This window comes from Pan paniscus, chromosome X (assembly GCF_029289425.2).
Source record: "Pan paniscus chromosome X, NHGRI_mPanPan1-v2.0_pri, whole genome shotgun sequence".
NCBI lineage: Eukaryota > Metazoa > Chordata > Mammalia > Primates > Hominidae > Pan > Pan paniscus.
The window spans coordinates 106887420-107175777 of NC_073272.2; the positions used below are offsets into that span (position 1 = coordinate 106887420).

Genomic DNA, 288358 nt, shown 5'->3' on the forward strand with positions numbered 1-288358 from the left:
ATTCTGTGAAAAATAATCTTGGTAATTTGATAGAGATTGCATTAAATATGTAAATTGCTTTGGGCAGTATGGTTATTTTAACAACATTAATTCTTCCAATCTATGAACACAGGCTATTTATCTATTTATTTGCATTTTCTTCAATTTCTTTCATCAATGTTTTGTAGTTCTTATAGAAATTTTTCACTTCTGTATTAGCATTCTCCAGAGGGAAGAACCAATTGTGTATGTGTGTGTGTGTGTGTGTGTGTGTGTGTGTGTGAGAGAGAGAGATTATTAGGAAGAATTGGCTCTCACAATTATATGGCAAAGTCCTACAGTAGGCCTTCTGCAAGCTGGGGAAAGAGAGAAGCTGGTAGTGGCTCAGTACATTTCTAAAAGCTTCAAAACCAGGGAAGCTGACAGTGCAGCCTTCAGTCCGTGGCTGAAGGCCCAAGAACCCCTAGAAGCTGCTGGTGCAAGTCTCAGACTCCAGAGGCCAAAGAGCCTGGAGTCCAATCCAAGAGCATGAGGAGAGGAAGCAAGTGTCTGGCATGGGAAGAGAGACAGCCAGAAGATGCAGCAAGCAAGCTTATTCCCTCTTCCTCCACCTGCTTTGTTCTAGCTGGCTGGCAGCCAATTGGATGGTGCCCACCCACAACGTGGGTGGATTTTCCTCTCCCAGTCCACCAATTCAAATGTCAGTCTCCTCTGGCAACACCTCACAAACACACCCAGAAAGAATACTTTACCAGCCATTTAGGCATTCCTCAATCCAGTCAAATTGACACCTACTATTAACCATCACAACTTCCTTGGTTAAATATATTCCTAGGTATTTTATTTTTTTGTAGCTATTGCGACTGAGATTGCCTTCTTGATTTGGCCCTCCACTAAATCTTTATTGGTGCATAGAAATACTACTGATTTCTGTACATTAATTTTGTATCCTAAAACTTTACTGAATTTATTTATCAAATCTAAGAGTTTTTTGGTGGAATCTTTAGGGTTTTCTAGATGTGAATATAATAACTTATCATCAGTAAACAGGAATAATTTGACTATATCTTTTCCAATTTGGATGCCTTTTTATTTTTTTCTCTTGCCTGATAGCTCTGATGAGGACTTCCTGTAGTATGTTGAATAAGAGTGGTGAAAGTGGGCATCCTTGTCTTGTCCCAATTTTTAGAGGGAATGCTTCAACTTTTTCCCTTTAGTATGATGTCAGCTGTGGGTTTGTCATATACTGCCTTTATTATGTTGAGGTATGTTCCTTCTATGCCTAGTTTGTTGAGGATTTTTATCATGAAGCATTGCTGAATTTTATCGAATGCCTTTGCTGCATTTACTGAGATGATCCTATGGTTTTTGTCCTTAATTCTGTTTATGCAATGGATCACATTTATTGATTTGCATGTGTTGAACTATCCTAGCATCCCTGGGATAAATCCAACTTAATCATGTTGTATTTTCTTTTTGATGTGCTGTTGGATTTGATTTGCTACTATTTTGTTGAGATTTTTTGTATCTATGTTCATCAGGGATATTGTTCTCCAGCTTTCTTTTTTTGTTGTGTCCTTCTCTGGTTTTGGTATCAGGGTGATACTGACCTTATAGAATTAGTTAGGGATAATTCCTTCCTCCTTGATATTTTGGAATAGTTTCAAGAGGATTGGTATTAGTTCTTCTTGGTATATTTGATAGAATTTGGCTGTGAATCCTTCTGGTCCTGGGTGATTTTCTTGGGAGATTTTTTTTTATTACTGATTCAATCTCGCTGCTCATTATTGGTTTGGTCAGGAGTTCTAGTTCCTCTTGTTTCAATCTTGGGAGGTTGTGTGTTTCTAGGAATTTATCCATTTCCTCTGGGTTTTCCAGTTCGTGAGTATATAATTGTTCATAATAGTCTCTGATGATCTTTTTTATTTCTGTGGTATCAGTTGTAATGTCTCTTTTTTCATTTCAGATTGTGCTCATTTGGATCTCTTCTCTTCTTGGTTAGTCTAGCTACTGGTTTATCAATTTTATTTACTTTTTTTCAAAGAACCAACTTTTTGTCTCATTGATCCTTTGTATTTTTTGTTTGTTTGTTTTCTGTTTCATTTAATTGTGCTCTGATTTTTTGTTACTTCTTTTTTTCTGCTAACTTGGGATTTGGTTTGTTCTTGTTTTCTAGTTCCTTGAGGTATGACATTAGGTTGTTAATTTGTGATCTTTCTGCTTTTGATGTAAGCAATGTATTTTGTTTTTGCTTCAGAGTTTTTCAGTTCCAGAATTTCTGCATTTTTTAATGGTATCTATCTCCTTGTTTAATATTTCATTCATATCTTGAATTAATTTTCTGATTTCTTGGTATTGGTTTTCAGATTTCTCTTGCATCTCATTGAGCCTCTTTAAAAATCAATATTTTGAATTTTTCTTTATCTGACATTTTGAGGAATTCTTTGATTGGTATTTGTTGCTGGACAATTGTGGTCTTTCGGTGCTGTCATATTTCCCTGCTTTTTCACATTTCTTGTGTCCTTTCCATTGATATCTGCACATGTAGTGTAGCAGTCATTTGTTCCAACTTTTTAAAATTGCTTTTATGAGGGAGAATTTTTTGCTAAAAATGATATATATTGTTGGTTAAATAGGATACTTTGGCTTTTATTTTAGGTATCTTCAATAGTGTGACCTTTGTATGACTCTTTTGGTAGTACACAGGCAGTACACAGTCAGTGGTATCTGTGATTTCCATGGTGGCTAGAGTACAATTACTAGCTGAGGTGATGGTGAAGTTTTTCTGAGGACTTGGATGTCAACTGAGCCAGTCTTCAGGCCCCAGTGGTGGCAGCAGTGTGGCTGATGTCCCTGGTTTTAGGCCCCAGAGCAGCTTACACTGGATCCAGTGTTAGTGGGTCTTGGAGAGCTACTTCCTGGGCCTCCAGGTGGCTTCCTTAAAAGCTAGTAGTTGGGAGAGTGGTGGGCCTGGTGCGTGGCCAGATTCTCAGACCCCTGGGAAACTAGGGTCATGTGGGTGATGGCAGTAGCAGTGATGGAGCAACCCAGTGGAACCCAGTTGGTATTCCTGGTTGCTGTGATAGGTTGGGCAAGCTAGTCCCCAGTCCCACAGCCATGCATAGTAGGGTGGTGGATATTGTGCTATGTGTGCTTAGGAGAGCTTGGTCTTCTGTGTCCCTACCCTAGCTATGTGGCAGCTGCAGCCAAATAACTTTGAACTCAGCCTGAGAGTAGGCCACAGCCCAACTTTAAACTCTCAAAATGGTGCCACCTGTGGGCTTGTGACCAGAGAGAGAGTGGGAGGACTTTTAGGCAAGCAGCATTGCAAGAAGCCATGGGAAGTGTGGTCTGCTTGAATCTCAGTTTCACAGCAGCCCATTGCAAGGCAGTGGATATTGTCCTAGGTATGCGTAGGAGAGCCTGGTGTCCTTGTCCCCCTCAGCCAGGCTGCAATCCACATCAACTTGAACTCAGCCCGAGGGTGGGAAGCAGCCCAAGTGTTAAATTCTCAAAATGGCACCTAGGGCTTGCTACTAGAGAGGGCAAACTAATTCTTAAGTTAAAAAATAAGTTTAATTCTCAATGTTGTTTTAAATTACAGTGCACTAATATCACTTTTACTATTCCATCTATTCCCTATACATTTATACCTGACAGTAAGAGTTGTTCATGCTTTGACAAACAATTTTAAAGGTTATGGAACAATTGTAATTTTCCTCATTGATTATTAAGGTTCCAGCTTGCAATGGTCATTTTTATGGTCTTGCACTACTGTGAAAGCAACAACTACCAGCATCTACAGATCCTCTGTCTGGGCTGTTCAGTTTCTCTGGGGAACAATCCTTCAATCCCTTGCCTGGTGACTATATATCTAGGTGCTAACATTTGGATTTGAGTAGCACAAGAGTTACAGGGGATCTCACCATTGAGTATGTAGACTTTTACTTAATCCCACTGTTTTCTAATGGTACCTTGCTGTGTGCCCAATATCCCCAAAACCAAAGCCTCTCGGATTCAGTTTCTCCATGGAATAAATCTCCTGTCTTGTACTAGGATAGAAGAAGAGACTCAGGGGTGTAACTCTTTTTTTTTTTTTTTTTTTGTCTTGCTCTGTCACCAAGCTGGAGTGCAGTCGCATGATCTCTGCTCACTGCAACCTCTGCCTCCTGGGTTCAAGTGATTCTCCTGCCTCAGCCTCCCAAGTAGCTGGGACTACAGGCACGTGCCACCATGCCCTGCTAATTTTTGTATTTTTAGTACAGACAGGGTTTCACCATGTTGGCCAGATGGTCTTGATCTATTGACCTTGTGATCTGCCAGCCTCAGCCTCCGAAAGTACTGAGATTACAGGCGTGAGCCACCACACCCAGCCAACTCTTTCTTATACATGCCTTTAGCCAGACTCTTTTCAACTCCACTCTTTTCCCAACCCAACTTTACTCCAATTCTCTGTCTGGGATTCTGCAGGTAAATTGGTTCGCTTCTCATTGGCATTATTCCTTGCATGGACTTGGTGTTCTGCCTTTTCAGCTCTGCTAACTCCTCTATCTGCTTTCCATTTTCCAAATTTTTTCTTATCTCTTATCCTCTGTGTTTTCTTTTTATGCTCTCTTTATTCTCATGTGTTTATACTTTTAAAAAAAGTCTTTAACCCCATTTTAGTGGAGTTTAATGAAAGAATAGGTGTTCAATGTGCTATGTTAAAATTTTGTGCTCTATTATAAAAAATGTATAGTGATCCCATCTGTCCTATTGTGTAATTTCTTTGTCAGTGCTTAGGTGGTTGAGTAAAGGCATCAAGGAAGTAGACAATAGAGTTCATCCAGAATTAGGGTTTTACCAGACAGATGCAGCAAAAATTCAGAGGGACAAGAGAGCTTGAGACAGTGGCAAGATGATAAAATGATGAATCATGTAATATAAATTGAATAAGAATGGAAGAAAAAAAAGAAGAGAGTCGATGGACTGAGAGAAAATTAAGGGGTTAGTATATTGGAGTTTCTAATTAGGTTTTAAAAAGGTCATAGTGGGAATAGTCAAATAACTAATCAAGAATGAGAGGAACTCAAACAGTGGGATGTTTGAGTTATTGATTGTGGAGATTGAACAGTCATGGGTGGCTGAGGTGATATAGAGAATAAAGTTATTAGAATGAGGTACCAAAGAACTGAGAAGCCAGATGAATGAGTTGTCCACATGGATGTTGAAGTCATACAGGAAAATAAGCAAAGTTAATCCTACTTGAAGGCAGTGGTCCTTTTGAAGAATAACAATAACAACCAGAAGAAGCCGAAGAAGGAGGAAGAGGAGGTGGAGGATGAGGAGGGGAAGGAGGAGGAGAAGTCTAGAGTACCTTTCATCACATTTCCATTCTAGACAGTAGGACAAAAGAAGTTTCAAAGAGGCAAAGGACATGGGCAGCTTTTTTTTTTTCTTTTCGTAGTCTTGCTCTGTCACCCAGGCTGGAGTGCAGTGGCACAATCTTGGCTCACTGCAACCTCTGCCTCTCGAGTTGAAGCAATTGTCGTGTCTAAGCCTCCCAAGAAGCTGTGATTGCAGGCATGTGCCACCACGCACAGCTAATCTTTGTAGCTTTTGTAGAGACAGGGTTTTGCCATGTTGGCCAGGCTGGTCAATTCCCAGCCTCAAATGATCTGCCTGCCTTGGCCTTCCAAAGTGCTGGGATTACAGGTATGAGCCACCGTGCTCAGCCAACTTTCTCAAAACATATTCCTAGAAGCTGACACATATCACTTAAGCTTACATCCCACTGGTCTGAACTTTACATACCAATGGCTTATACACCCATGGCCACTTTTATCTAGAAAGGAAGCTGGGAAATAGAACATTTTTTCTCTGGGACACCAAAGCCATGCACCTAGCTAAAGTTTATATTACAATGGAAGAATAAGAGAATAGATATGGGGGAGGGGGTAACCAGCAGGCTCTGTCACAGCCCTGGAAATCAGGTAAGAGGGGAGAATTAGTAAAAGGTTTATTGGCCACAGAGAAATATTCTCACCATTTAAATGATGCTCAAAAATAATCTTAAATTATTTATGCTTCAATGTTGCCTCACTTCTTTAAAAAATAACTGAGTGTGCCAGGCACAGTGGCATATGCCTATAGTTTCAGCTACTTGGGAGGCTGAGGCAGGAGGGTCGCTTGAGTTCAGGAGTTTGAATTCAGCCTTGGTGACAGAGCAAAATTCTGTCTCTAGAAAGTAATAATAATAATAACTGAATAAGTCTTTGGTATCCCTTAACAGAGAAGCCAACAGGAATTCAGATATGCCAAATTAAATAATTAGCCCTTTAAAGTTACCAAGAGGCATGTGAACTTTCACTCTCTTAAATAATAATAAGGGCTACTGTGGTGGGCTAAAAAACACTACCACCACCTCCCCAAAATATTCACATCCTAATCCCTAGAACATGTGAATGCAAACTTATATGGCAAAAGAGGGGGATGAGGGTCTTTGCACCTGTGATTAAATTAAGGATCTTGAGATGGGGAGGTGTTTTGTCTGCCTCCACTTCATCCCATTATTGAGAGAGGGAGTACTGCCCTAGGTTTCTGGTAATGGCCAAATACATGACACTTGACACTGAACAAATGAGATTGACAGCAGTTTATTAGTTACATACAGTCACAGCCCAAAGGAGAGGGACACTACATGACATGCAGGGCCACACAGGGGTTGCATTTGGGAACGGAGTAAACCAGAAGAGACTGGGAGGCAGGCTTTGTAGTAACAGAAGGGTGGGGTATCCCCTGGTTTCTCTGGGAGGATGTGATTGCCTTGTCTGAATAATTGCATAGGCTCCCAAAGAGGAGAAACCCATTAGGTTGAGGACTAGGTGGTGGGTAGCTGGTACAGCTGATAGAGAGACTATCTGGGTAGGAAACCATTCCTGCTGGATAGGGGACACACGAGGCAAGATTGGAGGAAATCATGGTTGGCCTTTGAGGCCCTGTGAGGCTCAAAGATGTCAAGGCAGCACATGAAAGTTTAGTTCTTACACTATAGGAGATTATCCTGAATTATCTCAGTAAACCCTAAATGCAAGCCCCTGTATCCTTATAAGAGGGATGCAGAGGGAAACTAGACACACAGAAGAGGAGAGGGCAATGTGATCAAAGAGGCAGAGATTGGAGTGCTGCAGCCACAAACCGCAAAATGTCAGCACCCACCAGAAGCTGGAGGAGACAGGAAATAGATTTTCCCCTAGAGCCCCTAGAGGGATCGAGGCCCTGCTTACACCTTGATTTCAGTCCAGTGAAACTGCTTCCAGCTTCGATAACTGTGAGAGAATACATTTCTGTTGTTTTCAGCCACCAAGTTTGTGGGAATTTATTACAGAAGCCATAGGAAACTAATTCAGCTACCAACCACTGAGCCTTTACCATGTGCCAGATACTATGCTAAGTCCTTTACATGCATTATCTCACTTAATCCTCACAACAGCCCAAAGAGGTAGATACTATTGTTAACTTCATTTTGCAGATAGAGAAACAGGTTTAGGGATGATAAATAACTTGTCCAATGTCATGCATATCTCAATGGTTACATTGAGAGAGCTACCCCAAATTCACATGGCCCTGGAGCTCATGCTCTTAATCACTACCCAGTGTTACAATTAGAACATCTAATTTCATGGCCTTGAGAAAGGCTACCTGAGAAAATGGGAAAAAGCATAAAGAAGTTTGGGCAGTAAAGGAGAAAGCCAAGGCATAGAAAATACCAGGGAATAAACAAGAATCTCTCCAGGTGCATAGGCTAACAAAGCAGCTATTCATTTATCCATTCATCCATTCTACACATACTTAATGAGTGTCTAATATGTGCTTGGCACTCTGCTAGATGTTGGGGGAATAGAGATAATAAATGACTGAACTTCTCCTTTTGGAATCTCTTTTATTTTCTCTGCCCCAGAGTGAACCAAAAACAGCTTTCTTGGGCAACACTGGCCAGAGACACTATTCCACCTCCCTGCTGAGGTCCAGCTTGAACTTTATTCATTCCAAAACCCAACCATTCAGCCAGACCCTCAAACCACTGAAGACGCTCAGTCAGTCAAAATGGGTCAGAATCAAGTGCAAACCTCTCTGAAGTGCTTATCACTCTCCAGCATCTCCTAAATCTTGAAATGATCCTAGGCCTTTCTTAAGCCTCCCTTCCACCTGCTGGTCAGATAGACCCTGTGTTGTAGGACTCTTCCAGCCTTGGAAAGTGGTTTCCAGAAAAGTTTGCTTGAAGTCTCTCTAATACCCAAGAAAGACATGGAAGCCCCTTGAGGTAAGTGCTGTTCTTCACTGATTGCCCTGCAACACTGCTTTCTGAACACCTACACTTCACCCCTTGCTGCCTTTATCCACAATTCATTAGTTTCCACTGATGAAAACAATCAGGTGGGAATAGATGAATACAGCCATGTGTATGCATTAGCTTGGTCCACTTCCCAGTATGTAGACTGTCATATGATAAAGCTTCCATGAATACATTGCATTGCAAAAACAGGAACTGCATACAAATTGACCTTTTATCATCTTAAAAGGTCTTCCCTGAGGACTTTCTAAGCATAAATTCAGTGGAGGAAGTCACAAAGGAAAAATATACATACATGTAACAAAGTTGAAATCAAAAACTTATGTGTATTAAAAAAACAGACATTGCTGGCAGGTAAATAAATTGGTACAACTTTCATGGAGGGAAATCTGGTATATGTATTAAAAGCCTTTCAAATGTGCTTACCATGTCACCCAGTAATCCCACTGCTAAGAATTTATCCAAAGGAAACAAACCATATGGGCACAAAGATTTTGCTATGAGGATATTAATCTAAACTTTAATTATAATAGTGGAAGGTTGGAAGCAACCCAAATGCCCTATAATAGAGGGCTGATACATTGATATGATGGAATACAATGCAGACATTAAAAATCATGTTTTAAAATAATATTTAGTGTCATAGGAAATGTTCAGGATTTAATTAGGTAAAGAAATCAGGATGCAAAATGTATAGTATTTAAAAATATAATAAGTATATGTATTCATTATTTCAAAAAAATATGTATCGAAGATCTACTGAGTATAGTGATAGATTTTGGGGATATTGCAGTGGGCCAAACAGTCTTTGCCCTAATGAAGGAAAAAAGACTAAAAGGAAATAGACCAAAATCCATATCATTAAAGATACCTATGTTTGAGTGGATTAAGGGTGATTTTAATATTTCGCTTGATACCTCTCTATATTTTCCATGATTATATACTGCTTTCACAATTAAGGAAAAGTTATTTAAAAAATATCTTCCAAGCCAGGCGTAGTGGTACATTCCTGTAATTACAGCTACTCAGGAGGCTGGAGGAGGAGAATCACTTGAGCCCAGGAGTTCAAGACCAGCCTGAGCAACATAGCCAGATCCTTTCTCAAAAAAAAAAAACAAAAACTTTCCTTCAAATTGAGGCTAGCTACTATGCCTTGTGAAGCCTAATACATAAAAGCATCTTATATTTAATGAACTCTGGAGGATTTGGACCACTTCCATGACCTTCAATTGATTTGATCCTCCATACAATCCTGTGGAGATAGGGAGGGCAGGGATCATCATGCCCATTGTACGGAAAGAGGTTGAGGCAGAAAAAGCAAGTGATTGCCCTGGAAAATAGAGTGGGTTTGGGATAGAATCATAACCCTAAAATCAAATTTCAGGGCTCTCTTAACTCTACCGTATTTCCCCGAAGGTGTTGGGAAGGCAAAGGACCTCCCAAGGCTTTGATCCAAATTCCTTTCCAGACATTTGCCCCTGTTATCTTTCCCTCTTTTTTCAAGTGACTGGATACTATGGAATTCCCAAATCAGCAAGAGAAATAGATGAATCATTTTACTTTCTAGCTTTCCAAAGATTTAGAATTGTAGAATCACATAAGGAAGAGATCTTGGAAAGCATTCCAGCCTTCTATCCAAGTTGAGAAGATTGCCTCGAGGGTACCCCTGCTCCTGATCTCTCTCTCTCTCTCTTCTTTCTCTCTCTCTCTCTTCTTTCTCTCTCTCTCTCTTTCTGTCTCTCTCTTTCTGCCAGGTACAGGTACCCTTTCTTTTCCTCTCTTCCCCTTTTGAGAAGTCTGCTAGATGGCCATTTGATTGACTAAACAAATTAGACTTAATGTCTTCTGGCTGGTAATGAACTCATGCCTGAACAGCAAATAGCCATGGCATTTGCATTTTAACTCAGAACTCTGAAGACACCAAACCCAAAAGAGCTATGTAATTTCAGGCAGCATAATAGGCTAGTTAAGGAGGTATCCCTGGGCAGGATCACGTTTTGGCATCTCTGCTAAAGATTTTACAAAACCTAGGCAGGCTACCTATTCCTACCACGTATATGATCAGCCTCATCTTCAGGGAGCTGGCTCCATTGGAGGAGAAGACTGAGGATACAGTTCACAGCAGCAGGTCCTTCTGGCCTCTGCCTAAGGGGTTAGTGGGTGCAGCCAAGCGCAGTGCCCACAATCACTCAGGAGGAAGTGAGGGAGCTTGCTGAACAAGGAAGGGAATGAGTTGCTAGTGGGAAGATTATCAATCCTTCTGAGAGAAAAACAAATCCAATCTTATTCGTTTGTCTCCTGGTTCCAGCCTCCACCCTGCTTAGCCTCCTTGGGTCAATGACAAATTTGAGCCTTTGTATTAATAGCCTTCTTGCCTTAGTTCTGGCCTCTACTTGAGCCTGCTGCTGCTGCTGCTGCTGCTGCTACTTAGGACCACTCTCCATCCATTAACACATCTGGCTCCCCAGTTTGCTGCAAGCAAAAATTGAGATTTTGTTGCTCAGGTTCTGCTTCACTGCTTACGTTCAGGGCTTAACCTCCCTGGGGCATGCACCTCTTCCCTCTACCCACCCACCACCCTCCCCCATGACTTTTGCTCAAATTTAAAGCTGTTTTTGGAAGCATCATTTCTGGAGCCAAAGGAAGTAAAATTCAGACTTACACCAAGCCTGACTTGATGTTGGCTGCAGTGGTCACCTGCCTGGCATAGTTTTTAACAGCATTAGGAAAAGATTCCCTGTCCAGGGAATAGTAATAACTAATATTTATAAATAAATATGTGCCGGGCACTGTGCTAAGCAATTTACATGCATAAATCATTTAATCTAAAAAAACACTATGTAATAGGCACCACTATTATCCCCATTGTACATTTTTCCAGTTCAAGATGGTAGACTGAGCACAAACATTTAAGTCTTGTCCCTCCAGAGGCCTCATTAAAATAATAGCATAGACATTTTAAAATGCATAAACCCACCACAACAAAGAGAACAGGAGGGAGGCCATCAGTGGCTGAGAAATTTAAATAAATTTCTGAAGTCAGAAAGCATCTGAGCAGTGCTAACTGATGAAGTCAAATGGAGCAAACAATCAGTTGAAACTCTGTGTGGAAGGGCTGCAGCTAAGGAGACAGCTCGCCTACCTTGCAAACCTTAGCAAGACTACAGGTACGACAGACATAAGAGTGAGGACTGGGGCTGACAACAGGGAGATTAACCGAAGGTCTGTATAAAGAAGAATTGACCCCCAGTTCCTACATGGAGATGACCTGGAAGACAAATATTTACTTGCCAGCCTAAAACCAAAGAGTTTCTTCACTACAGATATTGAATAAAGTCTCTAGAGAGAATTAGGGCAGCTAGTTGTATGTCAGTGACTCAGAGTTAGGCCTTTTGTAGTTTGGTATTTAAACCCCACCCCATATCCTCTGCAAAAGATTAATATACAGATCCCCTCCCATTGTCCTTAAGCAAAATCTGCCCATTGTCAAGGTCTGCTCACATATGCCCAGCCCCCAATCAGACTCTCTATAGCTTCATTTTAAAAGATAAACAGGAAACAAAAGAATATAAGACAATTAGACGTGTGAGGGAAGACTGGAACTTTAAAGAAAAATCACAAGATTTAATGAAACGAGCAGAGTTGATTTAGGGAACTAAAGGTACTATAAATAAAATTCCAAGTAGTATCCACAGAGAAATTTGAGACAGTATTACATCTGTAAAACAATAATAGATTGCAATAAAAAATAAGAACACAGAATGCAATTGAGCTCTTTGTGAGACTTTTCAATGTAAACATTTGTACATTGCTTTGATGTTTGAATCACGCAAAGGTACTACTTATTTGAAATAAATTAGTTTAATTTTTTTTTTTTGAGACAGAGTCTCGCTCTTTCACCCAGGCTGGAGAGCAATGGTGCAATCTCAGCTCACTGCAACCTCCACCTCCCGGGTTCAAGCAATTCTCCTGCCTCAGCCTCCTGAGTAACTGGAATTACAGGCACCTACCACCTTCCCCAGCTAATTTTTGTATTTTTAGTAGAGACGGGGTTTTGCCATGTTGGCCAGGCTGGTCTCAAAGTCCTGACCTCAGGTAATCCACCCATCTCAGCCTCCCAAAGTGCTGGGATTACAGGCATGAGCCACAGCGCCTGGGCAGTTTAATTTTTTTAAATGATGAGCTATTGGAAATAAAATATATGATTGGCAAAATAAAATATCATAAAAGGTATATTAGTTTTCTATTGCTTCATAACAAATTACCATAAGCTTAGTGGCTTAAAACAACCCACATTTTTAATCTTATGATTTCTGGAGGTCCAGAAGTCCAAGCACAACATAGCAGGGGTTCCCTGCTTAGAGCCTCACGAGGCTCATTTGGGTTGTTGGCAGAATTCAATTCCTTAAAGTTGTAAGAATGAGACCCTTACAACTCAAAGTTGCCATCTCTGTAGGCAGTTCACAAAACAACTGTTTTCTTATTCAAGGCCAGTGAAAGGGTCACTCCAGGTTCTGTCTCTGACTCCTAGACTCCCTTTGAAAAGCTCACTGATGAGCTGACAGAAGTAAGCTTCAGAAGGTCAGTAATAACAAACTACTCTGAGCTAAAGGAGGATGCTCGAACCCATCGCAAGGAAGCTAAAAACCTTGAAAAAATATTAGATGAATGGCTAACTAGAATAAACAGTGTAGAGAAGACCTTAAATGACCTGATGGAGCTGAAAACCATGGCACGAGAACTACGTGACGCATGCACAAGCTTCAATAGCCGATTCAATCAAGTGGAAGAAAGGGTATCAGTGATTGAAGATCAAATTAATGAAATAAAGTGAGAAGACAAAATTGGAGAAAAAGAGTAAAAAGAAACGAACAAAGCCTCCAAGAAATATGGGACTATGTGAAAAGACCAAATCTACGTCTCATTGGTGTACCTGAAAGTGACGGGGAGAATGGAACCAAGTTGGAAAACACTCTTCAGGATATTATTCAGGAGAAATTCCACAACCTGGCAAGGCAGGCCAACATTCAAATTCAGGAAATACGGAGAACACCACAAAGATACTCCTCGAGAATAGCGACCTCAAGACACATAATTGTCAGATTCACCAAGGTTGAAATGAAGGAAAAAATGTTAAGGGCAGCCAGAGAGAAAGGTCGCGTTACCCACAAAGGGAAGCCCATCAGACTAACAGCGGATCTCTCAGCAGAAATTCTACAAGCCAGAAGAGAGTGGGGGCCAATATTCAACATTCTTAAAGAAAAGAATTTTCAACCCAGAAATTCATACCTAGCCAAACTAAGCTTCATAAGTGAAGGAGAAATAAAATCCTTTACAGACAAGCAAATGCTGAGAGATTCTATCACCACCAGGCCTGACTTACAAGAGTACCTGAAGGAAGCACTAAACATGGAAAGGAACAACCGGTACCAGCCACTGCAAAAACATGCCAAATTGTAAAGACCATCACAGCTAAGAAGAAACTGCATCAACTAATGGTCAAAATAACCAGCTAACATCATAATGACAGGATCAAATTCACACATAACAATATTAACCTTAAACGTAAATGGGCTAAATGTCCCAATTAAAAGACACAGACTGGCAAATTGGATAAAGAGTCAAGACCCATCAGTGTGCTGTATTCAGGAGACCCATCTCATGTGCAGAGACACACATAGGCTCAAAATAAAGGGATAGAGGAAGATCTACCAAGCAAATGGAAAGCAAAAAAAAGCAGGGGTTGCAATCCTAGTCTCTGATAAAACAGACTTTAAACCAACAAAGATCAAAAGAGACAAAGAAGGCCACTACACAATGGTAAAGGGATCAATTCAACAAGAAGAGCTAACTATCCTAAATATATATATATGCACCCAATAAAGGAGCACCCAGATTCATAAAGTAAGTCCTTAGAGACCTACAAAGAGACTTAGATTCCCACACAATAATAATGGGAGACTTTAACACCCCATTGTCAATATTAGACAGACCAACAAGACAGAAGGTTAACAAGGATATCCAGGACTTGAACTCAGCTCTGCACCAAGCAGACCTAACAGATATCTACAGAACTCTCCACCCCAAATTAACAGAATATACATTCTTCTCCACACCACATAGCACTTATTCCAAAATTGACCACATAGTTGGAAGTAAAGCACTCCTCAGCAAATGTAAAAGAACAGAAATCACAACAAACTGCCTCTCAGACCACAGTGTAATCAAATTAGAATTCAGGATTAAGAAACTCACTCAAAACCACACCACTACATGGAAACTGAACTGAACAACCTGCTCCTGAATGACTACTGGGTAAATAATGAAATGAAGGCAGAAATAGAGATGCTCTTTGAAACCAATGAGAACAAAGACACAACGTACCAGAATCTCTGGGACACAACTAAAGCAGTGTGTAGAGGGAAATTTATAGCACTAAATGCCCACAAGAGAAAGCAGGAAAGATCTAAAATCGACACTGTAACATCACAATTAAAAGAACTAAAGAAGCAAGAGCAAACAAATTCAAAAGCTAGCAGAAGGCAAGAAATAACGAAGATCAGAGCAGAACCGAAGGAGATAGAGACATAAAAACCCTTCAAAAAATCAATGAATCCAGGAGGTGGTTTTTTGAAAAGATCAACAAAAATGGTAGACCTCTAGCAAGACTAATAAAGAAGAAAAGAGAGAAGAACCAAATAGAAGCAATAAAAAATGACAAAGGGGATATCACCACCGATCCCACAGAAATACAAACTACCATCAGAGAATATAAGGGAAGCTCTAGGCAAATAAACTAGAAAATCTAGAAGAAATGGATAAATTCCTGGACACATACACCCTCCCAAGACTAAACCAGGAAGAAGTTGAATCTCTGAATAGACCAACAACAGGCTCTGAAATTGAGGCAATAATTGATAGCCTACCAACCAAAAAAAGTCCAGGACCAGACGGGTTCACAGCCGAATTCTACCAGAGGTAAAAAGAGGAGCTGGCACCATTCCTTCTGAAATGATTCCAATCAATAGAAAAAGAGGGAATCCTCCCTAACTCATTTCATGAGGCCAGCATCATCTTAAGACCAAAGCCTGGCAGAGACACAACAAAAAAAGAGAATTTTAGACCAATATCCTTGATGAACTTTGATGCGGAAATCCTCAATAAAATACTGGCAAACTGAATCCAGCAGCCCATCAAAAAGCTTATCCACCACGATCAAGTGGGCTTCATCCCTGGGATGCAAGGCTGGTTCAACATACACAAATCAATAAACATAATCCATCACATAAACAGAACCAATGAAGAAAACCACATGATTATCGCAATAGATGTAGAAAAGGCCTTTGACAAAATTCAACAACCCTTCATGCTAAAATCTCTCAATAAACTAGTTATTGACGGGACGTATCTCAAAATAATAAGAGCTATTTATGACAAACACACAGCCAATATCATACTGAATGGGCAAAAACGGGGAGCATTCCCTTTGAAACCTGGCACAAGACAGGGATGCCCTCTCTCACCACTCCTATTCAACACAGTGTTGGAAGTTCTGGCCAGGGCAATCAGGCAAGATAAAGAAATAAAAGGTATTCAGTTAGGAAAAGAGGAAGTCAAATTGTCCCTGTTTGCAGATGACATGATTATATATTTAGAAAACCCCATTGTCTCAGCCCAAAATCCCCTTAAGCTGATAAGCAACTTCAGCAAAGTCTCAGGATACAAAATTAATATGCAAAAATCACAAGCATTCCTATACACCAATAACAGACAAACAGAGAGCAAAATCATGAGCAAACTCCCATTCACAATTGCTACAAAGAGAATAAAATACCTAGGAATCCAACTTACAAGGGATGTGAAGGACCTCTTCAAGCAGAACTGCAAACCACTGCTCAGTGAAATAAAAGAAGACACAAACAAATGAAAGAACATTCCATGCTCATGGATAGGAAAAATCAACACTGTGAAAATGGCCATACTGCCCAAGGTAATTTATAGATTCAATACCATCCCCATCAATCTACCAATAACTTTCTTCACAGAATTGGAAAAAACTACTTTAAAGTTCATATGGAACGAAAAGAGAGCCTGCATTGCCAAGACAATCCTAAGAAAAAAGAACAAAGCTAGAGGCATCATGCTGCCTGACTTCAAACTATACTACAAGGCTACAGTAACCAAAACAGCATGGTAGTGGTACCAAAATAGACATATAGGCCAGTGGAACAAAACAGAGGCCTCAGAAATAACACCACACGTCTACAACCATCTGATCTTTGACAAACCTGACAAAAACAAGAAATGGAGAAAGGATTCCCTATTTAATAAATGGTGCTGGGAAAACTGGTTAGCCATGTGTAGAAAGCTGAAACTGGATCCCTTCCTTACCCCTTATACAAAAATTAATTCAAGATGGATTAAAGACTTAAGTATTAGACCCAAAACCATAAAAACCCTAGAAGAAAACCTAGGCAATACCATTCAAGACATAGGCATGGGCAAGGACTTCATGACTAAAACACCAAAAGCAATGGCAACAAAAGCCAAAATAGACAAATGGGATCTAATTAAACTAAAGAGCTTCTGCACAGCAAAAGAAACTACCATCAGAGTGAACAGGCAACCTACAGAAAGGGGAAAAATTTTTGTAATCTACCCATCTGACAAAGGGCTAATATCCAGAATCTACAGAGAACTCAAACAAATTTACAAGAAAAAAACAAACAACCCCATCAACAAGTGGGCAAAGGATATGAACAGACACTTCTCAAAAGAAGACATTTATGCAGCCAAAAGACACATGAAAAAATGCTCATCATCATCATCACTGGTCATCAGAGAAATGCAAGTCAAAACCACAATGAGATACAATCTCACACCAGTTAGAATGGCGATCATTAAAAAGTCAGGAAAAAACAGATGCTGGACAGGATATGGAGAAATAGGAACCCTTTTACATTGTTGGTGGGAGTGTAAACTAGTTCAACCATTGTGGAAGACAGTGTGGCGATTCCTCAAGGATCTAGAACTAGAAATACCATTTGACCCAGCCATCCCATTACTGGATATATACCCAAAGGATTATAAATCATGCTACTATAAAGACACATGCACGCATATGTTTACTGCGGCACTATTCACAATAGCAAAGTCTTGGAACCAACCCAAATATCCATCAATGATAGACTAGATAAAGAAAATGTGGCACACATACACCATGGAATACTATGCAGCCATAAAAAGGATGAGTTCATGTCCTTTTCAGGGATATGGATGCAGCTGGAAACCATCATTCTGGGCAAACTATCACAAGGACAGAAAACCAAACACTGCATGTTCTCACTCATGGGTGGGAATTGAACAATGAGAACACTTGGACCCAGGGCAGGGAACATCTCACCCTGGGGCCTGTCATGGGGTGGGGGGCTGAGGGAAAGATAGCATTAGGAGAAATACCTAATGTAAATGATGAGTTAATGGGTGCAGCAAACCAACATGGCACATATATACCTATGTAACAAACCTGCACGTTGTGCACATGTACCCTAGAACTTAAAGTATAAAAAAAAGCTCACTGATTAAGTCAGGTCTACCCAGAATAATATCGCTTTTGATTAACTAAAAATAAACTTATTTGGGATCTTAACGATGCCTGCAAAATTCCTTTACTTTTGCCATATAACCTGATCATGAAAGTAACATGCCGTCCTATTCACAGGTCTCACCCACACGCAAGAGGAGAGGGTTATACAGGACATGTACATGAGTCAGGAATCTTGGGGGTAATCGTAGAATTCTGCCTACTACAAAGGACTGGAAGATAAAGATGAGGAAATCCCTCACAATGGGGAAAAATAGATAAGAAATAAAGGAAAAGCAATAATGAAGAAAAAATTAGGAAGTTCAACATCTAGCATCCAATTATTAGAAATTCCAGAAAGAAGGGAGAAAATTATCAAAGAAGTAATATGATAAAATTCTGAAAGCCAATGGAAAACATGAGTTTTCTAACTGAAAAAGCCAACCGAATGTCTCGTAGAGTTGTGTTTTTCAAAGCCACATTCCCAACCATGTCAGGGTTCATATGCTGAATACTATGAAATGCTGATAAAAGAAATCAGATAAACCTAAATAATGGAGAGACATACCATATTCATGAATTAGAAGACTTAACATGGTTAAAATGTCAATTATCCCTAACTGGCTATAGATTTAATGCAATATTTATCATTTATATTTATCATTTGATAAATAATAAATATTTACCAAAATTCCAAGGGGTTTCTTGCAGATATAGACAAGCTTATTCTAAAATTAATATGAAAAGGCAAAGGTGTGGACAATGCCCACATCGTTCTGAAGATCGACAATGCCTGTCTTGCATCAGCAGATGACTTTAGAGTCAAGGATGAGACAGAGCTGGCCATGCACCAGTCTGTGGAGAGCGATATCCATGGGCTCCACAAGATCATTGATGACACCAATGTCACTCAGCTGCAGCTAGAGGCAGAGGTCAAGGCTCTCAAGGAGGAGTTGCTCTTCATGAAGAAGAACCACGAAGAGGAAGTAAAAGGCCTACACTCCCAGATTGCCAGCTCTGGGTTGTCCATGGAGGTAGATACCCCAAATCTCAGGACCTCACCAAAATCATGGCAGACATCCAGGCCCAATATGACTAGCTGGCTCGGGAGAACCAAGAGGAGCTGGACAAGTACGGGTCTCAGCAGACTGAGGAGAGCACCACAATGGTCACCACACAGTCCGCCAATGTTGGAGCTGCTGAGATGGCGCTCACGGAACTGAGACATACAGTCCAGTCCTTGGAGATTGACCTGGACTCAATGAGAAATCTGAAGGCAAGCTTGGAGAGCAGCCTGAGGGAAGTGGAGGCCCGCTATGCCCTACAGATGGAGCAGCTCAACGGGATCCTGCTCCACCTGGAGTCGGAGCTGGCACAGATCTGGGCAGAGGGACAGTGCCAGGCCCAGGAGTACAAGGCCCTGCTGAACATCAAGGTCAAGCTGGAGGCTAAGATCGCCACCTACTGCCACCTGCTGGAAGATGGCAAGGACTTCAATCTTGGTGATGCCCTGGACACCAGCAATTCCATGCAAACCATTCAAAAGACCACCATCTGCCGGATAGTGGATCATAAAGTGGTGTCAGACATTAAGCCAGCAGAAGCAGGGTACTCTTTGGGGAGCAGGAGGCTGATTAAAAGTTCAGAGGGGAAAAAAAAAGAAACAAGAGAAAAAGAAAAAAAGAAAGAAAAGGCAAAGGAATTAGAAAAGCCAAGACATTATTTGTGGAAAAAATAAAATTAGAGGAATCACATTGAATGATTTTAAGATTTATAGAAAGTTAAGTAATCAATACTGAGTGTTACTAGTGAAGAGATAGGCACATAAATCAATGAGATGGAAAAGAGAGTTCAGAAAAAGATGTACAAAAAAGAGACAAAAGGCCAGTTGTGGTGGCTCATGCCTGTAATCCCAGCACTTTGGGAGGCTGAGGAGGGCAGATCACCCTAGGTCAGGAGTTCAAGACCAGCTTGGCCAACATGGAGAAACCCCATCTCTACTAAAGATCAAAAATTAGCAGGGCATAGTGGTGGGCACCTGTAATCCCAGCTAATAGGGAGGCTGAGGCAAGAGAATTGCTTGAACCCGGGAGGCAGAGGCTGCAGTGAGCCAAGATCGTGCCACTGCACTCCAGAGCCTGGGTGACAGAGTGAGACTCTGTCTGAAAAAAAAAAAAAAGACAAAGATGCAAGAGCAATTCAGCGGAGAAAACATCATCTTTTCAACAAATAATGCTGAAACAGTTGAACATCCACAGTTTTAAAAAAAGAACATTGACCTAAATATTATACCTTATATAAAAGTGAATTCAAAATAGATATTAGATCTAAATGCAAAACCTAAAACTATAAAACTTTTAGAAGAAGATGTAAGGGAAAATCTTTGTGACCTTGGGTTAGGCAAAGAACTTTTGGACATACCACCAAAAGCTTGATCCATAAAAAAGAAAAATTGGTAAATTGGACTTTATAAGAAGGTAAAACTTTTGCTCTGTGAGAGATACTGTTAAGAGAATAAAAAGACAAGCTACAAATTGGGAGAAAATATTTGCAAATCACATATCTGACAAAGAACTTGTATCTAGAATATATAAAGAGGCTATTAAAACTTAGTAAGAGGCCAGGCACAGTGGCTCATGCCTGTAATCCCAACACTTTAGGAGGCCAAGAAGGATCACTTGAGGCTGCAGCCTGGGCAACACAGCGAGACTCCATCTCTGAAAAAAAAATCAAACTCAATAAAACTTACTGAAACAAACCAATATTTTTAAGTGGGCAAAAAATTTTTTGAAAAGTCACTTTACAAATGAGGATACAAAAACGGCTCACAAACACATAAAATTCATCATTCAGGAAATGAGAATTAAAACTGCAAAAGTGTGCCTTTAGAGAGCCACTAGTAATTGAAATAAAAAGGAATGTTAATACCAAGTTTGGCAAGGATGTAAAGCAACTGGAACTCTGTTTCATTGTTGGTGGGATTCTAAAATGGTACAACCACTTTGGAAAGCACTTTGGCAGTGTCATAAAGTTAAACTTAATACCAATCATATGATACAGCTTTTTCACTCGTAGAGAGAATGGAAAACATATGTCTGCACAAAACCCTGTACACAAATCCTCTTAGCAGCTTTATTTACAATTGTCAAAAAATGAAAACAATCCAAATACCCAATAAAAGTGAATAAACAAATTTTAGTAAATCCATACCATGGAGTACTACTCAGCAATAAAAGGGAATTGACTAATGATACATGAAACAACATGAATTTCATAAATATTATGATGTGTGAAAGAAGTCAGACGCAGAAGTACACATACTGCATGATTCTAATTTATAATGACAGAAAGCAGGTCAGTGGTTGCCTAGGGATAAAGAAATGATTTGCAAAGGAGCCTGAAGAAAACTTTTGGAGGTGTTGGATATGATTGTGGTGATGGTTTCACAAGGATAAACATATGTCAAAACTTATCAAATTGTACACCTTTAACACGTGCAGTTTATTGTAGGTCATTTACACCTCAGTAAAGCTACTTTAAAAGATTATAAAAATTACACTAATTTAAAGAAGTCATGCACAAAAGGTTACCTACATATGATTCCATTATATGAAGTTTGAGAATGTGAAAATGTTTTAATTTATTTTAAAGTCAGAAGTAAAAATGGATTTTTAGGTCAAAGATGTTTCAGCACATAATATTAATATACTTATCTTTATACTAATGCAGTCATAAAATACAGTTTGTTTAATGAAGGAAGGGTGCAGGAAGGCCAAAGTTCCTTGGGCCCATGCAAATCATAATACATTCCTCTCTGTAGTGAATTATATTGGCAAAGTCACAATAATGTAAACATGATTTATTGGCTGTCAACTTTTAGAATCTACCTATAAACAAAGCATGGGAGATGTATTCATAGTTATAGAAGAAAATGTAAATACTATCAGCTTTGACAATGTAGAAGTAATTAAACATTTGACAGAAAATGAAAGTAGAAGGGGAGAAGAGGTGGAGGGAAGCATATGGACTTGAATAGCTCCATCTGATAAAAATGGGGAGTCAAGAGATGCTATCTATAGTTTATGGTATAATATATAAGATTTCAGATACATTATTCAATGTTCTAAAAGTAATTAGTAGTAGAACAACAATATTCCATAACTCTATTGGGGGTGTGAAGGAGTGGAAGTGGGTATGTTATTGAGTACTGCCCTCTCATCTATCATAGTAGAAATTCAATAGATAAGTATCTCAAGTTGATAAATCAAGGAAGAGAGCAGAGGCATATTATTTAGTGAACTAGAGGTCAATCGTCAGAAGAATTAAAAGAGAAAGATTAAAAATGGCAGCTTTGTGGGTCTGAAGGAGAATGGGGTGGCAGAAAGGGTTTTGCTCTTCATTGTAAGTTTTTCTGTACCGTTTGATTTTTTTAACCAGGTTCATGTGTCATTTCAATTAAAAAAAAAAAAGTCATCTTCTCTCACCCCTGTCAGTCTCTACTTGAGCATCATTTGTATCCTTCCTTGTTCTCATCACAATCTGTAATTATTTTAGTTATATGTCTGATGATTCAGTTAATGTCTTTTTCTCCCATTAGACTGTAAGCTCCGCAAGGACAAGAACAGAGTCTGTCTTCGTCGCCACTCTGTCCCCAGTGCCTGGCATAGAATGTAGCCCAGGAACCAGGATCACACCATGCATAGCACTCCGGGAACTTCTTATTCAAAGGCCTCTCCAAGCTTCTTCTAGGACCAACCGGCAGTTGAGATAGAAGATGTTCTGTTATGGAAAGGCAGTGTCCTCCAAAACGGTAAGAGCAGGGATGGCCATGAGCAGAGAAAGGCACTACAGCCGAATAGTACCCCAGAAAGTGTTCTAAACCTTCCCTGGTGAGGGCATGAGCTGGGGAAAATCAGGTTATTCTTCCAGCATTGAAATCCTCTTTAAAAGAATATTAAAGAGTGCCTTCAAGTGGGCATTTTGCAGGGAGTAAAAGGAAGAGGGAATAGCAAAGGCACCTCTTAGCCCTGGGAGATATAGGCTGTTGGCATTTCCACACAAGCTAAAGAGGCTTCTCTCAGTCTGCCTGGGCTTGTGTCTGCCAGCAAGTACAGGCAGGTCCAGTAGATGCAGCTGATTTTTGTGGTCCTCCATGGGCAGTTCTGAAGAGGTCTCTGGAAACTGCTTGATAGCAAAGCTGAAGATTATCTTGTGGTCAGAACAAGAGAGCCTGGGGCTTGGAGCAGAGGAATTGGGCTGTCATATCTTCTAGAGACACTTCCATAAGAACCTTGGGTATGCTGGAGTGAATGGTATGGGCAGACCTGTTTGCTTCCTGATTAAATGAGGAAAGGTGATCTGTGAGGCCGCTCCCTCCTGGCCATAGCCTCACACATGATCCCTGAAGAGTCATAGACAGGGAGATTTCAAGGTTCAGACAACCCCATTGGACCCCTTGGGCTGTCTAGGGCTTCCTGGAGAGAACATTCTTCTTTTTTTAAAAATTTTTATTATTATTATTATACTTTAAGTTCTAGGGTGCATGTGCACAATGTGCAGGTTTATTACCTATGTATACATGCGCCATGTTGGTGTGCTGCACCCATTAACTCGTCATTTACATTAGGTAACTCTCCTAATGCTATCCCTCCCCGCTCCCCCCACCCCATGACAGACCCCGGTGTGTGATGTTCCCCTTCCTGTGTCCAAGTGTGAGAGAACATTCTTCCAATGAGGGGAACCAAAAAGAGGGAAGCATGGAAAAAAGCCAATGAGGAATTACGACGCCACCACTGGAGGAAGTGGGTTAGAGTCAAGATGGCTCACAGGGAGAAGTCCTTGCTTAGCAGGCCTAGAAACCTAGCACCTGTAATTGTGCCTCCCTCTTTCTAGGAAGACAACAAACTGTCTTTCAGCTTTGTCTACCAGGTACTGGAACCTCTCTGTGGCCAGATTCCTGTGGCCGGGTGAATTGTCAATAGGCAACTGCAGTCACTCAGAATCTTTCTAGAACGAGTAACTCAAAGACAGGGGTTTGTTTGATCCATTTTGAACTACCGCTGCATGTAGCTCAGTCTTTGGCTCTCATCGGGAGACTTCCAAGTAAACTGAAAAAAGGCAGGAGCTGCTGGGTCAACTGGCAGATTCATTCAGGTCACAGAAAGATGGGGAATTGTAAGAGGAGAAATGAACACTGAGGCCATTTCTCTTAAGTGGGGAGGGCTTGGAGTAGAAAGCATGAAAAATGCCCCTCCTGTGCTGGGCTCACTTCTCAGGGCCTAGGACAAAGGCAGGACATGGTGTTCTTGCTTTCACAGTGATTGAAAAAAACTGGTGGCAGCACACAGCTTGCTGCCGGGCAGACAGCTTGAGTGTCTTCACCACTACTCTTGGTGGTTCAAGGGCAGGTTTGCCTCAGCCCTTAGAACACAGTTCCCTGGATTCCTTGGCCCTCCCACATCTCGAGAGCAGCAGTAACTACTTCACTGTGGGCTGTGAGGAGTCTCTTAGTTGGACAATGTTAGTATATGCAATTGATTCAGAGCCTAACTTCATTTCTTCCTAACTTCTAACTGGTTTCTTCCAAGTTCCTACACTTGGCCTGGCTTCCTTTTCTCTGAGTTGGTCATCAAGTACCCAAATGGAATCCATATTCTATAAATTCTTCCTCTCCGATCTCTGGAGGCAGTAGAGTAGTGCTTAAGGGTACATGCTCTGGGGTCACACTGCCAGGGTTCACAGCCCAACTCTTGTTTGCCAGCTATGCACCCTTGTGCAGTTTACTTACCTTTCTGTGCCAGTTTTTCATCTCTATAATGAGAATGACAATAGTACTTAACTCATAGATCTGTTGTGAGGATTAAATGAGATTGTAATGAGCCTGGCACCTAGTTAGGGTTCAGTAATATTAGCTATTATTTGGAATGAAAAGTCTTTCTTTCCCTCTTGCACACCCCTGCTTCTCTAGTTTCAGATACTTGTTCCTCCTCTCCCCAACGAACTTCTCCCATCCTTCTCCAGACGTTGCAAGCCTTTCAGTGCTAAATGTTCTTAAAAGAAGAGATTTCCGGCTGGGCACGTTGGCTCACGTCTTTAATCCCAGCATTTTGGGAGGCTGAGGCGGGTGGATCATGCGGTCAGGAGATGGAGACCATCCTGGCTAACACGGTGGAACCCCGTCTTTACTAAAAATCCAAAAAAATTAGCCGAGTGTGGTGGCAGGCGCCTGTAGTCCCAGCTTCTCGTGAGGCTGAGGCAGGAGAATGGCGTGAACCCGGGAGGCGGAGCTTGCAGTGAGCCGATTGCGCCACTGCACTCCAGCCTGGGGGACAGATGTCTCAAAAAAAAAAAAAAAAAAAATGGGTTTCCTTTTGATCTTTTCCATCTCTTGTATGTCCCATACCCAGGTAATCATTTTTTAATTATTTTTGTATTTTCTGATACATATTTTACATATTTATGGGGCATGTGGGATACTGTGTCATAGGCATAAAATGTGTAATGATCAAGCCAGGATATTTGAGGTGTCCATCACATTGAATATTTATCATTTCTATGTTTTGGGAACAATTCAAATCCTCTCTTCTAGCTACTTTGAAATATGAAATTCATTGTTGTTAACAACAGTCACTCTACTCTGCTGTCAAATGATAGAACTTACACCTTTTATCTAACTATATGTTTGTACCTGTTAACTTACCTCTCTTTATCCTCCCTTCTCACCCATACACCCTTCCCACCCTGTAGTATTCATCATTTCTCCCAGGTAATCACTGATTATCAGAATTGGAAAGGTCTTTTATAAATAATCTAGTTTAATTTGCTCTTTTTACAGATTATCAAAAGTTGGATCCAGAAAGATAAAGCAACTTAGTAAAGATCACATTGAACTAGAATCACAACTTAGTCCTATAGATATTAGCAATGTCAGACATCAAAGCCTGCACATTTAATTCTAATAAATTCAACATATATCCAGTAAGGATCTACTATTAGTGTGTGTGTGTGTTTGTATGTGGTAGTAGGCCATACGCTGAGAGAGATACAAAGATGATTTCAAATCACTTGTCCACTAGAAAAGCTGGCTCTAGGAGGAGGTTATGAGGCATTGTATGTCTTGGGGGGTAGCTCTCCATTCCTCTTATACATAGATCTATAAATAGAGCTATAGTTATCTTTTTTTAAGTTATCTATATCTATAAATGTATATCTGTGTAAGTAGAAATACATAAATAGATCTATGTCTATATGTGAGCATATATAGATATATCGTTTATGTATATATTATTTTATATATAGTTTTGCATATGTATTGTTATATATGTGTGTGAATATGCATATACACATATATGTGTATATATAATTGAAATTAGTTTCACTTCAAGAATTTAGTGAGCTGACTCCTTTTAAAATACCATCCTTCTGCCCTAGCTTGGAGTACAGTGGGCATATCTATGCTAAATCATGGGGACTGTATATGCACACAAATGTAACTACAGTATAACCGGTCTTGAGGACAGGTCCCTTTGGCCCTGAATGTAGCCAACTGGTCCTCATTCTACAAGCAGATGAAAGATAACCCCCCCTATTTTTGGTGGGAGCTAAGTAAAGGATAAAGGGAGAGCAAAACAAAGTATTGATAGGTCTCTGTGAGACCTGGAAGGCAGAGGTCTCGACCTACTGATTACTCAAGTAAAGTTCAGCCTGGATGAGAGGTCGATGTTCCTAGAAACAGAACATACTTTTCTAAGAGCTGGATAGTGACCAGGAATAGATCAGAGTGAACTAAGAGTCCAGAATCAGGGAATCCCTGAGCAAGACAAAACTGGACTCTGGGTCTTCACTGTAAAAAATTATGTATAGAGCGTGTTTGTTCCCTGGAAAATCTTCATGTATTGAGAAAGGCTTGGTAGTAGTTGTTTATGGCTTACTGTGAAGAAATGTCCAGCAGAGTGGAAAATACAATGCTCCTGAGGCTGTGTTCCCAGGAAGGAGGCCCAAGCTGCTGAGGAAAATCGGTGCCAATTTCCTTACCTTCAACAAATTAGCAACACCCTAAGGCTGTCTTGTCCCACCAAAATCCTTCTTTGGGGTCAGGCGTGACTGAATTCTCTTGCAACCTGAAACTGGTTCTGAAATCCCTTCCAAAGCAAATACTGAGTAGGAAACCGTGAGATTCTAGATCTGAACCTTTTGGTCACCTTTCAGAGATACTAGTACAGAAGTGGACCTCAGTATATTTGAATCGGTGAATGAAAGAGGGAAGGAAGGAAAAAAAGAAAGGGAAGGGAAGGAGCCATGTATTATATAAGTCTTGATATGTAAACATTAGTAAACTACCCTTCCTTTCATTTAACATTGGTCATACCAATATGGTTATGTTTCTGTCCTCAGCATACAGGCCCTTTCAGGAGCACTGGACACAGTTGGCCTGGGACACTCTCCTTTTTAAGCTGTCATGATACCACATTTTCGTGGCTTGCCTCCTGCCTTGTGCTTTCTCTGTCTGCTTTGCTGACTCTTTTTCCTTTATTCATCCTCCAAATATTTGAGATGCTCTCAGGCTCAATCCTAAATCTCTTTTTCACTCACTCCTTTCCAAGATAATTTATTTCAGCCCAATAACTCTAAATAGCATTAATAAGATGAACACACCCAAATTTATATTTCTAGCCTTCACCTGCCCTTTGAGCTCTAAACTTATGGCATTCTGTCACAGGGTCTGGAGTTCAAATCCTGATTCCATCACTTACCATGTCAGTTGTTTGACTGTTTTGCCTCAGTTTCCTCTTCTGTAAAGTGAGAGGGTAATAATACCAGATTTTACAAGGTCATTGTGAAAATTAAGTGATTGAGTATATGTAGAGCATTAGGGACAGTATTTGGTACACAGTAAGCATCAATAAATAGATGATGATGATGATGATGGTGATGATGATGATGGTATCTGACTGGCTAACTTGGCATTGCCTCTTGGAGGTCTCATAGGCATTTCATACTTAACATGGCCAAGACAAAACTTGTAACTTCTGCCCTCTAAATTAGTCCTCCCACTTTTTTCCTCAACTTTAGTAAGTGGTGCCACCACGTATCCAGTTGCTCAGGAAGAACCTAAGTGTCATCCTTTCACCTCACTTCTTACATCCAATCCAATAGCAGGGCCTGTCAAACTCCCAAATATATCCAGAATCTATCCACTTCTATCTCCACTGCTGCCATCATTAAGCCAGTATCACCTCTCACCTGGATTCATCCTCCACACAGATGCTATTAATTTATTTAAAGCAGTCATTCAGATCATGTTGCTCCCTTGCTTAATGGCTTTCTGTGGATTTAGATTGGAATCCAAACCCTCATCATGTAAGGACTTCCAGGATCTGGCCTCTGCCTATTTCTCCAAACTAATCTCCACATTCACTGGACTTTTTTAGGTTCTTGGTTTGCACTAAGCTAGTTTAAGCCTCAGGGCCTTTGCACTAGCTGTCCCTTCTACCTAGAATGTCCTTCCCCCAGGTCCTCATATGACTGGCTCCTTTTCATTCAGAATTAAGGTCAATGTCACAATGTCACTTCCTCGGAGAAGCATTTCTTGACTATTTAATCTAAAGTAACTTCCCCCATCACCGCTCTGTTTTCTTCATAGCACTTATCACTATCTGAAAATATTCATTCAATTGTTGAATACAGTTTGTCTCTCCCTCTCCTCTAAAATACAAGACCCCTGAGAGCAGTAACCTTGTCTGTTCTGTTTACTATTTCCTCCTCAGTGCCTAACAGCATCACAGGGTTGAGGAATTTAAAGGATTGTTTTTTAAAAAAAATTCTGGTAAAATATACATAACAGCTGTACCATTTAACCTTCCCACCAGCAGTATATGTGAGGGTTCCAATTTCTTCACACTCTTGCCAACACTTGTTATTTTCTGTTTTTGTTTTTGTTTTTTTCATAATAGCCACCTTAATGGGTGTGAAGTGGTACATTGTGTGGTTTTGACTTGCATTTCTCTAATGATCAGTGATGTTGAACATCTTTTCATGTGCTCATTGCCCATTTATATATCTTCTTTGGAGAAATATCTATTAAAATCCCTTCCCCGTTTTTTAATTGAGTTGCTTTTTTTGTTGTTGAGTTGTAAAAGTTCTTTATATATTCTGAATATCAATTCTTTATCAGGCATATGATTTGCAAATATTTTCTCCCATTCCATGGGCTGCCTTTTCACTGTGAATAGTGTCCTTTGATACACAAAAGTTTTTAATTTTGATGACGTTAGGATTTTTTTTAAGGGTTAATAGTTGGAGAAGGGGTTGGACTCAGCATGAAGTTTGAGGTGAGAAGGCTGATATTCAAAGGAGGACAGTACAGCAACAAGCCTGAAAAGGATGCCATGGACAGGAATCCTTGATAATCCAAGGATGGCATAAGGCCTCTGGAAACCCTAGGTAAGAAAGGGCAAAAGATGGGAGAATTATGATACAGAGCATTTGCTGAGACCTCACTAGGTACCAAGTATTGTGCTAAGCCCAACACATCTGCTATTTCATTTAATTCTCTTAGCAATTCTGTGAGGTATTATTTTAGCCCTAATTTGTAGATGAGGAAACTGAGGCACAGAGCGATTAAGCAACTTGCCCAGTGTCACAAAGCTATATGTCAGAGTCTAGATTTGAACTAAGGTAGTCTGGCTCCAGATTCTGTGCTGTCATCCATTGGCCTGTAATGCTTCTGTACTAGATAAGTAAAGGCGATTTGAGCAGGGTGTGGGGCATATTGTAGTTGTTAAGACTATGATGAAGAGATAAGTTGCAGGTAGTAGGTTGAAAACATGCCTTGAGGGCATAGAGAAGGTAGTCAAAGGGTAGCCCTTGTTTATATACTTGCTCTGCAAAGGCAGTTTTGTCAGGGCAGAATAGAGAGGTGATGAAATTCACAGGCTTTGGCAACAGAGAGACCTGGGCTTGAATCCCAACTCTGCCACTTACCAGTGGGACCCTTAGGCAAGTTTTGCTTCTCTGTGCCTCAGTTTCCTCATCTACAATTGAGGATAAAAACACCTCATAGAGTTGTTTAGATCTTTGATGTAACCTGTGGGGCATGATCCCTTCCTCGCACCTGATAAAGGCTCAGTAAATATCAGCTCTTTTTCCTCAACCAAACAATGATGCAGCCCCTCCTCCAGCTAGAACATCCCCATCTTCTGATTAAAGAGAAAATTTTCCAGGCCAGGCTGAAGTAGTTGTACTTGAATACCTTAATGGGCCATCAAGGCCCATGAGTGAACATGTAACTGAAAGTGATCCCTCCCAGAACAGAGAAAGGTTCTTCCTTCCCTAAGGACACATTCCCACCAGACTCCTTTAAGACCCAGGAAACGCATTTCTGTCTATCTTAGAACAACCATTTTGTCCCAGCTTCTGGCTACGCAGGGTTAAGAAACTCCTAGCTTCTTGCTAGGCTATATATATTTGTAAATTATAAAAAGGACATTTACACGCCTGTTTTTAGTGAAGTTTACTCTCAGGGAACAGGAAGTGAAAATGAGGGCTGTCTGCCTCAATAGCAGACACTGAGCAAACAGAAGAGGGAGGGTCGTATGAAAGACAAACTTCTTCAACTTCCCAGTTTTTTTTTTTTTTTGGCTGCCTCTAGATTTATTAATTTCAGAGAAACTGAAGAGGGTCCAGGGAAGAACCATCAAAATGATTAATAAAAAGAAGAAGCTACTGAGTGATGCTAGCAGCTTCCAGTGAAGGACAAGAAAAGGGGATGGGGAGGAGGAGGCCCTGAAGGCTGAAAGCAAAGCACCCACCAGAGACTGCAGAGCTGCGGGGATGTGTGGGAGGAGGGGCAGTTAGCCAGGGCCCAGGTACCTTCATTGAGCACCCCACCATGGGCCCAGCACTGGGCCAGGCATTCTGGGAGATCAAAAGAGGCCTAAGGCTTGGCCTGTGCCCACAAAGGTAGAGAGACAGGGCTATACCCACAAAAGGACAAAGGACAATCCAAGCCAAGAAAGTAAGCGCTGTGACAAGGAACTCACTCGCTGCTATGTGCCAAATGACCGGTGCAGTGAGAAGTGTTCAGTATTCCTAGGAGGAAGGGATCTTCTCAGGTGGTGGGGCTGGAGCCTAAGGGGAGGGACACAATGTGGCTAGGCAGAAAGGGTGGAAGGCAACATAGGTCTGGGAAACGGTAAGACCAAAATACAGGAGGTAGGGTATGGGCAAGGAAGAAGGAGGAGCCATACCTGGCTGGGGTGAGCAGTTCTCTGAAGGGAGTAGTGAGAGATGGACACTAGCAGAAGAATGTGGATTTTCTGCTGCAGGTATTGGGCAGTCACTGAGACTCCTGAGCAGGAGAATGTCATGGTACCAGTTGTGCTTTGGCAAGATCAATCTGTCTAGGCATGGTGGACTGGAAGTGGAGGTGGGGAGACCAGGCCTAAGACTACAGTCACTAAGAAAACAGCTGCAGCTGTAGCCATTGAAAATGTGCCCAAGTGCTGACAGGGGCCAGGTCTCAGATGACAAAGCTGGCTGGGGCCCAATGATCTCTCCAAAAGGTGCAGTCTGGACTCCATACCCTGAGACCACAGCCTCAGTTCCCTCAAGCCCACCCAGCCCGAGGAGATGGTCATCATTCGCAGCACATCTCAGCAAGCTTAGGCCCATACCAAGGACAGATTTCTGGGCAGATGATATCTTTGTTATAAATAGAGAATTTGACTCCAGGTGGGAAATTCAATTTGTGGGAGCAGTTGAAATCTTCTGAAACCAAGATCTGATTTCCTGAGCAAATGTCCTTTGGTCTTAATGAACAAGAGAAAGAGATAAGGAAAAGAAGACACTATAATTAGGCATTCCCCCTAAATGGGAGGCTTCTTGGATAACCAGGGACCTGCCTGCAGTGCCTTAACGAATGCTTCCCATTTCTGAACCATGGCTTTTGAGGCAAAGAATGACATTAAATATCGATGCAGCACTTAGGAATGGTTGCAAAGTGCTTTTCTGCTCTTGTTATTCATTAGCCATCCCTATCTCCCACCCGCTCTCCTCTCCCTCTCTTTCCCTCTCACCAACCCTGCCATGAGCCTGGCAAAGTTTATGCAGGTTGAAAAGATGAGAACTTGCAGACAGAAAGGTTAATCAATTGATTCCAGGTCAAACACAGGAAGTTACTGACAGTCCAGTGGTGAGAATATTCTTGTCAGGCCTTTCTGGAATTTATTGCTTTAGCCCACCGAGACATATAAAACCACACCTGCTTTTCCTTTCAAAGCTGATTTTTTTTCTTCCCTGTCTGGTGAAAGGCAGCCAGAGAAACAGAAGATGGGGTCTAGGAAAGACAGAATGAAGAAAAGAGAAATTGATGACAGACAGAAAAAGAGAACGGGAGAAGCCAGCTGATCTCTTCCAGGCCTGGTATTTCTGAGCCCCTTACTCTGCTCAGGTGGAGTAGGCATGGAAAAGAGTGAAGAGCACTTGATCAAAAAATCAGTTGCTTCTTACCTGTGGGATTTTTGAACAGTCATTTAGTCAATCTAAGCCTCAACTTCCTTATCTATAAAATGGGAATTATAGCTGCCCTACCTCTCAGTGTTATTGTGAAGATCAAATTAAACTGTAAAACTTGGTGTACCTATAAGGGATTATCTTGGTGAACCAGGAAAGGCCACCATACCCTCAAACTCCTCAGCTTTCTGCCTCCAAGTCAAACATCCCCACTACCAATCATGCCTTTAGAGAGAGATATTGAGATAGGTTTGGACAAAATGTAAACTGTTCAGAGGTTAACTCATTGGTCCATTACCATTCACTAGCACATTAGCAAAAATTCATTTATCAAATTGGTGGCGACCCCCAGGGCCTTTGGATGGATTTTTAACACCCTTTCTTCCTCAGTCTTTCAAGGGACATTTGTCTCTACATGGTAATTTTTGTTTGTTTGTTTGTTTCTTTTTCTCAAAAAGCTCCAGGAGCATCCTTCTTTAAGTCTGCATCCCGGTAAAAGGAATAGGCAGGCATTCAATTCTCCTTCATGTTCTTTTTTCCCAGGGGGACCTTAGTGCGGAGAGGTTAAGTTAAGTAAAGTGTCCATGATCACACAGTGCCCTACCCAGGATTGAGAGCCTATCAGAGGCACCTAGTCCTCTGCTCTCCAGCCTAGCTACATTTCCTGTCCATCCAGTTTTTCTTCTGCAAATATCCCCCCATCCTCAGCCCCACCCAGACAGGTGAGGAGGGGGAGGAGGCTGGCTCCTGGCAGCACTGTCCCAAGCACACGCCTGAACTCCCTCATGAGGAATAGCTGTACTGGTGGCAACCGCAGCAAGCACTTGGCATCTGACAGGCTCTGTCAGCATCAATTTAAATTGGTATTTTGCTTCCTAACTCCAGGAGGGCAAACATACCTAAGATGCCAGCAGGGGGGACAGCAGGAAGGCATTCAAGGAAGCCATGGGCGATTCCCTGGAGTCTGTCAACTCAGTTTCCACTCCAAGGCCTTCCAGAGCCACAGGCCTTCCCTCTGTGGGGCTCCCTCTGCACAATGGAGGTGGGCAAGGAGAAGGCAGCACCTTGGAAGCTCTCTAGAGGAAGACAAAAAATAAAAATAAAAAAGAAGCAACAAAAGAAGAGGAAGAAAGAAAAAAGGAAGCTCCAGAACAGGGTCAGAATTGAGGTGGATTGCCCCCACAAAGTCCTCTTAGTACTGGGCCCCATGCCCTCTGGAGTAGCATTCCTCTTCTCAGGCCTGCTTCAGCTGTGCTTCGTTGCAGATGCAACCTAGACCCAAGGGGCTTGTTAAAAAAAATAGAGTCCTGGGCTCTAGGGTGGGGCCCAGGAATCAGCCTTTCTACAGCTCCCCAGGTAGAAAGAATTCCCAGATCCCCAGGATTCTGATGCAGCTGGGTCAAGGCCCATAGGTGGGGAAATGTTGCACTCAAGCTCTCCCACCTCACCCCACGGCATCCCAGGAAAACGTCCCTGGTCAGTATTTCATTCCTTTGCCGCTCTACCCTCCTGTGAGAGGTGACAGGCAATCTGATAGATTTATTCAGGTGAGTGCATTAATGGGTGCTAATGACTTAATGTGCTGTCCATTCCAGATAACATGTGCAATTTACCGGGACCTTCTGGAGATTGGGCTTTAACCCAAAGGAGAATTTCCAGCAAACACAGCTGGAGGGCAGGTGAATTTGAGTAAGGGGAAGGCTGGTATCACACCAAGTATGTGGCTGCATGCACCTTCTATGATCTAGGGGTGTGGCTGGCTCTGCTGTAATTCCTGTGGGGGGAAATGGAGCCTGAGAAGAAGACAGGCTCACCCACCATGCCCCCACACCCCAGCACTCCAAATGATTCTAGTCATTCATTCTGCTCACTTCTGTCTTCAATAGAGATAGTGGGCCAAAAGACAAACAGGTTCTGGGCATTCATTCAGCACTTCTCAAATGGGGGTCTCTCTACCTTCTAGGAGGTACATAGAGCCACAAGATCAACACAGTGCATCTTTTTCGAGCTTCAATTCATGCAAGGATTTTAGAGACATGCGGTACTTTCATGGTAAATCAAACACAAGTATACTACAGAGTAAAATGTGAAAGTTCTCGTGTTTTCAAAATAAAATGTGAGCTTCAAAAAAATTTTATGCCTTTGGCCATGATGGCTTTCACTTCCAGATTCTCACTTTATTCTATGTTTAGGGATTCTCTCTCTCTCTCTCTCTCTCTCTCTCTCTCTCGGTGTGTGTGTGTGTGTGTGTGTGTGTGTGTGTGTGTGTGTGTGTGTGTGTTCATTTTAAAGGTTGAGAAGTATTGCCAATTACCATCTGTGTTTACCTTAGTATAGATTCATTTATCAGATTATCTAAGACTAAGACTAGGGATGGATAAATTTTGATGGGGGGCAGAAATTGCTTTCAGAAAATACCCAAAGCCTGAGGTGCTGTCCAAGGAAGGGCACTCAGAGAAGATCTAGGAATCAAAGGGCTTATTGAAGGGAGGTGCATCTCTGTATGCTGGAAGGAAATCTTGTCAACCCAATACTTAAGTAAGTGAAATGGGCAGAAGCAAGGAAGGCTAGGAATCAAAACAGCCAGCTTCCCTGGGCTGTTTTAAAGAGACCTGGGCTTTATTAATGTAAGTAGTGGCTGCATGACCCCAGTCCCCAGAGAGGAGCCAGGAATTGAGTGACCTCATTCTTGTCACTGGGGCACCATGGTAGTATGAACCCCAGTTTTGACCCAAGGATCCCCCTCCCATGACTGGGCACTTTTCCAGCAAGTTTGAGGGTCTGGGAAGGGATGAATTTTGACAGGAAAGCGGGGAGCTAGCTGAGACACACGAACCTGGCAGGCAGTGAGCCCTGCCCAGCAGCTGCATTTGAGGGGAGAGGGTGCCTGCCAGCCAGCTTCGCGAAGGGGTTGGCTGGCACTTTGCAGCTCATCAGCCCAGGGTTGTTCCATGCCTGGCCCTTCAGTGTCTTCCAGCCCAAACCAGGTAGGCAGGCTCAGCTAGCACACAAAGGGCCACTTAAAAGCCCTCTTAGCATAATTTCCCAGCCTTTTGTCCTTCCTTCTCCTAGTGACAAATCTTTTGAAATGGTCCTTTTCTTCCACATTTTCCACAGGGATTCTCTGTCACCCAGCGTTCCTGCTAGCTCCCAGTTTCCCCAGTAGCTCAGTAGCTCAGGAGGCTTCTCTCCCTTTTCCTTCACCCACCATATACCAAACACCAGAGCCCTGGTTGGCCCTAGATGCTTTGGGGTGACTGGGTGTCTTGCTGGAAGGCAAGATGGAAATTAAAGGGTTGGAGGTTGCAAAATTATAAAGTGGGTTCCCTCCTTGACCTTTCTGATGATATCATCCCCGTTCTATCATCCCAGGGCCAGCTTAGCAACCTGCAGAGTCCCCTTGCTGCCTTAGGCAGATGCAGCTCATACTCCAGCCATTGATGACACCCTGCCCTTCAGGCATTTATCTTTCCTGGGTGCTAATGAGTGGGCGGGCTGCCCCAGCAGAGGCAGGCAGTTTAGTAATGTGTCTGCGAGAAAGGCTAGTAACCTGTCTCTCTGTGTAATCTCAGCTGAAGTCTTGGAGTCATGGCCTTTTTGGAAATACTATCACTCTGCAGTCAAACAAGCATGGGTTCAAATCCTAGATTAGGTTCTACTAGTTGTGTGACCTTATAGAAATTACTTAGCAGCCTCTGTGAGCCTACCCTGTTGGGTTTATTGTGAGGATTAAATTTGATAACGCATGTAAAATGCCATCACAGTGCCTGGCCCATAAAGTGATAAATAAAAGCAACAATAATTATTATTATGAATTATCATGTGGTTGGAATCCAGGTTCCACTACTTACTGCTACATGAGTCTTGGCTTCCTCTTCTGTAAAATAAGAATAATGATGTTACCTGGTAAGAGGGTTGTGGTGATCCTGAAATGAGTTAATACATGTAATGCTCTCAGGGCTGGCTGGAGGTCCTACCAGCAGAGTTGAACTAATTGTACCCCTGAGATGAAGAACTGCTGTCCTTTTCCTAGGAGTGGTAGCAGCATGCCTAGCTCACAGTTAAGTGTTGGATCAATAAATGGTAGTCAGTATTACTATTATTACTAGAGGCCAGGATACTCTCTGTCTATTCATCCGTGGATTCTCAGTTAATGGCGAGTTGGTTGCCTGGTTATTAAGTGCTGATTTCAGAGCAAAGTGCTAGTGAAGCCAGGCTGCCTCCATTCACTCTCAGTATGCAGGGAAGAAAAACAGTCACTTATTATGTTCATCTCAATTTATTGGTTTCAATGGGAAATAGACTTCTGGCTGGAACGTCTTCATTTGTCATCAAATTGTCCTCAGATTTGAAGAGACTGAACTCTTGCCCCAGGGGCCCTCACCAAATTTCAGTGCAACTGGATCCAGGGTCTCCCTTTTGCATGAAAGTGTTTATTTTGCTGCATTTTGGTACAGGGTTAAGAACACTGAAGAATCTTCACCATGCTCTCTCTGTACCCCATCTCCATCATTTCTATTGGACATGGGAAGTACACACAACTTGTCAAACAACAAAAATAAGAACAAGAAAATCCCAGCTACATGATTTTCTGGGGTGAGAGTTCTCTCTCCTTGGAAGTGAAACAAGCTAGTGTTCATCAAGTCCTGAGAACTCACTTTAATCGAGAGCAAGAAACAATGCAAATGCTGCATCACTTCAGACTAGAATTAGGCAGAATATGAACAGAAAAAGGAACCTTTAAATAGATGACTAGGAGGCAAATTGGTTTTGAGAAAGACCGACAGCTAACATTTACTGAGACCTTTTATATCTGTTATCTCATTCAACACTTCCAATAACTCCATAAGGTAGATTCTGCCATCGTCTTCATCTCACAGGTAAGGCTTAAAGAGGTTAAGTGAGCTACCTGAGATCACATCACTAGTAAGAAGCAGATTCTGAAAGCCATGCACCTAATCGCTATCCTAAACCAGACAGTGCCTCACTGGTCACCCAGGAGCCCTCAGATGTGCATTTGTCCAGTGACACAGTTCCTCTCAATACTCTTTCCTGCTTCACCACCCCTTCTTTATTTTGTTTACCACAAAGCAGCTTGAATGGAGCCTGAGCATGTGCTTTGAGTGAGCCCAGAAAGCAGCAGAGGAGGGCCAATCAGATTCGTGAGAGGCATTTATTTTAGTTCTTAACCCATGAGCTTTATTGTAATAACTGATACAAACCAATTTGTTGGGACCTGTGTTATTAATATTAATAAAGACTGAACTAGGTGAGGCTCAGGAGACCCTGGAGGGGATCCCACCTCCTGAGACACCACCCCAAGAAAATCTGCCAGGGACAGTCTGGCTGGAAATATTATTATTCATACTGGACAGCTGGTTCCTGGCTCCCTCTCCAGTCCCTGGAGATGGGAGGCCAATTCTTCCCTGTTTCTCTTCATCTCTTTCCTTCAGAAGGATTAGAAATAAAGTCTGAGTCACTTTTCTGGCTAGCCTTTTTTTTTTTTTTTGCACTAGCTCAGTGTGTCTGTGGCCCCACATGTGACTGACTCCATGTGTGTCCCTTTGTGTGTGCTGTGTTCCTCAGAGCATCTTCTCAGGTTGGGCTCTGACTGTGCATTTGCAGGGAATGTTGTGTGTTTCTCTCCCTGCATGTCTTCACTTTCACTTGTCATCCGCTTTTAATAATTCCATCAGCTTGGTTTACCAGCTTAGGCTACTCCCATCCAGATGCAGGGAATTTCCATCCTTTTTTCAAGGTGGGAAGTGCCAGGAAGAAAGCAAAAGTGTGCTCAGTGGACGGATGGCCAAATCTGCTAGTCAGCTACTCCACTGCTGAGCCCAGCTGTGGGAAGCCACGGAGCCCTGTGCCCGGAGCTCTCTGTATCCTGGAAATTCCGTGCAGCCTAGGAGAACAGCCCTTGTCCCACAATTGCCCCTCAGTAGCCCTCCAGCCTCTTCTGAAGCTTTAACCAAGTGCTTGAAAAGAACCGAAAGTGAGGAAATATTCCAACTAGAATGGATCCCTTTGTGCCAACAGCCTCCTTTAGAGTTCAGGAACACAGAGGAAATCGAGGAGGGCTGACTTTTCACCTTAGAACTCACAAGGCCCAAATGTGCCAATGTTTAACTGTCTCTCCGAGGTGCTTCTGACACCCGGAAATTCACCATGTATTTGGCATCACCAGGAGCTCCTCAACTCCACTGCTTCCTCCTGCTTCTCTCTTCCCTGGCCTTAACTTCACCACCCAGACCCACTGTCCAGCTTCCCAGTCTCTCTGGGTCCCCATTGAGGCTGCCCTTTTGGGGGAAGGAAGAGTGGCCTTTTTTCTTGGCCCTCAAAACTCCTCTGAAGGGGTCTGGAGCCCGCTGGGAGACCAAGAGCTTCTCTTGAATCTCGGCTGCTGCATGTTTAGTATTCACAGCATGTCTCTAAAAAACGTCCTGAGATCATTCATCAGGCACTGTGCTGTGTGCCTAGCTGCTCTCCTTCCGGGTGTGTGTGTGTGGCCAGGACCCTCCCTCCATCTGCTGGTGAACACACATGCACACACACCTTAACCTTTTTCCCTTTTCACCAAACCAATCGCATTTTCTAAGCAGACCTTTGCCAGCTGGCAGATCGCTCCCTTACTGAGGTGGGCTCCTGGCGTTGGGCCTGGGCTCGAAGCCGCTCACACTCCAGTGCTGGGGCGAGGCGCTGAGAGCAGGAGCCCGAGCCGAAACTCAAGGTGCGTGTGGATGTTTGCGATGGTGACCAGGAGGGGAGCTGCAGGGAGGGCATCCCCAGCAGAAGGCGAGCAAACAAGGGGCGAGAAGCAAGGTCAGGGGCCAGGGAACGGAGTCTCTGAAGCAAGCGTTCCTGCTGCCCCTTCTCCGCAGTTCACTCCCCGCCCCCCTTTCCCGGGTTCACTTTGGAAATTGGCTTGCCCTCTCGGCAGCCAGCAGTTCCCGGCAGAGTCCGGCCGTAACGGTCAGATTCAAGAAGTGAGGCAGCGCCAGGCTGGGTGGCTGGGTTGCTGGGTTGTTCTTGGGAGATTCTTTCCCCAATTGTCAATTTTTTGCTTATTTTTAGTAGTGACCCGAGCCAGGAACTGCGCCTTTAAGCCGCTTTCCCATTCGGGGAAATCGACGCCAGCACTCGAGGGTCGGGAGGCGCCGGAGAGGCCCCTCATTCTGCACTCCCCTCTTTCCTCCCCCTCCCCCTCCCCCCGCCCCTTCTCCCCTCCCCTCCTCGGCCGTCCGGCCGCCTCGCCGCCATCCGTCACCTCGCAGCCTGCCGCACTCCTGGAGCGAGAGAGCGACGAGCGAGCCACGGCGATGGTGCCGCCCGCGGCGCAGCCATGAAGCCCGCCCGAGGAGCCCGCGCGCGCTGCTGCCATCCTGCCCGCAGCCCGCCGCCTGCGCGCCAGCTCCCCGCGTCCCGGGCCAGCTGCTGCCGCCCTGCCAACCTCTGCCCGCCCCGCCGCCCGGCGCCACTGAGCCCCAAGCCCATGCCGGGCTCGGGGGCACGGGTGCCCTAGTCCCGCTGCCGCCGCCGCCGCCGCCGCCGCTGCGCCGGCGCTGCCGCGCCGCTGAGGAGGCGGAGGAGGAGGAGGAGGAGGAGGAAGAGGAGGAGGAAGAGGAGGGGGAGGAAGGTAAGAGGCGCGCTGCCTTCAGGGGGGCGCGCCCGCTGTCTCAGCCCAACCGGGGGTGGGTCGCGGCGGGAGCGTTCCGCCCCGGGCCGGCTGGGGGGCGACTGGCGCTTGGGCGCCCCCGGGAGCCGGGGGCAGGGCGGGGGGCGCCGAACGTCTGGCCGCCCGGAGTTTGGGCGGGCGGGGTAACGGCCCGTTGCGTGCCCACTGCCCCGGCGAGTCTCTGGCTTGGCGGGCTCGTTTGGCCTCCGCGGGTGCGGGGTGAGGAGTCGAGCGCAGGGGAGTGCAGCGCGTTCATTATGGAGCCTTTGTGTGCGCGCCTGGGCTGTGGGCACAGTTGGGAGAGCTGGCGAGACACGGGGCCTGGCTGCTAGGAGGTGGCCACTTAGCCGGGGTGCCCGGCGAAGCCCGAGCCCAGGGGCTGCCAGAAACAGCTGTCTGAAGCATGTGCGTGGTTCCCGGGGCCATGTTCACAAGCGGACACGGAGGCGCACACACACGCACACACAGCCGCACAACATACCCGGCGCTCAGCCACACAGTCAGCCCCATGCAAAGACCACACATACACACACACACACACACACACACACACACACACACACACACACAGAGAGAGAGAGAGAGAGAGAGCGCGAGCTACACTTGCCCCCTCCCACCAAGATGCTAATAAAGCTCAAACACATATACAGATACATGCACCTCCCCCCAGCGCTGCTAAAACATGCACACACATACACACTCCTCTACTCCCCAGCCTAGTGCTTTGGAGGTTGGAGAGTGTGTATGTGAGTGTGTGTGTGTTTTCTCAGAGTGGTCTTGAGAAACTACATGACAACTGCACATTACTGCAGATCCAGTACCTGCTGCTTCCCCCCAATACACACCCAGCAACCCCCCGTCACACGCAGCTACTGTAGACACATCCACCAGAGCCCTTAAGAACCCCATTCTGGCAAAAAGCGTGCCCAACTCTGGTAGTCATACCCTCCACGCTCGAGCTGTTGGGTTTCCTGCACACACACACCACACCCCCATACACACACACTGAAACCACTGCAGGGGCAAATGTTTGACACCTTCCCCCAGAAGCAGGTGGCACCTCCACCCTTGCAGCTGCAACTAAAGAGCCCCAGATGACAGCAAACGCCGAATTCTGCTAGACCTGCCCCTCCCCTTGGCATCTTGGTCCAGGTGCAAAACCCTGGAGTCCACCGGGTGGTCTTAGCATCCTGCAGCTCTTACGGAGGGCGGGGCAGTCTCTGGACTCCTGCCTTCGGAGAAACTGCTATAAGCGCAAGGCTCCCTTGGGGGCGCCCTTCTCGAAGTGGAGGGTGGGGGATTCTATGCTGACTCAGAGCGAAGCACCAAGTGAGTTTTCCCAGCTGGAGACCGGGGTAAATGGCGAACTCCACCTGGGCCTAGAGGACCCGGGATAGTGTGCCAGTTCAGCCACAGAGGCCCTCAGCTTGGAGGCCCTGCCCCTCCCTCGCCTTCCTTGCCCATGAAGCTCACTGCAGGAGAAGCAGGGGGAACCCAGCTGCCAGCTTCTTGGGAGCTAAGAGAGGCTTTTCGGGAAGCCTTTGCTGTTTCCGCTGAGCAAAGGGATCTTGCTCTACCCGGGGAGACCTCAACAAGACTTGGCCGTGCTCAAGCAAACATGCCAGCGTCTACCCAATTTCATGGCTTGTTTTTTTGTTTGTTTGTTTTTGTATTTCATGTGAAAGGACTAATTCAACCTTAGCAGCTTGTCATGAAGGCACCCCTGAGGTTAAATAAGGCATAATGTATTGTGGATGGGGGAAACAAGGTTGAGGGGAGCAAGGACTAGTGGGTTTTACTGTTTTACGTAGAGATGCGGAGTTAGAATGTAGACCGTGGTAAAATCGTGACGGCGATGGCTTCGACGTCAGAGCCCCTTCCCTGCTCCTGCCCCTCCCGTCGGCTGCTCAGGGCTCCTCTGGGTCCTCTCCCCCGCCCCCTTAGATGATTTAGGCGGGGCTTTGCTCACTGCTCGGGCAAATTTGATGACAGAATCCCTGCCAGGCCAAGGTGTTAATAGCTGATAGAGGCTTACTGCTTACACCTCACAGGTAACATTTGCATTTTTAAAGGAGACAGAGGAGTGACTCTGTTGGTGGGGCTTTCAGGCACCTGTGGCAGGACTCAGGCAGGAGCAGTTTGTGGACAACCTCATCTGTCTACTCTACTGTCTGTGCCTAGGCCAGAGTTATGGGTGATGTGTGTGTGGGAGTGAGGGTGTCAGAAGGTGAGATGTAATTGTGGAGGGTTTTGAGGCCCACAAAGAGAAGGTTTCAATTGACTTGAGAGGCAATTGGGAGCCACTGCCAGATTCTGAGAAAGGAGGGAATAAGATATAAGCAGGAAAGAAACACTCATTGCTGCATGTGGAGAGAATATCCCCTATCTCTCGCTGGCACCCACCACCACAACCGCCTTGCAGTTGTGGGCTGAAGGCCACCAGGGAGAGGAGACTGGCCAGGGGAGGGTGGCAGCTACCCCAGGCTTCTGGCCCTGAGGGTTTCCCAGATATGTGAGGCATTCTGCTGAGTGGCCAGACTATTGGCCTGAACTCAGTAAGTGCCCCCTCCAACATAAGCTCGTGATGCTGTTGGTGCTATGGCTTCTTTGGATAGTGCAACAGAGCCTCTACCCCACTGGAGGAGAGGTCTGGGGACTTCTATGAGGCTGCGAGCTGCATTTGGAATGAGTCAGGGGACCCCTCCCTCTTGTAAGTGGTGCAGTCCGAGGGTCTTGAGAAGTGAGCTGTGTGGCCCAGTTGGGGGATTTTGTGACCAACGACATCCTCTAGGAGCAGTAGTAGATTGAAAAAGTGCAACAAGAAAGCCCTGGGATTGCTGATGATAGCAGCAAGCTGGGAAAGGCTTGCTGGAGATGGGGGTGGGGGTGGGTAACAGAGGAGTCTCGGGTGGGATGAGTAGAGGAGAGGAATTGCCCCACAGCAGTAATCCTTACTTCAGCCCTTGGAGGGAGCATGGGTGGATGCAGGACAACGGAAGCACTCTGTACCCACCCTCCCCCACTACGCATAAATGATTGGACTCCGTGGCTAATGCCTGATAAGGCACTTGGAGGGGCAGCACCAATGCAACAGAGGAAAGATCCCTGTTTTTGTGGCACCTCCAGGCTAACTGAATGAAGCCATAAGACACACATACATACACACACACACAAATACACACACACATATCACACACAAGACACACACCCCTCAGACACACCCTCAAACCCCAACACATACCTGGGGCAAATTGTGGAAAGAGAGGCTCATGCAGACAAGCTTGGTTTTGGGGGGTTCTTGCCTTCACATATAGGCCCTAGCAATCATTGCTAGGGGAACTAGAATTGATACCTATTGATACTAGATGAAGACCCTTAGCTTTGACAGGCCCCCTGGGAGGAAGCACACTCAAGTCAGCTTCTGTTTGTGGGGCAGCCTTAAGGCCATTAGCATTCCCAGCAGAAAACTCTGTTCTGGCTCTTCTCTCAAGGACTTCTATTTTCCTTTTTACCATAAGTTCAGAAACAAAAACATTCTCTTGCATTATCGGCAGCCAAAATGAAGGACTCTCAAAATGGGGTGGACCTTATTGTCTGCTGAGAAATCCTGGGGCTAGGGGCAAAGGGGTAGGGTAGGGAGCAAATCCAGAGAAACATGCCATTTTCCCTCCTTTCCTCCCCTCAGCTGAGCTGCCAAAGGCAAGGACAGTGATCTTGGGGTTCTGTATTATTTCCCACCCATGACAGGCAGAGCCCCCTTTTCTGAGACCTGAGGCACCATCCTTAAAACAGAACATTAACAGCCTGTGGCACACTAGTGCCCAATCCCTGGTAGTCAGAAAATGAGCCTGGAAATGGGAATATGTGTATAACGTGGGGCGGGGAAACGAGAGAGAGGGAAAGAGGTGCTACTTGTGTATCTGTAGGAGCAGGTGTGTCTGTTTCTGTGTGTTTGTGTTAAGGAACATGAGAATGTTCCTTGCAGCTTTCTCAGCATGCATGCCGTAGCCAGTGTTTTTGCTCTGTGCCTCAAATTCACTTTGCCATTAGCCACACTACTAGCCACCCGCAGCTTTTGAAAGAACTCTCTGCTAGGTTCTAATATCTGGGTCTCCTTCCAGCCAAGTGACCCCTCCTTTTTTCTCTTTTATTGCTAGTTCTTCTTACTACCCCTCAAATCTGGGTGTTCTCCAGCTCCTCCTGCTTTCCACTTTCTTTATTGACAAGGACACACAGGCATGCGTGGCTTCCCTTCTCACCTCTTTACCAACCATTCCCATTTCTCTAGCCCAAACTTAACCCCACTCCTGAGGTTCAGTCCTATATTTCCAACTGCTTGCTAAACATTTCCTCTTGGATAGCTTGCTCTCAGACTCAGTATTCACAAACTCATCTCATTATTTCTCAGAGATGACTCACTCTTCTCACCTTTCTTTTACCATAAGGCTTCTTGTCTCCCAGTCTAGAAACCTCAAAGCCATCTCTGACTCTTCCCCTATGCCCCAGTCCACCCTGACTCCTGCCACCACCTCACAGCCACACTGCACTAGTCTCTTTCCTTTCCAGTCCATAATACACACAACTGCTAGATTAATGTTGTGGAATATCCTTTATTCATAATGCTTCTGATCATCATCCTTGGAGGGTGATACCTGATTGCCTGTGGGATAAATTTCAGCCTCCTTAGCCTGGCATTCAAAGTTCTCCTTGTGTGGACCTAACCCTGTATATTCTTCCAACCCTATTTCTCATGCTTGGTCCACATCATTGATTCTCAAATTTTAATGTGTCTTAAAATTGCTTGAGGGAACTTGTTATAATGCAGATTCCTGAGTCCTACCTCCTGAGCTTCTGATTCAGTAGGTCTGAAAGCTGGAGTCCAGGAATATGCATTTTAACAAGCTCCCCAAGTGATTTTGATACACTTGATCTACTTGTGAAACAAAGCCCTACATGGACCCTTCTACTCCAGCCAAGTTTCTTACCCCAGGATCTCCTTGTACATTTTTTTTGCCTCTATGTTTTTGTTCATTCCATTTCACTCACCAGGAATGCCCTTTCCTCTCTGCCTATGCTTCTCTCCTATTCCATATCACTATACCTATCCTTCAGTTCTACATTCAAATTCACCTCCTCTGTGAAATCTTCTCTGATCATTTTAGACTAAAGTGATCTCTCTCTCCTCTGAACTCCTCCGTCTCTAAAATACATTTGGGGCTGGGTGTGGTGGCTCAGGCCTGTAATCCTAACACTTTGGGAGGCTGAGGTGGGAGGACAGCTTGAGCCCAGGAGTTTGAAACCAGCCCTTGCAACATAGCGAGACCCTATTTCTACAAAAAACTAAAACATTAGCTGGGTATGGTGGTGCATACCTGTTATCTCAGCTACTCGGGACTACAGAGAGGCTGAGGCGGGAGGATGGCTTGAACACGGGAGGTCGAGACTGCAGTGAGCTGTGGTCGCACCAATGCACTCCAGCCTGGGTGACAGAGTGAGACCCTGTCTCTAAATAAATAAATAAATAAAGATACATTTGGCAAGTACATCTTTTTTTTTTTTTTAAATCCCCATAGCATATGTGCCTAATACACAGTAGGTGCTCAATAGGCATATGTTGAATTGGACCAAATACTTGTTGATTCATATTAGACAGGGATTCTATCGCATCTCCCCCTGCACATTAGTTCATAAAACATTTATTGAGCACCAATTATGTACAAGGCACTGTGCTAGTTGCTGTCGATAATACAAAAGATGAAGGAGGCTTCCTGTCCTTCTCCTTCTCAGTCATCTTTGAATTTACAGTGCCTAGTGCATAGAAGAGATACTTAATAAATATTTGTTGACTACTCAAATGAATGACTTCATGAATAAGTGAAGGGATGAAGTTCAGACTGGAAAAAACTTGAGCAAGTACGTAGGGTGGCTGTGTCATAGAGAAATAGGGCAGGAATGGAAGATAAGGCTAGGAAGATAGAGTGGGTATAGTGGATGACTATTATTATTATTATTATTATTATTATTATTATTAGAGACAGGGTCTCACTCCGTTGCCCAGATGAGTACAGTGGCATGATCATGGCTCACTGTAGCCTCAAACTCCTGGGCTCAAGTGATCCTCCCACCTTAGCCTCTCGAGTTGCTAGCTAATTTTTAGTGTTTCATAGAGACAGGGTCTTGTTGTGTTGCCTAACCTGGTCTCCAATTCCTGGGCTCAAGCAATCCTCCCACTTCAGCCTCCCAAAGCACTGGGATGACAGGCATGAGCCACTGTGCCCAGCCTGTCTTTATTTTTTCTTATAAATATTTTCAACCTCAAAAAAATTAGAGAAAATAGTATAGTAACCCCCACATACTCATTATCCACATTAACTAGTTATCAGGACTTTGCCATATTTGCTTCACCTATCATGCCAAACATCGATCACATCATTTTATTCCTAATATTTCTCTATGCATCTCTTAAAAACTGGACATTTTCTAACATAACTACAGAACTGCTAATACACCTAACAAAAGTAACAATAATGCCTTTGTATTATCCATTACCCTGTCCATAATCATATGCCCTCAATTGTCTCAAAACATGTTTTACAGTTGGCTTGTTTGACGGACGTTCCAAAAAAGTTCCACACATGACATTTGGTTGTTATGTCTCTAAAGGCCCTTTCAACAGCCCTCTCTCTTTGACTTGTCACAGAAATCAGGTTGTTTGCTCTGCACAATTCCCACATTCTGGTTTGTCCTCTTATTGCCAGTTAGCTTGTTCACCTATCCCCTATATTTTCTATAAATGGAAGTTAGCTCTGGGCTTGATTAGATTCAAGCTCATTTTTCTTTTTTTCTCGCTTTGGCATAATGATTAAAACAAGATCATTCTGGAGGCAGGAAGACCAGTTAGCCGGTTGTTACCATAGCTGGTTGGGGACAGAAAGAAGATGGGTGAATGTATTTGGAGGTAGAGGAAACCTGATTTACCTACCAATTGAATGTGTGGGGTGAGGAAGAAGGAAGAGTCAAAGATGATTCTAAGGCTTTGAGCCTGCATAACCAGGAGGGTACCAATGTCATCCTATGAGAAGGATGAGTTTTTAATGAGAGCAGCAGGTATCATGGTTAGATTAAAGGAGGAACTTTCTCACAGTAAGAGGCCATCTGCTCTGTTTTTTTTTCCAGATAATACTATCTTTCCCAGAAAAAAATTTGATTCGTGGTATAGCTAAACATTTGCTAATGTTTGGAAAACATTTGGAAAGGGACTCCTTATTTTTTGTTAACTGCAAATAGTTAAATTTCCAGCTCCAGGGCCTTGAGAGGGAGGATAGTATATACAATTCTGGATAGAGAGAAGGTAATGCTGATATCTCCCTTGCAGATGAGCCTACTGTCCCATATCATCATAGGTTTCTGAGTCATCAGGCTTGGGTAGGAGAGTGTAGGATGCCAGAACCTGGGATTTCTCTAGACACAGCCAATGAGCATAGCTCAAGATCCATGTCTTTCCTTGATATTGGCTGAAGTCTCTATCCCACACCTACTCTTCCACCCAATATGGAGGCTGTGTGGACCCTCAGTGGACCATGGCAACAGTGTTCTTGCCAAGGTCAAAAATTGCCTAAAAGCCCTGGGATATTCACTGGACTCTGACAAAGCCCCAAGATTATTTCGACACCTCAGTAGGAACTTGCTTAACTCGTTGAATTGGATTAGGTGAGAACTACTCTCAGCTCCATCCCATCATACCCTCCTTCATAAAGGCTTTTCTCTCTCTTCCTTCCCCTAGCTCATCTTTCTTCTTGCTTTTTCTTCTGCTCCCCCCTCCCTGCTCTTTCTCTTCCAGCGTACATTTATTCTCTCAAGTTAATCAAACACTGGCCCCTACAGCCCATTGTGTCTCAGATTGATCACTTAAGCAGCGTTATTGATTGCCCAGAAAACCTTAGGAGGTGGGAGTGTTCTGAAAGCTAGGATCTGACAGCTGATTGGCTGCCTATGTCTCACTCGGCAGCCTCAGCTCCTCTGCCGTCTGGAACATCTTTTGAGAAAGGTGAGGGAATGAACAGGGGAGATCCTTAGCGGGCTTCACTTATCTCATCCTTCCTTCATACTGGAGTTAAGTCATGGGAACAGAAGTCTATTGACCACTCCAGGATCTAGCCCTGTACTAATGTTATGGTGAGAAGGGGAAAGCAAAGGCCCTGCTCTCTGGAAATTCGTAATTTAACAGAAAAATAATACTCATTCATATGAAGTAACTAAGAATAATACAAGATGGAAAACAATGATGTGCCACATTTTTTTGCTCTAAACAGTAAGCACTGTAGGGGTTCAAAGCACAGAGAGAATGAGAGTGTGGGCTGGAACGAGGGGAGAAGTCTTCCCAGAAGAGGTTGAACCTGCGTTATGTTTTGAGTAACATGTGAGATTGAGATTGTTGACTAGAAAAGGAACAGGCTTCTGAGGGGGAGGCACAGCATAGGGAAAAGGCTGGAGATGGAAATGGTCAGGGTGTTATCAAGAAAGGGTCAGAAAGAAGTCTGACTAGAGGAGAGGGTGTATATGCAGGCACAGTGGGGAAAAAATGATTGGCTGGGTATGGGACTCCCAGATTTGAAGAGTCTCTGATGTCAGAAGAAGTTTGGACTTGGGTAAACCTTGGGGGCTGTCGGACAATTATGCATAGTGATTCAGGATGGTTAGCTATGCAGTTGGAAGCAGAATTGATTGGAATAGGGAGAGACTTGAGACCAGCCTGTAAGATACTACAGCAATCTAAGTGAGAGGTGATAAAGGTGGTGGCAGTGGGCATAGAGAGGAGGGTCAAATCCAAAAGGTTCTCAAGGCATCGGTGTGGCTGATAAACCACCAAGTAGATTTTCTTGACTTGTTTTTGTCTCACTCGCTCCTTCCTCTTAGCCTCAATACTTACACTTTCTTTGCCTCATGCCCTCAGGACCTTAAGGTGGCAGAGTTTCTGGAGCTAAGATAACATTGGGCATTATAATCAGTTATCCTTTCCAAGTAAAGTAGATGCGCACAGGGGCCTTCAGTACCATGACCTGAAAGAGTGAGCAATGAGGAATCTGGCTGCAGAATGCAGTTGAGATGATAGCCAAGCTGGGGTGCTGAGTATTACATCCCCCAACAGGGAGGCCGGAGGCAGACGATGCCTGTGTCTGGTCTGTTTCAAGTCCCCCAAGGCTTCTGAGAGCTGGTAAGAGTGAGGAAACATCTTTCAACTTCCCTGGTAGAATCAGTTTGAAAACTCTTCTGAGCACTTGGGAATCATCTCAGTGGAGGTCACACCTGTGCCACAGTATGGCAAGAGCTACCACAGCACTTTGATGCCAGCTGGAGCCCTGTTGCAGCTGGTATAAGGAAACTAAGTGAGGAGTCCACAGGTTGATGGGAGAGTCACGGCCAGGGCCTCTGCCTGCTAAATTGCCTCCCCCACCAACTTTCCCCTCCCCACCCAATCCACTGAATATCAGCCCTGGATAGGTGTCTGGGCCAGGTCTGCCAGCCCTGGATTGGAGGGAAATAGAGAACTGCAGATAAAGGGATATTTGTGAGATTTTAGTCTCCTTTTACTTGTTCTTCTTGTGGGAGCATATGATGCCTTGTAAAGATGAATGAGTACAGTAGTTCTGCTCAGGCTGTGGGCTCCTAACTGCCAAGGGAGCTCTGCTCTGAGGGCAGGACCACCCAATCAAACAGGCTTCTCCTTGCTTCTGATCCAAACCCACTGGGAAAACAGAGGAACAGATGGCTAGATTGGTGGATGAACACACGTGTGTGTGCGTGCGTGCATGCAAGCATACACACACACACACACACACACACACACACACTGCATAGTCTGTCAGTCAGCGGCCTCCAGCACTTCCCTGCTAAAGATTTCTGTTTTGATTTCTGTAAAGTCTTCTGATTGCAAATTTGAGGCAGGGGTGGTGGTTGGTGGCTAAGAAGTAGGCAGGTGTCCAGAGTGGAAAATGCTTATGCAGGTGAAGGACTGAGAAGAGAGAATGCAAGTCACTGACTAGGGTAGTTTGTATGTTTACTACCCTTCTGATGGAAAAAACCCATTTAAGGCAGAAAGAAGAGGGCACGATGGCAACAACTGGCTTAGGAGTCAACCAGGTAAGTGTCAAGATCTCTCAATTTGGAGATTCTTCTACAGTCTATACTCACTGTCTCCTAAGTTTTGTCATTGGTTTATACATTTCTTCCTTCAGTAATTGTTCTCTTTATCATCCCACTTCTAACCTAGACCCAAGCAAGTTGGTTTCAGAAACTGAAGTACCCAGAGGATTTTTTTTTTTTTTTTGACAGGATCTCGGTCTGTTGCCTAGGCTGGAATGCAGTGGCACCACCACGGCTCACTGCAACCTCTGCCTCCCAGGCTCAAGTAATCCTCCCACCTCAGCCTCCCAAGTAGCTGGGACTACAGGTCCATGCCACCACGCCCAGCTAATTTTGTTTATGTTTTGTAGATATGAGCTCTCACTATGTTGCCCAGGCTGGTCTTGAACTCCTGAGCTCAAGCGATCCTACCACCTGGGCCTCCCAAAGTGCTGGGATTATAGACATTAGCTACCGTGCCCAGCCCCCAGAGGATGTTTTAAATAAATTTGCCTCCAATCCTGTATCAATATGGCCAGGAATCTGGATCTCGCTTTTGTGGACTGGGGTTCTGAAAACCAGCCCACTCACAGGGCTGACAAGGGTCCTGTGTGCCGCACTGGCTCTGTTGCCACCATCAGTGAAATTGCAGAGAATGCAGATATGATTAATAAAGTGAGTGTTGTTCCATATTCATCTCGTCACCTACAGTCGAGCTGTAATCTTTCTAATATGTAGAGAAATCACTCACTGACAGAGGAAAAAGAGGGGGTTCTTTAAACAGACCCACTAGTCCGCTGCTGCCACACAGTTTAGTGTCCATCACCTGCAAAGTCCAAATCAGCATTGGCTGTTGGGTCTGCTTTCTTTTCTTCCCCCGACCCGCTTTAGAGATTTCCACACTTAGTCTAAATATAGCTTGTCCTGCTTTGGAATTCTAGGTGATTGCTGGAAATGATGAAGTCTGGCCTTTAACCGGAGCTCCAGTTGCATTTCATTATTAACTTTAAGGACATTTTCTCTTTGGAGTTTACCATCATTTTAAATTCATCACATCTAGAAGCAAACTCAGGATCTCCTCTCCAACCTTACCCTCCACGCTGAAAGCTCCTGCCCCTCTTCAGCAGGCTGTATCTCTCTCTCTATCAATGACACCATCACTCTTTTGATAGCCCAAGGCCTGAGACTTGGAATCAATCACTCCCTCCCCACTCCAGTCAGTCACCACAGTTCATCTCTTGGCAGTTCATCTCTCACAGGTGCCTCACGAATCCACCCCCTCTTGACCATTCCCACAGCCACCATCATAGCCCAAGCTCTCATTACCTCATGCTTAGATTACTGCAGCAGCCTCCTAAATGGTCTCTCTGCATTCAGCCTCCCCATCAGCGCCAAGTGATCCTTCAACGCTGCTGCCAGAGGAATCTCCTTAAAACATCTTTCATCGTGTCATTCCCTGCTCAAGAACCTATAATAGTGCCCTTTTGCTTACTATATCAAATAGAAGCTCCTCCTCCTGGTAGATGAGGCCTGCCTTCCACAAGAGCTGGAATTCACTATACATATACATATACATATACATATACATATACATATACATATACATATACATATACATATGTGTGTTTGTGTGTCTGTGTGTCTGTCTGTGTGTATCCCTCTGCCCCACTTCTTCCCAATGCCCAGACTCCCCTAGCCTCCTTACTCTCCCTGTCCACTGTACCCCACTTGGTGCTTACTCTTATCCCTGCAGTCATTTTTTTTTCTTCCCCCAGCCTGCAGTGGCCCCCTTTGCTCCATCTCTGGAAATCCTTCCATCATATCCTCTAACCAACAAGCTCAAGTCCAGCCTCTGCTATGAAGACTTCCTGATTATTCTAGCTCTCATTGGCTGCCCCCGTTTTTAAAATTATAATTTTTCCCTTATCATAAAAGTAATATCTATGCATAGTAGAAAACTTTGAGAATACAGAAAAATATAGAGGAAAGAAAAGCACCCCAATTCCACCTCTTCCTTTTTGGAATCTGAACAGTCTTTCCACCACAATTCAACACTTGATCCCACCATCTCACATTACTTTAATTTTTCTTTCTCCCCAGCTAGAGAGTGAACTCTTCAGGGGCCTCTTTCATCAAGGTATCCTCCAGGCCTGATCCAGACACACATTGCAGGGGCTCAACAAACACTAATTAGTAGAGGAAGGGGAGATGAACTGTACATCATCCAGGCTGTATCTTCCGCACCCTCCACCATGGCCTAGGGTAGAGGGGTGCATGTTTCAGCATCAGAGCTTGGGGCTTCATGCCCCACACAGCCAATGGCTCTGTTACTTCCTCTTCCAGGTGAGGAATGATGCACCTGGAGAGAAGGGAATGCACGTCAAGAGAGGGCTGAAAGCTTAGGGTGAAAAATGCCCTGGAATTCTGCTGACTCTGATGACACAATCCCCTTGCCATGCTAGATTTTTACCCCTTTAGGAAGCCCCTGGAAACGTTAATTCATCCTGGTGGCCAGAATCAGCTTTTCCTAATATTTTGGCATTAACTGGCAAGAATCCACAGTTGCCCCCTTTGCCCATCATATTAAAGGGAAATCTCTCATCTGGGTCTTTGCAGACCACCTGCCAGTTCATTTGCCTTCTCTGTTTCTCACTAAAGTATTTCTCCTGATTTCACCAACTAATGCCTTCACTTTAACCAAGCCAGCCAATGTACCATCTCCTCAAAAACTGAATTTCAGTTATCTGCTGTCTGCCACCACCCCCACAACCTCAGCTCCAGGCGCAGCTCAGGGTAGTCCTTCTTCCATAAATACTGTCCCTATTTTTCTCCACCACTGAGGTTTGTGACCCCCAGCAACATGATCTGCCATTGACCTCATACTCAGTGTGCAATCTTCTGGATGCTTGTGTAATTATTTTGTTTTAAAATATTAATATGTACTTGCTATTATATGATCATATCAAAGTGTTCCCCAGCTATTTCCCATTTGGGTTTTATAAAAAGCATTAGACAGAGCATGTACTCTGGAGTCAGCCTTACCATTTTGTGTATTTCATATTTGAATACACATTTTTAACATTTCTGAAACTGAAATACTTCTATGATCCATGGTTCATTGTAGTTTAATTGGCAGCATTTCTTCTTTGTTAGGGAAATCTGAGAAAATGTTGCCTCTTACAGTTGATAGCATCTTAGAGTCAATGAAATGCAGTACTAAGTTACTTAACCTCTCTGAGACCCAATTCCTTTATCTGCAAAATACCTATTTCAGGAGGCTATTGTTGCGAGAACTCAAAGATAATATTTCTATAGCACTCAGCACAGGGCTAAGTGCTATACTTCCCACTTTGGTAGAGGCTCAATAAATGTTAGCAATTGTAATCCCCCCACTATATTAACTGTAAACCCCACAAGGGCAGGAACATGTTGTTTCCTCTTCTAGCAGATGGTCTGATGTGAAGGATGGAAAAAGGTTCCCTTTCTAAAAATATCTCCTTGCTGGACTGCCAAACAGACAAAATTTCAATATTAATCACTCCTTTGAGTTAAGGCATTATCTCCAGAAGACCTCTGGTAAAATGCAAATATGTCACTTGGGAAGGTAATACATTAATTCATTAGCATTTCTGATCCCATTAGTGCAGATTAGTTTATCAGATTAACTAGCTGTCACCAAGCAAACCCTGAGAGCCCTAGTATGGGGGATGGTAAGATGTGATGATTTCAGGTGGAAGTGGAGCTAGGGGACCAGGTAGTCCTGAGTTTGGGGCCACCTCTAATCTAATCTTGCCTTTTGGGATTTGTTTGTAGGTAAGATTGTGGCTCTTTTCTGTGATAAACTAGAAAGGGTCTCAGTGACATAGACAAAAACATGTGGGTGGGAGGAAATGCAAAGCTGGAAGGGATGTTGGACCTTAGAGATCATCTAATCCACTCTCCCCCTCAAATTTTTAACTCTCATCATCAAGGCATTCACAGCCTCCCAAGGTAGCCCATCCTGTTGAACAACTCTAATTAGCACATTTTTTGATATCGAGCTGATAGCAATCTTATACTTCTTTCCTCCTTCCTGTCGGCAGCCCCTTTAAAATATCTGAATATAGCTATCACGTTCCCTCAAGTCTATCTTTTGACTTTTATTTTATTTCATTTATTTATTTAATTTTTTTTTTTGCTAAATCTACCCAGTTTGCTCAGTGATTCCTTTTGTGATATGATTCCACAGCTGAGCTTCTTAACCTGGGGTTCCGTGAACCTCCTGAAATTTTATGTAGAATGTTGGCTTGTATCTCCATGTCTAGAAAATGTCCTAGCCTATTGACCCACTAGCATATTAGTCACTTTCCTTTGGCAACACTCCAATTTGTAAGGCTGCCTCTTAGGGGTCCTTTCCAGAACTGAGCACAGTACTCCTGGAGTACTCAGAGTAGCACAGAGTACAGTAGCCAGAGTGCTTTTATTAGCTGCCTGATGTTGCACAGTTCTCAACTTTGCAGAGTTCTCAATTTAATGGATGAGAACTTCCTGTTCTTAGGTAGCTGACGCTTCCCAAGATTAGGTCACCTGATTCAAAAGAACACCTTGGTGTCCACCCCGCTCAGTTCACCAGGTTGATGAGCATCTCAGCTATTTTAAGGGGAGCTACTGGAGGTCACTTTTGGGGACCTATCTGGTCAGGACACTTAATAAGCTGGCAGAGAAGCAGTGTGACTGAGTACAGCCCTCAAGTTCTCTCCAATGCCTCCCATTTTTCTAATACCGTGCACAATAAAGAAGTGACTCGTTCATGCACATATATGGGAGAACCCAGAGAGAGGACCAGTGCTCCCAGCTAGTCTTTCTTGAGGCATCATGCCCAGTGGGGTTTCGAGAATGGAGTTTGGGGGATTGGTGGTGTCAGTGAAGAACAAAGTCACAAATGGCAAATGATTCAGGAAGGACCTGATTCATCTGTCAAACATGAGTGTATCAACGTGAGAAATAGACATGTCTAGGCTGGGTGTGGTGGCTCACCCCTATAATCCCAGCACTTTGGGAGGTCAAGGCGGGCAGATCACTGTATGTCAGGAGTTTGAGACCAGCCTGGCCAATGTGACAAAACCCCTCTCTACAAAAAATACAAAAATTAGCCAGGAATAGTAGTGCGTACCTGTAATCCCGGCTACTCAGGAGGCTGAGGGAGGAGAATGACTTGAACCCAGGAAGCGGAGGTTGCAGTGAGCCAAGATTGTACCACTGCACTCAGCCTGGGTGACAGAGTGATACAGTGTCTAAAAAAAGAAAAAGAAAAAAGAAATAGATATGTCTTGAGATAGGCTCTCCTCTATTCCCTCCACACTACTCTCCCAGACACAGCACACACAAAAAAAGTATTAAAGACACTTGGGACTGTATGAGATTAGAGCAGGCCAATTGGTAAGTGACAACCATCTATAATGTGTGGCACAAAACAGCCAGGTCACCAGGGTCTTCTGGTCATTTATATCTTCCCTATGGCCTGGTGGTTGATCCAGTCTAACCATCACTGCCTTCTCTAACTGTAAGGGTGCCTGACTTTCCCACCATTACAGTCACTGTTTAAAGTTTAAATATTAAGGACTGTTATGAAATGCAACTAAGTTATCTGAGAGGGGAAATACATCAAATAAAATACTGGTCCTTTAAGCTGCTCTACCAAAAAAAAAAGAAAAAAAAAAATCCGTGGCTGGCCAAATAAGTTTGAGAAATGCTGTATACCTACCTCTCTTAGAGCTTTGTAATGCACATTAGCATATGAAAGGCTCTGAGAAGTTTTGCAGTAGAGAAACTTGCTAAAAACATAGTTTTGTGGCTTCCAATACTTATTTGACTATAGGTCGCCATCTCCTTCTTTTCCTCCTCAAATACACCTTATTAACAGCCACATAACAGCTGTGGAGAACAAAGCTTTCAGCCATGACCACCATTTCACACCTTGCCGCACAAATGACTCAATGCACCCAACGTTCTGCAGAAATGGGACAGGGACAGGTGAATTTTGTTTTGTGGGGAGGTTGTGCAAGACTCTTGGGACAGGGAGAAATCCCTGGGAGTCTGGGAGAGGGGACCTCAAAATGGAGATGAGGACCAGACAGGGAATGCTGGAGACCAGCTCCCCCAACCTCACAGTTTTGCCACTGGCCAGCCCTGATAGATTCTGTGCTCTCTGCACTGAGCCAACAGTGAACAGAGTGGAGCAGCTTTGGCCAGGCTAGGACCCTGCAGGGCCGTTTGTGGTCATTGGCTTCTCAGCTGGGGGCTTTCCACTTTCACTCCCTGTCCTGCTGCTCTCTACTTCCCTCCCTGGGCCTCTGGCGCATTTTCAATTTCCCAGTCTACTAGTTGATCCATTTCATTTGGGTCTTGTCCTTTCCTTTTCCTTTCAGTGGGACTGAGAAGGCCTTTGAGTTTGCTGCTGCCAAAGGGAAGAAGGAGAGGATGGAATGAGAGGAAAGGCAAGGAAAATCACATGGCCTCTTCTGCAGTGCATGGAGCAAGTCTGTATTTTCCCTGGACCCTCAGAGCAGGAATGGGCCCTTTTATAGTCACCACTGGGCCTTGGGGCAAGGGGTACCATAGATTCCTCTGGAAGCAAAGAAAACTCCCACCTTTAGCCAAGAGACTCTAAGAGGAGTTGACATCAGAAAGGCCAAGAAAGGACTGACTCTAACACCTCCCCTCACTAACCACATTCACAGTCCATAGCATTCTGGGAACCAGAAAGACATGAGGCTGGAGTCCAGCTGATATCTGTTGAAATTGAGTCAGGTTGGAGGTGTGTGTGTGTGTGTGTGTGAGAGAGAGAGAGAGAGAGAGAGAAAGAGAGAGAAAGTATACATGTCTGAAGGTAAATCTGCAAGGGTTGAATTTTTCCTGACTGGAGAGGCCTGAGAGACACCCGGATTTTTGCAGGGGTACATCAGGATCACAAGAAGTCACTTGTCAGTGAGGAGAAGTAATACATTCTTTATAGTATGATAGCCCTTTTGTCATCAATGAAACAGATAAGCTGTAGGAAGATGGAGCAGAATTGTTTTTTTCCATTTAGTGTGCAAAAGTGTAAATGTGAGTGTGAGTGTGTGTGTGTGTGACAGAGAGAGAGTGCAAGCACATGTGTGGTGGCCTCCGAGGACTGACTCCAACACCTCCCCCCACTGACCACGTTCACAGTCCATAGGCACAGGCTCACCAAGAGACCTAAGCATAGGACTATAGATAAGTAGTCCCTTGCTACTTATAGGGGACTTCCTTTCCCCTCACACCTTATGACTACATCACTAAAGGTCTATTTATCATAGTTCCTTTTACATGGAACATCATGTCTGGCCGATTTCCCCTAGTTTGAATGATTCTAATACCAATGACTCAAGATCCTCACTAGGCAGTTTATTCTGCTCCCTAACTGCATTAAGGTTAGGAAATGGGTTTTTCCCCCTCTCTCACTAGATTATTTCTGTTTTTAGATGTGAAGAGTCTAGGCCTCTCTCTCTCTCTCCATTTTTCCTCACTCACACCAAGGTCACTGAGGCCTGCAGTATTATTCCACATTCCTACTCAGACAGAGACTCCCACAGTTTGCTTTGCAGCCTCAAAATGTCCTAGCCACCCTGCAGTTTAGGTACCGAATGCCGGCTCCTGTTCTAAGACCAAGATTTCCTTAGATTTCCTTTCCTTCAACATATATTGATGGCCTTCAACTTTTGCCTGTCTGGTAGGCCCTTCTATCTTTCCTTTTGACTTCTTTGTGGCTTCTCCACTACAAAGACTCTTTCCATTACCCAGAAACTGCAGAAAACCTGCCAATCTTCCCACTCCCGCATTGGGCTTCTGCAGATCACCTCTTTGGAAAGTTCAAGACTAGAACTTTGTGCAGTCAAAAAGCCCACCCCTACTCTACTTCTCCCCATCCTAGGCAGTCTATTAAGGCAGGGTGGTGTGGTTAAATGAATGAAAACATTGAGGCATGGGCAAGAACAATTTTACTCCCCGAAGTATGGTCTCAGGATTTACTAGATGCCATGGAAAACTGAAGACAATAACATAGGCCTTGCCCTTATGAAACTTGTTCTCTAGCTAGGGAAAAGCACACAAACGAACTTGCAGGTGAAATATTTTTTTCATTCAACGAACAAATATTCATTGAGCACCTCCTATGTGCCAGGCTCTGTTCTAGATGCTGGGGATACAATGGTGAACAGGACAGACAAAATCCCTGCCCTGCTGGAGCATGTGTTTCAATAGGGACACGTGTTTAAAAGTGAACAAATAAATAATCACTATTTGTATTGACATGTGCTAGGAAGGAGAGAAACAAGGGGCTGTGCTGAGGAGTAACAGGGAGCTACTTCAGCTAGAGCAGCCAGGAAAGGCTTCTCTGAAGAGGTGACATTTGAATTAAGAATTGAATGGCCTGAGAACAGTCTACATTGCGTGCCTCAGACTACAGATAGCATCAGATTTCAGAAATAAGAAAAATGTGGGCAGGAAAAAGTGGGGAAGACTTTCGGGAGGAGATGGGGTCTGGCTCAGTGCAGTGCATGAGACAGAGCTTTGGCCACCAGCTTTGCAGCATTGGCCTCACTTTGGCAAAACTGAGAGATACACCTCCACGTGGGTAGAGGATCCATAGTCTTCTCTTTGGAATTTCACACAACCACTGTAAGAGAAAGGGTCTTCAACATTTCTCCAGATGATCTGACTATAAAACCCTTTCGTATTTCACACCTAATTGTTTCCAACAAACATTGATGATTTTCAGGTGGGAAAAAATCAGGAAGATGATATATGGGGAAACCAGGGGATTATTGTAGCTACAGGTAGAAGTTATGTGGTGGAGAATAGAGAAAGATATGTAGAGTGGGGGTGGATTATGGTAAGGGTCATGAAGAGGACTTTGGACTTGATCCAGTAGGCATTGAAAAACTGCTGTAGGTTTTTGAGCAAGGAAATGTATATTAGTTCACTTTCACACTGCTGATAAAGGCATACCTGAGACTGGGCAATTTACAAAAGAAAGAGGTTTATTGGACTTACAGTTCCACATGGCTGGGGAGGCCTCACAATCATGGCAAAAGGCAAGGAGAAGCAAGTCACATCTCACGTGGATGGCAGCAGGCAAAGATGGCTTAAAATGGTTTTGAAACCATCGGATCTCATGAGACCCATTCACTATCATGAGAACAGCATGAGAAAGACCTGCCCCCATGATTCATTCATCTCCCACTGGGTCCCTACCACAACATGTGGGAATTATGGGAGCTACAAGATGAGATTTGGGTGGGGACACAGAGCCAAACCATATCAAAATGAAAGGAAGAAAAGGATAGAAAGAAAGGGCTCTGATACCTCTTGGTAACCAGAATCCTTCCTTTTGCCCAACACATGTGGACTTCCCATGAGTAATATGGTTATGAGCATGGGCTCAAATCCCAGCTCTGCCACTTAGTGACTGTGAACTTGGACAAGTTGCTTAACTCCTCTGTGCCTCAGTTTATTCTTCTTTAGAATGGGGTGGTTATGAGGATTAAATGAGTTAATAATTGTGAAGTGCATAGAACAGTGCTTATTTAGTTAGTACTCAATAAACTTTAGCTATCATTATCCAAAGAGGAAACTGGTATGAGGAGGGTACAGTCTGGATACTGCTCTTAATTTGTATATTTGGGTCAAAGTTTGATCATCTGAGGATTCTAAGACACTGTGAACATTGCCTAGGCTTAGGACTCACTGTATGCAAAGTAACGGTGGACACTCTGCCCCAATAATCGTTTCTATTAGCCTTCCGCCGGCATCTAAAATCCCCAGTGTTCATTAGTAGCAATCTGAAGACTCAAGTATTTTTAACTGAATTAAGGTCTCCTCTTATCTGGCAGTAAAAAAAGAGAAATTGAACATTAGATCACCAGCCATTGTCAATTGGGATAAAGCAGAGCTTTGAGGAAATGGATACTATTTCTGTATAACAAATTATCCCAACATTTAGCCAATAAACAACAATAAACATCATCTTACAGTTTCTGTGGATCAGGAACTTGGTTATGACTTAGTTGGGTGGTTCTGGCTCAGGGTCACTCATGAGGTTGCATTCAAGCTGTGGGTCAAGGTTGCAGTATCTGAAGACTCAACTGGGGCTGACGGATGTGCCTCCAAACTCACTCATGTGGTGCTGGCAGGCTTCGTTTCCTCACAGGCTGTTGGACTGAGAGTTTCTGTTCCTTGTCATGCCATTTGGGCCTCTCTATTAGGTTGCTCCTCACAACACAGCAGCTTGCTTTCTGTGGCATGATTGATGAGACAGACAGAGTGCACACCTAGGCCAGCCCAAGGCAGAAGCCACAGTCTTTTTATAACCTTGTCTTGGAAGTTATATCCCATCACTTCTGCCATATTCTATTCATTAGAAGTGAGTTACTAGGTTCAGACCATGCTCAGGGGAGGGGATACACAAGGGTGTGAACATCAGGAGGTGGGGATTATTTGGCAACATTTTACAGGCTGGCTATCACAGATGGATAAGTATTGATGGTAGGAGGTAAAAGAAAAGGCCCTAGTGAAATGAAAAATTGGAATCTCCTGGCTAATTGGAAGCCAGCATAAATAATTACTGGACTTAGTGGTAGCCAAAAGTGTTGGGTACCTAAAGAGCAAAGAGAGGAACCAAGGGGTGGGTGGTGGTACCTGGAAGGTATTTGACCCACACCCAGGGTTGCTGAAGTCCTGGGACCCTCCTTAGATCCAAGCTCAAGTTTGTTGTGTAGAGTATCACCTGCCTTTGCTCAGAAAGCCCAGCGCTATGGGCGTGGCCAGGGAATAAGGAGAAAGCTAGGATGAGGCCCAGGAAGCTCCTTGGCAGCAGAAGCAGGAGAGGGGAATGCAGGTTCAGCAATTGCGTTTGTTTGCAGTTGGGAAAGTTGTTAATTTTAGCTTCGCACAAGGGGCTGAAGCAGGAGGGTTTGTCATTTATGCTGAGCTAGCCCTTGGCTGCCTCCCACAGGCCACTGCCGCAGTCGCAGTGTCAGCTCCAAGCCTCTTCTTTCCCTTCCTTCCTTCCTTCCTTCCTTCTTTCCTTCCTTCCTTCCTTCCTTCCTTCTTTCCTTCCCTCCCTCCCTCCCTCCCTCCCTTCCTTCCTTCTTTCTTTGTTCTAAAAAAAAAAAACGGGATACATGTGCAGAACGTGCAGGTTTGTTACATAGGTATAGGTGTGCCATGGTGGTTTGCTGCACCTATTGACCTGTCCTCTACGTTCCCACCCCCCATCCCCCCAACAGGCCCTGGTGTGTGTTGTTCCCCTCTCTGTGTCCATGTGTTCTCAATGTTTCAACTCCCACTTATGAGTAAGAACATGCAGTGTTTGGTTTTCTGTTCTGTGTTAGTTTGCTGAGAATGATGGCTTCTAGCTTCATCCATGTTCCTGCAAAAGTCATGGTCTCATTCCTTTTTATGGCTGCATAGTATTCCGTGGTGTATGTGTGCCACATTTTCTTTATCCAGTCTATCATTGATGGGCATTTGGGTTGGTTCCATGTCTTTGCTATTGTAAATAGTGCTGCAATAAACATACGTGTGCATGTGTTTTTATAGTAGAATGATTTATATTCCTTTGGGTATATACCCAGTAATGGGATTGCTGAGTCAAAGGGTATTTCTGTTTCTAGATCCTTGAAGAATCGCCATACTGTCTTCTACAATAGTTGAACTAATTTGCACTCCCACCAACAGTATAAAAGCGTTCCTATTTCTCCACAGCCTTGCCAGCATCTATTGTTTCCTGACTTTTTAATAATCGCCATTCTGACTGGTGTGAGATGGTATCTCATTGTGGTTTTGATTTGCATTTCTGTGATGATCAGTGATGATGAGCTTTTTTTCATGTTTGTTGGCCACGTAAATGTCTTCCTTTGAAAAGTGTCTGTTCATATCCTTTGCCCACTTTTTGATGGGGTTTGATTTTTTCTCATAAATACGTTTAAATTACTTGTAAATTCTGATATTAGACCTTTGTCAGATGGGTAGATTCCAAAAATTTTTTCCCATTCTGTAGGTTGCCTGTTCACTCTGATGATCGTTTCTTTTGCTGTGCAAAAGCTGTTTAGTTTAATTAGATCACATTTGTCAATTTTGGCTTTTGTTGCCATTGCTTTTGGTGTTTTAGTCATGAAGTCTTTGCCCATGCCTATGTCCTGAATGGTATTGCCTAGGTTTTCTTCTACGGTTTTTATGATTTAGGGTTTTACATTTAAGTATTTAATCCATCTTGAGTTAATTTTTGTATAAGGGCCAAGGTGGCCAACTAGAAGCAGTGGCGTTTGGAGGCTCCCATGAAAAAAAAAAAGAAAACCATAATAAGTGTGTGAATCCTTCACCGGCAACCAAGGTATCCAGGTTCTCTCATCCAAGCCACTTTTTATGGGAGGGTGAGCTCGGCTCACAGTAATGAAAGGTGCATGGGCTCCCTTGGGCCTGTTGGGTCTGAGGCACTAGGTAGAGGGGCCCAGCCAGCCCCAGGCAAAACAGAGCACTAGGCCAGCAACTACCTGCTGACATCTCCTTTTTCCCTTTATCACTTCTGTGTTCCCATCCCGGATCTACCACTTGCTGATTTTGTGACTTAGGGCAAGTCACTTTATTTCTCAGCACCTCCATTTCTTCCTCTGCAAAATGTAGATAAATAGTCTCTAGCTTACAGAAGTGGTGTGAGGAATCAGTGAGCTCATGTAGGTAAAGCACTAATAAATGGTAGCTGCTGTTACTTAATTTACCCAGCCCTGACTCAGACCACCCATCCCAAAAGGGGCAGGTCTCTCCTGGAACAGGACCCCTTACCCAAGCCAATCAAAAACCCTCTCTGAGTGTTAAGTGGCTTCTTTTGCGGAGAACTTTACATGAGTAAGGCACTCTAATGATCTTCAGTTTATGTAAAAAGATACTGGCTCAGAGAGGTGTAGTGACTTGCTCAGGGGCACACAGCTAATAAGTGGCAGAGTTGGGACCATAACTCAAATCTGTTATGGTCCCAAATCTGGCCTTTCTCTCTTTTTCTACGGAAAGTATTTGATTGACACCTCTATGTGAGAGATATGAGCTGCTGCAGAGGTGAGAAAAAGTTACAGTGGATTCCAGGCCCTGGAACCAGAGAGGCTGGAAACCTTTCAGTTGGCGGCCATAATGTCCTGGATGCACTTGTATTTGCAGACTTTTGTGTAGATGCCAGGTTTGCCTTTGCGGGCACGGAATCTGTCCTTTTTCTATTCTACCCCACAGTTGTTTGGCCCTGAACATGATTTCAGGATGTGATAGAGGTAGATACGTTGCCAGAGTTTAGCTACAAAGGTAGAAAGCTTTAGGTCCAGATCATGTGACCTTTTGGAGCCCCACAAACTTGACTTTGCAGAGAAGTTTCTACTACACTTCCACATGGCAGAGCCAGGAGTAGAGGTTCTAATTAGTGTAATATGACACTCTTTTACCCTCACCCCCAACATACACACACTTTTCTCCCAAATGGCCAGTTTCCTTTTGAACACATTTCTGAGTCCAAGAAACAGGGATGCAGGTGTGGGTGTGTGTATTTGAGGGCCTGTTCAAAATGCTAAGCTCGGGACTGGGTGTGGTGGCTCACGCCTGTAATCCCAGCACTTTGGGAGGCCGAGGCGGGTGGATCACCTGAGGTCAGGAGTTCGAGACCAGCCTGGCCAACTTGGTGAAACCCCGTCTCTACTAAAAATACAAAAAATTAGCTGGGAGTGGTGGTGGGCACCTGTAATCCCAGCTACTCGGGAGGCTGAGGCAAGAGAATTGCTTTAACCTGGGAGGCGGAGGTTACAGTGAGCTGAGATCACACCATTGCACTCCAGCCTGGGCTACAGAGCGAGACTCTTTCTCAAAACGAAACAAAACCAAAATGCTAAGCTCCAAGTACACAGTCTTCCTCCCAGAGATGCAGGTATCCTTTCCCTGTTACCACGGGAACCTCAGTCCCTACAGCAGGAGGAGGTCATCTGGGCTGGCCACAACTTGCCCTGGCCGTGCAGCTTAGGGCAGCTTCTCCTTTATTTACAATAGCTGCAGAGAAGGAAGAGCTTGAAACCCTTGGAGCTTGAGGTAAGGAATTCGGAATAGAGAAGATTCCAGAATTGAGGCTTGGTCTAGAGAGAGGGAGGCTAGGTGAAGAATATGCACGCCTGAGAGGTGGAAGGAGAATAAAGAAGAAAAAGCACAGGGATCAAGAGATAGGAAAAGAGGAAATCAAGGAAGAGAGGAGTTTGAGAGATATGAAGGAATGGCTAAAAGATAAAGAGGGCAACTCAAAGAGCAAAATGTAGAGAAATACTAGGTGGCTTCCAGAATTGTCATATAGGAAGAATTTGGGGGCAAAAATCTCATTGGTAGGGGGTTTAGGAGGCTTCTCTGAAAACTCCCTTTGCCACATGGTTTTTACATAGGTTGCATATTCACTGGAAATAGCTTGTGGGGGTGAGTGGCAGGTGATGCTAAGGATTAATGGGGGAAGGCTGATTCCTCTGCAAGCCACCCCTTGCCACTACTGCCACTAATGAACAACATTTGCAAAGTGCCTACTCTGTGCTGGAAAATATGAGTTTGAAGAAAATGAAACAGCAGAAAGTACACGAGGGGAAAAAAGGATAAGGCTCAAAGGCTGCAATAGATTAAATTGCCCTGGCAGGGCTGGTGATGGGGATTTTGTGCTCTGCAGCCCAAGGAGGACAAATGGACTAAATGAAGGTTCAGTATGGGAGACTACAAGTGGAGAACGGGTGTATATTTCAAAATCTTATTTTAGAGTACTATCAGGCCCACCTCCAACAGGAGGACCAGCTCTGAATTTAGAGTAGAGAACACCAAATGTGTCTGAATATGTGTATGTGTGTGTGTGTGTGTATGTTCATAGGGAGAAAAATTTCCTCTCCTGGAACACAGATGCATTACACATCTATGGATAACACATATGAATATGTGTGTATGAGAGAGATTATTCTCTCTCTTGTCCGGGTGTCAGTAGGTCTTCATTTGGCCGATGAAAGCCACCTTAATCCCAGCTCTCCTCCCTCTTTGAGCTACTTTCAAGTGTCTGCTCTGCTCTGTGGAAGAGGGGCCCTGATTGGGGATGTGTTTTTGTTTTCTGCGGTTCCTTTTTCCTCTGCCCCAACCTTAGCCTGAGCTGCTATTTTCTCAACAGCATCCAAAGGGGGAAGCAATCATTGGTTTGAGAAGAATCTCTGAGCCAATGAAATGTCAGCTCAGCTATTATTTCCAGGTGCCTAAAGGAGAATTATCCATAGATGGAGCAAAACCTCTGTTGACCAGAATATTTGAGGATGGGCAGATAATTACACAGCTTTCCGGTGAATCAGGGTTATAATTTTGATTCATTGTTGAAGTTCTCTCTAAAGTATGAAACCTCTTTCTTGCCTTAGAATGTAAGGCCCAGTGAAATGGATTCTGTGTTTGATGACTAAGGACCTTGCTTTCTAAATATCAGCCATAATATTTAGTCTTATAGAAAGTTGTATGGTGTAGCAGTTAGAACACCGAATTCTAGGAGTCAGAGGATGTGGGTTCCACTTTGAGTGCAGCCGCATATTAACAGGTGATTTTGGGCAGTGGTTTATCATTTCTGAGCCTCAATTTCCTCACCTGTAAAATGAAGTGGTGTTATTTTTATTTTATTTTGTTTTATTTTTGAGACAGAGCCTTGCTTTGTCGCCAGGCTGGAGTGCAGTGGCACAATCTCGGCTCACTGTAACCTCCGCCTCCTGGGTTCAAGCGATTCTCCTGCCTCAGCCTCCCGAGTAGCTGGGATTACAGGTGCCTACCACCAGGCCTGGCTAATTTTTTGCATTTTTAGTAGAGACGGGTTTTCACCATGTTGGCCAGGATGGTCTCAATCTCTTGACCTCAGGTGATCTGCCCACCTCGGCCTCCCAAAGTGCTGGGATTACAGGCGTGAGCCACCACGCCCAGCCTGAAGTGGTGTTATTTTTATAAGATGGAGAAAGTATATGTAAAAATGTGGACTGAACTCAGACCATCTCTTGGAAATTACTTACTTGAATTATCTCCTTATGCAGGCTTACTTCATTATTCTTTGCCTCTTTCTCCAAACAGCTGAGTGAAGGAAAAAAGGTATATGATCAATCAATAGATCGAGTACATTGAATTTTGTTGGCTGAATTTTTATAATTCATCCCATTTCCTCACTAGAATCTTAACCACTGAGGACATACTGTATCTGTCCAAACCATTCAGACCCCTTAGCTCCCTGTTGCAAACATGTCACCAATGCTTAGTCATATTTAGTAATGGTGCCAGTGCTGATGCCGTTGTCACCCTACCACTGGGCCAGGCTGTAGGCTCAGACAGGATCCTCACATTGATATCTCTGGACTAGCACAGTGCCTGGCATTCAGTGAGTGCTTAGTAAATGGTAGCTGCTATTTCTGGTATCATTATTCTTTTGGGCTACCCAGAAACTGAGGAAGACAGTGGAAATGAATGCAGAGTTTCCAATTCTCTTGCGATTGCCAGAGTTATATGCAGAATCATGGTGAGGAGAATGTTAGATCAGGAAGATACCTTACAGATGAAGAAGCTACAGCTGGACATTCCTAACTCAGGCCATATGCAAGAGGCAAGTATAACCACTCTCTCTTCAGAAAGGAAAAAGCTGAAGAAGTTTGTAGTCTCAGCTCAGTCCCTTCCCCCATCTCTTTCCCATCTGCCCGTTGGCTGGAATTACTTCACCTGGTTAGGCTGAGGGTTTGGGATAGAGGAAGGACCGGCCTCCAGGGTAGGATTCCAAGCCTAGGTGACTTGAGAGAACCTGGGGCCTTAAGAAAGGAAAGCAGGAATGAATGGGGAAGCCAAGCTAGAAGGACAGCCAGAGGGCATCTAGCTAGGGACTGGTACAAGGGGGTGGTAGTGGTAGCATATATGTCTCTTCTTAAAGATATCCAACCTATTCCCTAGTTTTGCCTAAGGATACTGGAGTTGTAGTGTGCTGGCCTTGCCCCAGGGAATCCCTTTGGTGCCCCAGGACACAGGAAGAGCCAGCTGGGTGCCCTAGGGCTGCTGGCATCCTGGCTCAGTGATTCTGCAGGCAGAGCTGAGCTGGTGGAAGTGCAGGAGGGGGGGTGGGGGTGGGGAGAACCTACTGCAGAGAGAACTGTTGGGGGAGAGGCCAGGCAACTGGCTCACCCAGGATGGGACTGTCATATAGAAATATTCCCATCTGGATAGTTCTAGAGAAGCAAGTCTGGGTAATGATAAACTATGAATTTTATGCATGAGCTGAACATTGAAAAACTTCAGCCCCAAGCTCCCGGCTAGCATCTGAGCCAAATCCCACTCGCACAGCATTTAATCAGCTTCCTGACAGATCCCAGTAAAAGGGAGATGAATTTACGAGATTGATTAGCTAATACCCAAGTGTTATGCTTACTCTGTGATCCAAGAGCACCAGGCTGGGCCTCTAGACTTTCTGCTGCTGAGATTCTGCAGCTGCTGCGATGGTAGGTGGGCCTGGGGGTTGCCCCCTGGAGAGGGGGACTGAGTGAAGCTGTTCCAGCTCTCAGACTCCACAGCCCAGGAAACCCTCCAATCTAGTATGTGTCTGGGCCTTGGGAAAGAGTTATTCTCATCTTTGCCCTCCACCCCCTATTATGGCCTCAGCCAGTTTTATTACTCATCTCCATCTTATGCCAGAGATGCCCTCTCCTTGTCTCTACCAATCCAAAGCATGCCGGCCCTTCAAGACCCACCTAGATCCTCATCTCCTCCAGGAAGCCTCCTCTGGCTATCAGAATCCTCAGTAAGCTTTCCCTTCTCCCAACTCAGAAGGCTCTGTGTCATCTGAACAACAGATAATCACAGACTATGGTTAGAGCTAAATGAGAATTTAGCTAGTTCCATTCATTCTCATTTGTAAATGCTAGATTTATTTAACCACAAAAGTAATATATGCTTATTATAACAAGTCAAAAAATAGAGGGTTAGAGAAGTAATCACCCTCTCAAGCCTCTCAAATCCCATCCTCTCAGAAAACCAGTATTGCAAGTCTCCATGTTCTGTCTCTATGATCATATAAACATTTATATACAGCCCCTTTGTTTTACATATAAGGAAACTGAGGCCCAGAGAGGTAAGGTGACTTTCCCAAGATAACACAGCTGACAAGTGGCTGAGCTGGAAGTAGGACCTAGATGTCAGGCTCCCAGTTCCCAGGCCAGTGCAGTTGTGGTTTAGTTGTCTCCTCAGAGAGTTTTGTCTCCCCAAGTGAATTGTAAACTCAACTGAGGGTTTAAAAGAAAAGAAAAGAAAAGAAAACCGTGTGTTCTCTCTTGCATTTTCCGTAAAACCTAGCACAGTTTCAAGCATCTGGTCCAGGGTGTTTACTAAATGTTCGTCTCCTCGTTTTAAATCCTTTCTGAAACAAGACACAATATAAATAAAGAAAAAAAAAATGTTTGACTCCATGCCTGGTTTTGCTAGATTGTAAAGCCGAGCTATGCAACCATACAGAAATTGATTGTTAAGATGGCTGGGTGAAAAGCAGCCGAAAACTCAAGTGATTGGTGACCGTGTGCAGATATCTGGAGGCAGAGACAAATACAGAGACTAAGCAGCTCAAACATGTGAGGGGCTTGTGTTCTGCGCTAAGCTAACAGAGCTGAGAATCTGGTTTGGGGTGGGGTGGGGGTAGTGCTAGAGGTGGAGAATGAGGCTGCTCGGCACCCCACTAGGTTCTTTGGCACCTGTCTCTCCACCCCACCCCCGAACCAATGACCAAGTTGGCTGCTGCAGTCCTCCCTGTGCTGCTGAAGCCCCCCACTTGGCTGTGGCCAAGGACTTAAGGCTCCTCCATGCTTGAGTCTGGAGAACCTGTTTCGTGGCCTTTATACTTTTCTGTGGCATCACAGTGCTGGGATTTGTATGGATTTATTTGATGTATTTGTTTATTGCTAATCACTTGTAAGGATATAGGAGGCTGGGCTGGAATTAAGGAAGGCCATTGCTTCCACCCATAGGGATTGCCTCCCTGCCTTAGGGAGCTGGGAAGGTGTTGAGAGTGGCTCCTGGCCACATCAACTGCTCTGGAGGGGGAACCCTTTGGAAAATCATAAACATTAATTGAATTTTGAGCTGAAAAAAAACTTTTAAGATCATCTAATAAGATTATTAATGCCTCACGTTTACATAGCACTTCATAGTATATGAAACAACTAAATGTGACTCATTCCCTTCATTTTAAGTGTAGAAACTTTTGTTTATTTAGGAAGACCCTGACAACTGGATAGTAGATTGCTGTGAATTTCTTAGGCATGAGAATAGTATTGTGGTTATGTAGGAATGTTCTAATTTTTAGGAGATGACTGATGAAATATTTAGGGGGTGAAATATGATGTTTGAAACTTTAAAATGGTACAGCATTTAGATATAAATAGGGGCTGGGGGTGGGGAGCTATTGTTTAATGGGTACAGAGCTCCTGTTTGGGGTGATGACAAAGCTCTGGAGATGAATGGTGGTGATGGTTTCACAACATTGTGAAGGGACCTAATTCCACTGAATCATACACTTAACAATGGTTAGGATGGTAAATTTTATATTATGTATATTTTACCATGATTACACACACACACACACACACAGAGAGAGAGAGAGAGGGTGCAAAACTGGCCAAAATTTTAATAAATGTTGAATTAAAAAGGTGATTACAAGGCTGGGCATGGTGGCTTATGCCTGTAATCCTAACACTTTGGGAGGCAGAGGCAGGAGGATTGCTTGAAGCCAAGAGTTCAAGACCAAAACCCTGTCTCATTAAAAAAACAAACAAACAAACAAACAAAAAACCATGATTATTGTATTGGTCTTAAGGATACTTTAGCTGCTCTGTATATTTGAAAATATTCATAATAAAATGTAGGGAAGAAAAGAAATTCTTAATGTGAGCAGGCTTCTGGAGAAATAGACACCAGGCTATCCATAGCAGCCAAAGATTGTACCAAAGATGAGTCGCAGGCTCTAAGAGCATGTGGAAGATTGGAGTGTGGTGATGGAGAGGAGGCAATAGATGAGTCCCTGTGCAGTTGAGCATTGTTGATCCATTGATAGGTAAAATGGCAAAGCTGAGCCAGTTGTCAACTCTGACTGATACTTGGGGTGAGTGAAAGTTGTTACATGGAGGGTACTTAGGTCACAGCATAACATAGCTCACAGTTACGTGTTTCTCAAGGGCTCTGAGTTACTCAGAAGCTGACTATGCAGTTTCTGCCTCATACCTCCTGTGGGCCATGGTGGTGATTGTGGTTTCTATGTGTGAATGAAGCAGAGAGACAGTCGTTGCTGGCTGGGTGCAGTGGCTCACTCCTATAATCCTAGAACTTTGGGAGGGCGAGGCGGGTGGATCACCTGAGGTCAGGAGTTTGAGACCAGCCTGGCCAACGTGGCAAAACCTGTCTCTACTGAAAATACAAAAATTAGCCAGATGTGGTGGCGGGTGCCTATAATCCCAGCTACTCAGGAGGCTGAGGCAGGAGAATTGCTTGAACCCGGGGGGTGGAGGTTGCAGTGATCCAAGATCACACCACTAAACTCCAGCCTAGGCGAAAGTGAAACTCCGTCAAAAAAAAAAAAAGAAGACACAAAGAAAGAAAGAAAGAAAGAAAGAAAGAAACAGACGTTGCTGAAACTATCACCAGTTCATTTAGATTAGCTTTGTGCCACCCAGCTTTACTCTCGAAATCTCATCAAACTACACATCTTCTAGGTGGGGGTCAGAAGGGCTCTCTGAAAGGTGACCCAGAATGGCTTGATAGCCCAAGCTTGGGTGAGAGGAAATGTCAAAAGGACGGACCTGTGACTCAGTCATACGGACCTCCCTGTGTGTGATCTGTTGGCCATTTGAGGCTTTGCTGATGAGGGAGAAGGGGAAGATCTGCTCCAGCACTAGGGCCCTCCAGATATTCTTGCCTGGAGTATAAAGGTGCCATCCATCTCAGTGCTGGCAGGGCCTGAGGGTGAGTTCAGCACCAACAAACAGAGTCATTAGGTTGGGGTCCAGCTCCCCAACCACATGATGAACTGTAATTTGTAGGGATCCCTTTGTCCCCAATGTTGCTTTGCTAGACCTGCCCACCAGGGACTCATCCTTCCTCAGCAGATAGGCTTTTGACCCTCCTAGTGCACAAGGAAGAGGGACAGGGACTTAATTTACATTTTCCGTTGGCCAGCATTTGCCTGGTGTCTACATTAATCACCATAAAGGATAAATGCCACAAAGAAAATGAAGAGAGAGAGAGAGAGAGCAAGAGAGAGGGAGAGCTAGCGCTTGGGCAAGCAGCGGGGCCTAATGGAAGGAAAGAAGCTGGTCTGGAGAAGAGCTGGTCAGAATGAATCCTTGGTGAGCCCTCACCTCAACTTCTGAATCTGTAGGACTTCACCCTTCTTGAAAATTAGATCTCTTTCTAAGTCATGTTTGAGAACCATATTCCAAAATAATTGAGGCTGGGTCTAAAAGAAATCAGGCTGTAAGCAAGGGTTAATGCAGTGTAGTTATAACACATGAATGTAGGTGGGAGATTGGATAGACTAGGATAGGCTAGAATGTTAGAGATTATTTACTAGTTTAATTTCCTTCCTAATTTTGCACATAAGTAAACCGAGACTCAGTGAGGGGAAGGGACTTAACCAAGGCTACCCAGCTAATTAGTCCAGGTAGAGCCCCCAAGTCCCAGTCCAGTCCTTTTTTATAAATCATGAGATACATTGTGCTGGCAAGCAAAACCCCCGTGAGCTGAGAGGTTTTTTTGTTTGTTTGTTTTGTTTTTTTCTCTCAAACATCTTTGCAAGGCGGCACTGACTGAAACCCAGTCTTGGAAAAGGCTTTCCCCTCCTCCCCCCGGTCTTCCCACAGCAAGGTGGCCATGCTCTGGAGTCAGGCCAAGCTCCAGTAGGTCCTCACTCTCTCTCCAGCCTGCTCCCCCTCCTTCTCCTTTGTCAGCAGAGGCTTACTGGAAAGGCCATTCCAAAATGTAGATAATGTCAGTGAAGTGCTTGCTAGTAGGTAGCTGCTGGCTGAATAAAGGCTTGACCATCTCCCTTGGTCTCAGTCTGAAGCTCCTGATCTCAGTCTGTTACACCTGGCCCAACTCTTCTTACTTTTGACTTGGAGCCCAAGGGTCACCAGATTCTGCCTTGGGGCCCATGTTTTTCTTCACCCCAGCCTCCAGGGCCACATGATCCTCTGTTGGGTTGCTGGAGGGGAGGACTAAGGAGCAAACCTTGGGGCAGGAGGAATAGGGGCTTTTCAGAGTCACAAGACCCCAGAACAGGAAGGAACTTACTCCATATCCAATGTATATATAGGGAAATGGAGGATCACTATCACAATAATGTAGCTTAATTTTCATTTTAGAGCAGACTATGAGAGAGCAGAATCACCAAAGAGTTTGCTTGAGTAGGAGTATCAACACTATTGAGCAGGGCAGTTAAGTGGCAGCTCTTGAAGAGGTAAGCGCAAGAGAGAGGTTGAAGGATGCAAAAGACATGCATGATTTTCACAATAGAATAAAACACAGTAAAAACAGAAAGTTGCAAAGTTGTTGATGGGCAGAAAGAACAGGGCAGTTCTCAAAAAAACTCCCTCAAAAAGAAAAAGGCATCACTACCTCAACCCACTGGTCTGATGTCCCAGTCAGGCTCACCATTGTCTCCGTCTATAGACCCAGCTGTTTCCATGCTTTGGAACGAATGAGTATGGGATGCGAGCAAGGCATTGGCAGCTCAGTCTCTCTCAGCCTCAGTATGGAGTAGGAGGGGAGTTATTTGCTGCAGATAGGGCTACCATATATAGTTGTGCAGGCTGTGAACTGCATGAAGGTACTCGGCCAAGAGGGTTAAGTAGGAATGGAAATCCAGCCCATGTTCTGCTCCCCAAACCATGTTCCCTGGTGCAAGACTAAGTGGACCTGGATGAAGGGATACATTTGTCATCTGATAAAGCTATAGTGTTTGTGGGGCTGCATTCACCCAGAAGGAGTAACTTTTTCTGAGCTTTTTACACAAAGGCACTGAGTAGACTACTGCCATCAGCCGGTGCCCTATGGCAACCCATCCCTAGGCTCCTAACTTCCCCCACTGAGGCTCTTCCAGTGTACCCTGGACCCAGGCTGAGACCTTTTGTTCTTGGCAGCCACTTTCTGAGCACAAAAGCAGAAAATCCAGTGAGGCAGGTCTCTTGGGGTCTGGGGCTCACCCTCATGATGGCTCCCAGATTTCTGAGCTTTCTCAGCCCTGGATTTTCTGCCCTTGTGCTCTACCCACCTGTTTGGCTCAGCCACCACATCTTGGATGCTCGTTTTCTTCCTGGCAGAATGGTGCCAACTGTCTGTCTGCATCGTGACTCTGACTGCTGTGTCCCCTGTTTTCTGTGCTCTGCCCTCCCAGCTGCCCCTCTGTAATCAGCTGTCACAGCCAGAACACATATTGGGTCTGTAGGGCCTAATGCGGGCGTGGGGTAGGGGTGGGGTTCGCTGAGCTCCCTCTCTTGCTCTCTGCCTGCCTATCTGGATGGAGGCCTCCTGTTGGTGCTTTTCACTGCAAAAGAACATATACACTGGGTGTGCAAGGGGGGTGACAGTGGCCAGGGGCTCTCAGCTGGAGAGCTTTGTTATGTCCACATAGTGCCCTATCAAGACCCCACCAGACACTCACTCACCCTCCCTGGGCTGCAGGGGAGGGGCTGTGGCAGGGCCAGGAACTGGCTGTAGAAACCCCCATGGGATGGTGGGGGTGGGGAGTCAGGTGGGTCCTTGAGATCAGAGTAGCTCCTTCTGGCTACGCTCGAAGCCCACTGCCCCCACTTTCCTATAGCACAGGCCCAAAGCTTCCAAATGAGCTCACTGGGCCCTCCCAGGGGCTTGCGGATTATGGTGCCAGAAGGGCCCAAGGCAAACTGCCCAACCCAGTGCTGCTGGGGAAGAAAGGGGCCTCCGGTCAGAACCAGCACTGGGCCAGGCAGCAGGGAGGTAACAGGGAGGGAGCTGGATTCCCTAAACCTCTTCTCTCTGAAAGGCTAGCGTCTTCTCAGCTGAGCTCCACCAAGTGAGGACTAGCAAAAGCCCTTGAATTAAGAAGAATGTGAATGGAACAGCTAAGCATTCTCCCTCTCTGCCTCCTCCCTCCTCCCCAAATCCCAGAAAGGGAGAGAGCAAGACAGTAGAAGAAGGGGCGGGGAAAGAAAGCAGAGGGCCTGCCATCAATCTCCTGCCCTGACAAGCTGCGTCATCGCTGGCTCCAGCTGGCTCCCCTGGGGCTAGAGGGAGGGGAGCCTGGTGTGGGTCTTAACTAGGAGGAGCAGGGGAAAAGAGAGATGAGAAGTAGTCCAGGTACTGGGTCTTAGAGCCAGGGCAGAAGGCTGAGGTGCCTATCCATGGATCGCCAAAAATAGAAAAGTCCAGTAACCTGGGGTCCTTTAGGGAGGGTACAGACCAGGGCAGGTCCAACTGGGAATAGATACTGGTCAGGCAGCCAAGCTTTGTAGAGTCCAGCAATAGTCTCTGCTGCCTCTGAAGAATAGAAGCTGCTCGTTTTCCCCGTGCCTGCTTCACCATCACCCTTCACCTCCAGGACTACTGACAGTTCAGTCAACCTCCCAGAGGTGGGTGTCAATCCCAAAGAATATGATTGGCTAATTGGGAAAGCCAAAGATCTGGTTGTGGCAAGATGCGAGGCTTATGAAGGGGAGGGAACCCCAGATTCTGTTTGTTCTGTATCAGAAATATCTGTTTCCTGGTTCTTCTGAACTCTCTTGGAAAGAACCGCATACCCTGAAAGAATGTTCCAATTTAGTCACGCCAGTGGGCTAGGCCAACCAAGTAACTTGGTAAGGGGGAAGGAAAGGGGAAGGCACATGAATGAAGTGAGCTTCTTGTGCATGGAGCTTGGGTTCCTCTGCTGGTGAGACAGTTCCTCAGGAAACTGATTTAGGACTGGGCGAGTCTTTGCAGGGACTGCAAAGACTGCAGGACTGTGCCTGTCAGGATTTTCTTTTCGGGAGAAGGGGTGGCTCTGGGGAAAAGATTGAGGCCAAGGAAAGAGTTCCCAAACTAGCATGTCCCAGCTACTGAGAAGGATCCTGGACCAAATTATGTTTCAGTTCTATTCAGATGTAGCAACAGTTTCAATTTTATTCAACCACGTTAGAAAATATGCAGGTTTCTTCCTGGGTTTAATTGGCTTCCTAGGTTTTAAAAAGCACCTCAGTGCTGTGTTCAATAAGATAGGTATCTGTGAAGTTCTAAAACGGTGTAACAAATTAACAGGTTTCATTTTGACTTAGAGCCTCATCTGATCAATTTTAGCTCCTGCCCCTGAGTAAATTATCTTGAGAAAGGGGAGCTGTGACCACCTGGTCCCTGCCAGTACCCTCTGAGGCCTCATTTTATCTCATCCCCTTAAGCCAGGCCATTACCCCAGTGCTGAGGGTAGGAGTGGAAGGAAGCAGGGATATAGGGAAAAGAGAACTGGTCCTTTTTGCTTGGTCCCATCCCACTTAATAGCTTTCCCACTGAAGAGCATTCATTTGTCACCTTTAGTTCCAGGGGGTAAGACAGGATGATCCATCCCTCAGGCACCAGCCTATAAAAACCAGGGAATTGGCACCTGCAATCGGCCATTCTCTGCCTTTGTCTTCTCTGGCCGCGACTAAACTGCTGCTAAAATGCTGACTCCTGCCTTGTCCATGACGGAGTGAGCTTTTAACTGGTAGCTTGGCCTATCAAGCTTACTTTATTCAAGCTGCATAAAATGCTGGAAGAGTAAAGAGCTAGGAGGGACTGTGGAGGATTGGGGAGGAAGACACGGTTGGATGTGAAAAGAGCCCCGGAGGCCTGGGACACGCCTGACCCTTTCCTGGGTGCCATCTCCAGTGATCCCAGAAGAATGGGCTCAACTGTTCCAGATATTTCTCAGACTTACATCTTCAGTAATCAGCTTCATGGTTATCTACCCACATGGTGTGCTTTGAGGATCTCCACAGGTCCCTTCTGACCACAAAATATTTTCTCCATGCTTTGCCAAGATCCCTGAAAATTATTGCGTTGGGTCAAGGCATTGTCCTCCAAAGACCTTTGTTAAAATGTACATTTTTAAATTTACATCCATATTTTTTCTGAAGGTTTTATATTTTAGCTGTTATATTTAGGTCTTTGGTCCATTTTGGATTGAGCTTTGTATATGGGATAAAGGAAGGGTCCAACTTTTTCTTTGCACGTGGATATCCAGTTGTCCCAGTACCATTTGTTGAAGAGATTATTCTTTTGCCATTGAAAGTTCCTGCCACACTTGTCAAAAAATCGATTGACTGTAGATAAATGGGTTTATTTGTAGATGCTCATTCTTGCATCTTGCATCTTGCATATGTCCATTCTTATGCCTGTACCACAGTGTTTTTATTAGTGCAACTTTGTAGTAAGTTTTGAAATCTCGATTCCTTAAGAGGATGTGGTCATCTTGTGTTTTGACAGAGATTTCCTTGAATACCAAGAGCTCAAAAAAGAAATAAGTAAAAACTCTCAGTCTTTGAAAAAAAAAAGTACATTTTTGTTTTGTCTAAGGAAAGTTTTCATATAGCAGATTCACTGGGTTTTACCTGTCAAAGAGTAGGCTCACAGAGAAATGGGATCTAGGGCAGGGCATTGTGGCTCACACCTGTAATCCCAGCACTTTGGGAGGCTGAGGTGGGCGGATCACCTGAGGTCAGGAGTTCGAGACCAGCCTAGCCAACATAGTGAAACCCCATCTCTACTAAAAATACAAAAAAAATAAAATAAAATAACTGGGCGTGGTGGCGGGCGCCTGTAATCTCAGTTTCTTGGGAGGCTGAGGCAGGAGAATTGCTTGAACCCTGGAGGTGGAGGTTACAGTGAGCTGAGATCGCACCGCTGCACTCCAGCCTGGGTGACAGAGCAAGACTCCATCTCAAAAAAATTTTTAAAAAATGAAAAAATAATTATCAAAAAGAAATGGGATCCAGGGAAAATAATGCTTGGTAGGAATGAAAGATAAGAGATGTTTGCAATGCAACATGGTGAGGCATAATGGGTTGAGTTGGAAGTCATAATTGCTTGGGTTGGGAGGCATTATGGACAGCCAAGAGGGAAGTCAGAGGTGAATGGCATCAGTTATGCCTGTAGTCTGGATATTCTCATGGTCTCCCCTGCCCTTCAGATTGAGATAAGTTTCCTTCAAAATCCATGCTTTCCCAGATCTCTGCATTCCCAGGGAGGGCTTCCATTCTCCTTGCCCCCCACCCCACCACAGGCTCTTTTATGGTTCTCCGAAAAGAAAGAGTTCCACGGAGACCAGAGTTTCTAAACTTCCACTTGGGGAGCTTTTTGAATATTGATGCCAGGCCCCATCCCACACCAGTTACACCAGAATCTCTGTGGGGACTCCCTGGGGGCATCCCCAGGTTTTAAATGCTTCTTGAGGTGATTCTAATGTGTAGCCAGAGTTAAGAAGTGCCAGTTGTCCATTTGTTTGTATCTTTTCATGTCACCCAAAACGTGGAGCTTCACTCTCTTCCTTAATCTCATCCGAATAACCATTCACCCAAGGAAATGTGTGTAGAAGGCTTAGGAGTGACAAAAGGATTTTCCTCGCAGTAGCACAAACAACTGAACATTTAAAGTTAGCAATCCTGGGCTGAAGAAGTCCCTTGGTCATTTTCTCAGTCAGGCTCTAGGCTCACACCCAGTGCCTCATTTCCCCTTTCTCCTCCTTCTCCTCCTCTCCTCTCTGCTCTCTCTGCAATCTCTGAGTCCTGTTTAATGTTACCACACAGCGTTAAGCTCTTTCCTCCGTTGCCTTGGCTCCTGCCTACCCATGCTGTCAAGGCAAGCAGCTTATCAAAACCTTTTCCTAAAGACAGTCCCAGTTCCCTCCCTAAGAAGGATTCTGGTGCCAGCTGGTAAGATGATTGAAATTTCACCCCAGATCCACATGGTTTTGACAAGGACCCTGAATGGCCTCATCATTATATCTCCACTTGCTCTGAGAACCATCACAGCCTCATGCTCTGCTATTTCCGTCCAAAGAACCAGGGCCCAGATCTTGCAGGGGAGGCCCAAAGTTGGCAAAGCATTTGGAAAGTGACTGTCTGTGTATCCACTTGAGGGAGTCTTTGTGTACTTGTGGGTGTTTAGCCCTTATGGCTAATATTCAAATTTGGCCCATTTGCAGACTGACAGGACTTTCCCAAGTGCAGAGAAAAACATCCTTGATTCATGGCCTAAAACAATATAGAGACACCGTTACCACAAAAGTATTTTGAGATGAAAATGTGACGTTTTCTTCAGTGGATATTTACTGTGCATCATCATATGCCAGCCACTGGGCTAGGTGTTTTGGATTTGATTGCAACCCGGCACTTTCAGTCCAGTGGGTTTTATTAATGTGCTTTTTAAACTCCTCTTCTTGAACTAAAAAGCATTCTCTGAGGGGCAAACAAACAAACAAACAAACAAACAAACAAAAAAACACTTTAAGTCCTGAATCAAGAACTTATTTTATTTTATTTTATTTTATTATTATTATACTTTAAGTTTTAGGGTACATGTGCACAACGCGCAGGTTTGTTACATATGTATACATGTGCCATGTTGGTGTGCTGCACCCATTAACTCGTCATTTAGCATTAGGTATATCTCCTAATGCTATCCCTCCCCCCTCCCCCCACCCCACAACAGTCCCCGGAGTGTGATGTTCCCCTTCCTGTGTCCATGTGTTCTCGTTGTTCAGTTCCCACCTATGAGTGAGAACATGTGGTGTTTGGTTTTTTGTCCTTGCGATAGTTTGCTGACAATGATGGTTTCCAGTTTCATCCATGTCCCTACAAAGGACATGAACTCTTCATTTTTTATGGCTGCATAGTATTCCATGGTGTATATGTGCCACATTTTCTTAATCCAGTCTATCATTGTTGGACATTTGGATTGGTTCCAAGTCTTTGCTATTGTGAATAGTGCCGCAATAAACATACGTGTGCATGTGTCTTTATAGCAGCATGTTTTATAATCCTCTTGGTATATACCCAGTAATGGGATGGCTGGGTCAAATGGTATTTCTAGTTCTAGATCCCTGAGGAATCGCCACACTGACTTCCACAATGGTTGAAAGAGTTTACAGTCCCACCAACAGTGTAAAAGTGTTCCTATTTCTCCACATCCCCTCCAGCACCTGTTGTTTCCTGACTTTTTAATGATCGCCATTCTAACTGGTGTGAGATGGTATCTCACTGTGGTTTTGATTTGCATTTCTCTGATGGCCAGTGATGTTGAGCATTTTTTTCATGTGTTTTTTGGCTGCATAAATGTCTTCTTTTGAGAAGTGTCTGTTCATATCCTTTGCCCACTTTTTGATGGGGTTATTTGTTTTTTTCTTGTAAGTTTCTTTGAGTTCATTGTAGATTCTGGATATTAGCCCTTTGTCAGATGAGTAGGTTGCATAAATTTTCTCCCATTTTGTGGGTTGCCTGTTCACTCTGATGGTAGTTTCTTTTGCTGTACAGAAGCTCTTTAGTTTAATTAGATCCCATTTGTCAATTTTGGCTTTTGTTGCCATTGCTTTTGGTGTTTTAGACATGAAGTCCTTGCCCATGCCTATGTCCTGAATGGTATCGCCTAGGTTTTCTTCTAGGGTTTTTATGGTTTTAGGTCTAACATGTAAGTCTTTAATCCATCTTGAATTAATTTTTGTATAAGGTGTAAGGAAGGGATCCAGTTTCAGCTTTCTACATATGGCCAGCCAGTTTTCCCAGCACCATTTATTAAATAGGGAATCCTTTCCCCATTGCTTGTTTTTGTCAGGTTTGTCAAAGATCAGATGGTTGTAGATATGTGGCATTATTTCTGAGGGCTCTGTTCTGTTCCATTGATCTATATCTCTGTTTTGGTACCACTACCATGCTGTTTTGGTTACTGTAGCCTTGTAGTATAGTTTGAAGTTGGGTAGCATGATGCCTCCAGCTTTGTTCTTTTGGCTTAGGATTGACTTGGCGATGCAGGCTCTTTTTTGGTTCCATATGAACTTTAAAGTAGTTTTTTCCAATTCTGTGAAGAAAGTCATTGGTAGCTTGATGGGGATGCGTTGAATCTATAAATTACCTTGGGCAGTATGGCCATTTTCACGATATTGATTCTTCCTACCCATGAGCATGGAATGTTCTTCCATTTGTTTGTATCCTCTTTTATTTCATTGAGCAGTGGTTTGTAGTTCTCCTTGAAGAGGTCCTTCACATCCCTTGTAAGTTGGATTCCTAGGTATTTTATTCTCTTTGAAGCAATTGTGAATGGGAGTTCACTCATGATTTGGCTCTCTGTTTGTCTGTTATTGGTGTATAAGAATGCTTGTGCTGAATCAAGAACTTCTGTACACTGGAAAGTCTCTTCTGAAAACAGGTGGGTTTCTTTTTGTGGGCCTGAATACGTTATTTCCCTGTGTGTGTGAAATGGTAACGTGTGGAAAGGCGTGTGGTATGTACATAAGCCTTTCATGGACCTGTCCATGATTTTCAAATTGGACTGTGAGGGCACTTTTACTCCTGAAACTTTCCTTCCTGGAGCTCTCTCAAGTTCTCAGATGCTGGATGACTAGCTAGCTGGTTGATAGCTTTTGGTGTTTACAGTGCACCAGGCACTGGGCTTTGCTACCTCACATACATCATCTCATTTCATCCTCACAGCGGTGAGGTAGATGGTGTTATCATTTGCATTTTACAACTGCGAAAACTGACCACCTACTATTGGGTAGTAGAGTCAGGATTGAAACCCACGACTATCTGACCCCAGAACCTTTCAAATTACATCATCTCCTGATGCCAACCTCCAAAGCAGAGCTGAGGGAAAGCAAGCTCCCTTATCATCAATAACAGCAACATCATCACTGTTGTCGTGCTTGTTGTCATAATGTCATCATATCAGCTGTCATTTGTGAAGCACTTTCTTTGTGCTAAGCACTGTACTAAAATGCTTTTAATAATAATAAATAGTATTAATAGCCATTAGTAATTACTGAGTTCTTACTATATGTCAGGTATGGTCCTAAACCTCTTCCAGGGATTACATTAATCATTCCTCACCATGTTGCTATGAGATAGATACTATTCTTAGCCTTATTTTAGAGAAGAGAAGACTGAGGTTTCAAATGGTTAATTACGCCATGACCTCACAGCTAGTGAGTAGCAGAGCTGGGATATGACCTCTGTCTGACACCAGAACCTTCTGTGTTGTACTACCTCTCGTATTAGGGGCTCTGCCTACAAAGAGGTTTCTGTCTTTCCCTTTTTACACTTTTGGGAGCACTGTCTGCCACTGGCTTCTGATAATCGGAGAGCTCTCTCGGACCCATCTGCTAACTGGATAGGGGCTGGAGTGGTGGGCCACCATGGGCATGAGCAAATGCCCTCCTGATGAACTGACAACCCAGACCCTTTCCATCTGGCAGCCAATGCAATGAGAATAAGGAATCTGCCCAGAGAGGGCCTCCTGGCCAAACAATTTGTACAGCAAAACAAATACAGTAGCTGAGACCTGTATAGGTGGAGACCAGGTAAACAAGATGACTCTTCCCTTCGTGGTTTTTTCCTCCTCATTTGATAGAGTAGGACTTTACAGAGTAATTGTTCTCTCCTCATTACACCCCCGAGACACCCTGCCCACTGACATCCCTTGCTGATGCCTCCTTCTTTCTCCTCACCCCAGCTAACCTGAGTCCCTTACCTCCTGTCTAATTTCAGTATCATTTGCTCATTGTCTTGTTTCATACCTCCTTTGAAAATGCCAGGCTCCTCTCTGCTCCAAATCTCTTCCTTTTTTCCCTGCTTTCATTTCAGTTCAAGCCACATTAAGGTTGTAAAGCACTTTGGAAAGTAGTGAATGTGGCAGGATAGTAAGTAGAGTTTTATGATATTTTGCTGTCATTGAGCTTGGAGTCTTTGAAAACCAATGGCAATTCACAGCCCTCGCATACCTATGTCTCTGCAGAGCTATTAACTAGCTGTAGATGAGGTCTATGGCCATGACCCAAAATGTACATTTCTCAGATGATGCAAAGTCACTCCAGGTAGAGTAGTATTAGCTTGATTAGCATTTCCCAAATTGGCTTTCATGGTACCCTGAGTGTGAGAGATTAATAGGTACCATGGGGAAAAAAGGGTTTCTGGGTACCAATGAGTTTGATGAATGCTGGGTTAGATAAGCTAAACTTTACTGCAGAGCCCTTAATAGTCTAATGAGGATCATGAATATCCAAGAAGACATTTCGAGCCTTGCCAAAGTGTGGTCTGAGGATGGCAACATAGGCATCACCTGGGAGCTTGCTAAAAATGCAGAATCTCAGGCCTCTACCTCAGAGGTTCCAAGTCAAAATTGGCATGGTAACAACATCCTCAGGTGATTTGTATACACATTAAATTTCGAGAAGCACTGATTTAGAGTACATCACATTTCTCAAACGTTTTTGCCCATGGATCCCTCTTATGAAGACTAGTGTTCCCTGGAACACACTTTGGGGAAATAGCACAGCTAGAAACCCTTTCACGGGAGTTTTCATTGTTTGGAGACTATAGAAAGACACTAGCAGCAGGGCATGGTGGCTTACTCCTGTAATCCCAGCACTTTGGGAGACCAAGGCAGGAGGATGGCTTGAGCCCAGGAGTTTGAGACCAGCCTGGGAAACATAATGAGACTCCCATCTCTACAATAATAACAAAAAATTAGCCTGGTCTGGTGGTGCATGCTTGTAGTCCCAGCTGCTGGGAAGGCTGAGGCAGGAGGATTGCTTGAGCCAGGAAGGTTAAGGCTATAGAGAGCTGTGATTGTATCAATGCACTCCAACCTGGGTGACAAAGCGAGACCCTGTCAAAAAAAAAAAAAAAAAAAAAGACACTAGCCGAAGCAACATTTAGAAATTGGGGGACTGATTCATTATATGTTACCCAGAGACTCATTTTACAGAAGTTTCAAGTCTTCTGAATCTTGTATTACCAGAAAGTCTTCCCATACCCCCTTGCTCCCAATTAACTCATTTCCTGGGGCATTTTAAAGCAGTGTCACGTCTGTGCTTCCTGGTCTGTTCTCTGGTCTGGATTAACCTGTTTGTTTCTTAAACCCAGCAGCTTCTCCAGAGTGCTAAAGCTCAGGATTTGAGCAGCCAAAGAATATTGCAAGATCTCCTGCTGTAGAACATTAGAAAGGCAGTTTTATAGAAACTGGGCAACTTTTCAATCCAGTGTGTTCTGTTCGGTTAAGCTGTAATTGTTTTTCTTTTAGGCCTTTAAGCTATTGTGCCAAACATCAAAATAACGTTAGCTATTTTTTATTCAGATCTTGCAACTCATTTGGGGGCATTGTTAATATTTTATAAGAAAATTCTCATTTTTTCCATTCACATTTGTGATTTTCAAGTGTGTTGCTGCATTGCATTCATAAATATGATTTTTATTAAGTCTCAGGGCCCCATTTTTTTGCCCTCAGAGAAACACATCTCCAATTATATGTTAAAAGTTAAATGGAAAATAGTCTTTGATATGTGAAAATTTGATTTGCAAGAAACTTGTCCAGGATGCATCCATTCTGTACAGTAAGGTGCTCTTGTGACCAAGCTCTGCCGTGCACAAGCTCAAGAAAGCTCTCAGAAAGGTTTCTTGGAGATTGTCACCACACACCTTCTCAGTGGCCACTCTCTGTGGTTGGCCAGGATCATCCGTTCAGAGTGCAGGCAGAAGAGGAAGATGAGCCAGCAGGAGGGTACCTAGAGATATGTGAAAGTGAGGAAGACTACACCATTAGGCCCCTAGGGCTGGAAGTTCTACCAGTCCCAGAGGTTGCCTGCTATGCATTTATGCATTTGGAACAGTGATTCTTACCTCTCCTACATTCCCATCGGAGCAGAAGCAACAAAGTATAGGGGGAAGAGACTATGTAAATACTTTCCTTGAGCTGGATATGGTGAGCCAAGTCTTCACTTGAATTTCCTACCTGTTCAATGATGCTGGAAATGATACCACTCAGAGGCCCAATCAGCTTGAAGCTAAATGCAAACCCACCTAGAAAAGGCAACCATTGATGCCAATGGTTTCTAACCTTTCTAAGTATCAAAACCCATTTGTAATGTTAAACATTTAGGACACTTCCCACAATAATGATTCTACTTGATTTTTTTTTTCTGTCTACTGACAATCCACAATTGGCGTGTTCAAGAATTTTCCTTATACAAAATCCACAGGCTTTTCGGGGGACTGAAGGTGCACAGATTGTTCTCTATAACTCATGCTTGGGTGTAGATGAGTAATAGCTATAATTTCTTGAGCAGTTATTAAGTGCTGGGTACTGGGCTTAGCACTTTACATACATTATCTCAATCCTCACAATACTTTATTATTTCCATTTTACAGATGAGGAAATTGAGGCTCAGAAAAGTAGATGATGTGCCTACCCAAAGAAAGTCACAGAGCTAATAAGTAGTGGAAACTGGAAGCAAGCCCAGATCTGTGGAACTCCCAATTGTACTCTTTATTCCTTAGGCTGGGGACTGGCTGTGATGGCAGAGAGCACTGCAGAGGCCCTGAATTCTGAGGAGGCAAATTGGCTCCTAGAGAGACAAAAAGGAAGGACTAGGGGGTTGAGGATCAACAGGCATGCACATTTGCCTCATAATTTCACCTAAGACTAGTCCAGCAAGCAAGTGTCGTTAAGGTGGGCCTCATAGCCCACTTAGAAATCTAATGACACAGCCTACTGCAGAATCGCTACACACACAACCATTCACATACATTGTCACAGACAAACTCTTTCAGCAACACTGGACTTCTTCACAGTCCTTGGTCTCCCCAGGCACATTCCATCTCTGGACCTTTGCACGTGCTACTCCTTGTGCCTGACAGGCTCTTGCCCCAGAGATCAACATGGCTGGCTCCCTCTCTTCTTCAGCTCTTTGCTCAGTCATCACTTTCTCAGTGGGGCCTTTCCTGACCACATTTTTAAATATTGCAGCCAATCATCTCCAAACCTGTACCCTCTTTCCTTGCTGTATTTTTTCCAAAGCACTTATTCTCTGAACTGTCTCATAATTTTGCCCATTTATTTTTTTACTGTCTGTGTCTTCTCACTAGAATGCAAGCTCCATTAGGACAGGAATGTTTTTTAAAATCTATTTTGTTCACTGAGTATCCCTAGTGTATAGAACTGTTTGGCACATCATAAGATCTCAGTAAATATTTGCATGACAAGTGACTGAATATGCAGATAGCTGTAGACATGGCTTCCTACTCCTGCCGTATATACAGAGACACATGGGGCCTTTGAGATAACATAGAAGATGAGCAGATAAGAGGAATGAATGTGTGACTTCATGGGTAAGAAGACGTAGGGTGGGCATACTGTATGCACAAAATGTTCCTGGTTCTCAATCCAGCCAAAGCCACGGACCCATAATCTGGATTACTCTTCACAGCAACTTTACTCTTAGTAAACACATAATGACCACAAACTAATATGAATGCAGTGATATTTTAAAATAGAAATGTATTTTTTAAACATTATGACATCTGCCTAAAGTTTGGTAAATAGTGATACATACATGTGTGAGATGTTTCAGGATAGCACTTAAATGCCCGGTCTCTGGCATCTGTCAGCTAGGAGTTTGATTTCCAGTGTTGCCTCTTCCTTGTGTGATCTTTAGCAAGTTTCTTAAACCTTTGCCTCAGTGTCCTTGTCTGCAAAAGGGGGCTAATGATAGTATCAAGCTGACAGAGTTGTGAAGATTCAGTGAGATACTTCATGTAGAGCTCATGTAAAGTGACTGACCTGTAAATGCTCCCCAAATGGAAGCTGTTCTCATCATCGTCATCATTATTGTGGGTTATTATTTGAGACCACAGACAATGCTTCCAGGTGTATGGATTTGCATCCCTCTTGCAGTACTGTGTACTCTGCAGTCCCTGGGGTCCTTGGCTTATACTTCTGGGAGCTGGTGCCGCAGACATTAAGTGTTGCTGGGAGTCAAAGAAGGTGGGTTGGAGCCTGGGTACATAGGGGCCTGGGCATGGTGAGAATGCGAAGGTAGACAAGAGTTGAGAGTGGCCATAGGCAGCAACTTGGAATGATGGCTCCATGTACATATTCAGAGAAGAAGCCAGCAGCTGCATGGGAGGCCTTCTAACACTTTTGAAATCCTGATTTAGCTAAAGGTTAGTCAGGAAGACAGATAAAGATAGTTATTACCTAATGGCTCTAAAGTTTCAAGTGTTTTATCACCTCTGAGTGTTAGCTTTTTAAGCATGGTAAAGCCACTGTGATCACCACTGTGTCTGACCGTGCATTCCAGAAAGCGCTCTGAGTTCTAGGTGGTAACCTGTTAGTGGGGGCTTTGGGTCTGGGTGACTTGAACAGTTTCTCTGCAGTATTTCCATGAACAGAGAGCTCTGCAGCTCTCCCCTACCCTCAGTGAAGACTCAACAAAGCTGTTCTATGGGGCTGCAGCTGAAAGAGCCACAGCCACCTGAGGTCCTGGGGAGAGCTGAGCTGGGCAACAGCAGTGGGTTGCCAGTGGGCAAGAATGATCTCCTCTCTGGCACTTCATTGCTGTGCCCTGCAGAGCAGGAAACACAAGGTGGATTTACCAGGGAGTTCAGCGAGCCCTGGTGGTTTAAGAGATCAAACAAGAATGAGGTCAAGGATGGAGCTCAGTGTGGGAGTGGGAGGAGGAGTGGCCACCCCCTGAGGCTACACATTATTAGACAGGAACCAGTCCACCCGCAGAGAGAGCACACAAGCTGTGCCCATAGGCTGATTGATTTGATGAGGGAGTTGAGTACGTTCTGTGATTTTTGCTCAAAATGGGCAACAGAGCCAATTAAACTTCACCTTCCCAGGGAAGAAACTGGGAACCCCAGCTTTTGGTTTTATTTTAGGAAGCTGATCTTTCTGGAAAAGATAAAAAATTCTAGTGGCACTTGGCAGTATGCCACAAAGAGGCTGCTTCTTCCTGACCTTCAGGTGGAAAACCCAAATTCTTGTCCAAGTAAGGAGTTTTCATGCTCAAACCATGGACCTTAAAGAAATAGCTGTCAGACCTGTGCAAATTGGCTGGGGCCCCCTCCCCATTTCTCCTGGAAGCCTTGACTCCATTCTCATTGCCCTGCAGCAGACCATTTGTAACTGTCCAGTACCTTTCCAGGCCTGATGGGGAGTTCTGCTCAGGGGCCTCATTTGCATAGACGAATGCAGACTGGCATCTGTCAGCTTAGCACCTCAAGCCAATGATCTGGAGTGGCGATGGGCAACCTTCTGGGCAAATATCCTGGATATTGGATTCAAAAATGACAGTGTCAAACTGGGGCTAGTTTGCATAGGCTTATTAGGTTAATTACTACAATGTCTCCAAGAACTTAAAAATCCTTGAATTCTTACAACCAGAATGCTCAGTCTGTTGCTATGAAACTTGGAGTGTAAATTACCATGAATACCATTAATCTGTTCACTAGGAGATTAATTTGCAATTTGTTGGCAAATCACATGTGGGTCTTGTAGCAAGAGCGTGGGTGGTGTTTTCGTGCCAACGTGTGGCCCTGCCTGTGTTTCTGGATGTGTGTGTGTGTGCATGCACGTGCATGTGGCATTGGGATTGGCACTCTATGGGAACTCATGTCCTGGGTTTTCTCACTGCTCCCCGATCTTACCTGGCTCCCCTAGCATACCCTGGGTCCTTGGTCACATTCTCATAGTTGGAGGCTGCTATCAGAACACTTCTCGGCTCAGTGCCAGCCAGTTTAAGAGACATTAGCTCTTTCTGAAACAGGATTGCAAAGGTGTCCACTAATGCCTTAGAATCATCCGGCTTTTCAAAAAGATTCACTTTCCTGTTAATGGCTCTCAAGTTGTTTTTGCACGCAGGCAAGCTGCTCCTGGCAAAGGAATTCAGATCGCCTAAAGGAAACATGACAGGGAAGGTGCCATGACATAGGAGATGGTGACCAGGACCATATTAGGTAGCAGTGGAAGGAGAAAGACTGCTAAGCAGGGCTGAGGGGCTTCCATGGCTACCCTGTGTTGTTGTTAACAGAGGTGGCAGGATTGCTGATACAAATCTCACCCAGCTGTTTTAGCCTAGTCTTCCACACAAGACTGGTACTTACAACGACTTGAAGAAAATCCTCTCCTAATTTAGGGGGCAGACTGTGGGGTGTGACTGAAGGAGCACTGGAACCTCACTCACCCAGAAATAGCTCCCCAACTAGCATCCCAATGCTGGAAATCCCCTTCAGATAGAGGCATTGGAGATCCAGATATTTTGGGAAGGAAGACCTAGTGAGAGAGTAGGGCTCAAGGGAATGGGGACATAAAACATCATTTTGATGCTCAGGAGGATCCCCAAGAAATTCTCAGTGCTTTGGGGACACCCTGCAAAGCCTGGGGAATGAGGAGCGCATGGATCCATCACAGTGAGAGGCTGTCCAAAGGAGAAGGGGCATGCTGAAAGTGGGAAAAGGCTCTGCAAATGGTCACGTCCACCTATTCTACAGGAGAGACTTAGAATAGGTGCAGGAGGAGTGCAGAGAATCTATGACGTTAGTTTGAAGAACTTGGGGTGCCAGACAGAAGCAGAATTAGGAGGTTTGCTGGGAGCCAGAGAGACCCCAACCAAAATGTGGCTGCTAGGGTGTCATCTTGAACCTTTTTCTTCCCCACACATCCCTCTCCCCTCCGGTTCATTCAAAGAGCACTTATCGAGTACCTATTTCTGTGCCAGGGATACAGTGAACAAGACATATGTCCCACTAAAAAAAAAAAAAAAAAAAAAGACATATGTCCCACCCTGTCCTCAACAAACTCACATTCTAGTGGAAGGTAGCCTTTAAAATTAACTCTGCCTAAGGAGGCAGATGAGGTTCAGATAGGGTTTCCCAGATAAGGTGACTCTTGAGCTAAGTCCGGAAGGATAAGTAGGAGATTGCCAGGTAAACAAGGTAGCAGAGGGCATTCTGGGTAAAGAAACAGCAAGTGTGAAAGTATGGAAGTATGAAAGCCTGGTATGGTCCCCATGAGAAAGGCAAGACTACCTTCTCTCTAGAGTACGAAATGCCATCCTCTTAATAAAATGTCACCCAGAACCTCCATGATTGGCTCTAGAAGGAGTCTGTTTTAGTGGGAAAAAGCATCCATAATATTCCTGTTTCCCCATAATAGTGACTCATCATGGGAGTCCATTAATAATCCACAGTATCATTTAGATCCGGCTGAAACTTTCAGACAAAACCATATGTTAAAGGCTAAGGGATGACAAAAGGGAAATCAACATGGCATTTAATAATAATAAAAATAGCTAACATTTGTTAAGCACTTCCTCTGAGCCAGGCATGATTCTAAATATACATGTATGTGTACATATACTCATTTAACCCTCATAATAACCATAAAGTAGACATAGTGCTGTTATTGTTACTATGCCTGTTTTACAGATGAGGACCAGGAAGCCAGACTAGACAATTGGTCTTAGACAGTGTAGTTCAGTTATCTTCTACTGCTGAGGTCCTCTGGGAACCTATTCCTCCCTCCCAACTCTGGGCCTGCCTCCACAAGCCAGAGACTGTCTATAACCTCAGCCACCTATAACTGCCCTCCAAAACACCAATACTCTGGGAGGAGCAGGCCAAGAGTGGGGTGCCCAGCTTTTCCTCTCACCATGTTAAAGAGGCGGTGGAAGGGAATGGAGGGGAGGGATTATGTACTCACTAGGGGAAGATCAAATGTATGCCGAAGAAATGTCCCATTTTCCTCTTTATTATTCTTTTAATAAAAACGGCAACACAACAGTACAAATACAATATTAAATGCCAGCTGACACTTGGCCCCATGATGAGGGTATGGAAAGAGTGGCGAGGACTGGGGTGACCTGGAGATCCCATCCCTCATCCATAAGGGGTACTGCTACTTAGCGTCAGCTAATTATTGTTGGGTGGGCCCTTCAGGTCCAGGGTTGCCAGGTAGGATTTTTCAAGAGAAGATAAACATCCAGATTCTTATATAAAATCTGAGGATTTTAAAGTGTTAACAATGAATTAAAGTGCTTTGAAAACACTGTGTAGGTCAAACAAAACACCCTTCCTTCCTAGCCGGGAGGCCTTTGGGCAAGTAACTTAACCTCTTGATCCTAAGTTTCCTAATATGTAAAATAGATATGATAGTAATGCCTACTTCAGGCTGGGCGCCGTGGCTCATGCCTGTAATCCCAGCACTTTGGGAGGCCAAGGCGGGCGACTCACCTGAGGTCAGGAGTTCAAGACCAGGCTGGCCAACATGGTGAAACCCCGTCTCTACTAAAAAATACAAAAATTAGCTGGGTGTGGTGGCGGGCACCTGTAATCTCAGCTACTCAGGAGGCTGAGGCAGGAGAATTGCTTGAAAGAATCGCGTGAACCTGGGAGGCGAAGGTTGCAGTGAGCCAAGACTGTGCCATTGCACTCCAGCCTGGGTGACAGAGTAAGACTCTGTCAAAAAAAAAAAAAAAAAAAAAAAAAGCAATGCCTACTTCAGAGACTAATTATGAGGATTAAATTAGGTACTATAACTGAAATGCCTGTCACATAGTAAGTGATTAATACATGATAGCTATTAGGATGATTATTATTCCTAAAAGTTTATCTCTTACCTGAGGAGCACCTCTTTCTAGTTGATTGACAGCAAATATCTATCCTTCACCTCTAGTTAGACCCCATGGCTTCCTTAATCAGGGCAATTTAGCTCCACCCTTGCAGGCAGAAAATATTAAAGATACACTTACACAGCAATTGGCAAGCATGTGCATATGGGGAGAGAGATGTGTTTCTTTCTTTATACCCCTTCCCACAGCAACCTCAGTGATGTCTAATTTATTAAGCTAGTCCACAGCATGGGGGAAGGATTGCAAAGGCCTGCAGAATGGAAGAAACTGAGGCATGGAAGCTAGGGCCATAGTTCACATCCACTCTACCTTCAGTTCCTATTGGGGAGGCCAAAGGTTTTTGAAGAAAGCTCTTGGCCACTAAAGCCAATTCTCTTGTCTCCTATTTTTATATCTTCTTTTCAGGCAGTGGTGCTCACCCCTGGCTGCACCTTAGAATCACCTGGACAGCTTATAAAAAATACTGACATAGGGGCCTGACCCTCAGAGGTTTTATGACTGCTTACACAATAGTAAGCAAAATATATATGTGTGTGTGTGCGTATGTACACTTTTCTGGGGACTCAGTTGGGGCCTCAAAGGGGCAGTGCAGAAGATGAATGACATAAGCGTGTGGGGTGCCATGGGAATGAGCTGTGCTTCTAGGCCAGCTTGGACATCACACAGTAGCTATCCATGCAAAAAAGCCTTCTCACCTCTCCAAGCCTCAGTGTCCTCACTCATTCCACAGGGACCAGGAATCACTCCTGCCTCATATCCTCTGGTGATTTTGAGGATGTGGTGAACTTACTACATAACGTATAAGAAGTGTTTTCAAAAGCCCAGCCCCCCTCTCCACAGGGGAGGGCACATTATTACAAGGTTAAGGAGGGTGTGGGTGGGGAGGCAACAGAGGCAGCAGGGAGCAGCACTACACATTGAGAAAAGGCCATGCACGTTAACAAAGCAGCTCACAAATGAGAGCAAATTAATACCGGGCCCAGCGAGAACAGAACATTCGCACCACAGGGGCAAAGCACCCATTGGAGCAGCTAGGCCTTGGCAGGGAGAAGGATGTGGAATAGCAGAGGGAGGAAAGAGAGGGGCCAAGTGAGGGGGATTTTCAGTGCTAGGGAGGCTTGCTCCGGCTACGAGCAGAAAGGAAGAGGTTAGCTATGAAGGAGGGAAAAAGAATAGCAGCAAGTACCCCAGGTGGGCCTGGGGGTCAGTCAGGAACACCTGACAGCCCTTGGATGAGGAAACCAGTTGTTGCAGGGGTAATAGCAAGAAGGAATACCCCTGCAACTTCAACATATTTGGCCTCATCCCCTGGCAACTGGATCGAGGACACAGGGCTGAGGGTCACCAGGGCAGCTGCACTAACTACGGAGCCAGCCCCTCCCGATCCTCCACCCCTGCTGCCTTCTTTGCCTTCATTCTGTGAAACAACCAGGGTCCATCTGACTCAGAGGCAGGAAGTCGGGCACCAATTCAAAAAAGCCCTTAAAAAAAACCAAAACAATGACAACAACAACGAAAGGATCCCCACCAAAAAAAAAGCCCTTGACAAATCTTCATAGAGAAATGGCCTGGGAATGGAGAGGGGCATTGAACTAGAATGGAATCCTGGACTAGAGTGATATTTAAAATCTTGTATTGCCTATATGGCAGGTGCACTGACGAAGCAGTGTTCTGGAAGGCCCCTATGAGGCCAGGCATTAACCCCTAAGCTGCCGGATCTGAAGCAGTGTTGGGGGTGTGCCAGGACAATTAGGGACACTCAGTGGGGTTTGAAGCAGCAGTTGTTTACCCATCACTAAGTAAGGAATGTAAGATTTGAACAAGTGGGATGGTGGTATAGGTGCTCATGGAGGGAATGTCAGCCCTCATCCTAGGGCAGATATAATTAGTCATGGGGGGAATGGGGGGGTTTCACAGGCACATAGCTACCACTGGGAGGCTGAGGGGTACAAGAAAGAGTGGAGGCAATGAACGAATTCTCCCTTTGCTCTCATAGCAAAGGGTGGGTCAGACACTGGCTGCACTGTTGAATAGCAGCACCAAGCCCATGTCCATAGTGCCAGCCCTGCCTCTCTGTTTAACCCCCATGCCTACACAGTGCCATGGCCAGAGTCCTGGAATCAGGGCCCACTCTTGGAGGAACATCACTCCCTTTCCATGCCACACAGCTTAGAATGTGAGCTTATTAAAACAACAAGGAACCCTGGAAATTAGCTAAGTCAGTGATCTCTTGATATATGGGGGAAACTGAGGCCTAGGAAGGGAAGGTGTGGGGTCATACCTCTAATTAGTGTAAGAGCTGGGATGAGCAGCAAGATGTCCCTGTTCCCAGCCTGGTGTATTTTCTATCGCCTTCTTTGCTATTATCTATCCCAAGTCTTCGTTATATTTGAGGGAAAATACCAGAATATCCTCAGGGCCAGCCTTACACATAGATAAACATGATGTGATCAAATATGTCTCCTCAGTTGCCTGTCATTGTGCCTGAAATTTCACCATCAGTGATTCATTCATTTGGATCTTGAAGCTTTCTGGTCTTTCATGGGGGCACAGATCCCCTGACAACCACTGGGAGAAAGGCTTCGCAAATTAGACACAGGTTATACAGTTGGGGAGAGCAGTGGCAGCTGGTCCAGTGAAGAAGTTGCAAGCTGGGGTAGGCATGGGAACTTAGGGCAAAAGTGAATCCAGGGTTCAGGCCACCCTGATGGGCAAGGAAGGAGTATTTGATACGCCCACACCCAAAACTTCCATCAAACCCTAGCTTGAGCACTCAGAAAGCATTTCCCCAGGAGACCGCACAGTGACCTGGGAGGCCTGAATCACTGCTGTGTGGCCCATGCTGGGAAGAAGGGCAGGAGAGTGAAGGATAACATCAGCCTGTCTGGAGTGGCCGCAGTGGCACTTTATTAAGAGGAACAGCCTGGATGAGATGGATGTGACAAGGGAATCTATGAAGACATTGAGAGGAGCCTCAGCCGCAAGAGGAACAGGCTCTGAGACTGCCAAGGGAGGCTGGGTGTGGAGTCTGTCTGTTCCACACTTCCCCCAGGGACTTGCTGACTGCAGGTGCCTTGGCTCAAGGCCGGGTGCTTTCTGTTGCTCCCTCTGACTTCCATTCTGGTTCTGCTCCAGAGCTGTGCAGTGCAACTCCAGGCTTGCCTGTGGTTCCCAGGTTCCTTTTCTGCTCTGCCATCAGTTCTAGCGTTTTTATATCCAAGGGGCTTCAGGATTACAAACTAGTGGGAAGGAGAGGGGAAGGGAGGAGGCTAGTGGATTTGTCTGGAAACTGGTTTTGTCTGGCAAGACCCTATATTTCCTTACAGTGTGAATTTACTTGGGGTAGGAGAGAGTAGAAAAGAGTGCTTCTGGAAATTTGGGAAATTGTCTTGAAGCTATGTTTGCATAGCAAGCATAGTACTGTAATTTAGATTGTAGGTATACTTGGGGTGGCTTATAGGGGGTGAGAAGAGCAAGCTAAAGACCTTCCCAAAGTCTCCACTAGTTCTGTTGTATATCTCAGCCATCTGGGCAGAATACAGAACCCCCAGCTTCCAACAAAATAAAGCCTCCACCCCCATGGCCAACCTCTGCTGTCTGACATGAGCCCTGTGCTTTCTGAAATGGGTGTCTTTGGAGGCCTCAAGTGGTTTCTACCCAGACACCTGCAGTCCTTGAGTTGGGTGGGCTCAAGTGGGAAGAGGAGATTGCCATTGCCAATAATTAGAAAACCAGAGCCAAGTCTGCCCTGCTGGTTCCATTCAAGTCCCCAAAACAATCTCCGAGGTTTAAGGCCAAGTCATCACTAACTCGTGTGTCATGGGCACTGCTGAGGAAGAACGGTATTTCACAGAGCAAAGACTCCCACCCAGGTGCAGGCTGAGTGATTCAAGGAAGATGGAATTTAGTGCAATCAATTTGGGACAGTCAGCCAGGATTTCTTTTAAGCTTTACTTTCCAGCAGCCCCCTCCCACCTTGGAGACAGACTAATCCCTGACATTTGTCTAGTGGCTTTATACTTTTCAAAGCTCCTTCACATCTATTATCTCCATCGAACCACACAAATACTCCCATGAAGTAGGATAAGAAGGTGTTATTATCCCTGTTTGACCAACAAGAAAACTGAAGTCCCCAAAGGATACATGACTCATCCAGGGTCACACAGCTATGTAGTCAAAGAACTAGTGATTCAAATGTGTTTCCTAACTTCCAGCCCTGTAATTTTTCCACCTCCATGCAGACTCCCCTCCATGGAACCACAAAGGTGCCCTGCTTCTAGCACAGTGCCTAGCGTAAAGTAGATGCTAGTAAATATTTGCTAAATGACCAGGAGGCAGAGGTTTCAGTGAGCTGAGATCGTGCCACTACACTCTAGCCTGGACAATAGAGACAGACCTTGTCTCAAAATAAATAAATACCTAAATAAATATTTGCTAAATGAATGACTGCATGAATAAGCTGGGGCAAAGCTGAAAGAAATACGAGTTCTAAAAGTGCTCTTTTTAAAATTATCAAACTAAGAAGGGGCAGGAAATGTTGTGTTATTTCATCATTTTGACCAGAAGGAAGGCATAAGATATCTTTCTCATTTCACAAATGCCATTGCCAAGGCATGAAGATTGGGGTAGCTCCCATACAGAGGCCATGGAGCTTAATGTCCCAACAAAGCTGCCTTCCACTCATCCTTTAAAAAGGAATGGGTGGTGTGAGTCCTTACTCCAGTAGCAGGAAGGAGTCAGAATCAGCCCCATGGGACGAGGATTCTCTCCACGTTGTCTCTGCAAGCCCTGTCTCTCCCCATGTCCCCTAACAGTGGCTCCAGAAGTTCTGCCATGGAAGGGGTGTCTGAGAACACTGGTTGCCTGCTCCTTTAGGACTGCTGCACCGTCACCCCCTAGACACTTCTAGCATAACCCAGACCTCGAAGACTCAGTGACTGTCTCCTGGAATGCCACCTGGACTGAGACTTCTTCCTTTTCTTTTTTCTGTCTCCCATAGCGTCTGGCACATAGTAGGTACATAATAAATATGGGATTAATGAATTGTCTGAGGTAAAGAGGGATGGCCACTCCCTGGCTCTAGGCACTGCAGTCAGGATCCTGCCTGCCAGGGCCCCATCTCCACAGGCAAACTGACTTAGAGTTGCCGTTTGTTCCCAATCCAGTCAGAAAAAAATGGGGAAAGTGGAGGTAGGGACACAGGTATTCAAATGCTGCTTTGCAATAGCACAAGGTAGCTTTTGAGGCAGGTAGCCCGGAATTTGAGATCCTTTGGGGTTTAAATCAGTCCCACCACATATTATTAGTGCTTGTACTGGGGGCTCTTTGCTTTGCTCCTCTGAGCCTCAATTTTATTTTCCGTACAATGGAGAGGATGCTGGAATGAGAAAATAATGGATGTAAAGCACAGTGCCTGGCACTTAGTAAGTAAGCAAGTGGCAGCTGGATTGTCTGCATATCTATGTCCTCCCAGCCTATCCATTCCCAGGTCCCCCGAGTGGGCTGTTCCCCGGTGGCGAGGGGAGGGGTCCTCCTGGGGGCGCCGACTGTCCCGGGCGGCGGCCGGATTGCGGGTGGGTGAGAGGCAGCAGACGCCGTGTTTACAGCTCTCTCGCTAGTTCGCCACCTCAGCCGCGGCTCTAGGGCTGAGCCAGTCGCCTCCTTTAAGATTCTGGTCACAGCAGGGGCTGGGTTTCTAAGGCAGGTTTCTAAGGTGTCTTCCTACAGACACCGCTGCCGCTACCTTGCTACCTTCGGCGCTGGGCACAGCCAGGGGCAGCGCGAGAGGGAGGCAACGAGAGGGTTCCCGGGCCGGGCAGCAGCCCAGCCCCGGCCCGGAGGGGGGCCCGACAGCAAGTACTGCGCTCTGAGCAGCCGGGTTGGGGGGCACCTGACCATTGAGGCAGGGGTCTGTGGGGTTAGGGGGTCGGCAGTCGAGCGCTAGGGTCCTTACCGGCCCCTCAAAGTGACTTGAGGGCGGCGCTGGCATGGGCCTCCCTCCACCTGGTCTTTGGAGTGAGTTGGCGCGTCGGAAGCAGACATCCATCTCCGTCCCTCACCCCGAGATCCCAAGGATTCGTTTGGGTTGCCTGGCAGCCCTCGGGTCCCTTCGAGGCCACGAAAGAGGAAATTGGAAGGCAAGATACGCGGGGATGAGGTTTTGGACGCTGTTGGAAAAGTGGCGGCGCGAGCGGGAAGTTTTCCGCTGCGGGGTGCGGGGGATCGGGGAGATAAGGGGCGAGGGGAATCAGAAGCTGGGAGGGAAACCACCCGAGTGGAGCAGGGGCGGAGGCGGCCCCTCTGAGTGCTAGGACCCCACTCTCCCCGCCGTTACGCTTCGGAAGTGTCCGGAACTTCTAGCTGCCTCTCCCACCCCTGCCCCTCAGCGCCTCTGCTTCCATGGGGCCGGGATACCCTAGCTGGCCTGCCCTCCGGTAGGGCGGGTTGGAGCCTCAGCGTTCGCGAAGCTCTGCGGGGTGGAGAAGCAAGACCACCCTTCGAGGTGGTGCACCAATCACAGAAATGTTAGCAATCGGGAATATGCAGGAGCATACCTATCACTTTCCTTTCTTAAGCTCTGTAAAACTCAGGGGAGAGGGGCCTGAGATCCTAAAGGCGAGTTTATCCTAACTCAGTCCCTTCTCAGAGAACACCCAGATCTTCCTTCTGTTCCTCCATCCCCAGTCACTCATTTTACTTAGAGTACTGATGATCCTAGTAGCTACTATTATAACTATGTGCCCGACATTGTGCTAAGCTCTTTACCTAGTCCATGTACAGTAAGAACAGTAGCTGGCATTCACTCAGTGCTTTCTGTGTGCCAGGCACAGTTCTAAGTGCTTAATATGCATTGCCTTGTTTAATCTTCACTACATCCTTATGGGGTAGATACTATCCCCATTTTACGGATGAGGAAATTGAAGCACAGAGAGGTCCACAAGCCCAAGGTCCCACAGCCAGTGAGATGCAGACCTGGGATCTCAAAACAGTTTTACTTCAGCCCTCTCACTGTTAACTACTAGAATTATGATGAGAATTTGGCTTTAATGAAGTAGTAAAATCGAGTTTGCTGTCCCTACAGCAAAGTGTATTTATTCTGTAGAACTAAAGTCATGGCCCAGGTGCAAAGAGTTTTGAATCAATTTTCAAATCATCCCCATTATTTCTCCTGTAGAGAAAGGCAAACCGAGTGCGCTATAACAAGACAGCAGAATGTATTAGTAGGTGCCTAGTAATAATGATAACAGTAATTGCTAATAGCAGTTACTGATTGAGCACTTACTTTGCACCAGCACTTCATGTATATTTAATCTTCACGTAGGTGCTTTGAAGTAGGCACCCCATGAACCCCATTTTGTAGATGAAGGAACTGAGGCTCAAGAGGTTAAGCAATTTGCCACAGATTTGGGATTCCAGCCCAGATCACTAACTCCAGAGCTCAAGTTGGAACTACCCTTTAGAAGATCTGTGCATGAGACAGAGATTTGTCTTCCCTACAGTCCCCTCCTCCCCCAAGCCAGTTGCCCAGAGCTCTACACTATGCTCTCCATTCCCCAGCCCCTCTTTGCACTAAGGAAGTGATTGTACAGGTTGGCGGAGAGAGGGCTTCCTAGAGAAGATGGAGTGTTCTGCATGGATTTGGGTTTTGTTGTTGTACTAAGTGCCATGCCTGTAACATCAATAAGTTGTTCTGCTTTATAATTTTTATTAATTAGACAAGTGTCTGGTCTGCTGGCTTGGAGTTGTTAATACGATATTATGGCTCTATCTGAGTACCTTTATTAGGAATTATTTTCTGAAAAGTTTTTAGAGCCTTACTTGCAATACTGGGCAAAGCCATCTTCCTACCTCCTAGGGAGGGAGGGGGGACTTGTTTCTTGGATATGAGTAATAGTATTGCTGTGCTCATTGATATTCGCCCCACTCCCCCCAGCTTGGCCTCTGTGAGCTGAAACCTGAAACCTGAATGTGGCCAGGTCCCTTGCCGATGTTTCTGTGTCACATCTGGCCCTGCAGCTGGGTTATTTATAGCTCCTCACTGTTGGCCCTGGCCCATTCATAGAGCTGGCTCCGCATAGACCCTCTTCAATGTGGGCATAATGGGGTATGTGAGCTTTATAGCTTTGGTCTCTATTACTCTGGCTGGATCTCAATGCATCTGCTGGTGGTCCACCCTTCCTGCCTCCTCTCATGAGAGGGAGACCTTCCATGTGTAGCTTTGGGGTGGTGCGTTAGATATGTGGCTGGCAAGTCCAGTGCTGGGCTGTGCCCCCGGTTGTCTCTGTGGCCTCTTCAGAGTGCGCTGTACCATTTCATAAGGTGACATGAAAGGAGTCAGTGGGTAGCATTACTCCTTGAATTAAACATTCCCTTCAGTTTTGCCCGAATTTTTTCTATGATTTCTTTTTATGATTGTAGTGACTTAAACACCTAGAGGTTTCCCTCTTTACTGAATCTTCTTAACTTTTCATTTGCTGTCAGGTTTGACATTCCTTTCCTGGAATGTCCTTCTCACCTTTGGTGAGAGGAGGGAGTGGTGGTCTTCTGCTGGGAGTCACAGCACAGTTGGGGCATAGTCTCTTCTGTGCTTACATAGCATCCTCTGCTGCCCTCTGTGGTACCAGGTAACACATGGTTTTATATTAGTCTGTTTACATACCTGCCTCCACCTTAGACTGCAATCTCCCTAAGGGAACAGACTGGGCCTTAATTTATCTCCATATCTCAGCACTATGCTGGGCACATAGTAGGTGCTCAGTAAACTTTTATTACATATATTAATGAATGAATGAATGAATGCTATCTAAAAGCTGGTGGAGGAAGCTCTGATTCACAGTAAGGGACTCTGCTATTATTACCCTTATAAGAAGGGAGACATCAGAGCAGAGCTTGCATTCTTCCATAACAGAGAGCCCCAGCTCTGTGGATTTTAATTATTGAAGGAAAAAAATAAAACAAAAAACAAAACAAAAATTGTAATCCCCAAACCTGAATACTTAGGGAATGGATTTTCTGGTTAATAGATTGTTTCTGAGTAACTGAAGGTTGGGCCAAAAAAAAATCATTTTTCCTACTCTTTTTGATTCTTCCTAAAATGCCTGGGTCTGCTTTTCTACCTTAGTGAGTCAAGTCTGGGGTCCATCATCAAATCAGTGTTGCCAGATAGAGAGCTTGTGGGTTCTCAGGATTCCCTAGGATTCTGTTTCTCCCAAGCCTGGTTGTATAGTAGGATGCAATCTTCTTCCCCACCCACTCCCTGCCTGTCCTTGATGCATCCAAAGATGAGCCCACAGGTGCTCTGAGGTTTGTAATTTCTCTGTCACTCACCTTCAGGAAACAGACAGGGTTTTCCCAGCTACCAACGTGGGGGAGGTACAGAGTGTTTTGGTGCTAACTCATGCCCTCTGTGCTAATGGTTCAGCACAGCACATGCTCTTGCCCTTGGTTTTTATTCTTAGGTGGAGGGTTCACCAACTTCACTCCCCTTTTCTGACCACTGTTTAAGAAAGACCTTATAATTCTTTCCTCCCTCTCAGCAGGAAGATGCAATTAGGCAGAATAAAAGGTGTCTCATTGTCCTGAGGCTGCTGTTGGTGTTTCTGGCTGCCTCTAGACAAGGTGACATGAGTTTACCAGGCCTCTGTTCATGTACCTTCCTTTGATTACTGGCTTTTTGGCCTAATTTTTGCCCTGTCCCTGGACTGTGCTCCTGATTGGACAATTCAGAGATGGTGCACTGGAAGGAGTCAGGGGTTGCTCCCTCACAGGAAGTCAGCTTGGCAACTGCTGGGCGTAAGTCCTTGGCTTCAGATACAACCTGCATCATCTCAGGCAAGAGGGAGGAGCAGGTAGACATCTAGGCAAAGCGTTGAGATAGATGTGCCTTTCTCTGTCCAGCTCAGGCTAGACTGGCCTGCCCCTCTCTTCACAAGTTCCCCAAAGGGGCATGGGAGTTGAGGATGGAGGGTAGAACCTAGAGTCCCAACGGAGCCAGACATGAGAGAGGGAGTGAGAGAAAGGCCTACTCATTGTCTATGCCGGGTCAGCTATGCTTCTTGCTTCCCAACTAATCTTTCCCCAGCAACCCCCTCATCTACTCAGGCTATTGTGTTCATGCCTCATGCCACATATGCCTGTTCCCTTCTGTCTCTGGCCCTGTTCTCAGTGCCCTCCGTCTCCACTTGCTCACATCTGGCCCTTCCTGCCATACCCAGCTGCAGTCATCTTCTAGAAAGCTTCCCCCTGCTGCTTCTGGAAATCAGCAGAGGGTGGGCAAGGGGGAAGTCAGTAACCTCCAAGCTCCCTGCCAACTCTGAGATTCTCCAGGAGTTTGATGAGCATCAGGGGTTGGGGGCATGGAAGGCTGGTGGCCCAGGCCATCGATGCCTTAGTAGCCTCACAGGAAGGAAGCAGATGGCACAGCCAGCCAGCTGAGTAGGCCCACATTTGGCTTCAGGAGGCTTTGCCCAGAGCCCTGTGCAGCAGGCACCTGCCAAACAGCCCCCAGAGGGGTGCTATTTGAGCCCTGGGTCTTTGGCTGCTGGAGGCAGCTACTTGTTGGGAAGTTCCCAGAAGCTCCTGCCCACACCTGCTCCCGCTGTCTGCCCTCCAAGGTTTGTTTATAGTTCAGCCTTTGACAGGCTGAAGTCTGAGATCTAAGAGGAGAGAGAGATCTGGGTGGCCGGGGACCCTCTTCTGGCTTAGCATTCTGTGCCAGGGCTCTGCAGCCCAGCTTGGCCTCGGAGAGATGTGTTCACTGAGGGGAAGAATTCAGGCCTGCTGATCTTTTCCCTGCCAACTCCACTTTTCCCATCATGACCATTCCCTCCACCTTCTGGAATTCTCTCCACTTCCTACTTTCTTTTTTTTTGATCTCCTCTTTCACACACACACACACGCACACACACACACACACACACACACACACACTCACACTACAGCCTCCGGTGAGTGGGAAGTTGGCCTAAGTCAGGAAGGTGTCCTGGGTCTCTTCCTCATGCCGTTTCTGATTTGCACCTTGCCTGCTGCATCCCCATCTGTGAGATGGGGAGGGTGCAGTTAGGCTCTCAGTATGGCAAAATAGCAGTCCCCTCCCCTAGAGCTTCATCACCCAAGGTCCTCTACCAGAAGACTGTCATTACCATGTGGCCCTTTAGCAGTGGTGGGAGCCCTGAGGGCAGAGCTGGTGGGGGGCAGCTCAAGAGCATTTTTAAAAGAGCAGGTGAAGAACTGGAGAGCACCTCCAAAAAGCCACGACAATCAGAAGTGGCTGCATAGCTTCTGCAGTGCTTGCCTTCCCCAAGCCTAAACTTTCCTCTTCACCGTCTGCAAGGCCCTCCTCTTGTCTCATTTCTCCTCTTTGTCTTGTTTTCATGGCCTCTCTTTTCCTCTCCTCCTTTGCTCTGCCTGGTCCCCTTTCCTGCTCAGCTGTCTTCCCCTCTTGACTGTGTCTTTCCCTTCATTCCTCATCTCTCCTGTTCTGGCTCAGTCAATCCCTATATATCTCTGCCTCTTTCAGAATTAGTTGGTGTGGTACATGGAGGGTGGGGGCTGGGGTGCCCAGGGCTCCTTGGTGTGACATGACAACTCCTTCAAGCTCCTATGAATATTTCATTGCTCCAGTTCCCCCTCGCTGCCTCTGCCAGTGACATGTGAGTGGAGGCTAAAACGCAAGGATCTCCCCACTAATTCTTCCACAGCTCAGTGGCAGCAGCTTCAGACCTTGTGACACACAGTGCCATATGGCAGCAGCCTCACATCTGGCACAGCCCTCACATCTGTCACCTGGCTGGCAGCCCCAACAGGCAGGGTTTAGGAGCATGTCTGGACCTATTAGACAACATGTCTGAATCTATTGACTATAGCTTCAGGAGGGAGGAGGGGAGGGACAGCTGTATAGAGTGTCCTCTGCAGTTCCCTCTTTGAAGCATTATGGGGTTGGTCTTTTGCAAGGTGACTCCAGGCTTCCAGGTATTTGTGAAAGGAAAGATGACCTTGGTCTCTCCCCCTGCTCCCTCCTGACCTGCTAGAATGGGTGACAGGTGTCTCCATTCCAGCCCACTGGGGAAAAGCAACTGTTTGGACAACCAGAAAAAGAATCCAGATACCACCATGTTTTCCAGACGATGCCTCTCCAAGCTCAGCTGAAGAGGAAGTTGCAGGGCCATGAAGACCTGCAAGGGAAATAGAGAGAAAGCCCTAGGAAAGTAACCAAATCATCTACCCAGAGACTCTCAGAGTGGGAAGGACTATTCAAAGTCACCCTGCCCATCCTCCTGCCCCTTGCCATTCTGAAAGGATAGTTGTCTACCCTTAAAAAATTCCTTCCCTGAGAAGGAATAGCTGTTGGATTTCCCACTGTCACTCCCCTAAAAAGGCTGGAACCATGCCGTCTCCCATTCCTTCTTAGCTTGTAGCCCTCCCTGTACTCTTTCTTTGACTGCATTCTCTCTCTGACTTTGTCTTTGCACAGAGATGTTGAGGGGGTTCTCCCATGGGCCAGACTTCCCATTCAGAAACCTGCCTTTCACAGGCTGAGACACAAGCAGTAGGCATTTGATAATAAACTGCATGTAAAGGCCAGAGGATTCTAATCTGTATGCCTCAAATTTACTTCTATTCATTCATTGGTTGATTTAAAAAATACTAAGCACTTAATTGTGTGCCAGGTATCATATCAAGTGGAGGAGATATACTGTTGTACAAAAAAGACAGAGTTCCTACTTTTATGGGGTTTAAAGCCAAATAATCACACAAATGAATATATAACTACAAATCGTGATGAGTCTGCAGAATGAAATGAACAGGTTGCAATAGTAGAGAATAACCAAGGTGAAGTTTCCAGGGAAGTTCTCTGTGAGGAGGTGATATTTAAGTGGAGACCTAAAGGATAAATTCAGCCATATGAAGAATGGGAAAAGAGGTTTCCAGGAAAAAGGAAGACCAAGTGGAAATGCCTTAAGGTGGCAAAGACCTTGGTGTGTTGAGAAACTAAAAGGAGGCCAGGAGGGCCAGGTTGTAGGCAAGAGGAAGAGTAGCATGGAGGGGTGGGGGAGTTGGCAGGTAGGGCAGAAAGAGATCACACAGGGCCTTGTGGGCCACACAAAAGGAGTTTGGATATTATTCTCTTGCAGTAGGAAATGTCTGAAGGGTTTTAAGCGGGGGAGTGACAGGATCTGATATGGACTTTTTGCAATATCTGTAGAGACCAGACTTGGAAAGGGACAGCAGTGGATACAGGGAGACCAGTAAGGAGGCTGCTGCAGCAACTCACAGGAGAGATGATGGTGGCTTGAACTGGGTGACAGCCATGGAGAGGGAGCGAGCTTGTCAGATCCTGGATGAGCTTTCTTTTTTCCTTTTCCTTTTCCTTTTTTTTTTTTTTTTTTTTTTTGACAGAATCTTGCTCTGTCACCCAGGCTGGAGTGCAGTGGTGCGATCTTGGCTCACTGCAACCTCTGCCTCCTGAGTTCAAGTGATTCTCCTGCCTCAGCCTCCCGAGTAGCTGGGATTACAGGTGCGTGCCACCACGCTCAGCTAATTTTTGTATTTTTAGTAGAGACAGGGTTTCACCATGTTGGCCGGTCTGGTCTCGAACTTCTGACCTCAGGTGATCTGCCCACCTCAGCCTCCCAAAGTGCTGGGATTACAGGTGTGAGCCACTGTGCCCGGTCTTGGATGGATTTTTAGGTGACAGCTGACAATACTTATACAATACTGAGGGACTAGGTGGGGAGGTAAGGGAAAGGGAGAGACAGGCCTCAAGAATGACTCTCAGGTTTCTGGCTTAAGTAATTGAAGAGATGATGGTGCCATATGCTGAGATGAGGAAGGCTGAGGGAAGCCTAGGCTTGAGAGGGAAAATAAATCAAGAGTTCAGTTTTGGACATGATAAGTTTGAGATTCCTGTGAGGCATAAAAGTAAACATGTCAGAGTATATGAGTTTTGGAGCTCACAGAGGAGGTGTGGTTAGAATGCAAATTTGGGAGTTGTCTGAATATAGATTGTATTTAAAACCAGGGGACTGGATGAGATCACCTTAGGAAAAAGAATAGAGAGAGACTAGAAGGCCTGGAACTGAGTTCCAAGGAACCCCAATATCTAGTGATTAAGTCGGGAAGGAGAAACCCACGAAGGAGACTAAGAAAAAGTGGCCAGAGAGGTTGGAGGACAGTCTGGAGGTAGTCCTAGAAGCCAGGAGAGGAGAATGTTTCGGCAAGGATGAAGTGGCTAACTGTCTACAGCTATTGAGAAGTTGAGTAGGTAAGGACCGAGAGATGACCATGGAGGCCACTGGGGACCTTAACAAGAGCAACTCTGCAGAGTGATAGATGTGGAAGCCAGGGGATAGTGGATTGGGGAGCAAATAAGAGATGAAGAAGTCTTGTGTCCTTAATGCAATGTCCTTAAAAGAAAAAAAAGAGATGAAGTGGAGACATATGTGTAGAAAACGTTTTTGAGGAATTTTGTTGCCCAGGGGACCAGGAAAATGGGGCAGACACTGCAAGGGAATTGTGGAGTAGAGGGAGGTGTATTTTGTTTGTTTTCTTAAGGATGGATTATTTCCATCAGCATGCTAGCATGATTCTGGAGCGGTGGAGAGATTGGTAATTTAGGGAAGAGAATGAATGCCCAAAGGAGTAAAATCCTTGAGAAGATAAGAGGGGATGGTACCAGAACATAAGTAAGGAGATTCGCCATGATAGAAGAAAAGAAACATCCTCCATTTTTTTTTATTATACTTTAAGTTTTAGGGTACATGTGCACAACGTGCAGGTTAGTTACATATGTATACATGTGCCATGTTGGTGTGCTGCACCCATTAACTCGTCATTTAGCATTAGGTATATCTCCTAATGCTATCCCTCCCCACTCCCCCCACCCCACAACAGGCCCCGGTGTGTGATGTTCCCCTTCCTGTGTCCATGTGTTCTCATTGTTCAATTCCCACCTATGAGTGAGAACATGTGGTGTTTGGTTTTTTGTCCTTGCGATAGTTTGCTGACAATGATGGTTTCCAGCTTCATCCATGTCCCTACAAAGGACATGAACTCTTCATTTTTTATGGCTGCATAGTATTCCATGGTGTATATGTGCCACATTTTCTTAATCCAGTCTATCATTGTTGGACATTTGGGTTGGTTCCAAGTCTTTGCTATTGTGAATAGTGCCGCAATAAACATATGTGTGCATGTGTCTTTATAGCAGCATGTTTTATAATCCTTTGGGTATATACCCAGTAATGGGATGACTGGGTCAAATGGTATTTCTAGTTCTAGATCCCTGAGGAATCGCCACACTGACTTCCACAATGGTTGAAAGAGTTTACAGTCCCACCAACAGTGTAAAAGTGTTCCTATTTCTCCACATCCCCTCCAGCACCTGTTGTTTCCTGACTTTTTAATGATCGCCATTCTAACTGGTGTGAGATGGTATCTCACTGTGGTTTTGATTTGCATTTCTCTGATGGCCAGTGATGATGAGCATTTTTTCATGTGTCTTTTGGCTGCATAAATGTCTTCTTTTGAGAAGTGTCTGTTCATATCCTTCGCCCACTTGTTGATGGGGTTGTTTTTTTTTTTCTTGTAAATTTGTTTGAGTTCTTTGTAGATTCTGGATATTAGCCCTTTGTCAGATGAGTAGATTGCAAAAATTTTCTCCCATTCTGTAGGTCACCTGTTCACTCTGATGGTAGTTTCTTTTGCTGTGCAGAAGCTCTTTAGCTTAATTAGATCCCATTTGTCAATTTTGGCTTTTGTTGCCATTGCTTTTGATGTTTTAGACATGAAGTTTTTGTCTATGCCTATGTCCTGAATGGTATTGCCTAGGTTTTCTTCTAGGGTTTTTATGGTTTTAGGTCCAACATTTAAGTCTTTAATCCATCTTGAATTAATTTTTGTATAAGGTGTAAGGAAGGGATCCAGTTTCAGCTTTCTACATATGGCTAGCCAGTTTTCCCAGCACCATTTATTAAATAGGGAATCCTTTCCCCATTTCTTGTTTTTATCAGATAGTTGTAGATATGCGGCATTATTTCTGAGGGCTCTGTTCTGTTCCATTGATCTATATCTCTGTTTTGGTACCAGTACCTCCATTTTAATAGGGAAAAAATAAAACATGGGTACAGATGTAGACAGGGTAGTGTATAGATTTGGTGGCGGTAAGATGAAGGAGCTCTCATCTGATAGCTTCTGTTTTTTTCAGTAATCTATGGGATGAGGTCGTCAGCTGAGATTTCTTGGGGAAAATGGGAAAGTGAGGAAGATGGAGGAGAGAGGGCGAGTGATGAAATAGTCATTTTAGAGACAGAGAAAGTGTTGACCATGGCCGGGCGTGGTGGCTCACGCCTGTAATCCCGGCACTTTGGGAGGCCAAGGAGGGCGGATCACCTGAGGTCAGGAGTTTGAGAGCAGCCTGGCCAACATGGCAAAACCTTGTCTCTACTAAAAAGTACAAAAAATGGCCAGGTGTGGTGGCAGGCGCCTGTAATCCCAGCTACACAGGAGGCTTAGGCAGGAGAATTGCTTGAACCTGGGAGGCGGAGGTTGCAGTGAGCCGAGATGGTGCCATTGCACTCCAGCCTGGGCATCAACAGCGAAACTCTGGGAAAAAAAAAAAAAGAAAGAAAGAAAAGAAAAGAAGGAAAGGAAGGAAAGAAGGAAGGAAGGAAGGAAGGAAGGAAGGAAGGAAGGAAGGAAGGAAGGAAGGAAGGGAGGGAGATAAATGGCCAGACAGAATTGAGAGCATATACCCATGGATTTTAAAGTGAAATCCAGCTACCCAGTTGTGTGATTTTTCTCCAGCACCCTTCAGCTACTCCAATGCAGGCATGGAGAATTGAGTTCATCGAGGGATGAGATATAGCAGGGGGAGAGGAAGTAAGGAAGTTGAAGGTGTTTGGAAGGGAATGATCATAATGATAGACCAGGAACTCTAAGCTGGACATGAAGAGAAGTGAAAATAAAAAGGAACTTGAAGGAGAGTAAGAATGGTAATAAGTAGGAGAAAGTGCTGGCAGATGGGCATCTATGAAAAGGTGACATTTAAGCTGAGACCTAAAGGATGAAGAGCCAGCTCTGTGAAAAATGAGGGAAGAGATTTCTAGTAAAAGGGAATATCAAGTGGGAAGTGAATAGGTGATCATGACGCGTTCAGATGCTTCCTGCAGTGGGAGCCCTTGTGGAGGTAAACTGGAAGAACGGATGGTGTCGTAGAGAGTGGGATATTGGGCATTGAGATTTGGGGGTAGTGCAATATCTGATAACCCAAAGTCTAGGTAGGTGATGATGGAGTGAGTGAAGTGGAAGAAGCAATTATTAGAGGTCTCCTCGTCACCCTGTGAATGTTGAATTCACCAATAATGATATCAAGAGTTGGAGTGGACATACCCATTAGGAAGGCTATTATAAAAAAAATGAAAAACACAGAAAATAATAAGTATTGGAATGTTGGCAAACTGTGGAGAAATTGGAACCTTTGTGTATTGCTGGTGGGAACATAAATGGTACAGCTGCTGTGGAAAACAGTATGATGATTCCTCAAAAAGTAAAACATAGAATTACCTTACGATTCAGCAGTTCCACTTCTAGGTATGTACCTGAAAGAATACAGGGGCTGCAACAGATATTTGTACACCCGTGTTCATAGCTACATTGTTCACAACAACCAAAAGGTAGAAACAACCCAAATATGCATCAACAGATTAATAAAATGTGATACATACATACAATGGACTATTAGTCTTAAAAGGAAGGAAATTCTGACACATGCAGCAATATGGATGAACCTTGAAGACATTATGCTAAGCAAAATATGCTAGTCACAAAAAGACAGATATCGTATGATTCCTCTTATATGAGATACCTACAGTAATCAAATTCATAGAAACAGAAAGTAGAATTGTGGCTTCCATGGGTTGGGAAGGGAGGGGTAATGAGGGATTACTATTTAATGGGTACAGAGTTTCAGTTTGGGAAGGTGAAAAAGTTGTGGAGATGGATGATGGTGATGGTTGCATAATAATGTGAGTGTACTTAATGCTGTAAAACTGTACTTCTAAAAATGGTAGGCTGGGCATGGTGGTTCACACCTGTAATCTTGACATTTTGAGAGGCTGAGGTGGGTGGATTGCTTGAGCCCAAGAGTTCAAGACCAGCCTGGGCAATATGGCAAAACCCCATTTCTACAAAAAAATATAAAAAATAGTCAGGCAGGGTGGCACACGCCTGTGGTCCCAGCTACTTGTGTGTCTGAGGTGGGGTTGCTTGAGCCTGGGAGGTCAAGGCTGCAGTGAGCTATGATTCTGCCACTGTACTCCAGCCTGGGCAACAGAGTGAGACCCTGTCTCAATCAATCGAATCAATCAATAATAAAAATGGTTAAAATGGTAACTTTTATGTTATGGATATTTTACCATGATTTCTTTTAAGGAGTGGAAGGAAAAACCACATGTGACTGGGAACTAAAGTCCTCAGTGAATGTGGGGCGAACTTAGGAAATCTGTAGATAACAATGAGGAGAAAGAGAGTGGTAGAGGTGGGCGGCAGGCAGGTTCCTCAAAGACGCAGGATATTTTGCAGAAAGAAGGAGGAGTAATGGCCTGGAGGCAGCATTGGCAAGCAAGGAGGATACTTATCTCACCTGCAGGTCCCGGAGGACTTGAATTTTGCAAAAGAAAAACAAAACAAAGCAAAACCAAAAACCCCAGTTTCCATTTGAGAGGGCTGGTGGGGAAGTGGTGCCCTCAAGGAATACATAGGTCTGAACCGGGAAAGAAGGTGAAGGACACTTTCCAAGAATAAATTGAGGCTATAGGAGAGTTTGTTGTTGACTGAGAGTTCCAGTGGACACACTGGAAGGATTTGAAAGGGAGGAGAAAAATGGGATCAGAGTGTAAACAGACTGCTATGGGGAGGAGAGTCAGGGTTCTAAGGACCAGAGGCAAGTAGACTTCTTTCTGGTGGTGACTGAAGTGAACAGAAAGGCAAGGCCTTATGGGATGAGTCTCACATATGGGAGGGTGGGCTTAGAGGCATGTAGAAAGCCAGTTCTGGGGCTGGAGTCTCTAATAGGTAAGCCGCCGGGTGTGGGGGCTTCAAGGGAGGCTGCTCTTACAGACAGCATTGAAGCGGCCCTCAGCTCACTTAGGGAAGAGTAGTCTGCCGAATCCTCCTACCAAGCCTATCTCATTGCCTTCTAGAAAACTACTTTAGGCTGGGTGTGGTGGCTCATGTCTGAAATCCCAGCACTTTGGGAGGCTGAGGCGGGCAGATCACTTGAGCCCCGGAGTTCGAGACCAGCCTAGCCAATATGGCAAAACCCTGTCTCTACTAAAAATACAAAAAAAAAAAAAAAAAACACAAAAATTAGCCAGGCATGGTGGCATGCACCCGTAGTCCCAGCTCCTGGGGAGGCTGAGGTGGGAGGATCATCTGAGCCCAGGAAGTCGAGGCTGCCGTCAGCTGTGATGGTTCCACTGGACAATGAGAGTGAGACGCTGCCTCAAAAACAAAACAACAACAACAACAACAACAAAACCCCTACTTTATGCACAGGTTCTTGGCACAAATTGTGGAAGATGATTGGCCCTGGAGTTAGGCAGACCTGGGTTCACATTTCGGTGCCACACAATATATATAGTTGTATATCCTTCAGCAAATTACTTAATCTCTCTTCCCAAATCTCAGTTTCCTTATCTGTAAAATGGACATAATACCACGTAGCTCATGAGGTTATAGTGAAAATGGGGTGACATAATTTATGGACAGCACCTGGAGCATAGTAAGTCCTCAATAAATGGCAGCTGATATTATTGTTTTCGGCACTGTCCCTTTTTTCAGCATTTTCCTCACTTTCCTCCCAGATGCCACTGTTCTCAGGCTATCCTTTTGCTGACCAAACTCTTCAGCTGGACTTAAACAGTGCCCAGTCTTTCAGATCTTCTCTCTACTTTTCCTCAGTGCAACCATATCTGTCTTATTTCATGTCAGTTTAGAGCCCTCCCTGTTCTCTCCTGGGGTAAATCTGATTCAACCAGCAAGTCCTTTGTTTGCATGAATTTATGTGTCCACAAAAGATAACATGTATGTTTTAACCCAGGCCTTCAATGCCATAACCCAGTGGAATAAAAGCACCTCAGTTTTCCCACCTGACTGTAGCTCTTCCATTGTCTAAAAATAGCACTCTTTTCAGTCCTGGCTTTTCAAAGTGTGGTCTGTGGACCAGCAGCTTGGGCACGACCCAGGAATTGTCAGAGTCTCAGACTTTGCTCCAGACCTACTGCATCAGAATCATTTTAGCAATACTCCCAAGTGATTTGTATGTACTTTAAAGTTTGAGCAACACTACTAGAATAAGGAGCAGCTAGCCAAAATAACAAGCAAGTACTCCTTTACAGGAAGAAAGGTTTGTGCCCAAGCTCCTTACAAAAGGGCACCCAGAGCAGCTACTTCACAGCGCTGGGGATGGGCTGCCATCTCTGCCACCAGGGGAATGTTGCATCTCATGGGGGCCCAGCTGCTAGCCTGCCATGCTGGATCTCTAGAGCTTCCAGTAGAGTCAGGCTTCTGTTACCGGAATCAGAGGGCTAATTGGCCCCACATGGTTCCGAATCCTGCCAGTCTTGAGGGGAGTGACAAGACTCCCCAAGGAGCCAACCAAATGTAAAGAAAAAGGAGCCAAAGGCAAAGAGGGCTGGAGAACTAAAAGTGGATGCCTGGAAATTTAGCTGTTACATTTCCATCTTCCTGCATGAGAGCACAAGTAGGGAGAGCATCAGCTTAGAATCATTCCATATTCTTCTCGGTTCATTTGTCCTTTAGCCACATCTGCCTAGCAACAGTTGTTAGCATGAGCTCGAGCTACCAGTCCCTCTTTGGACAGTGATGGAGGGATCAGTTTAGCCCACGGAGGAATCAGGGCATCTAGAGGGAGCCAGGTTGTCTCGTAGTTGGGTCAGGGAAAGAGCTGCTGGGAGAATGACCGGACAGAGTACGTTGCGGGGCTGTCTCTTAGAGGCAAGGAGTTGGGGGTAGGGCTTCGGCTGTGTGAAGCGGGTGAAGTTTATATTTGGCTCCCCTTCTCTGCTCCTCCAGCCACCCCGAATAATGCTATCAATAATATCGCCACCTCTACATTTGTGTGATATGCTTAACCTTCCTAAGTGCTTCTGTAACCATGATCTCATTTCATTCTCCCAACAACACGGAGTGAACAGGCTCAGAGACAGGTTAATTATGATGTGGGCTGAGCATACAGGCTGGGCTAGGACGTAGAGTGCTGCTGACTGTAGGGTTGGGGCAGCTTGCAATGGAGACTCTGGATAGCCAGAGGGTCCAGGACCGTGAGTGGGAGCAGGTAGGGGGTGCTGCAATTGTGGGTCCTAGCATAGAGATGTGGCCCCAGCTGGGCCACCAATGTGCTTAGCCACTGTGGGTCTGTGCCTCTTCATCTCCTACCTAGAAGGCTAGGATGGAGGAGGAACAGTCACCTAGCGTATTTGGCAGGACAGAGGAGATAATGGATGTGAAAGCATCTTTTCTCAAATGAAGTAATGAGTGTAAAAATGAAAAGAACCACACGAATATAAAGTGTTGTTATCATTAGGCAGAAGAGAAAGGCTAGGCCTTTACCCAGGTCACTAAATAGAGAGGGCAAGCCTGGCACAAGGTGAGGGAATGCCTTTGGGGACTTTGGTAAGAAGGGGAGAGAATGAAGGCACTACATACTTTGGGGCAAATAACAGAAGCAAATAGCAGGCCTCAGAAACAAACCTCGTGGGGTGGCGGGGGGTGGGGGATGAGCATTGGCTGCTTCACAATTTTGTTCAGGGATGCCCTATTTGAAGGGACCAGAAGCCAAACATCTTTCAAAGTCAAATTGCCTGTTTCCCCCAGGAGGATAGTCATGTGACCCATGGACAGCTGAGCTCCTGTCATCCATCACTGCTTGCCTTCAGTGTCACTCCCAAGTCTCCAGGCACTTAGCAAATTTCAGAGGGACTGAGCTGCAGACACTGAAAAAGGCAAACCCCAGGAGGGAAGGAACAACTTCCATTTGAATTGTAAAATGGCCTTCTGGTCTGTTAATGGAGGTGTTTCTCCCCTGTCCCAAGATACCTGGGAGTGGTGTGAGGAAAGGGCTGCTTGCAGAATTGAAGGCAGTTAAGGGCAGTTAGTCCAGCTCAGTTAGGGACAACCCAGGGATGAATGTGCTCCAGCCACACCTGGAGATATGCCTGCACCTATGAACCACATAGCTGGGCCACCTGCAGGAAGATGGAATGCACCTATGGACAGAGTTTGGTTCTTGCCTCTCTCCCCAACTCTGCCCTTTCTTGGCCAGCGAGTACAATCCCCACTTCCTCCATGGAGTCTTCTCCAGCTTCTCCGCCCCATCTTCTGAACACCCAAGTTGGAACTTAGTTGTAGATCTCATCTACCAGTCTCAGTTAGCACTGTAATTGTCTTGTTCAGTATGCCCACTTGTCTTTTCTCCCCCAGCTAGACTGAAAGCTCTTTGAGGGCAGAGACCTGTCACTTCTCCTGTGTCCCCCAGAGTGCTGGACTGTCTGAGTAGGCACTTGATAAATACTTGTTGATTAATTAATATGAGTCAAAAGAGTAAAGCAAAGCATTTGTGTCACAAAACGCTGTTTGCTTATTGATTCCTCTGGCTCCAGGAGTGCCCATTTTCTTCAGAAGTGGTAGTACCTCAAGGCCCAATGGAAACTGAAATGTCCTCTGCTTCAAAAAAGGAAAAAGGGGCACAGGGGAGGCTGCAGTGGCAGGGATCAAGGGGGAGCACTGAGCGTAGGACAGTATCCCAAGTGCTTCTGCAGCACACCTGTGTCTGTCTTCCTTGCCGGAGTTCCTTCTCCCCACGCCACAGTCTGCAGAGCCTTCCTTGGCTGATGCCCATGTCGGAAATGAGCTGGTGCCATCCCAAGAAGTCCTTTTAGTGCCAACAAGTCCGGGTGGCAGGAAGCAAAGGGCTCATTTTCCAAATAGCCCTAGGGGTGAGGCAAGACGGCAGCTGCAGGAAGATGTTCTCTGGCTCCCTTCAAGGACGAGCTCCTGCCTGCCACCAGGAGCCAAAATGAAAGAGGCGCCAGCCTGTGGCCACCCTCAGAGGGTCCCTGTCCTAGGAGTGTGCCTGTCCAGGACACTAATCAGCCACATTCCAGCTTCGGAGTGACTTTCTATTGAAAAGTGACCATTTATCTTAGTGGTGTGAGAGGGAAGGAGCAAGTTTCTGAATTTGCCTTCCAGAGACTTGACCTCATCCTAGCATCCCCTTCCACCTCCCGAAGGGGTGACAGACAGACTCCAAGCCAGTGTGAGGTGTAGCCAGAGAGATCTCATATGATAGAGACAACTTCAGAGTTCTTTGCTGGACTATGAATTTCTCTTTTATACAATTATTCTAAATCTTTTCCCCTTCCCCTATAAATAGTCCTAAAGCTTCTCTCTATTACTGAAACTGTGTCCTGATAAATAACCTAAATGGTTTGAAGCATTTGCTACTGATGAATTTGATATTCTTAGCTAATAAAGAATTGCATTGCTCTCGGCTAGGCGCGGTGGCTCACGCCTGTAATCCCAGCACTTTGGGAGGCCGAGGCGGGTGGATCGCCTGAGGTCGGGAGTTCAAGACCAGCCTGGCCAACACGGTGAAACCATGTCACTACTAAAAATATAAAAATTAGCCAGGCGTGGCAGCACATGCCTGTAATCCCAGCTACTCTCCTGGAGCCTGAGGCAGGAGAATCGCTTGAACCTGGGAGGTGGAGGTTGCAGTGAGCCGAGATCGTGCCACTGCACTCCAGCTGGCGTAACAGAGGGAGACTCCATCTCAAAAAAAAAAAAAAAAAAAAAAAAAAAAAAGAATTGCATTGCTCTCAGAATGTCAAAACCTCCTACTTCTTTTACAAACCTTATACTAGTTTCATTAATTAGCTACTGGCCCTCTGTATCTTGTTCCAAAGGGCTCTGCCTGGAACCATAATTTTAGCAAATATGCATACTGAGGCTAGAAAACTTAAACCCGTCTATGTAGAAGGCCTAAAATTCTGGGGCTGTAGTGGTGCCAGATGAGTGAGCTAAGGCTCTGGGCCACTTGGCCCTGGCCCTCTCTCCTCCATCTCCACCTGCCCTGCCCTTCTCCTTGACCATCCATTCCTCCTTTTACCTTCTTCCCTGGCCTTGGCACCAGTGCTATCACAGGCCTCAGTGTCTCTACACCCTTATCCTTCAGTGCTCTTCGTTTGAATACTACACTCAGACCCCTTGCCTGCAGTATGCCTCCCCTGGCCCTTGATGGAGAACATTTATGAAGCTTTTGTGGAATTCCTAAGCTTTAGTTACTTAAGTTGTGGAAATCGGGAGAACAATGTGTAATCTCTCCCTGGAGTTAGGGCAGTGATTTCTCTTCTCCCAGTTCCTCTGGGCTTTTAGGCCTGCTGGCAGCCCCAGGATGCAGCTCCCCTTCTGGCCAACAGGAACTCTTTTCCAGGTGTCTCATTAACTGAAAGAAGTTGGCATTATGGACAATTTTGGTCCCAGACATTAGCACATTTATTTATATATGCTACTTAAATCATTTATTTTTGTATACAACTTAAGATGTATTCAAGTTTAAAATTGCATCAAGACGAGCCAGGCATGGTGGCTCACGCCTGTAATCCCAGCACTTTGGGAGGCTGAAGTGAGAGGATCACTTGAGGCCAGGAGTTCGAGACCAGCCTGGCCAACATGGCGAAACCCCACCTCTACTAAAAATACAAAAATTAGCAAGGCGTGGTGGCACATGCCTGTAGTCCCAGCTACTCGGGAGGCTGAGGCAGGAGAATCGCTTGACCCCGGGAGGTGGAGGTTGTGGTGAGCCAAGATCGTGTCACTGCACTCCAGCCTGGGTGACAGAGTGAGACTCTGTCTCAAAAAAAATAAAAATTGAAAAAAAATTTTAAAATATTGCATCAGGTCTTCATGAAGATACTCCATCTTCTGGAACAACTTTACATTTCTTCCGCCACTTACTTGCCTGTCTTGTGGTCTCTTCCTGCAAGGTTTTGGTTTCCTTTAGGAAGTTAATAGCTAAGTCAGTGGAGGATGACAGTTAACTTCTGCAGAATATTTGCATTGGGTTCCTTCTGGAGTTCCAATATCTGAGAGGAAGGGTCTGACTCTAATTTCAGGCTCATGACGTCAGTTTCTTCTATTGGCTGTAGCCCTGAAGACAGTAGCTTCTACTTTCTAGATTTCTCTTTCTCCAATCTGAAATATGAGGCAGTCATCATCTCTGTTGGCTCCAGAGGATGTAGGAAGCTAAGCTGTAAACTCCTGGGTGCCAGGGCCAGAACCCTAACTGGCATCTCTCCCTGCTGGTTCTGAGGCTTAGTTCCCTGTGCATCTTGTTTTGCTCCCACCTTCCCTTTTCCCCAGTCATGTGATGCAGGAAGAGAGCGCAAATGATATGGAATGTGAGCAGCTGCCAGCAGAGATACTGCGACAAGTGACCGTTCACCGAGACCCTATATATGGCTTTGGCTTCGTGGCTGGCAGTGAGAGGCCTGTGGTGGTTCGATCTGTGAGGCCAGGTAGGTGTCCCTCAGAGTGTTCCCCTAGCCCTGACTCCTGTCTCCCAACACCCACATATCTTCCCAAAAAGCAGAGCTTCCAAGCATTCTAACTGTCTTGCTGAAGAATTCATGAAGAGTGGTTGAAGACTTGCCAACCAATAACTGTGTGAGGGAGCTGGCCTTTTAAGACTGATAGACACAACCATTGAGGCTGTTTGGGGCCCTAGAAAAAGGCTGCAGTTGATTGTTTAACAGTGTCTGGGTCTTAATAAAGCTTCCCTTTGCATAGAACATTCATAAAAGAACCATAATGTCTTGCAAAAAAAAATGTACCTATTCTATTTAATTCAGCAAGTATCTATAGATTGCCTACTCTAAGCCCAGCAATGTTGTCGGGAAGTACAAGACACAGTTCCTGTTCTCAAGAACCTAACCATCAGGCTGTGGAGACATGTATATACTCATGAAATAGGTCAGCCATTGAAGACCAGAATCAAGATACAGACCACAGGTGGGATAGGAGAGGAGAGGATAATGGAATCTCTGAATGCTTGAGTGGCAGTAACAAACATCTACCATTGATTAAGCATCTACTATGTGCTTTACATCATATTGTTTAATTCTCACAGCCACCCCTGCAAAGTAAATAAGTAATATCATTCCCATTTTGCAAACGAGGAAACTGAGGCATAATGAAAGAGAAATGGCTTGTCCAGTGTCACTCAGCTATAAAGCAACAGAGCCAGGGTTTGCACCTGGGCCTGTTTGATGCCATGCAGGGGAAGTAGGGCCTGAAAGGGACCATGTGGGATGGAACAAGCAAAGCCCCACCTAAGCTATGAAGCCCTGCTATCATGAATGAAATGGAAAAAGACTGAAGTACTGTTTTGTTTCGAATCTGCTAGGCATTGACAAAAAAGACAGACGGAATGGAGCTTTATTCCTGACTTGCTGGGCCTGAGGCTTTAGATGTTTACAACAGTTTCTCGCTCAGTCAAGAGGAGCAGCCAGAGTACAAACTGGTCTTGCAGAAATTTGATGAATTTTGCAATCCTCCAGGGGAAAGAAAAAGATTTTTGTAAGCTCTCTCTTCAACTAGAGGGCACAGAGGAAAAAAAACACACACACACACAACAACAACAATTTAGTACAGGAGTCCGTGGCTGACCTAAGGCTCTGGAGTCAGCCATGCAGTTTGGCAAAAAGGTTTTGAATCTCTGATCAGAAATCAGAGGAAAGGGGGACCAGCTAACATTCAGTAATAGACCACCAGGAGCCCCTACTTTAACTTCAAATGAGACAGAATCTGCACAGCTGAAGGAAGCCCCCAGGCCTAGAGGGGTTCAGCTGCCAAAGGTATAACAATGAAGAAGGAGTTGGAGGGGTCAAGAGAAGAAAATCCCCAGGCACGAACCACAAAAAGCCATTGGGCTGGCATGCATAGCCCTATAAAAGCCCTATAAAAGCCCTATAAAAGGCTGATCCGTAGTGCTGCTTCTGGCCCAGGTGGCTCCTGAATGCACAGGACTTGTTTGGTTCTTTATTTGAGGCCATAATAAAGACAAAAAAAGTGTCCTACAGAGGAGCAATTATGGTTGATCAAGCCAACAAACCATTTGTGAAAGCAGTAGTAGACTGATGTTACCGGTACCATCAAAGGGCCAAGGCCCATAAAGGAGGTTGAGTTCCATGAGGACCTCTTCTGTTAGACGGAAGAAAGGGAGGGGAGGGAAGGGAAGAAGAAGATACATAGAGTGGCCTCCACCTAAGAGACTGACATTTTTGGCAGAAGTAGATAGAAGGAATGAAATGAGTTGAAGGAATTGTCCCTTGGATGGTATAATAACTACCATTTATCCAATTCTTAGCAATGTCAATCAGCTGTTTTAAGTGCTGTATATTTATCATCTCATTCATCCTCCCAACATTTCTATGATGCATATGTACTGTTATTTTCCCATTTTATAGATGAGGTAAGAGAGACTCAGAGAGATTAAATGTCTTGCCCAAGGTCACACAACCAGTGAATTGCAGATTTGGAGTTAGAGTCCAAGTCTGTCTGGCTGTAAAGAGTTTTCTGTTAGCCACCACACTTTGCTCCTGAAGCCAGTGCACTGTCAGGAGACTTGGCCTAGTGTGTTTAGGGCAATTGCTCCTCGAGCAATGAATCCTGCTGCCTGTGCTGGCACAGCCATCCTCAGCACATAGGCTCTACACTCCAGAGCCATTGAGCTGTGCTCAAGTGATGTATTTGTTGTGTATGTTCATGTTTTTGGAATTTGGGCAGCCCCCTTCTTTGGAGAGAGAGGGAGAAGTTGGGATCTGGCCCTTCAAAGTGGACACAAACTAGAGTCAAGGCTGGTTTGATACTGGGTCATGTCAGTGAACATTTCTTTCAAATTTGAGTCAGGCTGGTTCTGACTTCTCATTCTCTCCAAGTCTCTGAGAAGCTTTTCTCCAAGAAGATCTTTGCTAAACATCAGAAGCAGCATAGCCTTGTGGTATCCCTCTACCCTCACCCTTTGCCCCAACCAAGAAGGTACAGCCCTCAGATAGGTCTGCTTTCTTAACCTTGCAGTAGAAATGGGAAGGAGAGCCAGGCACAGTAGCTCACGTCTGTAATCCCAGCATTTTGGGAGGCTGAGGTGGGTGAATCACCTGATGTCAAGAGTTCAAGACCACTCTGGGCAACATGATGATGTTCCATCTCTACTAAAAATACAAAAATTAGCTGGGCATGGTGGAGTGTACCTGTCATCCCAGCTACTCAGGAGGCTGAGGTGGGAGAATCTGTTGAACCTGGGAGGGGCAAGTTACAGTGAGCCGAGATCACGCCACTGCACTCCAGCCTGGGTGACAGAGTAAGACGCCATCTCAAAAAAATAAAAAAAGAAAAGAAAAGAAATGGGAGGGAGAAAAAACAAATATCCAACTGCCGAAAAGTATGTGCTTTGTTCCCCTCATTTATTGGACAGTGGCATTTCTCAGTGTAGAAAAAAAAAAAAATAACCCTTTAGGTCTTTTTCCTCTGTCTTCAGACAAGTGAATGCCTAAGTCCTTCCAGACTAGTAAGTATGAATAATATTCAAGTAAGAAGATCCTTCCTCGTCCTCCTTTCGCCTGACCACCTCCAGTAGTCTGGAAGTCATTCCTTATACCTAAGCAAGTCCCGCCTGTGAAATGGAAGTCTGCGTTCCTCATTAAGAAGCAAGTCAGTAAAATGTTTATTGACCTTATCTGAGTTTGGTACCTTTTGCTACCAAACCATACCCAGCTAAAGTGTTTTCATCCCACTTATCTTTCTGGGGCTCCCAAAAGCCCACCTGGTTCTAGAGTACCTCCCTTGCCTTCAAAGGCAGACTTAGCATTCTGTGTTTGGAACAGCACCCTCTAACTAGCTCTGGAGGGCTTTGGAATGCTCGCTTCTGAAGTCCAGAGTATGTCTTTCTTGGCATGGAACTAAAGGAGGTCCACTCCATTCTCTGTCTTCATTCCTTTGCCCTCTATCTGCTTATAGGCAGCAGCAGCAGCAGCAACAGCAGCAGAGAGCTCGAATAGCACCCTCTACACCACCACAGCTCAGCCTGCACCATCTCCAGGCCTCAGCACCCGCTTCAGCTCCTACAGGCACAGGGGACTTGCCCAGACCTGGACTTTCCCAGCAGTAACCCTAAGCCCTCACACCTCTCTCCTCTCCTTTGCAGGAGGCCCCTCTGAGAACAAGCTCCTGGCTGGTGACCAGATTGTGGCTATTAATGAGGAAGACGTGAGTGAAGCCCCGAGGGAGAGACTCATAGAACTTATCAGGTAACGGGGCCTCTTGGCAGGAACTGATCAGTATCCCCACCCCTGACTCACCAGTGACATGGGGCCACCACTATCCCCCGCTCGCTCTGAGAGCAGAATCCTTCCAGGCAGAGAAGCCCTATAGAGGGCTCCTGGCTAACCCAGAACTTCAGGGGCCAGCTATTCAGGGTCAGCGGGAGCCTTCATACACACCGGCTTAGCATCTCCAATGATGTGAACAGACGCAAAGAACTCCCTGCTGGAGTCTCACCCCTACCTCCTTCCACCCGAACAATCTCTTCACCCCAGCCCCTTTGTTTTTTTCCACTGGGACAGACCAAGTGACAGATGAGAATCAAGCCATTAAAAGAACATCCTAGATATGCACAGTGTAAGCAAGATATTGACCAACTCCCCAACTCCAGAAAAAACTCAGAATCCCTGGCCAATGGGTTGAGGAAGAGAACCTCCCAATGTGGATACTGTCCATAGTGTTTGTGTCCCCTAAATGCCCTCCGCAGATGGGAGCAGATGACAAAAGGAACATTGTGGGATTACCACTGTTTGTACATGGAGAGTAATCACATTGTCTTTACCTATCCTTTACCCCTGTGCAATTACACACACACACACACACACACACCATACACACTCTCCTACCCCACATTCACACCACATACACACACCCTGGCATAGATTTGTTGAAAAGGAATTAGAGAATAAGAGGTAAAGGCTCCAAATTGCATGGGCTAACCTCAGTTTGGGGGAGCTTGGCTATCTCACTCCAAATGGAACCATGTACATGCTCGCTCTTTCTCTCACTCTCCTTTTCTCTCTCCCTCTCTCTTTCTCTCTCTCTCTCTCTCTCCTCCTCTCTCTCACCCCCTTGCTTAATCTGACTTCATCTCTGCCACCATCTCCTTCAAGTCCTCCTGGTTCAGAGTGTTTTCATCCCACTCATCTTTCCAGGCTCCCAAAAGCCCACCTGGTCCCAGAGCTCTTCCCTTGCCTTCAAAGGCAGACATAGCATTCTGTGTATGGAACAGCACCCTCTAACTAGCTCTGGAGGGCTTTGGAGTGTTCCCTCCTGAAGTCCAGAGCATGTCTTCCTTGGCATGCTCCTTCCAGCTCAATACCATGAAATGTGTCTGATCCCTAATGACCTTTTCTTTGACTCTTCTCCAAGTTCAGTTGTCTATTGCATTTCCCTACCCTCCACCCTCCACCCTCTGCTACCACACCAATATGAGGTGAGTTCTTTCTATCCTATTAGGGCATGTTGGGGTTTTTTTCAGCCTGGTCCCTCAGAAGTCACTGCTTTGTTTTTAGTAGATTTCTTTGCCCTCTAGAACAAGGTATGCTGATTTCGTGAGGGGTTCCAGAGCTCCTTCAGGGTTAAAGCAGAGCACACTCTTGATAACCTTGGGAGCCAGTGGATTATTCATTCATTCAGTCAGTCAGTCAGTCAATGAACCAGTATTTATTGTTGTCCTCGATGCACCAGGCACTGTTCCACACACCGAAGATACAGCAGTGAATAAGACAGACAAAGATCCCTGGCTCACTGGAGTTTACATTTTAGTGAAAGGAGACACATCATAAGCAGAAAAGATTATAAGTAGTTCTACAACATATTAGAAGCTGATAAATGTTATTAAGAATAGAAAGTAGATCTAGGTAAAGAGGATCAGGAGTGCTGGGCACAGGGGTGCAAAATGTAACTAAACAGTAGGGTCAATGTTGGCCTCATTGAGAAGGTGACATTTGAAGAAAGACTTGAAGGAGGAGAAGGTGTTGGACAGAGAACAGCCAGTGCAAAGGCCCTAAGGCCAGGAGTGTGTTTGGCACGATTGTGGAACAGGGGAGAAGCCAGTAGGACTGGAGTTGGTAAGGAAAGAGGAGAGTTGTAGAAAATAAGTCCAGATAATGGAGAACCTTTGAAGCCACCATAGGGACTGTGGCTTTGTTATAAATGAAATGGGGAGACATGGCAAGGGGCTGGAGGAGACGAGTCACATAATCCAACTTATGTTATGCCCCTTCCCTGTTCAAGATAAAGGATTTTCTTTAGTATTTTTCCTGGAGAATAACTCTTTACTTCTGGTAACTTCCCAAACCCTGGGGCTGATTAATCCCTGTAATTTGCCTCACCAAATGTGGGAGATGTTCAAAGTTCTTGAGCTGCGGGCCTTGGCATTTCTTGAATATCCAGAATCAAGGGCAGCTTGACTCTACTTCTTAAATGACTTTGTTCACATAAACATTTGAAAAGGGCCAATAAGGAGAGGGGAAGCTCCTTCAGGGCAAACTATTTCCATTTCTTTTAGTTCTTTTAAAAGATTATGTATTCCTGGGAGAGAATTTTCATACTTCACAGCCTGTTTGATCACTGGCATAATTCTTGCCAGAAGAGTTTCATATTCTTCATTCTTTTGAATATTTGCTATCTGGAGAGTTTTGGCTTCCATCTGTTGCTCCCTGGCTCTCTTTTTTGGCCCCTCAATTGAAACAAATCTGCTGAGTATGAGTCATGGTGACCAAATGACCTCCTTTGGGTTTTTCCTTTGAATTTCTCTTCTCACTTAAATACCAAATTACCAATAATCATTGTACGTGGTTCCCAGGACTCTCTGATTTTGAGTTCCATAATGCAGGCTTTTAGTTTTCCTTGAGAATTTTGTAGTCTACAGATAAAATTGCTACTAAGGTTTGGAGATTTCTACAGAGAGTATGTGAGAAGGAATATGAAAAGAAGACCTAAAAAATGACAACCCCAGAGGTAATGATTATACCATATTCGGATACCTGTGTGAATTAATATGGATGGTTTGTGTCAGCCTCCACAAATGATGGGAGGTGAAGTGTCCATGCAGACACTCAGATTGCCCTCTATCCTAATCCATATACTTGAATGCAGCCAGGGGAAGATTCTGGTGTTGCTTCTTGTACTAGATGAATACCTAGTGCATGATACACTACTCTCCTATTCCCTCTTTTCTCTGTAGGAGCGCTAAGGAATTCATCGTTCTTACAGTTCTGCACACTCATCAGGTGAGTGAGCCTCTTTGCCATCTGCCCTTCCTCCTGACTGAGAAGAGATGACATTTCCATATTGGAAAGCAACAGTGATGGGGTTGGGGGTTCAGAGACTACAACCAACATATGAGCCAAGGATTTAGGAGTGAACTTAAAGAATACCTTCTGAACAGCATGTCTCTGCTCATGTCCAAAGCTGAGGATTTTGAAGGGCTGTGCTGTGCTGTGTTCTGTCCTGTGCCTTCTTCTTTACCCACTTAAGCTGCCCACTGCCTCAATTCCAAATACAGTTTCCACTTCTTTTTGGCTGTACTCCATTAAAATGTATCTGTCCAATGTGAACTCTCATAAAGTCCTGGGCGATGATAGGTGCCAATCTTATTCATTCATATAAGTTACCTACAATGTATGAGACACAGCACCATATGTGAGAGAATTTAATATAAATTTGCTGGGGGGTACCCTTGGACAAACAGATTCATCTTTGTCCTGGTACAGTCACTTAACTGGCTGTGTGACCTTGAATGAGTCAGTTCCCCATTCTGGACCTGTTTCATCATCTGTACATTGAGAGATTTAAAGTATAACAGTGTTACCTAAACATGCCTGATCATAATCGTTGCCAGGACTACTTATTAAAAGTAAAAATTTCTAGCCCCCTCTCCTCAAGAGTTGGATTTAGAAAGTTCAGTGTCCATTATTAGTTGTACCCTTATAGCAATCTTAACTTAAATGCACAAACCCAGGTGCACAACTTCCATGTGCAAAATTCAGAGCCCTCACTCTACCTCCAGCCTACCTGTCCCCTTATTAATGTCCCCAACAACAGTCCTCTGCACCCCAGCATGGATGCCGTACCCTCAATATATAGCCACAGGAGAGATCACATCTGTTGGGGGTGAGGGACATGAAATCAGGGAAGGCTTCAAGGAGGAGGCTGCACCTGAGCTGGACCTTGAGGGATGGGGCAAGATTTTCCATAGAGAGATGACACAGCGAGGGATGGAACACAGGTGCACAGCATGGGCTCACCAGGCAAGAGCAAGATTCAAATCAATCTTGGTTCAAACTAACTGCCTCTCCCCATGGCCCCCAGCTCCCAGACCTCTTCTGCATCAGTGTGAACTTCACTCGCACACTCATACACTCACACACATATACAAACACACTGACACACACACACAATACACTCACACATTCATTCACAACCTCATGCATAATACTCACACATATCCTCACACGTACACTCACACACATACACTCACCCACTCATACCCATACATATACACACACTACTCACATATACACGCACTCATGTGCTCTCTCACATATGTACACACAATGGTCCCAGGCAGATAGGCCTTTCTCAGTTCCAGTTCTCTTGTCTCTGGGCAGGCAAGCCCCACCACTCCATTGTTGTTACCAATAGTCCCCTCCCCACCACTTTGCTGCATGTGTGCAGTTGCCTAGTGGGCAGTAGGCAGTCAGTCCCAACCTCCCAATCTCCTGTCTTGAAAATGACCACCAGTTCTCCCACTAAAACATGCTTGATGTGTGGTTAGAATTTACTACTGCGATCAGAGACCCAATGTGGGTTTACTTTGTTAGTCAGTTCTTCTCAAATCTCACCTTGCAGAAGCCTTCCTTGAGTACCCTTTCTAAAATAGCATCTACCTTCACTATCTTCTGATATGGCTTACTTTTTCATCAGAGCTGAAATATTATATTTTTTAACTTTTCTTTTGAAATAATTGTAGATCACAAGAAGTTGCAACGATAGTACAGAGATATACCATGTACTGTTACCCTGTTTCTCCCAGTGGTTATATCTTACATAACTATGTGCAATAGGCTGGGTGCAGTGGCTCACACCTGTAATCCCAGCACTTTGGGAGGCCGAGGCAGGTTGATCACTTGAGGCCAGGAGTTCGAGACCAGCCTGGCCAACATGGTGAAATCCTGTCCCTACACAAAATACAAAAGAAATTAGGCTGGGATGGTGGAACACACCTGTAGTCCCAGCTACAAAGGAGGCTAAGGCACGAGAATCATTTGAACCTGGGAGGCAGAGGTTGCAGTGAGCTGAGATTGCACCACTGCACTCCCGCCTGGGTGACAGAGCGAGACTCCATCTCAAAAAAAAAAAAAAAAAAAGGCAAAACAGAACAAAAACTATGTGCAATAGCAAAACCAGGAAATCAACAATGATACAACATATGTATATGATTCAATATGAATTTATCACATGTGGGTTTATGTCTCCACCAACACAGTAAAGATGCCCCATTTACCATAATATTGTTATTATTCATTGCATGCCTGTGTCAAAGTATCTTATGTGCCCTAGACATATATATACCTACTGTGTACTCACAAAAATTTAAAACTTAAAAAAATCACTGGACAAGTCTGTCACCCAAAGGATTCCTCGTGTTGTCCTTTTATAACCACACTCACTTCACCGCCTACACCCAATCCCTGTCAACCACTTTACATTTCCCTAATTTTATTTCAAAAATATTATATAAATGGAAGCAAGGCACTGTGGCTCCTGTCTGGAATTCCAGCTACTTAGGAGGCTGAGATGGGAGGATCACTTGAGGTCAGGAATTTGAGATCAGCCTGAACAACATAGAATGAGACCTCGTCTCTAAAAATTTTCTTTTTAATTTAGCTAGGTGTGGTAGTGCACACCTGTAGTCCCAGCTACTTGAGAGGCTGAGGCAGGAGGATTGCTTGAGCCCAGGTGTTGGAGACTGCTTTGAGCTATGATAGCACCACTGTACTCCAGCCTGGGCAATGGAGCGAGGCCACTTCTCTAAAAAACAAGCAAAAATAATATATAAATATAATTATATAATATGTAACCTTTGGGGATTGACTTTCTTCACTTAGCAAAATGTCCTCGAGATTCATCCAACTTGTTGCATGTATCAATATTTTGTTCCGTTTTATTGCTGAGTAGTACCCATGGTATTCCATGGTGTGGATGTACCAGTTTGTTTAATCATGTACCCGTTGAAGGGCATTGGGTTGTTTCCAGTTTTGAACTACTACAAATAAAGCTGCTATAATATTTGTGTACAGGATTTTTGTGGGCATAAGTTTTCATTTCTCTGAGATAAATGCCCAAGAGTACGATTGCTGGATCAAATAGTAAGTGTATATTTAGCCTATTAAAAAACTGCCAGACTGTTTTTCAAAGTGGCTGTGCCATTTTACATTCCCATGAGATATTATATTTACATGTTTATTGTCTCTGTCCCTCATTAGAATGTCAGCTCCATGAGGGTAGAGACTGTGTTTTGTTACTGCTGTATCCCCAGCACCTGGCACAGAGTAGGTGCTAATAAATATTGGTTGACGGAATGAAGGAAACCCAGTTTCTAGCCAACAAAGCAACCTAAACAAAACTCAAGTGTCCAAACTTAGGTGCAGAATAAAGGGCGTAACACTCACCCCAATCTCTATCTCGACTTTCCCATCCCAGTGCCTCCAACATTTTCTTACCCCCTGTTCTGCTTACTCTGCAGGTCCCAACCCATGGCCCCTTTGCTGCGGCCAGGCTGATTTCCTTCTCCTTCTTAGGTACATTTCCTTCTTAGGTCTTACTGCCCCGTGGACTTTTGTCCTTGTGCTATTCCACATCTCTTCTAATACATGTCTGTTTCTTTTAAGACCTTGTTCGATACTCATGTTCTCCAAACAGCTTTGCCTGACTAATCTCAATGAGCATTTCCCTAATTTGTTCATTCACTCATCAAGCATTTATTAAATACCTACTATTCTGGACACTCTTCTAGGCTGGGAATATAGCAGTGCACAAGACAAACATGGTCCCTGCCCTCACAGAGTTTACATTCTAGTTCTCAGTCTTGTGCTCTCTAAATCCTTGGAGCATAGAAGTGGACGAGTACACACACATGGGGCTAATTGTCAAAACATTTAATGACCTGTACAGTAGGAGCCAATCCAGTCAAAATATAAGCCAGTAATAGCACCGGAGCAGAATCTTGAAGGCCTCCTAGTTGTGCCAGATGTTAACCCTGTAGTTGATCTACGTTTGTAAGGAGGTCCAGGGGGAGAGGTCAGGTGGCATACAGGAAGCATAGGGCAGTGCCTATTTACCAATCAGTGTGAAAGAATCTCTCTGTATTTTACAATTGGTATGGCCATCCCAGTGCATCCCAATTGAATGTCAGCCTTACCTACATGTGCAGTCGATCCTCATTATTTGCAGATTCCCTATTTGCAAATTTGCCTACTCCCAAAAATTTATTTATAACCCCCAAAATCAATACTCATGGCACTTTCCTGGTCATTTGCAGACATGCGCAGAGTGTGAAAATTTTGATTTACCCCATGCACACGTTCCCAGCCGAGGTCGGACAAGGTGATGCTCTGCCTTCTTGTGTCAGTTCTCATACAGAGGTAATCAGAGGATGAAGACGATAGGGGGCAGTGCAGTGTAGTGCAAGAAACAAACTGCAGTTCTGGGGCCAGTTGGACGGGGTTTGAATCTTGACTCTGGCACCTGTGAGTGGAGTGGCCTCAGGCAAGTCACTTAACACTTTTGAACTTCATTTTCTCTTTGTAAAATAAAGAACATAGAAGCTACTAGGATGAGTTGTTTTTAAATTTTAACACCATAATTTATGTGAAATATTGGAGCAACAGTTCAGTATTCACTAATTCAGTGTTTATGGAAATGTCATAGAACGTAACCACCTTAACAAGTCTCCATTGACAGATCTTCTCTCTTTAGCTATACTGAAAGCTTCTTGAAGACCCCCAATATGTGTTTAATGTTATACCCCCTACATCACAGAAAATACTACTGTGTTCACAGCAGGCACTTGGCATCTCATGGGTGCAAGGAGACTGCTACCTATTACAGAACTCTTGTCATGTTAAAGTTTGATTACCACTACTTCCAGAAGACAACCTCCTAATAGGTCCAGGATGTGGCCTAGGAATCTATATTTGTAAAAAAAAAAAAAAAAAAAAAAAAACCACTGGACCAGACAATCTGCAAGTCTCCTTCTATTAATAGCTCCTACATTATGTGGCTGATAATGGCCTAATACCTACTCCTACATACTGTGGCTGGTAATTTTATTTTATATATAGAGAGTCTCACTCTATCATCCAGGCTGGAGTGCAGTGGTGCCATCTCAGCTCACTGCAACCTCTACCTCCTGGGTTCAAGTGATCCTCCTGCCTCAGCCCCCCGAGGAGCTGGAATTACAGGCATGTGCCACTACACCGGCTAATTTTTGCATTTTTAGTAGAGACGATGTTTCGCCATGTTGGCCAGGCTGGTCTCGAACCCCTGACCTCAAGTAATCTGCCCGCCTTGGCCTCCCAAAGTACTGGGATTACAGGCGTGAGCCACCACACCTGGCCTGGTAATGGTTCTTGACCCTGTTTATCCATTATAACCATCTGAGAAGCTCTGAAAACTATTAATAGTCACTTCTGATTCATTCGAGCAGCAGAGACAGAAAAAAAAAAAAAAGAAAACATGAAAATATTGATAGTTGGGCTCTTGCCCTGACTCATTGAATTAGAAGCTCTGGAGATGAGGCCCTGGTATTGGTCTTTTGAAAAGGCTCACCAAATGATTCTGATATGGAGTCTCTCTCAGATGACATTTTCCTTGTAAGAGTGACTCATAGCATGGCAGACAATTGGGGAGAGGGGTCACAGGAGTTCTTTCCCAGGGCCCCTCAAACCATACTGCATAGATAGCCACTTAATAAGCTTCTGTGTATTTAAGGGTGTTCCTTAATCTTTGAATTACCAACTAGTCCTCATGACTGACTGGATATTTATTAATCTTGAAATCTTTAGACCTTGGCACACAGTAGGCACTCAGTAAATATTTTTAAACGGATAAAGTACCGGATTATGACCAAGAATGACCCTGATAAAGCAAGTACAGACAATCTGTTTCAAATGAAACCCAGTTTTCTGGTTCTGAAAACAGCCTGTACTTAAAGAACTGGAATCCCTTCTGCTTGGAGCCACCTGCCCAGAAAAAGAAAGCCAAAATAATGGGAACCACCTCAGAGAAACTGGTTTTCTACAGAGCTTCCTGACGTATAGTGTTTGTCAGATGGTAGATACTCCAACCATATATGCTGAATTAATGAATTAATTCATTACTAATTTTAGCAATCAACTAATATATTTTATGCCATGTCTACTATGTGCTTGGTACTAGGGGGAGACATATTAACATAAAATGGCATCTCTGCTTATACAGCCTGGTTGGGGATGTGAGCGATGGCAGTGTGGATTAACAGGAGTACTATAGGAAATCCAAGAAGGGGAATTGAGGAGTTGGGGAAGGATTGAGGATAAGGGTAGAGTTTGAACTAAGCTGTAAAGTGATGGCATTTAGCTAGTCAAAGGGACACTCTAGACCCTGAAGGATGGGGACAGGGAGGAAACAGCGTGAGGTGGGTCCAGGAGTGATAACAAGCCCAGTGTGTGCAGGGAGCTGTGGATAGAACTACCAAGTGCAGCAAAAGGTGATCTTGGAGAGAGGTGGTTAGAGAGTCAGGTGTAGTTTGTGGCGGGCTTTGGAAGTCAGGCAGAGGATATGTTCATGTCCAGGCAGTCTTGAGTGTGGGAAGGAAGGCCCCCTGGTTCCCCTAGTAGTGATCTGGTGAAACCAGGATGGTCCTCCATTGTCCTAGGCTCCCACAGTGGTTGCTATAGGAATTGGTTATAAGTAGGCTCAGGTGTCAAAGGCAGTGTAGCCAGAAGGGCGAATCAGTCAAAGCTTCAAGAACCTGAGTTTCATATTTTTTCAGTTACCAAAGCGGGGCCCTATCTTGTTCTAAAATATTTGGCCCTATATCTGACTTTGGTCAAGATTTGAGTGATCACAACCCTGACATCTGTACTAATACAGACAACAAATTTAAAAAATGGTCAAAAAATAACCAGCTGCTGAATTCTGCACTGAGGGAAAGGCAGACTCTCTTCTATTCCTTATTCCACCAAGCTGCTGGCTTCATATTTGCTTCAAGCAGCTTGCAGTGGCCCCAGAGGTACTTAGCAATTCTAGTCCCGTGTTTCAAGCCAAAATTCATTTTAGCCAGAAAGGGTGCCTGTTGCAAAGTGAGATTCCCAGCTGCTTGGAGAAAAAAATAGGGTCAGTGAAGAGCTCAAACATTCCAGCCTTAAGGTGCTCAATTAATCTATGCTTAATGGATTGGGATCTCTTCAACAATGTCAATTTCTGGGCCCCACTCTTCCAGAGATTCTAACTTTTAAAATCTGGTGTGAGCCTAGGCATCTGTGCTTTAACAAGCACTCCTCAGTGATTCTTCTCATCAGGCACGTTTTAAAAACAGCTGGTTAGTGCATGGTTATGAATTAGTGCAGAGGTTGGCAAACTGTTTCTCTGAAGGGCCATATAATAAGTATTTTAGGCTTTGCAGGCCGTATGTGGTAGCACAAAAGCAGCCATAGGCAATACATAAATGAATATCACGGCTGTGTTCCAGTAAAGCTTTATTTACAAAAACAGGTGGTGAGCAAGATTTGGCCTATGTAGGCCTGTAATTTGCTGGCCCCTGAAGTGTATTATGCCTTCCTGCTACCGCATTCACATTTTGACCCAGGCCTTCCCAATTCTCAACATTGTAATTCAAAGGAGTGCCCCTAATATTACGAACTTCAAGCCCCAGAGCTGAGCTTTGAAGATGCTTTGGGACACGGAGGCCTCTGAAAGGCTCCTCATATCACACTGCAAAGCAGGCCTCACCTGTGTCTGAGCATGAGGCTAGATGTGACTCCATGACATCTAGCACAGACCAGCTGGCAATGAATGAGTCACCAGCATCAAGGCTGAAGACTGAGAATAGGATGGAATCTTAGAGACCAACAGGACAAGGGTCAATGAGGACTGAAGTATAAACAAGCTGAAAATAACTCTGAAACAGACACCTGGAAATGATTATAATCCCTGAAAATATTGGCAATTTCATTTCCTCCTTTGTGGTTTGTGCCTATAATTAACTGAATCTTTGGTTTTCAGTGGTACAAACAGAAACTCTCTAGGACAGGATCTAATCTTGCATCTTTGGTAGGGATAGCAAGGTTGCCACCCTCTTCACTGTGGTGAATACATAAAAGGATACCAGTTGGGGTTCTTCATTTGTTTGAGTCCATTACATAACACCAAGGTAGAACCAGAACCAGTGGATGAAAGATCAGGAAAGGACTCCCAGCTTTAGCCTGCTGTGGGGGAACAACCACTAAGCAAAGGCTCAGGAAACCTGGGTTCTGGTTTCGGCTCTGCTACTCAATTATTTCAATACTTTGGGTAAAGTATATCCTCTTCCCAGGCTTCTGTTTCACATGTGAAAAATGAAGGTTGAGCTGCATGGCCCATTCAGGTCTCTAGAGATGCCTCGTTCTACACACTGTGCCATGCAGGCATCTGAGGGCAGATGATGGCAGAGAAGAGAGGTGACTGTCAGGTAGAAAGATTCCACTTGCCTCATGTTTGTGGCACCTTGGTGGAACTTTGGATGACTGTGGAGATGGAATCAAACACAGCTGCCTGAGCATAGCTACAGATCTTTCTATCTTGCCCCTTTCTCTTGCTTCTGCCTCAGCCTGCAGCCCCTGCTCAGGATTGGAGCACCAGGCTGTGCAACACACAAAGGCATTTATCAACTCCATGTATAATCAATACTGTAATCACTTTCTGCAGTGATCTCCAGCTCTGGATTTCATTGTGCTATATTGTCTGCTGCCAACAAATTGCCCCTTTGGCTCAGGATGAGAAGTCTAAGGTTCCTTTAGCTCAATGGTTCTTAATCTTGGCTGCATTTGGAAATCATCAGAAGCTTGAAAAAAATACTGATGCTCAGACCTCACCCCCAGGAATTCTGATGTAATTGGTCTGTGGTGGGCCCTGGGCTTCAGGATTTTCAAAAGCTCCTCCCAGCATTTCTACTATGCAGCCAGGACTGACACTCACTGCCTGAGTTCCTGCTGGACTCAGGTGAAACAAGTGGTTTTTTGCAATCTCCCCTCTGTGGGAATGAGATTGCTGGCTCTGACAGAGCCAGCTGGGACCAGGGCCCAAGACACAATGAGGACGTTTGTTTCTGATGTGTATCTTAGGGCCCTGCCCTCCTGTGGCTGATTGGGTAAATGAATCTCAACTGCAGTGTAAATGGTAGATAATAGCTTAACGTATTCCCAGCTGGCAGGGACCTTCAGGGCCTTAACACAAAGAAATTCCTGATTGTAGGACTCGGGCTCCATGGCAAGGCCCATAGGGATGGTGGTTTGAAGTAGCCCCAAACCTGATTCACTCCCTAGTCCTCTTCATCTCAGTAAATGGCAAGTCCATTCTTTCAGTTGAAGTCTCTCTTTTTCTCACTCTCATATCCAATCAGTCAACATATCATCCTAATTCAGTATTCAAAATATATCCAGAATTCACTCACTTTTCAACTCCATCAGTACCACCCTAGCCCAAGCCTCCATTATGTTTTAACCATATTATTGCAGTTACAAATATTGTACTTAGAGACCCCCAACTGGTCTCCATGCTCTTGCCATTGCCCTTCTACACTCTGTTTTCCACACAGCAACCAGAGGCTTCCTTTTAAAATGCACATCAGACTCTGTTCAATCAAATCCCTCTAGTGGAGTGAAATCCAAAGTTCTCACCGTGGTTTACAAGGTCCTACATGACCCAGCCCCCAGCTGCCTCTCTGAGCATCTCCCCTCTTGCTCCCCCTCCATCACGCCACTCCAGCCACCTTGGCCTTCCTTGCTGTTCTTCATACACCTCAATTCACTTCAGGGCCTTTACTGTAGTTTCTGCCCAGAAGCCTTTCTCCAGATAACCTGGTGGCTGTCTCTCCCTTACTTCCTTAAGTTTCTGCTTAATGTCTCATCCTCAGAGAGGTCTTCCCTGACCATCCTGTCTAAAATAACCTCCCCCAGTGGCCGGGCGCCGTGGCTCATACCTGTATCCCAGCACTTTGGGAGGCCGAAGTGGGTGGATCACTTGAGGTCAGTAGTTCGAGACCAGCCTGGCCAACATGGTGAAACCCCGTCTCTACCAAAAATACAAAAATTAGCTGGGCATGGTGATGCCTGCCTGTAATCCCAGCTACTCGGGAGGCTGAGGCAGGGGAATCACTTGAACCGGGGAGGCAGAGGTTGCAGTGAGCCGAGATCGCACCACTGCACTCTAGCCTGGGCGACAGAGCAAGACTCCTTCTCAGAAAAAAAAAAAAAAAAAAAAATTAAAAATATAACCCGCACAATCCTACTTGTGGATATATATCCAAGGGAATTGAAATTAGTATGCCAAAGAGCCATCTGCATTCCCTTGTTCGTGGCAGCACTATTCACCATAGCCAAGATAGGGAAACAACCTAAGTGTCTGCCATCAACAGATGAATGGATGAAGAAAATGTGGTATAAATACACAGTGGAATAGTATTCAGTCTTTAAGAAGAAGTAAATCCTGTCATTTGCTACAACATGGATGAACTTGGAAGACATTATCCTAAGTGAAATAATAATAATTATTATTATAAGCCAGACACAGAAAGACAAATACCACATGATCTCACTTATATGCGGAATCTAAAAAAGTCAAAATCATAGAAGTGGAGCATAGAATGGTGATCACTAGAGGCTAAGGTTGGGAGGGAGTGGGGAGATGCTGTTCAAAGGATACAAAGGCTCAGTTAGACAGGAGGAATAAGTTTTTGAGATCTATTGCACAGCATGATGACTATAGTTAATAATAATGTACTATGTATTTCAAAATTGCTAAAATAATACCCTCACTACTCCCACTCTAACTCACTCATTCTCTTGTGTAGTCCTTTACCCTGCCTTATTTTTCCTCAAAGTCCTTCTTTGCTACCTAAAAGATATTTATCGTCTGTCTATTCCTGCTGGAATGGATGCTCCATGAGGCCAGGGAGTTTTGTCTGTCTTACTCACTGCTCTATCCCTCATCACCTAGAACAGTGTGTGGCATGTAGTAGGCCCTTGCTAAATTTGTCAAAAGAATGAATAAACGCCCCCCCCAAAGACAATGAGGATGCCCCTCAGCACGACTCCTGTATTCCTAATTGCTGGGCCTTACAGAGCTCAGCAGGGAGCTAGAATCCAAGGGGCACCCAGGAAAGGCTTAGTTTCCAGTGTTTGCTAATCATGCTTCTGATAAAATTGTGGGAGAGTTTTCAAGAACTAAAAAGCCAGCCAGGCATGGTGGCCTGTAAGCCCAGTACTTTGGGAGGCTGAGGCAGGTGGATCACCTAAGGTCAGGAGTTCAAGACCAGCCTGGCCAACATGGTGAGACCCCCATCTCTACTAAAAATACAAAATTAGCTGGGTGTGGTGGCACATGACTGTAATCCCAGCTACTCAGGAGGCAAGGCTGGAGAATCGCTTGAACCCAGGAAGCGGAGGTTGCAGTGAGCCGAGATTGCACCATTGCACTCCAGCCTAGGCGACAAGAGTGAAACTCCGTCTAAAAATAAATAAATAAATACAAGCCTGGCTGATTTTTTGGGCATTTCTTACAGAATTGGATAAACAAAGTGGTGCAGAGCCCAAAACTAGAAAGCCAGAAGACTTGGGCTAAATCTCTCACATCTCTATTCCCCAATAGTGTAGTAACTGTGGATAAATCCTTTTGGAGTGCTAGGTCTCCTTTCTCCCACATCTAAAATAGTATTTATTATGCAACTCCTTCCTAGGGGCAGGACATGTCTGTGAGGTGAACAAGATCATTTCTGTAAATTATTTGGGATGCTTATATTCAGATATAATAATAATAATAAAAAGACACCCTTTAGGTCTATCTCACTTTAAGAAAACCAAATATATAAAAACTCAATGTATGTTATTACTAAAGAACTTTTGCAAACTCCCCTAGGCCTAGAGTATTAATAATGGGGTTCAATCTACCCAAATTCAATTCATGCCCAGCTGTTTCAGAACACACCAATTACATAGGGAAGCATTTAGCACATTGCCTTGCAACTAGTAGGTAATTAATATTTGTTTGTTGACTCCTTGATCAGTAATGCAAAGTGTACCTGTACTGGGACATCTTAACTCTGACGTGACAAAGGTTAGGCTTTCCCTAGATATGGAGAACTCACCATCTCTCTGTTCTTTTTCCAGTCCCCCAAATCTGCTTTCATCAGTGCTGCGAAGAAGGCCAAGTTGAGGTCCAATCCTGTGAAGGTTCGATTTTCTGAGCAGGTGGCAGTTGGAGAAACAGATGCAGTAAGTGTAGCTTTGGCTCCCTCTCCTCAGCCCCTGGCCATAATCTGCCTGGCTGTCAAGCTCTCGCTCTGGGGCTTCTTATAGTGGACAGCTTTCCGAATGGGTTAGAGTGGGAGCGTCCAGGTGCTGGAGGGGGAAAAGTAGTGAGTGAAGAGGGATACGTGACATCCAGAGAGGCCCCAGGCATTGTGGGGAGAAGGAATATATATTGATTCACTCAAGATCCTTCTGATGCTTAGAGAAATTTCCATCCCTAACACAGTAGCTTACACTCAAAGCAAGTGCTCCATAAACATCTTTTGCTACTTGATAGAAACAGGAAGGAAATAATGGCTTCCTGAAGACTCAGGGAATGAGTGGCTGGTGAAATTGAGCTCTCTTCACATTTAAGTGATCTTGCAACTCCACATCTTGACCGGAAAAGGCCATGCAGTGATGAGTAAAGTTGCCTAAAGGAAATGATACAGACTCTCATTAAGTCACCAAGTTTTTATTAGGCACCTGCTATGTTCTTAGCACCAGAGGGGAGGCAAAATAAATACCTGTTCCCTGCTACCAGATACCTCTCAGCAATGTTGAGGGGGACAAGAGATTCAGATTGAGACAATACAAAATCTACTACGGGGTGGTATTGTTTCGAAAGACAGGTAATATTTGACAGCCCATGCCATGCAGCTGCCAATTTGGGGAGTCTTGGCCAGCCACAGTGTTTCTCACTGCTTTGGGAGGTTTACATGCAGTGAACTGTCGGCTCCAGATGTGCAAATGAGAAGAGGCAGGTGAAGAACAGAAAAGAAGTGTGTTAAGCAGTCATGCATTCTGGCCGAGTCCTTCAGGAATCTGCAGAAGTTAGTGATAACCCGGTGGGGACAGAGGGGATAGCTAGAGCTAACAGGCACTTGTGTGCTTTTGATAGCTGTGATGGGCAGAGCTGTCTGGAGGCCCTTGGCATTTACGTACTGAGGAACAGCCACAGTTGTTGGGAGAAGATAGCAGGCCCAGAGCAGGGAAATCAGCAGGGTGCCAGGCACTTCTATATTATTTGAGGCAGAGTTAGTGAGAAGAAGGGATAGAGGACACAGGTGTCTTCCATCTCCATTTCCCTGACTCTCATTCCCAAACTCAGTCTATGCCCTCCTCCATCTCTGCATGAGGAAGGCTGGCAAACCCAGGGGACTACAGGACCCCACTGGGCAAGCTGTCTGAATAATTGATGGTTGGGATCTGTGTCAATCCTAGAAGAAAAGTTTTAAGAGAAGTGATCATTGATGAGGAGAGGGGAAAAGGAGTAATATGGAGTCCCTGCAAATCAGGGTGAAACAGACCCCGAGGTCCAAGTCACCAGGAGGATATGTGTGTCCTGAATGCTTGAAAACCCAGAGGACGTATGACTTGGATTTGGTAAGTATGAACAGGCTTATCCTATGCCATCTCAACATTGCAGAGTAATCAGTCAAGGGCAGGCCACCCAGTGAAGAACTCCTTCCCTTCCTCCCCACTCCCCTCCCCTCTCTTCTCTTCCTCTCCCTTCTACTTCCCCTTCTCCACTTTCCCCTTCTTCCACCATGATTCCCCTCTCCATACGTCACAGCTAGGTTACAGGCGCAGCTAGTCTACAGGCGTAACGATGCCCCCCACTCCAGTCTATTCTGAATGCAAATGCCACAGAGTAGCTAGGACCCACCTAGAGTGACCTCATTCTCTCGGACAGGCCACCAGGCATAGTGTGAGGCTCTTGTCTGGGTGAGAGACAGACATCAATCTTCCAACTCTCACTGCACTCGTGAAATTACCTGGTGTTACAACATCACCCTCCTCCATGCTGCCGCCAGTATGGACCATAGCAGCCTCATCACAGGTCGGGACCTGGGGGAGTCCAGGCCCAAGTGACTCCAGGCTCTCCTATCAACCCTTTCCTTTCGTGTTCCAAGGCTTTATTAAGCAGCCAGAGCAAAAATAAATCCTGTGGGTGATCCTTGCCAACTCTATTTTTAAGCAAATTCAATTAAGTAATTATCTGAGTCCAACCCAGTGTGCTAAATAAAACCTGCCACCACTGGGATCCGGGGCCGCTGGGCCTGGCAGGAGCAAGGCATCTCAAGATCAGGGAGGGGACCAGGGAGTCACACTCTTCCAATTTTATATCCCACCACTTCCCACCTTGGCTTGACCACAGCCAAGCTTGTCTCTTGGCTCCTCACCACCATCAACCATACCCCAACCCAGGAGGATTTGCTTGTTCCTCTTTCCATGCTTTGTCCATGATCCATGACAGTCTCTAGGTCTAGACTGTTCTCATCTGGCTTCTCAAATCATCCACACCCACTGTCTCCTTCAAAATCAAAATCCAATTTGCCTTATCTAGGAAACTTTAGCCATCTTATACCTGTTGGTTTGCTTTGGTTTTATAATGTGTATGTGTGCCAAGTCACTACAACAAGAATTTAAGACTGGATTTAAATCTCCTGTAGCTCTCATAGAGACTTAGCATAGTGTTGGGCATACAGTAGAGGTTCAATGAATGCCCAGTGAATTAAGGAATCTGGTTATCTCTGCAGCTTTTCCATTCCTATAGAACTGATGATGTTGTTGGCCCAGGGAAATGGTTGGGATGAGAGTGATCATTCAGTAAGTGCACATCAAGCACCTACTGCCCATTCATTCAGCAGCCATTTATTGCACACCAAATGTGTGCCAGGAGCTTTGTTTAGTGTTGGGACTACAAAGATAAATAGGACATGGTCTTTGTGCTCTCATTTCACCATTTGATTGTGAAAGACAAATATCCTTCAAAAATATGATAAAGGTGAGTTTCAGCAGCATAGTGAGACCCTGTCTCTACAAAAAGTAAAAAATTTAGCTAGGTGTAGTGGCACATGCCTGTAGTCGTAGCTATTTGGGAGGCTGAGGTAGAAGGATCACTTGAGCCCAGGAGTTTGAGGCTGCAGTGAGCTGTGATTGCACCACTGCACTCCAGCCTAGGCAATAGAGCGAGACCCTGTCTCAAAAAGAAATCAAAACAAAACAAAATACTGTAAGAGCATTGTGAGAAGCGTGCATAAATTGCTATAGGAATGCATGGAAAGACCAGGTCCAAGTATCTGATGATGTTAGACCAAGGCTTTACAGAATACATATTTGAGCTGGGTTTTGAAGGATAAATAGGAGTTTGCCAAAGAGGAAAAGAGAAAGGCAGAGGGAACAGCTTTTTTTCTTTCTTTCTTTTAGAGTCCTCAGAGAAAGAGAACAGTCTTTATTTAATGAATTTTTATTAAGAATGTCTCAATCAGAGTCAGTACCTCCCACTGCTAGAGAGCTTTTGAAAATGTCTGAGGGCCAGGCATGGTGACTCTCGCCTGTAATCCCAGCTACTACTAGAGAGGCTGAGGCAGGAGGATCACTTGAACTCAGGAGGCAGAGGTTGCAGCGAGCCGAGATCACACCACTGCACTCCCACCTGGGCGACAGAGCGAGACTCTGTCTCCAAAAAAGAAAAAGGAAAAAAAAAAGAAAATGTCTGAGGGTGTTTCAGGTCATCCCAATGCTTTGGTGTGCTACTGGCACTTCATGTCTCAGGGTCGGAGATGCTAAGTGTTGTGCAGGGAGGGGGACATCCCTGAATAATGAAGAATCATCAGAGGTATGGAGGTGTGAAAGAGGCGTGGGTACTAGGAATAGCAAGACTCTGGAGACTAGGCAGGGGCCAGGTCAGAAAGGGCCTAGGGAGGGGAAAAGGCAGAGCAAAGGCCTTGACAGGACATGATCTTGGCTTGTGAAGGGCCTCAGGGAAAGGGAGGTATCAGGAGATAAGATCAGTCTAGAAGCTTTGTAGAAGGTGTTTAAAAAAATGTCAGAGATAAGATCAGGTGGGTGAGGTAGACTCCAAAGGAGGCCTCTCATCAGCCCTTCAGGGGGTGTGTGGTGATCCCTTTGCTCTGATCTGTGGAGGTTTGAACTACAGTAGAATGTGGGTGCTCCGTGATGTCAAATGGAGGCAGGCTTTTGATATGGCTCAGTGTCTTGTTGGGGAGTTTGGTTCTGGTCCCCATGTATTATTGATCTGCTCTTTCCTCTGTCTCTGCCCTCCTACACCTTTGGCTCTCTGTCTCCATCACCTTTTCTCTCTCCTTTTTCACACCCTTCCTCTGGCTTCCTACTTCCTTCTAAATGAGCCCGTCTCCTTGTCCTTTCCCTGCTTGTTCACAGAAAATGATGAAGAAGGAAGCTCTCCTCCTCATCCCTAACGTCCTGAAGGTTTTCTTAGAAAATGGGCAGATCAAGTCATTCACATTTGATGGTCGGACCACTGTTAAGGTACATACAGTCTCCTCCCCCTGGTCAGCATTGCCCTCTCCAGAGTACATGCAGTTGTGTGTCCTGTGTTCCTCTGAGTCTGCACATAGCTGCTTGCCACTGGAGTAAGGTGGCCTTTAAGCTCTGGATGCTTGTTAGCACAAGGCTGCAAAAATGCACAGTCCCAGATGAGAGTGGTGGTAAAAGTTTGCATGCCCAACTGTGTGCTAGTAATTGTTAAACCGTGTGTGTGCACTTATACTTGTGAACTGCTCTGTGTTTGCGTTACATGGGGTCCTTCAGGACTTTTAAGAACTAAAGAATATGAAGATCATTAAGCCATTTATAAAGCAAAAGTGATTTATATTGATACCATAACACCTAAACAAGTTTATGCACAGAAATAAACACAGTCTCTTGGGAGATTAGCTTAGTTATGGCTTGCTTTTTAAATAACAACCTGATCTCAAGCACTGAACCAAGATTTGAAATGTCCAGCCACAGCCTCTTTGGCTGTTCTTTTCACAGGAAGAGCAATTACTGAGCTGTGATTCTTCACAGCTCAGCCAGGTGTCAGAAAGTCCTAGTGACTTTCCTCTAATCCTTAGGAATAGAAGTGATGATATGATTCACCCCCAGATTCAACTCTGCTCTGGGACAGAAATATCCATTCCTGCATCTTCTGGACTCTCTCCAGAAAGAGAATGCCATCCCCAGAATGAGTATTTTAATGCAACTAATGCCGCCCAAACTGCTGGGCAGCTACGGTGTCTACCCAGAAAACCTAGGTTGGTCCACAGGTACCCTGTGGTTCCCATACTGGGACCAAGGCAATCCTATAAGTAAAGAAACTCTTGGACCAACAAACGTTTGCTAAGAGGAGTTATCAGGTACTCAGAATGGGTCTTGCCAGTGATTTTCAACCAGGATTCCTACTTCCCACTCTTAGAGAGCTTTTGGAAGTGTCTAAGGGTGTTTTAGGTCATCCTAATGATTTGGTGTGCTACTGGCATTTTGTGTTTTAGGGTCGGAGATGCTAAGTATTCTGCAGGGAGTGGGACAGTCCCTGAATGGAGAATTTTTTTGAAAGGCTTAGGCCTAGGTGGGTCCCCCAGGGGACCTAGGACCAAAACATACTACTTAGGGTGCCATAGAATGTTCTTTTGGCTATTGAAGGGGGCATGGGAGGGGGCATTGAAACAGAACTAGACCACCCAGGAGGTGTCCAAATGTGCCTTCTCCAGATGTGAATATCGCTTTGTGTCAGAATCCTCCTTGGTGGTTTATTCATGGGTTGGTATGTCCATTGTGGACTCTGTCTCCATACTGGAGTGTTTAGTGCCCTCTCTTTCCCTTTGGAGTCTTCTCTGAAGTTCTCCCACCTCACATCATCAGCGCCATTGTGGCTTCCAGGTAGCCCCAGCCTTCCAAGACAGCAGTGTTCCCCTCGCTTGTGATCTCAATCTGACTCCAGGAAGGGTGTGCTGGCGACTTATTGGAGCTTTGACAGGCTGCCAAGCCACATGTCCTAGAGAGGTACCTGGGTGAATTGACAGCCTGGCACAGGGGCTGTTACACTTGTAACACCAGTTGGCAATCGCCGGATTGGCTGTCCACAATCCCAGTGCAGCCAAACTGCAAAGAAAACCTCATCTGTCCCTGACAGAGCTCCAGCAACACTGGCGCCTCTGTGACTACTTGGACAACACAAGAGATGCTCTGAAGTACCCACCAATTTCCAGCTTAACATTTGAATAACTGAACGTCTTTCAGTGTTCATTGAGGGGCTTGTTTGGCAACTGCGGTTGTAAAGATGTTTTATATTCCCAAGCTTGATTCTTTCCAGCCTTTGGGGGCTGAGAGATGCTGACTCCATGAACACACACATTGGAGCCCAGTGTATAAGCCAAAGTCACAGCAAATCAGTGGCAGAAGTCTCAGAACTGACATTTGTGCAGCCCCTTCTGAAATGTTTTCAGACACCCTAATATTAAAAGTAGGGCAACAGAGCAGATGGAACCCAGAAGTAGTCAGATTTATGACTGTACACAAAACACATGACATAGTTCCTCTGCATGGATACATTTTTCGAGTTGCTAAATTGATCATCTATAAAATCCAGTTATGGTCAAAAATGAACATTTTGCCAGTAACTCAAGTCATTTGATTTAAATTATGAATCCAGAAATAGTATGCTTTTTAATCATATAAATGTCATTTTTGCTTTTGTTCATTCCTAAGAGTTGACAGACTATCCCAAGTGGATATTCTGACTTATAAGAGAAGGTGAAGGGAGAACCAACACAGTGCCTGGCACTTAGTAAGCATTTAAAAGATAATTTTTTGAGTGGAAGGAGAGAGGTAGGGAGGGAGAGACATGACCTTCTTTTGCCATAAGCCTTGCCAGGTGAAATTCAGAAACACCTACCTCTAACCCCCTGCACCTCTCCCCAGGGCCCAGGCCTCTGAGCAGCACTCATGGGTCACTTTACTCATTGTGGATCACAGAGCCTGGGCTACTATAAAGGCCAGTGTTGCAGCCTTCTCCCCAGGACTATATTTCTTTTCTTGGTGTTTAATCCCCCCTCCCATGTTTGGTGCTTAGAATAGCTTAGGGCCAGAACTAATCTCCCTCTCAAGGCTCTTTTCTGTCCCACAGGATGTGATGTTGACATTACAGGACCGCCTTTCCCTGAGGTATATTGAGCACTTTGCTCTTGTCCTTGAGTATGCCGGGCCAGAACAGAATCACAAGTTTCTGCTTCTTCAGGACAAGCAACCGCTGGCTTATGTAAGTAACTCTTTTTTACAGATAGCTTTGCATGTGGCCTCTAGTAGAGAAGACCCAAGGCACTCCCTGTCTGGAAAATTTATAATGATATGCTCAGCCGGTTCCCAGAAGTCACAGTTCTCACCCAAAGCTGGTATTATCCACCTCCAGAGGGCTTTTGGCAGTGGCCTTTGTGAGCTGAGAAGAGCATGAAGATCATTAGTCTTGGTCTCTAGGGGGAAGAGTATGGGGTGATTCACCACATGGCACCCAGAATGCTGAGATAAGGAGCAGTTGCAAGTCTCCTGTCTCCTGGAAGCCCCACATGATAGATTTTTCTGCTTTCTGGGAGAAAACTTGGCCTTTTGCATGAAGGCTGTTATGGAAGGGTCAGGGAGTGGATCCTACTCAGCCAATTCCCAACTCCCACTTATCCTAGGACAAGTGGGAGTTGGGAATTGGCTGAGTAGAGCCAAAAATAGGCGGCATGTCACCCACATCAATTTACAAGGTAGAGTAGGAAAAAGTATCCAGTCTTCCTAGCCCTCACCATATGGAAAAGGGCTGGGGAAATCCAGGATTCCTGGATAGCATTTCATCTACAGTGAAGCACCAAGAAGTGTCAGAGATGCAATCAAAGCCAATCAGTACTACCAAGTAGGGTGGGACAGAGTTGGAAAGGAACAGTGGAAGAAATACCTTTTCAGAGCCTACATGAAAGCCAAACAAAACCCCAAATCAGACACAAAAAGATGAAAGGATTTTTGGAAAGAGAGATTCAAGTTTAGCTCTCAGCCAAATGCAATACAGAGACTCACTGGTGGGAAGGAAAGGTTGTGGGAGTCCTGCCCGGAGGGAGGCCTAAGCACCTCCCTCACCCCCAAGCAACCCTTTGAATTCAGTTGGTCTGTTGTTCCAAATGGGATTTTAAACTTTTTTATTATGAAAACTTTCACACATACACACAAGTAGGAGGAATATAGTATCATTAACCCTATTACCCATTCCCAGGTTCAACAATTATCAATACAGTGCCAAGATGTTTCATCTGTACCTTGAAATAATATTTTAAACCTTTGATTTACTCTAATCAGCAATTTACTCTGCTTGAGGCTGAGCCCCTCTGTAAGGTAAAGGCATGAATCCCACAGCAAGAAAAGAGTCTGAGCCATTGCCAGGAGCCCTCCCTTCCTGCCTAGTGTCTTGGGCTTTAGACCCAGTGGTTGATAAAGGTCATGTCCTAGATAAGTGATTTGAAAATTCCTCTTATTTTGGGTCAGAAGTGTAGAAAAGACCTGACTCCTCACTACTTTCCTCTGAGGGTAATTAGAATCAGCCAGGTCGGAGACAGAGTAGGAAACAACAGCTTAGCTCTGCCCCAAGCCCCACCTTAAAGAGCCACTGAGCTGCCAGCCCAACACCCCAGCCATTGATTCCAGATCTCTTTTCTTCTCCCCTTTCATCCCTGGAATTCAGGTGGTACAGCGGACACACTATCACGGAATGAAATGCCTCTTCCGAATAAGCTTCTTTCCCAAAGACCCTGTGGAGCTGCTGCGTCGGGATCCTGCTGCTTTTGAGTACCTATACATCCAGGTAGAGTCTGGCTTGGGGATACACAGACAGACCAGTGGACAAAGAAGCAGGCAGGCTGTTCTGCCATCACAATGAAATAGCTATGTAAGTTTTTCCAACCTCCAGGTAGCCCTGAAGGCCCTTTCCTTCCTCTTCTGCTACCATCGTAGGCCATGGCCAAGTTGGCTGGCCTGGTGACCTGAGCTGGCTGTGGCTCAAAGTCCTGTCTATTTGTCCACTCAGATCTCATCAGTTTTCAGAAACAAGCAATCCCAGTAACTCTGGCATCCTCACAGGATCCTAAAGTTTAACAAGCCCATTTCGGTTTCAACGGGTCCCAACCCCCAATACCTAGCTCCAGTATGAGATGATTCCCAATTCAGTTTATCCAGAAACATTTACTAGACACTTACTCTGGGTTAAGCCCTATGCTAGGTACTAGCAATCAGAAGTGAATGAAGAACTGTCCTGGCTCACTAGAGCTTATATGTGCCTGAATAAATATGACAGCAGCAGGGTGCAATGAAGATGAGGGCACTCAGGAAGCATTTTTCCAACTCTACACAAGAGAGATGGTGCAGGCTTCATGGAAAAAGTGATATATGCATGCTCTTAGCCTTGAAGAATGAATGAGAGTTTGTTGTGTAGAGAGATGGAATGGAGGGGGCATACTCTAAGCAAAGGGCCTTGTATTTACAAAGCCATGGTGGCATGAAACAGCATGGGATCATGAGAGAAGCATGAGTGATTTTTTATGGCTAGAGTACAGGATGTGGTAAAGAGGAGTAGGGAATAAAATTGGAGAGACAGGAAGCAGTGATCAAAGGCTTTTGGTAGGCCAAGGCAAGCATAGACTTTATGATTGAGCCTGGGCAGCGGTTCTTAAAGTGTGGCTATTATAGATTCTTTGCAATTTCATGCTTCCTGGAGTGGTAGCATCAGCATCAACTGGGACCTTGTTAGAAATGCAAATTCTTAGGCCCCAGCCCAGTCCTACTGAGTCAGAAACTCTGGAGGCAGAATTCAGTACTCTGTGTTTTAACAAGCCTTCCAGGGGATTCTGATGCCCAAAAGACTTTGAGAACCTCTGCTTTATGATGGTGGTTTAAACCTTAGATGCACATTAAAATTATCTGGGAGGTTTGGGAAAATGCTGTGCCCCATCCAAGACCAGTTGAATCAAAATCTATGGGAGTGGGGTCCAAACACTGGTATTTTTTTAAATTCCTCAAGTGATCCTAATGTGCAGCCAAAGTAAAGAAATTCTGTGGGAGAGTAGGAGAGCAGAAATTATTAAAAGAGAAGAATAGCCTGGTCAGATGAGCAAATTCAAAAGACCACACAGTGCTAAGGAAGTACACCAGCTAGGGAGCAATGGCAGTTATCCAGAAGAAATGACAAGGGCTAGAACCAGGGCCATGATGAAGGAGGTGGGATGGGTTTCAAGAGAGATTTAAAGGGTAGAATGGATAGGCTTTAACTTAACAAGTGTCTTGTAGAGGTGGTATCATTCCCCAAGTTAGAGAATACAGACAATGGAATGGGTTTAGGGAAAAGATGAGTTCATTTTGGGAAATGTTGAGTTTTAGGTGCCCATAGGACATACAACAGCACTTAATGAGAGAAAAAAACCTCAAACTTCATCTGTCTCTGATGGTGATATCCAGGGAGGTGCTATGAGACATTGTCGTTGTCCTTTTTGACTGTTCTGACAACCTAAAATGTTAGGAACGTTTCCCAAACAGCCTCAGGTTCATTTACCAACCTTCTAGGAGGCAATGAGTTGTGGTTGCTCTGTGAATTTTGTAAGTTTAGTTCTCATTTTTTTTTTTTTTGCCCTGACTTTCTTAATTCAAGCTTCCAAGGATTACCTTGGTTTGAATATTTTAGAATTTAGTGACAAGATCATGTCCATCCTATCCTTCTGCTTCATGATGATATGGACTTCAGCTGTATTCTTTCTTTTTCACATGTAACAGCTTTATTGAGGTCTAACTGACAAAAGATAAACCGTACATGTTTACAGTACACAATACCATACGTTTTGACCTATGTTTATGCCCATGAAACCATCACCACAATCAAAATATTGAACATATCCAACACACCTAAAAGTTTATTCAGGCCACTTTGTAATTCATCCCTCCCAGCCCTAGGCTACCACTGACCTGCTTTCTGTCACTATAGATTAGTTTGCACTTTTTAGAGTTATATAGAAATGAGATCATATGGTATGTATACTTATTTTGATCTGACTTATTTGGCTCGGCATACCGATTTTGAGATCCATCTATGTTGTTGCATGTATCAATTATTTCATTCATTTTTATTGTCAAGTAGTATTTCATGGTGTGGATATTCCAGAATGTGTTTATTAATTCACCTGTTGATGAACATTTGGGTTGTTTCCAGGTTTTAGTTATTACAATAAAGCTTCTATGAACTTTCATGTACCAGTCTTCGTATGGACATATGCCTTCTTTTCTTTGGGGTAAACACTTAGAAGTGGAATGGTCTGAGCATATGCTAGATCTCTTTCTTTAATTTTGTAAAGCAACTTTACTGTTTTCAAATGTAGTTGTACCATCTTTCATTCCCACCAGCCATGTATGAGAGTTTCATTTTCTTATATCCTTATCAGCACTTGGTATTTTCAGTATTCTTTTTTTACTTTAGTCATTCTGATAGTGCGTAGTGGCATCTCATTGTGATTTTCATTTGCATTTTCCTAATGACTAATGATGTTGAGCATCTTTTCATGTGTTTATTTGATGCTACGCATCTTCTCGGGGGAAGTGTCCATTTAGATCTTTGCCTGCTTTTTTATTGGGTTGTTTTCTTATTGAGTTTTGAGAGTTCTTTATATACTCTGGATACAAGCTGTTTGTTAGATATATTATTTGCAAATATTTTCTTCCAGTGTGTAGCTTTCCTTTTCAGTCTCTAAACAACGTCTTTCACAGAGCAAATGTGTGAATTTTGATGAAGTCCAGTTTGCTAATTTGTTCTTTTATGGACAGTGCTTTTGGTGTCATATCTAAAAAAAATCTTTGTCTAACCCAAGGTTACAAGAATTTTCCCCTATTTTTTTCTAGATGTTTTATCATTTACAGTTTTATATTTAGGCCTATGATCCATTTGAATTAACTTTTGTATGTGGTGCAAGGTATCCATCAAAGTTTCGTGTGTGTGTGTGTGTGTGTGTGTGTGTGTGTTTTTGCATATGGATATCCAATTGTTATAGCACCTTTTGTTGAAAAGAGTATCCTTCCTCCACTGAATTGCCTTTGTACTTTTGTTAAAAATCTGTTATATATATATATAATATATATATTATATATATATATAATATATATATATTTTATATATATATATAATATATATATAATATATATATTATATATATATAATATATATATATTATATATATATATTATATATATATATATAGATCTATTCCTGTACTCTCTATTCTGATCTGTTGGTCTACTTGTCTGTCCTTATGTCGACATCACACTCTTGATTACTGGAGCTTTATAATAATTCTTGAAATCAGGAAGTATTTGTTCTCCAACTTTGTTCTTTTTCAAAGTTGGTTTGGCTATTATAGGTCCTTTGCATTTTCATGTGAATTTTAGAATCACCATGATAATTTCTACCAAAACCTGCTGTGATTTGAATTGGGATTGTGTTGAAACTATAGATCAATTTGGGGACAATTGACATCCTAACAATATTGAGCCTTCCAATCCCTGAACACAGTATTTCTACATTTAATTAAAGCTTCTATAATTTTTCTCAGCAGTATTTTGTAGTTTTCAGTATATAGGTCTTTCATATGTTTTGTCAGATTTGTCCCTAATTATTTCATATTTTTTGATGCTATTGTAAATGATTTTGATTTTAATTCCAATTTTCAATTATTTCTTGCTAGCATATACAAATAGAGTTGGGGTTGGGCATGTTGGCTCACGCCTGTAATTGCAGCACTTTGGGAGGCTGAAGCAGGAAGATTACTTGAGCTCAGGAGTTCAAGACCAGCCTGGGCAACATAGTGAGACCCCCATCTCTATACAAAAAGATTTATTTTTAAAAGAATAGAAATACAATTGATTTTTGTGTATTGATCTTATATCCTGAAACCTTGGTAAACTCACTACATTTGGCCCTTCATATCTACAGGTTCCATATTTGTGGATTTTGAAAATATTCAAAAACAATAAAAAATAACAGTACAATAATAAAAAATACAAAATTTAAAAATATAATATAATAACTATTTGCATAGCATTTTTATTTTAGTTTAGTTTGAGACAGAGTCTCGCTCTGTCACCCAGGCTAGAGTGCAGTGCCATGATCTCGGCTCACTGCAACCTCCACCTCCCAGGTTCAAACAATTCTCCTGCCTCAGCTTCCCAAGTAGCTGGGACTATAGACATGCACCACCACGCCCAGCTAATTTTTGTATTTCTTAATAGAGACAGGGTTTCACCATGTTGGCCAGGCTGGTCTCAAACTCCTGACCTCAAGTGATTCACCTGCCTCAACCTCCCAAAGTGCTGAGACTTTAGGCATGAGCCACAGCATCTGGCCTACATAGCACTATAGCACTGTTTTTTTTTTTTTTTTTTGAGATGGAGTTTCGCTTTCGGCTCATTGGAACCTCCACCTCCTGAGTTCAAGTGATTCTCCTGCCTCAGCCTCTCAAGTAGCTGGGATTACAGGCGCCCGCCACCATGCCCAGCTAATTTTTGTATTTTTAGTAGAGATGGGGTTTCACCATGTTGTCCAGGCTGGTCTCGAACTCCTGATCTCAGGTAATCCACCAGTCTCCGCCTCCCAAAGTGCTGTGATTACAGGCATGAACCATTGCACCTGGCCTTATATAGCATTTTAATTGTATTAGGCATTATAAGTAATCTAGAGGTGATAGAGGTATACAGGAGGATTTGCATAGGTTACATGCAAATACCACAGCATTTTATATAAAGGACTTAAGCATCCACAAATTTCAGTATCCATGGGGGTCCTGGAAGAAATCCTCCATGGATACCAAGGGAAAACTGTAGTTGTAGTAGTTTTTTGTAATAGAATCCACTGAATTTTCTACATAGATGATCATTGATGATGTATTCCTTTTCCACTCTCTCCTATATTATAGTGATATCACTGTGGCTTCCTAGTCCCTTAGTCCATACTGGTTCCACTTTAACAAAATGGGAAACTGGTCTAACCAAGGCTGACTCATTGATAGCTGGGGCTGTGACCCTCAGGGTTTGGGGGTTGTCATACCCTTGGCCAGTAGTTCCTGGAGACCTCCTCTAGGATAGCATAGGGAAGATTGACTCATCAACATTTTTGTCCTTCAGACACCAAGAAGAAGAATGCCTCCCCCATCCCTGCAATTCAGCTCTCACCCTGGGCTTCTGGGCCAGGGCCCTGTGGAGAGTCCCTCCCAGTATCTTTCTCCCCTTGTTTCCATCTGAGCTAGTAAAGGAGCCTTGTATGGCTTGGGGGTGAGTATAACCCCCATGAAAAAAAGTAGGAAAGTCTCTTATAAAAGGAGGAAAGAAAGGGAGTGGTGCCATGTCTCACTTTTGCAGTGAACTGGACTGTCTGCTTGTACCTTGCCATTGTGTGCCCCTGTCACTGAGAAGGCTATCTAGTGTCTGCTGAATAAAGTGAACAGTGTCTCTGAGACCTGAGCCTCCTCTGTTGTCTCTTCTCCAAGGGGAGCTCCTTCCTCTGTCCCTTGATCTAGCATGCCTTACTGACACTATGAGTATTGTCTGGGATGTAAGGGAGTAGATCAGGGGGTGGGGAAGGAATGTCTCCTTCAGCTGATAGGTTTGGACTGCCCTCTCTCACAGAGTCGGAATGATGTTATTCGAGAACGCTTTGGAATGGATCCCAAGCCAGAGATGCTTTTGGGCCTTGCTGCGCTCCACATCTATATCACTGTCTCAGCCACTCGACCTAGTCAGAAGATCTCGCTCAAGAATGTGGAGTGAGTTGTGCTGCGGCCCTTTGGGATGGGGGGCGAATAGTTGCGTAGGGAAAAGGTACACTGGTTGAGCTATGCTATGCTTTTCAGAAATGTAGGGCATGGGATGGGAGTGAGAATTGGAGTCCCTCATATCTAGACTATGAAGCCCTAGAGCTACAGCTTCTACTAGGGAGCTGTGGCTAATGTTATTTTCCTATCCCTGTCCCTTTTTCTTTCTCCCAGTCTCTATTCCTCCATCTCTACCTCTCAGATTCAGTCAATTTCTGTCTTACCATCTTCTCTCTGTCCCACTTTGCCTCTCTCACTAATCTCTTACTTTTCTTCTGCTTTTAGGAAGGAGTGGGGCCTGGAACCCTTTCTTCCCCCCTCCCTCCTGCAGGGCATCAAAGAGAAGAACCTCCGGAAATCTCTCTCTCAGCAACTGAAGGCTCACCAAACACATCCTTCCTGCGGCACCAAGGTATCCAGAGTAGGCCACTGGGCATGGTGCTCCAGGCACTACTGGCCACAGGGAGATCCTGGGTGGTTTCCCAGCAGAGTCTGGTCCTCTAGGGATCCTCACCACTGCTTTTGACTCAGGTGCACATACGGCTTGGCCAGGTGTGGGGCAGTTGTGGAGAGGAGTCTTCCCCAAGCCTGAGCATCCCAAAGAGACAGCTGAGTGACACATCACTGAGAGAGCTCAGGGTCCTCAAAGCAAAGGGGCCAAGATGCAGGAGATAATTCTCAGGTCCTTTTCACCAATTAGTCAGTGCTGACTGAGCATGTATCATGTGGAAAGCACTGGACCCTAGGGAGGCACATGTTTTCCATGGAAATGACTAGGCTGGTGTGGTGGCTCATGCCTGTAATCCCAGCGCTTTGGGAGGCCAAAGCAGGAAGATCACTTGAGCCCAGGAGTTTGAGATCAGTCTGGGCAACATAGTGAGACAGCGTCTTTACTTTTAAAAAAATAATTTTAAAAAAATGTAGAAAAAGGAAATGTACCTCTGTACCTCTAATTCATCAGTCCTAGGGTGTGGAATTCTGGGAGACAAAACCCCAGCCCAGGGGAAAGTGGGAGAGTTGGGGGCACAAGACCTGACCTGGAGAATGGGTCACTGGGTGGAATGGTGAGGGATCAGGTTACTGCCTCCACTTTCTAGTGCTCTGAGGGACTCCCACTGTCTGCTTTCCCAAGCCCCGCAGCAGCTTCTTAGCTTTGTAAGATTCAATCTGCCTGTGCTTCCTGCCCTAGAAGCAGGAGAGTGGTGAGACGCACTAGAATCAGCATGCAGATGTACATATGGGACGCAATCGCCCCATACATTCCTCCCATTCCAGATTTCTTGCATTACCAACTAGCTTCTCTTTTAAGATGCAAATTTCCCCGGAGAGTTAAGCCATTCCCACCTTGCTGTGAATATTTAATCAGATTGTTTTCTTCTCAACTGAGAGCATCAGTGCTCACCACCATCTCCTCAGGTAACATTTTTTTCGAGGCACCCCAGTGCTTGGGTTGGAAATATGAAGATGAAGAGGGCCTGGTCTTGGCCCCTGAGTCAGGCACAGTCTAATGGGGAAACACATTAGTCAGTCCCAACACAGTGCATTAGGCACAGGTGCTCTGGAAGCACAGAGGAAGAACACTAAGCCCAGCCTGAGGGAGGTGGAAAAGGCCAGAGCTGGGTCTTGAAAGACAGATAAGAGTTTGTCTAGATTAATCTGTGGGCATGGGTCATGGGAGGAAGTGTTTCCCAGGCAGAGAGATCCATCTGTACAAAGGCCCAGAGATATGAGAAACCATGGTGCAAGGACAGAAATGCAAATCATTCAGCCTAAGCAAGTACAGAAAATGCAAGCTGTGTGCAAGGGGTGAAGGTAGGGGCAAGAGAAGAGGCCAGAGAGGTTGGCAGGAGCCAGTTCATGGAGGGCCTTGTGTGCCAAGGAAAGAGGTTGTACTTCATCCTCTAGGCAGCTGGGAGCCATTGAAGGGTTTAAAGCAGGGAGCTGATGTGATTAAACTTATGTTTTAGGATGCTCCCTCTAACAGTGTGGAGGCACTTGAGGGAAAGAGGGAAACAAGTGTCAGTCCTGAAGGTAACCTGGCTGTCACCCTGACACAGGTGGGAATGTCAAGGCAATGACTGGCTAGAGAAGAGGGATGGATAGATTGGAAAAGGAGCTAGGGGGTAAGTATCCAGATGATCTGGTAACTGCTGGCTCTCACATGAGGCGATTAAGGAGGAGTCCAGTGTGACTCACAGGTTTCTGGCTTGATTGCCCAGGGGGATGCTGATATAGACCAGGAATGCCTGAAGTGCAGGCTTGGGACTTAGGAATGCTTAGTATGAAAGGTATTGAGTGGGACCCCCAGCTGGGGAATGACCAGCATCTACATGACTCTAGGGGTCTGAAACATCTCAGGAGAGAGGTATGGATTAGGTGGGGCATCAGTTAGTTGGAATTAAACCAAAAACAAAATGAGTAAGCTGGATACTTTAGGAATGAAGATCAGGAGGTAGGACAAGATTTTAGAAAGGGAGATGAGATACTAGAGGGAAGAGCTGTCCAAACTAGAACCTTGCTGCTGTTTTAAGAAGGGTATCTTCACATCTCCACAGTGTCACTTGCTGACTGGTGCCTGTCCTAGGATGTTGAGACTCCTCGTTGAGAACATGGGTTTGCTTTTCCTGTGCCCCTCAGGCTTCTCATATTTCTGGATGGGTTTTTCCACAGGGCTCTGCAATTCAGGCAAAGCTCCAGTATCTACGAATTCTGAATGAACTTCCTACCTTCACGGGCGTTTTGTTCAACACTGTAGGCCTGGTCAGTGGCGCAGGATTGGGGGATGTGGGGAGGGAGCCCCTTGTTGGCTCTTATCCTTGGGTGTGGGGGCAGGAGGGGCAAATATTTCTAAAGGCCTTCGTTCCTCTTCCTCCTCCTTCTACCTCTTACCTCCCTGGCCCTGCCTCTGCTAAAATGATAAAGTGGGAGGAGATATTTGTTTTGAGTATCCCTCCATGAACTTTTTTTTCCCTCTTCCTCGATTTGGGGGCACAGCATACTTTTTCCATAAAGGGCCAGATAGTAAATATTTTAGGTTTTGCAGGCGGGCCATACTGGCAACTGTGGCAACTACTCAGCCCTGCTGTCAGATTATGAAAGCAGCCACAGACAATGCATAAACAAATGGGTGTGGCTATTTACCAATAATTATTTATGGATACGAAAATTTGAATTTCATGTACTTTTCACATGTCACAAAACATGCCTCTTCTGATTTTTTTCCCTACCATTAAAAAATCTAAAAACCATTCTTAGCTCCTGGGCCATAAAAAATAGGTGGTGGGTGGTATTTGGCCCATGGGCCATGGTTAGGCAACCCCTGCTCTATTTCATTTTTGTTCCACATACTCCCACAGTCCCCTACCCTAGGTTTCCTGAGTCCTTCTACTTCTCCCCCTGCTTGCTCAGCACCTTTGCTGCAGGAACAAGGCTCTGGGGCAGGGCACAGCTGGTCCCACCCTAAGACTATGCCCCAGGCTAGTTTCCCCTGGTGAAAGGAAATTCAAATCACCTTGCTAATTGGATCCAGGTGCTTGTCTTGCTCCCAGGAGCACATTGTCAGCCAGTGCGGCACATTGGTGGAAAGCCACTTATCAAAGTACCTATAGACAGGCACAAGAGGTTCCTCAGGGTGATGCTAATACCAGGGAATGGGCCTCCAGACGACCCAAGCTTGATTGCTCCAAGGAATCTGTCAAGACCTCTTAAGGGAATCCAGTCCTTCAGGCCGAGAGGTAGCCATTTACATACTGGGATTTGCAGAACACTGAAAGCCCACTGTCCCCTCCCACCTCCTTTATACACTGTCAAATCTTTCTTCCACCCACCTACCACTGCTAAAATTTCTATTGGCCATACCTGCTGGAGTGCCCATTAAAAGGCAAATCTCTGCTTAACGAGGGAGGCTGCCATGAAGTACCCAATCAACCCTCAACATCTTAGGCAGAGTTACTGTGCCAGTTTAGTTTTTGGCCTGGGTGAGAAGTGCAAGTTTGAGTGGCTGTTGGTGGGGGGAGGGTAAAGACCAGACACAGGATGCCGCCTTCTCAGGCAGAGCACTGGGTGGGGGCCTCAAATGGCCTGCAGCAACAAATGGAAAGTCCCTGGGGCTTGGAAGGGGAGGGTGCTCCAAAGGCCCCCAAACAAACCTCACCTACTTCACGGTTTTGCTTGAGCTAGCCCTTCTGCCTGTGCACTTTACTCAACCTGCTGCTGAGGCTAAGGTGTTCATTTGGACCCATAATCTGGGGCTCTATCCCAGGAACCATTTTCTGTCCCAGACCATTTTCCCCTCCAGGTTGTCCTACTGTGGCACTGAGCCCCAGATATTTTCAGACCCCACCAGAGAGTCCAATGCATGTTTTCTATTTCCTCCTCCTGCCTCCTCTCCCCACCTCCTCCACCCTTCCTTCTGTGAACGTTGCCTGCCATTCTTGGGCACCAGGATGAGAAGCAGTCGGCCACCACGCTCCTGGTGGGACCCCGTCATGGCATCAGCCATGTTATTGACCTCAAAACCAACCTCACCACTGTGCTGTCCGAGTTCAGCAAGATCAGCAAGATCCAGCTGTTCCGGGAGAACCAGGGCGTGGCCCGGGTGGAGACCAGCATCATGGATGCCAAGGTAAGCCCTGCTTTGAGGGCCTCCTTCTGTTTAGGAACAGGCCTTGGGAATAGAGGAAGAAGTAAACTTGAGAAAGAGAATTGGAGTCTGTTAGGTGAGGTTCAGTAATTCTGAAGTGGTTCAACCCTGGGACTCTTTGGGCTAATATGTCTCTTCTCAGCCCTCTGGGACATGCCATTTTGACCACATAATAAGGTCAGCCAGCACTAAGGAATGCTATGGAGAGTCAGATCAGCCTGAGACAGTTCTTCAGCACAGGGCAGGGAAACTGGAGAACTTGGAGCTACCCCCAGACCACTGCTTCCCATTTTTCTCATATCATAGCACACAGAAAATTATATTCACAGGCCGGCATGGTGGCTCATGCCTGTAATCTCATGCTTTGGGAGGCCAAGGTGGGCAGATAACTTGAGTCCAAGGGGTTTGAGACCAGCCTGGGCAACATGGTGAAACCCTGTCTCTACAAAAAAAATACAAAACTTAGCTGGGCATGGTAGCACACACCTGTGGTCCCAGCTACTCAGGGGACTGAGGTGGGAGGACTGCCTGGGCCAGAGAGGTCAAGGCTGCAGTGAGCTGTGATTGCACCACTACACTCCAGCCTGGGCAACAGAGTGAAACCCTGTCTCAAAAAATAAATAAATAAATAAATAAGAAGTAATAATAAAGAAAGAAAAGAAAAAAGAAAAAAAAATTATATTCATGTGGAACATTGGGGTAAATGTAGCAGCCCCACAGACTCTGTCCACCCCAGGTTCTGCCTGGCTGCCCCAGAAACTATAGGAATGAATATCTTGGCCCATCTTCACCCATTCCATGTGCACAGCAGTTGGGGGGCCCTGCCATAGGGACACGCACCTTGAGTCATTGAAGAGAGGGTGTCTGAGCATGTGAACAGAACAGAGGGGGCCTGGGAAGAAGGGGAACATGCAGAGCCTTGTCCTTATTTCACCTCCCAGAGTCCAGCCCTTCCAGAACCTTAGATTCATTCCCATAGATCAACTCCTTCGGACTGGCAAGCAGCTGTCGCCTGTGCAAAGTCTGGCAGTCTTGGTCAGCCACCCCCTCCACAGCTCTCCTGTTTGAATACCAGTGACCACTGTGGGTGGGGGGCAGGCCTGCCTGCCAGCTGGCGGAAGCTCTTAGAGGAGTTGCAACTTTCCTTTCTTAAACGATTTCCCAGGGGGAGATATTGGTAGCAGATTAAGAGGTGGAGTGTTTGCTGTTTCTAAAAGAGAAAATTATTTGCTTTATTTTTGTCTTTGTGAAACCCAGAAAGCTTTAATATGTTGATTTTTCCACCTGTGATTCACAGGATTCCCATTGGTTTAGGAACTGGCTTGGAGCCGATGTTTAATTGGCTTGCGGCTACCTCCTCAACCAATGGTTGCTGCACTCCTCAGATGTTGTTGGGTAAAAAGCCAAATGGACGGGCAGAGAAGGGGGCAGGGAAGACAGGCATGCAGGGGAGATGTGGCTTCCTGAGAAATAAAAGGGGTTTAAAATAGAGACACAGCTTTCCAACTGAGTCTTCTATGTTCTGAGTGATTCTCAACATTGACTACACAATAGAATGTCCTTAAGTGCTTTAAGAAAAAAACAGATGCCTGGGTCCTACTCTCAGAGATTATGATTTCTTTGGTCATGGGTGAAACCCAGGCATCAGGATTTATTTATTTTTTTCAGTTTCCTAGATGACTGTGTAATGCAACCACTTTGAGAATGCACAGGCTTGAGACCTGTATTACCAGAGCTCTGGGAGGAAACAGGCTGAACAGGGGATCAGTGGGTGTTGCCTGAGTGAGGAGCACTATGCTTATTTCTAGGAGTGATCCAGCCACAGTTGTGGGAATGAATGCTGCCCTGGAGAGGCTACATTGTCATTGGGGAGACTAGATTCACAAAGACACATGACCTGCCTTTAAAGCACAATATCAGAACATGTATAGAGCTCTGGAATCAGACAAGGCTCAAATCCCAGCCTTCCTGTGTGACCTTCAGAAAGTGTCTTAACCTCTCTGAATCCCGATTCCCTCAACTGCAAAATGGAATGCCTATCTCAAAAGGTTTTTATCACGATTATTATTATTATTTTTAATTTTAGAGATGGGGGTCTTGCTATGTTGCCCAGGCTTGTCTTGAACTCCTGGGCTCAAGCAGTCCTCCCAAGTCAGCCTCCCAAAGTGCTGGGATTACAGGCATGAGCCACTGCACCCGGCCTGTTGTGAGTATTAAATGAAAAAATGTACATAAAATGTCTTAGCATACTGCCTGGCACACAGTAAGTACTCAATGAATGAGACCTGTTATTTTTTCAAAAGCAAAACATCAGTAAAGAAAAAGTAATATGAAGTAAATGTTACAGACAAGTGTGATGTGGAATATGGAACAAAAGAACAGGAAGGAGTTAATCAGATCTGGCTTCCCACAAGAGGGTGTTTTAAGCTGGATCTTGAAGTGATAGGCATGAATTAGCAGAGAGAAGTGGGATGTGTTCAAAGGCAAGGAGCAAGCACAGAAATAAGCAAGCCATATGTGCAGGTCGATAAGCATAGTTGCTTGGCTGGAGAGGAGAATAACGAGAAAAGAGATTGAAGAGATTGGGGGTGGGCAGAACAAGTTGGTTAAAAGCCTCAAAGGCCCCCGTCTCTACTAAAAATACAAAAAAATTAGCCGGGCGTGGTAGCGGGCGCCTGTAGTCCCAGCTACTCGGGAGGCTGAGGCAGGAGAATGGCGTGAACCCGGGAGGCGGAGCTTGCAGTGAGCCGAGATCGCGCCACTGCACTCCAGCCTGGGCGACAGAGCGAGACTCCGTCTCAAAAAAAAAAAAAAAAAAAAAAGCCTCAAAGGCCAGTCTGTGGAATTTAGATTCAATGTGGTAGAACAGTGAGAATCCACAGTAGGTCTTTGAGCAGAGGGGTGATCAAATAAAAGTTGATTTGGACCAGGGTGCAAGATGGGGGAGAGCAAAGCTAATGTCGAGCTAGGGCAGTGAGGAGGGGATCATGGCACTAGTCCAGGAGTGAAGGGACAAGGGCCTGTGCTGGAGGGACAGCAGTGGTAATGAGAAAAAAAGAGGAGATGTGAAATATGCAAAATCAGTAAGATGTGGGTGCATATTCTCCCCTGCATACCACTCTTGCACAGACAATGCACATGTCTTATTATACCTAGCCCTTCTGCCTACTTCATGGGTCCCAAGTACTCTGAAGAATGGTACTATGTGCCCAGCAAAAGCAAAATGGATGATATTGTAGTGAAAAGAGAAAGGGAAGATTGAGGGAGAAAAAAAGATCAAGGTTTAGATTTGACAGTCATTTAGTATGAACTTGCTGTTGCTGGGAAGCATGCTAAACACAGAATTTATTTTATTTTATTTTATTATTATACTTTAAGTTTTAGGGTACATGTGCACAATGTGCAGGTTTGTTACATATGTATACATGTGCCATGTTGGTGTGCTGCACCCATTAACTCGTCATTTAGCATTAGGTATATCTCCTAATGCTATCCCTCCCCCCTCCCCCCACCCCACAACAGTCCTCCAGAATTTTTTGTTTTTTAAATAAAGAGGCTGGGCACGGTCGCTCATGCCTGTAATCCCAGCATTTTGGGAGGCCAAGGGAGGCAGATCACTTGAGGTCAGGAGTTCGAAACCAGCCTGGCCAACATGGTGAAATCCTGTCTCCACTAAATCTCCACTAAAAATGCAAAAAAAAAAAAAAAAAAAATCAGCTGGGCGTGGTGGCACACACCTGTAATCCCAGCTACTTGGGAGGCTGAGGCGGGAGAATTGCTTGAACCTGGGAGGCAGAGGTTGCAGTGAGCCGAGATCATGCCACTGCATCCCAGCCTGGGGGACAAAGTGAGACTCCGTCTCAAAAAAATAGAAAAAAAATTAAAAGACAGAAAAAAACATGGCTTGCTGGGTGCAGTGGCTCATGCCTGTAGTTCCAGAACTTAGGAAGGCACAAGTGAGAGGATAACTTGAGCCCAGGAGTTCAAGACCTGCCTGGGCAATATAGTGAGACCCTGTTCTCCACAAAAATGAAAGAGAGAGAGAGAGAGAGGGAGAGAGAGAGAGAGAGAGAGAACCATGGCTCCTTGCCTTCAAAAAGCTTACCTAGCTTGTAGGATAGAAATGGACATATACAGCCGTGCACGGTGGCTAATGCCTGTAATCCCAGCACTTTGGGAGGCTGAGGCGGGCAGATCACCTGAGATCAGGAGTTCAAGACCAGCCTGGCCAACATGGCAAAACCCTGTCTCTACTAAAAATACAAAAATTAGCCACGCATCGTGGCGCACGCCTGTAATCCCAGCTATTCTGGAGGCTGAGGCAGGAGAATCCCTTGAACCCAGGAGGTGGAAGTTGGAGTGAGCCAAGATTGTGCCACCGCACTACAGCCTGGGTGACAGAGCAAGACTCCATCTCAAAAAAAAAAAAAAAAAAAAAGCACAAATACATGGCACACAGAAGGAAGTGCCATAGGAGAGCTACCAAGAGCATGTTAGGGGAGTACAGGGAAGGACAAAATTCTGGCTAGGGGTATTAAGGAAAGCTTCTTAGAGGTGCTTATATCAGCAATATTTGTGTTTAGTGAGAGGTGGCTCTGGGAAGGAATTGGGAGAGCAGGGTTGGGAAGCTTCTTACTAGAGAATGGCTTCCCTGGGCTCAGTAAGAATCTACCCACCGAGCCAGTGGTGTGCTGGAGCTGGCTCACACAGTGCATCAGAGCCAGCTGGGCACATCTCTCCCCATCTCTTTGTTCAGTGCCATCATGTTAATAGTTTGAAAGCAGCCATGGTGGGTGTATGTACACCAGGGAAATTGGCCAATGCTACAAATTACTACTTGAAAGAACTGGCTGTGGGCTGGGTGCAGTGGCTCATGCCTGTAATCTAGCATTTTGGGAGGCTGAGATGGGTGGATTGTTTGAGGCCAGTAGTTTCAGACCATCTTGGCCAACATGGCGAAACTCTGTCTCTACTAAAAATACAAAAATTAGCTGGGCATGGTGGCTTGCGCCTGTAATCCCAGCTATTCAGGAGGTTGAGGTGGGAGGATGGCTGGAGCCTAGGAGGCAGAGGTTGCAGTGAGCCGTGATCATGCCACTGCACTCCAGCTTGGGTGACAGAGCAAGAGACAGTCAAAAAAAAGGAAAGAAAGAAAGATGAAAGAAAGAAAGAAAGAGAAAAGAAAAGAAAGGAAGGAAAGAGAGAAAGAAAGAAAGAGAAAGAGAGAGAAAAAGAGAGCGAGGAAGGAAGGAAGGAAGGGAGGGAAGGAAAGGAAAGGAAGGAAGGGAAGGAAGGGAAGGAGGGAGGGAGGGGGGAGCGGGGAGCGGGGGAGGGAGGCAGGAAGGAAAGGAAAGAAAGGAAAGAAAGAACTGCTTGTGAAATGTTTACCAGCACACAACTGCATAGGTTACACTGAAGAAGGACTGTCTGAACATCCTTAACAGGGGACATGGAAGTTAGAAACCAGACTTGGCCCATTTCCCCCTAGACAGGCCACTCTGGTCTGGTAATATTCTGTAAGGGTCTGGTGAAATTAAGATGGTTCATTTAAAGTAGTTCTCAGCCCTGACTGCACATTAGAATCATATGTAGAGATTTAAAAACCACTGGATGCCCAGACTCTTCCTCCCAGACCATTTAAAATAAGAATTCTGGGGGGTTGGGGCCCAGGGGTATACAGGTCTTTACCACTTCCAGGTGATTCTAATTTGTATCTGGCCTGAGAACCACTACCTTAAGTGATATTCTGCCTTGCCCCCAAATTGGCTGGCTGTGCCCAATTAGCCTTTCCCAGTGCTGTGGAGGCAAGAACCAAATATACTGATCCCTTGGGTCTCTAGACCATCATCTTTTACCCTTCCCCTCCAGGCCCCTTGATTCCATCCTTTTCCTGTTTTCAGGGATGCTAGAGTGAGCGAAGGCTACCCCAGGGAAAATCCTTTTCCTAGTTGGCATTTCAGAGTGCTAAGTGCCTGTTAGCTCCCAGGGCACCCTGGGAAGGAGATGTAGCTGAAGCATGTCAAATTAATCCCTGCTGTACCTTCTTCTGGCTGGCTCATGCCTCCAACTCCATTCTCCTTTCCTCATGCTACATTTGAAGATGGCCTGGGCATATTAATTAGTTTTCACTCAGCTTACTTGCTCTTAGTGGAGCAAACATGAGGTAGTATTCAAATATCTTTCTTCAAGAGATGGCAGCCTGGGACTGAGGCATACCTGGGCCATTACCATACCCCATTACCACAGAAGCACATAAGGTGGAAAAAGAAATCATCAAAGGAATGTCCCAAGGGATATCTTGTGGCCCAGTATGTGTCCTATTCTCATGTTTGAGCTTTATTTCTCTAGTGATCTCTGTAGGGACAAGCGTTACATTACACGTCATGATCATTAAAATCCTATCTAAAATAAAAAATTGTTTTTGAAGGTTTCTAAGGAACCTGTCCAACCTTTTTGTTTGCCTGCTTTTGATTTCATTTTTACCTGTTGGCAAAAATTTCATTTTTCTCTTGGCAAAAAGTGCATTTGTGTTCCTTTTACTGCGAGCTGCATTTGGCCCATGCTGGGGCCAAGTTGGCTGTCTGGGGATGACAAGGAGAGGCTCCTGATGAGCTGTGCTGTGCTGAGCCAGCTGGGGTTGTGCTTGGCCCTCTCTGTGCACGGGATTTTGCTTTCGTGCTGTTTTATTACTGGCACTGGGCTATATTGGGGGTAAGAGGGGAAACTGAAGTGGTCAGACAATGAAGTCAATCAGCCATTCTCCCAGCCTCCAGTCAGTAATTCTGTCCATTAGCCAGCCAACCAGCCAGCCCGGCAGCTCAGCGGTCAGAATGTGAGGCTGTTAGGCATTCTGTCTGTCCTGAGCTGGCTTGTCAACCAGGGCATGAGTGAGTCAGACTGCCCTGCAGCCGGCCAGCTCATTAGTCAGCCAGCCATTCAGCCTCTACTTTGGTCAAATGGTCTCACATTATATTTGTCAGCCAATGCTATTTTCTCAAAGCTGTCTCCAGCGTCTGAAACCAAATTAGTCACACACGCACACATTCACACTTACCCACCCACGTACCACTCCAGGACATTCTACGTTTGGGTAGCTCTCTATACGTTTTCCTCAAAGTACTTATCACACCTCGCAATCATATTTATTTGCATGGTTATTTGATTTGGGTTATGTCTTATTTCCTGCTCGATTGTAAGCTCCATGAGGGCAGGAACTAGGTTGGCCTAGTCCTGGAATGAATGGATGCATCTTTCACTTGGTCATGTTCTCCAGGAGGCATCTAGCCAGTTTATGGCAGCTTGTTGGGTGGACAAAGCAGGGCACAGGAGCATTTCAGCCAGAGGGAACAGCATAGGTTAAGGTATGAAGATGTGAAGGAACATGAGGAACTGTATTTGTAATTGCTGGAGTATAAGGTGAGGGACAGTGATGGGAGGGGAGCACCAGTGGAGTTAATGGGAGATATGGTTGGAGATGGAGGTTGGGTCCAGGTCCTGAAGGGCTTTGTATGCCATTGTAAGGCAGTTGGATTTTCTACAGGTGATGAGCTATTGAAGATTTTAAATAACAATGAGACTTGAGCTTTAGAAAGAGCCTTCAGACTTTGGGAGCCTGAGACGGGTGGATCACTGAAAGTCAGGAGTTCGAGACTAGCCTGACCAACATGGTGAAACACCATCTCTACTAAAAATACAAAAATTAGTCAGATGTGGTGGCACACACCTGTAATCCCAGCTACTTGGTAGGCTGAGACAGGAGAATCGCTTGAACCCAGGAGGCAGAGGCTGCAGTGAGCCGAGATTCTGCCATTGCACTCTAGCGTGGGCATCAGAGTGAGACTCTGTCTCAAAAAAAAAAAAAAAAAAAAGCCTTCAGGGTCATTCAGGGTGTCTCATGCCTGTAATCTCAGCACTCTGGGAGGCTGAGGTGGGAGGATCCCTTCAGGCCAGGAGTTTGAGACCAGCCTGGAAAACATAGTAAGACCACATCTCCACTACTACTACTACTACTACTAATAATAATAATAATAATAATAATAAAGTAGAAAAGAATCTTCAGGCAACAATATGGAGGTGAAGTGGATTCAAGTGGGTAGAAACTAGAGGGAGAAAGGCCAGTCAAGAGGTTATTGGAGGTTCTTGGGTTAGTGTATCCCAACCTTTTCCATATCATGAGAAATGTCACAATTTATATGACAAAACATACAAACAAATGAGGCATACATATATACCAGATGAGGCAGCTTGTGGCCAAAGGCAATAGGACTGAGAAGCCGAGAGGCTCAGTATCTCAGCACACAGGCCACCCACTCACACGTACCTTGATCTGGCAGGAAGATTATAAGGTCCTGAAATGAAGCAGTGGCAGTAGGGATGGCCGCGATGTGAAAACACCTGAGGCAAGCCTAGTGAGTCTTGGGCCCTCGTGGTAGCCGCCATTTACACTCAAACCTCTGTATCTGTATATCCTTCTGCCATCAGTGGCAGGGCTACAGTGGCAGCAAGACAGCAAGAAGGGGTATCTGACTCCCTGCCCCCCAAGTTCATTTCCTTTCCATACTTTTTTGTCTTTATTTTGTTGTATGCAAGTTTGGCCATTCTGTTGTGACTGAGAAACATTCATTAACTGGAGGTACGAAAGTCCCTTCTACCCCTTCCTAATAATGACTAAAAAGTAATACCTGTCTCTGGCCCCTTTCTCACTGGAAAGAAAAGCCATTGCTCCTCAAGGTACAAACTGTTCCTTTTTCCTCCCAGTGGTATTGCATGAACTCCATAGGAGCATCACTAACTTGTTGCCTTAAAGTTGGGGCAGAGTCCAAATGCCTTATTGTGGCATGCATTGTAATTGAATGTACAACAACTATGAAAGAATTCAAGTTAGTATTTGATCCAACACAAGACTGTGTGGTATAGACATAGCACCATATGATTTCTGCAATAGGAAAAGAATTCAAAGGAGTAGACTGGGCATGTTGATTTTTGAATCTCCAGCATAGAGGTTAAAGCAGACACCCTGATGGAGAAGAATTGAGGGCTGTAGACTGAGCCTAGGATATAGCTAGGGCGAGGAGGTTGCACATGAAGAACCAACCAAAGAGAGAGATGAAGATGGTCAGATTACAGAACCGGAACACAGCTCACAGAAACAGAAGCCAAGAGAAGAATTTCCAAAGAAGGTGATTGCTGTTAGCAAATGTAATAACTTGAGATGTGTGATGAATGAATACAGTTGTTTCTAGCTGAAAAGAAGTTTCACTTCAGCGAGTGCTGTGGCTCATGCCTGTAAATCCCAGCACTTTGGGAGGCCAAGGAGGATCACTTGTGCCCAGGAGTTCAAGACCAACCTGGGCAACATAGTGAGACCCTGTCTCTATTGAAAAAAAAAAAAGGCAAAAAAGAAGTTTCACTTCTAGATCAGGTGGCTAACTATGGCCCATGAGCCAAATCTGACTCACTGCCTGTTTCTGTAAATAAAGTTCTGTTAGAACACAGTCATGCCTATTTGTTTAGTTTACAGATTATCTGTGGCTATTTCCACACTATGTACAATGGCAGAGTTGTTGTGACAGAGCCCGTATGGCCCACAGTGCCTAAAATATTTACTCACTAGCCCTTTATAGAAAATGTGTGTTGACCCCTGGCCTATATGAACTACAAAATATTCAACTCAGGCTCTGTGTTGGAATCCTGGGAAAAAGAAAACCACTGCAACTTTAGCTAACAGCTGAGCTGGTTTGGAATCAGAATTGAGCCCAAGGTAATGGTGATTCAGCCAAGGAAGGCTAATCTAGTTAGTGATCAAGTTCTGTCAGGTCTTCATAATGTCCCTTCCTTTTCACTGGACCAGCCACCACCCTAGTGGAGGCCCTAACCACCTCTCTCCTAGACTGTTGCAGTAGCCTCCTCATTGGTCAGAGAAGGGCCTCATTTCCTCTGCCTAATTCTCCTATTTCTTAATGCCTGGTCTGGGTGACCCACAGCCCCATGGCTCCCTCTTTAGCCAGTCTTCAGTGATCTTTATCTGGAAACCACTGCCCTATTCCAAGGAGAATGTTCCCAAGGCTGACTTCAGTCTGACTCAAACTTGGTCAAGCCACAGTTAAAATTACAATACAGATACTAGGAGGTTTTCTTGAAATAGTGCTGATTTTCTTGAATAGCATTGCCTGGTCTCTGAAGCAGTTAACCAGTTAACCCCAGGACTAATCTGACTGATTTAGAGTTAGGAACAGAAGTCAACAATGTATGCTAGTATTTCCCAAGGTGGGTTAACAACAACAACAACCTTGTTACCATGAGATTTTCTATAAAAATAGATCTTTGTGGTCTAATAAATTCAGAAAACTTAGAATATTAAAGCCTTTCTTTTGAGGTTTCCCAGTGCACAACTATATATTAAAGGGTCTTATGAATTCTCATAGTAAAACTATCTGCATAGTGTTATTTAACCCAATGTCACAAACATATTTGACTAAGGAGCTCTTTTAATAAGCACCAATTAACAATATCTCAAGGACACAGGGAAATAAAGGAAAGGGGATAGAGCATGACTCTTTTTTTTTTTTTTTTAGACGAAGTCTCACTCTGTCACCCAGGTTGGAGTGCAATGGCGCCATCTTGGCTCACTGCAACCTCCACCTCCCTGATTCAAGCAGTTCTCCTGCCTCAGCCTCTGGAGTAGCTGGGATTACTGGCGCCTGCCACCACGCCAGGCTAATTTTTGTATTTTTAGTAGAGACGGGGTTTCACCATGTTGGCCAGGCTGGTCTCGAACCCCTGACCTCAGATGATCCTCCTGCCTCGGCCTCCCAAAGTGCTGGGATTACAGGCATGAGCCACCGCGCCGGGCCGAGCATGATGCTCTGAGCAGAGCTGCAGGCCAGAAAGACTTTGGCCCAAAAGGCAGAGTTACAACTCGATTCCACAGAGATTCCTTCACGTCCAGGGAGGTGTTCTGGGTGTTACAGGGGCATGTGAAGATGAGCAAGACATAGCTCTTGCACCCAAGGGACTTAGAATCGAGGGTGTTCTAGGCCGTTCTGAAGTCTAATCTAAATTCCCAGCTTTACCCCCGCTCTCCCGGCTGGCCTGTGTATCTGCTGAGCCCTGGCAAACACAAATACAGCTACACAGCAGTCACATGAGGTTATATAATTTTAGTCCTTTTCAGCAAAGGTGGTTCATTAAATGTATAATTAAAGGTTGATTTAATTTTGATACCTGGGTAAGAGGTTATTACAAAGAAATTCTCAAATCAGAATAAACTATTTGTCAAGCCATGTGCCTCAATTTTTGGTTCAGACAGTATGGTTCCTTTAACTATGCAAGTCATCTTTTGCTAGCTACCATGCCTCTGAAAATGCATCTGCCTCCCTCCTTCCCATGTCTTCATGTTTCTTCCCTTCTCTTCTGCAGCCTCTGGTGCTGTTGATGGAGTGGCCTGAAGCCACCAACTTTGCCTGCCTGATCGCGGGGTACTGCCGCCTCTTGCTGGATTCCAGGAAGATGGTCTTCTCCAGGCCTGCCAGCCAGCCACTTCCACCTCCAATGATCAAGGCAGGTAGGGCTCAACCTCGGTTGGTTTTTGCTGTGCCAGAGGCCCTTTGGACCCTGAAGACATGGAGGGAAGAGCTTCTCTGCCTTAGTGCTCACCCGGTGCCAACAGTGCCTGATTTGCCAGGAGCCAACACTGTACCACTATATCCTAGCTGGCACAGCCCAGTGGGAAAGACAGCTGGCCTTCACATGTACTTGTTTCACAAAGGATACCTGTGACAACATTGTGATTGAGTCAGCCAATGAATGTATTATTAAAATAGCAAACATGATAAATAGAGCCAATTAAATGGTTGCATTGGATCTAAGGCAAACTTAGCGGTGCAGAGATCTAGAGGAAATTTACAGGTGTTCTGGCTCAGTTGAAGTGAAGATGAAAATGAATATAAAGGTCTGATGAAAAGGAGGTGGCTCAAAGAACAGGTACTTCACACATTAGATCTAAGGCTCATGTAGATGCAGTAAGTGCTCCCCAACCCCAGCACCCGGAAATAATGAGTGAAGCTGAGACTGACATCCAGTAGTTTGCTCTCCTCACATGCTGAATACTCTCAACCCACTTGCCCTTGCTGCTTGACTATTTCTTTCTTCAAGGCTGTGGTTTTCTGAGTAGTCATATCACACTTTGGGAGGCCGAGGCAGGCGGATCACTTGAGGTCAGGAGTCTGAGACCAGCCTGGCTAACAAGGTGAAACCCTGTCTCTACTAAAAAAAAAAAAAAAATACAAAAAATACAAAAAATAGGCCAGGCATGGTGGCTCACACCAGTAATCCCAGCACTTTGGGAGGCTGAGGTGGGCGGATCACCTGAGGTCAGGAGTTTGAGACCAGTCTGGCCAACATGGTGAAACCCCATCTCTACTAAAAATACAAAAATTAGCTGGACATGGTGGTGTGGACCTATAGTCCCAGCTGTTTGGGAGGCTGAGGCAGGAGAATCGCTTGAATCTAGAAGGCGGAGGTTGTAGTGAGCTGAGATCACGCCACTGCACTCCAGCCTGGGTGACAGAGTGAGACTGTCTCAAAAAAAAAAAGAAAAAAAAAGCCAAGTGTGGTGGTAGGTCCCTGTAATCCCAGCTACTCGGGAGGCTGAGACAGGAGAATCGCTTGAACCCTGGAGGCAGAGGTTGCAGTGAGCCGAGATCCCGCCATTTTACTTCAGCCTGGGCGACAGAGCAAAACTCCCTCTCAAAAACAAACAAACAAACAAACAGTAGTCAGATCAGATCTCGATCGAGGTGTCTGAGAGCAGACACATACTCCTGATGGATGGCCCAGACCTAGAAGGCTGTGGACACCCCCCACCCATACACATCTTCTCACCTCTTGTCTCTTCATCACGATCATCATGACATGCCTAAGTTTACATCTCATGACATTGTCCATAGGAACTAAATGGCAATGCACCAAACACAGATTTGGGAAAGGATAGGTGGCCCCAAGGCATATGAAGGAGATTCCACATAGAAAAGCAAAGGAGCTGACTTAGGATAGTAAGAAACCAGGGGGCTGAGTTGCTTCAAGTCTCCAGGTGAACAGCTCTGAAGAGGCGGCCATACTAGCAAACCTACAGATGGCCGAATGATGAAAAAGCCAGCATTAGCATTATCACTGTCACTTCTGCTCTTCCTCTCTCTAATCACATCCAAGTAAACTATACCTCCTACTGAACAGGCTAGAGAGGGAGAAAATGAAAAGGGAAGATAAAGTGAAGAACCTGGAGTCCAGCCAAAGACCAAATGTGACAGTGAAGATTATTTGGAGGGAATCCACTTTCAGAAGGCACTGGAGGTGGCTCTGTAGTCCCACCCTACCTAACAAACAGTTTTTTGTCATCCCATCAGCACCCTAGCCAATGCTGGCCCCAAGTATTCCCCTTGCTCTGGGGATAGTGGCACCAAGCACAAGAGGGATATGTGCTTCAGTGCAGCCTCACTGAACACATTCCAACATTCCATGTTGCTTTTCCAAAGGCAAATCTGTTTTCTTGCATTCTCTATGGGCTAGGTGTGGCTTTAGAACACCCCACCCCCCACCACCTTCCTGACTTCTGAGATCCGCCTTGGGCCTGCAGAATGATGGGGGCTCATGTTGCCTCTAGCACAGGGCCTCTGTGTCCATGCGGGAGCCAGATGGACCACTGTGATGTCTCTGTTTTTGCGGTACTTCTCCCTCTTGGGGTAGAAATAATCAGCTTAGGGGCAGAGACCTACAGAAAGTTCTGCTCTTCCTTCCCCATCTCTTCTGGCCAGAAACATGAGAACTTGAACTAGGCATCATCTCCCTAGGTACATGGTTTAAATCTTGGGCCCTGTTACTTAGCTTTTTGAACTGTTAGGTGCTCTTGGTGGGTGGAGTGGGGCAGAGTGAGCCTCACAGCTCTACCTGAGTTCACTGAGCTGCCACTGCCCCAGCAAAGTTCTAGGACTTGGTGTGCACATTTTGTCTCATGGCCGCTAAGAAGGGAAGGGCACAACTGAGGAGACCTCAGCTCAGGTTACAGTGAAGGGATTATCCGTTCCCGATATTGTAGACTTTTAGGACCAAGGTCCGAAGTTGAGATCAGTTTCCTACACCAGCCCTTACTTTCATCCCAGAACAGAAGCCCCAATGCCAACTGTTGTTCCTTAACAAAGGCCAATAGGGAATAGGCATCCTCCCAACCTTATCTGGGCTTTTCCCCCAGGGTCCAAAGCCACAGCCTGGTTAGGTCCTGGTCTCTCAGAAAAGGGAGGAAGAGGTCTGGCCAGCTCTATTCTTGTCCCACAGCAGCTACTGGCTGTCAGCAAGTCCAACTCAGGGCTCAGCCTATTGGGCCTAAAGGATGAAGTTAAACCAGCAACTGGGAAAGTGAAAACATCACCTTCCTTCAAGTCTCAGAAAAAAAAAGGAGAATGGGGATATGGTAGGGAAGGGACTCCCTCTTGGGCTTTATCAGTAGCTTCACCAAAGGTACTACACTTATTCACTTAACAAATCAAGCACTCATCATGTGCCAGGTGCAGAAGAAGCAGCCATGAATAACAGACATAGTCCTTATGATCCTTGCCCTCACATAGCTTACAATCTAGTAGAGGGGAAATACTGACAGATGATTAAAAGGATAAGGCTAATAACGTAAGTACTTTTGCATTTATATATAAGAGATTCAATAGATACAACAGAGCAGCGCCTGGGTTTGAGGGCACAGAAAGGCTTTGAGCTTAGAGAAAGGTCCAGAAAAATGCCAGTTCTCTATCTGTAATGAGGTTGTGGGCAATCCAAAGGCAGCTACCATTTTTCTGCAGCCCTGAGCTCTCTGTATCCTGGGGTAATCCAGGAAAAAAAGGCTTTGAGGGCCTCAGTTGGAGGAACTCACTCTACGTTTTCTACCATGGTTAGAAAACAGTTTGGTCTGATGAATTGAATATTTTGGTTAATGGCTACTATATATCCCATGAGTGGCTTACCAATTTTCATGTAGTTAAAACCCAGCAAAATGTACAGAGTACTAAAGTAAGACTGAACGTAGTAGACTTGTTTTGGGTGATTCAGAAAGAACATGAGATTCTTGCAAGGCCTCTAGGTCGTCATTATGACCAGTGATTATTGGACTATAGAATAGAGCAGGGCCAAGTACTAGAATGCTGGCTGAGTCAATGTCACACAGACCGTATATTTATATATATAAAAATAAGCTGCATATATTTTCAAACATAACTCCAGTTGAATCACCCTCCTGTTCTTTGCAAGCATTTTTTTCTAGTCAGTCTTCTGAGTGACTGAGTACAGAGGGATAGACTAGGGCAATCCCCTTGGGGAAAGCTGATGAGCAATTTACAACATATTTGCAATATGGGAGGCATACTGTCCTGAACCATCAGCCAGCCGCACCTGGCATTTTACTGGCACTTCTAATCTGCCAGGAGGAGATTTGGGATTCTTCAAGCACATTTTGTCCTCTGATCTGGAAGTCATGGTACCAAGTGGTGGACAGGGCATTACCTGGCCTTGACAGTCTAGTGCTTAGAGATGTTTCCATCTTGCAGGGAGGGAAGCCACCCTTAGAACTCCAGCCTCTGCCTGAGAGGAGTCACCATCTGCTTATTGGGCATGCCACTGGGAGCCACCTTTGATGGCAGCTTATTGCCAGGCTGGCTATCCTGATTGCTCAGCTGTCTCATACGTAGTTAGCACCTGGTACATCCCCAGGACCTGTGGACAATGTCTTGGTGTAGAGAGACATCATGAACTTATAGTTCATACTCCTGGCTGATTGCTCCTCTGGAGCACTTATTCCCTAAGTCTCAGAGGCCTGGATGGAGGGTAATTAAATAATATTTCTCCAACTGACCCAGAGTTCCCTAGATACAGTAAAGCCCAGTAAGGCCTGAACCAACCCCACTCATTGATTCTGTATTTAAAGCGGCAACATGGTCTATGGAAAATTGCAAGAGAGATCTGAAGTCACAGAGACTTGGGTTCCAGTCCCTGTTTTGCCATATCTTAGCTATGGGATCATAACTAAATGCCAGAAACTTAGTCTCAGTTTCCTCATATGTAAAATGAGGATAATACTATTACCTACCTCATGAGGAATTTGACAGGATTGTGTGAGATAAACCACCTAAAGTCCCTTCACAATACAGAGTACCCTTTTTTGCTCTGTTTGTTTGTTTGTGTTTGTTTGTTTGTTGAGACAGAGTCTCACTGTTGTTGCCCAAGCTAGAGTGCAGTGTCATGATCTCAGCTCATTGCAACCTCTGCCTCCTGGGTTCAAGCTATACTCCTGCCTCAGCCCCCTGAGTAGCTGGGATTACAGGTGGCCGCCACCATGCCCGACTAATTTTTTGATATTTTTGGTAGAGACAGGGTTTCACCATGTTGGCCAGGCTGGTCTCAAACTCCTGACCTCAGGTGATCCGCCCACCTTGGCCTCCCAAAGTGCTGGGATTACAGGCATGAGCCACCACGCCCAGCCTTTTGCTGTTTTTTCAAAGACTGAGAGTTCATCATGTGCCCAGAGCTGTGCTTTAAAAAAAAAAAAACAGCTTTGTTTAGATATAATTTTGAAGCCATAAAATTCACCCATTTGAAGTGCACAATACAATTTTGTTTAATATATTTAATATATTCACAGGGTTATACAGCCATTATCACAATCTAATTTTAGAACATTTTTTGCCCCTCCCAAAACAAACTCTGTACCCATTAGCGGTCACTCCCTATTTCCCTCCTAATCACCTCCCAGCCCTAAGCAACCATTGGTCTACTTTCAGTCTATAGCTTTGCCTATGCTGGACATTTTGTGTAAATAGAATAATAAAATATATGGTCTTTTGTCACTTGCTTTTTTCACCTAGCATGTTTTCATGGGTCATTCATGTTGCAGCATGCACCAGTACTTCATTCCTCTTTATTGATGAATAACATTCTATTGTATGGATATACCACATTTCTTTATCCATTCATCAGTTGATAGACATTTGTTTTTTTCCCACCTTTTGACTATTATGAATAATGTTGTTATAAACATTCATGTTTATATGGGGACAGTTTTTATGGGGACATATGTTTTCCTTTCTCTCCAGTATATACCTAGGAATGGAATTACTGGTCAAATGGTAACTCCATGTTTAACTTTTAGAGGAACTGCCGAATTGTTTTTTAAAGAGACTGTACCATTTTTCACTTCCATCAGCAATATTGGAGGGTTAAATTTTAACCGTATCTTCACCAACACTTGTTACTGTCCATCTTTTTTTTTTTTTGGAGACAGAATCTCACTCCATCACCCAGAATGGAGTGCATGTGCACAATCTCAGCTCACTGCGACCTCTGCCTCCTGGGTTCAAGCAATTCTCCTGCCTCAGCCTTCTGAGTAGCTGGGACTACAGGCATGTGCCACCACACCTGGCTAATTTTTTTGTGTTTTTAGTAGAGATGGGGTTTTGCCATGTTGGCCAGGCTGGCCTTGAACTCCTGACCTCAAGTGACCCACCCGCCTTGACCTCCCAAAGTGCTGGGATTATAGGCGTGAGCCACCACACCTGGCCATCTTTTCATTTATGTCTGTCATAGTGTGTGTGAAGTGGTAGCTCATTATGTTTACGATTTACAGTTTCCTGATGGCTAATGATGTTGAACATCTTTTCATGGGCTTATTGGCCACTTGTATATCTTCTTTGGTGAAATATCTATTCAAATCATTTGTCCATTTTTTAATTGAGCTATTTCACCATAAATGTGAGAGGTTATTTGTGAACTCTCAATTCTACTGCCTTGATCTATACGTCTATCCTTATGCCACCACTTTATGGTCTTGATCACTATGGCTTTGTAATGAATTTTGAAATCAGAAAGTGTGAGTCATCCTACTTTGTACTTCTTTTTCAAGACTGTTTTGGTTATTCTGGGTCTCTTGTGATTCTATATTAATTCTTGAATTAGCTGTCAATTTTGACAAAGTCAGCTGGGATTTCAATAGAGACTATGTTGAATCTATAGATCAATTTGGAAAGTACTATCATTATAACAATATTGATTGAGTCTTCCAATCCATGAGCAGAGAATATATTCCAATTATTTATCTCCTTTAATTTCTTTCATAAATGTTGTATAGTTTTCAGTGTACAAATTTTGCACGTCTTTTTTTTTCTTTTTCTCTTTTTTTCTTTTTCTTTTTACTTTAAGTTCCGGGATACATGTGCAGAATGTGCAGGTTTGCTACATAGGTATACATGTGCCATGGTGGTTTGCTGCTCCTATTCACCCGTCCTCTAAGTTCCCTCCCCTCGCCCCCCCACCCCCAACAGGCCCAGGTGTGTGTTGTTACCCACCCTGTGTCCATATTTTCTCATTGTTCAACTCCCATTTATGAGTAAGAACATGCGATGTTTGGTTTTCTGTTCCTCTGTTAGTTTGCTGAAGATGATGGCTTCCAGCTTCATCCATGTCCCTGCAAAGGACATGATCTCATTCCTTTTTATGGATGCATAGTATCCCATGGTGTGTATGTACCACATTTTCATTATCCAGTTTATCACTGATGGGCATTTGGGTTGGTTCCATGACTTTGCTATTGTAAATAGTGCTGCAATAAACATACGTGTGCATGTGTCTTTATAGTAGAATGATTTATATTCCTTTGGGTATATACCCAGTAATGGGATTGCTGAGTCAAATGGTATTTCTGGTTCTAGATCCTTGAGGAATCACCGTACTGTCTTCCACAATGTTTGAACTAATTTACACTCCCACCAACAGTGTAAAAGCATTCCTGTTTCTCCACAGCCTCACTAGCATTTATTGTTTCCTGACTTTTTAATAATCGCCATTCTGACTGGCAAGACATGGTATCTTATTGTGGTTTTGATTTGCATTTCTCTAATGATCAATGATGTTGAGCATTTTTTTCTTTTTCTTTCTTTCTTTTTTTTTTTTTTTGAGACAGAGTCTCACTCTGTTGCCCAGGCTGGAGTACAGTGGCATGATCTCGGCTTACTGCAACCTCCGCCTCCTGAGTTCAAGCAATTCTCTTGCCTCAGCCTCCCGAGTAGCTACAACTACAGGCGCCTGCCACCATGCCCAGCTAATTTTTGTATTTTTAGTAGAGATGGGGTTTCACCATGTTGACCAGGCTGGTCTCGAATTCCTGACCTCAGGTGATCCACCTGCCTTGGCCTCCCAAAGTGCTCGGATTACAGGTGTGAGGCACCACGCCTGGCCCTGTTTTGTTTTTGTTGTTGTTGTTGTTGTTGAGCATTTTTTCATATGTTCGTTGGCCGCATAAATGTCTTCTTTTGAGAAGTGTCTGTTCATATTTTTTGCCTACTTTTTTATGGGATTGTTTGTTTTTTTTCCTTGTAAATTTGTTTAAGTTCCTTGTAAATTCTGGTTATTAGACCTTTGTCAGGTGGATAGATTGCAAAAATTTTCTCTCATTCTGTAGGTTGCCTGTTCACTCTGATGATAGTTTCTTTTGCTGTGCAGAAGCTCTTTAGTTTAATTAGATCCATTTGTCAATTGTGGCTTTTGTCGTAATTGCTTTTGGCATTTTTGTCATGAAATCTTTGCCCACGCCTATGTCCTGAATGGTATTGCCTAGGTTTTCTTCTAGAGTTTTTATGATTTGGGGTTTTACATTTAAGTCTTTAATCCATCTTGAGTTAATTTTTGTATAAGGTGTAAGGAAGGGGTCCAGTTTCAGTTTTCTGCATATGGCTAGCCAGTTTTCCCAGCACCATGTATTGAATAGGAGATCCTTTCCCCATTGCTTGTTTTTATCAGGTTCAATGAAGATAAGATGGTTGTAGATGTGTGGTGTTATTTCTGAAGTCTCTGTTCTGTTCCACTTGTCTATATGTCTGTTTTGGTACCACTACCATGCTGTTTTGGTTACTGTAGCCTCGTAGTATAGTTTGAGGTCAGGTAGCATGATGCCTCCAGCTTTGTTCTTTTTGCTTAGGATTGTCTTGGTTATACAGGGTCTTTGATGATTCCATATGAAATTTAAACTAGTTTTTTGTAATTCAGTGAAGTACATCAGTGGTAGTTTGATGGGAATAGCATTGAATCTATAAATTACTTTGATCAGTATGGCCGTTTTCACAATATTAATTCTTCCTGTCCATGAAAATGGAATGTTTTTGCATTTGCTTGTATCCTCTCATTTCCTTGAGCAGTGGTTTGTAGTTCTCCTTGACAGGGCCCTTCACGTCCCTTGTTAGCTGTATTCCTAGGTATTTTATTCTCTTTGTAGTGATTGTGAATGGGAGTTCATTCATGATTTGGCTCTCTGCTTGTCTATTGTTGGTGTAAAGGAATGCTTGTCATTTTTGCACATTGATTTTGTATCCTGAGACTTTGCTGAAGTTGTTTATTAGTTTAAGGAGTTTTTGGGCTGAGATGATGGGGTTTTCTAAATATACAATCATGTCATCTGCAAACAGAGACAATTTGACTTCCTCTCTTCCTATTTGAATACACTTTATTTCTTTCTTTTGCCTGATTGCCCTGGCCAGAACTTCCAATACTATGTTGAATAGGAGCGGTGAGAGAGGGCATCCTTGTCTCGTACTGGTTTTCAAAGGGAATGCTTCCAGCTTTTGCCCATTCAATATGATATTGGCCGTGGGTTTGTCATAAATAGCTCTTATTATTTTGAGATATGTTCCATCAATACCTAGTTTGTTGAGATTTTTTAACATGAAGGGATGTTGAATTTTATTAAAGGCCTTTTCTGCATCAGTTGAGATAATCATGTGTTTTTTTGTCTTTGGTTCTGTTTATGTGATGGATTACATTTATTGATTTGCATATGTTGAACCAGCCTTGCATCCCAGGGATGAAGCCAACTTGATTGTTATGGATAAGTTTTTCGATGTGCTGCTGGATTCGGTTTGCCAGTATTTTATTGAGGATTTTTTCATTGAAGTTCATCTGGGATATTGGCCTGAAGTTTTGTTTTTTTGTTGTGTCTCTTCCTAGTTTGAGTATCAGGATGATGCTGGCTTCATAAAATGAGTTAGGGAGGAGTCCCTCCTTTTCAATTTTTTGGAATAGTTTCAGAAGGAATGGTACCAGCTCCTCTTTGTACCTCTGGTAGAATTTGGCTGTGAATCCGTGTGGTCCTGGGCTTTTTTTGGTTGGTAGTCTATTAATTACTGCCTCAATTTCATAACTTGTTATTGGTCTATTCAGGGATTCAACTTCTTCCTGGTTTAGTCTTGGGAGGGTGTATATGTCCAGGAATTTATCCATTTCTTCTAGATTTTCTAGTTTATTTGCATAGAGGTGTTTATAGTATTCTCTGATGGCAGTTTGTATTTCTGTGGGGTCAGTAGTGATATCCCCTGTATCATTTTTTATTGTGTCTATTTGATTCTTCTCTGTTTTCTTCTTTATTAGTCTAGCTAGTGGTCTATTTTGTTAATTTTTTCAAAAAACCACCTCCTGGATTCATTGATTTTTTTTTGGGAGTGTTTTTTGTGTTTCTATATCCTTCAATTCTGCTCTGATCTTAGTTATTTCTTGTCTTCTGCTAGCCTTTGGATTAGTTTGCTCTTGCCTCTCTAGCTATTTTAATTGTGATGTTAGGATGTCGATTTTAGATCTTTCTAGCTTTCTGATGATGTAGGCATTTAATGCTATAAATTTCCCTCTTAACATTGCTTTAGCTGTGTCCCAGAGATTCTGGTACATTGTCTCTTTGTTCTCCTTGGTTTCAAAGAACTTCTTGATTTCTGCCTTAATTTCATTATTTACCCAGGAGTCACTCAGGAGCAGGTTATTCAATTTCCATGTAATTGTGCAGTTTTGAGTGAGTTTCTTAATCCTTAGTTCTAATTTGATTGCACTGTGGTCTGTGAGACTGTTTGTTATGATTTCAGTTCTTTTGCATTTGCTGAGGAGTGTTTTACTTCCACTTATGTGGTCGATTTTAGAATAAGTGCCATGTGGCACTGAGAAGAATATATATTCTGTTGATTTGGGGTGGAGAGTTCTGTAGATGTCTATTAGGTCCACTTGATCCAGAGCTGAGTTCAAGTCCTGAATATCCTTGTTAATTTTCTGTCTCTTTGATCTGTCTAATATTGACAATGGGGTGTTAAAGTCTCCCACTATTATTGTGTGGGAGTCTAAGTCTCTTCGTAGGTCTCTAAGAACTTGTTTTATGAATCTGAGTGCTCCTGTTTTGGGTACATATATATTTAGAATAGTTAGCTCTGCTTGCTGAATTATTCCCTTTACCATTATGTAATGCCCTTCTTTGTCTTTTTTGATCTTTGTTGTGTTAAAGTCTATTTTGTCAGAGACTAGGATTACTACTCCTGCTTTTTTTTTCTTTCCATTTGCTTGATAAATTTTCCTCCTTCCCCTTATTCTGAGCCTATGTGTGTCTTTGCACATGAGATAGGTCTACTGAATACAGCACACCCATGGGTCTTGACTCTTTATCCAATTTGCCAGTCTGTGTCTTTTAACTGGGGCATTTAGCTCATTTGCATTTAAGGTTAGTATTGTTATGTGTGAATTTGATCCTGTCATCATGATGCTATCTGGTTATGTTGGACACTAGGTGATGTAGTTTCTTCATAATGTCATTGGTCTTTATATTTTGGTGTGTTTTTACAGTGGCTGGTACCGGTTTTTCCTTTCCAAATTTAGTGCTTCTTTCAGGAGCTCTTATAAGGCAGGCCTGGTGGTGACAAAATCCCTCAGCATTTGCTTGTCTGGAAAGTATTTTATTTCTCCTTCACTTGTGAAGCTTAGTTTGTCTGGATATGAAATTCTGCGTTGAAAATTCTTTTCTTTAAGAATGTTGAATATTGGTCCTCAATATTTTTTTTTAGACAGGGTCTCACTCCATCGCCCAGGCTGGAGTGCAGTGGCACAGTCTTGGCTCACTGCTACCTCTGTCCCCAGGGTTCAAGTGATTCTCCTGCCTCAGCCTCCTGAGTAGCTGGGAGTACAGGCACATGCCACCACACCCAGCTAGTTTTCGTATTTTTAGTAGAGAGAGAGAGTTTCACCATGTTGGCTAGGCTGGTCTTGAACCCCTGGCCTCAAGTGATCCACCCACCTTGGCCTCCCAAAGTGCTGAGATTACAGGTGTGAGCCAGAACACCCAGCCTGGCCCCCAGTCTCTTCTGCCTTTTAGAGTTTCTGCTAAGAGGTCTGCTGTTAGTCTGATTGACTTCCCTTTGTAGGTGACCTGGCCTTTCTTTCTGGCTGCCCTTAACATTTTTTCCTTCATTTTGACCTTGGAGAATCGGAGAATCTGATGATTATGTGTCTTGTGGTTGATCTTCTTCTTCTTCTTCTTTTTTTTTTTTTTTTTGAGACAGAGTTTTGCTCTTGTTGCCCAGGCTGGAGTGCAATGGCACAATCTCAGCTCACCACAACCTCCACCTCTCAGGTTCAAGTGATTTTCCTGCCTCAGCCTCCCAAGTAGCTGGGATTACAGTCATGCACCACCACACCTGGCTAATTTTGTATTTTTAGTAGAGATGGGGTTTCTCCATGTTGGTCCAGCTGGTCTCAAACTCCCGACCTTAGGTGATCTGCCTGCCTCAGCCTCCTAAAGTTCTGGGATTACAGGCGTGAGCCACTGCACCCAGCTTTGCGGTTGATCTTCTCATGGAGTATCTTAGTGGTGTTCTCTGTATTTCCTGAATTTGCGTGTTGGTCTGTCTTGCTATGTTGGGGAAGTTCTCCTGGATAATATCCGAAAGTGTGTTTTTCAACTTATTTTCATTCTCCCTGTCTCCTTGCAGTACTCCAATCAATTGTAGGTTTGGTCTTTTTACAGAGTCCCATATTTCTTGGAGGCTTTGTTCATTCCTTTTCATTCTTTTTTCTCTAGTCTTGTCTGCATGCCTTATTTCAGCAAGGTGGTCTTCAAACTCTAATATCCTTTCTTCCACTTGGTTGATTCAGCTATCGATACTTGTGTATGCTTCATGAAGTTCTTGTGCTGTGTTTTTCAGCTCCCTCAGGTCATTTATGTTCCTGTCTAAACTGATTCTAGTTAGCAGCTCCTCTAACCTTTTATCAAGGTTCTTAGCTTCTTTGCATTGGGTTAAAACATCCTCCTTTAGCTCAGCATAGTTTTTTATTACCTATCTTCCGAAGCCTACTTCTGTCAATTCATTCTTATCATCCTCCATCCAGTTCTGTGCCCTTGCTGGAAAGATGTTGTGATCATTTGGAGGAGAAGAGGCACTCTGGCCTTTTGAGTTTTGAGCTTTTTTTCACTGTTTTTTTCTTATTTTCATGAGTTTGTGCAGTTTTGATCTTTGAAGCCTCAAAGACCCTTGGATGGGGTTTTGGTGGGAGCTTTTGTTGTTGTTGATGCTGTTGTTATTGATGCTGTTGTTGCTTTCTGTTTGTTTTTCTTTCAATGGTCAGGTCCCTCTTCCGTAGGGCTGCTGCTATTTGCTGGGGGTTCACGTCAGGCCCTATTCATCTGGTTCACTCTTGCGCCTGGAGATGTCACTCAAGGAGGCGCCTCCCTTGGCTGGGGGATGGGGGCTCCTTTGCCTTGTGTGGCTCTCAGGTGGGCCACCTGACCACACTATTCTTCCTTCCTCTCCATGGATCATGCCAACCTCCTAGTCAGTTCTGATGAGAGAACCTGGATATGTTGGTTGCCAGTAAAGGATTCACATGCTTATTATGGTTCTTTTCCATGGGAAACTTGATTGCCGCTGTTTCTAGTCAGCCATCTTGACCCCGCGCTGTCCTCCTTTTTAAATTCATAACTAGTTAAAAGACAAAGTCAAATTTTAAAAAGACAAATTATTAAGTAAAATAAGGTTTAAATAATAAAAAATAAGTGTATTTATAACTGTTCTTTTTTATGTTATTGTAAATAGAAGGGCTTTCTGATTTTATTTTCAGGTTGTTCATTGCTAGTGTATAAAAATAGAATTGAGGTCGGGCATGGTGGCTCACGCCTGTAATCCCAGCACTTTGGGAGGCCAAGGCAGGTGGAGCACTTGAGGTCAGGAGTTCAAGACTAGCCTGGCCAATATGGTGAAACCCTGTCTCTACTAAAAATACAAAAAATTAGCTGGGTGGGGTGGCGGCGTGCGCCTGTAGTCCCAGCTACTCAGGAGGCTGAGGCAGGGGAATCGCTTGAACCAAGGATGGGGAGGTTGCAGTGAGCCGAGATCATGCCACTGCACTCCAGCCTGGCGACAGAGCAAGACTCCATCTCAAAAAATAAAAATACAAAAAAAATTGATTTTTTGTACATTGAGCTTGTATCCTGCAAGAGATAGTTTTACTTTTTCCTTTCCAATCTGGATGTCTTATATTTCATCTTAATTCCTAATTGCCCCAGTTGGAACTTTCAGTCAGTACAGTTTTGGATAGAAGTGGTGAGAACATCTGGACAGACCCCAGACTAAAAAGAAAAGAAAGAAAGAAAGAAAAGAAATGGTGAGAACAGACATTCTGGTCTTCTTCCTGATCTAAGCTTTTATCCTTTCATTCAAATCAAGTATGATGTTAGCTGTGAGTTTTTTATAGGTAACCTTTATCATATTGAGGAAGTTCCCTTTTATTCCTAGTTTATTGAGTGTTTTATTATGAAAGGGTGTTAGATTTATGTTTTTATTTATGTTTTTGTGCATCTATTGAGATGATCATGTAGTTTTTGTCCTCTAGTCTATTTACATGGTGTATTACATTGATTTTTGGATGTTAAAGCAACCTTGCATTACTGCAATAAATCCCACTTGGTCATGGTGTATAATTCTTTTTATATGTTGCTGGATTCAGTTTGTTAGTATTTATACTCTGCTGGGTCATGGTGTATAATTCTTTTTAGATGTTGCTGAATTCAGCTTGCTGGTATTTTGTTGAGGGATTTTGTGTCTGTATTCATGAAAGACATTTGTCTGTAGTTTTCTTGTGACATCTTTGTCTGGTTTTGGTATCAAGGTAGTACTGGCCTCATACAATGAGTTAAGAAGTGTTCTCTCCTCTTTTGATTTTTGGAAGGGTTTGTGAAAGACTGGTATAAGTGCTTCTTTCAGCATTTGGTAGAATCCACTAGTGAAGTCACCTGGGCCTGGACTTTTTTCGGGGGTGAGGGAGGAGTTTTAATTCCTATCCTAATTCAATTTCTTTTCCTGATATTGTCTATTCAGATTTTCTACCTTCTTGAATCAGTTTTGGCAAATTGTATATTTCTTTCTTTCTTTTTTTTTTTTTTTTTGAGATGGCGTTTTGCTCTTGTTGCCCAGGCTGGAGTGCAATGGTGCAATCTTGGCTCACTGCAACCTCCACCTCCCGGGTTCAAACTATTCTCCTGCCTCAGCCTCCCAAGTAGCTGGGATTACAAGTATGTGCCACCATGCCCAGCTAATTTTTTGTATTTAGTAGAGACGAGGTTTCACCATGTTGGTTGGGCTGGTCTTGAACTTCTGATCTCAAGTGATCCACCTACCTCGACCTCCCAAAGTGCTGGGATTACAGGCGTGAGCCACTGCACCCAGCCTAAGTTGTATATTTCTAAGAATTTGTCCATACCATTTAGGTTATCCAGTTGATATATCCTTATTCATATTCCCTTATAATCAATTCCATATCTGTATGGTCAGTAGTGATATTCTTTCTTTCATTCCTGATTTTAGTAATTTGAGTCTTCTCTCTTTTTTGTTTGTCAAACAAATCTTTCCAGCTAATCTGTTCAAAGCACCAACTTTTAGTTTTATTGATTTTCTCTATCTTTTTTGTATCCTCTATGTGTTTCCTTCCACTTGCTTTGGGTTGTTTACTCTTCTTTTTTTTGCCTTTATTTTTGTTTTGTTTTTAATTTTTGTGTGTACATAGTAGTTGTATATATTTGTGGGGGTACATGAGATGTTTTGTTACAGGCATGCAATGTGAAATAAGCACATCATGGGGAATGGGGTATTCATCCTCTCAAGCATTTATCCTTTCTTTGTGTTACAAACAATCCAATTATACTCTTTTAGTTATTTTATTTTATTTTTATTTCAATAGTTTTTAGGGAACAGGTGGTGTTTGGTTACATGGATAAGTTCTTCAGAGGTGATTTCTTAGATTTTGGTGTACCCATCACCCGAGCAGTGTACCCTGTACCCAGTGTGTAATCTTTTATTCCTCACCCCCTCCCACCCTTCCCCGCAAGTCCCCAAGGTCCAGCCTATCATTTTTATGCCTTTGCATCCTCATAGCTTAGCTCCCACTTGTAAGTGAGAACATATGATGTTTGGTTTTCCATTCCTGAGTTACTTCACTTAGAATAATGGTCTCCAACTCCACCCAGGTTGCTGCAAATGCCATTATTTCATTCCTTTTTATGGCTGAGTAGTATTTCATTGTATATATTTACCACATTTTAGTCTATAGCCATACCTCCCTGAATGTGTCCAATCTCATCAACCACATTAAAAAAATTTTTTTTAATATTCATTTATTAATGTTTTTAGATGGAATCTCGCTCTGTCACCCAGGCTGGAGTGAAGTGGTGCAATCTCGGCTCCAAAAGTGCTGGGATTACAGACATGAGCCACTGTGCCCAACTGTACCACATTTTTCTTCATCTGCTCGTTGATTGATGGGCATTTGGGCTGGTTCCATATTTTTGCAGTTGTGAATTGAATTGTGCTGCTATAAATATGCATGTGCAAGTGTCTTTTTCATATAATGACTCTTGGATCAAATGGTAGATCTACTTTTAGTTTTTTAAGGAATCTCCATACTGTTTTCCATAGTGGTTGTACTAGTTTACATTCCCACCAGCAGTGTAAAAGTGTTCCTTTTCACCATATCCACACCAACACGTATTTTTTTTTTATTTTTAAATTATGGCCATTCTTTTTTTTTTTTTTTTTTTTTTTGACAGAGTCTTGTTCTGTCACCCAGGATGGAGTGCAGTGGCACAACCTCCACCTTCCGTGTTCAAGCCATTCTCCTGGCTCAGCCTCTTGAGTAGCTGGGATTACAGGCATGCACCACCATGCCTGGCTAATTTTTGTATTTTAGTAGAGATGGAGTTTCACCATGTTGGTCAGGCTGGTCTCAAACTCCTGACCTTGTGATCTGCCCACCTCAGCTTCCCAAAGTGCTGGGATTACAGGCATGAGCTATCGCGCCCGGCCATTATGGTGAATTCTTGTAGGAGTAAGGTGATATTGCATTGTAATTTTGATTTGCATTTCCCTGATAATTAGTGATGTTGCACATTTTTCCATATGCTCGTTGGCCATTTGTATACCTCCTTTTGAGAATTGTCTATTCATGTCCTTGGCCAACTTCTTGGTGGGATTGTTTGTTTTTTTCTTGCTGATTTGTTTGAGCTCCTTGTAGATTCTGGATATTAGTCCTTTGTTGGATGCATAGTTTGCAAAGATTTTCTCCCACTCTGTGGGTTGTCTGTTTACTCTGTTGACTGTACCTTTTGCTGTGCAAAAGCTCTTTAGTTTAATTAAGTCCCAACTATTTATCTTTATTTTTATTGCTTTTGCTTTTGAGTTCCTGGTCATGAAATCCTTGTGTAAGCCAATGTCTAGTAGGGGTTTTCCAATGTTATCTTTTAGAACTTTTATGGTTTCAGGTCTTAGATTTAAGTCCTTAATCCCTCTTGAGTTAATTTTTGTACAATGTGAGAGATGAGGATCCAGTTTCATTCTCCTACATGGGGCTAGCCAATTGTCCCAACACCATTTGTTGAAAAGGGTGTCCTTTCCCCACTTTATGTTTTTGTTTGCTCTGTCGAAGATCAGTTGGTTGTAAGTATTTGGGTTTATTTTTGGGTTCTCTATTCTGTTCCATTGGCCTATGTACCTATTTTTATACCAGTACCATGCCTCGTAGTATAGTTTGAAATCTGATAATGTGATGCCTCTAGATTTGTTCTTTTGCTTAGGATTGCTTTTGCTATGCGGGCTCTTTTTTGGTTCCATATAAATTTTAGGATTTTTTTTTTCTAGTTCTGTGAAAAATGATGATGGCATTTTGATGGGAATAGCGTTGAATTTGCAGGTCGCTTTTAGCAGTATGGTCATTTTCACAATATTGATTGCACCCACCCATGAGCATAGGCTGTGTTTTCATTTGTTTGTGTCATCTGTGATTTCTTTCAGCAGTGTTTTGTAGTTTTCCTTGTAGAGGTCTTTCACCTCCTTGGCTAGGTATATTCCTAAGTGTTTTATTTTTTTTGCAGCTATTGTAAGAAGGGTGAAGTTCTTGATTTGATTCTCAGCATGGTCACTGTTGGTGTATAGCAGTGCTACTGATTTGTGTACATTGATTTTGTATCCTGAAACTTTAATGAATTCATCTATCAGATCTAGGAGCTTTTTGGATGAGTCTTCAGCGTTTTCTAGGTATATGATCATATCATCTGTGAACAGTGACAATTCGACTTCCTCTTTACCAATTTGGATGCCCTTTATTTATTTCTCTTGTCTGATTACTCTGGCTCTTTTAGTTATTTTTAAAAGTACAATTAAGTTATTATTGACGGTAGTCACCCTATTGCGTTATCAAATAGTAGGTCTTATTCATTCTTTCTACTTAGTTTGCTCTTGTTTTTCTGGTTTCTTAAGGTAGAAGTGGAAGTTTATGGTAATTCATATGAAATCTTTCCTCTTTTTTAACGTAGGCACTTTCAGCTACAGATTTCCCTTTTAAGAACTATTTTAGGCTGGGCGCGGTGGCTCACGCCTATAATCCCAGCACTCTGGGAGGCTGAGGTAGGCAGATTACTTGAGGTCAGGAGTTCGAGACCAGCCTGACCAACATGGTGAAACCCCATCTCTACTAAACATACAAAATTAACCAGACATGGTGGCACATGCTTATAATCCCAGCTACTTGGGAGGCTGAGGCAGGAGAATCGCTTGAACCCAGGAGGTGGAGGTTGCAGTGAGCTGAGATCGTGCCATTGCACTCCACCCTGGGCAATAAGAGCAAAACTCCATCTCAAAAAATAAATTAATAAAAAATTTAAAAAAACGACTTTAGCTAGATCCCATAAATTTTGGTATGTGGTATTTTCATTTTTATTCATCTCAAAGTGTTTTCTAATTTCTCTTGTGATTTTTTTCCTTGACAGCCTGGTTATTTAAGAGTGTTTTGGCTGGGCACGGTTGCTCATGCCTGTAATCCCAGCATTTTGGGAGGCCGAGGCAGGCAGATCACTTGAGGCCAGGATTTTGAGACCAGCCTGGCCAACATGGTGAAACCTCATGTCTACCAAAAATACAAAAATTAGCTGGGCGTGGTGGCAGGTGTCTGTAATCCCAGCTACTTGGGAGGCTGAGGCGGGAGGATCACTTCAGCCCAGGAGGAGAAGGTTGCAGTGAGCCAAGATTGCACCACTACACTCCAACCTAGGTGACAGAGCAAGACCCTGTATCAAAAAAAAAAAAAAAAAGTGTTTTGTTTGATTTCTACTTGTGAATTTCCCAGACTCCCTTCTGTTACTGATTTCTAATTTAATTATATTGTGCTCAGAAAATATATTTTGTATGATTTTATTCCTTTTAAATCTAGTAAGGCTTATTTTATATCCTAACATACGGTTTATTCACAACAGTGTTCCATATGCACTTAAGAATAATGTATATTCTGCTGCTGTTAAGTAGATGGTTCTATAGATTTCGGTTAGGTCTAGTTTGATTTATAGTATTGTTCAGGTCCTCTGTTTCCTTGTTGATATTCTGCTTAGTTGTTTTATCCATTATTGAAAGTGGAGTATTGGCCGGGTGTGGTGGGTCACGCCTGTAATCCCTGCATTTGGGAGGCCAGGGCAGATGGATCACTTGAGGTCAGGAGTTTGAGACCAGCCTGGCCAACATGGTGAAACCCCGCCTCTACCAAAAACACAAAAAATTAGTCGGGCGTGGTGGCAGGCGCCTGTAATCCTGGCTACTCGGGAGGCTGAGGCAGGAGAATCACTTGAACCCAGGAGGCGGAGGCTGCAGTGAGCCGAAGTCGCACCACTGGACTCTAGCCTGGGCAACGGAGTGAGACTCCGTCTCAAAAAAAAAAAAAAAAGAAAAGAAAAGAAAAGAAAGAAAGTAGAGTATTGAAGTCTCCTACTACTGTTGTTGAATTGTGTATTTTTCCCTTCAATTCTGTTTTTTCTTCCTGTATTTGGGAGTTTTGTTGTTAGGTGCCAGTGCTGTACTTTTGTCATAGATGTAATCTCTAGTGAAAGGCAACACTGGCATATTGACTCTGTCAAACTGGAGTTTGAGTGGCATTTTGAAGGCTTGTTTTCCAGCATCTTGACCACCATGATGAGTTATAAGGGTAATGGCTAAAAACATGGGTTTTGAAGTCTTTCAGACCTAGGCGGAAATCCAGTCTACCACTTGGTCTATGTAACCTTAGGTGAGTCAGTTTCTTTATCCTTAAAATGTGAATAATGATAATAACTACCTCATTGGGTTGTTATGAAGAATAAGTAGGATCATGTATATTAGGACCTTAGCCTAAGTTAGTGCTTGTTTGTTATCTGTCTGTCTGCTGTCCGAGTATATTCTCACAGATAAAATGGGGAAGAGCTCCAAAAACAGTGAGAGAAGGTATTCACAGATAAAGCATTTGCTATAGATAATTCTCAGATGCACACACCTACCATCATTAAGAGCGGTTGACGAGAGCATTTGCCATATGTATGTGTAGCAGGTAGGGCTGGCCCTGCATGAATGCAGAAAAGAATAAAATTTGAAGAATTATAAGAATGCTTCCCCTGCCCTCCTCCCACATATGCACATCCCAGCATATCTCCCATATACTTTACACATTCAGACCCCGGAATTCTAATATAGAGCCTTATTCTTTTAGGATCCCTCCATCAACAGGCCTCTTTGAAATGCAAACTCTTAGGCATTATATGTAGCCTGTTTAACAGGTTCTGACTAAAGCATTAGTAACTTGTCAGATTTATTTCCTTCTGCTAGAAGAGATTCAAGATAACAAGAACAACAGAGCACTGGTGGAAAAGCTCTGAAAAGGGGTGGGGACAGGGGTAGGAACAGTTCCAAGTGGGACATACGTTTACAGCTGACTTTCAGATAGAGGGTATCCATGTAAGAGTCCAGCTGTGCCCAGATACCAGGCCCTAAACCAGGGTGTTCACCCCGACCCCTACCATACCCCATGCCTTTTCCCATTTCAGAGGTGATGGGGCTATTAGCAGCTCAGGTTATTAGACTCTATTCACTCTACTTTCAGGGTCAGCAGTAACATAGCTCATCAACTTCCCTACCCCTAATCTTTGGCAGCCAGGTAATGCTTTGTCTTGGGACCTGCCACTCGATTGTTCTGCAGAGACATGGGCCAGAGACAACAAGGGAGCTCATTCACAATCCTTGGCACCAGGGTTCATCTGTTGATTCTCTTTCTGGGTTTAGATTACATGCACAGCGCCCACCGCCCTGTCACTGGGGGCCACCTGGGGAAAAAGGAGAGTAGTTATGTGGGCAGCATGGGCACCAGCCCCAGGAAATCGAGCCGCTGCACGCCCCCGCCTGCCGACTCTGAGCTTGTCAGCTTCTGCTACCTCCATATGCGGGAACAAAGGAAGGAGCAGGAAAGCCGGACAGATGTCAACGAGAACCTAATCTTCTTTGAGGAGACCAGGCCCCGAACCAAGTCTGACCCCACATCCAAAAGCTCTGGCCAAGGTTATGAGGTAGTCCCTGATGACTTTGATGCAGCTAGCCTAGACCACGAGCCTTGTGCCAGCAGGGCCCGGTCCTACACCTTGGACAATTCCCTTGGGGCTGAAGCCCTGACTTTCTACTGTGACTCTTGCAAAGCCAAACTTCAGGAGCAGCTGGGCCCTCGCAAAGGTGGGAAGCCTGGCTCCTCTCGTGACAATATAGTAGATTTGATGTCCCTCCCACCACCTGGGAGTGAGGAGGAGGAGGAGGAGGAAAATGAGACAACTTCTCTGTTGCCAGCCATTGCTGCCCCACCCCCTGGTTTCCGAGACAACAGCTCTGATGAGGATGACCCCAAGCGCCGGGCTGTCCAGAGCCAGGAACAAGGACGCCACCTGCGTGGGCTTCTGTACGATGAGATTCCAGTGACATTGATTGACAGTGTGCAGACCCGGACAGTTCGAGATCATGCCCAGGAGCTAGATGATGCCCTGGTGTCCACTCTGCAGGCTCTAGAAGCCCTGGCTGCATCCGAGGATGGACCACACCCACCACCCCCACAGACTGCAGGTAATGACCGATTCCTTCTCCCTCTTTCCACCCCCTTCTCTTGTCCAACAAGGGCCAGTAGCTAACATTGTGTCTTCCCAAATAGGTGTCAGAGTCACTGAGGTATGTCAGGGCAGTGGATGTACCAAAGGTTGTTTAGATAGGGTCAGAGGAGCAATGATGTTACAGCAGGGAGCAGCTGCTCAGCTCTAGCTAGAGTTCTGGCTCTCGTCATTGCATCTCTTTGGAAATGCCTTACAGATAGATCCCAGGGATTGGGGTCATGACAGCTATGGATGCAGGCCAGGATGGAGGATCAGAGAAAAACTGTGAGAGACGTAGAAGACAGGTGAAGAACAGAACATCCAGCATGCACATGATTGAAAGAAAAGCAAAACGACCAACTCACTACCTAGTGACCTGGGACCAGGGGAGCCAAGGGCCATCACTGCTCATGGCTGAGGTCTTTATCCTGCCTAAGAACATGGGCTCTGAATCAGATGCACCGAAGTCCTGGTTTCTTCAATCATTGTCAGTGTAACCTTTGGCAAGGCACTTACTCTCTCTGAACCTCATTCCGTCATCTTAAATGGGTTTTATAAAAGTAGTTCTATCACATGGGGTTGTCATAAGGATTGAATGAGATCATTCATGCAAAGCATGTAAGCACTGCCTAGCACACAGTAAGGCCTCAGTAAGTGGTAGCTATTGTAACTAAGTATTAGTTCACAGGAGAACCGTACAACATGCATGCTGTTCCCTGTTATAAACACATGTATGTCCATCTTGTAGACAAACACATGTCAGACACATACCCATAGTCACACATATGTCCCTCCATATACATACACCTTAAAAAAAGAGAAGAGAGCTGGGCGTGGTGGCTCACACCTGTAATCCCAGCACTTTTGGAGGCCGAGGTGAGCAGATTACTTGAGGTCAGGAGTTTGAGATCAGCCTGGCCAACATGGTGAAAACCTGTCTCTACTAAAAATACAAAAATTAACTGGGTGGGCTGGTGCACACCTGTAGTCTCAGCTACTCAGGAGGCTGAGGCAGGAGAATCGCTTGAACCTGAGAGGCAGAGGTCGCAGTGAGCCGATATTGCACCACTGCACTCCAGCCTGGGTGACAGAGTGAGACTCTAAAAAAAAAAAAAAAAAAAAGAAAAAAGAAAGAGAAGAGGTAAATGACACGGCAACAGAAAAGGAATAGGGAGGAATAGGGACCACGAGGGATTGGGGTCAGAGAGAGCCTGCCTTTTCCGTGTGTGAGGACACCCTTGACATTGGACAACCCCCATGTATTTGGCCCCCAGGGCTAGCATTTCTCTTTGCTTAGAGTCTGGAGAGAGTGCTAGCTGCTCCCAGGCTTGAGTCCCGCGTGGCTGCTGGAGAGAGGACAAGCTCAGCTAAATGGCCTCAGCTGCAATGACTGTAGGCGGGCCTGGCCAGATGAGGAGGGATAGAGAGAGACCTCTCTTTGCCAGCCCCTCTTTAGGACAATTAACAAAAATTTCCTAGCTGTTGAATCTAAAAATAGTTGTGATTAGCATGCTGTTTTGCATGTGATTCACATGGTAATTTGCCATAAAACTGCCCAGATCCTCTCGCCACCTCTTTTGTTTCTGTTTTGGATTCCGGCCTTTCATCCCCTTCTTATAGCTTGCCCCTCTTTGTCCCCTCCCCTCCACTCTTCCCACCCTCAGCCCTGCATTCTCGCCAGGCCTGACTGTTTTTCTCCAGCTGAAAATACTGCTGGCTAACCTTGGCTTCTATGCACTTCCTATATAGTCAGCCCTCTGTATCTGAGGGTTCTGCATCCACTGATTCAACCAACCGCAGATCAAAAATATTTGAAAAAAAGAAATATGTCTATACTGAACATGTACAGATTTTTCTTGTCATTATTCCCTAAACAACACAGTATAACAACTATTTACATAGCATTTACATTGTGTGAGGTATTATAAGTAATCTAGAGAGGCTTTAAAGTACATGGAAAGATGTACATAGGTTACATGCAAATACTATGCCATTTCATATCAGGGACTTGAGCATCTGCAAGTTTTGGAATCTTCAGGAGTCCTAGAGCCAATCGCCCATGAATACCGAGGGACAACCGTGTAGAGCTGGAAAACAACTTGATTTCAGTAAGCATAACAAGCCCTATCCCTGTTCCTCCAGGTCTGATTGTGCTGGCCACAATCACTCCTGAATCATCGCTGGACTCAGGTCATGAAACCAACTCTTCAGAGCTCACAGACATGTCAGAGATGATGTCGGCCATGAAGCAGCACCAGAACACCACCTACTTCCTGGCCCAGCACCTCAACAAGGACAGCCTCCTTGCCCGCAAGGACCTGCCCTTCCGGATCCAGAGCTGTGCAGCCCAGGCCGTTCTTACGGCCCCTTACTCTCTTGGGCGCCCGGATCCCAACCCATCTCTCCAACCCATTGCCACAGGCCAGAGTCCTGGCCCCCCTGGCGCTCGGAGGAAGCTGCCCCAGTCAGAGGGCCAGGTACAGGGAGAACAAACATACTCCTTGGCAGTGCACCCAGCACTGTCCCCACAGCTTAGTGAACAGAAGAATCTGAGTCTGCTGTCCCCAGTTCCTGAGGACAAAGGGCCTGGCCACACTAGGGCAGGCCTAGAAATGTCACTGAGGGCAGCCACATCATCCCTCAGTGAAGAGCAGGTCTCTGAGCTGAGGGACAACCTGCCCAAGGAGGTCAGGTTGAGCCCCAAGCTTATCCTCGACCCAAAGAGCAGTGTGACCCCTGCCATCATCTCAGCCGCCCTACAGCAAGTGGTTCACAGTAAGAGTCTAGTCACTGCTGGTGGGGCTTTGGGGAACCCCCCCAGCAGGGGTGAGAGAAGGCTGGAGGCCAGCATGGGGAGGCCAGAGGTTAGCATGATGAGCAGCAGTGCCAGTAAGAATCTGAAGTTCAAAATTAGCCCCAGTGCTCCAGAGACCTCACGGAATTCTCAACATCAGCTGGGCACAGAGGTCTCTTCCAGCCCCAGAGCACCCACAGGCAGCCGGGCTGACAGCCTGCACCTCTCCCAACAAGAGGACAGTCTGCCTGTTCAAAATTTCCCTCCCAAAAGCTATCTTTTGCGAACAAGCCGAGAGTCAGTGGGCCAGCAAGCTACAGGGGAGGTGGCAGGCAAAGGCGGGCCAGTGGGTGGTAAGCCCACCCTGCAGAAGCAGGGCACCATCTCCAGCCAAGGGGAGAAGGCGCAGCTGGAGAGCACACCCAAAAGAAGCAAGCTCGAAGAGACCAGCCTGGTTCCCCGAGCTACCTACCCAATGGCTCTGCAGAGCCCCAGCTGCCAGTCAAGAAGCCACAGCCCCAGCTGCCAGCCTCATGGCCACAGCCCCAGCAGCCAGTCTCGAGGTCAGAGCCCCAGCTGCCAACCTCGAGGCCAGAGCCCACTGAGGTCTCAGGCTGCCAGCAGGCAGGTGAGCACCATGCCCTCTAGGAAGCTTGAAACAACTCTCAATGGAGCCCACTCGACCTCTGAAGGCCCTGCCAAACCCAAGTCATCCCGAGGTCCTTTCCGGCTACGCAATTTATTCTCTGCCACCTTCCCAACCCGCCAGAAGAAGGAGACAGATGAGCGGCAGGCCCAACTGCAGAAGGTAAAGCAGTATGAACTGGAGTTCCTTGAGGAACTTCTAAAGCCACCAAGCCAGGGGGAGCTGCCAGGCACCGAGTACCTGCAACCTCCAGCACCTGGCCGCTGCAGCTGCCAGCTCCGCAGCAGCCCTGTGCAGCAGGGGCCTGGCATGTCCCGTGAGCAGAGGCGCAGCTGTGACTGCAAGCGCATCTGCCGGGGGGGCCGGCCACAAGCCACCCAGACACCAGTGCCCAGCCTCCGGGGGAGGGAAAGGGACAGAGTCCTCCCTAGCCAGAGGCAGCCAGAGGCTAGCCCAGGCGTGAGCCTCAGCAGCCCCATCAATGTCCAGCGCATTCGTTCTACCAGCCTGGAGTCCCAAGAGTGCCGATCGGACCCTGAGAGTGGTGTTTCGTGCCTGACCACGTGTGCCTCGGGGGGCGAGTGTCTGGGAGCTCCCAATTACAGGAAACTGATGCGCCGCTACAGTATCAGTGAGCTGGACCAGGGTGACAGGGCCTCGCTGACCTCGGATGTCTACCCACATCCTCCCCTGGGCATGCTGCCCAGGGAGGCCAAGGAGGTAGAGGCAAGCCTCCCCATAGCCTTGGGTCCCAAAAGCAGGTCTCTGGAGTCACCGACGCTGGGAGACCCCTCCTATGTCCAGGTTGCCCCAGAGACCAAAGGCCCCAGACAGATGGCCGTGTTCTCACTGCCCGAGGAGGTGTACCGGAAGCCTGCCGAGCTAGACGAGGACAGTGAGAGCAGCAAGTGCTGCTCCATCCGCTACTGCTTCTACTACCGCAAGTGTGACATGGCAGATGATGCCAGTGATGGCAAGGATGAGCTCTCCTACTCTATCCCCATGAAGATCCTGCCTGGCATGAAGCTGGACGAGCAGGTGGTGCCTGTGGTGAGCAGGACCCTGCAGGTGCTGGATGCTGCTACCTGCAGCAGCAGCAGCCCTGAGGCCTCCCGCACTCAGGAGATTGACCTCCGTGTCTCCACCTTCGAGGGGAGCCTGGCCAAGATCAATGCCCTGCGGGCCCATGCCTATGGCCTCCCTGATGGCTTCCTGGCTGCCCGGCTGGACACCAATGAGCTGCTGACAGTCCTGCGGCAGTGTGTGGCCAGCCCCGAGGCCCGTGCCCCCAAGCCCTATGTGTCTCAGATCTCCGAGTATAAGCTTGAGCTAGCTCTCAAGTTCAAGGAGCTCCGGGCCTCCTGCCGCCGTGTGGCCAATGTGGACAAGAGCCCAACTCACATGCTGGCAGCCATCACGGGCAGCTTCCAGGTGCTGAGCAGCCTCATTGAGACCTTCGTGCGGCTGGTGTTCATTGTGCGCTCCGAGGCCCAGCGCCAAGAGCTGCTGGCCAAGGTAGAAGAGGTGGTGAGGAACTACACCTTCCTGCTGCGTGCAGCTGAGGAGTCCACAGCCCGTAACCTTAACCAGCAGCAGCAGCAACAACAACAGCAGCAGCAGCAACAACAACAGCAGCAGCAGCAACAACAACAGCAGCAGCAGCAACAACAACAGCAGCAGCAACAACAGCAGCAGCAGCAGCAGCAGGTGGCAGCAGCTGCAGGGGCAGCCACAGAGCATCCACCAGGCTCCCCAACTTCGGCGACTGTTATGAGCACATTCACCCACTCCTTAAAAACCCTTATTAAGTAGGGCATCTGCCCACACCTGTCCCCCTTCCCCAACCATGGCCCCAGGTTTGAGCTTTGTGGTCCTTGCATCTTGTGGTGAGTGTGTGTGTGTCTGCTGGGCCAGTCAGGGTCCAAGAGCCCATCAGTCTCCGGGGAGTGGAAACTCTCTTGATTGAGGCTCTCTCTTAAGGGCTGCAGGCTTAGCTGCCGCCCTGGGTGTCCTCACCCCTTCCCTGGCCTCTGGGCCTCACTGTGAGGGCAAAGGCCCCTCTTCACTCTGCTCACTGCAGAGCTGTATTTTATCTCTTCTCTGGGGCTGAGAGGTGACATCAGGCTCACTTCCTGCTCAATCCGTGTTGGGCGCTGGGGGAGCCAGGGCCTGAAGCAAGCGGACCCTCAGGCTTTGAGCTCCTCATGGCATCGGCTCCCCTGCTGGGAGCAGTGGCAGTAGCAGCAGGCCACATTGCCGTGCCAAGGGGAGAGGGCGCTCAGTCCAGATGTGCCCATCCACCTTGGGCTCACACTCACCTGGCAGATGCCACCCTGAGGGCCTGTGCATGGGTGAGATGTCTGCAGAAAACAGCCACACTAGGCTGTTTGCAGCGGCCCAACTGGCCGGCAGCCTGGTGAGCCCTCACCTCCAGGTCCAGTAGCTCCACACCAGCCATCCCCAAAGTGCCCTGCCCCTCACTGATGGGCAGGGCAGCTCAGTCCACTAGGGAGCAAGCATCTGGGATCACCCCACTCATTTTGGGTAAGGTACCTGATGAAAACGTCTGCCTGGGGAGACCCAGTGCAGGCCTAGGAGCTCGCCTAGCCCGGCCCAGCCCAGCTCAGGGGCTGTTGCTGCAGGCATGAGGCTTCTCTCTCAACATCTCTCTACCAGACAGACTGTCCTTGGGAGTTTGACTTAGCTGTGGATCGGGGAGGGGGGTGGGGGGAGGGGGGAAAGGGGTAGGGGTGGGGGGTGTTGATGACTATATCTTAAACTTCTGGAAGCTAGTGTGATATGTTAATCCTGAGTATATGCTTTTGGCTGTGTATTGACCCTGTGGATTTGTCTCTCTAAGAAAAGAAGCTGAGCGCCTTACCCGGTGCAGTCCTGCACCTTTCTCCCTCTCTGGAGCCATCTGGAAGGGAATTCACACTGTTTAACATCCACCTTGACACACACCTCCTATTGCCACCACCGCTGCCGCCGCCGCCACCACTGCCACCACCACCGCCACCACCGCTGCCAACCCTCCCCCCACGCCCCCACCCCCGCAACCTTCCTGGGAGTGAAGACACGGAGTCCCTACCAACTGTCCCACTGTAGGGAACAAAGAAAGCCAATGTTTCTTCTGTATAGATTGCTTCTCGTCCGCCTCTCCATATCTCCCCATTTCCCACACCCTTGTGCCCTGTGTCTGCCTCTGTTTCATCACTGTGTCAGAGGCCCATGTGAAATCTTTCATTCTGATGTGAGTTTTATAAAGATGTACACTGTGCTTAATCCCTGCCCATCCTTGGTAGCCCCTAGTGCAATAAAGTCTCCCTGAGTGGTGAGTTCTCCCGGCAAGGAGGAGGGGAGTTTCTTCTGCAGAATCCAGCCCCTCACTTCCTTGCTTCTCCTCCCCCAGGACCAAGTTGTTGAATGGGCCAGAGATGCAGCCAGTGGGGAATCCTTTTCCCCTCAGCCACTGCAAGCTGGAGTGCTGACATGGTCTTCTTTTTCTCCCAACTTCGCCACTCAGCCCCTGCCTGTGTCATTCCACCGCCATCCTTCACCTCTCCCTCAGCCTCATGGAGAGGAAACATTTTCTAATGTCTGTATATAGTATATATACTACATAAAATATATAAATTATATATATACTAATTTAAGTCTTGTTTTTCAAACAAGAATGATTAAATCTATTCATCTTACTATCCCAATAAGTCTTTGCGGTGCCTCTTTGTGGGTGTCCTTGTGTCCTTGAATTGTTGGTTGGTGGTGGCCCTTTGTGTGCTCGTCCTGGGCCCCTGCTCTTATGTACTGGGCACTGGTGGGTGATGACAGCTAAGGACCCTGTTCCTCCCACCTCCCCAACACACAGGGGATCCCCTTTGCTCCTCTTTGAAGCCTCCTGTTTCTCATGGGAGTTGGAAATTGTCTACCTCTTTCTCTTGACCACGAGGCTTCTGGCTCACCTGGCCCCCATGGCTGTGACCTCAGAGCTGAAGGGCTGGAGGTGGTGTGGGGGGTTGTGTGGAGAAACACAGTGTGCTCTGTGCCTAGTGTATCAGATGGCCTGGGAATTAGGATTTTAGGCCACTCCTCAGACTGGGGTTGGGAAATGGGGCCTCTCCCTCTGAACTGTGCCTTCTTGCTCTCAGAGTGCAGCCTGACTGCCTCGCAGTTTAGGCTATGGAATCCCTTGCAACAGCCTCTGGCCATGTAGTGGGGTGGGAAGGAGGGATTGTTTCCATAGTATGGAAGCATTAGGACCCTAATCAGAGCTAACCCTTCTGGCTCTTCAGAGTTACCCAAGGGTGAGAAATTATTTTGTTTCTCCTGTTTCCTAACTTTCTTCTGGTACTTACAGGTCTTCACTAGCCTGAGGCATCTTTGTCCAAATTAGAAAAAGGTTCTTCCTGCTGCCCATGCCCCCACCATGACACCCTCTGTGTGATGGGCACATGGCTTGGTAATTTCAGCCCTGTCCAGCCCGACTTGCCTCATTGGCTATGTATACAAGCTACACAACTGTGTACAGTGATCCTACTTAGTCACTTCCAAAGATTGATAACAGACTCTTTTTTTTTTTTTTTTTTTTTTTTTGAGACAAAGTCTCGCTCTGTCACCCAGGCTGGAGTGCAATGGCGTCATCTCAGCTCACTGTAACCTCCGCCTCCTGGGTTCAAGTGATTCTCCTGCCTCAGCCTCCCAAGTAGCTGGGATTACAGGTGCCCACCACCACGCCCAGCTAATTTTTTTTTTTTTTTTTTTTTTTTTTTTTGCAGAGACGGGGTTTCACCATGTTGGTCAGGCTGGTCTCGAACTCCTGACCTCAGGTGATCCACCCACCTCATTCTCCCAAACTGTTGGGATTACAGGCGTGAGCCACCACACTCGGCCTACAGACTCCTTTTTTTCCATGTCTGCAAAGGTTATGGCTAAAGAGGTTTGGAAGCAAAGCATTGAAGAGGAGCCAGGGGCAGCACAGTCAGGCTGGGATTCTCTGCATGTTCCTCAACACCAAGCCAAAGCTCCTCTTTAAACATGGGAGGGAACCACAGGCAGCAGCCCTTGGACTACAGGCAGAGCTCTTCTGGGTGCTGCCTGCCAGGCATACTGTCCCACAGCACTAAGGTTGGGATTCAGTGCTAGTCAATGCCATGATAAACTGAAGCCCACTGCCACTCAAAATGACCCAACTGGACAGTCTGAAAACTCAGGAGCCCTAAGGCCCTGCACTAACTACACTGGTAGCTCCTTAAGGTCAGAAAACATTCTTATTTAGTTTTACACCCTGGGTACCCACCCACACAGTATCTGGCACATAGTAGTATTCACATATTTGTAGAATAAATGAGTGTTGAAGGAGATGACTGTCATGAGAGAGCCATCCCAGACTTGTGTGTGAGTGAAAAGGGCTCTGTCTCCTCTGGGAGTGGTTGATTTGGGGCAGTGTAGCTGGACATGGCTAGACAGCCTGGCATCCTCCTATCAAAAGATGAGGAGTTGGGGCCATCATTCCATGCCCCACCAACTCAGCTGAGTTTCACCAACTACTTTCCAAAAGCTCCTGAAACTCTCCTGAGGTGACTGACAGTCACCTCAGACCCAGGGTCATTATCTGCAGTATCTGGGAGTGCAGGGAAAGGCCATATTCCCACCAGTGTCTTCCTTGCCATCTTTGGCCTCAACCTGAACCTGAAGCTGATGCTCTCCAGTCACCCCATCCAAGTGTCCCAGAGCCTGATTCCTGCCTTTCTGACTTCAGCCACTTAAAGGAAAATGGGTTCATACTGTTGGCGTGGACCCAAAATGCCAGTGGGTGCTGGCACAATCACATTTTTTTCAAGCTGTTGTGAAGGCACTGTGGATAATAGGTAATTTCATCAGCAATGAATTGAAAGAACCTGCCTCCGCCAGAATTTTTGCTGCCAAAGAGGTAGGGGAGGGTCAACTGCCAGCATTGGGAGGGGGCATACATTTATGTCTTAGGATCGAATTCCTCCGAACAGCCAGTAGGGTAAGGGTAATAACCACATCTGATTCCAAGGTAATAGCCACATCCCATTCCTCATCCTGCAGCCTGGAAGCCAGACTGTGGGTGTACATCTGGAGCGAGAAGGAAGTCCTCCATGGAGTCGGAGGAAATGACCTCTGAGGATTCAGTCCTGGTCCCTGGAGAAATGTCCTGGACTCCAGGCGGGTTTCTTGGGTTCAATGTCCTGACCGGCTGGAAGCCACTGTAAAGTGGAAATGATGAAGGCTGCCTTCTTGCAGGTACAGAACTTCTTGTTTCACATGAGCGTTTCTAGTGACACCCACAAAGGCCTACGCATCCACGCACCAAGTCATTGGTTGATGCCACACCCCAGCATAACAGGGACATGTTCTGGTGTCTGTGTGATGTTTTCAGCTGCAGGATTTTTACCTACCACTTAGGAATAAGCTCGGGTTTAGCTTTTCCTGTTCTCCTGTCTGTGGTGTCCTTCCCTCTGGGTATTGATACCTTATTCTCATTTTCAAGGCTTTGGCTAAAAGGAATATGCATCTGTACTATGTTGGGAGTCTTCCACAACACAGAAAAATTGAACCTTGCCCTTAAATAGGCAAAAACAACTGTGTATGAACACTTGCCATACGCCAGATACCTTGCTAAGTACACACACATGATCTCATTTAACCTTCACAATAATCCTTTGAGAGAGGTACTATTATCATTTCCATTTATCAGAGGAGGAAATTGAAGCCTAGACAAGTCACTAGCCCAAGGTCACACAGCTGGTAAGTGGTAAGCCTATCAGTTTTCAAACCCAGCCCATCATGCTTTCAACTACTACCCTACAGTACTTAGCCCAACCCCACCTTTCTGTGGACCCAGGGTCATTCTCTGCAGCATCTGGAAGTGCAGGGAGGAACCTACCTTTGTGGGGTTTTTGTTGTTGTTGTTAAACAGGTTCTCACTCCGTCACCCAGGCTGCAGTGCAGTGGCATAATCACAGCTCACTGCAGCCTAGACCTCCTGAGCTCAGGTGATCCCCCACCTCAGCCTCCCAAGTAGCTGGGACTACAGGCACCCACCACCACATCCCACTGATTTTTATTTTTATTTATTTTTTTGTAGAGACAGGGTTTTGCCATATTGCCCAGGCTGGTCTCAAACTCCTGGGCTCAAGTGATCTCCCTGCCTCAGCCTCCCAAAATGCTGGGATTACAGGCATGAGCCACCACTCCTGACTTCAACCTTACCTGCTAATCACTTCTCCCGGAAACAGAGGCATGGATGCAGCCACACTCATCAGAAGATGACCTGTAATTGCTGCTCAGGGTCCAGGTGGCCTGTGTGTAACAGGTGGCCTGTAACATTGAAATGTGAGTGCAAGCCCACCTGTCCCCTAACCTATCTTCTCTGGTCTGCCCTTGTGCCTCATGCCTCTTTGAGGGAGCCAGGGATGAAACAGTATATGTGCATGGAAATTTGTGGGTTGAGCATTATGTCCAAAAAGCAGCCTTCAAAATATGCACGTGGCTCTCAGGTGGTCCCCTCATCCTCTACCATCTGCCCACTGATATGGGACTCCCTGTGCTCCTCCACCTGGGGTCTGAGCCCCCCAGAGTATGTGGCAATGTGCTGGCAGACACAAAAAGCCACAGTTACAATGTGGCCCATACTCCTGACACATTTGAATTTTTCTCCAAGATTTTGGAGGAAAATATCATTCTGATGACTCATTATTATTTATTTATTTTGAGACAGAGTTTCACTCTCACTGCCCAGGCTGGAGTGCAATGGCGTGATCTCGGCTCACTGCAACCTCCGCCTCCTGTGTTCAAGCAATTCTCCTGTCTCAGCCTCCTGAGTAGCTGGGATTGCAGGCATGCACCACCACGCCCAGCTAATTTTGTATTTTCAGTAGAGACGGGGTTTCTCCATGTTGGTCAGGCTGGTCTCGAACTCCCGACCTCAGGTGATCTGCCCACCTCGGCCTCCCAAAGTCCTGGGATTACCGACGTGAGCCACCATGCCCGGCCCACATTAAATATTTTTATCTAAAAGCATCATGTGAGGAATGCAAACATGAATGCCTTTTAAAGATACATATCATTTCAAAGACACTTGAGTCTTATGTCTGATACTTTTGGTGACATTCCCATAGCCATCTACCCAGCATCCAAGTTCACTCTCTTCGACTAATAGACATGCTTGGATGGAAGTATTGACACACTTGGGGCCCATCAGATGAGCCAGCTGGTTGCATAAGCCTCAAGGGGAGGATAGCTGGGACCCGTCTATTTCCGTGAATCTGGGCACAGGGTGGGGGTCAAGTGCTTGTTCAGGGATATGAGACCTGGAATGGCCAGGTAGGGTGGCTCATGCCTGTTTTCCCAACACTTTGGGAGGTAAGGCAGGAGGATCGCTTGAGCCTAGGAGTTGGAGACCTGAGCAACATAGCAAGACCCCATCTCTTTAAAGAAAATTAGCCAGATATGGTAGCACACGCCTGTTGTCCTAGCTACTCAAGAGACTCAGGTGGGAGGATCCTTTGAGCCCAGGAAGTCACACTGCCACTGCACTCCAGCCTAGGCGATAGAGCAAGATCCTGTATCTAAAAAAAAGAGAAAGACCTGAAGTGACAGGGTGTCAGAAAGGGACACCAAGAGGAGATGGGGCAGCATTATCAAAGGCTCCCTCCCCTTCCCTGCCCCTGCCCCCCAACTGTTGCCTATTACACACTTTAGCAGCAGGTCAGCCCCAAGCTCAGACTGAGGGGAACCAGCCAGAGATTTCTGCATCTGCAATGAGCAAGCAAAGCAGGGAAGTTGTGTGGGCTAGGCTGAGCAGCTCACCCTAGAATCAGGGCTCACTTCTATTTTTCAGCCCAGCCACTGACTTGCCATTTGATGGGGTATATGTCATTTTACCTCTTTGGGCCTCTCCTCTAAAATGAAGATGACTGAGTCTTCAGCCTCCCTCTATGGCTGTGAGGATTAATGAGGTGGTGCTGAAAACGCAGCTGTAAAAATCCTGAGTCTTAGCTGTACAACTTAACAAGTACAAATCGAACCGCCCCATTTGCAGCTGGTCCACAGAAACTAATTAAGCTTGCACCAAAGGCCTGGAACTAGAAACTTGGCCAGCAGAGCTTTGGGGGACTGTTTTCTCCAAATATCCATTGCTCCCAGGCAAAGCCATTTTCAGTTAGTTTCCCTCAAAAAGGACCTGCAAGACCTCTTTTTCCCTGGGCCTTTTTTTCGAAATTGCTAAGCCAGCTCACTTCCTCAATGGAGAATCCCTGTCCTCAGTGGACACAGTCTGGTGAACACGAAGCTCATCTTGGCCTTTGGCCAATACCCCTCACATGTTTCTCTGACATCTTCCTGCTCTTCCTCCATCCTCATCCTCCTTGCTAAAAGCAGCTGTAATAAAGGAAGCTTGAATTTCTAATTTTTCCTCAACATTTAGGCTTAATAGGAAAGGGTTTTGGTTTTGGTTTTGGTTTTGGTTTTTTTTTTTTTTTAAAGAGAATATTCATTCCAGGCACGGTGGCTCACACCTGTAATCCCAGCACTTTGGCAGGCCAAGGCCGATGGATCATCTGAGGTCAGGAGTTCGAGAGCAGCCTGGACAACATGGCAAAACCCTGTCTCTACTAAAAAGACAAAAATTAGCTGGGCATGGTGGTGCATGCCTGTAATTCCAGCTACTCAGGAGGCTGAGGCAGGAGAATCACCTGAACCTGGGCAGCAGAGGTTGCAGTGAGCCGAGATCGTGCCACTGCACTCCAGCCTGGGTGACAAAGTGAGATTCTGTCTCAAAAAACAAAAACAAAACAACAACAACAACAAAAACCCATCTTTTTCTCTTCCTCTCCCCAAGCAAAAACTGGTAGCATAGACATGTTACATGTTGTACATTAGATCTCTAGACTTCATCCTACATCCTATATCCTACATATTTGCTACTTTGTATCTTTTGAACTACATCTCCCCATTTTCTCTGCCAGGGCAACGTAATGAACTTCAGCCATCTGATTAACTGAACAAAGCACTTTGTGCTGGGCATAAGGGCTTCTTACAATGTCAGATATACTCATATCCAATGCAGAATGCAATGAATCTGATTTTTTTTTTTTTTTTTTGAGATGGAGTCTGGCTCTGTTGCCCAGGCTGGAGTGCAGTGGCACGATCTCAGCTCACTGCAACCTCCGCCTCCCAGGTGCAAGTGATTCTCCTGCCTCAGTCTTCCAAGTAGCGGGGACTACAGGTATGCACCACCACACCCAGCTAATTTTTGTATTAAAAAATGAAAAAAATTTTTGAGACGGAGTTTCGCTCTTTTCACCCAGGCTGGAGTGCAGTTCTTTCTCTTAATGGCACGATCTCTGCTCGCTGCAAACTCCGCCTCCTGGGTTCAAGCAATTCTCCTGCCTTAGCCTCCCAAGTAGCTGGGATTATAGGAGCCCACCACCACACACAGCTAACTTTTGTATTTTTAGTAGAGACGGGATTTCACCATGTTGGCCAGGCTGGTCTCGAACCCCTAACTTCAGGTGATCTGCCTGCCTCAGCCTCCCAAAGTGCTGGGATTACAGGCGTGAACCACCATGCCCGGTCATGATTTTTTAAATTGATATGCATCCTGTGTTACCTTGGTAATGTGGCTTCAGAAATCCCTTCTCTCAATTATGTGATTATGACAGTGGGGAGTGCCCAAGCCACTGAGGTAACATCTGTTCTCTCTGCCTTCTCTAGAGCCCTACTCACTCAATCCCTCAGCCTCCTCCCTTATAAACTAAGGATCCCAACTGCCCCTCCCTGATTCACTCATATAAATTTGAGAATAAATCTGCATTATGGGCAAGCCGTTTGCAGTTTCTTGGAAGTAAATGCAATTCCTGCTTCTTAGTTTGACTTATAGACAAAAAAGCCGATATGGCCTTGGTCACCAAGGACAGAATTGGTAGTAAAGCAAGGCAGCAAAGACAAGCATCCCTGCCCCTTCCTAACCTGGCGCAGCAGGAATGTACAATGCCTCCAGGGACCTGAAAAGACTCAAGGAACCAAGAAGAAACTGGACAGATTTTCTCCTGCTGAACAATGAAAGAGACTTTTATTTGATTTGCAGTTCCTGCGGCCCTGAGCCCATATTAGCTTGGCTCTGTAACAAAGCTGCAAGCGAAAGCCCTACACCATGAGCCAGAAGACTTTGATTCGACTTGCAGCTCTTCCAAAAACTAGCTGTGTGACCTTGGGCATTCACTTCCCCTCTCTGGCTATCAATTTCTTACTATATAAAATGAATGGGTTGAACTAAAGGGTCTATTAGCTTTTAAAAAGCACCTTTTCTCATCATACTTTCACTTAAGCATTTTTAAACAAAGGCAAGTACTTCCAGCATCACCAACATTCCCCCAAGTCAGTAATTAAACTGGGAGAACTCCCCAGTTCATAAAACTTAAGCACCAGAACAAACTACAAAGCTCACTTGGCCCTGCTGTTTTTATCTAATCACCTTCTGTCAAGAAGGACTGAAACCTCCCATATTTTAAATCCCTACATGATTCTAGCTCCCTGTCATACTGACCTTGTACAATAACACCTACATTCACAAGAAACCAACTCGCGGGAACCCTTGAAGAGTGAGACACATCTAAAGGTTTCAGCCAAATCCTATCTAAGGTAAAACAAGCCAGCTTCACTTTATGAGATAAATCTTCCAGAACAGGACTCATTTTAAGATAGACTTATATTAATAAAACTATGATTTACATGTATAAGTCCTCTGCTCTTTCAGAGGACTCCTACGTTGAAGTCTTTGGAAAAGCCATTAATAGTCACCTCCTGGCAGGGCATGGTGGCTCACGCCTGTAATCCCAGCACTTTGGGAGGCTGAAGCAGGCTGATCACTTGAGGTCAGGAGTTCGAGATCAGCCTGGCCAACCCCGTTACCCCTGGTGAAACCCTGTCTCTACTAAAACAAAAATACAAAAAGTACCCAGGTGTGGTGGCACGTGCCTGTAGTCCCAGCTACTCAGGAGGCTGATGCATGAGAATTGCTTGAACCTGGGAGGCAGAGGTTGCAGTGAGCTGAGATTGTGCCACTGCACTCCAGCCTTGGCGACAGAGCCAGACTCTGTCTCAAATAAATAAATAAATATATATATAAAGTCACCTCCTGAGATATCTGTCAGTGTCAATCCAGATTTTCAATTCAAATCCTTAAGTGTTTAAAATGCATCTTCTCTGAGGCTGATCTATGCTAGAGACTGTAAGAGCTATATAGCCTCTTCCCTCAGACAGCCTGCACTCTTGCTGAAGACTCAGAATGTAAGATTGGGAGTCTGTCAGGAGATCGAGACCATCCTGGCTAACACAGTGAAACCCCGTCTCTACTAAAAATACAAAAAATTAGCTGGGTGTGGTGGCACGTGCCTGTAGTCTCACCTACTCGGGAGGCTGAGGCAGGAGAATCGCTTGAACCCAGGAGGCGGAGGTTGCAGTGAGCCGAGATCCCGCCATTGCACTCCAGCCTGGGTGACAGAGCATGACTTCGTCTCAAAAAAAAAAAAAAAAGATTGGGAGTCTGTGCCCCAATAGAAGGGCCAACTCCTGAGAGGCGGTGAGGTCGGCATGGGCTGCAGCATGGGCAGTCTCTGTATCTGTGATAGACTTTGTGGTGGCCTTTGAAAGCTCACCACTTGGCATTGAATTGGGGGTTGGCTGACAAGGCCAAGGAGGGAATATGAACAATGAGAGCAGGTCACACTAGCTTCGAGAGGGAAAAACTGGAGCAGACATAGGAGATAGAAAAGAGAAAATACCCTGAAAGAAATGCTAATACCCAGGAGTGGGCCAGGTTGCTTGAAGATGAAAAGGAAGCCCAGCTAGTCAAATCTTCCACTGGGCTGCAAGAAGCCCACTGTGCTATGGATCAAAGTGGCAGGCTCAGAAAAGGATGATTTGGTCCTGCAGGGAGGAGAGGAGGGGGCTTCTTTCTCTCTGTCTGCTGTTAAAGTTAGTGCTCGACAAGTCTGTTTGTAAAGCTTCTTGGAGGTAAGGGCCACATTTTATTCATTTCTGTAATCTGGAAGCTGAGTACTGTACAGTACTTTGTCCACAGTTGCTGCCCAAGAAATGCCTGCAGAAGGCCGGGCGCGGTGGCTCACTCCTATAATCCCAGCACTTTGGGAGGCCGAGGCGGGCAGATCACGAGGTCAGGAGATCAAGACTATCCTGGCTAACACGGTGAAACCCCGTCTCTACTAAAAATACAAAAAAATTAGCCGGGCGTGGTGGCGGGCGCCTGTAGTCCCAGCTGCTTGGGAGGCTGAGGCAGGAGAGTGGCGTGAACCCGGGAGGCAGAGCTTGCAGTGAGCTGAGATCGCGCCACTGCACTCCGGCCTGGGTGACAGAGCGAGACTCCCTCTCAAAAAAAAAAAAAAAAGAAAAGAAAGAAATACCTGCAGAATGCCAGGTGCGGTGGCTCATAACTGTAATCCTAACACTTTGGGGGGCTGAGGTGGGTGGATCACTTGAGGCCAGGAGTTCGAGACCAGCCTGGGCAACATGGTGAGACCCCTGTCTCTACAAAAAAATACAAAAAATTTTACCTGGGTGTGGTGGTGCACGTGTGTAGTCCCAGCCACTTGGGAGGCTGAGGTGGGAGGATTGCTTGCGCCCAGGAGACGGAGGTTGCAGTGAGCCGAGATGGCGCCCCTGCACTCCAGCCTGGGCAACAGAGTGAGACCTTGTCAAATAAATAAATAAATAAATAAAAATTATCATGCCCCAGCAAAAAAAAAAAAAATGTAAATAAACAGCAACAAAAAGAAATGCCTGCAGAAGAAATGACTGACTGGAACAAGTGGATGAATTTAGACTCTCCTATAATGCCTGGGATCTCAAAGGGAGGTACAGCCAGCCAGACCGAAACACCCCATGGGGTGGGGAGAGGGTGGGAGCCCTTCCACTGAGAAGGGTGTTTACATAATTTTCCCAGAGGCCTTGAGCTTTGGAGTTAGTTGGAAATATGAAATATGGGCAAGAGGGCATCCCTCAGCATTTTCTAGAATTATCAATGCTCTTCCCTTCCCTTTCCTTCTAGGTCTCAGATCAGAGCTCCCCTCATCTGGACTGCACTCAGCACTCTCAAACTGGCATTCAAAGCCCTCCACAATCTGGTTTTATATCAGTCAGGGTCAACTAGAGAAAGAGAACCAGGCTGGGCACAGTGGCTCACACCTGTAATCCCAGCACTTTGGGAGGCCGAGGTGGGTGGATCACCTGAGGTCAGGAGTTCGAGACCAGCCTGACTTACAAGATGAAGCCCCGTCTCTACCAAAAATACAAAATTAGCCGGGCGTGGTGGCACACGCCTGTAATCCCAGCTACTTGGGAGGCTGAAGCAGGAGAATCGCTTGAAACTGGGAGGCAGAGGTTGCAGTCAGCCGAGAACGTGCCATTGCACTCCAGCCTGGGCAACAAGAGCGAGCGAAAATCCATCTCAAAAAAAAAAAAAAAAAAGAGAGAGAGAGAGAAGGAGAACCAGTATGAGACATATATTAAGAAATTTATTGTAAGGATTTGGCTTACATCATTGTGGGGGCTGGCTAGGCTGGTCTGAAATCCGTGGGGCAGGCCATCAGGAAGGGCAGGCTGGAATTCTGGGCAGTAGCTGAAGCTGCACTCCACACGTGAAATTTATTTTTCCTTACAGAAACCTCAGTTCCACTCTTAAGGCTTTTCAACTGATTGGATCAGGCTCACCCAGACTAACTAGGAAAATCTCCTGTACTTAAAGTCGACCCATTATGAATGCTAATCACATTTACAAAATACCTTTACAGCAACACCTAGACCAGTGTTTGATTCAATAACTGGGACCACAGCCTACTCAAGTTGACACATAAAATTCACCATCAGCTGGGTGCAACAGCACATGACTGTAGTCCCAGTTACTTGGGAGGTCGAAGCAGGAGGATCACTTGAGCCCAGCAGTTCGAGACCAGCCTGGGCAACATAGTAAGCCCCTGTCTTAAAAAAAAAAATCTGACCATCACAGGCTTCTAGCTGTCTTTCTTGCCTGAGCTCTCAACACACCCTTCCTCGCTTCACCCCACACATACATTCACCTGCCCATGGCCTTTGTTAAAGCTCTTCTCCCTGCTCTGTATCCTCAGGTTAATATCTTTGGTCTTACCTCACCCATTTTCTGCAAGACTCTTCCCAGATTCTTTCAATATGATCATGTTTCTCATGCCCCCATTATTAACCTTATTTCTGTAAGTATCTGTCTTGCCTGCTTCACTCAAGGGAAAAGATAGTGTAGTGTTAATTCTCTGTAGGCGCACCCTCCAGAGGCCCTGGTATATAGGTACTCAGCATATTTCTTTTGAATGACAGTATATCAAATTTACAGAACTCACCATGATTTACATGTAACTCAGCCAGTTTTTAAAAACCTCTTACGAACTTAATGCCTACCTGACACATACATTGTTCCTATTCTGATGGTCTAATTTGTCCATGTTCATCCATCCCTAAAGGTTTGAGGAGTTTTTTTTCTTTTTCGTTCTTTCTTTTTTTTTTTGAGACAGAATCTCGCTCTGTGGCCCAGGCTGGAGTGCAGTGGCGCAATCTCAGCTCACTGCAAGCTCCACCTCCCAGGTTCACGCCATTCTCCTGCCTCAGCCTCCCAAGTAGCCAGGACTACAGGTGCCCGCCACCACGCCCGGCTAATCTTTTGTATTTTTAGTAGAGATGGGGTTTCACCGTGTTAGCCAGGATGGTCTCGATCTCCTGACCTCGTGATCCGCCCGCCTTGGCCTCCCAAAGTGCTGGGATTACAGGCGTGAGCCACCGTGCCCGGCCGTCTTTTCTTTTTCTTTCTTTCTTTTTTTCTTTTTTTTTTTTTTTTTTTTTTTTTGAGACGGAGTTTAGCTCTTGTTGCCTAGGCTGGAGTGCAGTGGCACAATCTCAGCTCACTACAACCTCCACCTCCTAGGTTCAAGGAATTCTACTGCCTCAGCCTCCCAAGTAGCTGAGATTACAGGCATGCACCACTACACCCGGCTAATTCTGTTTTTTTTTTTTTTTTTTTTAGTAGAGACGGGGTTTCACCATGTTGGCAAGGCTGGTCTCGAACTCCTAACCTTAGGTGATCCACCTGCCTCGGCCTCCCAAAGTGCCAGGATTACAGGCATGAGCCACCATGCCTGGCTGAGGACATTTTTTTTTTCCTAAAGTATTTTAATTCAAATCTCCTCAAAGAGATTTAAATTAAATCTCTTGCCCGGCGAGGTGGCTCATGTCTGTAATCCCAGCACTTTGGGAGGCTGAGGCGGGTGGATCACTTGAGGTCAGGAGTTTGAGACCAGCCTGACCAACATGGCGAAACCCTGTCTCTACTAAAACTACAAAAAATTAGCCGGGCATGGTGATGGGTGCCTGTAATTTCAGCTACTCAGGAGACTGAGACAGGAGAATCGCTTGAACCTGGGAGGTGGACTGAGGTTGCAGTGAGCCGAGATTGCACCACTACACTCCAGCCTGGGTGACAAGAGCCAGACTCTGTCTCAAAATAACTAACTAACTAACTAAATAAATAAATAAAAATAAAAAATTAAATCTCTCAAAGAGTAATTCCTTGCCCACATACCCTGATTGTGCTTATCTTTCTAGAGAGAAATAAGGAGCAAAGATAACATTCTTTCCACACACGTTTACATTCTACAGTTAGCAAATCAGATTACAGCACTTAGTTTTTGCCGTAATGGAATGTTTAGTTCCCAACCCGCCCCACTGCCCAGACGGAGTCTTGCTCTGTCACGCAGGCTGGAGTGCAGTGATGCAATCTCAGCTCACTGGAACCTCTGCCTCCCGGATTCAAGCAATTTTTCTGCCTCGGCCTCCCAAGTAGCTAGGATTACAGGTGCATGCCACCATGCCTGGCTAATTTTTGTATTTTTAGTAGAGACAGGGTTTCACCATGTTGACCAGGCTGCTCTTGAACTTATGACCTTGTGATCCGCCCACCTTGGCCTCCCAAAGTGCTGGCAGTACAGGAGTGAGCCACCACATCCAGCCTGTGTTTAGTTTTAAACTAATGAGTCCAAGCTTCTATGATAATTTACAGGCATACCTTGGAGATATTGTGGGCTCAGTTCCAAACCACCACAGTAAATCAAACATTGCAATAAAGCAAATCACATGAATTTTTTTGATTTCCCAGTGCATATAGAAATTACGTTTACACTATACTGTAGTCTGTTAAGTCTGCAATAGCGTTATGTCTAAAATAACAAGTACGTGCCTATATTAGGCTGTTTTTTTGCATTACTATAAAGAAATACCCGAGTCTCGGTAATTTATAAAGAAAAAGAGATTTAATTGGCTCACAGCTCTGCAGGCTTTATAGGAAGTGTGGTGCTGGCATCTGCTCCTGGTGAGGACCTCAGGAAGCTTCCAATCATGGCAGAAGGTGACAGGGAGCCAGCATGTCACATGGCAAGAGCAGAAGCAAGGGAACAAAGGGGAAAAGTGCCACACTCTAAAACAACCAGATCTCCCATGAACTCAGAATAAAGAACTCAATCACTATTGCAAGTACAGCACTAAGCCATTCACAAGGGATCTACCCCAGTGACCCAAACATCTCTCACCAGAACAATTTCCAACTGGGGATTACATTTTAACATGTGATTTTGAGGAAACACATATCCAAACCATATCAATACCTGAATTAAAAAATACTTTATGGTAGGCTGGGCATGGTGGCTCATGCCTGTAATCCTAGCATTTTGGGAAGCCAAGGTGGGCAGATCACTTAAGGCCAGGAATTTGAGACCAGCCTGGTCAACATGGCAAAACCCTGTCTCTACTAAAAATACAAAAATGAGCCGATAGTGGTGGTGCGCACCTGTAATCCCAGCCACCCAAGTGGCTAAGGCATGACAATCGCTTGAACCCGGGAGGTGGAAGTTGCAGTGAGCCAAGATCATGCCACTGCACTCCAGCCTGGGTGACAGAGTGAGACTCTGTCTCAAAAAAAAAAAAAAAAAAAAAAAGCCAAAACCAAAAACAAACAAACAAAAAAATTTTATTGCTAAAAAATGCTAATCATCATCTAAGCCTTTAGCAAGTGGTAATCTTTTTGCTGGTAGAGGATCTTGCCTCAACACTGAGGGCTGCTGACTGATTAGGTGGCAGCTGCTAAAGGGTGGGTTGGCTATAAAAATTTTCTAAAAAATACAACAATTAAATTTGCCACATTGATTGACTTCCTTTCACAAAAGATTTATCTGTAGCATAAAATGCTGTTTGATAACATTTTAGCCACAGCAGAACTTCTTTCTTTTTTTTTTTTTTTTTTTTTGAGACGGAATATCGCTGTGTCGCCCAGGCTGGAGTGCAGTGGCCCAATCTTAGCTCACTGCGACTTCCACCTCCTGGGTTCATGCCATTCTCCTGCCTCAGCCTCCTGAGTAGCTGGGACTACAGGCGTCCACCACCATGCCCGGCTAATTTTTTGTATTTTTAGTAGAGACGGGGTTTCACCGTGTTAGCCAGGATGGTCTCGATCTCCTGACCTCATGATCTGCCCGCCTCGGCCTCCCAAAGTGCTGGGATTACAGGCGTGAGCCACGGCACCCGGCCGAACTTCTTTCAAAGTTGGACGCAATCCTCTTAAACCCTGCCACTGTTTATATAATGTTCTAAATCTTTTGTTGTCATTTCAACAATGCCTACAGCATCTTCACCAGAAGTAGATTCCACTTCAAGAAACCACTTTGTTTGCTCATCCATAAGCAAAGGAAAAAAAAAGAGAGAGAGAGAGATGACTGCTCATCCATTCAAATTTTATCATGGGATTGCAGCAATTTAGTCACATCTTCAGTTTCCACTTCTAATTCTAGTTCTCTTGCTATTTCCACCACATCTGCAGTTACTTCCTCCACTAAAGTCTTGAACTCCTTAAAGTCATCTGGGAGAGCTGGAATCAACTTCCTCCAAGCTCCTGTTAATATTTTGGCCTCCTCCCATGAATCATGAATGTTAATGGTATCTAAAATTGTGAATCTGGTGTCCCTATATGAACTGAAACTTTCTATGGGGTTAATCCAGCAGCAGCATGTACCCTGGAAAAAGGAGGAGGTGACAACAGGAAAAAACTCATAACATGGAAGGCTTATGAATATTTTTATCCAGTTGCCATGTGGGGAAGCCCAAGTTAGTCATGTAGAGAGAGAGACAGAGAGGTCCCAGCCTCCCAGCCAACCCTACTAAGACCCTAGATTTGTGAATGAAGCTATCCTGGATATTCCAGCCCCAGCCACCATCTGATTATGACCAACACCAGCTACACAATTTGTGGAGCCCAGTGCAAAATAGAAATGAAAAATCCATTGTTCAAAAGTTATTTAGAATTTTAAGATGGCAATAGCAGAGCATTAAACTAACTGCAAGGTCCCTCTGAGTGTGGGACTCTCTGCAGCTACACAGCTTGCATGCCTGTGAAGCTGACCCTGACTGCAACCTTATAGGATATCCCAACTGACACCACATGAAGCATAAAAACATTTCAGCTGAGCCCTGCCCAAATTCCTGACCGCAGAATTGTGAATAAATAAAATAGTTGTTGTTTTCAATCACAAAAATAACTGAAATAAAATGGTGAATCCTTTCCAGAAGATTTGCAATTTACTTAGCTCAGATCCATCAGAGGAATCACTATCTATGGCAGCCTTACCAAATATATTTCTTAAAAAATAAGATTTGAAAGTCAAAATGACTCCTTGATCCATGAGCTTCAGAATGGTTGTTGTGTTGGCAGGCATGAAAACAATTTTAATCTCCTTGTACATCTCCATCAGAGCTCTCGGGTGACCAGGTGCATTGACAATGAGCAGTAATATTTTGAAAGGAATCTCTCTTGTTTTTAGCTGTAGGTCTCAACAATGGGCTTAAAATATTCAGTAAACCATGCTATAAACAGATGTACTATCATCCAGGCTTTGTTGTTCCATTTATAGAGCACAGGCAGAGTAGAATTTAGCCTAATTATTTAGGGCCTTAGAATTTTCAGAATGATACATGAGCATTGGCTGATGCAGTCAATGGCTGCATTAGCCTCTAACAAGAGAGTCAATCTGTCCTTTGGAGCTTTGAAGCCAGGTATTGACCTCTCTAGTTGTAAAAGTCTTAGCTGACATTTTCTTCCAATAGAACGCTTTTACCATCTACATTGAAAATCTGTTGTTTAGTATAACCATCTTTATCAATAATCTTAGCTAGATCTTCTGGGTAACTTGCTGCAGCTTCTACATCAGCACTTGCTGCTTCACCTTGCACGTTTATGTTACGGAGATGGCTTCTTTTCTTTCTTTCTTTCTTTCTTTCTTTCTTTCTTTCTTTCTTTCTTTCTTTCTTTTTTTTTGAGACAGAGTCTCGCTCTATCGCCCAGGCTGGAGTGCAGTGGCGTGATCTTCGCTCACTGCAAGCTCCGCCTCCCGGGTTCACGCCATTCTCCTGCCTCAGCCTCCCGAGTAGCTGGGACTACAGGCGCCCGCCACCACGCCCGGCTAATTTTTTGTATTTTTAGTAGAGACGGGGTTTCACCGTGTTAGCCAGGATGGTCTCAATCTCCTGACCTCGTGATCCGCCCACCTTGGCCTCCCAAAGTGCTGGGATTACAGGCGAGATGGCTTCTTTTCTTAAACCTCATAAACCAACCTCTGCTAACTTCATACTTTTCTTCTGCAGCTTCTTCACATCTCTCAGCCTTCATATAAATGAAGGGAGTTAGGGCCTTGCTCTGGATTAGGCTTTGGCTTAAGAGAATTTTGTAGCTGGGTTGATCTATTCAGACCACTCAAACTTTCTCCATATTGTCAATAGAGCTGTTTTGCTTTCTTATCATTCATGTGTTCACTGGAGTAGCACTATTCATTTCCTTCAAGAACTTTTCCTTTGCATTCACAACTTGGTTAACTGGCACAAGAGACCTAGCTTTCAGCCTATCTCAGCTTTTGACACGTCTTCCTCACTCAGCTTAATCATTTTTAGCTTTTGATTTAAAGTAAGAGATGTGCAACACTTCCTTTCACTTGAACTCTTAGAGGACATAGCAGGGCTATTAATTGGCCTAATTTCAATAGTGTTGTCCCTCAGAGAATAAGGAGGCATGAGCAGAGACAGGGAAATGGAGGAATGGCTGGTCAGTGGAACAGTCAGAACACAGAAGACACACAACATTTATCATTTAAGTTCCCTGTCTTATATAGGCATGGTTCATGGCACCCCAAAATGATCACAATAGTAGCATCAAAGACCACTGATCATAGATCACCATAACAGATATAAAATAATAATAATAAAGCTTGAAATATTGCAAGAATTACCAAAATGTGACAAAGAATCACAAAATGAACACATGCTCTTGGAAAAATAGCATCAATAGACTTGCTCAATAGAGGGTTGCCATAAACCTTCAAGTTGTAAAAAATGCAGTATCTGCAAAGCACAATAAAGCAAAGTGCGATAAAATGGGGAATACTTGTGTCTGGAGAGAGGATCTATAGTGGTCATAAAATTCTCAAAGGGGTCCATAATCTCTAAAAGGTTGAGATTCACAATGTCTTTATCATTCCTCTTCTTAAACCCTACAGCTACTGGCATAGTTAATGACATTACTAACTTGCTCTTCCAATCTGGTTTGCCTGCCTCCAATCTCTTCCCTATTCTTCACCCCACACAGAAAAGTTTACCTAAAGCACAGTTATGATCGTGTCATGCTCTTACTCCAGAACAGTCAATGGCTTCCTATTGCCTGCGGAATGAAGTCCCAACATGGTACTTGATATTCCAGCAAAACTAAACTATTTTCTCTTCTTCAAAACCTCTCTCTGCTTCCTCATCTTTTCTTCCTGCCTGGGAGATCCACCTCCTCTCAATCATTGCCTGTTAAAACCCTACTCATCAATCAAGGCCTAGTTCATGTGCTTCTACCTCCAAAAATATTTCCCAGGATACTCCATGCAGAGGTGATATCTTCTACCTCTGGACCTGCAGAGCATTTTGTTTGGGCCTTATGGGAGACTTCTAGTTGCATACCCAAAATTCATTCTCTCTTCTTTCTGGGAACAGGGCCACCTAACAAAACATTTCCTAGTCTTTCTTGCAGTTAGGTGCGAATTGTGACTGAGCTCTTGCCAAAGGGATGTGAGAGAAAGTGGGATGGATAAATTTCATCTTACTTGCTTGAAAGGAAATCCCTTGCCTAGACCTCTCCTCTGAGCTAGAATGTGGATGTGTCCATGACCTAGCATGGAGCAGAATCATCCCACTGGCTTAGACTAGCCAGCCTGTTATGCAAGAGAGAAATAATTTGTCTTACTAAAGCCGCTATATTTTAGAGTCTCCTTGTTACAGCAGCCTCCACATTATCCAAGCACAGGCTTCTCTATGGTAGCGTATTACATTGTCTGTGCTTTGTAATTATTTGTATAAATGTCTTATCAACTTTCTTTGGAAGTTAACTCCTAATCGGTCTTCCTGCTTCCTATCTTGCCTCCTACACTCTGTTCTCAGTAGCTGGGGTGATCTTTTTAAAAGGGAAGTTAGATTATGTCACTCTTTGCTAAAAATTCTTACTCAGTTAAAGCAAAAACCCCTAAAATAACCTATAAGGTTCTGCATGATCAGCACTCTCCCCACAATCCCTTCTTTTTTTTTTTTTTTTTTTTTTTTTTGGAGACAGGGTCTCTCTCTATCACCCAGGCTGGAGGGCAGTGGCACGATCTCGGCTTACTGCAATCTCTGCCTCCCAGGCTCAAGTGATCCTCTCACCTCAGCCTCCCCAGAAGCTGGGACTACAGGTGCTTGCCACCATGCCCGGCTAATTTTTGTATTTTTTGTAGAGATAAGGTTTTGCCATGTTGCCCAGGCTGGTCTGCAAATCCTGAGCTCAAGTGATCCACCCGCCTCGGCCTCCCAAAGTACTGGGATTACAGACATGAGCCATCGTGCCCACCTGAGTCCCCCAATCACTGTTTTGTTTTGTTTTGTTTAGACAGAATCTCACTCTGTCGCCCAGGCTGGAGTGCAGTGGTGCGATCTCCGCTCACTGCTGCAACCTCTGCCTCCCAAGTTCAAATGATTCTCTTGCCTCAGTGGGACTACAGGTGCCCACCACCGCGCCTGGCTAATTTTTGTATTTTTTGTAGAGACGAGGTTTCGCCACGTTGCCCAGGCTGGTCTTGAACTCCTGAGCTCAAGTGATCCGCCCACCTCGGCCACCCTGAGTGCTGGGATTACAGGCGTGAGCCACCGTGCCTGGCCGGCCTCCAATCACTCTTATCTCATTGACCTCACTTTCCTCCTTTTCTCATATAGATACATTCCACCTCCACCACACAACACTCGTCCCGCATTGGTATTCCTCAAACAAGCGAGATACATCTGCCTTAGGGTATTTGCCCTTGCTGTTCTCTTTGCTTATCGAGATATCAACATGGCTCATTTTTTTGTTTTTTTTTCCTCCTTCAGGTCTTTGCCCAAATGTTACCTTCCAAGACAGGTCTTCTCTGACCACCCTACTTAAAATTGTACTCCTCTCCTCTACACTCTGGCACATTATCCCACTTTCCTTGCCTGATTTTTTTTTCCACAGCACTTATTGCCATTTGACATACTATGTATTTTGCTTATTTACATGTTTATTGTTTGAGAATGTAAACTCCATGAGAGCAGGGTATTTTTAATTGTTTACTAATGTATTCTTGTGCCAATACACAGGGCCTAGCACATAAAGAATGTTCACTAAATATTTATTGAATGAACGAATCCCTTGGGGCAAATACTTTGTAGTCCCCTCAATGCCTTGCACACTGCCTTGCACGCAATAGAACACTCAGTAAATATTTGATGAATGGCCTATGATGGAAGACTACTAATATTCTGCCTTGCAGTTTACTTCCTTCTCCAAGTATTCCTATATACATGGGCCTACATTAAATTTCTGAGCTTGCAAAAGTGCAAAAAAGGTCAGAAGGAGAAGTCCTCCATGGACACTGCTGAAAATGGTAGTAAGACAAAGACAGGATGCTGCTTTGAGTATTTTCTGCCTTTGCCACTTAGATAAATCCCTCTCCCACCTCCATCTCAGTTTTATCATATGTAAAACGACTATATGATCTCTGAGGTCCCTTCTATTTTTACATTTGGTAGTTATGAGCACTATGGTCACTTTTGATTCCAGAATTGTATGATTTTTATCTTCTCCTAACCCATGCTTGAAATATGCTTAATGGAAACGTGGTGCAAGAATAAAGGCTCACTTAGGTCCAATTAACAAGTATCGCTATAAAAATAATAAAACATGGTGTAAAAGGCCACATTAGCAACATGTAGCTGATGACATTGAGGCTTACATGAGGCAGACAGGACTAAAACCCAGGTTTTTTCAAATCCCTTCAGGGCTCTTTATCTGAAGTCCCATAGAACACTATACTTTCTTTCCTTTCCGAGGGCTATAAAAGTTAGATCTTTATTGTCCAGATAGTTTGGAAAATCCATCCTCCTTCACTTGTTTCAACATACTTGGTTCCAGCACTAGAAACAAAACAACTTTCTCTTGCAGTGTCTCTTGGATGATTCAGGTGGCATGCCTTCAGTCACTTCCCCCATGGAAACTGTCTTGCAGGCAAAGGCGACACTGCAATTACAATGGGCAAGCAAACTCTTTGCATGCACGTCTGTGATGTAAAAGTGTTTTAATTCAGCCCCATCCTTATAAAGAGATAAAAAATGTGTTCAGAAACATGCAAACTCGTGGCTGTCATCCTGATAAACAGATTTTCTTAAAAGAAACTGTAAACCAGAGCCAGACTTACTTTCCTGCGCTGAGGGAGGGGAAATAAAAAAGCAGGCATGGTTGATTTCCCGCTAGCGGGAACAATCTGGCCCCAGACGTCACCAGCATCCCTCCACCCCCAGTCCAACGTCTCCTGTCCCCGACAGCCCAGCTACAGGGGGCCGGGCTATGGGTTAGTCTCGCCCCCGTTCATGCTCTTCACCCAATACCTGAGAGAATCGGAAGGAGGCAGAGCTACAGCGAGGACCAAACCCCGCCCTTCGCTCCCTCTTAGCTAATCGTTGCCAGCGGGGTGTGGACTTCGCCGCTGACCCCACCTCCGCCGCTCTGGGTAATTTAGAGCCGCGCGCCGGGCGGGAATGTAAGATGGCGGAGTAGCAACGCAAAGCGCTTGGTATTGAGTCTGTGGCCGACTTCGGTTCCGGTCTCTGCAGCAGCCGTGATCGCTTAGTGGAGTGCTTAGGGTAGTTGGCCAGGATGCCGAATATCAAAATCTTCAGCGGCAGCTCCCACCAGGACTTATCTCAGAAAATTGCTGACCGCCTGGGCCTGGAGCTAGGCAAGGTGGTGACTAAGAAATTCAGCAACCAGGAGACCTGGTAAGGACCAAGTTGGGACCCCGACTAGACCTCACCTGCCCAGGCGGCAGAGTATAGGAGGGATGGGGTCGCCGCTTGAGCTCAAACAGACTGGGGGTTGGGGGGAGAGGGTGCAGCTCTGTGACTAGCCTACCCCACGGGCTGTTTCCGTTATTTTACCTCTCGCGGGAGGGTCACGTTCATTCTTACCGGGCGGTGGGGTGGAGTCAAAAGATGGAGTGTGAGGCGAAGCTTCTGCGTTTGAGGGCAAGGGCTGGGGGACCCAATAGATAGTGGCTGCATAGAGCGACGAGAGGGGACCGACGCTTAGCCAGGGCGGTAGGGACACGTGGCTTGGCTTTGCTGTTGAGCCACCCAGGCTGGACTGGGTTGCTTCAGCTCTTAGACTAGCTTGCATTTAGAGAGCCTACCTGCGTACTGAGCTCTCCTGGTCTTTCTTTTCCTAGAGTCCAATAAGCAGCTTTTTGATTCGAAATGGTGTTGGTCCGTTCGGCTTGGTGTTGAGGGAAACTGACATTATATACTGCAGGCGCCAAAATTATTATGACTTCCCTTAGATCAGCAAGCGTTGGCTTTTCTCATCTTATGAATCATCTACCTGAGTAATTGGAGCCATAAATCTAGTTGATTTGTTAAAGTGATGCGTTGACTCTGCATCCTTGATAGCCAGCATCTCAGCTTGAGCCATCCAAAAAATCTTGGAAATCTCAATTCTGGAATGTTTGACCTTCCCCAGTGCAGCTAGTGGTACAGATAATGCAAAAGCGTATTTTTCAGTAACCGAGTCCATCCTGGACTTGGCTCCTTCTTTAAGCTCTGTGTAGGGAATTTAGGAAACAATTTTATACCTGAATGTTAAAGATAATTGAGGACAGGTAATGTAGTGGAAGACTAGGATTGGACAGTGCATTGCAACTTGCATTTTTTCCATTGCCTTGCCAGTAAAACTTGCTTCCTCGACTCCGACTTACACCCTCTACCGGCACCATGGGACTGTTTTAGAGATGACTTGGTTACCTGATTATTTCAGTGCCCCTTCCACCTAAGTGTGGGATCTTTAGTTTCTGATAGGTGTAATTTGTATTTTATTGTTACCCTATCGATTAAATCAGAGCCCTGCCCACAATCTTACAGATTTGTTAAGGGGAAAGTTTTCACCTAATAATCAGATAAGAATATTTCGAATATTTTTTCCTAAATGTTTTTGCTTACTTTTTTGCTTTCTTTGGACTGATTTCCAAGTTTAACTCGCCTTATCTCTTTTAGACCCAGCTGATAAAGTAATGTCACCGATAATGGACAGCTTCTTCCCGAATTATTGTGCTACTGATTGTGATGCAAATGATAGTGTAAACATTGCCATCTGTAACCAGGCAATACCTTAGTTAAAAGAGGCTTACAAACTGCTGTCTTTAGATTTTTCCAAACCATTATGGCTCATGGGCCTTAATAAAGAATACAAAACAGGACTAGACTTTGTGATTGGCAATATAGTTAGGGGACAAGAATGTTTTTCATTTAGAGGTTTTCTTTGGCCCCTGTGGATATTTAATCCTTTTCCTATGCGTCTAGGAAAAATGTGAAGGCATGAAAGCTTTATTTTCTCCTTGTGTTAATCCTTCTTCCCTCTGCATAATGCAGCACCCCAGAACCTGAGGCTATATTGGGAGAGGAGAGGGGGAGGACAACTTAGTTTTCTACTGATTGATTTCTATTAAGTCCAACATGGATAATTGCTGACTGGTTAGATTTTCTTGTTTCTGGCTTAATCATTAGCTTCTTGTTTCCTAGATATTCTGAAATCTTCATTGAACATAGTCACATTTTTTTTTATGGAGTTCCCCCTATCTTTGTTTTTCCTATACTGAAGAAATGGTAACTGCTCCCTATAACTGCTTCCCCAGGTGACTCTTGGTTGATGCTCTCTTGAGCAGAGTAGCTTTTCTTCTAACATAAGGATCATCCTTGGCTGTCTGGTTATTTAGGAAACACACACACACACACACACACACACACACACACACACACACACACGGAGGGGGTGGGTGTTAAAAGTGCTGAAATCAGAGAACTTGGATCTGAATCCTTAACCTTTCTTTGCCCCAATAATCTAATCTGTAAAGTAGTACCTACCCATACTGTTGTTATGAGGATTAAATGAGATAGAAGTAAAGTTCTTAGGATCTTGTCCAAAACATAGTAAGTACAACAGTAAATGTTGACAAGAAGGGGTGGTGATAATATTGCAGAAAATGTGGAAAATGTAGAACACGGAAGGGAGAAGATATGCCTCTTAATTCTGCCACCTGACATAAATGTCACATTATCATTTCTGACCTCCCAGATATTTGTGTAAGATACACTTTTTCAAGAATGTTTAATACATTTATAGCTCTCTTCACTTAGCAATATATTTTGAACAGTTTCTCCCTTTAATATTTAGTATATATGATTTTCTTTTTTTATTATTAAAGATTTTAATTTATTTTTTAGAGATGAGGTCTCACTATGTTGCCCAGGCTGGAGTCCAATAGCTACTCACAGGCACAATCATAGCACACTGCATCCTCAAACTCGCGGGCTCAAGTGATCTGCCTGCCTCTGCCTCTCAAGTAGTTGAGAATACAGGCATGCACCACTGAGGTGGGCTAGTTCATGTAATTTTAAATAGCTATATAGTCTTACCTTATGGTTATGCCATAATTTTATATAACCAAATTCTTATTGGACATTTCCAGTTTTTGATCTAATGCTTTTATATGAAAATCCATGAACATAAATCTTTGACCATTTCTGATTATTTCCTTAGAATAAATCCCTAGGAAGGTAATTATTAAGTTAAAGGGTAGATACCATTTTTCAGGTTTTTGATACCTGTTGCCAAATTATTCCCCAGAAAAGTTGAACAAATCTGTCTCATCAGCAGTAATACAATATTAATAATATTTATTTATGTATTTATTTTTTGAGGCGGAGTTTCACTCTTATTGCCCAGGAGTGCAGTGGTGCGATCTCAGCTCACTGCAACCTCCGCCACCCAGGTTCAAGCAGTTCTCCTGCCTCAGCCTCCCAAGTAGCTGGGATTACAGGCACGTGCCACCACGCCCAGCTAATATTTTGTATTTTTAGTAGAGACAGGGTTTCACCATGTTGGCCAGGCTGGTTTCAAACTCCTGACCTCAGGTGATCCCCCACACCTTGGCCTCCCAAAGTGCTGGGATTATAGGTGTGAGCTACCGTGCCCGGCTATAATATTTAATGTATAGTGAATGCCTAAGATGTGCTAGTTTCCATGCTAAGCATTTAGTATACATTGTGTTTAATCCCCTCAAAACTGCTATGAGGAATAACTCTTACTATCCCTATTTTACAGAGAAGAGAACTACAGTAAGATGCAGAGTAACTTGCCCAGCTCTGGGTATTATTGTTCCTTTAAATTTTTGCTGACAAGATCTCTCACCTGGCTTTAAAAACTTTTAGATATTCTAAAATTTTGACTCTATTCTCTTCAATATTTGTAAATAACTTTGGTTTATTTGGTTATTCTGTACTAGCTGAGAGGAGGAAGACTTGAACTTTGGTTGCCTAGGGTTTTCCTGAGAACTGTGTCTTCTGGTTGTGGTTAGTTAATCCCATGTATTTTGCACATGCCAATATCTCCATAATCTAAATTCTTCAGATTTTCTTAAGACTACTATCCACCTTTTAGATTCACTTTTGGTGTTTCCTGACATTCCATTTCAATTGGATACACTTATGCCTGACCTTAAAGGAAAGGGAAAAGAGAAGCTAGTTTTTTCACTCATTGGATAGACATAGCCAGTCTTCTGGCCTCACCAAAACAGCTGAGAGAATGATTGGCCCAAAGCCATTTGGAGAACACTCCATTAACTAGAGGGAGAGAACAAGGAGTATTACTCTCTAAATTGCTGAATTAGGTTTTTCCACTTAATAGATTATGTTAGGAGCAAACAGGTTTTAGGCACAAATATTCTTCCAGATCACTGTCATAACTTAGAAGAAGCCATAAGAATAAGGTTAACATTTTTAGAGGACTTGTTGAACCAAGCTGTATAATCGGAGTGCAATTCACGGACTTTTTAAGACTTTGTCAAACAAAGTCTGTATGTTATAGTACTACTATAGGGAAAGATTGGTTTTAATAAGTGAAATTAGAATTATACACATTAAAACAAGGCAGTATCACCTAGTTTACTTGCACCACCTTATTTTATTTATGTATTTGCTTTCTAAGTTTCTCTACTTTTATTTCATTTTTGTAAGATCTTTTCAAAAGCCCCACATTTTTTAAACAGTTAAATAACCTTTTCAAGTTATTAGATACATGCCTTATAACAAACACCCTTCTATGCTGAAGGTAGCTTTTAATTTTAAAAAGTTTGAGCCGGGTGCGGTGGCTCACGTCTGTAATCCCAGCACTTTGGGAGGCTGAGGCGGGTGGATCACGAGGTCAGGAGATCGAGACCATCCTGACTAACACAGTGAAACCCCATCTCTACTAAAAATACAAAAAATTAGCTGGGCATGGTGGCAGACGCCTGTAATCCCAGCTACTCGGGAGGCTGAGACTGGAGAATGGTGTGAACCCAGGAGGCGGAGCTTGCAGTGAGCTGAGATCCTGCCACTGCACTCCAGCCTGGGCAACAGAGCGAGACTCCATCTCAAAAAAAAAAAAAGTTTGGCTTTGAGAAATAGCTGAGCTGTTGATTGATTATTAAGTGATATAATAACAAAAATGGTACTAGCGACTGTATGGGGTTGTAAGCTGATAAGTGATTTTTATTTATTTTTATTTTTTGTTTGATAAGTGATTTATAAAAAATTATTATTCAAGCCTTATGTGATGTTAGAATATGTATATTTTAAAAATAATCACCTTGGCTGGGTGCGGTGGCTCACACCTGTAATTCCAGCACTTTGGGAGGCCAAGGCAGGCGGATCACCTGAGGTCAGGAGTTCGAGACCAGCCTGGCCAATGTGGCAAAACCCCATGTCTACTAAAAATACAAAAATGAGCCAGGCGTGGTGGCACACACCTGTAGTCCCAGCTACTGGGGTGGCTGAGGCAGGAGAATCACTTGAACCCGGAAGGCAGAGGTTGCAGTGAGCAGAGATCACACCATTGCACTCCAGCCTGGGTGACAGAGTGAGATTCCGTCTCAAAAAAAAAAAATACAATTTAAAAAATAAAATAATCACCTCTATTAAAGCTATATATTTATCAGATGCCCTTTGATGTTTTAATTAGCAGTGATAATTTAATTTTTAAATAATATCTCACCTGCTTTCAAGAAAGGATTTGAAGTATGTTTGATAGTCACTAGTACAAACCGCTTGTTAAGGTAGGTATCAGAAGCCTTATAGAACCATGGACTACAGTAATTGTGGCAACTATTTGGCATAAAACAATTTCTAAAGTTTAGTGTTACTTTTTATTTTATTTATGTATTTATTTATTTATTTTTTTGAGATGGAGTCTAGCTCTGTCTCCCAGGCTGGAGTGCAGTGGCGCGATCTCGGTTCACTGCAAGCTCTGTCTCTCGGGTTCACGCCATTCTCCTGCCTCAGCCTCCCGAGTAGCTGGGACTATAAGTGCCCGCCACCACGCCCAGCTAATGGCTAATTTTTTTTTTTTTTGTATTTTTAGTAGAGACGGGGTTTCACCATGTTAGCCAGGATGGTCTCGATCTCCTGACCTCAGGTGATCTGCCCACCTCGGCCTCCTAAAGTGCTGGGATTACAGGCGTGAACCACCGCCCCAGCCTAGTGTTACATTTTTTTAACTGTATCCCTTGGCTTCCTGACAGCCAGAGGGATAAAGGCATATGCAATCGATTATGTGGTTTTTATTTTCATAAAGTTATTTAGAAACTTCCAGGCAAAAAATCCTAAGAATTTTATGGGTGAGACGTCTAAATAGTGATATCGAGTAACATCATGCACAATATAGCAATTTTGTGGGTATTTTTTATATTGACTGATAGTTGAGGCATTTGTAAAGGGAGATAAGCCGCTGTGGTCTAAGAATGTTGTTTTCTGGTCTTACTTGATAATGATAAAGTTTTTTTTTTTTTTTTTTTTGAGACGGAGTCTCGCTCTCTCGCTCTGTCTCCCAGGCTGGAGTGCAATGACTTGATCTCGGTTCACTGCAAGCTCTGCCTCCCAGGTTCACGCCATTCCCCTGCCTCAGCCTCCCGAGTAGCTGGGACTACAGGCGCCCGCCACCACACCTGGCTAATTTTTTTGTATTTTTTAGTAGAGACGGGGTTTCACCGTGTTAGCCAGGATGGTCTCGATCACCTGACCTCGTGATCCGCCCGCCTCGGCCTCCCAAAGTGCTGGGATTACAGGCGTGAGCCACCGTGCCCAGCGATAATGATAAAGTTTTAAAAACATAGCAGAATAGCTTGTCCCTTATACTGTCTGATATCAATTGTCAAACTACATTTGTTCATTTGTTCTCCAACTTTTAATCAAACATCCTGACTCTGGCAAGTGAATGTCTGGAGCACAGATGATATTCTGTGTTCTTGACTGAAACAAGAGCCATAGGCTTCTGATACATGATTGGAAATCAATATGCCTGCCTGACTTTCATTCTCCTCCAGGGAAATGGATATTTTGGTCAAGGAGCTGATATATGGAGGATGAATGTGAGCAGCATTAAAATTTTCTGAGTTTTTTTTTTTTTTTTTTTTTTGAGACAGGGTCTCACTCTGTCACCCAGGCTGGAGTGCAGTGGCATGATCATGGCTCCTAACTCCTGGGCTGAAGCAATCCTCCCACCTCAGTCTCCCCAGTAGCTGCAATCACAGGCACTTGCCACCATGCCTAATTTTTAAATTGTTTTGTAGAGAGGAGGTCTCTTTATGTTACCCAGGCTGGTCTCAAACTCTTGGGCTCAAGCGGTCCTCCTGCCTCTGCCTCCCAACCACAGACTTGTTTAACATAAAACCTAAAAGTGACTCTTTTAGCTTGAAATCTCTCGAAGGGCAGAGCTAGTAGTAAAGAAAGATCTGGGCCGGACATGGTGGCTCACACCTGTAATCCCAGCACTTTGGGAGGTCAAGGCGGGCAGATCACGAGGTCAAGAGATCGAGACCATCCTGGCCAACATGGTGAAACCCCGTCTCTACTAAAAATACAAAAAATTAGCTGGGCGTGGTGGCGTGCGGCTGTAGTTCCAGCTACTCGGGAGGCTGAGGCAGGAGAATCACTTGAACCCGGGAGGTGGAGGTCGCAGTGAGCCAAGATCGTGCCACTGCACTCCAGCCTGGCGACAGAGTGAGACTGTCTCAAAAAAAAAAAACAAAAAAACTGAAAACGTCCCAAAAGTCCCTTGAAATGACCACTGCCTGTTTTGTTTTGTTTTGTTTTGTTTTGTTTGAGACGGAGTCCCGCTCTGTCACCCAGGCTGGAGTGCAGCGGCTTCATCTCCCCATACTGCAACCTCCGCCTCCCAGGTTCAAGCGATTCTCCTGCCTCAGCCCCCCGAGTAGCTGGGACTACAGATGCATGTCCCCATGCCTAATTCTTGTGTTTTTTGGTAGAGACGGGGTTTCGCCATGTTGCCAAGGTTGGTCTCGAAATGGGGAGCTCAGGCAGTCTGCCTGCCTTGGCCTCCCAAAGTGCTGGGATTACAGGCATGAGCCACTGCGTCCAGTCTCAAAAAAGGTTTATCCTAAACTAGTGCATTTTCTTTTTTGTTCTGGCTGCCAGGAATCTCAGCTTCCTTGATTTTAATTGGTTTGTAGTTTGATTTTTTTTCACTTGCTTTTATTTTTCTTGCTTTACAACATAAACTAACCCCATTTGTCTTTTCTTGCTTTTGAGATGAGGGTCTTCCTGTGTTGTCCAGGCTAGACTTGAACTCCTGGGCTCAAGCAGTCCTCCTGCTTCAGCCTCCTGAGTAGCTGGGATTACAGGTGTGTGCCACCACTCCCAGCTCCCTTTCATCTTGGGTTAGAAAGGAATAAATAAGTAATTATCTCCTATGTCAGCTTCTTCTGGCAATAGAATTGCCTCTGCCAGTTTTCATATAAGTCCCTTTTGGAGTTCTCCTTGAAGTTTTGTTTGGGGAGAGAAGGGTGGGTAAAAGTGATCTTGACAGAAATAGGACAGTAGGTAGTTCCTGAAGCCACACAGAAGATAGTGCTTAGAGTGAGATAGAAGTATGAATCTTTTATTTAATAACTCTATCGCCTTTTGATTTGAACTGAAGTTTTCTCTTGTTCAATAGGTATTGTCAGCCATTCTGATCTACTTGTCTATATACACACATACACCTCTCCTTCACCTAGAGGATTAGTTGGAATATAGTGTTGTTTGAGGTATCACTAAGGTGATTTTTAAAAATTTTAAAATTATTTTCTTTTTTTTTTCTTAAACCTGGTGAACAGGAGAGGTGATTTTTTTTTTTCTAGATGATAGGTTTTTCTTGGTAGAGACCCGAGTATGGGCACTGAAACTTTCGTGGTAAAATATAGCCCTACTTCATACTTAGAGTAAATTCCTATGGAGTTACTTAGTAATTGGACCAGAGTACAGTTAACACAGAATGAGGGCAAGGACCACATTTTATTCACCATTGTTTCCCTAGCATCTAGTACAGTGATGAGCATATGAACATTTAATATTTACTGGGTAAATTGCCAGTACGGTAGAGGTGGTACTGTCTTTTGTTAAAGTGTCATTATAGAACAGTAGTGATTCACTCCTTATGATATTTCTACTTCTTTTGCTATTTATGGACTCTGTAACAGTAATAGGTGATGCATCAAATTTTATGTACATCACATGTACCTATATGAAATGAGATACAGGCCACCTGCTAAAATTATGGTCCGGTTATTTGTAAGTACTTTAGACTAACATGTGCCAACCATTTCATGCATCTTTTTCATGTCTGTCACATGGTAATATTAGAAAATATTACCATAGAAAATGGTAATATTTGTATAGTGCACTGGAGTAAACTGAGGCAGTGAACTGCTTCTGGTATAGAGGCTCCTTCAGAGGATCTCCTGAAGCCTGGGTGATCAATATCCACATGTAGCTGTAACCATTCACAGCATACTAGTAGGGAAGCTGTTCTTAGACCTTATTGTCTATAGAAGTATAGTAAAGTCATCCCTCAGTATCCACAGGGGATTGGTCCCAAGACCAAATCTGCAGATATGAAATAGTGTAATATAAATATATATATATATATATATATTTTTTTTTTTTTGATATGGAGTCTTGCTCTGTCACCCAGGCTAGAGTGCAGAGGCACGATCTCTGCTCACTGTAATCTCTGCCTCCCGGTTCAAGCAATTTTTCTGCCTCAGCCTCCTGAGTAGCTGGGACTACAGGTACCTGCCACCACACTCAGCTAATTTTTTTTTTTTTTTTATTTGAGACGGAGTCTCACTCTGTTGCCCAGGCTGGAGCGCAGTAGCGTGATCTCGGCTCACCGCAACCTGTGCCTCCCGGGTTCAAGTGATTCTCCTGCCTCAACCTCCCGAGTAGCTGGGACTACAGGCGTGTGCCACCATGCACGGCTGATTTTTATACTTTTAGTAGAGATGGGTTTTCACTGTGTTGGCCAGGCTGGTCTTAAACTCCTGACCTCAGGTGATCCACCCATCTTGGCCTCCTAAAGTGCTGGGATTACAGGTGTGAGCCACCACACCCTGACTAATTTTTTTATTTTTAGTAGAAACGGGTTTCACCATGTTGACTAGGCTGGTCTTGAACTCCTGACCTCAGGTGATCCGCCCACCTCAGCCTCCCAAAGTGCTGGGATTATAGGCGTGAGCCATCACGCCCGGCCATATGAAATAATCTATGCACATGTTCCCTTATACTTTATTTTTATTTATTTATTTTTTGTAGAGATGGGGTCTCACTGTATTACCCAGGCTGGTTTTGAACTCCTGGGCTCAAATGATCCTCCTTCTACCCTGCCCCCTGCTCCCCAAAGTGCTGAGCCACCATGCCAGGCCCTCCCATATATTTTATTTTATTTTATTTTATTTTTGACACAGAGTTTCACTCTGTTGCCCAGGCTGGAGTGCAGTGGTGTGATCTTAGCTCACTGCAACCTCTGCCTCCTGAGTTCCAGCGATTCTCGTGCCTCAGCCTCCTGAGTAGGTGGGACTACAGGCGCCTGCCACCATGCCCTTCTAATTTTTGTATTTTTAGTAGAGATACATGGTTTCGCCATGTTGGCCAGGCTGGTCTCGAACTCCTGACTTCAAGTGATCCACCCACCTTGGCCTGCCAAAGTGCTGGGATTATAGGCATGAGCCACTGCGCCCAGCCCTGCCATATACTTTAAATCATCTCTAGATTACTTATAATACTTAATACAATATAAATACTATGTAAATAGTTGTTATACTGTATTTAGAAAATAATGACAAAGAAAAAAATCTGTACATGTTCAATACAGGTGCAATTTTTTCTCCAAATATTTTCAATCCACACTTGGTTGAATCCATAGATGTGGAACCTATGGATATGGAGGGCTGACAGTACAGTGGTTTAAAATCTATTTCATGTTCTTTCTTTCCTCATTGTAGTGTGGAAATTGGTGAAAGTGTACGTGGAGAGGATGTCTACATTGTTCAGAGTGGTTGTGGCGAAATCAATGACAATTTAATGGAGCTTTTGATCATGATTAATGCCTGCAAGATTGCTTCAGCCAGCCGGGTTACTGCAGTCATCCCATGCTTCCCTTATGCCCGGCAGGATAAGAAAGATAAGGTAGGAGCAGAATTTTATTTTTTGAGCAGAGGAAGCAGGAGCACTTGCCCCAAATCACAAATAAATTCCAAAATTATCAAATATATATTTAGGGGGAATTTTAAAAATCACCTTTTCTTAGGTATTACCCTATCTTCAAAACAATAGAAATATAATTGGTTTGTATAAAGCAACACATTTGTAGTCTGTATTTTATTACAGTGATACATATATAACTTTCAGTTAGCTCACTGGTATTTTTAATTGTATCAGTAAGACTAAGCACCAACTCCTCTGGAGTACTGGAGTATATTTTTAAAATTACGGTAGATCCTCTCAAACTGTAAGATTGGGATCCTAGTTGTGACCTCTTCATAAAACTTGAAGTCTGTTATATGAATACTTGATCTGATAGATAGATAGATAGATAGATAGATAGATAGATAGATAGATAGATAAACTATATGTATCTCTCACCTTATCCTGGTATATTAGAGGATAAGGCATATACATAAAACTTCGCAAGTCTATTGTAATTAATGCCCAATTTTACACACAATGCCTCGAAGAAGGTCAGATATTTTTATTCCAACAGAGTATAAAGTAAAGGGCATGGGCCGGGTGCGGTGGCTCACGCCTGTAATCCTAGCACTTTGGGAGGCCGAGGCGGGAGGATTGCCTGAGCTCAGGAGTTTTGAGACCAGCCTGGGCAACGCTGTGAAACCCCGTCTCTACTAAAATACAAAAGAAATTAGCCAGGCGTGGCGCTGCGCGCCTGTAGTCCCAGCTACTCGGGAGGCAGAGGCAGGAGAATTGCTTGAACCCGGGAGGCAGAGGTTGCAGTGAGCTGAGATCATGCCACTGCACTCCAGCCTGGGCGATAGAGCAAGACTCTGTCTCTACAAAAAAAAAAAAAAAAAAAGGCATGCATGGACTTTGCTGTTTTACAGTGCAGCAAGTATGTTTTATTTGAGAAGTTCATAGTTGTTGGAAAGTTGACCTCCAGATGAGTAAGTAGTGATGAGATTTACAAAGGAAACTATAATATCTATTCTGTGATGTATCTTCAAACCTTGACATGTTAGGTGTTAAAGGTTTACATATGTATGTGTTGAAAGAGATTTTAATAAAATTATTTTTTAAAGTCTGCCTAGTTTGAATAATTGAGCATTGGAAACACTTGAATAGGATTGAAAATGTGTACATTAAGAAAACAAAAGTTAGGAAAGCATTTTCTTTATTGATAAGTGTATCCTGATTTGGAAAAGTGATGTTCCACTTAATATTTATTCTGAATTATGATCCACTTAAAGTCAATGGACATGTTTCCTTCTATGAATTTCTGGGTACCATAGTGCCTTTAACATAGTAGGTACACAATAAATAGTTTCTTGAGTAAATGAATTGTTTTTCAAATTGGCTTTTTGGTTTTTCTTTTCTTTCCTCCCCTCCATTTAGAGCCGGGCGCCAATCTCAGCCAAGCTTGTTGCAAATATGCTATCTGTAGCAGGTGCAGATCATATTATCACCATGGACCTACATGCTTCTCAAATTCAGGTATCAGTGGAAGCTAAATATTGGTGTTTGAAAGGTGGGAGGAAAGGACTGATGATGCTGAAGACTGCAGAGAAGCCAAAAATTATGCCCAAGTACATCTGAAATAAACTAGATATCAACAACATTTTAAATGTGTTCACCTTAAGCATACTTCATGATCTTAGTCATTTCAGGTGGTTAGATAGGGAGGCAGTCTAGTTTTATGGGAAGAGCACTACTTTGAATAAAGGCTCTGGTATTTACTAGCTTTGTAAGCTTGGGAAGGTTACTTAATTTCTCTGAACATATACTTTTTCATTATTGTGAGTATAAAACATTAAATTCATATTATAATGCCTGGCCCATGACAGGTACTCATAGATAGGAGCTGTTATTATCATTCTTATTCTCCTTGAATATTCATGGAGTGCAGTGGCACGATCTTGGCTCACTGCAACCTCTGCCTCCTCAGTTCAAGCAGTTCTCCTGCCTCGGCCTCCCAAGTAGCTGGCATTACAGGCACCTGACACCAGGCCCAGCTAACTTTTTTGTACTTTTAGTTGAGATGGGGTTTCACCATGTTGGCCAGGCTGGTCTCGAACTCCTGACCTCAAGTGATCTGCCTGCTGCAGCCTCCCAAAGTGCTGCGATTACAAGCATGAGCCACCGTGCCTGGCCTCATGGTCTTAAATTTAGAGCCACAGATATTGGAGCCTACTTTCCAACATAAACCCAAAGTAAGGGGGGTGGAATACCACCTTTATTTTATATTTTTTCAAAGAGATTTTTCAAATCATTACATTTGAAGCTTGTGGGAATTCAATGAAGTACATTGGACAGGGACTGTACTCCTTTTATGGAAAGGAATGACTTAATTGAGAAATACAACTAATTTGTATCAACTAGAATTAGAACACAGATCTCCTGATTTCTAATTATTCACTGTGACTATTTATCATAAGTAGCTTCCATTAAGTTTATATACCATAGCATCTCTAACTGGTTTATCCATTAGCTTTTACTCCTTAACAAATCAGTCCAACACTTAGTGGCATAAAGCAGTATTTACTAACTCACTGAGTCTGCATGTTGACTGGGCAGTTCTTAATGGTTTTGTCTGAACTTAGCCATTCTTTACAAGGGCTCACTTATGTTCCTATGTTCAGTTGTGGGTTGACTGAGGGCTGGCTTTGCTGATCTTGGCTGGGCTCTCTCACATAGCCCAGATTCAAGGAGGCTTTTATAATCTACCACACTGGGCCTGCCTTCCCATCAGTTTGAATGTTGCAGTAAGACATTCTCTGAGCAAGTTACTACTTTGTGTTTGCCACTTATAAATGGAAGAGAAGGAAAGTGAAGCAAAACTGATCCAGCTTCTTTCTACAGGGCTTTTTTGATATCCCAGTAGACAATTTGTATGCAGAGCCGGCTGTCCTAAAGTGGATAAGGGAGAATATCTCTGAGTGGAGGAACTGCACTATTGTCTCACCTGATGCTGGTGGAGCTAAGAGGTATGGTTGAAATTAGTATTGTTCCCAATGTACTGGGAAAATCTTTCAGATGGTTGTGTCACAAAGTGAAGTTTTTCTATCCAAGTGGCAGTTTTTAAGTATTTTTGAATGGATGTAAGTAGCTAGCACATGGGTTGAATATAGTTTTACCCTTTCCTCTTTTACTGTCCTCAGTTACTACTCGGAAGACAAGACAGAAAAGGGGTCCTAAATCATCATATTATGGATTTGACTATAACTTATGAGTAACTTGGTGCTACAGAGCTAGCAATACAGCTATAAACCTTTTGGGAAGGGTAGAAAATGTGGTTTTCTAATGAATAGCAGCTGCTATTGAACCACATATTGGTGGACAAATTCGCTTTTGCACTCCTCTTACAATGCTGTTGGTTAGATCATTTTGATCCTTGGGATTAAAATATTAAGCAGGAAGGAAAGTAAAGTGTGACATTTTTATTTAAAGCCAAGATCTTAACATTTTAAACAAACTGATTGCCAGGGATTGCCAGTTAACAGTGCTTTGCAGCTCACATGGTGCAGAGTAAGAGCTCTTGATTTCCTTAGTGGATTACTCGTTAGTAATGCATTCAAAAGTGTGACACATGTTCTTCTTGTTGTGGAAATAGAATGAAGAGCTACAAAACACAGATGATTAGGAAGAGCTAATTCAGAACTTTCTAAAAGCCATTCAAATCTTCAATGACTGTTTCTCAACAACCTCTTTTATTTCAGTAACTTCAACAGAACTGATAAGCTGAGAACTTGAGTTATGTTATCCAGCCAGATATATGGGTTGGTGAGTCCCATGTAATTGCTAGTTACCATCTGTAATGCTAGAGACAGCCTAAGAAACATCCCCCCAACTAGTAGTTGTCATATTTAATTTGTCGGTCATTATTTTAATATCTTTCTATGGGACTTAGAAAATAGTCACATTTGAAATAGGCAGGATTTTCTTTCCAAAGGTGGGTATAGGAAAACTGCCTTTAGTAGACAACTTATTGCTACCTGATTTTTTTTTCATTATCATTGTCTTACAGTGATGGAGTATTTTACAATTGAGTGTCTATCACTTCTGTCTTGGCAGGGTTTGGGGAGTAGGTAGAGATCCCTGTGTGATATTCATTTGTACAGTAGTTCTCTCCTCAAAAGGTGTAGAGAGTTACTTTTTCTAGCCCTTTTTATGCTTTGTTGGTCACTGAATTTGTTGGCCTTTGAGTATGGTTGGTTTGGGATACTTGAACTAATTGATCATGCATTTGCCTTGGGTAAGTAATCATTCCAAGCGAATTGGTTACCACTGATGTTATGTGCTTATGCAGTAGTAATGGAGAGTACAGGGTATGGTTGGTTTAGATCAAGGTACAAATGTTACCTAGATTATGGTTCAAACCTTATTATGTGGTCACAGGTTCTCACTTATCCAGCAAAAACTCATGTGACCATAGTCACAAGAGAAACAGGACAAAATGCTATAGTTTGTTCAGTTCTACATTAAAAAACAGGACAAATCCCCAAGCACGGGCTGCTTCACACATGATGGAGATGGCACAGCGGAGCACGGACACACGTGCCACTGGGGCAGCTCACTGTCATTTACACTGAATAGATTTTTGTTTGAATTATGTGGTACTTTGTCAAAAGACAAATTTGTCTTCTATCCTACCTTCTAGTCTGGTTTATTTTCTCTTGTAATAAGAAAAATAAGAATTCTCTTTGATTGGAAGATACTTTGGACCGAATGGTGAGATGCCTAGCTTGTCTGGGTAATTGATATAACTTTCTGTCTAGCAATTGTGAAAAAAACTCCCAAGCTTGGTGTCCAGGTACAGTTGACAGTGACAGTTGATGGATGTTTTGCCAACAGCACTGAGGGAAGTGATGAGGACACAGGCATTGGAACAGGCTGGATGCTGCTCCTCTCCTGCCAGTCAGGTTCTCTTCTCACCACATCCCCATTCACGGGTCTTCCATGATGGGAATTGGGACAGTCTGTGTACTCCTGGCATTAGTTAATTCTTTCCTCATTCCTTCTGCTGCCAATCCATTAAATAAACTTGCGTGTCTTAGCGTTATACTGCTTCCCAGGACTGGTGAGGGTGTCTGTCCTCTACCCAGAATGAATACTCATCTAAGTTTGATCAGTACGTTCATAAGCTTCTGTTGAGCTATGGAGGCATTGGTTTATAAAACCCAGTTTGTGATATTTGCCTTTGAGAAGTCAATGATAGTTGCTTTCATTCTTCCAGCCCTGGGAACTATTGGTTTCAAGGAGTATTCTCCTCCCCAAAACAAGCCCATTCTTTAGTCCATTTCTTTTTTTCTTTTTTTTTTGTTTTGAGACAGAGTCTCGCTCTGTCACCCAGGCTGGAGTGCAGTGGCGCGATCTCAGCTCACTGCAAGCTCCAGCTCCTGGGTTCACGCCATTTTCCTGCCTCAGCCTCCCGAGTAGCTGGGACTACAGGCGCCCGCCACCATGCCCAGCTAATTTTTTGTATTTTTAGTAAAGATGGGGTTTCACTGTGTTAGCCAGGATGGTCTCTATCTCCTGACCTTGTGATCCGCCCACCTCAGCCTCCCAAAGTGCTGGGATTACAGGCGTGAGCCACCGCCCCCGGCCTCTTTAGTCCATTTCTTTTGTCTTAGAAGCCACACATACATATGAACACGCTCTGTTTTGCAGAGTGACCTCCATTGCAGACAGGCTGAATGTGGACTTTGCCTTGATTCACAAAGAACGGAAGAAGGCCAATGAAGTGGACCGCATGGTGCTTGTGGGAGATGTGAAGGATCGGGTGGCCATCCTTGTGGATGACATGGCTGACACTTGTGGCACAATCTGCCATGCAGCTGACAAGTAAGTGTGGATTGATGGGGCTGGTAGTTAGAAGGAAAAAGCTAGCAATTGCTGTCTGAATGTCTTCAGCCTGCTGATTCCTTTTGGAACCAAATTGAGGGGATAAGTAACTTTGTGAGATTTTTATCACCCAAGGCTTAAATTATAATACATAGAAATTGTTGAGTACTCTTATTTTTTTTTCAGATTTTCTTATTTTTTAAATTTATATTGTACTAAGCTACATATAACACAATTTGCCATTTTAACTATTTTAAGTGTATAATTCCATGACATTAACTATATTCACAATGTTAGACAACCATCGCCTGATCATCAAAGTTTTTTGATCACCCTGAGTATGCTACATGCGATTGTTTTTTGTTTTAATGAGTTAAAATAAAAATCCTGAGCAGACGGGCGTGTGTGCTCATATTTTTATTTTACCTAAGCCGGAACCCTTGGTCTTACTTCTCGACTGTTTTACCGGCTGCTACTTTTGTTCATTATTACTTCTTTTTTTCACTCTAATCCTGTGATAGGTTAATGTTTATATTACTTGTCATCTCTTGCCTGCAGTGTTCTAAATTGCCTCCCCACTCTGTTCTCCATTGCCAGTCACCGTTCTCTCACCTCCCCACTCCATCTCTCCATGCTTGCTAATCTTCCTGCAACTGAGGCTCCATCCCATCACTCTTTAAGATTTTAAGTGGCCCCTCATTACTAACAATCCAAGCCACTATGAGCAGCATTGTTTCTTAGAATGGTATTTTTACTTTTATTTTTATTTTGAGACATGGTCTCACTCTGTTACCCAGGCTGGAGTGTAGTAGTACAATTACGGCTCACTGCAGTCTTGAAATCTTGGGCTCAAGAAATCCTCCTGTCTCAGACTCCCGAGTAGCTGGGACTACAGGCAAGTGCCACCACACTTGGGTAATTATTTATTATTATTATTATTTTTTTTGTAGAGAAGGAGTCCCACTATGTTGCCCAGGCTGTCCTTGAACTCCTGGGCTCAAGCAATTCTCCCACCTCAGCCTCCCAAAGTGCTGGGATTTCAGCTGTGAGCCACAGCACCCAGCCCTGAGAATGGTTTTTTTAAACTTTCTTGTGTCTGTGCCTTGCACAGTGCCTGGCACATAATAGGTGCTAAAAAAAAATTGGGGTGAATGATTCTTGGTTTGGGATCCTGGAGTAAACATTCATAAAACCCATTTCATCCTTGTACAAGTAAGGGAATACTAGTCGCTATAACAGATCAACTCCCTAACATGATAGTTTCCTTCTTGTCCATGGCACACTCCAATGCAAGTGTTCTTGTTGGACTCATTTTTTCTAAGCAATAGTTAGGAGCTCAGATTCTTTCAATCTTTGGTGCTATATCTTTAACATGGGGTTTCCAAGATTACCTTGGAAGACATTTCAATTTTGGCCATCCAGAAAAGGAAAAGAACACAGAGGATCACCCCTGGAAGATTTTTGTTAAGTCCAACCAAAAACTGATGTACATTGTGTCTGCCCACATTTTAATAGCCAGAATTAAGCCACATGGCCACACTGAACTATGTGAGGGAGGCTGGGAAATGTAGTTCAGCTATGTGCCCAGAAAGAAGAGGAAGTGGATTTTGTTAAGTGCAACAGTCTATGCCAGAGTCCTTTGACACTAATTCAGACCTATTCAGATAAGTTCTTAGTGCAGTTCTTTCTCGATATGGACTGAATTGTGTCCTCCCCAAATTCATATATGTTGAGGCCTAACCCCAATGTGATGGTATTTGGAGTTACCTTGAGGGGCACGTATTTAGGATTAGATGAGGTCACTAGGGCAGAGCCCTTACAATGGGATGAATGCCCTTACAAGAAGAGAATGCTGGAGAACTGGCCAGCATTTCCCCATGCGCACGCATGCGTGCGCACACACACACTCACACTCACACACAAAGAGGTCATCTGAGCACACAGCAAGGTGGTGGCCACCTACAAGAGAAGAGGCCTCAGCATGACACCTACTTTGTCTGCACCTTGATCTTGGACTTTAAGCCTCCAGAACTGTGAAAAATTTGTTTCTGTTATTTAAGCCACCCATTCTATGGTATTTTCTTTTCCTTAAAAAAATTTTTCCCCTAACCCACTGTGCCTTATAATATTTTTTATTTTTTTATTTTTTTTCATATGATATTTTGTTGTGGAAGCCTAAGCAGGCTAATATACTCCTCCCTGACTAAAATTCTGCAATGACATGTAAGATGAATCCAAATCAACATTTTTTCCCTCTAGACTTCTCTCAGCTGGCGCCACCAGAGTTTATGCCATCTTGACTCATGGAATCTTCTCCGGTCCTGCTATTTCTCGCATCAACAACGCATGCTTTGAGGCAGTAGTAGTCACCAATACCATACCTCAGGAGGACAAGATGAAGCATTGCTCCAAAATACAGGTGAGGATGAGATTTGTGCAAAACAAGACTTTTCTAAGTGTTTAGGAGGTGGTTACTTACGTTGAATTAGGTCTCTGGATTCTGAAGATATCTTTCTCTGGTCTGAAGGATTTAGTCTTGTCATCAGAATTTGTGATCCAAAAGTTAACAATCACCTGTTTCTTTTCCTTTTTTTTTTTCTTTTCAAACTGCCAAGCCTTGGGAAAATCACCTGTTTAAAAGTTTAAATTGCTAGACCTCAGAATCTCTGGAAGATGGAGCCTAAGATTCTACATTTTAACAGGTTCTCCCAGTGATTCTGATGCAAATTAAAGTTTTCAAGTCCATACTTTACAGTATGTGTTTGTCTAACTGTTAACTATCGGCCCCTGTAGATATAATGTGAAACCTTTAAACTGATTGTACACTTCTACCAACTTTAGTGTTTCTCAGTGTGCTCTGGACCTAAGGTTCTTATTAAAATGTAGATTCCTTTGCTCCATCTAAGACCTATAAAACCAGAGGTCCTGGAACCAGTATTTTAAAGTAATTCCCCAAGTAATTGTTAGACACTAAAGTTTGAGTGCTCTTGTACTAAAAGAACAAGGCCTTGCTTAATTAAAAATGTTCACATTAATCTATGAGCTTTTTGAAATTAATATGTGTAATTGGAGGATTATCATCTTTTTTTTTTTTTTGAGATAGGATCTTGCTCTGTTGCCCCAGCTGGAGTGCGCAATCAAAGCTCACTGCAGCCTCAACTTTGAAGGCTCAGGCAATCATCCTGTCTCAGCCTCCCAAGTAGCTGGCGTGCACCACCATGCCCAGCTAATTTTTTTGATATTATGTGTAGAGACGGGGTCTCCCTATGTTGCCCAGGCTGGTCTCAAACTCCTAGCCTCAAGCTATCCTCCTGTGTCAGCCTCCCAAAGTGCTGAGATTACAGGTGATGTCATTCTTAAGGATTTTTTTTCAACTTAGTCTTTTTTTTTTCATTCATAAGGTTTTTTTGTTTGTTTGTTTTTTGTTTTTGAGATGGAGTTTTGCTCTTGTTGCCTAGGCTGGAGTGCAATGGCACGATCTCAGCTCACCGCAACCTCCGCCTCCCGGGTTCAAGTGAGTCTCCTGCCTCAGCCTCCCAAGTAGCTGGGATTACAGGCATGTGCCACCACGCACGACTAATTTTTTATTTTTAGTAGAGATGGGGTTTCTCCATGTTGCTCAGGCTGGTCTTGAACTCCTGACCTCAGGTGATCCGTCCACCTCGGCCTCCCAAACTGCTGGGATTACAGGCATGAGCCACCACGCCCAGCCTATTCAGAAGGATTTTTAAATGCGAACCTACCACCATTTTTTTTTAGACAGGGTCTCACTCTGTTGCCTAAGCTGGAGTGCAGTGGCCTGATCTTGACTCACTACAGCCTCGAACTCCCAGGCTCAAGCGATCCTCCTACCTTAGCCTCACAAGTAGCTGGGACTACAGGCATACACCACAACCACGCCTGGCTAATTTTTGTTTTATTGTAGAGACAGAGTTTCACCATATTGCCCAGGCTGGTCTCAAACTCCTGGGCTCAAGTGATCCTCCCACCTTGGCCTCCCAAAGTGCTGGGATTACAGGTGTGAGCCACAGTGCCCAGCCATTTTGATGAACCAAAGTCAGCGTTTTTTCTCAGTTAGCATTTTGACTCTTTCCTAAGTGGCTGTTTTGTTTTGTTTTGTTGTTTTGAGACAGAGTCTCGCTCTGTCACCCAGGCTGGAGTGCAGTGGCATGATCTTGGCTCACCGCAACCTCCACCTCCCAGGTTCAAGCAATTCTCATGCCTCAGCCTCCCGAGTAGCTGGGATTACAGGCATGCGCCACACCATGCTTGGTTAATTTTTGTATTTTTAGTAGAGACGGGGTTTCATCATGTTGGCCAGGCTGGTCTCCAACTCCTGGCCTCAAGTGATCTGCCCACCTTGGCTTCCCAAAGTGCAGGGATTAACAGGTGTGAGCCACCGTGCCCAGCCCTAAGTGGCTATCTTAAAAATGTTATGAAGAATAGCTGAGTGCAGCCTCATGACAGGGAAACAGCACAGTGTTGCAGTTTTAAGAGGAAGGGCACTTGCCTGGCTGCTCATCAGTGTCTGCAAATTGGCCAGTCATCTCTGACCATATGATAGTAACCTGATTTCCTTTCTTGCCTTTCTAGGTGATTGACATCTCTATGATCCTTGCAGAAGCCATCAGGAGAACTCACAATGGAGAATCCGTTTCTTACCTATTCAGCCATGTCCCTTTATAATAGAGTAACTTCTGAGGCTTTTTGAGAATAAAATCCACCCCACCCTTGTTTCCCCTTGGTATTTGATGACAAATTCAGCAGAAGACCCGGCTTGCTCCAGTGTAGCTTTCTACATCCCACATCAGGTATATTAGAGCTTATCCGAACTGGGGAAAGACGGATTGAGATTAACTGCTGGGACCTCCTACCTGCATTATCTCATTCTGGCTTCCTTGATAATTCTGTGGGCCTTGCAGCTTTAACTATAGCTCAGCTGCTGCAAGATTTCAGACTTTCGAGGATGTTGTGTGAGGGTGTTTGACTGTGATTGGGGAAGCTCAGACTACTTTGTATGTGAATGCTTCAGGGTTTTCTTTGTTGAGAACAACTAGCAACAAAGGCAACCCATGTGTGACCAGTTCTCCCCAAGGTCTATGCTAAATTATAGCAAGAGCCCTGGGCAACCCCAAACCTAGTCCTGGTAGCTGAGCACCCTGTAAGGCAGGAGCAGGCAGCTCAGCTTGAGCAGACATTGGGTGGGGGGTGGGGGGTGGTTGAGGTGGGAGGCAGCACAGTGCAGCAAATGTTTCTTGGGAGGAAGAAGCCTGATCCATCACCATCTGCTTGACTATGTAGCTTGGATTCTCCTTTGTACCTATCCCTTTCGATTTGGCTTTACCTTCATCTATCTTGATCCTTTCCTGGCCAAATATCCTCTTGGGCCCAAATGAACATTGTACCGTAGTCTTCTGGAAAGCAAACATGCTTCCTGCTATGTAATTGCTAACATTCACATTAGATGATGTGCTGTAGCTTGATCTTCCTTAGCCTACTGCCACTGAGGCAGTAGGTTTTAGGTGGTATCGTAGTGCCTTTTGATTAATTTAAGTATTTAATTTTCATCTTCCTTCTTTGGATCTATTTGGCCTCTCAAATGAACTGAGATTCCTGTTAAAAAAGATTGATGTTATTGTCTCTTGTAGAGGAAACTAATAAAGTGTGTGTACCTGTGTGATTTGGGGTCTGTATCATAATCTGTACTGATCTCTCTGCTAAAGGTTTGGTTTAGATAGATGTCTTGCTGTCCATTGATAGCTCTTATTTGTTTCCAAACTACGTTAGCTTCATTGTTAAACCAAGAGAAGACATTGGCAGCAGTTTTATTCAACTGTAAGACTAAGATGTCTGGAGTTTACTGAGAATGTGATAAGAGTGTAATTCTGTGCAGTATACCTAAATTATAGCATGTATAATGTCTGGTGGATCTCTGGTTCTTATTCCTGAAGATCCAAATTAGGTATTTTCTTATGGGAGGAGAATTTCTGTGATTTATTCATTTTGAACTAATTTTGCCAAATGTGATAATTTCCTTCCATTCATCAGTAATTGACATACGTTTGGCATTTACTTTCTTTCTTTGTTTTTTTTGATTTTTTGGTTTTTTTTTTGAGATGGAGTTTCGCTCTTGTTGCCCAGGCTGGAGTGCAATGGTGCAATCTTGGCTCACTGCAACCTCCGCCTCCCGGGTTCAAGCAATTCTCCTGCTCAGCCTCCTGAGTAGCTAGAATTTATAGGCATGTGCCACCATGCCCAGCTAATTTTATATTTTTAGTAGAGACAGGGTTTCACCATGTTGGTCAGGCTGGTCTTGAACTCCTGACCTCAGGTGATCTGCCCGCCTCAGCCTCCCAAAGTGCTGGGATTACAGGTGTGAGCCACTGGTGCCCGGCTGGGCATTTACTTTCATCCCTGCTAAATAAGAACTATTTTGAGAAGGTAAATGTGCAAAATTTAAGGATGAATTATTATGCATTCCAAAATTTTAAGTTTCCTTCTTTCTTTCCTTTTTTTTCTCTTTTTTCTTTCTTTCCCTTTAGCTCTCTCTCTTTCATCCTTTCTTTTCTTTCCTTCCTTCCTTCTCTTTCTCCCTCTCTCTCTCTCTGTCTGTCTTTCTTTCTGTCTTTCATCTTTCTCTTGCTCTGTCACCCAGGCTGGAGTGCAGTGGCTCGATCTTGGCTCACTGCAACCTCCACCTCCTGGATTCAAGTGATTCTCCTGCCTCAGCCTCGAGAGGGATTACAGGTTATCTGGGATTACAGGTGTGCACCATCACAACTAGCTAATTTTTGTATTTTTAGTAGAGACAGGGTTTTGCCATGTTGCTCAGGCTGGTCTCAAACTCCTGGCCTCAAGTGATCCGCCCACCTTGGCCTCACAAAGTGCTCGGATTACAGGCATGAGCCACCATGGCGGCCTTAAGTGAGTGAGTTTCTTGGCCCATCATCAAATAAGGGTGCTCTTTTACTTTGGGAAGCTACATGGCTACAGAGCTTCATGAAGAGTGCTTCCTTATTTGTGAAGCCCAGGTCTACTTTTGTTTATTTTGTTTTTGCATTTGTTGGATATCGGGATATCTATTTTACAGCTAGCTCTTTGATAAAAGTGATTCAGGAGGGACTAAAGTATACTATGAAATGTGCGCCTCTAACCCTCTAGACCTCTTTAATCTCAGATTTTTGCTCTGGGAGAAGCTGATGTGAAGCACCAATGCCTTCACTTGCTCATCATGCTATTTCCTAAAGTATTGGATCAGTGGGTCAGGTCTCATTGTTACAGAATATTTTGACATTAAGATCTCTCTTGTGGGCCCCTTTGGGTAATTCATTTCCTAGGATGAGGTTTTGAGATTATTCAAAAAAGGCCCAGTCCCCAACTTTGATCCCTTTCAAAGCAGTTGTTTTTTGTTTTTGTTGTTTTTGTTTTTTGAGACGGAGCATCGCTCTGTTGCTCAGGCTGGAGTGCAGTGGCACGATCTCGGCACTGCAACCTCCGCCTCCCGGATTCATGTGATTTTCCTGCCTCAGCCTCCCAAGTAGCTGGCTAATTTTTGTATTTTTAGTAGAGATGGTGTTTTACCATGTTGTCCAGGCTGGTCTCGGACTCTCGACCTCAGGTGATCCACCCGCCTCAGCCTCCCAAAGTGCTGGGATTACAGGCATGAGCCACGGTGCCTAGCCTCAAAGCAATTCTTGACTGGGGAATAGTAGCAGGAGCAGACCTGCCAGGGCATGAGGAGGAGGCAGCACCAAAGCTAAGTGGAGTTGCAGCGAGCACAGTTGACAAGAAACTCTAGTTGTGATAGCTACATGATTGCCCTTGAACACCTGTCTGAAGAATGGAGGTACAGACTAAAGCAAGGGTAGGAGGCTGGCTCTGTTTCCTGACCCAATGTAATGGCTGCTTTTCACACATAGAATGTGTTTACTCAACATCTCTATGAGTGGTGGTCCCCAGAGCAGTAATGCAAAGCTTCCTCCCCTCAGCCTCACTTCAAGTTTTTTGTAAGGTAGGTGCCTCCAATAACCAGATTCCCTTTAAGAGGCCTCTTTGTTCTCCCCCACAACTGAGAACTAGTAAGGATGAGATGGCAGGAGGGCATGGCAATAGGAAAATGATGCTTTTCTGGGATTTCAGGCTTTTTATGATTTTAATGCCTTCAGGTTGTTAAGGGCTACATGCGATTAGTATACAAGTTAACACTTTCAGCAGAAAACACTTGGTATCCAAATCTGGAAAGAAGAGCAGGACTAGCAGCCCCAACTTAGATGAAAAAAATCTTTTATAGAGGCACCAACTTACGGAGTTGCTGAGCTTTTTCTCTGGTCCTGAGAATGCAGGGAGGTGAGGGGGTATGACATAGAATGGATGCTGCTGTTTGAAACAAGTGGCTTCTGTCTTGGCAGTGGTGGTTTAAAAAGCAAGAGTGCTACAGCCAGAGATTCCCCCTCTGCTTTGCCTCCACTGTGTTTGGAGACTTGTTTTTCTCTTGCAGATTTTTTTTTTTTTTTTTTTTACCACTCTGAGACTCCTTGTTTAAGAATAAAGCAAATTGTGCTCCAAATTATGGCAGATAAAGCTTGATACTCTGTAAAATCTTGGCTCGAGCATTTCTTTTTGTGTTTATAACATTTACTTGACTCTTTACAACTCTTCAACTGCTATTTGTTGCTATAAAGTTTTAAAGTTTGGGTTTAAGACAGAGTCTCACTTTAGCCCAGGCTGGAGTGCAGTGGTGCAACCTCAGCTCGCTGCAACCTCCGCCTCCCAGGTTCAAGCGATTCTCGTGCCTCAGCCTTCTAAGAAGCTGGGATTACAGGTGCCCGCCGCCACACCTGGCTAATTTTTGTATTTTTAGTAGAGATGGGGATTCACCATGTTGGTCAGGCTCGTCTTGAACTCCTGACCTCAAGTGATCCACCTGCCTCAGCCTCCCAAAGTGCTGGGATTACAGGCGTGAGCCACCGTGCCCGTCCTATAAAGTTATTTTTAAAAATAAGTGTTCAGTTCTAGGAGCCAGGAAATAAATAAATAAAATAGTGTGTGGGTGCGGTGGCTCACACCTGTAATCCCAGCACTTTGGGAGGCTGAGGCAGGAATGAGCCTGAGACTCAGAAACCTGCCCATGTGGGTGTGGCTCCTCCTTCCCTAGTCCTCACTGCTCATGGGCTACTGTATGCCCACTCCTTGGTCTATTGTCCCCCCACCCCGTGCCCTAAGGAAAACCAGAGACTCTCCACTGACAGTCAGACTTCTCTCCCCATCCTTCCCCTTTCCTGAGCTTTTCTTCCCCAATATATTCATTCCTCCAATAGCTCAGCTGCCAACTATAAAAAATAAGGGGAAGCTCATTTTGAAGCAAAAATAGCTGAAACTGTACAGGGTGACAATAGGCCTTATTCCCTCAGCCCCATTGTGTTTTTTGTTGTTGTTGTTTTCTGACTGGCTCAAGATTTTATCTTCTTAGCCAAGTCCCCACCCCTCCCCCCTCTGGCGTGTCCACTAACTGCTGCGGCTGGGTTCTTGTTGCTTCACCCATAGAGTTGCCATGAGCTCACTCATGGTGTGGCTCTGATTCAGGGTTTGAATATAAAACAAAACAGGCCAGCCAGGTCTGACCAATCCATTCCTCCTGGGTAATATGCTGAGCAGAGATTTTCCCGCTTGTAAGCAGTCTGGAGCCACACAGCCCAATTTTAGTCATCGCCCTCAAAGTTCTTGGGGTAGAGCCTCTAATGATAAAAATGGGCGGGGACTTTGTGGTGTGGGAGGGGCTGCAGTGAGGCAGAGAAGGAGCACGGTGACGGGCGGGCTTCCCTGGCTAAAGCCTCATCCCAGCTTTCCCTAGGACTGGCTGCACAGCTGCCTCCTGGCTGAGGACACCCCCTCCCCCTCCACGCGCACACACTGGCTTCCTTTCCTGCCGCCGCCACCTGGTTCACAGGGCCTGTCACTGCTGTCCATCTGCCACTAGGGGGCGCCTAGCAGAGAGGATGGAGGGAAGGGGCACCCAGGGCAACAGGACTGGGGGCTCCAGCAGTGGCAGCAGTGGAAGGAGTGGCACCTGTCGGTCCTCCTGGCCCCCTCTTCCCCTGTATGTCCTCCGCAACCAGGGGACAACACCGTGCCCAGTCCACACTCATTCAGCAGACAGGAATGTGTGCACGCCCTAAGGGCATAGCTCAGTGCATTTTCACACACCAAGCACTGTGCTAGACGCTAGGAATGCAGAAGCGGCCTAACGTGGTCCTTGACGCTGAGATGCACTTGATGTAGAGGAAGAAACAGATAGGGAAATGGGTAATTACAATGTGGTGTGATAAGTACTATGATGAGGGAAGAACAAAATGCTATGGGAGTGTGGGGGTTGCGGGGGGGGGCACCTAAGCCAGCCTTGGGAGTCAGGAAAGACTTCCTGGAGAAAAATACTTTGACTTTTGAAGTAGTTGACTGGAAGTTGGCCAAAGAGCGAGTGAAGAGAAGGGTGTTTCAGGCAGGCAGAATAGCACGTTTACCTGGACACCCCAAAGGAAGTGGCGTGTGTGTGTGTGTGTGTGTGTGTGTGTGTGTGTGTGTGTGTGTGTGTGTGTGTATTTTCGGGTAGGATGAAGAGCTGTGATGAGGGGTGGGCTGGTGAGACTAGATCATAAGGGACTGTATAAGGAGAGTGTACATATGTCTATTGTCCCTGCATACTTATTACCAGCAACCCCCTTCACTCTCAAAAGGGTCCTGATTTTGGTGGTAAATTATACAGGAACCCTACTTGTAAGACACACTAGGGAGTTTGAATTTTATCCTAGAAGTGAAGAGGAGCCATTGAGCATTTTAAACAGGGCATCAACGGGATGAGATTTTGATTTTAAAATAGCCTGGCAGTAATGTGAAGAATGGGTTGGGAAGGGGCAAATGTAGAGGAAGGAGTTTGGTTAGGAAGCTGTGCGTTGCCCAAGTGGGAGAGGAAGGTGGCTGAGGTGAGAAAAGTGCTGGTGGGACAGAAGAACAATTTACAATATATTTTGGAGGAAAATTCAACAGAAGTTGGTGATGTTTCAATGTAGGGATTGGAGGAGAGGGAGGAGTCAAGGACAACTTAACATTTTTCTGGCCTGAGTGACTGATGGATGCTGGTACTGAGCAGCACAGGAAATGAGGCTGAAGTTTAGGAACTGCTAAGTTTAAGGTGCCTGAGGGACCTCACCAGGAGGACTGAACAGGCAGCCATTGTAGCTAGTAGAGGTTTTGATCATCAATACATTTTTGCCCAAATGCCATCTTCAGATAGTCAAGAAGCTGAAGCAACGGGGCTGTAAACTAGGCCAGCCTTAAATATCCTGGGTGTTTGTCTTAAGAGGACAAGGACACAGTGGGAGAGGTTATGGAATGGAAGGAAAGCTAGGGAACAGTGAAGAAATTAAGTGTATTAAATGCAGAAGATATAAATTTGGGTTATGAGATATCTAAAGGAGAAAAATAGAAGCCAACAAAGAAGGCTCTAGTGCCTGTAATCCCAGCTACTTGGGAGGCTAAGATGGAAGGATTGCTTGAGCCCAGGAGTTCAAATCTAGCCTGGGCAACACAATGAGACCCTGTCTCCTTCTTTAAAAAAAGACTCTAAACTTTAGAGTCTAAAGGAAAAAAAAATGGGTCTTTTAAGAATTATAGATATTTTACAACAGCATCACAGAAAATTTGGGAGATATGTGTAAGAAGCCTCACCCATAATCTGGTGACCTTCTTACTGCTAGGTGGTGGTCAAATCAACATTCTTCTAGATCTTCTGACACCACCCCAGCAAGGAAGGGGAGGCTTGCCTTATTACAGCCTAGTAGGGGTGGAAGTCCAGCCTCTCCACGTGGTCTCCACTGACACCAGTGGAGGCAGGATATTGTTACCATTCAGCGGGGACGAAAGTCCCAGCTTCCTACTTGGACTTCTCTGACACCTACCCCAGCAGGGGCTGCAGGTGGGTGTCTCATTACATAAAGTCCCTGCTCTCCACTCAGGCTTTGCTGGTGCGGGGTGGGGTGGGGCGGGGCACAATTTTCCTTGTGGCGTGTAGCTACAATGGAGTGATCAGCATTTAAAACGTTCTTTCTAGGCTGCCCTTTTTCTGGTCCTTCGCTGAGAGAGAAGACTTTGTTTTGGTCTAAACCCATTGGCATTTCCATGTTGTCAGCTTCTTCAGCTCCAAGTCAGGGATATAGGAGGCAAAAAGCACACCCAAAAAAGAAAAAAAAGTGAAAACCCAAGGAACTCACCACAAGGAACTACTTTATCTTCCTAGAATGCTACATGCCTTTAAAAAAGCAGAAAGTGCACAATGCTTACATTTATAGCTAAGCTGGGTGCGGTGGCTCATGCCTATAATCCCAGCATTTTGGGAGGCTGAGGCGGGAGGATCGCTTGAGCCCAGGAGTTCAAGACCAGCTTGGACAACATAGTGAAACCCCATCTCTACAAAAAATTTTAAAAAATTAGCCAGGTGTGGTGACATGTGCCTATGGTCCCAGCTACTTAGGAGGCTGAGCTGGGAGGATTGCTTGAGCCCAGGAGCTTGAGGCTGCAGTGAGCTGAGATCATGATACTGCACTACAGCCTTGGTGACAGAGCAAGACCCTATCTCAAAAGAAAAAAAAATTATAGCTCAATGAATTTTCAGACACTGAACATACTTGTCATCCAGATAAAAAACCAGAAGTCCCCTCTTGTCCCCTTCCAGCCACTACTTTACTACACACAAGAGTAATCATTGCCTGGAGGCGTTTACCTGGCCTGCTTAGCAGTGGGCACTGACAGCTTGAGACCCACTCTGGCTCAAAGTTCTTTCCAGACTGTGTGTGTGCATATGGGTTCTTGCACATCTGTCTGACTTCCTCACCTAGGCACCTTAGGTTAGAAAGTTCTTCACAGACCTTGATTCAAATTTGAATTACATTAATTCCCAGAAGTGCAATGTAGTGGTTAAGAGTATGGGATTTGGAGTTGAACCTGATTTCAAATCCCAGCTCTATAACTTCTTGGCTGTATGATCTATAACAAGGTAATAACAGCACTGACCTCAGCATGATGTTGTGAGGTTTAGGAGAAACAACTCAGGCTGGGCATGGTGGCTCAGGCTTGTAATCCTAGCTCTTTGGGAGACCGAGGCAGGAGAATTGCTTGAGGCCAGGAGTTTGAGACCAGCTTGGGCAACATAGTAAGAGCCTGTCTCTACAAAATATATATTTTTAATTATCCAGGCAGGGTGGTGCACATGTTAGTTAGTCCCAGCTACTCAGGAGGCTAAGGTGGGAGGATTGCTTGAGCCTAGGAGCTCAAGGCCGCAGTGAGCCATGATCATGCCACTGCACTTCAGCCTGGGCAATGGAGTGAGACCCTGAGGAAGGAAGGAAGGAAGGGAAGGAAGGAAGGGAGAGAGGGAGGGAGGGAAAGGAAAGAGAAAGAAGGAAAGAGAAGGAAGAGAAAGAAGGAAAGAGAGAAGGAAAGAGAGAGAGAAGGAAGGAAAGAAGGAAGGAGAGAAGGAAAGAACGGAAGGAAGGAGAAAGAAGGAAGGAGGGAGGGAGGGAAAAAAGGAGAAAGGAAGGAAGGAGAAAGAAAAGAAGGAAGGAGGGAGGGAGGGAAAAAAGGAGAAAGGAAGGAAGGAGAAAGAAAAGAAGGAAGTAGGAACAAAGAAAAGCAGAGAGAGAGAGATGAAGAGAGGGAGGAATTACGTGGTGAAGGATGAAGTGAACAGCGGTGCTTGGCATATAAGCCAGCCCTCAAACAAGGGTAAGTGTTACTATCCTTATTATTATTATTAAGGCTACTGTGAACACTAAATGATATAAATTATGTAAATTACCTGATAAGGTTCCTGGCACTCAGTAAGTGTTAGTTCCCTTCCTTCCTCCCTTCAGGGGAGGACTAGGGAGTAAGTACTTTTTGTAAGTTTGCTCTCCTGGGTTGAAGGGAGGGAAGGAAAAGCTCCAAGGAGGAGAGTGGCTGTACCGTGGGTGGTGTCCTTCTCAGTACTTCCTGGGAGTATGCGGTGTGACAGCTCCCACCACCTCTCTCTGCCTCCCTTTGTGCCCCTACTCAGGACTCCATCAGCAAAGGCCTGGATGGAGCAGAAAGCAATGATGATGGAAAGCCAGCCCCTCTCTACGGGTTGAGGTTCACTTGGCCCCATAGTTTGAACACTATTCTACTTCCCTCTCAGTATGGTGGAGTAAGGGCCCTGGAGGGTTCTGGGCTAGCACAGGTGCACATCCTAGCTCGGCCTCTGTGAGCCCTTTCTTCTCTTTGGCAAATGCCACTGACTGCTATGCCCAGGCTGCCTCAGTGAAGTCCCGAGATGGCTCCCAGTACCCCAATTTGGGGGTTCCTGGGAGAGCTTGTCACCAAATGTCCAAATACAGTTTGACATAACCTTCATTTTCAAACTATGTCACATTTCTGTGAGGATACAGTATCTTGAAATTAAACAGATCTAGGGCATTACAGTTCCACAAAGTTTTGGGATCAGCTACTCTCATAATTGAATGTAATTTATGAACTCCTGATCCACCTTGTTCCTCTGCAGAGAAATTTGCTACAGGCTCTAGATTTATGAAATTGCCCTTCTCTCTGCAGACAGCAGAGGGCCTCATTAGCACAAACTCAATGTCACTGGCAAATATATGGGAAGGAAAGTTTGCCAAGGTTCTAGAAGCACAGCAAAACTTTGATTAACATAAATAGGCAAGAAAATTGGCCAGTCAGCTTAATTCCCTAAAAAAAACCCTGGATTTCCTGAGTTAATAGGGGTTGAGCAGAAGCTTCTTGCTGTTCCACCCTTTGTGGTCGAAAATTCATCCAAAATTCCCAAATCCTCTTTGCTCCCTCAGCTGGTAATAGGGATCCTGGGTAGAGTTGCCAGATTTAGAAAATAAAAATACAGGCCAGACGCGGTGGCTCACGCCTGTAATCCCAACACTTTGGGAGGCTGAGGTGGACGGATCAATTGAGGTCAGGAGTTTGAGACCAGCCTGGCCAACATGACGAAACCCCATCTCTATTAAAAATACAAAAATTAGCCAGGCATGGTGGCACATGCCTGTAATCCCAGCTACTCAGGAGGCTGAGGCGGGAGAATCACTTGAACTTGGGCAGCAGAAGTTGCAGTGAGCTGAGATCGCACGACTGCACTCCAGCCTGGGTGACAGAGCATGACTCCATCTCAAAAAAACAAAAATTTAAAAAAAGGCCGAGTGCAGTGGCTGACGCCTGTAATCCCAGCACTTTGGGAGGCTGAGGCAGGCAGATCACTTGAGGTCAGGAGTTCGAGACCAGCCTGGCCAACCAACATAGTGAAGCCCCGTCTCTACTAAGAATATAAAAATTAGCTGGGTATGGGCCTGGCGCGGTGGCTCACGCCTGTAATCCTAGCACTTTGGGAGGCCAAGGCGGGCAGATCACCTAACATCGGGAGTTTGAGACCAGCCTGACCAACGTGGAGAAACCCTGTCTCTACTAAAAATACAAAAAAGAAATTAGCCGGGCATGGTGGTGCATCCCTGTAATCCCAGCTACTTGGGAGGCTGAGGCAGGAGAATCGCTTGAACCTGGGAGGCAGAGGTTGCGGTGAGCCGAGATCACGCCATTGCACTCCAGCCTGGGCAACGAGCGAAACTCTGTCTCAAAAAAAAAAAAAAAAATTAGCTGGGCATAGTGGCAGACACCTATAATCCCAGCTACTCAGGAGGCTGAGGCAGGAGAATCACTTGAACCTGGGAGGCAGAGGTTGCAGTGAGCTGAGATCACGCCACTGCACACCAGCCTGGGCGACAGAGTGAGACTCAGTCTCAAAAAAAAAATTTTTTTTTAAAGAAAATAAAAATATAGGATGTCAGATAACAGGTCTGGACATTATATATTGAACCATAAGACTCCGAAAGATGGAGAGAAGGCAGATCCAGTAGAGACCTCAGGACCTGAGGCAGTGAGTTCCCCGGGTTTTCTTTTTGCCTCACATATCCCAGACTGGGTTCTAGAGAGACTGGCTACCCAGAAACTCCAGTGGGTACACACAAAAAAAGCCCTAACAAAATCTGGCTCTCTCTAGGGAAAGGACCAGGCAAGAGGCAGCCTATCAAGACATAAAACTTTTAGACAATAACCAAACACCACAAAGCCAACTGGCCCCACCCCACCCATGTCAGCAAGGGCCAAGTGGGAAGCCAGGTTACAAGAAGGTATTTCCAATCCCCCACCAGGTTTCAGAAAAGGCCCAGTACAGAGCTGGGATTTTCACTGCCACCAGATGGTAACAAAGCTATGCAACACTGGGGACATATACCAAAACGTTCTTTTTCTGAGATTCAAATTCACCTGTGCATCCTGGTTTTGATCGGGCTGCCCTGACTGTGGGTGAATCTTGATTTTCTGACTGAGATCTGGCCACCAAAAGATTTGTCAGTCTGAACACCAGTAGCCCAGACAAGGAGATGGGGGAAAAGTAATTTGAAGAGGCGGAGCTGAGTGGGTAGTTCATGGGTAGTCCCTCCCATTGACAACTGCTTTCTTTAATTCCCCGTAGCTGCTTGTTTTCTTCCTAATTGCTCATTTCTTTTAAATGCCAATTGCAGGAAGAAAACTAAACAGTGTAATTCATGTGTGTGCTCCAGGCAAACTGAGCTGATTGTCTACGAGGCACCTTATTGTGTGGATTAAATAAGATCATGTCAATGAAAGCCCCTTAGCATCCAGGAGTTGCTCAATAAATGTTACTTTCCTTCTTTCCTGAAACATCAAGGATAACTTTAGACATCCTCAGCCTGGCTGTGGCTCAGAGAGAAAATCCAGCTGACCTTCTGATCCCTGAATGCCATTATTATTTTAGTAACCAATGCTTTTATTGAAAAAATAAGCCATGGTTAACAAAAATCCAGGCAGTACAAAATTGTATACGATGAAAAGGAAGTCTCTCTCCTATCCCAGGGCACAGTCTTCCACTTCCTCTCCCTAGAGGCAACCACTGTTACCAATGTATTCTTCCAGAGCAGTTCCATGCATATGCATACCTATATATAACCCTCTCATTTCCCACCAATGTGAACATAGTAGACACACTGTTCTGTATCTTCACATGCTATTTTTAGCTCCTAATTGCCTGGCTGCGGTGGGATACAGGCAGTTGATCCTGAGGGTCCTTATGAAAAACAGCCCTTTGAAACTTGTTGCTACCGCTATTGAAAGGATGTTGTCAAGGATGTTGTTCATTGTATCCCACAGTATCGTCTCTGAGGACCCCCGGGAGGAATTCCTGTCTGATCTTAGTACTGAAAACACTTGCCCTTCTGAGCGATTCGTTTGTTTTTATCTCCTGGACATTGTGAATTGTATAACAACAAGGTTTCCCCTTCCCTGTTGGCTGCTAGAAAGCTTTAGTTAGAGCCAACTTTTTGGCCCACCCTTTGTGGGAGCAGAGGTTTTTATGGTATGTATCTGTAGCCTGATGCTTGGCCGTATTTTGTGTCCACCCTCCCCTGCTTTTCTATCTTTAATTTATACTGCCTTGACATACTTTGTGTGCCCTGGCAAGCTACCTGAAATCACTTCTGAAAAAAGGCAAAGTTGGAGTAATTAAATAACTGCCTGGCTCAGCAGCTCACTACCTTCAGTCTCCACCCACCCTCTCTTAACCCCCATCGTATCCTCTCAGCAGCTTCCTGGTGCTCCCCGCTGGCCTGTCTGGCAACTACTCTCCCCTTCAACCTTTTGTCCTATCTGGCCCCTCATCGCTCTTGGGCCTTGCAGGGCCGCTACTGCTTGCACTGCCCCCACCCCCCACCCCCCGGCCCACATCCTCACCTCCATATGCATCGTGTGTAGCCATCAGATGCTTGCTTTGATCATTCTAGGACTGAAAACTCAGGCCCTTGGCTACATATTAGGACTGTTCTCTGTCTTTCCAAGGTTCAGTAATGCATGCTGCTAGAGCAGAGCCATCATAAAAGAAGGCTACCTCTCTGGACCAACCTGGGCAAAACTCCAGGGGCCGGGCGTGATGGCTCACGCCTGTAATCCCTACACTTTGGGAGGCCAAGGTGGGTGGATCAACTTGAGGCCAAGAGTTGGAGACCAGCCTGGCCAACATGGTGAAACCCCATCTCTACTGAAAATACAAAAATTAGCCAGGCATGGTGGTGCACACCTGTAATCCCAACTACTCAGGAGGCTGAGGCAGGAGAATTGCTTGAACCTGGGAGGCGGAGTTTGCAGTGAGCTGAGATCACGCCACTGCACTCCAGCCTGGGTGAGAGTGAGACTCCGTCTCAAAAAAAAAAAAAAGCTCCTGTGGAGGCTGATGAGATGATGTATTGCATAGAGGAGATGAATTCTTTTGAAGGGAGCTGCATCCCAGGGCAGCTAACCTTGCTTCCAAGGTGAAGAGCTTAGAGTCTGAAGGGCCAGGAAGGCAGAGTGGTCGTGAAAAAAGCATGAAGGCCCTACAGAAAAATTAGGGCACGCAAGTTCTGTCTGTTCCCCACCTGCCACTGAGTGGCTAGGCAACATCAAGCAAGTCCTGTCTGTTCTCTGGACCATGCTTTTTTTTTCTTTTTTGAGATGGAGTATAGCTCTGTCGCCCAGGCTGGAGTGCGATGGCACAATCTCAGCTCATTGCAACCTCCACCTCCCAGATTCAACCAGTTCTCCTCCCTCAGTCTCCCAAGTAGCTGGGATTACAGGCATGCGCCACCATGCCGGGCTAATTTTTGTATTTTTAGTAGAGACCGGGTTTCACCATGTTGCCCAGGCTGGTCTCGTACTCCTGGCCTCAAGTGATCCACTGGCCCCAGCCTCCCAAAGTACTGAAATTACAGGCGTGAGCCATCATGCCTGGCCTTTTTTTTTTTAAAAAAACAAAACAAAACAAAACAAAACAAAAAAAACTAAAACTAAGAGGGTTGTCTCTATGTTGTCCAAGCTGCAGTGCAGTGGCTGTTCATAGTTGTGGTCATAGCACACTATAGCCTTAACCTCCTGGGCTCTAGCAATTCTCCCACCTCAGCCTCCAGAATATCTGGGACTACAGGTGTGAGCCATGGTGCCCCGCCTGCATTTCCTTTTGATGCCTCTGCAGCATTGTCCATTTCTCACTGCAGTTAGATCAAGTGACTCGTAATAAATGTCATTTTACTGTTTTCCTGATAGTCCTATCTGAGCTGAACGTGCTCAGCAGTTAATAGTGGCCTTTTTACATGGAGTTGCTATTTTTGGTTTTAAATATGTTTGATTCAGAAACCCTTGAAACAAAGTATAGAAACAATAACAGCTGATTCTAATGATTCATACTTACTGGGTCTATATGTACCAGTCCTGTTCAAAGCACTTATTTACTTATTTTGAGACCATTACAGTGCTGGGATTACAGGCGTGAGCCACCATGCCCGGCCTGTTCAAAGCACTTTAGATTGATTATCTCATTCTTCACAACATCCCAGTGAGGTTGGCACCATCATAATAAGCACTTTATGAAGTCACAACCCAGATTTAACAGATGTTCACTTTTTGTCATATTTACCCTAGATCTTTTTTTTCTTTTTTTTTGGAGACAGAGTCTCGCTGTGTCGCCCAGGCTGGAGTGCAATGGCGCGATCTCAGCTCACTGCAATCTCCGCCTCCCAGGTTCAAGCAATTCTCTGCCTCAGCCTCCCGGGTAGCTGGGATTACAGGCGCCCACCACCACACGTGGCTAGTTTTTTGTTTTTGTTTTTTGTGTGTGAGTGTGTGTATTTTTAGTAGAGACGAGCTTTCATCATGTTGGCCAGGCTGGTCTTGACCTAGATCCTTTTTTAAAAAAAGAAGAAAGAAAACATTGCAAACACGATTAGCATTCTCCCCATCCATTCCCCTTTTACCCTCCCCATTGGCAACCATTATCCTCAAGTTGGTAGTTGGTGAGGGTCCTTCCTATGGTATGGTTTCATATCTTTACTACATAGTATATATCCATAAATATAATATAGATTTCTGAGTTTTTTTGGCATCCATTATTTCTGTTTTGTTTTTGTTTTTTGAGACAAGGTCTCACTCTGTCACTCAGGCTGGAGTGCAGTGATGTGATCTCAGCTCACTGCAACCTCCACCTCCTGGGTTCAAGCGATTCTTGTGCCTCAGCCTCCAGGGTAGCTGGGACTACAGGAGTGCACCACCACACCCAGCTAATTGTTGTATTTTTACTAAAGATAGTTTGGCTATGTTGACCAGGCTAGTCTCAAACCCCTGGCTTCAAATGATCCACTCGCTTTGGCCTCCCAAAGTGCTGGGGTTACAGGCGTGAGCCACCACTCCTGGCCCAATTTCTGAGGTTTTAAAAATTTTATACAAATGGTGTTATAATGCACATTTTTTTTTTAAATACAGGGTCTGTCACCCAAGCTGGAGTACAATGGTGATGTTGGCAGCTTCGATTTCCTGGGCCCAAGTGATCCGCCCCCCTCAGCCTCCCAAGTAGCTGAGACTACAGGTGCATGCCACCATGCCCAGCTAATTTTTGTATTTTTTGTAGAGACAGGGTTTCGCCATGTTGCCTAAGCTGGTGTCCAGCTCCTGAGCTCAAGCAATCTGCCCACCTTGGCCTCCCAAAGTGCTGGGATTACAGGTGTGCAACCACTACACCTGGCCCTACATTTTCTTTTAAAACTTGAGTGATTAATTTTGTATCTTGATACAGTGATGACCTCATTCACACAATTGGATTCCAGATCATAAAGTGTCAATAATTAGGCCACATTCAGACTCATCTTCACCATAAAGCTCTTAATTCCCTCACAGCCTTGGGTCTCAAAAAGTCTTCCCACCTGCCTTTCATGGACCGGCTTTAAGTCTTTAGGATAGAATAAAGCTAACTAGCTCCTATCAGGTCATCAGCCAGGAATTTCCTCAACTTTTAACTTGCTCCACCCAATTCTCTGTATTTTTTTTTTTTTTTTTTTTTTTTGACATGAGGTCTCGCTCTGTCACCCAAGCTGAAGTGCAGTAGTATGATCACGGCTCACTGTTCATTGACCTCCCAGGCCCAAGCAATCCTCTCACCTCAGCCTCCCAAGTAGCTGGGACTACAGGCATGCACCACCACACCAGGCTAGATTTTTTATTTTTTATAGAGGTGGAGTTTCCCTATGTTTCCCAGGCTGGTCTGGAAGTCTTTGCCTCAAGCAGTCCTCCAGCCTTGGCCTCAAAAGTGCTGGGATTACAGGAATAAGCCACTGCACTTGGCTGTGTATCTTTATTCACCACCATAACTATCTTCCTTCCAACTCATCAGATCCCAGAGCTTCAATGATTACCTATTGAATGACTGACTTGCCAATCTGTATCTACAAAGGCCCTATTTTTCTCCTGTGCTTCAGGGCTGTATATCTATCTGCCTAACTGGACACTCTGTCTGGACGTCTTATAGGTATCTCAGATTCAACCTGCCTCAAACTGAACTTATTTCCACCCTCCTAAAACAAGACACAACTCTTAAAATAATTGTCTACACGCATGGCTTCAATGTTTTACTTCCCATTTACTTTTTTTTTTTTTTTTTTTTTTTGCCTCCGCCTCTTGTGTAGCTGGACCCAGGCATGAGCCACCACACCTGGCTAATTTTTATTTTATTTTTTTTTGTAGAGACTGGGGGTCTCGCTATATTGCCCAGGTTGGTTTTGAACTCCTGGCCTCAAGTGATCCTCTCACCTTGGCCTCCCAAAGCACCAGGATTATAGACATGAGCCACCACACCTGGCCACTCTGCTTTTTTAATCTGTTCATTTTCAACCCATTCCAATCTAGCTTCCATCCCCATCACTTCACAAAAGCTGTTCTTGTCAAGGTCCCTGATTTCCTCCAGTTTACCAATCCCAATGGTCAATTGTCTATCACTATGCTTCTTAGCACCATTTGTTCCACTGATCACTCAGTCCTTCTTGAAACTCTTTTCTCACTGGGCTTTTGGAACTCCTTCACACTTTCCTGGATTTCCTACCTCACTGGCTGCTGTTCCTCACTCTCCTTTGCCAAGCCCTTCTAATCATTCAGCTCTCTAAACATTGCAATGTCCCAGGACTTAGTCCCCAGATTCCCTCTTCTTCTCTACCTGCACTCAGTCCTCAGGCAACCTCATTCAGTTTCATTGCTGATGAATCCCGATTCCCAGCACCACTCCACACCTCTTCTCTCAACTCCAGACTCATACAGCCAACCACTTACATGACATTTCCACTTGGATGTCTCACTGATATCCCAAAAAAATCTAGCCAAAACTGAACTCAAGTTTTGCCCAAATCAGACTTCCCCACCTTAGGAAATGACACTCAACAAGTGGCCTTAAGCAGTAAACCTAGAAGTCATCCTTGACATCTTCTCCTTACCTCCTGCACCCCAATCCATCACTGCATCCTGCCAATTCTACTTCAACATAGGCTTATTCCCATCACTTCTCACCACTTCCATAGCTTTCACCCCAGTCTAAGCCACCTCATTTTCTTTCCTGGACTTCTCATTGGTTTCTGCCTTCAATCATGCCCTCTTATAATTCATTCTCCATATAACAGTCAGATACATATTTAAGTCAAATATATCAACTCCCCTACTCCAAATTCTTTAACATATGCCCATTGTCCACAATATAAAATTTTAAAACGTGTGTGGGTGGTGATTTTTTGAAACAATAGGACGTTTTAAAAAGTTTAAAAAGGCTGGGTTCAGGCCAGGCGTGGTGGCTCATGCCTGTAATCCCAGCACTTTGGGAGGCTGAGGCGGGCGGATCACGAGGTCAGGAGATCAAGGCCATCCTGGCTAACACAGTGAAACCCCGTCTCTACTAAAGACACAAAAAAATTGGCCGGGTGTCGTGGCAGGCACCTGTGTTCCCAGCTACTTGGGAGGCTGAGGCAAGAGAATGGCGTGAACCCAGGAGGTGGTGTTTGCAGTAAGCCGAGATCGCACCACTGCACTCCAGCCTGGGCGACAGAGCGAGACTCCGTCTCAAAAATAAATAAATAAATAAAAATAAATAAATAAATAAATAAATAAATAAAAAGGATGGGTTCAGTGGCTCATGCCTGTAATCCCAGCACTTTTGGAGGCTGAGGCAGGAGGGTTGCTTTGAGACCAGCGTGGGAAACATAGGGAGATTCCACCTGTAAAAAATTTGTTTTAAAAAGTAGCTGGGCATGGTGGTACATGCCTATAGTCCCAGCTACTCATGAGGCTGAGGTGGGAGGATTGCTTGGGTTCAGGAGGTCAAGGCTGCAGTGAGCCGTGATGGTGCCACTGCACTCCAGCTTGGGTGACAGCGAGATCTTGTCTCAAAAAAAGTTTTTTTGTTTTTTTTGTTTTTTTTTAAAAACCCTTTTGACATAGGTAAAAGTGGAGCTATTCTGTTAGGCTGGTGCAAAAGTAATTGTGGTTTTTTTGGAGTGGAGTGTTGATCCTACAGCCCCATCTGCCCACTGTCCTCCTCCCTCCTGCCTCCACTCTCACCACCAGCAGCTACTGGGGTAGTTGCACAGAGGCAGCTCTGTGGAACTTTAGTGCTCTGGGAAGCTCAGCTGGAAAATCTGCAGGATAAAGTCCAAACTGTCACACAACAAAGAAAACAATAAGAACAATAGAAAAAGACTTCCCCAGCCAGGCATGGTGGCTCATGCCTGTAACCCCAGCACTTAGGGAGGCCGAAGCAGGCAGATCACTTCAGGTCAGGAGTTCGAGACAAGCCTGGCCAACATGGCGAAACCCCATCTCTACTAAAAATACAAAAATTAGATGGGCGTGGTGGCACGTGCCTGTAATCCCAGCTACTCAGGAGGCTGAGGCAGGAGACTTGCTTGAACCTGGGAAGTGGAGGTTGCAGTGAACTGAGATTGCGCCACTGCACTCCAGCCTGGGCTACAGAGACTCTGCCTCCAAAAAAAAAAAAAAAAAAGAAAGAAAGAAAGAAAAAGAAAAAAGAAAAAATAAATAAAAAGAAAAAGACTTCCCCATGCTCTGGGTCCTGCCTCCCTGGCCTTCTTGCATCATGTTACCCCTGCCTTGCTCCTTATGCTTTAGCTACAGCCAATCCTTGGCATCTCCCTCAGCACCCTAGAAGTTTTGACCGTCAGCACACAAGCTTCCTGTTCCCTGGGGGCGTGCCCTATCCTCTCTGCCAGGTGTTGGTCTGACAAACTACTCTTTCAAGAGTCAAGACAAAAGTCAGCTCAGAACTGTCTCTGGGAAGTAGTATTCCCTGACTCCTCTTGGAAGAATTGGTGGCGTGGTGGGAGGTGGCTGCTCCTCCTCCTTCCTCCTTCCCCCTCCTCCCCCATCCCCCTTCCCCCTCCTCCTCCTCCTTTTTTTTTGAGATGGCGTTTTGCTCTTGTCACCCAGGCTGGAGTGCAATGGCGCGATCTCTGCTCACTGCAACCTCCACCTCCCGGGTTCAAGCGATTCTCCTGCCTCAGCCTCCTGAGTAGCTGGGATTAAAGGTGCCAGCCACCACACCCAGCTAATTTTTGTATTTTAGTAGAGATGGGATTTCACCATGTTGCCCAGGCTGGTCATGAACTCCTGACCTCAGGTGATCCACCCACCTTGGCCTCCTAAAGTGCTGGGATTACAGGTGTGAGCCACTGCGCCTGGCCAGTGGGAGGCTTTTTCAAACTCAGAGTGCTCAGAGAATTGCATTATTTTGGCCTGGGTGCCTTGAGGACAGCTATCTTATTTTGTTTATCTCTGTATGCCACAGTGCTTGGTTTGTAACAGGTGCCCAATCAACGTTTGGAGAATGGCCCAGTAGACTGAAGTGATGGACTTGACCCTATTAATAGACCCTATTAATATGGTACTTTAACGAACAGGACAAACTAGATATGGCTATCTTTACTGATAAGAAAGAAATACACTGAGCCTGGCTTCTTCTTTCCCACCCTGAAAGATATAAACAATGTATCCCTTCTGAACTTAGCAAGCTCCTGAAGGGAAAGACAGGCTTCTCAAAGCCAGCTGGTGTTGGCAGCCTTCTTGAACCATATTTGGCCTGAGTGGGAGCACAACAGGACCTCCAGGTAATGAGCACACGATCGCTACAATGTGTGGAGCTGCAGAGTGAAGAAAACAAACATTGTATTCTTTATATTGTTTACACTAACTTCATAAAAGCATTTCACACAGGTGGAGGGGCAATGACCCAAGAAGACTATCAACAGGGAGAAGGGGGGTAGTGGGGAGGGAAGTCTGCAAATTCATCAGCAATCCTCCCTGAAAAACATGCTGAGGTGGCTCCCACTATCTACCTCATGTTTTTTGTCAAAGCAGCAGCAAGGGAAAGAGGACTTAACAAATAACAGCTGCCATTTATTTAGGCTATTAATTTTTTGAGACAAGGTCTTGCTCTGTCACCCAGGCTGGAGTGCAGTGGCGCGATCTGGGCTCACTGCAGCCTCCGCCTCCTGGGTTCAAGTGATTCTCCTGCCTCAGCCACCCGAGTATCTGGGATTACAGGTGTGCAGCACCACGCCCGGCTAATTTTTGTATTTTTAGTAGAGACAGGGTTTCACCATGTTGGCCAGGCTGGTCTTGAACTCCTGACCTCAAGTGATCCACCTGCCTCGGCCTCCCAAAGTGCTGGGATTACAGGAATGAGCCACTGTGCCTGTGTCTGGCTATTTAGCCGTTACTATGTACCAGGTACTGCACTGATGGCTTTGTGTATATCAGTTAATTCCTAATAACCACTTGAGATAAATATTATTATTATCCCCATTTTACAGATGGAGACACAGGCATGGCAAGGTCAAGTAGCTTGCCTGGTGTTAGACAAGGCAGCATTCAAACCCTTGCAGTCTGGCTCCAGAGCCCCTGCCCTTAACTGCTGTACCACACTGTCTCCCAGTTTTTTGTTTGTTTTTTGAGATGGAGTCTTGCTCTGTCACCCAGGCTGGAGTGCAGTGGCATGATCTTGGCTCACTGCAGCCTCTGCCTCCCACGTTCCAGTGATTCTCCTGCCTCAGCCTCCCAGGTAGCTGTGATTATAGGCACACGCCACCACGCCCAGCTAATTTTTGTATATTTAGTAGAGACGGAGTTTCACCATGTTGGCCAGGCTGGTCTCAAACTCCTGACTTCAGGTGATCAGCTCGCCTCGGCCTCCCAAAGTGCTAGGATTACAGGCGTGAGCCACAGCGCCCGGCCCTGTCTCCCACTTTTAAAAGTCCATTGCGGCTGTGGTCCTGGCTCTTGGGGAGCTGACAAGAGAGCAACCAGAGACTGACATGGTCTTCAAGGGGAGGGAATGTGACCATAAGTACACTGGGTAGAAAAATAGAACAGGAAGCCCAGAGAGGCTCACCAGTCACCAGTCACCACTCAGTTGGTGCTGGGACTCATTGGTGACGGGGGCGGGGGGTAGGGTGGGGTGAAAGAAGGTGCTTTTCCAAGAGGTGCTGTTGTGTGCACAGAGACAAAGCAGAGCTGGGGCAGAAAGCTGGGAAGGCAACTTTCTTCTGAGGGGGGCCAGACCACTAGGCTGCCTCGGGAATGGGCAAACGGCCCCAACAGCCACTCCTAGGTATATACCCCAAAGAATTGAAAGCAGAGGCTCGGACAGATACTTGTACACCAATGTGTTTACAGCAGCATTCTTCACAATAGTCCAAAGGTAGAAACAACCCTTAAGTGTCTATCAATGGATGAATGGATAAACAAAATGTGGTATATCCATACAGTAGACAATTACTCAGCCTTAAAAGGAAAGAAACTCTGGCACATGGTACAACATGAAGATTATGCTAACTGAATAAGCCAGACACAAAAGGACAAATATTGCATGATTCTGCTTATATTAGGGACCTAGAATAGTCAAATTCATAAGAGACAGAACATAGAATGGTGATTACTAGGGGCTAGGGGGAGGGGAGAATGGGTATATTCTCTACCCTCACTCTGGGGGCGGGTTTGTGGGGGGGATTATTGTTTAATGGGTATGGAGTTTTGCAACATGAAAAGAGTTCTGGAGGTGGAGAGTGGTAATTGTTGCAGAATAATGTAAATGTACTTATTGTCACTGAATTATGCACTTAAAAATGATTCAAATGGCAAAAATTTTTAGGCTGGGCGCGGTGGCTCACGCCTGTTATCCCAGCACTTTGGGAGGCTGAGGGGGGCGGATCATGAGGTCAGGAGATCAAGACCATCCTGGCTAACACGGTGAAACCCCGTCTCTACTAAAAATACAAAAAAAAAAAAAAATTAGCTGGGCGTGGTGGCGGGTGCCTGTAGTCCCAGCTAGTTGGGAGGCTGAGGCAGGAGAATGGCATGAACCTGGGAGGGGGAGCTTGCAGTGAGCTGAAGTCGTGCCACTGCACTCCAGCCTGGGCAATAGAGTGAGACTCTGTCTCAAAAAAAAAAAAAAAGCTAGGCATGGTGGCATGCGCCTGTAGTCCCAGCTGCTTGGGAGGCTGAGACAGGCAGGAGAATCACTTGAACCCAGGAGGTGGAGGTTGCAGTGAGCCAAGATCGTGCCACTGCACTGCAGCCTGGTGACAGAGACTCCATCTCAAAAAAAAAAAAAAAAAAGAGATTCAAATGGTAAAAAATTTTAAAACACCATGAAAACAAAAACAAAACAGCCCGTGCAGCAGCCTGGTCCACTGAGCTTGCAGCCCAGACATTGGTGGTGGGTTTTGAGGTCTAAAAATAGGGCCTCCTATGGCAAAAATTGGTCACCTGGACAGGAACAGCAGTGAGAGCTTATTGCCTGAAGAGGGTGCAAGAGAGCTCTGGGACGGTGAGTTTCCTCACCTACCCCATCTCCCTTTCCCCCCTCCCTCCGTGTGTGCGTGCGTGCGTGCGTGTGTGTGTGTGTGTGGTGTGCACCGCACCACCCCACCCCACTCCAGAGCAGACAGACCGCCAGCCCAGCAGAAGCAACTGGGTGTGGCCTGACTCCCAGGGAGTCCTGGGGAATCCCTGCAACTGAGCAAAGTTCGCTCCTGCCTCTTCCAGATTCTCCAGGGAGCTGTGCTCTCCTCTGAGGTCCAAGTTAGCTAGCCTATTCTCCAGTGAAAAAACTGATAGAAGGTATCCAGTTTTCAGGATTGTCCGGGGGGAAATGGAGGCAGTCCAGCAGAAAGATCATCGATTCAAGTGTAGCGGACTTGGGTTCAAATCCTGATTCTCCCACTTAGTAGAGTATGACCTTGGCCACAGTGTTTAACCTCTCTGTGCCTCAGTTTCCTTGGCTGTAAAACTGTACAGGGACCCATCTCAAAACTGTTGAGGATTAAATGAGATGTGCAAAGCACTTACAATAGTAAATGCGAGATAAGCATCAGCTAGGATTACCTCATGAAGTGATTATTAAATGGTGAAAGGGTGGAAGCACCCAGTACCGTACAGGCCCTCAATCAGTGGTAGCTGATATAATGATGCTAATAATAACGATGAAGGTGCAGAGGCCCGAGAACCTAGCAGTCAGAGCAATGGCCAGAGGAATGTGGAGATGCCTAGTGCTGGCAGAGAAAGGAAAGCCCTGTTTCAGGGGCTCTAGGGAAGACAGTGGCAGCAAGTCCCTAGAGAGCACTGCTTGGCATCTCCTCTAGGTTGTTGCTCTGTGGCTCAGGCAGCCATTCAAAGGCATGGGAAGGGAAGGAAAGAACCAGCAGTAGACATCCAGTGACACTGTTGGCCTTCCACCCATGGGAAACCTTCAGAGGAAGGGGAAGGGGCGGGGCCACCTTGGAGTCTCCAGGGACCAGCTGTACAGTAACAGCCTTTTTTTTTATTATTATTTTTTATTTTCTCAATTCCTCCCCTCTTGGTGTCAAGCTTGTTTTTGTGGCTGGAGAGGAAAGGCATGGGCGGGGCTCGGCTGCACAGCACTTGGAACCACAAACCCGCCCCCAGAGTGAGGGTACAGAATGTACCCAGACTGCAAACCACACCCTTGTGGCTTGGGGAGGCCCCTGAGGTGGGCTGCGGAACTGTCACACTACATTGTTTGAGCCCTGCACCTAGTAACCAGCCTGGGAGCCTGCAGTGGGTGTACTCAGGGGCCAGGACTGAGTTAAAGGACCTTCTGCCAAATGGTCCCCCAGGACTAAGGATCCCTCTGATCGGAAAAAGAGGTCCATGGACCCCTGACACCCTCCTGGGACCAGATTAAGTCTGGAGCTGGCCTAGGAGAGGTTCCAGCCAAAGGCTACAGCCTGCAGACACTCCCAGTCACATCCAGATCCTACTCCACCCCCAACCAATTTAGGGGAGCAGATTCTGCTTCCCTTTACCTGTCCTCCCCACCCCACTCCCTCTCAGGGAGGCCCCTCCTCCCAGGGAGGTTGCCCTCCCTCCCCCAGTCAGGGAGGCCTATGTAGGGTTTCCAGAGCAGTGAAGGGAGGAAACCAGATGGGACCTTTTGGGAGGGTGGAGACAGTTTTCCGAAGCCTGAAGTGACTTGAAAATGACAGAAGGTTGGGAGGGGGGCCAAACCCACAGCAGAGAGGGGAGGGACTTCCAGTTGGACGGGTTAGAGGAAGAAGGTCCTGTGAAACCCGGGTGAAATTCAGCAGGGATGAGTGCAAGGGGTTCGTTAGTGACAAAACCTAACAACATAATTTGGCTCGACACAAATAAACAAGGAAAACACCAAGTGAAGGAGGGAGTTGACCACAAGCTGAGTAAGATTCAGCGTCAAAATAGAGCACAGCTCACTTCTGTGGACCACATTTTCCAAACCAAAGATCAGGACACATATTTGACAAGGATGAATGTACTTATGGGGAAACAAGCCCGAGTGTTTGAAGCTGAGACTCTCCCCAGCAAACATGGGTCCTAAGCTTGTTGAGACCATGCTCTGTGACAGTCTAGAGTCTTCATCAGACAGCCATGTCCATCATCTGGGGAAAAGGGAAAAGGCTCAGAATAGGAAGAAAGATGAAAGATGGGGCCTCGGGGCAGAGATTGGTGAAGTAGAGGCAGTGTAGTGAGGCGGAAAGAGTTCAGGCTTTGTCACTTAGTGGCTGTGCAACATCAGGAAAGTTACTTAACCTCTCTGAGCTCCAGTTTCTGCGTCTTTAAAACTTGGGTAATAATCTCTGCCCTAAAGGTTGTTGTGAAGATTTAAGTGATTCACAAAATATATAAAGCACTAAGCACATAGTAGGTCCTCAAGAAATGCTTGGCTGTCCATTTGGAGAAGGGAGAAATAAGATGAGAAGATTTTATAAGGAGGCTACTAAGCAGTAATTTTCCCACACTCATGGAAACTGGAACAAAAAGACAGACTATGGCTGGAGTAGAAAGGATTTGGGTGGGTTTGGGAAGAACCTGGTGACTGTCAGAAGTTGCAAACTGGTGGCTAACAGACTGAATCCAGCCCTTGGGCAGGTTTTGTTTGGCCTGAACAGTGTTTTCCATAAATTTGAATTAGTTGCCAACCTTTTAAAAAGTGGAAGATTTCACATAAAAATCCACATATTGGCTTCTTTTGCAAAAAAGCAGAGAATCTAGCAACTCTGGACCCTCATGGCTGCATGGCAATGATTGTGGGAAGGGAGTAAGGGCCGTTTGTTTTAGAGGGTTTTTCATGCCAGTGCTTTGCAAACCGTAATGTGTGTAATTGCAACATCCAGACGGAGCAAATCCTTAGAGACAGAAAGTACAGCAGCGGTTGCCCATGGCTGTGGGGAGGGAAATGGGGACTGACTGCTAAAGGGTCTGGGGTTTCTTTTTGGAGTGATGAAAATGGAACCAGATAGAGGTGGTGGTTACACAGCATTCTGAATATACTAACAACTTCTTAATTGTACACATTAAAAGGGTGAATTTTATGGCATGTGAATGATACTTTAATAGGGCTGTTATTTTTAAAATGCAAATGCTGATTCAGTAGATCCCAGCTGGGGCTCAAGATTCTGCATTTCTGACAAGCTCCCAGTTGTGGTTCATGCTGCCGGGCTTGGGACCAGCTCTGAGCAGCTAGCTCTTGCACTGCTGGTTTTCAGAGTCAGCTGCACATTGGAACCACCTGGGGAGTTTAGAAAAACACTCCTGCCTAGGTCTCACCCCCTGGGATTCTGATAACATTGGTGTAAGGTGAGACCCGGGTGTCCGGATTTGTAAAAGCTCCCCAGGTGATTATAATTTGCAGCCAATTTTGAGAACCACCCTCTTGTACCCTGGCCACTTTCCCCTTTCCCCTTACCTGCCTAGGCAGGCTCTCAGGCATTTGACCCCTGCTCTCCTCTAAACCCCAAAGCTTGGCTTCCAAGGCTGTGCCAGGGCGGCCAGCCCTGCCTGCCTCTCCACCTCCTCCCTGCCCACCCCTCATCCCACTGTAGTTCTGGGATTCTGAGGCCAAACCTTCATTGCCTCCCCCACTTTTTCCCGCCTCCCTAGTTAGCGGAGCTTGTTTTGTTTTCTTGGGCAGCTTTGAGTGAGGACATGTGTCAGAGGCGTTTGGAAAATCTAAAGAACTCACGTCCTTCCCTGGTGCCTCTTGTCCCCACTCCAGTCACCCGGAACTCACCAGGAGCCCCAGGCAGGGCGAAGCGTCCCGGTCCCGCCCTCGTCTGGCGGCCGCATGGAGGCCCACTAGCCTTACGCTCCCCAAGCCGGGGCCGCGTGGGGTGACATGTGCTGCCGGTCACAGGGGAGGGTGGCCAGAGGCAAGTGATGCTGATCAGCACGGGCTTGGAAGCCGCCTAAGAACCAACCACAGCGACTTTTCCAGTGGGATGAGGAGGACGGGGAGGAGAAAAAAGTGGGCGGGGGCGGGGGAGGAGATCTTACACCAAGGCTTACTGGGTAATTTATTATTGCGTGAGAGCGTCTTAGAGCAGCAGCCCTGATCAACGTCCAGACATAGCAAGTCATTCCAAGTGAAAAGAGGTTACAACCACAAAAAGACAGAACATTTCGTTCTGAGTGGGAGGGAGACAGCTGGGCAAGGCCAATGGAAAGGCCCCCCAGCCAGGCTTGCTTTTAAAGTACTGCTACCATTTCCCAGATATTTTAAGCATAACATCGCCAATTTTTTTCCCCCACTGACTACCTGTTTTCTCTGTGAAGGCGGCTTGAATGCAGCTGTGTGTGTCCTCGTTTTCTCAGGTGCTTGCTTTTTTCCTAGAGATTGGAAAGGAGTTAATGAGATTCTACCTAGAAGGTACGGAAGAAGCTGGGAAATAAAGCTGACAAATCAAGGGCTTGATTGCCAAGGCGATCCTAATTGATTTAGCACCAGGGACATTTTCACACTTGCTCTCCATAACTCATCTGAGGTGGAGGGGAAGTAAGTGCCTTTGGAGAGACCTGTGGGCACTTTGGAGAGCAAAAAACGCTGCCTCCGGTGGTGGGTCAACCTCAGGAATTCCCTCTCTTTTCAAGAATAGCTTTCCTGGCTGGGCATGCTGGCTCACGCCTGTAATCCCTACATTTTGGGAGGCCGAGGCGGGTAGATCACTTGAGGTCAGGAGTTCGAGACCAGCCTGGCCAACGTGCTTGAAACTCCGTCTCTACTAAAAATACAAAAAATTAGTGGGGCATAGTGGCGCATGCCTGTAATCCCAGCTACTCAGAAGGCTGAGGCAGGAGAATCGCTTGACCCCGGGAGGCAGAGATTGCAGTGAGCCAAGACCCTGCCACTGTACTCCAGCCTGAGCAACAGAGCCAGACTCCGTCTCAAAAAACAAAACAAAACAAAAAAGAAAAGATTAGCTTCCCCCTTGGGTTTTCAGTGGGTGGTGTGAATTGCGGCACGTGGATGCCTGCAAGAGAGCAATCGAAGGTGGCAGTGCTGGGCTGGACTGAGGGGGCTGCCAGGAGGGCTATGTAGGAGGTGATCTTTTGAGCTTTTTAAGCTTCTTGTTCCTTCCTTCCACCCAAGAGATCAGAAACTCAGCTGGGGTGGAGGCTGTGGCCCCGGGGAAGCCCAGCTTTGGACAGGATGGGAGCTGGACATTCTCAGAAAGCTCAGTCCCTTGGTGGCTGCTTCCCCACATGGAAAAAGCGTTGATGGGACAGACTCTCAGCGTCTCTTCTGCCCAGCCTGGCTTAGCCAGCTTGCTCTCTGTCCCTGTCCTTTGTTCCCTGTCTCTGGCTCCTTCTCCTACAATGGCACAAGACAGAAAAGGCAAAGTGCTGAGGTATAGAGGGCAAGTGGCTCCGAATTAGGGTGAAAGTCCCAGGGAGAACTGCCATCTGTGGAGCAAGGACTGAGATTGTCTGAGAAGGATCCATGAGGAAGCTCTGTGGCCAGGCAATGGTGGCCCGAAGGGGATGGTCCTGAGCTGTGGCCTTGGGGAAAAAGGTCTGATGAGGGATGAGGGAACCAAGAGGGGACGATGGGCATAAAATCGAAGGGGGATAATCATAATAACTAACGCTTATTAAATCCTTACTATGTGCCAGATGCAAGGCTAAATGCTTACCTGAATAATCTCATTTAATCCTAGCATGTACCTTTATTATCACAATTTTGCACTTTGGTAGCGGACATTCTGGCTCAGAGAGGTTGAGTAATTTGTCCAAGTTCTGCAGCTAGTGAGGGGAGAATGAAGCCTAGAACTCAGATGCATCTGAGTTTAGAGCCACTCCCCTTAACCACCATACTAGGCAGCCTCCCCACTAACTACATAATGGCCTCAGAGGTTACCAAGGAAGGTGCTGGCAACTCCATCCCAAGCCCCGAGGGACCACTGCTTCCCAGATCCTAGAGAAAGACAGCAAGGATCTTGGGCAAATTCTAACCCTACCTTTGCATCCCATGGGGAAGAGCCCTTCCCTGCTATCACCCTCCTCCTGTCCCTGATGAAGCCATGTGCAGATCCATGTGAAGCTATGAGGTCACAGGATGGGGGCGGGACTTGAGGTTAGCTCAAGCATCTGGGCCAGGGTGGAGCAAATCAACACACAGAAGCAGGCTCTGCCTTCCTGACTCTTGCATCCCCTAGGCTTGAGCTTAGGAGAGTGTTCTAGATACTCCTGGCCAGCAGCAGGGCTGAGATGAGGCATCTTTTTCATCAGTTGTGCTGAAAGTCACCCCCAAAAAAAGGCCAGCATTGTTTTGGCACCTGTTGTGTCCCCCTGTGTGAAGCTTTCTGAAAGAGTTTGCACAGGAGGCTGTTTGGAGTGTTCTTTGGGGTTGCCTGGCCCTTCCCCCGGCAGGCAGGACCTCCTGTCCAGGGACGGTGATTCACCCAGCCCAGAATGCTCACACCTGCATGGGAGAACACTGTTTGCTCTGGACGGGCGCCGGGGCCCAAGAGGGAAAGGGAAGTGTGCAGGACTGACTGGGGGAAAGCCTGGGAGAGGTTTCAGCTATGGCAGCTGCTCGGGCTCTTCTACCTAAGCCTTGCCTCCTTCCCTTGGGCAGTGGGAGGTAGTGAGGAAAATCACAGGATCCTCGATGCTCGCCTAGCCCCTACTTGGAGGCTGCTCCTTCTGCAAGCAACATCCCCATGCCTCACTCCCCCAGTGAGCACTTGTCATTAAGGTAGCACCCTCTGATTTGGGCTGAGTTGCTCCTGTATCCCACCTTCCTCTTTATGCCCGCTCCTCTGCCATGGCTCAGGGCTTAATCCTCTGTCCCTTGAATTGCTGTGACAGCCTCCGAACTTGCTCCACCAAGCAACCCATTCTCCTTGCTCTATCCAAGCCATCTTTCTAAAAGGCATATCTGATCGGTCAGTCCTCAAGTTAAAACCCTTCAGGGCCTTCCTTTCCCCCAGGGCACAAAGTAAACACCGTAGCATGGCATTCAAGATTTTCACAGTTTGGCCCAAACTTGCTGTCAGAAAACGCAGGATAGATGCCAGAAAACGCAGGGATGCCCACTTAAATTTGCATTTTAGAAACACAACGTTTTAGTTCGAGTATGTCCCTTGCATTGTGTCCTGTATTTTTATTCATTACATCTGGAAATCCTACTCTAGCTGCATATCCATTTCCACTGGTAGAGCTTTAGTTCAGGTCTTATCATCGCTCTTTTAGATGAAGTCACTCACTTCCAAGCTGATTTCCTGGCTCTCTGTCTTCCAAACCATCCTGCCCTGTGCCCCAAGATGTAGCTCAAGTCACTCTCTCACTGCCATCCAAGGATGCTCTGTACATTGCCCACTCCTGCCCAAATCCTCCTGTCCTTCCCCACACTCAGTTTCCTCCTCCATGAGACTTTCTCAACGTGTTCCGACAACAGTCGCTACCCTCTTTTCCCTGGACTCTTGACACACCCCACTGTTGCACCTAGCATTTGACTGCGTAATGTTTTGCATTGCAATCCGTCTATCTATGGAGTGTATCTTCTTGACTCAATTGCAAGCTCCAAGAGGGAAGGCACCATGCCTTACTCATCCTTTTTACTCTCTCCTCCCACTGTCACACAGTGGCGACCTCAGTAAATGTAGATTGGCTGATGAATGGGCTATTTTCTCCCTCACAAGACTGTGAACTCCTCAAGGGCAGTTTCTGGACAGAGTCTTATGCTGTTCTGTTTGTTTTAACGAACAATTTTTTGACCAGGATCTGTTCCAGATGTGGGATTATGGAGATGAAAGGAATAGTGCCTGCCCTCAAGGAAATTACCATGTAGCTGGGAAACCAATGTGTGTGAATATTTACAATGCAGTGTGAGATGTACAATGAATAAAGCATAGACAAGGTGAAAAATGCCTAAAGAGGTGAAAGTGGTAAGCAGAATTTGGGGAATGGGATGTTGAAGACATAGCAGAGGCAGTGCCTGCTTAGGGGGAAGGTAAGGACATTCCAGTCAGGGGAGCTGTAGGCATAAAGGCTTGGAAGCAGGAAAGAGTACATGGTGTGTGTTAGGGAACAATGGAAGTTCAAGAGCAGGGTCAGGTATGAAGGACCTTGAACAGCAGCGGGAAGTGTTCAGATGGAGAATGATGGGAAACTGTTCAAGGGTAACTGAGCAGACTTCTATATTGAGAGGCACTCGAAGACAAACACAAAAGACCCCATATCATATGATTCCATTTATATGAAATACCCAGAAAATGCAACTCCATGGATACAGAAAGTAAATTAGTAGTTTTCTGAGGCTAGGGTTGGGAACAAGGGAGTGACTTCCAATGGGCACGAGGGACCTTTCTGGGGTGATGGAAATGTTTTAGCGTTGGAGTGTGGTGATGGTTACACAGCTCTGTGAATACACTCAAAGTAATTGAATTGTACACTTAAGAGGTATGAATTTTGTTTTGTTTTGTTTTGTTTTGAGACAGAGTCTCGCTCTGTCACTCAGGCTGGAGTTCAGTGGCGCGATCTCAGCTAACTGCAACCTCTGCCTCCCGGGTTCAAGCGATTCTTCTGCCTCAGCCTCCCGAGTAGCTGGGACTACAGGCGTGCACCACCATGCCCAGCTAATTTTTGTATTTTTAGTAGAGATGGGGTTTCACCATGTTGGCCAGGCTGGTCTCGAGCTACTGACCTCAGGTGATCTACCTGCCTCAGCCTCCCAAAGTGTAGGGATTACAAGCCCTACACCATGCCAGGCCAAGAGGTATGAATTTGAATTGGATGGTATGTAAACTATACCTCAGTAAATCTATTTAAAATTAAGAGTCTGCCAGGTGTTGTGGCTCATGCCTGTAATCCTAGCACTTTGGGAGGCCGAGGTGGGAGGATTGCTTGAGGCCAGGATTTGGAGACCAGCCTGAACAACATAGCAAGACCCCATCTTAAAAAAAAAAATAAGAGACCATCAAATCAGTCTGGCTGCAGTATGGGGAATGGATTGGAGTGAGGCTAATCTCAGTGTGGGGAGAGCAGTGAAATGACTTCTGCAATGGCCCAGGCAAGAGTTAGTGAGCTCTGGCACTAAGGTAGTGGCAGAGGGGCTGGAGAGGAGGGTTGAGAGTCAGAGGACATTTAGGAGGTTGAATCAATGAGAGTAGATAAACGGATTGAGGGGAGGGAATAAGTTAGACAGATGAAAGAGTCTAGGATGCCACTCTGGTTTCTGGCTTTGACAGGTGGGCAGATGGTGGTACTACCAAACCCCACAGGGCTCAGTACAGTGTCTAGCCCTCAGCACAAGTCTGTGGAATGAACACACGATTGAATGATTGAATGAAGTGTATTCATGTCCTCTCCTCCCTCTCTGTGGCTCCTTATCACCCATAGGGTAGACCTTTGAACCTCAGCATACTTGATTCCACCACTGCCCATTTAGAGGCATGGAGCAGCCTGGAGATTCTGCTGTTCCTGGGTTCAGCCCCAGGATACCATTATCTTATTTCTTTCCTTCTGGTCCAGAAACCGCCTGGTCACTCAAGAGATTCTTGGCCTGGGCCGAGGGATGGGAGGGAACTTGGGAGTGGATAGCCACCAAGGTTCTGAGGACCCTTGTCATGAGCTCAGGACCCTCTCTTATATCATTAGCCTGCATCCTCACCCAGACTGCTACTCATCCACAAACCCGCCTCATCCTACCCAGCTATGCCTCCCATCAATTAGTGATGCGACTGGAATCCTCATTCCTAGGTTTCCCACTGTGGGCCTACATTTCCTTTGCAGTTCCCACTGGAATCAGCCACCTGCCAATCCACCAGGCCAGCAGTGGGCCTCTCAGCATTCTCTTTGGACCACCTGCCTCAGAACCACATGGATAGAGAGATTTATTAAACACGCAGATGGCCACACTCCATGTCTGCTTCACTAAATCAGATTCTACGGGGCTGGGTAGAAGGAATGCATCAGTCCCGCATGTTTCAGAGGTTCCCTGGGTGGTCCTGATACCCAGTAATATGGGAGCTGCTGTGGTGGAGAGTGTAAGTGTGGATTAAGGGTGCATGTGCTCCTGCCACACTGCACACAGCCCCTGGGGGCCACTCAATGGACCCTTCCTTAGAATGCTCTCCCAACATGGGCATGCTCCCTCAATGCTCATCTTTCCACCAGGAAACACACTCCTGCTCTGCCACTAATCAGATCTTGCACAATCTTCTGCCCCTCCTCCTTCCCCCACTAAATTTCCACAGGACAATCAGTACTCAATTGCTTTTTCCTCTGTCCTTCCAGGCACTTATCACAGTCTGACTCGTGTGAGAATTGGTTGTTTACATGTGAGCTCGTGAAGAGCCTGGGCCAAGTCTGGGAAGACTAATGCTTTTAGACTAGCAGCATCTAGGACAGGGCCAGGCATACAGTAGGTGCCTGATAGATACTTAGGGAATTGAATCACTCATGAGAGGAGCAAGAGGCCTGAATAACATAAATCAAAGTCTTGTGCATTTGGCTTTAGGAGTGACTGCATTCCGGGTCTTTTCCAAGAACAGATTTGCCTGACAGTGAGGTTAATAGGTCATCACCACTGCTTTATAAGCCCCAGAGAGGTGGGAACAGAGTGACCTGCCAAGGCCATAGCAAGGTCAAGAGCTGTGGGGCTGGCACTGTGGACAGGCCAAGCTGGCAGGGAGCTTCATGCATTCATTCTTTCAACCAACTTTTAGTGAGTTCCTCCTATGTGCTAGGCACTGCACAAGGTACCAAAGATAAAACCGTGAATAAAACAGACAAGGTTCCTGCCCTTACAGTGTTTACAGTTTAGAAGGGGAGATGGATGTTATTAACTTCAGAAAGAATTATAGTTATGATAAGTGCTGTAAAGGAAAAGAACAATGTGCACTGAATGTGCATATAATAGGAGGACTCGATTTAGCCTGACACGAGGGCAGTGGAGCTGTTCAAGGAGGGTTTACCCAAGGAAGTGGCCATAAACTGAGATCATAAGCATGCCTAGGAGTTAAACACAAAAACCTTGGAGGAGAGCATCCAGGCAGAGGGTGCAGCCATGGAAAGACCCAAGTCAGCTGCAAATTTGGCATGTGTCAGGAACATGCAAGAGGCTGATGCGGCTAGAACAGAGGGACTGACGGAGTGAGAGGCAGGAGGTGAGACTACACAACTAGCTGGGGGCCAGGTCACTAGGGCTTTTGTGGGCCATGGTAAGGAGCTTGCATTTTACTAAAAGTGGAATGGGAAAGTTTTAAGCTGGGGAGTGGTACAATTTAACGCTGTGTGTGTGTGTGTGTAGGTGTGTGTGAATAGAGAGGGGAGTGTCAACATCTTGCCCAGGTTGGTCTTGAACCCCTGGGCTCAACCGATCCTCCCACCTTGGCCTCCCAAAGTGTTGGGATTACAGGCAGCGTGACCCACCACACCTGACCTTATTTGTGTTTTAAAGAGAGTCCCTTGGCTGCTGTGTTGTTGGTCATGGATTGAGGTGTGGACAAGAGTGGAAGCAGAAGGACAAGTTTGGAGGTTATGATGGTGACCTGGCAGTGGGTGGTGGCTGTGGAGGCCTCCTGTGAAAGTTGAGCCCACACATTTTACAAATGAAGAAACTGAGGCCCAGAGAAGGGGAGTGACTTTCCCAAGGTCACCCTGCTTCCTGGTCCTATTCTCCCATAAGAGGGAATTTAACAGAGAACCAAGCAGATAATTCTAAGTGAATTCTGGTAGGATGAATTCGTTGGTGCACTGTGGCAAATTTGGGGTTCTGGAAGCTGATGCAGATGCTTAGAGTGGGAAGTAAATTAAGAATTCTGGTATTTGGGGTTCTCTGTTGTTCCAGTGCCTGGGGCTGCGGTGAGGCTGGCATCAGCCCCAAGTTACATATCCCCACCCTGTTTAGTCTGGCCATTGCTCAGACAGGAGCTAAGTGCTTGCAGGCCAGTTCCTTCCTGCCTCCATAGTATAAGGAAGTGTGAGCTGGGCAGGACTCCCAGTGCTCTCTTGGTCTCAGAGCAAGCAAGCAGAAACCTCATGCAGGGCCATGTGAGGTCAGGAGGGAGGGGTCCGAATACCTGAGCTTGGTTGAGATTGGCTGCTCTTTGACACACCACTTCTGTGGACGGCCAATCACAAGAGCCACAGTATCCTTGCTCACTTCTTCCCCTCCTTCACTTGTCCTTGCAAAAGCCACAGAACTTCCCGCCACAAAGTGAGCAGGGGAGAGAAGTTCCTTCCCTCCTCCACTCCATAACCGGTCCGAAAGGCCTTGGGGAGAGGCACCTTGCTTACAGCCAAAGGATGAATGCCCTGCTTCCCAAAGCTTGGAGAGAAGCATTTGCTCTTTGTGGGGGACCAGGTTGAGCACCAATTAGGGAGAAATGACACCAAATGGATTTTCAACCAAGGCTTTGCCAAAATAGCCTAGACTGTAGATAATTGTGAAAATAATCCTAGTCAGGAAAATTCCTCTTCTCCCAAGGCCTTATCTTCTTCTTCTTCTTTGTTTTTTTTTTTCTCTGTTGCCCGGGCTGGAGTGCAGTGGCGCAATCTCAGTTCACTGCAACCTCCTTCTCCTGGGTTCAAGTGATTCTTCTGCCTCAGCCTCCAGGTAGATGGGATTACAGGCATGTGCCACCACGCCTGGATAGTTTTTGTATTTTTAGTAGAGACAGGGTTTCACTATGTTGGCTAGGCTGGTCTCGAACTCCTGACCTCAGGTGATCCACCTGCCTTGGCCTCCCAAAGTGCTGGGATTACAGGCATGAGCCACTGCGCCCGGCCAAGGCCTTACCTTCTAGGCGGCACTGGTGCCGTTACACTGCACCAGTCAAAGGGGCATTTGCCATCTCCCAAACCTGACCTATAGCAGGCTGGGCCTCAGTTCACTACCTACCCATCTGCTTTGGACAAGAGAAATACCACAGTGGAGTGAAAAGGGTCAGGAAACCGTTTCTAATCCTGGTTCTTTTGTTGGTGAGTTGGATAACCTCCCCTCTAGACCCATTTCTCCATCTAGAAACTGAGGGAGTTGGAGTAAATGCTCTCCAAGGTCACTTCCAGTTGTGACATGCAAAGGGTCAAATAGCTGCTATGCATTAGATACCAGGCTAAGCATTTTACATTTCTTATTTGATTTCATTCCCACAACAGCTCCTGTGAGTCAGATACTATTATGCCCCTCACCTCTCACATAGACGTCGCAGATGAGGAAATCACGGCTCAGGGAGGTTAAGTGACTTACCCCAAAACACACAGCTAGCAAAGGGCACAGCCAGGATGCGGATTCAGGTCTGTCTGATCCTGATTCCACACTCCACACTCATTAACTGCTTCCCTAAGCAGCAACTTTACAGGTTCTATGCCATCCAAATTGCCCTTAAAGCCCTGATAAGCTGGGACTGCCAAGGAGCGAAAATGACCCTTCCTCCCTGTTTCACAGTTTGAAGGTGGGACTGACATGTTGGTAGAAGCAGGTGGGCACTTGGATCCTATGAGCTGAATTGCCAAGAGCGATCGCCTGGTGATAATCTACTGCCATGCTGGGGTGCCCTGGGCATCCGGGGAAAAGCAGGAGGGCACTGCCAGCTGGGAACGTTGGCAGGAAGAATGCCTCACAATCCCCTAACTTATGTTCTGAAATGTCTGACAAATCCTGTACAGGTTCTCAGTGCTATACTCTAATGATATTAATGAAGGCAGGGGAGCCTAGTGAAAATTTAATAGACCAGTATAAAAAGTTTCACAGACTCTGTCTGCAGAAGTTCTTTTGAAGGTCCACACGAAGCCACAGAGCTGCTTGGAACTCTCCATCCCAGGAAATTATTAACCTTCCTCATTTCTGGAGGACGATGCAATCTCTTTATTAAATGCCTAAATTGAAGGGAGAGGACACAGTGCAGTTGGAGGTTTTCCACCATAATTCATCTGAGGCTCTCGGTCAGGGAAATTTGAGCCTGGGGCCCACTCAGCTTCCTGACCACTTCCTGCTCCCAGGCTTCCTCCAACCCTGTGTCTTTAATAAGTTCAGGTTGTCTAGAGTTCAGCTCTAGTTAACCCTTTGAAGTCTGGGTGGATAAATCACAGCTCAAGTCCACGAACCACTTAATGTGCATCAAAGATTGACCAATGAAGCAATTGTTCCAGCATGGAAATTTCTATTGTAAGGATCAAATGAGATAATGTATGAGCGTGAAAGCACTGTGTGATCTCTGAAGCACAGTAAATTACTTTTATTATTATTTTTCTCAATAGGATGGCTTGCTTATCTACAAGATAGATACCTGTGCTCATTGGAGGCCTTCAAACAAATCAAACTGGTACTTGTTGAGCCTGGAATTACTAAATTTTCCTTGTATTTCCTCCTGTGTTCTTCAAGCTACTTGACAACTGTTTAAGTAGCTTCTGATGGTCCTGTAGCCTTGTGTACTTGGAGTCAGTGTAATTTGCTTATTGTTTCTCCTCAACAAAGAATGTGAAAGGCAGACGATGCAGGAGCATTTCCAGCAACATAAGGCTTGGTTTTGTCCATTGCTCCCCATACCCCAACCCTGGGATGTGAGTGCTCAAGGGGCAGGGTTGTGTTCTGAGTGCCTGAGGGCCCTTCGTGTGCACTGGGATGAATCAGTCACAGACAAAGACAGGTCAGCTAGGAAAGAGAGCTAGTTAATGTTCTGAAAACACCCTCTTTCAGAAACGCCTGAAGTGACTCTCATATATGGCTGGAGGGAAATAAAATTGATACAATATCTCACAAAATTATATATGCATTTACCTTTTGACTCACCAATCCCATTTTTAGGAATTTACTCTGAAGATACACCTCCAACAATATGGAAATGCATATGTGCAAGAATTTTCATTGCAGTGTCGTTTATGATTACAAAATATTAGAAACTACCTAAATGTCCATACATAGAAAAGTGGTTGAATAGATTATGGCATAGCCACAGAGTGAAGTATTACACAGCTGTGAAAAATAATGCAGATGCTGTCTATGCACTGATATGGAGTGATTTCCAGGATATATTGTTAAGTAAAAGAAAAGCCACGTGCAAAAACAAAGAAACAAATAAACAACAACAACAAAACAAACATGTCTGTAGTATGCTTCCTTTTGTGTAAGAAGGAAGGGGAAGTAAAAAAAATACAGAGCGGCATCTGTTCATTTGTACAAAAAGAGACACAAGAAGAATAAACCAGAAACTGATGGAATTGGTTACCTACAGGAGTGGATAGGAATGGCTCATAATAGGTGCTTAATAAGCATTTCCTGATGGTGAATTACAGGACACAACAAAGGGAATGATTGACTTAGCCTGGGAGCATCAGGAAAGCTTTCTATTGCTATCTTGAAAGATGAGTGTGTGGTCATCAGGTTTGCTGACCATAATGGGGAGATTGTTTCAGGCAGAGGGAACAGTTATGAGCAAAGATCCACACGGGGAGAAGTAGCCTGGTATGTAAAGTGGCTGGAGCATTGGGTGGGATGGGGACTATTGTGAGAGAAGGCTGGACAGAGCAGGCAGGAACCAGAAGGTGGACTTCCTTCTATGCAATGGTAAGGAGTTTGCATTTTCATCTCAGTAAGATGAGAACCCATTGGAATATTTTCAGCAGGAGAGTGATATGGGCCAGTTTATGCTCCATCAATCCCTCTGCTGTAGAGCGGGGTGTGGACTGAAGGGGATGAGAGTGGAAGCAGGGAGGCCAGTTAGGAAGCTATTGTAGCCATCCAGGTAAGAGAGGATGGTGGCTTGGACCAGGAAGGTAGTACAGGTTGAGCATCCTAAATCCAAAAATCTGAAATCTGAAATGCTCCCAAATCTAAAACTTGTTGACATGGCGCTCAAAGGAAGTTCTCATTAGAGCATTTCAGATTTAAGATTTTTGGATTTGGGATGCTCAACCGGAAAGTATAATGCAAATATTCCCAAATCCAAAGTCTGAAGCATTTCTTGTCCCAAGCATTTCAGATAAGGGATACTCAACCTGTAGTAGAAGTGGAAAGAGGTGGCCATGTCCTGGGTATATTTTGAAGGTAGAGTCAGCAGGACAAATTGATGGTTTGGATATGGGGGAGGGTAAAGGAGAAAAAGAAGTCTTGGATAATTACCAGATTTCTGGCTTAAGTGATGGGTGTCTGATGGAGCCATTTGGCAAGACGGGTAACAGGGAACAAGGAGCAAAATTCGTGGTGTAAGGAGTAAAATTCGATGAGTTCAGTCTTGGATCTGTTGCGTGTGAGATGTCAGTGGGACACCCAGCAGTTGGACATATGGATCTGGGGCTCAGGGGAGAAGGCCTGGATCAGGCCACAGATGTGGTAGCATATAGATGGAGGGGGGAAAGATGAGATTGGATGGGGCCAGAATGGGAGAGTGTATGTACTGGAGTGAGAAGAGGTCTGAGGACAGAGTCCTGGGAACCACTGACATGTAAAAGGGGCAGAGGAGGATGACTTAGTAAAGGGGGCTACAAAAGAGTGGTAATAGCACAGTAGGAGGTCTAGGAGAGAAGAGAGTCAGAGAAGGCTGAGGAGAAGAGCGTTTCCAGGGAAGCATGTTCAGTATGCTCAGGGCCCAGGGCTAAGAGGCCCTCTAATATAGGAGCAGAAAAATGTCCACTGGGTCTGGTGTTTACATTGGATCTTTGAGCAGGTCCAGGGGAGTGTCAGGGGCAGAAGCCAAACTGCAAGACTGAGGAATGAAGGGAAGGAGTGAGGTGGGATGGTAGCCAGGGGAGGAGTGGAGGGCGACAGGTTGGAGGAGAGTCCTTATTATAAGGATAAGAGACAAGTAAGCCTGTTTTAGCCACAGAGAAAGAGTCAGTAGACAGGCCAGGCTGAAAACCTAGAAGACAAAGGAATTAACTAGTGGAGCCAGATAGGGAGTGGAAGGTGGGAGCTTAGAGCCCAAGAAGAGGGGCTAGAGTTGAGTAGGAGAAGGGGTACCTCTCTTTGAAGGGTTATTTCTCATGAAATCATTTTCCACGTGAAGGAAGCAGCAAAGATTAAATTATCAATGCATGAATTGGGGCTTTTCTTTTTTTCAAACTTGGATAGTGTGGCCTAATCATGTGTTGGTTCAGATAGAACCCTGAGCCTTGGTCATAGGCATCTGGAGAGGACAGTGCTGACAGAGACACTGCTTCCCTGCTGGAAAGTGCAAACAATGCTGCTTCAAATGTGCTTATACAGATTCAAACACATTTTAATGTATGCATGGGAGCCTACAGTATTAATCAGGGTTTAAAAGTCTCCCTTAAAACAAATTATGAGCCTTTAGAGTGAATAAATAGGACCTAATGAATAGGTGTGCTAATGGTTCTATCCTGCTCTGGACTTGGGCCAGGAGAAGGAGCACTAAAAACAGAACAGGGAGAAAGGCCTTGGGCTCTTTTCAAGTTTCTCCCCTCTGAGGCCTCCCCTAGCCCTGAAGATTCAGCAGAACTCATGGCAGAAGTGAGGCCTGGGCTTGGCAACAGCACTGATCTCTTATGAAGCAGAAGCCCACCAATCGCAGTGTTTGCCTTCTAGGGAGACGAGCTTAGGGCTAAGATGTTCTGTCCCTTTGCAGACAATAGAACCTGTAAGCTACTTCAGAAGAGCTCATGCTAGTCATTGTCTAACTGAAAAACAATGTTCTGACTCTTGCTACATGGCAGGGTGACATATATTGGACAGAGAAGCAAGACATCTGGTTTGACCCAGTCTGTGCTACCAGCCTGCTCTGTGACTTTGCGTAGGTACCTTCCACTTGCCGGGCCTCAGCTGCTCCATCAACCAAATAAATGGAGTGGACAGATTGATCCCTCAGGGACCTGAGACCCCAACTTCCTATTTTTTTATTTTTTTGAGATGGAATCTCTCTCTGTTGCCCAGGCTGGAGTGCAGTGGCGGGATCTCGGCTCACTGCAAGCTCTGCCTCCCAGGTTCGTGCCATTCTCCTGCCTTAGCCTCCCAAGTAGCTGGGACTACAGGCGCTCGCCACCAAGCCTGGCTAATTTTTTTGTATTTTTAGTAGAGACGGGGTTTCACCATGTTAGCCAGGATCGTCTCAATCTCCTGACCTTTTGATCCACCAGCCTCGGCCTCCCAAAGTGCTGGGATTATAGGCATGAGCCACCACGCCTGGCCTCTATTTTTTTTTTAAGTACACTATTTATTTATTTAGTTTTGAGACAGGATTTCACTCGTTCACCCAGGCTGGAGTGCAGTGGCGTGATTTTGGCTCACTGGAGCCTCCGCTTCCCGGGCTCAAGTGATTCTCCAGCCTCAGCCTCCTGAGTAGCTGGGACTACAGGTACGAGCCACCATCACCTGGCTGTTTTTTAATATTTTTTTCGTAGAGACAGATCTCACCATCTTGCTCAGGCTGGTCTCGAACTCCTGAGCTCAAAGTGATCCACCTGCTTCAGCCTCTCAAAGTGCTGGGATTACTGGCATGAGTCACCATGCCCGGCTTAAGCTTTATGTTTTAGGGAAGTTTCAGGTTCACAGCAAGGCTTAACAGAAAGTACAGAGAGTTCCCATGTAACTGCTTTCCCCACCCACACACATGCTGCTCCACTATCAATATTCCCTACTGCAGTGGTACATTGGTTATAACTGATGTCCCTACACTGACACATCGTTATCACTCAAAGACCATAGTTTACATTAGGATTCATTCTTGCAGTCATACCTTCTATGGGTTTTGACAAGTGTATGGTGACATGCATCTACCAGTACAGTATCACACAGAATAGTTTCACTGCTCTAAAAATCCCATTTTCCACCTATTCATCCTTCTCTCTCCATTAACCCCTGGCAAGCCCTGATCTTTTTACTCTCTCTAAGATTTTGCTTTTTCCAAATTTCATCTAGTTAGAATCATATCGTATGTAGTGTTTTCACATTGGCTCCTTTCACTTAGTAATGTGCATTTAAAGTTCTTCCACATATTTTCATAGCTTGAACACTCATTTCTTTTTAGCACTAAACAATATTTCATTGCCTAGATGTACCACAGTTTATTTATCCATTCATCTACTGAAGGACAACTTGGTTGCTTCCAGGTTTGGGCAATTATGAAAAAAGTTACTATAAACACCCATATGCAGATTTTTGTGTGGACATAGGTTTTCAAATCATTTGGGTAAACACCCAGGAGTGTGATCAATGGATCATATGGTAAGAGGATGTTTACTCTTGGAAGAAAATTGTCAAACTGTCTTCCAAAGTGACTGTACCATTTTGCATTCTCAACAGAAGTGAATGAGAGTTCCTATTGCTTCATATTTGGTGGTGTCAGTGTTCCAAATGTTGGCCATTCTAATAGGCATCTCATTGTGACTTAAATTTGCAATTCTCTAATGACATGATGTTGAGCATTTTTTCTTATGCTTATTTTCCATCTGTATATTTTCTTTGTTGAGCTTTCTATTCAGATATTTTGCCTATTATAAAATCAAGTTGTTTGTTTTCTTATTATTGAGTTTTAAGAGTTCTTGTGGCTTACGCCTATAATCCCAGCACTTTGGGAGGCCAAGAGAGGGGGATCACTTGAGCCCAGGAGCTCGAGACCAAACTGGGCAACATAGGAAGACTGAGCCTCTACAAAAAACAAAATTAGCTGGGCATGGTGGCACACGCCTGTAGTCCCAGCTGCTTGGGAGGCTGAGGCGGGAGGATTGCTTGAGCCCAGGCGGTCAAAGCTGCAGTGAGCCGTAATCGTGCCACTACACTCCAGTCTGGGTGACAGAGACCCTGTCTCAAAAAAAAAAAGAATTCTTTATATAATTTTGGTTAACAATTCTTTATCAGATGTATCTTTTTTTTTTTTTTTTTTGAGATAGAGTCTCATTCTGTCACCCAGGCTGGAGTGCAGTGGCATGATCACAGCTCACTGCAGCCTCAACCTCCCAAGCCCAAGCGATCCTCCCACCACAGCCTCCCAAGCAGCTGGGAGTACAAGTGTGCACCACCATGCCTGGCTAGTTTTTCTTGTGTTTTTTGTAGACATGGGGTTTCACCCTGTTGCCCAGGCTGGTTTGGAACTCCAGAGCTAAAGTGATCCACCTGCCTCGGCCTCCCAAAGTGCTGGGATTACAGGTGTGAGCAACCACGCCCAGCTCAGATGTGTATTTTGCACATCTTTTCTCCCAGTCTATGGCTTGTCTCTCTCTCGACAGTGTCTTTCATAAAGCAGAAGTTTTTAGTTTTAATGAAGTCTAGTTTATAAGTTATTTATTTCATGGATTGTGCATTTGGTGTTGAATCTAAAAAGTCATCACCATACTCAATGTCATCTAGGATTTCTCCTATGTTATCTTCTGGGAGTTTTATAGTTTTGAGTTCTACATTTAGGTTTGTAATCCATTTTGAGTTAATTTTTGGGAAGGGTGTAAACTCTGTGCCTTGATTCATTTTTATGAGAGTCTTATGATAAAAACTCTCCTGAATAATTTGAATTCATTAGTTGAATGAATAGGCCTATGCCATTTCTTTTTGTGTGACTTTGGCGGATTTATCTTTTAAAGAATCGGTCAATTTCAACTAGTTTATCAAATTTGTGAGCATACAGTTGTTCATAAGATTCTTTTATTATCCTTTTAATGTCCTTGGGAATTTTAGTAATATCCCTCTTTCATTTCTGATGTTAGTAATTTGTGTCTTTTCTCTTTTCTTCTTAGTTTGCCTGGCTAGAAGTTTATCAATTTTATTGATCTTTTCAAAGAACCAGGTTTTAGTTTTGTTGACTTTTCTCTATTCATTTTCTGATTTCAATTTCATTGATTTCTGCTCTATTTTTTATTATTTATTTTCATCTGCTTACTTTGGGTTTAACTGGCTCTTCTTCCAGTTTCCTCAGGTGGAAGCTTAGATTATTGATTTTTCGACCTTTCTTCTTTTCTAAATACACACTCAATACTATAAAACTTCCTTCTAAGTGCACTGCTTTTGCTGCATTACATAAATTTTAATAAGTTGTATTTTCATTTTCTTTTATTTCTCTTTTTTGGGGGGATAGGATCTCTCTCTCTGTTGCCCAGGCTGGAGTGCAGGGGTGCAATCATAGCTCACTGCAACCTTGAATGTCTGGGCTCAAGTGATCCTCCCTCCTCAGCCTCCCAAGAAGCTAGGACTATAGGCACAATAGGCACATAGCTAGTCCTGTTGGCTAGGACTATAGGTATCATACCCAGTTAATTTTTTATTTTTATTTTCTTGTAGAGATGGGGTCTTGCTATGTTGCCCAGGGTGGTCTTAAACTCCTGGCCTCAAGCAATCTTCCCACCTCAGCCTCCTAAAGTGCTGGGATTACAGACATGAGCCAACACACCTGGCCTGTATTTTCATTTTCATTTAGTTCAAAATATTTTAAAATTTCTGTTGAGACTTCTTTGATCCATGTGTTACTTGGAAGTGTGTTGTTTAATCTCCAAGTATTTTCAGGATTTTCAACTATCTTCCTGTTATTGATTTCTTGTTTAATTCCATTGTGGTCTGAGAACAGACATTGAATTATATATGTTCTTTCACATTTGTTAAAGGTATGTTTTATATTCCAGAATGTGGTCTATCTTGGTGAATGCTCCACGTGATCTTGACAGGAGTATGCATTCTGCTGTTGTTGGATGAGGTAGTATAAAGGTTTCTATTATATCAGTTGATGGTGTTGTTGAGTTCAACTATGTCTTTACTGATTATTTGCCTGCTGGATCTGTCCATTTCTGATAGAGGGGTATTGAAATCTCCAACTATAATAGTGAATTTATCTATTTCTCCTTGCAGTTCTCTCAATTTTTACCTCACATATTTTGACCCTCTTTTGTTAGACATGTACACATTAAGGATTGTTATGTCTTCTTGGAAAATTGACCCCTTTATCATTATGTAATTCCTTTCTTTATCCCTAATAACTTTCCTTGCTATGAAGTTTGTTCTGTCTGAAAATAATATAGGTACTCCCACTTTCTTTTGACTAATGTTAGCACGGTACATCTTTCTCCATCCCTTTACTTTTAATATGTATGTGTCTTTATAAGGTAAAGCGGGTTTCTTGTAGATAATACATATTTGGGTCTTGGTTTGTGATATACTCTAACAATCTCTCTCTTTTAATTGGTGTATTTAGACCAATGATGTTTAAAGTGATTATTGATATAGTTGGATTAATATTTACCACATTTGTTACTATTTTCTATTTGTTGCCCTTTATCTTTTTTCCTATTTTTGTCTCCCATGCTTTTTCTGACTTTTATGGTTTTAATTAAGCATTTTTATGATTCCATTTTCTCTCCTTTCTTGGCACATCAGTTATACTTTTATAAAACAGTTTTTAGTGGTTGCCTTAGAGTATGCAATATTGGGTTAACGACTAATCAAGTCCATTTTCAAATAGCACTATACCACTTCAAAGTACTGCAAATATCTTATAATAACTGCATAGTCCCAAATCTTCCCTCCTATTCCTTGTATTATTGCTGTTATCCATTTAACTTCTTATATGTATAACAGAAGTTAATAATAGAATATGTATATTCTATTAATGTCTTCATATATATAATAGAACTTCACGAACTTCTTTATATATACAATAGAACTTCTATTATATATAAAATAAAATACATTGTTAGTATTATTATTTTTAACAACTATTAGATCACTTAAGAATAAGAAAAATAAGAGTATCTTGCTCTACGGACTGAGCTAGCCAGGCACTATGGAATACTACACAGTCATAAAAGAGTATGAAATGATGTCCTTTGCAGCAACATGGATGCAGCTGGAGGCCATTATCCTAAGTTAATTAATGCAGAAGCAAAAAATCAAATACCACATGTTCTCACTTATTAGTGGGAGCTAAACATTGGGTACACACAGACATAAAGATGGAAATAATAGACACTAGAAACTCCAAAAGCAGGTTGGGAAGAAGAGGGACAAGGATTGAAAAACAAACTATTGGGTACTTTCTTCATTACTGGGGTGATAGGTTCAACAGAAGCTGTACTCCCTGAATCTAAAATACAATTTATTAAAAATAATAAGAAAAATAATTTTTTAAAATTTTACCTTCACTTATTACATTTCTGATCTATATTATTTTCTTGTCTCTGAGGAACTTATTTTAACATTTCTTGCAAGGCAGGTCTACTGGCTACAAATTCCCTCAATGTTTAAATCTTTATTTTTCCTTTACTTTTGAAAAAAATATTTCACAGGGTAGACAATTCTAGGTTAGTGTTTTTTTTTTTTTTTTTTTTTTTTTTGGTCCTCTCAACACTTTAAATATTTCATTCTACTCTCTTTTTGCTAGCTTGGTTTTTGGGAAGTCAGGTGTAATTCTTTATTTTATTTTATTTTTATTTATTTATTTATTTATTTTTTGAGACAGAGTCTCATTCCGTCGCCCAGGCTGGACTGCAGTGGCACACGATCTCGCCTCACTGCAAGCTCCGCCTCCCAGGTTCACGTCATTCTCCTGCCTCAGCCTCCCGAGTAGCTGGGAATACAGGCGCCCGCCACCACACCCTGCTAATTTTTTGTATTTTTAGTAGAGATGGGATTTCACTGTGTTAGCCAGGAAGGTCTCAATCTCCTGACCTCATGATCCGCCTGCCTCGGCCTCCCAAAGTGCTGGGATTACAGGCGTGAGTCACCGCGCCCGGCCCAGATGTAATTTTTATCTTTGCTTCTTTATAGGTAAGGTGTTTTTTCCGCATCTGGCTTCTTTCAGATTTTTTTCTCTAACTTTGATTTTCTGAAGTTTGAATAAGATATGCTCAGGTGTAGTTTTTTGTGGGGGTTGGGGGTATTTATCCTTCTTGTTATTCTCTGAGGTTCCTGGATCTGTGGTTTGGTGTCTGACGTTAATTTGGGGAAATTCTCAGTCATTCCTTTCTTTCTTCTCATTCAGGTAGTCGCATTACATGTATGTTATATTTTTTGTAGTTATTCCACAGTTCTTGCATATTCTGTTCTCTTTTTTTGTTTTCAGTCTTTTTCTCTGCTTTTCAGATTTGGAAGTTAGTTTCTTTCTTTCTTCCTTCCTTCCTTCCTTCCTTCCTTCCTTCCTTCTTTTCTTTCTTTCTTTTCTTTCCTTCTTTCTTTCTTTCTTCTCTTTTTTTTATGAGATGGAGTTTCGCTCTTGTTGCCCAGGTTGGAGTGCAATGGCGCGATCTCAGCTCACCACAACCTCCTCCTCCCAAGTTCAAGCGATTCTCCTGCCTCAGCCTCCCGAGTTAGCTGGGATTACAGGCATGCACCACCACGCCTGGCCGACTTTGTATTTTTAGTAGAGACAGGGTTTCACCATGTTGGTCAGGCTGGTCTCTAACTCCCGACCTCAGGTGATCCACCTGCCTCGGCCTCCCAAAGTGCTAGGATTACAGCGATGAGCCACCTGGTGCCTGGCCCAGTTTTGGACATTTCTAATGACAATCTTCAACTTCAGGGATTCTTCCTCAGTTGATCTAGTGCAGTGGTTCATGCCTATAATCTCAGCACTTTGGGAGGCTGAGATGGGTGGATCACTTGAGGCCAGGAGTTTGAGACCAGCCTGGGCAACATAGCAAGACCCCATCTCTACAAAAAAAATATATATAAAAAATAGCTGGGCATGCTGGTGTGTGCCTGTGGTCCCAGGTACTCCCAGGAGGTCCAGGCTGCAGTGAACCATAATCAAACCACTGCACTCCATCCTGGGTGACAGAGTGAGACCCTGTCTAAAAAAAAAAGAGATTTTTCCTCAGCCATGTCTAGTCTACTAATGAGCCAATCAAAGGCATTCTTTATTTCTGTTACTGTGTTTTTGATTTTTAGCATTTTTTAATTCTTTCTTAGAATTTTTGTCTCTCTGCTTATGTTATCCATCTTTTTTTAAAATTTTTCTTTTTTCTTTTTTTCCCTACCAGCAGCTAAACCAATATCCATCTATCTTTGCATGTTGTCTCCTTTTTCCATTAAATCCTTTAGCATATTGGTCATAGTTTTTAAACATCCCTAGTCTGGTAATTCCAACATCCCTGCCATATCAGACTCTTTTTTGTTGTTGTTGTTGTTTGTTTATTTGTTTGTTTTTGTTTTTGATACAAAGTCTCACTCTGTCACCCAGGCTGGAGTGCAGTGGTGCGATCTCGGCTCACTGCAACCTTCGCCTCCCGGGTTCAAGTGATTCTTCTGCCTCAGCCTCCTGAGTAGCTGGGATTATAGGCCCGTGCCACCACACCTGGCTAATTTTTGTATTTTTTAGTAGAGACGAGATTCACCATGTTGACCAGGCTGGTCTCGAACTCCTGACCTCAAATGATCCACCCACTTTGACCTATGAAAGTGCTGGGATTACAGGCGTGAGCCACCGCACCCAGCCCAGACTCCCAGACTCTAGTTGTTATGCTTGTTCAATCTCTTCAAACTATATATTTTTTTGTCTTTAAGTATAGCTTGTAATTTTTTTTTTTTTTTGAGACAGAGTCTCGCTCTGTTGCCCAGGTTGGAGTGCAGTGGCCACAATCTCAGCTCATTGCAACCTCTGCCTCCCAGGTTCAAACGATTCTCCTGCCTCAGCCTCCCGAGCAGCTGGGATTACAGGTACGCACCAGCATGCTCAGCAAATTTTTGTATTTTTAGTAGAGACAGGGTTTTGCCATGTTGGCCAGGCTGGTCTCAAGCTCCTGACCTCAAGTGATCTGCCCACCTCGGCCTCCCAAAGCGTTGGGATTACAGGCGTGAGCCACTGCACCCGGCCATAATTTTTTGTTGATGAGTGGAAATGATGTACTGGGTAAAAGGAACTGCTGTAGATATTTAGGTTGGTGCAAAAGTAATTGCGGTTTTGACCATTACTTTTAATGGGAAAAAAAAACACAATTACTTTTGCACCAGTTTAATAGTTCTCTAGTGATGTGGTGGTAAGGTGTGTGGGGAGGGGAAGTGCTCTCTAGTCCTATGATTAGTTCTTAGTCTTTTAGTTAGCCTGTGCTCCTAGGCAGTGAACTTCACCAATGCTTGTCAATCTCTATCCTCCTTAGGTGGGACAAGATGGCTAGAGAGGGCTGAATTTGTGTATTCCCTTTCCTAACATGGAAGGCTAGAGGAAGCTGCAGTTAGAGATTTCCTTCCCCTGGGTTGGTTAGGCTCTGAGAAAACCCCAACTTAGGCTTAGTTTTTCCTAAGAGCAGGCTTTTTTTTTTTTTTTCAGACAGAGTCTTACTCTGTTGCCCAGCATGGAGTGCAGTGGCACCATCATGGCTCACTGCAGCCTTGACCTCCTGTGCTCAAGTGATCCTCCCATTTCTCAGCCTCCTGGGTAGCTGGGACTACAGGTGCACATCACCACATCTGGCTAATTTTTATTTATGTATTTATTTATTTGTATTTTTTGCAGAGATGAGGTTTCGCCATGTTGCCCGGGCTGGTCTCGAACTCCTGAGCTCAAACTATCTACCTGCCTTGGCCCCCCAAAGTGCTGGGGCTACAGGCGTGAGCCACTGTGCCCAGCCTGGGCAGGCCTTTTTAAGAACAGAATGCTCTGGCATATTTCAAAATAGTACCCTTTCCCCTCCCTCTGCAGGTAGCATGATATTTCTACCTGATACTCACTGTAAGGACATGTAGAGCTTATGGAAGTAAAACTCACAAAAGTGTGGCACCTCCCTTCTCCCCACCATAACTGGTTCCCCCTGGAGTTTTTAACTCTCAGGCTTGTTCACACTGAGCCTCCAGGAATTTGTCAATTAAAATTCAAATTTTCTCCCTGGCACTGGTTCCCACAGAGATTTCTGTTCTTGAAAGTTGTGATTCTCT

At 45.0% G+C, this 288358-nt stretch overlaps 2 protein-coding genes across 4 annotated transcripts; both read left to right on the forward strand.

The window, feature by feature from the left end:
- Positions 1 to 39910: 39910 nt before the first annotated feature.
- Positions 39911 to 194429, forward strand: FRMPD3 (FERM and PDZ domain containing 3). Of its 3 annotated transcripts, none has more exons than XM_034949547.2 (14): positions 39911 to 40041; positions 120240 to 120342; positions 123327 to 123372; positions 135550 to 135654; positions 139861 to 139968; positions 142607 to 142738; positions 144194 to 144313; positions 150163 to 150299; positions 150633 to 150759; positions 153018 to 153107; positions 154792 to 154971; positions 166408 to 166552; positions 187434 to 188255; positions 190421 to 194429. In XM_034949547.2, the coding sequence occupies exons 5-14, from the start codon at positions 139864 to 139866 to the stop codon at positions 193528 to 193530; spliced, it is 4968 nt and encodes a 1655-aa protein (XP_034805438.2). In that variant the 5' UTR covers positions 39911 to 40041; positions 120240 to 120342; positions 123327 to 123372; positions 135550 to 135654; positions 139861 to 139863; the 3' UTR covers positions 193531 to 194429. The 3 variants fall into 3 exon arrangements, with proteins under 3 accessions (XP_034805438.2, XP_054962221.1, XP_034805437.2); XM_034949546.3 differs by lacking the exon at positions 39911 to 40041 and adding an exon at positions 113129 to 116553; XM_055106246.1 differs by lacking the exon at positions 123327 to 123372.
- A 22267-nt stretch (positions 194430 to 216696) lies between these two features.
- PRPS1 (phosphoribosyl pyrophosphate synthetase 1) lies at positions 216697 to 239509 on the forward strand. The gene is made up of 7 exons (XM_003819677.4): positions 216697 to 217176; positions 227763 to 227946; positions 229384 to 229482; positions 230848 to 230972; positions 233656 to 233829; positions 236089 to 236248; positions 238423 to 239509. Exons 1-7 carry the CDS (start codon positions 217055 to 217057, stop codon positions 238513 to 238515), a joined length of 957 nt encoding a protein of 318 aa, XP_003819725.1. The 5' UTR covers positions 216697 to 217054; the 3' UTR covers positions 238516 to 239509.
- The last annotated feature ends 48849 nt before the right edge of the window (positions 239510 to 288358 follow it).

Bases quoted from the DNA above. Each gene is read 5' to 3' on its own strand.
- PRPS1 (XM_003819677.4), top strand. From the start codon at position 217,055: ATGCCGAATATCAAAATCTTCAGCGGCAGCTCCCACCAGGACTTATCT. The intron at 217,177-227,762 runs GTAAGGACCAAG...TCCTCATTGTAG, and splicing joins TTCAGCAACCAGGAGACCTG to TGTGGAAATTGGTGAAAGTG. The intron at 227,947-229,383 runs GTAGGAGCAGAA...CCCTCCATTTAG, and splicing joins GGCAGGATAAGAAAGATAAG to AGCCGGGCGCCAATCTCAGC.
- FRMPD3 (XM_034949546.3), top strand. From the start codon at position 116,406: ATGCAGGAAGAGAGCGCAAATGATATGGAATGTGAGCAGCTGCCAGCA. The intron at 120,343-123,326 runs GTAACGGGGCCT...TTTTCTCTGTAG, and splicing joins AGACTCATAGAACTTATCAG to GAGCGCTAAGGAATTCATCG. The intron at 123,373-135,549 runs GTGAGTGAGCCT...TTCTTTTTCCAG, and splicing joins CAGTTCTGCACACTCATCAG to TCCCCCAAATCTGCTTTCAT.